Here is a 288,358-nt window from a genome sequence, read left to right as displayed (position 1 = left end):
AATCAACAAGTATTAACAATACATTGTCATTATCATCTATTTAATAGTGTATTGATTTTAAAACTTGTTAGAGTTAAAGCTATTGAAGAAATTTCATAGAAATAAATATTTTGCCTTTAAATGCCATCTCTCATTTATGCCACTCAGACAATATTTCCTATGGTATATATAATTTAATTTCTGCCTCTATTTTTAGTATTGTTAATCATCTTATTTTGTTTTATATCTAAGTATTAGTATTTGTTGATTAAATCTTTCAATTAAATTTTTATATTAATTATATGTAATTGACAACAAATAATAAGTGTCAATTAATGTGGTTTTGAAATGAGTTAATAAAAGACTGACAGTGAAAATGGATAAGAACTATTCGATTATTGGAGTGAATATAGCAACTTATCATTTATAAGTTACTATCCATACCTGTGACTTTAATGGTATGAAATTTATACAAGTTTATCACCACAATTTTATCAAATTGAGGGCTGATTAAAAAAAACTGATATTCCCTTAGAGTCAACTACCACACTTAAATTGAATCTAAATTGTTTCAGTATTTTAATTATAAAGGTATATTATATTAGGAAATATAGTGTTTTATTTACATAAAAATTAATAACATTAAATGCTTATACAAGTATGTACTAAAACTAGTTACTGTATTATGTATTATTCTTGACCGCATGGAATGGTGGCATGAATCATTCAATCATCAAAAATATAACACCTCGCCTCATTGCCCTCACTGGTGACAGGAGGGTTGGTTCGTTTTTTGCCCAGAGGATCGGAATATTAGGATAGATTACATTAATATTCATTGTGTCTGCCAAAACTTAAAGTTATTTACAACTTTTTGTTTCTGCTATTTTACACTGTCAATGGAGATATTTTAATCTGTAGCAAAAACCTGAAAACAAATATATTTTTTTCAATATTGTACACTCAACAGCAAATAATAGTTTGGATAACTCAATACATAAATAAGTTGTTATTGTTAATATTTATATTACAAGTTCATTATATGTTTGTGTCATTGAACATACTAATGTACCCAGACTTTATTTTTTATTAATATTTTGCATATACAATATAACTATTTATTGGACAATGTTTGGTTGTGAAATGTATAGATGAATATGAAAGTTTTATAGTTCACATGACATTACTTTTAAAAATAACTTATAAAAATCAACCGATTGATAAACCTGTTTAGACCTGATACATATGTCATCACCTGATACATATGACATGATAATGTCATGAATCCGGTCATAGCTAAGTATGTTATGTTATTAGTTGTTTTGAAAAAGTTTCATATATGTCCCTAGAGGTATCATCATGATAAAAATCACGATATGACTCCTCTGCCTATTATACCTCCTTGCCTCAATATGGATCACTTACATGGACCAACATGTGATACATTTTCATCAGGAAAACACAGATGATCATGTCTTTTCGATTCCTTCGCCAAGCACGAGAAGATTTAAAAAAACAAATGTTCTTAACATGAAAATTTAGTACTTGCCCGTACCACAGGCAGTCTTCGATAAAGCGTCGTATTCTAACCAATGGGCCCTCATGATCCAATAGTAAATGTATACTAACTAATAATATAAGACCAGAAGTACTCTACCCTAATCACGTAACGAAACAAAACAATGAACATGTTACAATAGACATTGGAAAGAGGTCAATTTCTGCGCCCGCCATTAATCTCACTTGGAATGTTACCGCCGAATTAATTACCCTCTGACCATACGATTTAATAGGTTTCCTGAGGGACTCTGAGGTTACCGATTAAATCACTACTTCTCATAGGGCGATTTATAGTGACCAGTACTTGAACCAAGATGTAGTGAATCACTGGAATCGCTGCGTAATTCTTCTGAAAAACGAGAACTTTTGTATTCTCATTTTAGTATCGCTTTTTAATTTAGATTTAACTTGGCAATTACATGACATTTGTATAATAGTGAAATACATTTGAAATTATCAGATTATATATCCATACCATAGATAAATAGATTAATCATAAATAAATATAGGACAACATCACTTACATTACTCTGATCCCAATATGAGTAACTAAAATACTTGTGTTTTGGAAAATCAGACGAAGCAACGATACCACAATACCCAGACCCAAGACATCATAGAAAACTAACGAACTACTAAGACCGCATGAACATAAATGAAAATAAGAAATATAAGTGCACCCTTTTTATCATCTTAAATAGATGATAAAAAGGTTGCACTTATATTTTTCTTATTTTATCTTGCGTAGTTAGTAGTGTAGTTCATATATATATATAAGCAATTTTTAAAAATGCCTTTATGTTTATTTATCGGCAAAGTTAGGAAGTACATGTATAGAATAACATATGGACTTACTAGTGTATTTCTCAGTAAGGTGATTCCAGACAGATTTATCGCCGCACAGTTGCCCTTTGCCTCGATATAACCTCTCGCCCAACCCAATTGTTAATCTCAACTTTAACTTTTCAACGTTCGCCATTACGACAATACTGGGTTTTCTTCAATTTCATGTTTCTTAATTGTCAAACTTGTATCTTGTACTAACAACGTACGTGTAATATAAATTTTATCCATATTTGCACATTTTTGGACTGCTTATATTTTTTGATCGTCGGTATAATATCCTACCGTCAAAATTAGATCTGCGTATTGATAGAAAGCAACGATTAACTTTCGCTATATAACTGTTTGAATTATTTTAAATTAATTAAAAATATTTACAAGCCTTATTTTTTTTATTATTTTGTTAATCTGGAGGAAGTGATATCTGACGCATTGTATGTCACTAGCTTTTTAGAAAAAAAATACAGTTAACTTTATTAATTATTACAAAATACTTATATATACAAAAATTGCATTTTATTTATATATAACTGAAATAGAAAATACCGTAACTGTCGTATATGCTGGTATTATTTAAAAAACTGTAATATATGTCTAGTGATTAGGTAGTGTTGTATTTTTGAAGAGAAATCTTTACTTATTTTGTTCTTTTTGTTTTTCACATTCATTTAAAACAGGGAAGGTAACTCAAGTCGAGCTGTTTACTCGGCTAAAGATATACGACCATATCTCTAAATAACTCTGTGTCATTTAACCTAAATTGCCTCCATCAGAGAGCCGATTTCTGCTAAAGTTCATGCCGTCATGGCTCCACAATTTACCTTGACTCCTTAAGAGGCCAAACCAAATATTGTCACAATTACGAGATAGCATCAACCTATAAACATGCAGACGAACAGTTCCCTTCAGCGTATATCTTAAGGAGTTTTTGGTATAATTTTAAGGGTAATGGCGATTCTCTCTTAACTATATAAATATGGAAAAGATATAGTATAATCTTATTATTTCTTATGTTAAGGGATTTAAAAATTACGTGAACCTAAAAGTCATCTCTATAATATATGACTTTTTAATATATTTTCTAAAGAGGTACTTTTTTTGATCCTTCAATGGATGCAATCTTGATGATGTCTTATATATACACTTCTTAATATTTTCAATACTGAACTTTACATAAACAATAAACATTTATATAAATGTAAAATTACTAATTCCGACTTCATAAGCAAGGTTCTATATCAGTCCCAAATAATCCTCAAATAATACGAACGTCTAAACTCTTAACATCATTAAAGCGGAAACGAGTGATCGCCGCCCTCCCTTAACAAAGAGCGCTAAGACGTTTTCCTCCGTTCCTTAAGATCGTTTTATTGCCAGTCCGGATGGACTTCTGGGATAGATGGTGGGGAATGTAAATTTACTGTACGGAACCGGACGCGAGGAGGTGAGCATCGGATTGTTTTGTTTTCGGTCGGCCCGCATTAAGCCCGACCTCTGTGTACACCGAACTGTAACTTAATACTAGCGAACTTACAATACGTTGAAATAAATTCGAGAAAAATCGTTGAAGTGAAATTAATGTGTAGTGCAGGTTTCTTAGTAGCGGTGTATATTTGAATTCTAATAGTGAATGACAAATGAAAAGATAACACAAAATTTAAATGTATTATACATTTTGTCTAGTATCCAATTAGCCGAACGGTGTTAATTGGACCACTATGTCCTGTGTCAAGTTTTACAATCAATTCTAAACCTAAAGCTAAAAGTGCGTGGATCCAAATTCGGACAGTGAATTTTTCGGTAGGAAGTAAGACGATCGCGTGCTAGCGAACGTTTCGCTAAGGCCTTTGTTCAGACGTGTTAGATCGATGTGCCTGATGTATGAGAATCGAAATGCAGCACCGTGGGGTTTAATTTGCCGGTTGTCCATTTGTTCCGATTGTAGGCTTATTTATTGTGGCGTTGCGAATTGGCGAGTTGGAAGGAGTGAGTTAGTTTTGGTATTTGGGGGATGTAGATAGAGTGCTACAAATCTCTTAAACAGTAATTCAGTCTGGTAAATTACAGCGCAATTATTTTTTTGAGGGGCATAGCCTATTCTGTTATGAACTAATTTAAATTGCGTTAACTTTTTTAAATATAATATCAATGTTATCAAGTTTTTAACTCATAATTTTTTTTTATGATTAATCAAAGAATAGTAAAAGCCTCTAAATTTCGTACTGCTGGGCTAAGAACTCCTTTAACATTTTCTATGCACATTCAGTGTATTTTGATCAGGTTTCCTCAAGATATATCCTTCATTCAGCACGAGATGGAAATTGCAAACACATGAAAATCTTGAACCCGCAAAAAATCGCACGTTTTAACCACTAGGCTATCTTGAAACCCCAAACCACACTGCAATGATTGTATTGCACGTTATCTATCACTTGTGGTTTTCAAATGACCCTTATCTAATTTGCATCATGTGAACGTCTTTGCACGTGATCTCAATACAAATATATGTATTGTGTATCGATACATGGTCCTTCGTGGCCGGATTAAGGACTACCCTCATAAGGATTTGCTAGCTCGAGGCGAATTGGTCCTTTCTTTGTCTAACCCGATTGCTCCGCCTTGGGACAGGTGCGGGCTTCCTTGAGGATTTTAATTAATAATGTCTCGATAGTATGGTGTGAGGTGTACTTTAGTGATTTAATCAAATACGGTTAATAGTTTCGATGGGTTTCGTAACGTGTATTTTGGATGAATTAAGCCATATTGAACTTTAGTACGTTTTGTTATATTTTCTATAATATAGTTTAAATAAATTATTAATTCTTTATTTACTGTATATGTAAAATTGGTAAAAATAGTATAAGCTTTTGTTATAGATCTTGTCCTTGGTTTGATATGAAATTATTACTTACTATTAATTACTAAGATAAAAAATCCAGCCTATTATAAATATAAACACATATTATTTTTATAACACTCGTCTAAATAACAATACGCGATGTGAAACAATTATCTCCAAGACAATATATTACCCCCAACTTGTAAGGCACGGCCCGTATTAACTACACATTGCTAACGTCATAAGTTATTAGTAGGTGCCCAGGGTATTCGCCGATAGATGGATAAATTACTTAGCAAGCGTGGATACTTAACAGGTTTCCTTAAAGCTTTGACTACATGTACATGGTTCTCCTTGGTCTTAACTGCTAGCGAAGATTACAGGAGATTTTAGTTCTTGATACATTTCATCTATATACATACGTGATAACGTACATGTAGCTTTTATTATGAAATTAAAAGAAACATATACCATTTATGTCAAAGGTGTCAAAAATGCCGTGTCTTGAAATTCCAAATATGCAAAAAAATATAATGAATGTGACTCACAATATATTGTTAAGAATGACTTGGATTTCGAATTGATTGACGTCATTATATATGATTATGTTAATGTATTACCTTTGATGTTAGTAATCTTAGTAAGTATATAAAGCAAGCAAATTTGATAACATATATTCAAATTTGCGTCGGCATCAAATTATCGCATCTTATTAGAAATTCTTTTATCCTGATAATCTTCGTCAACATTTTTCTCGAGCAATTTATTTCGATCCATAAATCTAGACGGCGAGTGTGAACCAGCTTAAAGCTAAGATGGGATGGGTGCCTCCCAACCCCCTTGCTATAGCCCGTACGGCTAGCGAATATGTAAGCCCACGGGTGTTCATTAACTGAGCATGTTAAGCCGATGATCGCAGATAGTGCTAGTAACATTTTCATGAAGCCTGTACTGTGATTGAGAAAGGCGTTTACAGTCTTTGGATTACACTAAATAGGGATACCTGAATAAGACGCCTGTTCTTCATTGATGTCTGAAAACTTGTATCTAAGACGGTTTTAAACGGGAGAACAAATTCAGCGATCGGAATATATTGAGTTCTTCGTAAGCTGACGTCAAATAAACAGATATTATAACAAATTTATTTAGTTAAGCTCATTAAGGATTTAGCACTCTAATGTCTGCACTTGTACATACAAAAACAAAATGGCGTCATGTAATACGTACATCGAATACTTGAGACTCGTTCTTTTCCCGCCTCCGAGTGTCGTTGGCGGCATTAAATCTTAATAAAACCCGTCATGCATCACGATGGCGCCCTTTGATTTCTCACTCGGCAAACCGCGTCTCCGCATATCAAAGAAAATCACAACTCTTTTCATTGCGCGCCGATAGAATGTTCACAAAGACCAGCTTAATTGATCCCCCATTCCGCCCACCGCTTTTAAAAATGTAACCGGAGAGGGAACGTGAAGCGATATGACGGAGACCTCGATAGCGTGGACAGTGTACCTTCAATTTACTAATACAAATAAGCGAGACTGGTCCTTCGGGCCCCAAGCTACTGGCGACGCTTTCAAAGAAGGCTCTATTGTATTCAACCCTCAATCACGGTCTCGATTATCGAAAAGAAAACACTCATCTATATTTTAAATAATGATCAGGGCACGGGTCGGGGCGAACAATTGAGAGTGATGAATTGTATGGGATACAGGTTATAAGAGCCATGTAGTGTTGTCGTAGTTGTCGCCCTTATATTATTTTGATAAGAGGAAAATATAAAATCTATTTTAAAGATATACAATCTCGATCATTCGGGCCTCTTTCGCTTCTTTTTGTTCAGAAAACGTCGTGAATATAACATCACAGGTATTGAATGAAAGTAATTCAAGTCATTAGCGTAAAAAAATCACAGACGCTACTTGTCTGATAAGCAAGACGGTACAAAATTAGATTTACCTTGAGCAACATGCCCTTTGGGGTGTAGTACTTCGTATACTAATCAACAGCATTCACAGAAAATATATTCCAAGAAAAGAGGCTGAAATTTAAAAAAAGGGCGTCGACAAACAGCATTTAATGAACGCCCCCCCTCCCATACATCATTAACTGGTAGGGGTGTCGCACAAACAATCTCGCTCCAGTTTCGCGAAAGGGACTGGTTGATAGTAGGTAGTAGAGTAGTGGATTCGTTACAGCAAGACCTCGAGTGGTAGCCATTGTGAGTCGAGGACGTCTGCGCTGTTGTGTCCGAGATGTGGATAATTGCCCCCGCTGCCTGTGAAGAAAAAAATATGTTTCATTGGGAGATATCGTCATTGTTTTCCCTCGCTTCGATATATGTAACTACAAAAAGTTATGTAAACATGCGATTTTATGAACAAGGGAACAGAGTTTAGGAATATCTTTCGAATTCATTTATTCCGGTGCGTTTCGTGTGAAATAACGCTCATCATTTCACGGTTATTAAATTTTAAATGATACTTGTATTTGAAAAAATAAAACTGCACTTATATGACAGTAATAAATCTGATCTTCAGTAAGCAGTTTGTCATAAACATATTTTTTTTTAATTCCTACTAAAGTCAGCTTTGTCAAGATTTCTTATTAAAATAAATATGTTAAAAATGCCTTTCAATATATAAAATGATAAATGTTCGTCGCCTAACTTTTAATCGTTCTAAAACTGTATAATTCGGTTAATATTACTTTATTATCAATTTATGAACCCTCGTAAGAATCATAGTTTAATATGTGGTACACTTTATACGCCTTTAACAGCATCCAACATTTGCGTATTGTTCCTCAAGATGCTTTACGGTGTCCCTCGAACAGGTAATGACGTTATTTATTGGCAGTAAACTAAGATTCAGGTTAGAGGACAATGGGACTAAATGATCCTAAAGGTTAGGGATCCCCATTAATGCCAGGAATTTTAATAGTTTAGTAATTTGAATTTATGCCAGTTCTATTTATTCAAACATACGTGAAATATACATACTATGCTATGTTATGTATTATAAAGTATCTCTTTCTTACGATATATATGATATAATTGTAAATGAGGCACAATTAAATAGTGTATTTTCCATAACGATGACTACCAGAGACTGGAATAGCCGGAGGCCATGAATCTTGATAAAATCAAATTGGAATTATTCGGAGTGAAACCTCCATGGCATCTTGAAGTCAACAATGGGCTGTCGACTTGTTCTTTGCGTTGCACCGTTATTAAAATCTCGTGAAACAATCGACTCGAAAGCGCACTTCCGTTTGCTGTGTACAGACTTGGGATGCTGGAGGAGAAATCATTAGAAAATAACTGGTTGTTACAGATTTTAAGATATTTTTGAAATATTCTAAATTATTGTTTATATTCGCGAAACATAAATAATTCCTTAAAATATTTTGATTTGATAAATATATTTTTTATTTCTTCTAAGTTTATATTCTAACAGCCTCTAAAGCTTAAGTTGCATTATATAAAATGCATATTTGTAATTCAATAATTTAATTTTATCTCAATATAAATATTTCAATTATAATCTAGCTAAATATATGTATACATATAGTCTCTTAATATTTATTTTACCCCTTCAGACCAAATTATGTCTCAGGATAATTATTTGTAATTGTCAAGAGCAGCGATTAATATAAGTATTGCTCTAAATGTGAACGCTCATTCAATGCATGGAATATTAATACCAGGGCCACACCGATGAAGGCTCCGAACGAATCATTAAAGGATAATTATGACGCCACTTCACAGGAAACTGGAGGGTTCCCACTCGGAAATCTGATTCTTTTTGTTTTTTGTGACGGAAGTCGAAAATTTTCGAAGCCGTGCGCTAGAATCGCAAAAGGGAGTTCCTTGAATGTTCTTATGGAAGTTTCCCTTGATATGCATGAGCTATGTACCCTGCGTCTAAAGTTATTTCTATGTCGGTTTTAATTACCTTGAAAAGTTTTTAAGACGTCAATCAGCTAGGTTTTGCGATAGCGCTTTATTATGATCGATAGCACTCTTACTATTACTAAAATAAATCGATAATTTACACGAAAGTTATGTTTTTATCGTTAAGAACATACAGCCTTATAAAGTAAGGCTGTAAGGGTGAAAAGGTTAACAAAAATCTATCAATATTTTTAAGTCAACATCCGATGAATGACGATTATAAGTAATGCTGTTAGTTTTTTTATTCCCCTGAAGTCAGATACAAGGTAAGTATTTTCGTATTCGGCGCCCGATGCCTTTATAATTCACATTAATTACCTCCACTGGCGGTTGCTACAATAGTTTTATTTGCACTCCTCGACCAGTGTGGCTACAACAAAGAGTTCATTCAACATTACTTTCAACACAATTGTAAAACTTGAATTTGTTACAATGAGAAACATAACTAACGGCTGAGTTCAATTCTTATAGTCAAACTTTTCGAAATTATCGGAAACTTTATGATATGACTAAATATTTAAATTTGCAATTATAATAAATATAATACTAGAATACTAGAAATTTGTAGGAATCATAATGAATTAAATGGAATCTTTCGTTTCTCATCTATAAGCTGTTAGAAGTATTTTGGTACTGTTAAGTTTTATCACAAGTGTGGATTGTATAATTTACTAAGAACTGTGACAAAAAAAACAATAAAAATAATATCATGTTTTTCAATAAGATCAAAGGTCAGCAATCGTTTCACCTATTTTCTCTGATATGACAAAGCTAAACAAGAAAAGAAGTAACATATTTTTTAGCATTAGAAGATTGCCCATCGACTTGTGACCTGGTCCAATACAATTCAAGTACCGTCGTCAACTATGTCGCCCATGGTACGCGCTCCTCGACCATAGTGGTTGTTAAATAGTTGAACAATAGATGTGGCCGGTGGCTCATTAATGATTCATGGCTTCGGTTTCGGACGGTCTTTTGTGTGATCTCCAATTGTTTGCGTTCCGTTAGAAATGTGGATTCGATGCTTATTTTATATTCGTCTTTCTCAGTGTTACGTGTGTGAATTGCATAGTTAATTATAATTCCTTGGTACCTTTCTTTATTTGCTCATTGTGTTTATTTAGTACCATTATTACTAAACCAAGCTCTATAGAGCTGTCTTTAATTGTTCGTTGTTTTATTCTTTTTTATCTGGATTTTGGATACGGAGTTCGAATTGTTTTCGAAATTCGCTCATTATAGCTAATATTGAGTCTAATACTATTGATTTTTCTTTTGATATCTAAAGACAGTCATGAGGGGTACTTACAGTGAAGACAATAATTTCCAAAAATGACAACGTACAATTGATATGAGTGCTCTATGTTTGAATTATACCTAATTGTTAAATTTATAAAATAATATTTCATAATCACCTGTGAGGTAACATATATTAAATAATACAAAATTGAACAAATAAATTAAATAAAACAACTATAATTTATCATTAATCTAATGTTTGCAAATTATTAGTTATAGTTTGTTAATTCAAACCCACCCAATGTCACCAGACTTAGTACAGTCCATATAAAAAGGTATATCCATAATTAATCTCTATTAAACAGTCGTTAAAGTTTATAATAGTGTACCTCCTTACGTTTAATGCGAGGGTCACTTCGTCGCCGTGCCTCACCGAGAACATTGTTTGTTCAAAAGCAAAACTCTGACCTTTCTCGCGTAAAATTACTATCACCTCCACCTAAGGTAAATATGTCGGCAAGAAATTCGCTTTGAACCCTTTGGGCCCTTTGTTGTTCAACTAAAACTATTCTCAGTTAATCCCTGGATAAACAGTACTTGTTAATAAATTAACGTGTTATTAATATATGTTACTGTGACCCTATGGTTGGCAGGTGTCCCTCCGGGCGTTATGTTTTATTTCATATTCAACAAAGGAAACGGCAAGAAGCGGTTTTTGGTTCAATGGTAAATATTGTACGGGCTGGTTTTTGTGATGCTTATAAATTAGTAATTTATGGGCGACCGACGTGTGCCTTCGGATTTTATGTTAATATTGTGTTGGAAATTCTCTTAGTTACCCTTCTTTGGGTGTGACGCAGATGAGATCTAGGTGAAAAAGAAATTGTCCAAAGGTAACATAATCTTTATCTTTATTTATCTACTGGCTTTCAATAGTAACTACGTTATTCAAATCGAAATGGTAAATTTATAGTCCATTATAGAGTACGCTTGAGCTATACCTAATATCATATATTTATTCTCGAGCTAATAGCTCCTGGGGTTTGCAACGTGGATTAAGCACATTAAACCCCAGATACTCTATTTCCAAAACGATTTTTGTTGCGGATTGTAGAATTGATGAATTAGGTGTTTTTATTAACAAACTTTTCCAACATAACATAAAACCTATAATAATCACTTGATCAAACATTTTCTTTATGGCCGTAACTAGCAAGTCGTAGCACCGCGTAGACATTCTTACTATCCGTAACGTGCACTACGAACAAAGGTATTCGTAAAAATTTTCAATTTTAAACCTCATTGTATATTTCAATTATCTTATTAAGATTATTGTGAGTATCCTACAATTCCCAATTTTCTATAAAATAACAATATTTCACTTGTTATACAATAACATTGCTTTCGATGGTACGAATATTCTTCCAAAACGTCAGTAAATTCTTGTTAAACATAATCCAATAAACTGTTTAATATAAAGACTTATAAATCTTATCTCCGATAAATCCAGGCGGAATGTAGACCTAAGTTAATAAATAGGAGAAAAACTCGGTCAGGGGGAGACGGGGGGGGGGGTGGCTAAGCGAGTGCTTTACGTCATATCCGAAATCCCGGTAAAGTGAGTCCAGCAAAGCCGCCGTTCGATGGTCGAGCTCGTTGCGATCTCGGTAATAGCAATAGCTTTGTATTAAAGCCGCTCAGAAGACATCTTGGTGAGTGGTCCAAGTGACCAAAATAAATCTCGTAAAATAAATAATAAATTTATCTTAAATCTAATTACTGAATACTATAATTACTAAGATATATAATGTTGGATATATACATCGTTTTGGGAGTGAAGTAATGTCCCAAAAGTAAATTAAATTGAATTATGATATTACAATACTATGTTAGGTTGGGTTGTTGTTAAAGGTCGATAGTATTATTTTTAGGATTGTTTAAACATTCAAGATCTTGGTGTATTATATCAAATCAAATTGCTTAATACAAATAATAAATTACTTAATCTTTATCGCTAAGAGAACACATTTTATATGGAATTGTTTCTGTATTCGCTATCGCTTGATTCCGAACTCGCCGACATCTTACGTCAGACTCGCCAGCGCTATATCGGCGTGGCTTAGCGCTTTTTCATCAATCCTGCTTTATTACGGCGGATTCCCTTTTGTCTACGTCCGGATGCCGGTCATTTAGCGTGACCGCGCCAGTTCCTATTACCGCCATACGATACCATTCGTATCTGTCGCGCGAGACCGCCCGAATCTGTCTTCGGACGTCATCGTCTCGCGGTTATTTCTTCCCACGATCGCAGTTTTTCCTTTCTCTTTTTAAGCCACTTGATGTATAACCGTCTATTGTCCGTTTGTTTTCTGTTTGGCAATTTTTAACGGGATTACACGCTCTGCCCGGACTCGATCACGTTTCCGCAGCTGCCCCCTATTTATGAGGCAATATTTTATGGAATATCGAGTAAAGTAGCCTTTAATCTACTGATATAATAGGGGTTTTAGCGGAATGTCTCCGCGACTTCAATTGTGTTCGGATTCTTATTGCCGTGGGGCCGTCTTCACTTTCAATGCTTATCTCGAGATCATAACAGATGTGAATTTAGCTTACATACAGCAAAAACAACATTATAATGAGAGTAATGAGTTATTTAATTCGTATTATTTCCTCATGTTTATTTTACAAGTGACAAGAAATAACCAAATGAACGCCGATATAGTTCATTTAATTGTAAAACCATTTAAATATTCGATGTACAATTACAATGTTTTAAAATCAATGCCCATTTATTAGAATTCTCTACGAGGCTTTATTCCACATTCTGAATTCTAACGTTTTTCAATATAGTAGCCAGGCTTAACTTAAGAACCTATCGTGAAAATTTAAGTGCAAGTTTAAAACGTACTATATCCTTTAATCTAAGACCAAAACTAATTACCAACACAATATACAAGGATTATACTAAAATTACCGCTATCAAGAGTCTAACCGAACCCGAATCCTAAGATCCATAACCATCTCCCGATACCATCCCTGGCATCGTTCCCAATGTAATGGGATTAAATCATGCGACATTAGCGTCTCCGTCCGCCACGCCACCATAAATAATCCGCCTTTTATTAAACTCGTCGAGATAAATGATTATAGACTCCACTGTCCCCTTGTTTGTACCCTCGTGTGCTTCTTGGATAGTGTTCGTCCATTGTGATATTTAATTAATTGCCTTTTTTTCCTGTGAATTCGGACGATGCAGTTTATAATTTTCGTTTCGTGTTATTCGTAGATTTTCACGTATTCATTAAAATTTGAATTCTCTTTCGGTCTGTTAACTGGTTATTTATTTTTATTTGGCGGTATGTTTAAACCAATCTGGGTAGGTACCACCCACTCATACCGCCAAGCAGCAATTACTGTTGTGTTCCGGTTTGAAGGGTAAGTGACCTAATGTATTTAGACGCAAAAGGGACATCTTAGATCCCAAGATGAGGCGATGTAAGTAAAGGCTACTATTTCTTACAGCGCCTATTTCGAATTACACCTATGTAATTATAACAATATAATTTTGCTTATAATTAAGTATCATTTAAATGTTTTGGACTCCAACTCATCAGTGATTCCATTATCAAATACTTAGAGTTATTTTACTGATGCCATTATTCCTTAAGATTCTTTGTTGGCAAGTTCTTTAACCTGAAATAACATACAATGACCAAGAATAATTACCACAATATATCTCGATTTCCTTCTTTACCAACAAAAAAAGGGAATACGCCACTTTTAATAATTATAAATTTATTTCACACACTGGTATTTGTGCAAACCTAATTCCTAACTGTATACTGACAACTGAAATATATCAAAAATGATATCTGATTAGTGACCGCTGACTGCGAGGGGCGTTGGTTTTGTCGTAGATTAACCCAAACCAGAAATAGCTACTAGAAATGCTTCTGTATTTATCAGGACCCTATTCCAATCGAAGAAGAACTGATTACCCACTACCCACACAAATATTTCTAGATTAATCTCTTTCATTCCAAATAACTCTACAACAATAATCTTCGCAGAATAAAATAATTTAAACAAAGTTTTGATTAGTTTGTACACACATCTTGATTAACGTTTTTTTTTTAATGTAAACTTTAAAAATCATAAGAATTAATATTTATACCCTATTAAATATAAATTCACCTTTGAAGCATATCTAGTTTCTTTATGTCTGCATATTTTCCTTGCGACAACGAATATTCCCTTGATAATACGTTTGGGGGAATTCTTTTAAATAATCCAATAGTGACCACTAACATAACGTGACGATATGTTTACAACGTTATGACGTCATTTAATAATTTATTTGTGTCTTTTCAATTCCTGAATTATATAGAATATTTCGTTGTGTTCTTGAGGTATTTAATTACGAGAACAATTATTTTTGTTACAGTATTTAAAGGGGCCTCCCCTTTTTTCAATTTCTTCTACTACGATGCATATAATGTATATATTTTCATATTCCAAAACCGATGTTGAAACTGATTGCAGTAGTGTTTAATACAAGTTTTTCTTCTTGGCTCGCTTTTTAGAGGTTGTCACGTGTTAGGCAAAAAACGTAGCCTATGTCCTGCTTTGCAGTTGAAATTTGCTTCATAAAAATTTCATCAAATTCGGTTCATTGTTTGGTTGTGAAAGAATAACAGCCAGACAGACAGAGTTACTTTCACATAAATAATGATAGTAGGTATAGATTACTTATGAAAGTAAGAAATTAGTTGCCAAAATTATAGATCAAGTTACCAGTTTAAAAATAACCGCATTTGTATTTACTAGAGTATTAATTAATTAATTAAATTTGCTATTTATAAACATCACTCGATAAACTTTGAAGAACGTATGGCGTGGCTCCGTTTTTCAATTAATTGGAAGTGCATTTTAATCAATTATATCGCTAAACTATGATGTGCCCAAATTACGTCTACCGGGAATCGTAACGATCTATCAAGCTAATGGTCGCTATGAACGCTTGTTTTAAACAAATAAACCATGGAAATACCTTTTTTCCTTGAATATCAGCAAAAGCGAATAATTTAATATTATATGTCCGTGTTATGTTTTAAAAACACGCCCGTAATTATGGGAAAGATCGACTTTAAAAAATATATAAACATTACTATTTCATTAATGTAATAAATTAAATACAAATCTCATTAAAGTTTGGCTTTTCATATTTGAATATGTAATGACGTGAAAGAAAACTTTTTCACAGCAATAACAAGAGCTACAAAATTGAGTCACTTCGTAGCACAATGCTACGAAATAAACGTCTACAAGTAACAATAAGATATTTTATTGCATAACTTTCTCGTTAGTCTAGTTGCTAATTATAACGCTTCTAGATGCCAGGGTCAAATCCCGGGTCGAGGTATAAATTTTTATTGAATTTTGCTCTCAGCGGCAGTCCGAAGTTTCAATTCACTTGTGGTTACGCTCCCATACCTCGGAAAGCACGTAGAGCCTTTAGTCCACTGTGTGAACTTGTATCGTACCGTCCCATCGGATTATATGAGTAAGGGGTAAAAAGGATTTTCTATGCTTGCACACGCACACATTCCATTCATAACCTATATTTCTTAATTTATTCAAAAACTTTTTAATTAATTTAGAATAACATTATTTTTTTGCTTAAAATTTTGTTCAATGTATATCACATGTAAAAATATGCTCTTTGATACTTATTTATCAAATATAATTGTAAATCTATTTTTTATACAATTTTTTATTTAGTTTGTTATATGTGGTTCAAATTATCAACCGGTGATTTGAATTTTTAAGCTGTCGTTATAATACCATGGAATAAAAAAATGGTTTAATACATTGCTTATGATTCCACTTTGTTTGAAGTTATTAAATGCAACTAATATTAACAATTTTCAGAAACCAACAAAAAATTGTTTGACAATTGATATCCAAGAAAAGAAACATGAGTCATCTAAATCAAATAGATTTGACTGAAGTCGTTAAAAAGCCAAATGATATCGGCCAATACGAGCAGAGTATCGGAGCAATTTCATTAGACCACAAATTACTATGTCAATTAACGTCGTTTGACGTTTTTATAGGCGCGACCGCGATATGGGCGATAGGTGGTAATTAGTAATGAACGTAGAACGAACTTTACTAGCGATATTTAAATTATCTTGTGGAAAATAAAAATGCTTTGGAATTTATTTTTGGATAGTTGGGTTAACTGACGAAACGTTTAGTTTCAATGAAAACTTAACGAGGAAGATTATGTATATGTTTTTACTCAATCATCATGCTTCTTTCTTCTAATATTATAAATTCGAAAGTAACTCTGTACCGAATTTGCTGAAATTTTATATATAGATGCAGCAGCTTGAACTATAAGAGAGAGCTTTTATGTCTAACGTGACTAAGCAGATGAACAACGTCTTAAACGCCGCAATTGACATCTAGTCTTTAATAACCAGTAACTAATACAAAACAGTAATTATATAAACACTTTTATAAAAGAAATGGAAGTTAACTGACACTTGATGGGAAATAGTAACTTTTGCCCATGACACTTAGACTTAGCCTCGAGAGAAATATCAATAATTTCTGTGCCAATGACAGGACCTTCCTGGTTTAATTACCATCAAAACGAGAACAATGCAATGCTTGCTATTGCATCTAACCCACAACGGAGCACTGAGGTTGATTAAACCCCAAAGGTTTTCCTTAAAAGAAAATTGACCCAGCAGTCATACCTGCAGGGTTACTTAAGCTTTTTTTTAGTTCCGATTGGCTGATGAAACGATGATACCATATGAGACTTGTGTGATAGGCTATTATTAGCTGTATATTTAGCCAGTCTCTGTACAATTTTATTGTGTGAAAAATGTCCTTAAACTGACATACAAATTCAAAAGTCACTGCCAAAATATTGATAGTTAATTTCCATATTTGAAATGGCACTGAAACTAATTTGCAAGTCATAATACATTAAATATTAATATGAAAAAAAAAAGTCGTTAAAGTTAATTGGAATACCAACTATGCGTTCTGCACACGGCGGATCTTGTGCATATTAGATTTAATAGCACGCTGCAAATGTTTTAATCAAAATGTATATAATCTTGCGTTATTTCAAGCTCCATTTCAGAAATATTAATGTTTATGATTAATTATAAAATTCAAGTCTTATGTTAATAGTCCATTGTGGGTATGTGAAAAATTATAATTACGAGTAGCTGCAATTTAATTCGAGCGACTGGGGATGAAAAAATATCCCCTTTCGTTTCGAGGGATAACATGTTCGTATATTCTAAGATAAGCCCTTGATTTGACGAATTTTTACGTAGCTTGTTTATATGTTCAACTAGTTCGTCTGTCGTTGGCATTATATGAGAGCTATAGGTACATTTAAGTTACAGCCTATTTTAATGGAAGTAGGAAAAAATATAAAGAAACCTTAGATTGACGTATTTCATGTAACTCAGCTATATTGTGCACTGCTAAGAGTTTCTGATAAATATATCTTCATTTGTAATGCAACATTATTTGCTCTTTAAACTTGCTACTTTAATTTTACTTCCAAAATTCGATAACAGTTTTGTAAACGTTCATAACGTCATATTTTCAAATCCATAGTCAGTATCATAGATTAATCGAGCTCTCAACCAATGATATGACGTCAAATTTATTTATTTTCTGTTATGGTTGGATAAAGTATATAATACAGTATACTCTATTATACTATTCTTTTTTTTTTAATTTTAATAATACGTGTCTAATTACCAGTGGAAACTTGTCTGATATATGTAATTTTATATATTCATATCCCATACGTTTATCTTATTGTTTGTTTCCCTAAAATAAATAAATACAGAAAAAGTGTACATTAAGGGATTCCATATTTCAAAAGGCTATAAACCATCCAACTGTACCTGTCTAGCTATTCTAGAGAATAGACTGCGAATATGACTAAATAAAACAACTACCTGTTGCAATGTTTTAATCGCCGTTCGAACCCGATCACAACAATATTGAGTTTTGTTGTTTGGCGGTAAATTATCTAATTAGTAAGTTGTGTTATTAATTAGTATTAATATCGGTATTTAAATGACCCAATCCTTTCACCTGTTAATGTATGCACACCCCTATCCCCACTCGTTGCTGGAAATGGATAAAGATATCTATATTCATTAAAATTTAAAACACGACCGGGTTATAAGATTCAAATGGGGGGCTGCGTAATATAGGTTTATTACACCCACTGTTATGAATGTACTGATTAGTGTTACCGTTTCGCGTGGGGATTGAGACAAAAGTTATAAAATGTTTGTTTTTTAAAGAATTCTATATTTAAAAATAATTTATTTTTTTATTTATTTTTTTGTTGTAATTATATAATATGACAAAGTCTTATTTACTAATATTACAAATGCGAGATTAACTCTGTAATTTATATAAATCATCGGCTTTATTATAACTAAAACCTACGGCAGCCCTAACAGGTGGGTCAGGTTCGAAAACATCATAGTATCTCATAATTGCACTTTATTGTTTCTTTTGTCAATATTCTTCTGAACTTTTCTTCTTTTCCTATAAGACACAAGAAGAATCGTTTAATTGGAATTCATTCGTTTAATCTCATAATAGTTAAATGAAATCAAAAATGTTATCGATTCAAAATTAATAATCAATTTAAATCGATATCGATAAAAATAAAGCATTCGAAAATGTTTGTTTTGAGATCAACAGCAATTGATTGTATGCTAATCAAGAACAAATACCATTTACGAGCCAATTTATCAGCCTTTGTTCACCAATCAAAGGATAACGCAGGATGTCGCCTAATAGGAAAACATCCCACAAAGACGCCAGCGAGACTTTCCAATTTGATGGCCATTAATTTTTAACCAACGCTCCCGGTAATAACAATTATGATTCTGAATCACGCACCCGTCATTACACCGTCGCTTTATCTGGAGACGCAGCTTCCAACCCTTTAATGTCTAATCGTGAATTATACGCCGTAATAAAATTCTTTAATCAAAGAAAGCAACCGAGCACCCATTAAAGCGTACACACGTCGCCACCTCGAGTCGTTACAACGAATATTTACATACATGTGTCATTATACCCCCCCTCCACACTCGCCCCCACCATAATTAAGGGTATAAGGGAATCTTAGCGTCTTATTACGCGAACGTAACGGTATCCTTTTAGAAAATTGTAACAACAGTGTCGTTAACGGTTCCCTCCCCGCCCCGAAATGATCACCTCCGAAATTTGCTACCGAGTTCGCCGGTTAAAATATTCTAAGGAAGCTAAGAGCACACACGAAACTTAAATGTGAAATATCCTCTAATGAATCAGACAATATTTTAAGGCGTGGGAGGCAATAAAATCTCCCTCCACCCACTAATGTATACCAACACTGTCTCTGTTTGGGGAAGGGGTGATTGTGTAAATAAACATCGACGCGGACACGCGGAAGCGGCTACAACGGTTAATGTGACAATGCCTTATTTTCTTAGACCGTGTTGTGTTAAATCAGTCCTCAGATGATGCCACAGTTAGATACATGGGACAAGTTCTTGTCATCAAACAAAATCATATACTCTTAAAACCTAATTAATATTCATAACGTGAGGGGGCTCTCATCGATCGACTTGAAAATATAATATTGTTTTTTTATCGTTTATAATTTTTTGAGTTATTATAACATGTAAATAATATAGCAATACAATTGTATGCCGTACAGAATCATCATTTTCAGATATATAAAACAATATATTCGATATCGGTTTCATTTTCGTATTCATTAATTATCATTAAGCATGTATATATGCAAAGATCTGTTTATTTTATGCATTTAATATGATATACATATATTAATATTCGCTTAATTTCACGACCTTCTTCACGAGTATACGCAAAATTATAGTACTCTTGTGTGTATCATACTTAATTTAATTCTTAAAATCATTGATTTTGATGTTTATCGTTTCACCACAAAAACAATATACAAATATATCATAAAAAACGAAAGGTGCCGAGTAGCGTATTTAATTTATATTCTAATATATTATGAAGAAATTTTACAGAAACCCGTAAAAGTTCCAAGATATATACGTATAAAAACAGTTGTATAAAGAGGTGTAGTTCAAGGTCACGATGTAGCCGCAGTAGAAGGATAGACAATGAATGAATCTTTTGAGCTCTCTTTTCAAAGCAAAGATTAACATCTCAGAAAACAACGCAAGTAACATTATAACATCATCGAGATTGGACTTTTTTGTAATCTGCATCTAGAATCTAAATTGTTTTCAAATGTCAATACATATATTTTTAATTCCAAAAAGTATTTAATATGAAGTTTAAAATTTTACGTCATATATGTTTTCAATAGCCCGAGATCAAATATAATAAGAAAAGATAGATGTAAGCATCCAATACAAGCTTCCGTATATGTATATGTAACGTGTTTCTCACATTAATATGTTAAGGTGATGTTGTTCCTTAGATGAAAACAACCCTATATAAATTCCTCAGAGGACGATTTGTGGTCTGGCCTTAGGAGTGACGTAGGCCTGCATTTATATCTCGCGTCGAAGTTTGTTCCAGTAACGTAACACACACACAGATCTGTGAAATTTAATTTTACTTTTGCTTCGTTTAAGCTGATATGACATTTTGTAATGAAGTTCTTTTGGATCCTAGAATTATTTTGATAATATATGAACTAACGTCAATTATATAGACTAGACTAGCTTCCACTCCAGACTCCGTACAAGTAAATTTCATCACCTTGACCAACCCACCTTGAAACCCACGTAACAGCAAAATGGGATGCGCGTGGTACGTCCACAAGATTAAATCTTATGGTCCGATAAAGAGTCTATTATATAGCATTTTCACTCAGGAGCGTAACGCAACCGACATCTTCATCATCTGCTAAAGTATTTTTAACGTTGATTCAGTATAAAATTTATTGAGCCGACTCGAAGTTCGAATACAAGAACTCATAATTTGTAGCCATTCAATCCAACTTGCTGCTAATTGTGCGGCTATCAAATTTAAAGCCCTATACAGTATTGTAAAAATAATTTGGTACTATTTGACGGCTATCTTAGTAGCGCCCGATTTGTTGTTACACACTTCCGTTCCATTTCAAAAAATCCAACATAATGCAGGAAATCGAAAGGAAAGGTGTTCCATATAAAAAAAATTAAACGATATAAAATCTTTTTGGTGACGTATGGAAATTATTACACAATGTGTATGATCGGTGTATCATCTTCATTTGCTCAGAAAGTTTGCTGGAGATGCGATGATTTATTGATTTACGTATAAATTGTCTTGGGACCGTAACGGAACTTGATTAGTTCGGAGAGCCAGTTTAATTACGACTAACCTTACGCGTGCCCCGGTTTCGTTCGTTTTTAGTTCAAATTACTATCGAGTACAACTCTATATTATATGATTTCGTGCTGGAAATATAATATAATTTTCATGTCCCAGATATAGCCGAGATGGCCCAGTGATTAGGACAACAACGTGAGTTAACCGGAATTATTGAATTTTTATCAGACCTCTTAGCTAAAAGACAAGTTTTAAGGTTTTTATACTAAGCTGTTCCTGTGTAGGTTAGGACACATATCATTCGTTGCATATCTTCTTACTAAAAAGGTTTATTGTTCCTACAAAAATATTTTCGTCTATATATCAAAATATGTTTTCTAAATTTTAGTGTTAATTGTACATACTATTTTGCGTGAACAAAAAACATCTCATATTGTAATGATAAAATATTCTTAAAACGACCCTCTTAAGCTTGCCCAATTACTCAATAAACCTGAAAAAAAAATCACCAAATTCTATAGCAACAACCTATACCTACTATATGCATCGTTGGTGTTATTACGAAGCAATTAAAAATGTTATTTGAAAGGCTCGTAAATGCAATCAAAGATACCAATTACTGCTCGCTCTCAGCAAAGCACAAAGTGACTCGCGCCCGATCGACGGGGTCACAGAGTAATTTTATCAGTATCAGATTTAAAAAACATACTGGTGTTAATATAAATAGTATAAGTAGTAGTTTATAAATATAGTTAATTTGATAAATGAATAGACTAATATCAATAGGAATAAAGCTAAGTTTGGCAACTTTTTTGCTGTCGAAACCCGTTACTGTGATTACTGGGACAAAAGTTATTGTGATTAACTTGAGCTGTGAAAATTAAATTGATACAATGTTGTGTAACTTTTTAAGAAGAATTGCAAACAAATTGCTCATTATTTAGAAATACAACTATTATAGTACTTTAAAAACTAATTAATATTGAAAATATCTTAACATAATAAGAGGGTTTAAAAAAAAATTACTAGGCTTACATAAAATAATAGGATCGTACGTAATTTTTTGGGTAAGAATAACAAATTAATAAATTAATAATTTTCAATTTCATGAAATATGTAAGTGCAGGTGTTTTTTTAAATAAATATGAGACTTGTTCCTTCGTAATACAATATAAGTTGCACTACGGATTTGATTTCTGGATTTTTTTCCGCTAGTAAAAAAATGGCTGCACTCAATTCATCTTTTGGTATTTTAAAAATTCTAATTGTTCCTCAATTCTGGCCTAGCCTCCATACAAGACAAAATCCCTGATGTGATTTTGGTCATGATACATGAGTATGAGGTTTATTCTAGCAGAAACAATCGAAACTCAAATATTCGTACCAAAAAGTTTTTGCAATAACGACATCTGTAATTATTCTTTTGTCAAAATTCTTTACCGCTTCAAAAGAAAATTAATGTCGATAAATTAATATAAAGCCTGGTCTTATAACTGAGTGAACTAAATCAATTTACATAATATATTATCAGCAACTCATATTATAAGCCTAGAAAACTGTATCTGATCCAAACGGAAAGTATACTTTCCAAATAATAAAAAAACTACACAGAACTACTTGACCTAGATTGCCTAAAAATTGTCATATCTAAATCTGAATTTATTGAGCACAGGTATGTCATTAATATATATAGATTCGATTCCGCTAACTCATATCCACAGACTGTACCGATCCATCCTTACCACCCACAGCATTTTTAACGCGCGTTTAACGTAGATCGCGATCGTAAACTCGCAGTAAGTGTTGCGGTTCCCCTGTTCAGGTGCCTCATTAGACTCGACAAGTGCGTCAAAGGCGTTTTGTGCCATGGCCGTTTGATTATGCCACACCCGAAGTTTTCATCTGAATTATTTAATTGTTCGATTCGAATAATCGGTAAAGCTTTGATATAGTTCAACGCTTGGAATTGGAATGTTTTATTAATTGTTTTTTTTTTTTTATGTAACCAGCATTTTTTCTGTGACGATAAATGTTTGTTTATTCGGATTTCCGGCTGAGCATGAGACATCCATTTGTTTTTATTGTATTAATGTAAGCTCTATTTCATTCTCAAACATACAAGTATACTGTAGATAAATATGAATATAGTGTATCGTATAGTTTTGACTAAATTTTAAACGATTTTATATATTACAACGATCGAAATTAAATACTTGTGAAAAGACGTCAGAGGAATCCCAAAAATTTACATCAATATATTTTATTATTCTTTTTATTCTAGATGTGCTTATAAATATAATACTTTGAACGGGATGATTGGATTAATTTGAAAAGCAAAGGGGTTTAACGCACCCCAATATCAAAATTTCGTAAAAACTTTTCTCAGTTTAAGAGATACCTTCAAACTTGAAGTAGCTTTGCTTAGTATAATCTGTAGTGACATATTCGTATATCATGGACATTTTCATACTTACTGCGATACGTCTTTAACATGATAAGAATAAGAATTTTGAATCTCAAAGAGTAATTATTATAAAAGTAATGAGTTAGTAGATGATAGAACGCTTTGGGCTTGGATAGATCGCTTTCAGGCCATTTCAGATCTTTTTTCCAGTAATTTATTGCTCAACCAAGTTTTATCCTCGAAATCATCAATTGAAAAAATACCTTTATTTTTTGCATCACCTGGAAAGTTCTTCTGGTGTCATAGAAATTGGTTCCAAAACTCGAAGAAAACTTTCCAGGTCCCTATTCGGGCGCCAAATGACGGTGCCTACTGTTTGCCCTCAATATAAAATACAGTGTCACTTTTATTCGTTGAACCATAAAATTGGTACGAATATATTAACCACAACATCAAACAGGTACTCGAGCCGGGAGGGGGACATTATTAGCCGCGGAATTTATCGAGCAGTATCAGCTAAGTAACAACGCACAAAATGTCCAATTAAAATATTAATTACCCCCGAGTTTCGACACTTGCGATACGAGCGGGGTGTTTGAAGTTACGAGGATGTGCTCCTATTGAACGTTGTACTTTGTCTTTATATTATTTTTGCTTGAGTTTTTTTTTTTAATATAAATACTTATTATTGTAACTTTCTTTTCAGGTACGTTCTTGAACTCTGGACAAACAGTTGAGGGTAACTAATTACATTTTATTTATCTGCTGAAGTTTAATAAAGCAGACAGATTAACTTTTGTTTTCGTGTATTTTCGGTGGTGTTGCCAAGGATAATAATAATTTTCATTAGTAAATTATTAAAAAATAACTTGAATGTAAATAGCAGTTACATATAAATAAAACACAACTAGTTTTTTTAATCAAACCAATTTTGTTAGAAATAGTTTTCTTTAATTATAACTAACTCTATATTATATCTGTCAAGGTTTCGTGCAAACGACTGAACCGAAATTGATGAAATTTGCTATAAATAAAGTTTAAAGTCAAAGGAAGGAAATAGGCTGCTTTTTATACCTGAAAACCAACTCTTAAAAAACGAGCGAATCCGCAAATAACAACTAATGTCATATATTTTAAATAATATTAAATATAGTTAACAAAACACGAATACAAAGAAAATCCATAAGTAAATATATCGGAGCCCCACGATACTAAATATTAAGTGTTAATAATGTCACCGACGCCCCCGCCCCAGTTGAGATCAAAAATTCAACGATCCTTTCCGCCCAAGTTGTCATAGAAGGGTTGAACCGTCGATTTTCAAACTCGTTGCCCATTCATCGGATATTCGATGTTTAATAACTTTATCTTTGATAACAAATTTTGTAACTTTAAAACTCGATCGTTAATTGAGATTTCCATCATTGGAATCCATTTGTCGGAATAACTTTGGATGTTTGTCTGTCTTTGAGATGTTTTGATTTATGTCTTTGGATAGCGTTTTCCAAATCTTTTTATTTACTAAGTTATAGGGTCAGTGCAAGTCTTTCTGGGCAGGTACTACCTCGTCTTATATTTAAAAGCGAAGCAGCAATTAGTATTGCTGTGTTCCGATGAGCGAGCCAGTGTAACTACACGTACAATGGACATACTTAGCTCCAGAGGTTAGAGGAAAATAGTCGATACGAGAAATGATAAATACTTTATATAGTACTCGTATCGTATACGTGTTAATCACATGTTTTAATACTATTTTATTTACTAAAAAAAATAATCAAATTTATATCTTGAATTTATAAATTATGAAAGTATATTAATTGATGAAATTGGACCGTGCTGGAATAAACTTCAAACCCTAACAGACTTTGACAAGGAGGTTAGGACATATACAGGACGTTTCTTAACTTATACTATTTGAACATTACAATCAAATAATCGTTATTTCAATATAAATAACAACAAATAATTATATATTCAAAAAACATACATAACTTGAAACGAAAGCATGATTGCAAAAGTTTCTTTAATCAAATGTGCATATTAAATCATCTATCAACTCCCCGGGCCGTACATAATGAACCTAATCAATATATAACGCAATCAGAACACGTAATTAAAATTGCTCCCGTGGTATTTGCATATGAAAACCTCTATAATTGATCGCTCGTGAGCCACGAACGCAAGACAATAAGGGGGACGATCTAAACAAATTAGGCCTTAGCGAAACAGACGCGGAAATGATCGAATCTACGAATGATATTTCATATTTTATAATACACTAGTTACTGCTAGCTGCTTTGCTCGTGAGGAGGTAAAGGAAAGCTTGCCACATAGTAGGAATGAAAGTTACTTATCATAACTTCAGTCGTTGTTGCTTGATTGAATAACAAACATACATCCATCCAATTTTCCATATATGATACTTAGATTACGAGAGATATGGCATAAAAGAAGTCTTTCTCTTATGTCTCACTGTTTAAGGAATATAATAAAAGGCAACTCCATAAACTGCTATACCTTAAATTTAGATTTTATGCCTGATGTTACATTGGCTCGCTCACTCATCACATTCAAATACAACAATACATATTGCTGATTGGCATAGAACATATGGTACGTAGGTATGGTACCTACCCAGGTGATTTCATATAACAAATACATACATTGTTTGGTATACGTGTACTACAATATTTTTAATTTATTTACTCAATACATTAATAAACTACTTGAGTTTGAATTAAGAAGTTTGATAAGTCATCAATAAAATGGATACTTCACGCAAAACTAATCGATTAAAATCGATTACAAATCGATACATTATAAAAAATTAAATAAAGGAATAAATAAAAAACAGATTACATTACATAATATAAAAGTTACTTAAAGTTTCAAAATAAGATAGAAACATTTCATCACTGCAATAAAACCCTCGAGTTCATTTTAATTTAAACGCAAATTAAGCCCTATAGCATGTTGGAGTAATAAGAATGTCACGAGTATAATATACAACGAATCATTAAAAATATTACCGTTTGATAATCTGAAATATCATGCGAACTCCATATTTTACCCGGCGCGATATCATGTCTGCATTGCTAGTTGCTGGGCCGCTAACACCGCGATCGTCTTCGCTTATGTAACTTACAAGATTTGTATTCATAATTCTTCTTCTGCTAATTGTCACGGCTGTTGCCAAGACGAATTTTCTGATTAACCCTGCTCCTCTTTACACAGTTTTAAGCAGCATCTTGTATAGATAAATTCGTGGTTCGTTGCTTACATAGATCGTCTATTCTCGATTAGGTGGATAGTAATCGTAGTTCTATTAGACTGCGTAAACTTTCTACATATATACTACGTATAGTATACTTAGTTTAATGTGCTACTTCAAATTTAACTGAGACTCAAAATTTCAAACATTTATTGAAAAAGATGAACTTAGAAGTTTGACTTTCTCTTTTTTCTTAAGTATAAAATCATTTGTACAATAATCCACCATAGAAAGTGATGGCATAATTGATTAAGATTAATAGTAATGTTTATATTAGAAACACGCTTTTTTATATTATATGCTAGATTTACGCGAATAAGTAATTTTAAAATATAAGACAGAGACTAATGAAAATTAACTATTATTATTCCCCACACATTTAATTTTGAAAAATATTATATGAACATTGTATAAGTATATAGATGACATGAACTTATTAATAAAAATCTCTACTTTCACTGGCAGATAACTGATATAATAAGGAGTACCTTAGGCTACAATAAATATTATTTTTTGTTAAATTCAAACGCGTTCAAGGTCGCAGGCACAGCTAGTCCTACATAAAATCTTGGTTCAAGGACCGGCCGAGTCAATTTAGAATAAGTTCATTCGTTTTCTATTTACATATATTGTCTTTCGTCTGGGTGTTTGTGGTACCTTAGCTACTTACATTGCGATCAGAGTACGATGTTGTCTAATATTGATTTAAATCTTTAAAATGTAATAATCTATTTATGTAGTTATATTGTCGAATGTAATCCTCGATCTGATGGCTCCACACTTGGATGGGCGCGTCTGGTACACTCGCGACTGTCTGCTCGCCCGCGGCGACGTTTCAAGAGCTACATACAGCTCTCTGAAAAATTAATATATACCAAGTTTTATGTGAGCTACGCTAGTGGATGGAATGGATTAAATGTTTGGCAGGTATGCACTTTGGATAATGCGGACGCTTCATCTTCACATTTGTTCCTCATATTCGGTACTAATGGGTTTCTTTAATGTTTATCTCTTAATATTATTGTTTGGATTATCATAGCTACTCGTATTGCATTAACGTATTCGCTTAAATCTAAGCAAATAGCTTGAGCGTTCTTTCCAAAATAAAAATTTCTTCGGCCGTACAAAACCAAACTCGTATCTAGAAACAAACGTCACTGAAAATGGAATTTCTTTATCTAGAGCTTTCTGCGGTTAAATAAATTAGACGAGTTGTCTATGACGTCAGATGACGTAATGAAGGACGTCCCACACACACATATAAGACATGATAGCTTAACGTCATGACTTACGCTACGCAGACATTAAAATATTGAAAACGATGTCATCTAATGAAAATCCGTTTTAGCAAGACTATTAAGTCGGGTTCATTGAAGGGTAACTATTAACTCCCCATAAATTGCTCTGAGGTCTCCCGATAACACCTTATCGAGTTGTTAAGAGCAATATCGGCCCTATAATTGTATCCTGCGGGGTAAACGGTTAATCAAGACTATTATGCGAGTATCGCTACCGCTACACTGCACTTGCTCTAATGTTTTGATACATCGTCGAAACTATTGCTTAAGTTTTGTCCGTCATTGTTACCGCGCATTCGATTTGCTCCAAATACCTCTATCAACTTTGATATCGTTGAAATTATTAATTAAAAATATATAATTGTAAACGTTTAACAAACATCATCCATCAAATTCAATATAGACAGCATAGTTCACCCATCCGAGCCCGCCCCGAAACCCTTATCCAAACTTATCGCCATCCGTGACCAATAAACTTGAAACAGAATTTAATTCACACCGCAACAAACGTACACAAATACATACATATTTTCGTCGAAATAATACGACAGTAGTAATTGAATCGGCCTCGGGCGAACTCGGGGTATGTCGTTAACGTTCCTGAGGGTTCTTGCTATGGCTGTACCCTGGATATGCACTAGAATGCTGCTACAAAACAAATGTGCGAATGCGATAACAATATACATTAAACTATAGACTGGAAAGGGACGGAGCGAATGGAAAGTGTTTATTATAAACAAAGGATGTAGTCTTATTGGTACTACCGTTTTAATAGACTATTGGACACCCGTCGGCGAAAATTTCACCTTAGGAAGACGATCCAGAAATTGTTAGGGTCGGGCAACGCCAATGTTTAGTCAGAGACGATTTCGCTCTGAGCGTATTAAGATGTCCTTTGATGTTTTGTGGTCCGAACGTTGGGTTTGACCGGTTAATTAAATGTAGATAATGTCGCTATAGACGTGTGCCTCGATCGTTTTGTGGGATTACGTGTTGTATTATTCGCAACGTTAAATTTGGAAATACAATATTTGTTTCGATATTTAAAATCACTAAAATATAATTTACCAAGCGATATTTAAACTTAAACCATACGATAAAATTCAGCATTTATCAATAAATAACAAAGACATACACAGGAATAGGGTTCGGGGCGCCACCCAATATTGTTTCTTGACAGGTGAAGAATAATGGACTCAATCCAAAGGCACTCCGACATCGAACAACGATTGTCGAATTGAGCGATGATGGTGCCGAAAGCCCATCTACTGGACGTCCGATCCATCATAACAGTTATTTCGTCCGTCTAACGCCAATTTAACGAGATCCCCTCGCTCGGAATACCACAGGGGACTGAATTGGGACCAGTGTAGTTCAAACTAACTTGGACAAGTTTCGGTGCAAATTATTTTCAGTACAAGTCCGACCTGACGTTTCGATCTGTTTCCAGATGGATTAATTTGATTTGCGCCCAACAGATGTTTCTAAGCTCTGTTTATCAGACATGAGAAATTAGTATTTTGTAGTTATTTCACATGTACAGTGAGTACGTGTTTGTTTTAGTGCTATGAATCGTAATTGATTATTACAAAATTAATGTTATTAATATGGAGTAAGTTCGCTAATTTGATTTCAATGAATTGAATATAAAAGTAACTACTGAGTTTCTTCCCGGTTCTTATCGGTAGAATTTACTTTCCGAACCGGTGGTAGCTTCACTTAATTGTTAAATGACAATTCAAATGTGTAAAAGCCTATTTGAATAAAGTTTATTTTGATTTATTTATGTATTGTTAGATAGTAATAGAGTAAGGCGATAACAATTTATTTTTGATTGTTACTTTAAATATGGTCTAATGTGAGGCAATATATTAAAAAAACATTCTTGTGCAACATATAATTATTTTAGAAATGCATTATTAGAAACATGTTGATTTAACTTATGTCAATACAGTGCAAACGGTATTAACTAGCTTCTCAGTTTCTTGCCGGTTCTCCTACTAGAATCTACATTCCGAACCACTGGTAACTTTACATTTTATTCAACACTATATGACGGTTTAAAAGTGCTCTTATAAACGTACTTGGATACTTTGATTTTAATTTTGTACATTAAAATATTTTCAAACTGACCTGTTTTAAATTAATTAAAATAAATACTTTCAACTAAATAATTGAGAATCTATATTAATATTATAAATGTGAAAGTAAATCTGTCTGTCGCTATTTCACGACAAAACCGCTGAACCGAATTTGACGTAATTTGGTACGAGGAAAACTTGAGCTCCAAGAAAGGATATAGCCAAAATAAGTAGCCTAGCACTTGACAACCAACAGTAGGGCTTTATGCAAGCTCGTCAGGGTAGATACCGCTCACTCATCAGTTATTTTACCGCCAAACAACAGTACTCAGTATTGTTGTGTTCCGGTTTGAAGGGTGAGTGAGCCAGTGTAACTACAGGCACAAGGGGCATAATATTTTAGTTCCCAAGGTTAGTAGCGCATTGACGATGTAAGGAATAGTTAATATTTCTTACAGCGTCATTGTCTCTGGCCCATATGCTCGTCCGCCAACGTATACCATAAAAAAAAGAAGCCGCATCAAAATCCGTTGCGTAGTTTTAAAGATTTAAGCATACATAGATATATGGGAACAGAAAAAGCGACATTGTTTTATACTATGTAGTGATAAAACAAAACTTTAAAAATGGAAAGGGAGCAATAATAATAAATTATTCGCATCCAACGCCAGCGTTTAGAAACATCACTGCGTTCCTCCCCGAATCAATTAGGTTTTACGCGACTCCACCGCGATATCTCCGTTGTACATTCAATTTTCTAGCCCATTTCCGAATACTATAATTAAATTTGTCCAATCCACGTTCCGCTGGATTCCCATTAAATTTTCCAACTGCCTTTGACCGTTTACATTATCGAGTAATAGTCTCTTCGCTGCGTACGTGTAATTAATAAGTTTTTCTTTTATATTCTTGTTTTTTATTAATTTCACTTTATGGTAGGGCTGTGTGCAAGTTATGTGGGTAGGTACCACCCAATTATAAGATATTCTACCGCCAAACAACATTTGTAACAGGCACAAGGGACATAACATCTTTGTTTCCAATGTTGGTGGCGTATTGGCGATGAAAGGAATTTTTATTTTTTCTTACAACGCTATTGTCTATGGGCGGTGGTGACCACTTACCATCAGGTTGGCCATATGCATTTCCGCCATCCAATAGCATAAAAAAAAGTACATAAATATTTCGAGGTGAAAACTTCGCTCGGATAAAATGAATACTAACAAATACAATTTGTCATTTGTTAATAATTTTAATGGATTCATTTTCGTTGAGTTTACCATAAACCTGCATGTAATTATTATTTGGAACAAACATGGTCACCTGTTGGACTTCATTCAAAATCAAAATCAAAATAAACTTTATTCAAGTAGGCTTTTATAAGCACTTTTGAATCGTCATTTTACAATTAAGTAAAGCTACCACCGGTTCGAAAAGTAGATTCTACCGAGAAGAACCGGCAAGAAACTAAGTAGTTACTCTTTTTTAACATTAAAAAAATACAACGTCATGTTAATTAAATACAATTATTTCAATTAATGTATCCTGCTTGGAAGTCAACAGGTATTAACTCCACGCTTTTTTATCATCTATAAAATCTTGTATCGAATAATATACTTTTTCTACCAATGTATTTTTTACAAACGATTTGAATTTTCTAAACGGCAAAGGTAAAAATTTCTGAACTTTATAGATTCAATATTGAAATGTATCGATTATACGAATTTGAGGACTTGATGTTGTCGATAGGTTTCGATCGGGTCCATCCCAGACCAGCACGAAATTATTCATACAGATTATTAATGGTGAATATATAAATAAATACTTGTTTGTTTTGGCGTAATGTAGCAGAGCTATTGCTTATCTTTCCCTCTGGATGAGGACTCTACGTTATTAGGAATGATTAATACTACAGTACATTATAAAAATGGATTCATGGATATATTTTACATACTTTCAACGATATTTTCCTTTACACGTTGTCCAATTTCACTTATATTCTTCCCTGGCTACCTTACATTTACGATATAATTTGAATAGTGGTCAAGATTTGATAATTTGTTACGAATATTTATTTCCTAATGTGTATGTTAATAAACGGGTTTTTAATACTATTTTGTATCCAGCCTTCCTGTCATCAGTGGAGGCAAAAAAGCTGGCCTTATCTTTTAGAGTATTAACGAACGTGTTTGCACAACTTAATTTGATTCTAATTTTAAATTAATTGTTGTCAATTAAGTTGCACTCTCACTTTGATTAAATTAATTATATTTGTTTCACATATTTTGCACTGTAATACTCTACAAGAGAAAAGTCTCCCTTAAGGACGTAATATGCATATTTACAATAATGGTCGTTATGACGTTTTAGTTATTTCAAGATTTTTGTCATTTAGTATTATTTGGATAGTTCCCGGCTCGTTTATTTGCTCCTTAATATTCAAGAAGGTGGTATGTTTATAACTCGAGCGGTAATAGAGGGTACGCCGGACCGCTCGGGATGCATTTGATTGCAATCCTGGCAGACCCAACGATGGCCTCGTAACTTATCTTCAATTTTAACTATCTCCATCAACGTCTTATTGTTAATTAATATAATATCTTCTAAATGAAATGAAAATTTCATTGTAAACAAATGTTTTATGAAGGAGAATATATCCTATACTCACTCATAGATGATTAGGTTTTTTTTTTTATTTCTTCAAGGACAGTCAAATCACGTAAGGAAGGACCTTTAGTATATAACATTATTATAGGACTTGGTGGGCGATTTACCTTTGGTTCTACCCATTCATCAGATAATATTCTACCGCTAAACTGCTATATATACTTACTAGTTTTGTGTTCCGGTTTAAGAATGCCTAAGCCTCTAAGGTAGTCTTCATCTTAGCTCCCAAGTTATAGCTGTCTAGATATTTACAGTACCAATGCAAAATATATGGATGGAGGTAACCCCTTACCAGTTATTACATTAAAAAAAAAATACTTTTTATTTTAATCCGCTCTAAATTTACAATCAAACCTCCAATCGTGAATTTCTTGTTCATATACTAAATATGTATCACTAAGTAAATTTCATCTTGAATGTTTCTTTATTGTCTTTATCTATATACATTATATATTCTATCTATTCTGTTTTGTTTTCAAAAAGTTTCAACGATGCTACAGCAACCTTTAATAATAATCATTGGATTGCATCTAATCTACATAAATAAGAGCTATAAAGTTTTATTACGTGAGGTTGTTGTATCTTCGCCATCGAAAATATGCCTTATGTCTTAAGGAGCCCCCTTGGAGAAAAAACAATAAATCACAAACATGGAAATCCCGCTAATAACTTGCACAAAACCGAAAACCATTTCACGGCTGCCGAAGCCGCTTTCACGTTAAGGAATATTTTGTTTAACGTACGACGTGACGGCTACGACACGATATCGGACTTATATGATCACGCGTAGCGATTGCTTTTTTGTACGGTACGACTAACTATTAGTAAAATAGTGATGACGCGGATGTCTTTCATGATTAACTTACCTTAGTGCAAATTATCCTCATGATATTTATTTTTCATAATTTTTGGAATGTAGTTCTTAAAGGCAACTTACTGTAGAGTTCCCTCTGGGTGGCATTTTCCCCTCTTTCTTTCTACTATTTACTTAATAAATATTATTACAACTTGTGTTTTGTTATTGTTCTTATTCGTACGATATTTTTTTAATAACATTTTTAATTCCTTTCATGTAATTATTCTCAAACGTTGCAAATTTATTTAATTTATATATAGAAAGCAACTTCATTCCAGGTGGGAATCCCGCGACGCAACTCTTTTTTTATTTAATTTTTACAATCGTCTTGCGTACTTTAGCCTTTTTTTGTAATTGTTGACGTGTCGTATCGTTATAAAAAACTCCTAATCCAGGAATATTTAATACAAGTACGCAATATACACGGGGGCGGATGCTCGCGGACTCCGGGGTGCTATTTCCATGCTGATGTTTAATAATTGATAATACCCCGCGAAAAACGCGGTGGGGGTTGTGGACGCCACAGAACTGATATTACCACCACATCACTTGATAAACGTTCTATAAACTACAGTTTTAAAATTCAATACAAATTCCATTGATTTAATTATTTTGATATGTAAATAAACTTTGGTATCTTGTTTTTTTTCTGAAAATATTAACCGTTGTCATCGACGGTCGTAATACCATTTAATAATGAAAATGGTGGTCAGATAATTTATTTAATTACTGTTTTTTTTTTGTTTCCTGGCAAATTAATAATGCAAATAGCATTAGAATGAACTGGTTGGTATTATTTTAACAAACGTTAGATTTTTTCTACTGCAAGTATATAGGTATAGATAAATATACGTCAAATTAACAACTCTATATAGATCCACCGTACCTGTATCCCGGTATCGTATTATCAGCCTCCTCGACTTGTAAACTGAGCAACTCAATCGATAATCATCTCGGGTGAGCCAGGGGAAAGACGCTATTGTACGCGGAGCGCATACGACGAACAATCGTAATCTGGCTTTTTTTTTTGTTATTGTTGACGGAATGGAAATTGAATTTGTTAAGAATTTTCCGGAAATTAGCATGATTGAGTTGCTGTTTGTGTAATATCGTAACACACATTCGACCTTAGATACTACTGTGTCGTGTGTATATAACTAATTGACGTTCCTATATATATTTTAGATACATATACTACACCATCCTAGACGTAGAAACTTTTCATGCTGACGATTCGAATAAAGTTTATTTTTAATTTGATTTGCTATCGAGATCGAAACTCAGTTTGAAGGTCATCAGGCTTTTGTTGTTAATAAAATAACAAGTCTGTAACTATTTAGAAGAAGAGAAGGCTTCATCTCCCTTCAAAGGCTTGGAGCTTATCCCGCAATGCTCCAAGGATGATTCAGACCTTATTTGTCTACTGTTCATACCAGTTCACCCTACGCCACGAGAACTTAGTTTTTTTTACATATCAAAACAAATTTCCGTACTACATAAGTAATAACAAACCAACTTTATTATAATAAACGTGTGCGTGTGCGTGATAGCTACGGTTGACACACGCCGAACGTCATACTAACTTACTAGTGTGTGGGTACTTAATGGTCATAAATAGAAATAAATAAATATGAGACAAAACCACATTACTATGATCCCAATTTAAATAGATAAAGCACTTGTGTTATGGAAAATCAGAAGTAACGACGGTACAACAAACACCCAGATCCAAGACAACATAGAAAACTATTGATAATCTACATCGACTCGGCCAGGACCTCGGAGTGGCGTACCCATGAAAACCGGTGTACACACCACTCGACCACGGAGGTCGTCGATTAACTGTTGGCTAATGTATTTTTGAATACGGCTCAGCTTTGTCAATCTATCATAATATAAATAAAGCGACGAGAATGTTCTCACGGTGTACATATTCGCAAATGAAGCCTTAGCGTTGCAAATAAAGCGCATTAAGGCTTTGTGGGGGTACGTATAGCGGAAAAATAAATTAAACACGGCGCCGGGGAATTGATCCGGGGCATTATTGTATCTATAAACATTTCAATTGTGGGTTCCGTTTATCCCGGGGCGAAGATCGGAGATCGCGATTCGTTTCAACGATTTTGATGTAAATATATTTTTTATTAATTATTATTACATACGCCGGTGAAATGTTTAACCCTCAGGGTGGATGCCAGTAACATGGAACGGTTAAGTTAGCACAATTGAAAGAGGTTTATAAATAAAAAAGCATATTTTTTTATAACATTGGTCACCTGATTGTGAGTGGTCGACGCTGGCCATAAAGATTGATGATGTAGGAAATATTAACAATTCCTCTCATAATAGACCAACAACCAAAGAAACTAACATTATATGTACTTTGTACCCGTAGTTATACTGGCTTACTCATCCTTCAAACCGGATATAAAATATAGCATTTATTTGTTTGAGTGGATGGTATTTTCATATGTGTGTTGGTGAACGTCACTATATGACATACTAAAAACTCAGCTTCGCACGAGTGCATTTTTTGAATATTAAAGAAAACAGTTTGGTATAAATATAATTACTTATAACACTCACTTATTCCTAAAAACGTTTACATTCCTAAAATTGTGTTATTAGTTCGCTACAAGTTTTATCTGATTAAACATAAAACTACAGAAATTATAATACCCTCCAACTTTTAAATTAGCGTGTATATACTTTATAGGATATATAAAACCGCTAAGAAACGTTTTTTTTTTTTTTAAATAAGTAAAAAGTTTCTATAAAATCAAAATTGAATACCGTTAATAAAATTTAATACCAAACGCATATAAAAACTCAGCATTGAAATGTAATGAACACTTACACAAGCATTCGTGACTTGTAAATTGAATATAAATATGTTTAAATAAACTAAAGCTTTCGGTATTATGAAGCATACGTTTCTCCTTAAGACCTCTTAAAACGGCCTCGTTTACGATAACTTATACTATTACTTATATCAGTAAAATATATCCTTATAATCAATTCGTAATTAAACTTAATCCATTTTTCCTTTTCATATATTTAGAATAGAAATATTTAAATGTTAATTGATATAACTTTTCATATATAGATACTTACGAGATATGAAATTTGTATGATTGTTATTTATATACATATAATAAAATTGAAGTGTCTGTTTGTAATGTCTTTCTGTTTGTCGCGGCTTATCTCTGGAACGGCTGGACCGATTTGACGAGACTTTCACTGGCAGTGAGCTGATGTAATAAGAGTAACTTAGGCTAGGTTTTGTCTGTGGTAAGGCTCTTTGCAAGGCCACCTGGATAGGTACTTACCATTCATCATATAAGCGAGTAAACTAGTCTTACTAAAAGCACAAGGGACATAAAATCGTGGCTATCAAGTTTGGTGGTGCACTACTTACTCACTTACGCAAGACGGCCGGCAGGAGCTGTAGCCCAAGAATGATCACAGTGGCTTGCATTTGGAGAGGACTATATCCAGCAGTGGACGAACATGAGCTGTTGATTGATTGATTGGTGCACTACTAGACAATAGCAGAGGTGACCAGTTACCAACGGACCCATTTTCCCGCCCGTTTACTGATAACATACTGATGTAGCGATGCTACTTAAATATATTCGATGAAAAAAATCGCAATCCATTAAAAATAAAATATGTCTAGTGAACATTACAAGGTAACCATTATAAAGGTGAGGGTTGAATCTCCCGAGTCGCGTACAACCGAAAGCGACGATACAAAAAGTCATACACCAATTGAAATGAACGTAATACATAAATGATATACCGAGTAACTTGAAACGTATTTACATAAAACAGCTTACAACCACTAATAGTGAAGTGGGCAACAGAAAAGTGAAATAGAAAATTCTTTAACCGCGCCGTGAACCCTTTAGTTTTCAAAATGGCGGCTAAACAGGAGAGGCGGCGCAAAGCACTCGTCACTTCGCTGGTACGTGTCGCGACAGACACTTCTCCTTGTGATAAAAAAAAAAATTAAATGCCATAGAAATATGCTATCATTCCCCCGACCACTGTTTCTCATTTAATCTTGTAAGCCTCAAGTATAAATACGACGACTCTAAATGGTCTTATAGTTGGATACTATTTCGGGCGTCTGTTATTTTAGTCAATGGGTTCTCTTTTAATCAAATGAGTATAAAGTAATTTTAATGTCAAAGATCTTTCATGCATGAAATGCTTGGATGATGAAAGAAAGTGTCATTAAATATAAAAATTATCTTCGTTCGTTAATATGTTATAAAAGTTGCATCGTTTTTATTAACGTTTAATGAAAATGTTTTTCATAAAAGTGTAAAAAATCAAAATATTCTTTATTCAAGTAAACACATGAAAGCACTTTTGTATGGTCATGTTTGTGTTGAATAAAATGTATAGCTACAACCGATTTGGAATGTAGATTCTACCTAGAAGAACTGGCAAGAAACTCACTATTCACTATTTTCCATCCTTATAATTACAGACTATATCAATAATGTACTAAGTACAATTAAATTTGTGTATATGCAGGCATACAAATCAGCAAATAATGAGTCCATGCTTTTTTGTCTTAAATATAATCTTTTGTTACAATGTACCTGACTTATCAATGTATTTTTACATGAGCTTGAATCTTTAAAAATAACTGGGGAATCTTATTATAGAAATGAATACCGTGCCCCAGGTAGTATTAGTTTACTTTCCTCCTCGTCTCCATATGATTGTCACCTTTTCTTTCAAAAAAATCTATACTAATAACATATACTATCTATATAACATATATTGTGAAGAAACTGTAAGTATACTCGCTTTATCAAAAAAATACCGAAGGCAGTTTATAAAGAATACCTTGTAAATTAGTTTTAACCTAACAATTTAAAAAGTTATAAAAAATAACTGAAAAACATCAAGCTCACTCTATACCGAATAACCTATTTCACCTGCCGATATTTTAATGATACCTCTAGAAACATTTCACATTATTAAAATATACAAGTGGCTTATTAGTAGCAACAAGTATCCCATCAACATAGTTTATTTTTGTATTTAAAAATGTATACACTAATTTTGTCTCTATACGAATGTAATAAAGGTCAATATTGTATATGGCTGTCGAGTAAAAATGATTGCGAATATTAAAATTTGTATTACATTCGAGACGTGACGCTCTCCCATTAGAAAATAACAAGATATGTCTCATTTTGATGTGTAGACGTGGCCTTATTAAGTTCGTTTATTATTATTGTCTTGTAATGTATGATAATTTTATTTTTATACGTATTCTTATTTGATTTTTTTTTTAATATTTCATCCTTTGTTTAACGAACATAAGAGATTCGTTTGTATTTCGACGAATATAAAAAAAAAGTCAAAATCAAAATATTAAGTCATTTAAGAACTATATTAAGTAAAGCTTCTACCGGTTTGGAAAGTAAACCGAGAAGAAACGGAAAGAAACCCACACTTTCTCAGCATTTAAAAATACAGTAACGTTAGTTAAATACACTTATATATGTATGTATATACGCAATACAGGATACTGTCTAGAAGTCAACAAGTATTAAATCCACGCTTTTGAATCGTCAGTACAATGTTGTATTGAATCATACGCCGTTTTATAAATTCAAATAAAAAACATGTCTGTGGAATGTTATATAGAAACAGATAACTAGCCCCAAGAAGGATCGACGTTACAAGTCCCAAGTAGTAACTTAGATTTGATCCGAAGTATCGTAGAAGTACATAATGATTATATCGGCTTGAAATTTTATAACTATATGGTAATAATTTTACACCATCACGTCCTTTTCAATCGAAAAAGGGATAAACATAGATAAACAAACTAGATTAACTAATTTCATATGATTTGATAGGGATTCCATGAGATTTACAAATAGTTCGTCATAATTGTGCACAGATGTTGTATATTAATATATCTTTATTAATAATACAACTTCGTTTAACTATTTATAGTTACTTTAAATTTAGTTCCAAAGTCCCCGATCAGCGTCGTCGACACGAAACGCCTATTTTGCGCAAATGCATAATTAATATCATAGAATATTCAAGCTTTCGACCAATATCGCGTCGATTTGACATCCAAATTTTGTTTGATTTTTGACCTACTGTAGTTTGATTTGACTTAAGCTGATGTGATAATTAAATCATGAATCAAGACATAGAAACAAGTACTACATATAAACGTTTTAAATTTTCATACGTTTTTTAACGAGTGTTATACATAATATTACTGAAAATCTTCTAAACTGAAGCACGGGTGCAATGATATGATATCACAGTAGAAACTTCTAAAATAATCTGTGTCTATACCAAATTGTCTATGTATCATATACAAAATCCCTTCGTCTTGAATCACCTTATCTATTAAAAAAATTCGCATCAAAATCCGTTGCGTAATTTTAATGATCCAAGCACACATAAGGAGAGACAACTGTTAGCGACTTTGCTTTATACTGTGTAATGATATACAACTTTATAATGAATAAAACAAAACGAATACAAAGTCGAAAAATTATTCCCTAGTAGAAAGCGTGACGTTTCGGTCACGGCGTACTGAAACGTGTCCCAAATCTAAGTGTCACTCAGTGTTTTTCTTATCTTAATATCAATACAGCCTATCACGTTACGTAATAAAAGCGAGTATCGTGTTTTTGCGTAACAAGCATTCTAAATTACGACAATTATTCAATGCTGCCGTGTTATCGGCAGTTATAAAATTCGGGAACGGGGGCCTCATTAAGGTGCAACAAGGGGGACAGCCGTATTTTGATGATGTAGTTAAAAAATTTCGAGAGCACAAAAATTGGGACCATCGCGGAACGACAGGCCAGTTACCGAGTTCTACTTGAATGAAGTTTGCGGTTTTTTTTTTTCGTTTGTAGAAATACTTATACCTGCTCTGTTATTCGACGTTGTGATTAATATTAGTTCCGAAATTGAAATATTCAACTTTCAAACTTTGTGATTTATCTATTATCTTCATTTCGAATTAAAAGAAATGAAGATAAGAAAACGGTTTGTTGGTTACAAATTAATGTCAATGCAATTATTAAATTTAAAAAAAGACTGTCATTGAAATCTATATATGTGAGTATAATTAAATGTATATAATGACTTCCCTCAAAAAGTCACACAAAATATGACATTTATCTAAATACGGAGATGTTATCTGACCCACTGGCACACGTACACACGTACCGCAAATCCGATCTCTGCTCTGACAGCAGACCCATATCAGCATCCGCAACTATCAACTTCAAAGCGCACTACGACTAATTGACTAGCCCCATCACGCTCCGCCGGAGATTCTGCTCTGGAGAGGCGAAATTAATGCTTTTACATTCACTGATCTCAGATGATCGAGTGATGCTTGAATGATTTTTGATTTTCAACTCCGAATGAATTATACGCGGCTTGTTATAACTTGTTCTGTTACTAAAACGTTCATGTATTCATTTGTGCTATGGGCGAGGTAAGTTTTGATAAGTTCGTTTATACTAATTATCCTATAGTCTTTATTGAAATGACCATTACATGATTTTTTGTATCGCGTTTTATAATGTACCTACTGTAAACGATGAAGGTCGTAAGTGACAATTGCGTTCGTTGCTCGAGTACGCGAAATGCAACATTCCCTACTACTTAAGCATTAAATTAATGAAAATATTTCATATATGACTTTTAGACCGTAAGTACAATGAGGTCGACTTACGATACGAACAAAGCTGTCATCGTCAAGAGGATGCACGTGTTTTATTTGCCAACCCATTTTTCTCATCATTTCGTATAACACGTCTAAGCAATGTAGGTATATTATAAACACCAATTTATGTTGTCCAAAACATCTCTTAAAAATCCCTCATCAATATCTCAATCTCCATAAACCAATTACACCTCCGGCAATAACTTAATTCTTTTAGCACTACAATTTTTCAGCGCCCCACCTGCCCCCGTGGGCGTAATAAGGCGTCGGTCGTTTTACGCGCGTTTTTACTTGGTCTTTCGTGCCGGATACGCGCCCCCGGCTTTATGGTTTTCATTAATGAAGGCTTTGGGGCTGATCATTCGAGCCTGTATCGAGGCTTGATCATGGGGTGACTCGGATTGAATAGTCTATAATATTTTTTAAAGATAAGGGCGAACGCCTTCATAATTATCTCGCTCGTAACACGGTAAGAGAATTCAATGTTTATAGCTTCGTTTGCATACGTAATTTAAGAGCAGTTAGCTTTTGTTTATAATATGAACATTGAACATCTATTGCGAACTAAAAATACATCACATTATTTTTAAGTACTCATTGATAATTCTTCCAAGGAGGTTTAAGTGAAAGTCAAATTTATTATTTCTATTGTATAAGTAAGCGCCACAACTCGATTCCGCTGGTCCGTCCCCGATTCTTTATTCAAATCGGATATCGCGCCATTTTCTTGCACGTTTGAATTACAAATCGGAAGGCAGTTTCTTTCGGATTTAAATTCGGAACTCCCTCTAAATTGCCAGTTTGATTGCCGCTTTTAATGCCACCTCCGAGTTTTCGCTTCGGGATTATGGAAAATTATTAGCGATGGGATGAAAGGAAAGTATTATCAAATTTTTTCGTTGCAAAAACAAAAGATGGTCCTACGGAGCCCGATGATGAGTTCGGACGCGATTGTTGTTTCTGTTTGATCTTGATTAATTAGTTATCGCAAACGGAATAGATTATTAGGCGGCTGATGGGTGCTTACGCCCAGTAATTATACGTCAAACCACCCGAATAATTAGTCATGTTAACATCGATTCTGACGGGCCGCTTAGATTTCAACCGAAATTTAGAATTATTTGACAATTCGAGTATACCGTACCGTAGTAACATTAATTACTTACGTATAATAAATTGATATCGCTTTAAATAATATCTCGTAGTATGTAGATAATTCCAGTTCCGTTTCGGGCATTATCTTTAAGACGTCCGGGCGCTGAAGGGGATGGGGGACATTTTTTTTCCGAGTCGTCAGATAGATTGGATGACACTCGATCTCCCCAAGAGGACGAAATTAAAACGGCGGCGATGAGCCAAGCCAAACGAGCGGCGAATTATTTTCCGTTGAGTGATTCTCGGCCATAAAATTTCTGATTGATCAATTCATCCGGTGTTTCCATTTCGTCTTAATGAAGAGCACGTTCCTTGTGGACATTTTTTTACGCTCCCTCGGCTCTATTTTTCCGCCCGTTTTCGCTTTAGTTGATGTTTTATTAATTCCCCAGTTTCCATGCCCACCCAATGGATTCGATCAAAAACAGATTTCTTTAAAATTAACGAGATTGAATTATTATTCGTTCCGTGACATTTGTATTTTGTGTAACGGTTCGCGAGCTACGTCTGCGCTTTGTTTCAATTTAACAAATTATAAAAGCGTTGTAATCTTTAAGTGTACCACGGATGAATATCAACGGAAAACATTTAAAGCTGATTCACCCACACATTCAAGATGGTCAATACAAGTGTATGATAACAGAATGGCATCCGATTCACTGATATTAGTTAGCAAATTAGTAACATGAAAACTCACTGCGATAACTATTATTTTTTCATTACTCTTTTATTCCATATCGGCACGTATTATTATTTTAAATTTAGAACCTATTTGTACACATTAAGACAACACAAATTCCAAACTAAAATATAAGGCAGGAAAACTAAAGTGATGGAACAACAATTAAAACGATTCCATCTCTTCCGATGTAGGTTACGAATGTTCAACTCGTTGTCACTCGATCGGCTGTGGAATTTTATGACGGTCCTTCAGGATATTAAGGGACAGGGATAACGACCCGATCCGTTGGACAATGTCGGGTCATCATCAACGTTTCATTAAAAACAACAATACAAGAGATAAAGGCTCTTCGGTGTTTCGTGATTTGGATCCTGTGTATTTGTTTGATATCCGCCGAGTTATGTTTGGAGAATGTGTACCAATATTTTGCCCTCATGTTTTTATACGTAAATATATAGTGAATGGCCTCTTAATAAACATTTACGTAACGCTATTTGTTGCGTTTTGGGTTATTGATTTTTTTAATGTTCAGATTTTTTTTTTTTCGAAAATATATTTTTCTTACGATCAACGAAATTTGATTAGATAATAAACAACACGTAGATATCCACTGCTTTGTAAACGCTTCTTTTTAGGAGACTACGATGCTTATTGCAGCACGCTACATCGCTGCGATGGTGGATATACATGTAATCTTTCATTCAAGACATGTAAGTTCCTCTCGATGGGGATTTGAGACCAATATTATTTGAATAAAAACAAATCTTTCTTCTATATGACATGATAAATGCTTCAGACATTCAAATAATATTTCAAGTTTTTACAAATACACCTCATCCCTTAACCTTTTGTACACAAATGTTCCTTAATTATTCTTTATTTTACACGAGCGTGATTTGATTACTTTATTTTTTAAAACGTACATCTAAATACATCTAATTTGTACCCGTATTATTTTTCCTCAAACGAATCAAACAAAGTCATCTTCCAAAAAGGTCGTTCGTATTAAATGACGTCCTACCTTTGATATAAGTCGCTTCCGATCTCCCGATAAATAGCGATTAAACAAACAGCCGAGAATAAAATGTCTCCCTAACCCCCCCCCCCCCCCCCTATAATTTCATTATCTACTGCCCCGTCTTTGCAATATACTTATAAATTATAAATATTCTCAATCTATATTGGAAGACAACTTATGTCTTGAGTGACTTTAATAAAAAAGTATAGCTCTTGTTATAATATATTAACAAGCAATAAATTAACGTAAAATTGTGTGTATTATTATCCAGTCAATCCTCAAGCTAGCTAATCAATAATTGAAAACAAGCTCAAAATAATGTGGTCCAATTTCGGAATATTCCAGTAGATTAACTAGCGTAATAAATATATTTTAATACAGTAAATTAACAATTAAATAGAACACAAGAGCCTACAGTATTTCGGGCAAGCGAAAGTCTTTTTTTATTCCATCTACAATATAATAATATCGATTTATTTTAGTTTCTGACTTCCATGCATTTTGATGAATTTTGTAAGACTAAGATTGTACAAAATACATAGAAGTTTGAATTTAATGTTGTGTTAAGTCGTGTGTGAGAGACAGCTGCGCGTTGGTGAATACAATTAAACATACTCGAATCTTACACGACATACAGATCGCTTTATATTTTTTCCCACAAAACATACTATAATTGTAAAGTACATTGTAGCGCGTGATTTCCCTTATAGCCTAAGATGAATGATCACAAATCAGTCGATCCTTCTGTAAAGACCGTCTCCATACTAAGCAAGTAGTGCTTTATATAGTGCTTTAATGTATGGACAATATAGTAAAGAAACAAGGAAAATCTGTGGTAGTAGTCGTACGAAATCGGAGGGCGAGTAGCTAGTTATAATTATAATAATAATAATTCATTTAATTGTCAGAATATGGTACATAATATAGATGGTCATTTATAATGATTCTCATATTCTACCGATTTATCGGTGTGCAAATATTAAACATGCATTAATGATATTGAATTAAATACAATTAATGAAATCAAATTACAATTAATAAAAAATCAATAATAATAAAATAATTGAGAATAGGTATACACAATTAAAGATATAATGTCAAACACAATAATACAACTAGTTAATTCTTGTCAGTTAAAAAATCGTTAACATTATAATACAGTTTATTTATAAGAAAATCAAAAAGTTTCTTTTTGAACATAGTTGTTGGTAAATCCTTAAAGGAATCAGGAATGTTGTTGTATATTCGTATCGCCATACAATACGCATTTTTTATATATATATACATGTTATTAAATCATCGATTGTTTCACGATTAAAGTTAAGAAATATAATTCCAAATAACCGTCGTATCGTACATCTTTATAAAACTCGAACAAAAGTCCAACGATAACATAATTTGTATATGAACATCCCCCCATCCGCGGAGGAGTCGAGGGCGATGGGAAGATGTGTTTTTGTCGTGTTTTTATTAGTGAAAAACAATGATGAATTACCGAACCTCCCGTTTATTAGTCTTAACGTAAATATCTTGGGTTCCGCGTATCATATCAAAACATCAAAATATGCTTTATTTTTAATAGTCTCTTATAAAAAGCACTAAGTACACCATTTAGATGTGTAGGGTATACTGAGAACAAAAAATAAATTAGATAATTTAGTAGTTACTCTTTTACTTAAATGAGATATATTACTAGTTGTCGCCCCCGGCTAGCTCGCGTTTTAGGGACCAGTAAGTGTTAAACGTCAAAAGTAGTCTATCAGAAGAGTCATTGACTCAGCTTGGAATTCAAGCTTGATGTCAAATTTATTCAACTCAGTTGAATAACAGACAAACATTCTTTCGCATTAACAGCATTATTATAGATTTTCAGTAATTTCCTTCTTTACCGAACACGAATGGAATTTTAGGCAAACACGTGAAAAGGATTGGTGCTAGTTCGAATTTAAACCCGCTATCTTCTATGATTGATTTTTGTAACCACTGAATCATCTCCATTCTACATAATGTTCTGTACATTTTCAACTTTATAGCACATGTTTTATATATGACCATATTTTGAAATTTAAGATATAGAATAAAGTGGCATAAAATTTAATATTTTTACGGAACCCCCACTTAATATCGTAACTGACACTAGGCGAGTTGTTTTTTTTTTTAATTTGTTTCCTTAGGTGTATAAAGCGAGTGATGGCCCGTGAATTTGTATTAACGAGGGGCGGAATGTACAATATCGGGCGTGTTCCGAACTTACCGTCTTGCTGTAAATTAAATTGTTTGAGTCTCTAAGGTGTTTTATAGGGGTGTATTTATTGACTTTAGAAACTTCGATGACTTTGTAATTTTCGTGTTCACACTCGCTGGAATGTTGACATGTTGATTATTTAGTGGTTGGTCTTTATTGAGCCCGATTTGGTTGGTATTGTCACCAACATTGGCCATATGCATTGGCAGTTTATGAAATATTGATATTCCTTACATCACCGAGCCGAGATGACCCAATGGTTAGAACACGTGCATCTTAAGCGATGATTGCGGTTTCAAAACCAGGCTAGCACCACTGAATATTCATGTACTTAATTTGTGTTTACAATACGTCTCCAACTCATTCTCGCGATTTCTTAAAAATTCTGCCACATGTGTATTCCACCAACCCGCATTGGAACACCTTGGTGCCATATGTTCCAAACATCCTCCACAAAAGGTAGAGGGAGCCTTAGCCCAGCTGTGGGAAATTTATATGCTGGTAGCGTCACATCACCAGTGTCACCAAACTTTGAGACCAAGATCTTATATGTCTGTGCGAACACTATCTACTTTTGTATGTAATATTGCACATATACCAGTATCGATTTATGATAAATTTATACAAAGGAAATTACACCCGGTAGCTAAATGAAGTTAGATAGAAACTGGAAGCGTTACGCCAAAGGTGCAACCAATTTCCCCGTAGCTCATTCAAGCTAATTTTCATATTAACGAACGTGTCTAAAGTCTAGAACCGGCCCGGCAGCGGAACGAAATGCCCGGCTGCCTTATAATAAACGCTCGAAGAACGTCTAATTTATTTATATGAATTTTAGTTTAGAACAACGAGTACCCGATACATAGATAAATATCCATATGATATACTGTTGTATGTATTAATTAATAAGGCTTCTATTGAACAAGATTATTCTATTAATTTTAGATAATTTTCAAGTGGTTTACGAATTGCTTATATATTGAGTAGTAGTGTGTATACCGGTTCGATTCCCGGCGGAGTCTATATAGAAAAAGTTCATTACTTTTCTATGTTTTCTTGGGTCTGGGTGTTTGTGGTTCGTTACTTCTGATTTTCCATAACACAAGTACTTTAGCTGCTTACATTGAGATCAGAGTTATGTATGTGATGTTATCCAATATTTATTTATTTATTATCATTGGTATTAGAAATAGAAGAAAGAAAATATAGTTAATATAAGTTGCAATTAGTATCTATTTATGGAATGCAATTTTCATGATATATTGTTTCGAAGTGATGCTCTTGACCCACAGCTAAAGTACTAACATACTCTAAATAAGCACGTAAGCATGCTACTTTGATTTACAGCTACTTAGTAGCATGTAAGTGCATGCCCAATTTGAATATGTTCGAATGTCAACATTTATTTAATTTCATAGCATGCTACCTAAGTTGCGTCTATTCAGAGAACACTGTCACGGTGTTCTCTGAATGATTGTTTTGTTTTTATTGAGTATCAAAATAATTTTGCTTATTTGTTTACAAATGTGTACATCTAGCAACAACAACAGCCAGTAAATTCCCACTGCTGGGCTAAAGGCTTCCTTCTCCCTTTGAGGAGAAGGTTTGGAACATATTCCACCACGCTGTTCCAATGCGGGTTGGTTGTGGCAGAATTTCTATGAAATTTGTCATATGCAGGTTTCCTCACGATGTTTTCCTTCACCGCTGAGCACGAGATGAATTATAAAGACAAATTTAGCACATGAATCAGCAGTGCTTGCCTGGGTTTGAACCCGCAATGATCGGTTAAGATGCACGCGTTCTAACCACTGGGCCATCTCGACTCACATCTAGCAAGTATACATTATTTGTACAACATCTAACACTAGCTAAATACATAATTTTATGACACGTCTTAATTACTATGTATTATAACCTACGCTATAAACAAAAAATTTATTTGATTTTTTATTAAATCTACTTCAATATTATAACCCAGTTGAAGTGTGCGTCAATATGATTTATACGTGTAAATAAAACTGCATGTACACATGTAGCATTTCCAAATAAAGTATTGGGTTATTTATTTTGTTGTGATTCTAATTACATAATATTTAATTCATAAATAACCAAGCTATTATTAACTAGAACTAACTTAACTATAATACGTCTCATCTCAGCTTTTAGCTAAAAACTAATCAACATATTTTTCCTTTTTTATGTATGTGTAATTATCAACCGGAGATTTTCCTAGCAAAGGATGTTTTTCCTAACGCAAAGTAATATAAAAATAACTTATCCGTAAAAGTACATCTCCACACAGCGTCAAAGTCACTTAGGACGTTTTTATACAGAGCTTCCTCGACTCCTATAATGGCTGGCTTTGAATTTCTAAATGGAATTTTTAATGCAATAATTCCGATAATTTATCGCTAGATGGCGTTCCTTTGTGGCTGCTGGGGAAAAGGGCAATGTTGTATACTCTACATTATCTTCAGTGAGATTGTATCAACAGTTTTCTTCTATGAAACTTGATGAGTTTAATCTTTAGATTTACGGAAGTAAGATGCACCCAATAGTAATTACGTCGGTTAGTTTGATTTTTTATGTATCTATATTCGATGTTAATTATATGTTAGTAAGATATAACTTAAATTCACTTTGATGTAGGAATTTATTTTTTTGCAAGCCCGTCCGGGTAGGTACCACCCACCCATCAGACACACGAGGTACGCAACACTTTTCCCAAGGTTATTTTCGCTTTTGTCTATGGAAGGTAGTGGTGGTCATAAAAAAAATACAAAATAAACCCAAAACTGCTGATTAGTTCTTATGGAATTCATTGTGTGACATTTAACAACATTTAAAACTGTAGCTAAAATATTCCTTCCGTCTTTAGGTTGTCGTATATATCGTAACTGTCTCACTAAGAATAAACCATATCAAAGGAAAATAAGATCATGTTTCTCTGCATGAGAAACGTCACCTATAGTCGATAATAATATATGCCAAAGTAATTCTGTATGTCTGTCTGTTGAACTCAATTTGATGGATATGTACATGAAAAACGGGGATCCCACGCGAGTAGCAACCTTAGATACAATCTTTAACATTCGCTTGAAATAGAACAGAAATGAACAACATCGAATAAATTATGTAATGACAAGTACACTTTGTAATTGTCATTTCACTAAGTTTTGTAATACTTAAATGTAAACTGTTAAAAAACAGGCATTCTCTCCATGGGGGAAAGTCCTAAGATTTTTATAGTATCCTCTTTCTCTCCGATAGCGATGCAATGCAATCGACCGCCCAGACAATATCAAGACTCATTTATAGGTATCTAAGATCCATATACCTACCTGAATTCTTATTGTATCCGTTTATATGACAAGCTTGACAAAGATCCATTAGCTCATATATAACGTTGACTTTTAATTCAGCAGTTGTAATTAAATACGTGACGTCATCACTGGCCGGTAAATGAAAATTGTACCCGCGGCGATAACGTCCAAGGTTGTTTTTGTTATCATTACTGAATAATAATATTGGATTTTTTTATCATCTTAGCGCTTCAAGCTTAGTGAAAATGTTTAGTATATTTGAGGAAATATTAATAGGAATTTCGTAATTCTAAATCTCACTCTTAGTTAACGATTGAGTTATCGGAGATTGAACGAACGAAAGTTAATATTTTTTATAGCACGGTCGTAGCGAAGTCGTAGCAGCTACGTAGCAAGTTGTAGCAAAGTCTTAATCTACTGCTGGACTAAGCTTCTTACTATGGGGAGAAGGTTTGGATCATATTCCACAAAGAGTCGAGATGGCCCAGTGGTTAGAACGCGTGCATCTTAACCGATGATTGCGGGTTCAAACCCAGGCAAGGGCCGCTGATTCATGTGCTTAATTTGTCTTTATAATTCATCTCGTGCTCAGCGGCGAAGGAAAACATCGCGAGAAAACCTGCATGTGACAAATTTCATAGAAATTCTGCCACATGTGTATTCCACCAACCCGCATTGGAACAGCGTGGTGGAATATGTTCCAAACCTTCTCCTCAAAGGTAGAGGAGGCCCAGCAGTGGGAATTAACAGGCTGTTGTTGTTGTTTTGTATATTCCACAACGTTCTTCCAATATAAATAAAAGTGAATAAGTAACAACCTCTGTCCACTGCTGGGCAAAAGCCTCCTCTACCTATCAAAGAAGATTCTCGTCACGTAAATATTTCTTAAAATGGATTTCGGAGAACAGATTAACACAATAAAAAACATTAATTCGTCGTTCTTGACCCGCGTTGGAACTCCGAATCATCGTAATCTTCTGTAACGATCATACTCAAATAAATTAATCTTCAAAGTATTTATTTTCCAATGATGTATAAATTTACCACCATCCAACTAGGTACCAACTCGCATCAACCCGCAGTGGAACAGCGTGGTGAATATGTTCCAAACCTTCTCCTTAAAGAGAGAAGAGGCCTTAGCCCAGCTGTGGAAAATTTATAGGTTGGCAGGTGGTCGTTGTACAAATTTATCAAATATCCGTACATATATCCGTGTTCAAGGGTCCAATTTTCACAAAACTAAAAACCGTTTAGTGTTAAACTATAAAGCAAGTTAGCGCTAGTGCATACTCAAGTACGGGCAGGCGCGACGCCAACTCGTATCGGTCGACGGCAGAATCGCTTATTTGTAACCGCTTATCTCTGTATTAACATTAACTCGGATTTATTCTTTGAATGCGATTACATTTTGATATATTTTTATATTTAAATCTTAAAGTCTATTTGATTGTTCTTTCTCCTTTTAATCTTGTTGTCTAAGAATTTTCAGTAAGTGGTCAAGCGATACCTTCTATCTGATTGTGTTTCGCAATTCTAAATTTGCAAATAACTATAAAAAGCGAATTGAGATGGTCTTGTTTTTAGAACACGTAAATCTTTCAGATTCGAATAAGCATTATTGACCTTTCATGTGCTTAATTAAATATCGTAAGAATTTCGTATTCATCAAAAAAAGTAGGATGCCCTACAGTAGGATATTTAGACGCTAATACTATATTACTAATATTAAAGTTACTTGATCTTCATCGTTTAAGATCGATTTTACCTTAATTTAACATTATCTTAATACATTTATCGCTGTGAGATTTATGTTAAAGAAATAAACATATGCCAGCTATATTACTGCTCAGCTTGCTATGTATTGTATACTGAAAATATAACATTCGTAAAGGGTGATCGTAAATCTGCTAAATGTAAAATATTTTATAAGGATGTACGAAATTGAATAAACTTCATTATAACTATTAAAAAAGATTAAAAATCTTCGAAAATAATATGCTTGAATTTATTGTGATAAATTAAATAGTAGAGTACATTAATGAAACAAAAATTATATTTAAAGTAAAACAAAAACCAAAATCCCTACGAGAATAATTATTAAATAAACGTAATTTCAGATCTTATAGCAGGCAGCATGGATAATATTTAAGCGATAAAATGGCCAATGGCAATGCCTTGGCGACTTGCCAAGTTAGCCAAGCTTGACTTATATCGCTTTTCGTTATAAGGATAATACTGTAATATGGAGATCCGTTTTCATTATTAGCCACGTTCGTTATAATGTCGCTTTTTTAATTATTAATTCTTGCTCATGTTGGCAACTATTGTTATTTAATTTAAATCTTATCTCATATCTTTTATAAGGCGTATTACAAAATATACAATTGTGTTCGTAATAAACGGCGTGTAGTTATTATTTGTTATTATTGATGTGTATTCATTAAAACAAATTAAATTGATTAACTACTAAGTTTCCTGTCGGTTCTTCTGCGCAACTTTTTTATAAGTCCTTTATTAATTTTAATAAAGAATACTTCCATTTTGGATTTTAGGTGAGTAATGTTTTTATCGAGTATATTATAAACAACATGTTAATCTTTACTCGTAGCGTTATGGTATAGGATATTTATATAAACTTTATAATAAATGAGCTGTCTAACCTTTTTTCGTAATTGATTTAATAGTTCCATATCAGGAGCATTTACCTAATTTAGAACTTATAAAAACACAATTAATGACATTACAATCAGAGTGAGATTACAATCGAGTCTTACAGAGGAAAAACAAATGACTCGATTCCTGGCGACTGATCAAAATCGAAACTACGATTGTTCACATTGCAAGCGAATGCTGTCGGTGTGGAATAGGCTTAAGTTTAGCGCGTTACACAGACCATTTAGTTGTCATCTGATCGCCGTAACTTGCGTTGCATTAGCAAATATATGATATAATATGCAAAAAATATTTTTTTTCTATATATGGTGGTGGTGACCAGTTACCATCAGGCGATCTATTCCCCGTCTCCTGACTGTCTTGTTCCTGTTGTTGTTATTGTAACACAAAGTTATCAATTGAAGATGCCTATCAGATTGACGCTTAAATAGACAGCTATCTGACAGGAACAGCTAAGTCATAACATATAAGTAACTTATATTTAAAGGTAGAATTATAAAAATTAACATAAATAAAATAACAACTGAATTATTTTTGGAACGTGAGTTAACTTTCCTTAAGAAGTATTTAAGTATGGACCAAATTTTATCATATTATGTGGGAATAAGAAAAATTACCGAAAAAATTTAAAATTATTCCATAACTTGAGGTATTTCGCCCAAGATAACTTATCCCCCAATAACTCCGATACGACCGAACCAGCGGCGCTAACTGACTCGCTAACTTTTCATTTCATTTTCCAAACTTTTAATCTCAAAGTGCCCGTGAAAGAAAAATGGAGGCGTTAAGGAAATCGCCAGCGCCACCTATTATCAACTCCTGCAACTCGCATAATTTCAGCTCCGTACCCAGAATGGAAACGATAACTTCGTGGGAAAATAATTCTTGATACGTTTCGAATAAAGGTCACTTTCGTATCAGCGGGATGCGTCGCTTACGTCGCCGTACACGAGACGGATTGTTACAGAAGAGTCATAAAAAGTAAGATATTAATGTATCGTGGGAGGCATTAGACGGTCGCTGGATCGATTTCTATGCATAAAAAATGCTAATGGCCCGGGAGAGAGTACGTAGCTCTCAACTAGGTGATTTATGTGAGGAGTTTCGGTAACTATTCGCGTTTCGATGTCATCCGAGGTGTTTCGCGGACAGGTGGTAGGCGAACGTTCTGAAACGTTTTCGCTTAAACGACGCCGTTTTTGCTTTACTTAGTTCCGTATTAAGAACGGCTGTGTTTTCGTACAGGCCTTGAGAAATATTTTTTATCAAATTCGTTAGATCAATGTAAAGAATTATACTTATTGATTGATTTTACCTAACTTAAGACGTGAATGCCAGTATGTATGTACGAAGATTGTTGTGTAAACAAGTCCTACGCTGACGTCGTCTGACGTAGCAGCTAACCGACGCTTAAAGTTTCAGCTATCTCCTACAGTACAAACATCGTATGAATAGCGGTTCCTTTACTACAGAGAATGACCCGGGATGACCGAGTGATTACGTGTGCATCTTAACTAATCAAGTATCGCAGAATTTATATGAAATCAATAAATATTGGACAACATTATGTACATTACTCTGATCCAATTGCAAGTAACTCAAACACTTGTTATGGAAAACCAGAAGTAATGACGGAACCACAAACACCCAGACCCAAGACAAAATAGAAAACTTAATGATGATATAATGCCACATGTGTGATACTTTCTATTGAGTATTATTACCCTTCTCATCAACTTCAGATTTGTTTTTATCATACTGAGTATGATAGGACCAGCATTGAACTAGCTACTGCATATGCTGATACTTGAGATACAAATATCTAATAGGTAGGTCGAGGAGCATATGGGCAACCCAATGGTAATCGAACCATCCGTAGACATTGGTGTTATTAAAAATATTAACCATTCCTTACATCGCTTCAAACTGGAACATCAAATTACTGTTTATTACTGTTTGGCGGTAGAATATCTGATGATATTTCCCCAAACTACACCAAACTCTACCACCGAGTATAATACACAGATCAAATATTATTAATGGTAAACTTATTGTATTTGTTGATCGTTTATAAAAACAGCTTAAGTTTAAGTACTTTTTAATGTATATCACTCACAAATGAGTTTACGAACACAAACAATAATTTTACACAAACATAATAGATATACCTGTTTATAATCCACGTTCGTACTTGTTGACTTCCATGCAGGATGTTTTATAATTGTATTTAACTAACATGGTATTGACTTGGTATTTCTTTTTTTTGTTGTAAATGATTAACTAATGATTACTTGTCGGTTTTTCTCGGTAGTCTTTTCACCCCGAACCGGTGGTCACCTCTTCGGCTTCACATTATATATTTTGTTAAATGAAGATTCAAAAGTGCTTGTGAATGCCTACTTGAATAAAGTATGTTTTGATTTTTGTGAAAGAAAATACTAAAGACACATGCACGTATAAATGTCTTGACTTGGTGGAAGTCCACTAACTCGGATTGAACTTATTGCACAACCCCAACGGCGAGAGTCGTTGTTCCATAGTAATACATTAATGAATGAATAATAAAATAATCTAAATATTTTTTTAAACTGAATGTGTGAAAACAAACGAATCAATTTGTTAAGTTCCATAGTATCATCTTAATTCAATAATAGTGTGCCTTCGCCCGTTTGTGAGAAAGGGTGCAGTCTTAGATACAGTTAATATTAATTAATATACACGTCTAAAGAATTGTTTTCTCATAAAACTATTTAATTTACAATTAATTTTTGACAAATATTAAACAATTTTCTGCCTTTGATGCACAATTACGAATAAAAAGTTAATTATGAGTTACATTTAAGGTTATAAATCAAAGATGCAATTAAAAAGATTATATTTTTGTTTTATATGCTATAAACAAATTTAACGGCAATATATAAATAATAAAAAAAGAAACAAACGTAATATCAATCTGCCACTCCTAGCGCCATCTAGCCATGAGTAGCGAATAATGACTTTCACTTTTCTTAGTTTAATTATTTTTAAATTAATTAATTAATTCTATTGCATTAATTGAAAATAATTACAATATATTACATTAAATAATAATTATTGTTGACACATATAAAGATATACATTTTCTGCTTTTCATTTACTTGAAAACATCAACTCGTCTAAGTCAACAATTTAAAGATTTGATGTTTGCTATTAAAATAGTAATTAAAATTCCAATCGTGCCAAATATATACGTGCAAGTATTAATTATTTTTTACAAACGCTATAATCTTCGCGTAGCACATCTCCGGTCACGTAAAACAAAATGGCGTAGAAAAAAAAAATATATCTGTCCGGGGCACCGATCGCGATACACGGTCTGACGCGGGTTGAATATTTTAATTTTTGTATTATTTTATTAAATATGGTAAAATAACCCTGCGCCCGCCACCCCACCGAGATAGACCCACCTTCGTTTAATTGTGGAAGGCTTAGCGATGTACGTGCATCTCGAATTTTAATAACCCACCCTGGAAATCCCCGGCCTTTATTTTTATTTTACTTGTTATATTTGCATATATAATATCGCTTACCGTTCCGTATGATTGGATAATGATGGTTGCATTTATCTTGGTACAGCTTTAATTACGCCTACCTTTATTTACGTAAGAACGTTGTATGTATACTAATATTATAAATTCGAAAGTGACTATATGTTGTTCTTTCATGGTCAAATCACTGAACAGAGTTTGATGAAATTTGTTGTGATGTAAACTTGTCTTTTGTATCTAATAGTTAACAGCCAACCCCTTAATGCTGATGTAAGCAAGCGAGCAAATCTATGGGACCACAAATATAAATTTTGATACATGTACGGTGCATGTAATTAATGTAATAATAAATCATTTATTTCATACTACATGTCCATTTTTGTTAGTAACAATTATCTTATCCTAGTGTTAGTACAATAAATAATACTAAAGAGAACAAAAAATAAAATAAAAGAAATGTTAACAATAACTGCTGCACCATTCTGTTAGAAACTGCACAATTGATTGATATATAAGCCATCAGGTCTACTGGCGATCATCCTTAATATGCATATAGTGTTATTTTTGAGTTGATTTCAGTTTTTATTTTTACATTAATAATACAGCTTTAAATAAGTAATATTTATATTTTTAAAAACTAGTATGTATTGAAAAATCACTTCTTAAACAACATCAAGAAGGTTGAAGCAAGTTACACAACCTTAGGTTCAGGCTTTCAGTACTGACTTAAGTATAAATACCGAAATACGTTTAATCTTAAAAATGTTTTAAAATATCATTCCAAATATAATATTCATAAAAAAAAGAAACAATATATTTAACTAGATTATTTAAAATGGCAATTAATTGTAAACCGACCCTTCTAAACCTCTAGCGGGGGTTCAAACGACCGAAGCGAAAACGGAAGGGTTAACTTCGATTCTTTTCGATAATCACTGGCTAATGCACTTCCCTTTGTTTACATTATACCTGTTACGCGGAATGGTTCTCATTTAGATCTACCGCAGTAAATGGAAGATCTGTAATATTACTCGATCTTTTTCGTTTATCACTCTACTTTTTTTATAGCATATCCACATATTCGCTACGTACTAGCTTCATACTAAGCTCCTTACGACTTCTTCTTGGTAGAACTTGCATTCCGAACCGGTGGTAGCTTCACTGGATATAGTTTGTTAAATGACGATTCAAAAGTGCTTACAAAAGCATGCTTAAATAAATAAAAAAATATTTTGATTACATGCATGTATTTATTTCTAGGTAACAAATCTGAAGTTTTGGATTAGAAATTGATATCGAAAAGTTTTTACAATTTACTAATTTTTTTATATAAGTACACCTTTATATATTTTGCTAAGCTATATGCTGCAAATTGGGTGATTTCAATGGTGAATACGGACGAAAACAACGGCATACATTAAGGGAAATACTCGCGACGTATTTAATTTACTACAAACCTCCCCGATGGAAGAGAACACCTTATCTCAGCTATAGGACATGTTTAATAAAAATAAAATATAAGAAAATTTTACAAGCACTATAGTGCTATACCATTACTGACTTTTATCAGACTACCATTATAATCATAATATTCCTTTTAAACTAAAATGCAGGGTAAATTTCGAGTTTATCACGATTTTTCTCGTTCGAACATACACAGCGAATGGCTTCACGTAAAACTGACATTTACAAAATGAGAATCAAAAACGCTCTCGTATAATAATTGCATGCATTCAAGTACGAAGATTTCATAAAACCGTATGAATACGTGGATATTATAAAAACCATTCATCGTTCATTAAATTATTTATGTATATATATAGTACGACACAACTTAGATGTGGCATCGGCAAAATTCGTAAAACCGATCACTTCGAATTAAGTATCCCAAATTATCAATATTTATATCTTATGTGAAAATTATCTTTACACAAACGTAATAACTTGTAAAATCATATCCATCAATTTGACACGTCGATTTATATGCACTCGCTCTCACGGGTTGAACTGACGAGACCATCTATAGCGACGAACAGCGTCGAATGGCGTAATAGGGAGCTATTGGTTGTATAAATCGTCATTAATCGGGTTTATTGAATTTTCCGATGCTACATCTAATTTGTGTCGTACTATACGCGTGCTGGCTCGCGATGTCACCGCGACAAACAAATTTCAACTCTTTTCTTGATCGCATCTCCAAAACGGAACTCTTTACCAGCACACGTGTTCCCCTCCTCTTATAACCTGCGTGCCTTCAAACGAGGCGTGAATGAAGGCATCTTGCGGGCGGGCATGGCGAGGGTGACTAGTGCAGCTCATTCTTGCTGTGCGTACTAGTCGTCTTCGCGTTTGGATTCCATTTCCACTTACCATCAGGTGGAGTGGAGTCATATGTCTACCCGGATAATATAAAAATATATATATTAGGTATATTGTTTTATATTTAAGTAGTTCTTATTGCATCCGAATACAACGCTAAAACATCTTCATCCCCGTATTCCTGGATCTCTCGCCCAGTGATCAACACAACTTTTTCAATTTCCTTCGGTAATATGCGGCGGACCGCGGGCGCCATCAAACGATAAACGATTATAAGTATGACGTCAGAGGAAACGAACCGAGGCGACGTTGTAATGAGGAATAAGGCGAAAAAGAGGAAAAAAGTCAGGAAGCGTAGCAAGCTTTTTTGCTTCTTTTATTGATTAAAAAAGTTTCATAATCATATTTTCAAGGCGCCGCCGAGATAGTTGGCTGCTATCGGCTGTCGTTTTGAATTCGAGATTGCGAGTTATGGGCCCTTTTATTCGATATGTTATAAATGTTAGTTAGATATTTACGTCCTCATATAACTATTAAAATCATAAATATAATTACATATAGTTAAATTTCTTGGAGAATTCTAGCTTCTTTGCCTTCGAAGTCGAGTTGAATTAGTTAGAATGATATTTAAAAGTATATATTGTTTACCTATTTATATATTTCATTGAAGATGTATTTGAAATAGATATTACAAAGTTATATATGTATAATGTAGGTATATGTTATTATTGTAAATATTTTTGGCCAGTGGTCGAACAAAGCTTGACTAATTATTTTGTAAGCTATTTTATGGCATAATAATCTCGAATAATTTAAGTGAAGCATATATATGTTTTTAATATGTAATTTATAATACGGATATCAGTTTGTTCGAAATAAATAAAACAACAAGCTATTTTTTGACAAAATTTAAAAATGTTTTGTCTTGTCTTTTGTAAATAAATATTGTACCCATATCAGAAAATCTATAAATTACAAAATGAATAATAATAATTATTTGTTTAATTATTTTATTATTTTTTATAGAAACTGCACCTACTTTCGCTACCAGCGTTCACCGTCGAGCATATCATAAGCAGTGAGTGCGGAAGTCGGCTCTGCGTCTGGGGGTCCAGAGGCGTTACAGTCGCCGAGCTGCCGTCGAGATGGGGTCGCGACGGCTTATTCGAATCCGGCAGCCAAACTATTTTATGCAAGTAAGTTACCATAGCTGATTTATCAGCAGCAATGGATTATATAGCACGCGGGAAATTTTCAGAGGTGACAAAATTACAACAACAACAACCTGTAAATTTCTCATTGCTGGACTAAGGCCTCCTCTCCCTTTTGAGTAGAAGGTTTGGAACATATTCCACTACGCTGTTCCAATGCGGGTTGGTGGAATCCACATGTGACAGAATTTGTATAAAATTAGACACACGCGGGTTTCCTCACGATGTTTTCTTTCACCACCGAGCACGAAATGAATTATGAACACAAGTTAAGCACATGAATATTCAGTGGTGCTTACCTGGGTTTGAACCCCCAATCATCGATTAAGATGCACGCGTTCTAACCACTGAGCCATCTCGGATCTCACAACAAGGTCTTGGCGCTTTCGAAAATACATTTCTTATAAATGTATTTATTTCTTGCTATAAAGGAGTATATTTATGTATCGAAGCATTTTACCAGTTAAAAAAATTCAATGGAGGGGCGGTATTTGTTAAAACTGGGCGGCGCTAAGGTAGTATCGAGCGCTATTCATCAGTGTAGCGCTTTACCTGGTTGGTCTAGTGGCTAATTATAAAGCCATATAAGTATCAGTAATGAGTAAATATGTTTATTCGCAGTCATTCTGAAGCAGCTAATATTTCACTTTAAATATTTAAAATCAAGTGCTTTAAAAAACATAGACAGTTCGTTTTCCGCCGGAACTTGAGTGTATCCGGATTGCTAACATCGGTAATCCTATAGGAATGTTTATATTGGATTATAAGGTGGAAATATAAAGCTTTATATTATTGATATAACTTGTTCAACTACCGAAAGTACCTAAAGACTTTATATTTGGGCCAAGTTATACATAGGTAAACTTTTTTAATGAAATTTCGCGGACCACACTTGTACCACCTCTTAATTAACTTCAATTTTGTTGTTTTTTTTAATAATTATATATTATTATGAATCAGAAATCAAAATATAAATCTGTCCAAAATTAATGACATACGAGTATGTAATTGAAATACTTGAAAGAAGACATTGGCGGAGCATTTCTATGCATGATTTGGTAATATCTTAAGTTCAGATAAACATTATGCATCTATAATTTAATATTATAATTGTGAAAGTAAATCTGTCCATCTGTATGTCGCTCTTTCACTGTCAAATCAATGAACCGAATTTGATGACATTTTGTATGAAGCAAACTTGAACTGTAAGGAAGGACATATACAACTAGTATATTATATATGTATAATTGTTGATATTTACAAACCATATCATTGCCTATTCTAATCACAGGGTGAGTAAAAGCAAATAATCTTTAACATTGTATTGGTACTATATCATTGAAGAGTGACCTTAGGGTATTCATTCATCATTCGTGAGAAATGACGTTTTCAATTTCTTGGAATTTGTCATCAAACCTTTGGAAGTAAAAAAATATGCATTCCTAAATGAAGACACATTAATCAACAATTGTTATATGTTGCCTTTGGAAGTAAAAAAATATGAATTCCTAAATGAAGACACATTAATCAACAATTGTTATAAGTTAGTAGCTTGAGCCGATTTTTGTTCCAGTGATTATGTGACGATAGCTGCAATTAAAATCGTTTATAATCTCATTTTAATCCTTGATTGTAATTTATTAAGTTGTTATGATTAATAATGAATGAATATAAGAGCGCGGAATATGTTACTGGCTAGTTAGAGAGCAATACTTCGGCTGTATAAGAAAAAAAATCAAATACAGTTTTCTAATGTTAACTTAAAGTTTACAGTGAAAAATGAAATCAAAGCAAAACCTGTCATAGGATTCGAACTACTTGAAAAATCTGTTTAATAAACGTTGTTTCGTTGAAGACACCACTAGTTGTTAGTAAGATCTATTTTCGTGTGCTCAGTTTGAGCGACTATATGCTTTACCGATTGAAAATGACATATTGCGTCGCAATGATTTGATGTTGAGATTCAAAAGGTACTAAGAGTTTAAGACTTGACAAAGGAATTAATTTGAAAACTGACCTAGGTTTTCTTACTCTGCAATAGCACGGAATATAAATCTAATTATGGTCTAGTACTTTCTTGGAATACATCAAAGTAATTCGTAAAACAATTGGAGTTAAAATTACTATAAGATGAAGATGATCACATATTGACATAACAAATAATTTAATAAACATTATTAATAAGACCATTGTTCCACCAAAATGCCGCCTTTAAGGCTGGATTAACCGCATTCTCCAAACTAAACACCTGGAATCTAATAACGCCTGATAAGTTCCCGAGAAAGCTGGCACGTAAGCATCGTGTATTTTCTACTATCACGGTAAATTTTGAAACCTATTAAACTCCTCGAAGCGGCTATAATGTTAGCCCGAGGTAACGATTATATCAAAGATTATGTAACAAAACATCTTTAAGAGACGAATTAAACAGCGCGTCTTATGCACTAAGACATTAGGCAACTATGGAATTATTAGGTATTTTGTTGATTAATTTCTTATTCAATTGTGATGACGATGTGAACGATATATGACAATTGTTAATGTAACTAAATCAATGTCATAAGATCCTTATCTTATTTATTAGGTTTATATTTTATGAACCGACTTAAAAAGAAGGTATTCGAATTAGATGGTTTTGTAGCTTCACTTAATTGTTAAATGACGATTCAAAAGTGCTTGTAAAAGCCCACTTGAATAAAGTATACTTTGATTTTTTTTTTTTTTTTGATAAATAAAATAATAAAAATAAATTTATTGACATGAATAGTTAACATAGTCGCAAAACATCCAGTGGTCCCGCACTAGGCAAGCCTGTCTTGCGGGTACCAGCTACCGGTTACAAGATTTATACAAGATATTGAAAGCGCTGTCAATTTTTTTGTAATTTATTGCAAACTAGCTGATACTGTGGCTTCACTGTTCCGTGCACACAAGCCTTCGTTTCATTTTATCCCGATACCAATATTAATTGATTTATGTTATAAATTTTCACCTTTTTCACGTCCTTAAGGTCATAAAGATAACCTATGTCCGTCCAGAACTCCAACTACGTCCATACAAAATTACATCTGAATCGGTTCAGCGGTTTGAGCTTGAAAACGTAACTGACAGATTTACTTATTTATAATATCAGTACAAACTGCAACATTTTATCAATTCTACATAATATTTTAAGTCATCATCGACCATTCATATGACTCTCAGCGTTAGTCCATATGTAGGTATTAACAAAAGCTGATCTAGTGAATGTCTCCAGGAATAAATAATCTATCGCGTTCGCGCGCCCAAGTCACCACTCTTTCGTACATGTTATTAGCCGGTTATATCTGGATATTTGCATATTTCCGCAGTAAAATTAATTCGAAGATTTGCCGGCATCCACAACTTAAGGGTGGTCTCGGGGTGGTGTGTTTTTGGATTTGTGCATTCGAATCGGGTTCAACCAATAGATTAAACATCTCGCCTGTCAGATTCAGATGTTTTAATTATTAATTTGTTTTGTTTTTAAATTATTTTAGAAGGGAAATATTGTTTACCTATGATTCTATAGAAATCAGTCTTTACTGACTTACCAATTGATTCAGTGTCTTCGTTGTGAAGAGGTAGCAAACATACATTGTTACTTTCGCAATTATAATGGAAGTCTGATCTCAGTCGGTTTTTAAAATGGTACCACACTACAATATTTAATACGGGATATTTACATATTTTTTTATTTTTATTTGGTGGAGCTCGATATTTCGATATTATCTACGAATGGCTTGTTCACGAAACTAGGTGTTACCACATATATACAGTCACATATTCAATATAAATGCACAAAAACCCACCAAGGTTTTTGTGCATTTATAAACAACAACAAAATGTATCCGTCTCAACAAATTCAATGAATCCTGCTCCGGGAAAGCTTTTTTTTCTGTAACATTCTTCAATACTTTTAGATTTATTAATCAATACATTTGAATCTCGCGTTAAAAAACACCCAATCAAAAATAAGGCTTACCAGTATTTTATCACAGACGATAAGAAAGTGTTGTTTGTATTATTATGGGATTATTCCCATACAGGATAAATAATATTTCAAACATCTGTAATTACCAATGTCATAACTCGGTATAGTTATGATTTTTCAAACGGTTTTGATCTTTAGTAAATTTCTCCTTGAGTAACATATATATTGTTTTGCAAATGTTATTTCTGTAATAATTGATATAACATATTTATAATACCAATTATTGTCTGCAAGCAATGGGTGTAGATATACTTACTATATGATAACCAATTTGCTTAGTTTACACGAAGAAATTGAATCTAGCAGTTAGTTATGCGTTCATCATGTTTAGTAATTACAGTTTTGACGAGTCATCTTCGTCAAGTTATAATACTTAGAATAAGCTCGAGATAATCTAGATAAAGGAAATTAGCATATGATCCGTTCGACTAATATAAGCCATAAACGTTAAATCAAAACGTTAATTCAAGCTATACTTACATGAATAGGTCACGATACGACTTTCGACCATGGTACCAAAAATGTGAGGACGAGATGGTCCAGTGGTTAGAACGCGTGCATCTTAACCGATGATTGCGGGTTCAAACCCAGGCAAACACCGCTGATTCATGTGCTTAATTTGTCTTTATAATTCATCTCGTGTTCGGCGGTGAAGGAAAACATCGTGAAGAAACCTGCATGTGTCTCATTTCATCGAAATTCTGCCATATGTGCATTCCACCAACCCGCATTGGAACAGCGTGGTGGAATATGTTCCAAACCCTCTCCTTAATGGAAGAGGAGGCCTTATCTCAGCAGTGGGAAATATACAGGCTGTTACTTTACTTACTTTACTGAAGCCTACTTGAATAAAGTATATTTGATTTGATTTGAGCGAAAACGAAGTGACAAAAGTCTTTATCAAATCGATCGACAAAATTTTCATACAACGACAAATCGTACGATATAAAGCAACAGACAGACTTATGATAATAGCAGTTAAAAGGCGCACTACACCGCCTCGCCCGTTAGAAATAATCCTTACAACTAATATTAGCAATAAACACCCCCTTTGCCGCTAATTATGCTAAGATGTTTCGCCTAAAGTTGCCGTCTGCAGGGATTTCAAATCTTGAGTTGACATTGCACTTTATGGACATATCGTTTAGCCACGGAGCTGGATTCTGGATATCAAAAATATGATAATAAGTCCTCGAGTGTAACATTCTCGAAAGAACTTGTAACGATTTTCCTTTTTTTAGGATTGTCCATGAAAGAATGGTTTTTGACGACCTCCGTGCCGAGTCGATGTAGATTTCCATTAGTTTCCTATGTTGTCTTTGGTCTGGGTGTTTGTACCTTCGTTACTTCTGATTTCCATAACACAAGTGCTTCAGCTACTTACATTGGGATCTGAGTAATATATGTGATGTTGTCCCATATTTATTTATTTAATCTTTACCTTATTCTATAATAATCTATGAACAAAAAAAATATTAAAAATTTTACGTTTTTAATTATTCGGTAAATTTATGAGCGATTTCCATTCAATACTTATTCATCATCTTCCATATTATACAACTAAGCAAATACATAAGAGAATTTTCTCTCTTCTATTATGTATTGCCTCTCAATTCAGACGAGCAAACGAACCATATGAGATACAGCAACGCCATCCGCTGTTCTGTTTTGCTGCTAATCACGAACTAGTGTTAATAAAAGAGTGGACATCTTATTTTTACGTATTTTCTCGTAATAATTATTATAATAAAAGTTCGACCAATGACTGATTATTACAAAAAAGTAAGATACTTTTTTATGATATAACTAAACAAATGGTAAGTGGCACACCATCCATAGACATTGGTGCTGTCATAAAATTTACTTTTAAATTTTATTTATTAAAAAGCGCGACTATTGCTAACATTTGGTATCCAATTGTTCTCAACCTAAGCTATACCGAATCGCTTACCTATGACTGTGTGTGTAAATTAAAAAAAAAAAAACATAAAAAAACGCTCATCTGAGTGATACCTCATTCTTTTTTTAAATCGATTAAAAATGAAAATGAACTACTGTTAAAAGTTATGATCGCGTGAAATGATGGCATATAAACAATACATATAAGCTGAATTTTTAACATAACACACCTACTACATTTGTAAAATTTTAATAAACCCCAAATATTCTACATAAGGGCTGTCCAAAGCACTGCCTGCGTAAGCATGCGGCCTGCAGCTTATATCTTTGCGGCCCGCGTAGCAATACCAAGAGATAAATAATTTTGGGGAATATATAGAACCTTATTTGGCTATCTGAAATGCACTTACAGACTAGTTGTTGATTTTGTAATTTTTGGAATATTCGTAGGTATTTCTAACGACGTTTTAAATTACCAGCAGTATATTTAAGTGGTAGGAGAAAGTATCTGGGCTGGTCTAGCCCTGTTCTATATCGCTTATTTATGCCCCTAACGTGTATAATGTGCCGTTGTCGCCGTAATTTTGATAACTTCTTATCGTCGTGCGCTGCAGTCGCCCGATACAAAGCGAATGTACCTCGCCTCTTAATATACTATCGCGCATTATTTTCCATTTAGCCCGACGCTAAATGAACGTAATTTTAAATTATGCGATTATATTTTTGTTGGTGAAATTTTAAACAGAATTCTGTAGATTTCCTTGTGATTGGCCCGTGAACGGGGTCGCCTTAATTGCTGTTAATCCTTTATCTTATTAACTGGTGAATAGCCGCTTTTTTATGATATAGGTTGGAGGACGAGTTGGCCCACTTGATGGTAAGTGGCCACCAACGCTCATAAACAACGAGGCTTAAAAATAAATCATTCCTCACATCGCTAATGCGTCATCAAACTTGGGAACTAATATGTATGTTGTGTCCTTTATGCCTGTAGTTACATTGGCGTACTCACTCTTCCAACCAGAACAGAACAATATTGAGTATTTCTGTTTGGCGTTAGAATATCTAATTAATGGGTGGTACCTACTCACACAGTATTGCACAAAGCCACTAAGTAAATAATAAATTATAAGTAGGTATTTTATGATATATATTATCTCAACCAGTATTATTTAGTGATATTGTTATTTGTTTTTATTTAGGGGTAATATAAGAGCAGATAATCTACTTCTAAACTTTTTGTCACTTGTTTAAAGCTACATTATTTCTGAGTGTTAGAGTATACATTGTATTTATAACATATAATTTTCTTAATTCATGAATTGCAATTGACAGAATTGCATATTTGATACTAAGAATCAGTCTAGAAGAAAATGTTTTATAAACTATATATTTATTTGGTCTGATGATCAAATCAAGCATATACCATTTCTAAAAATCTCCGTGTTCTGTATTAAACATTAATTTCAACTCTTTATTTTTTACTCAAACTTATATGATTTCAGATCTTAATATTGAAGCCATATTTTTTTCTTACCATTTGTTTCTTGGACGATTCAGGGCTTCAAGTAATTAAACGTATATTGTCGCAGACGGACGCCAAACAGTATCCGATCCTGTTCAAACAAGCGGGCTTCGCACGGGAATAGAACCCACGCTTTGTTTCCGTCCAAGTTTGTTTCGTATTTGTTGGCTCTCGTATCCAAAGACTTGTTTATTGTTTACAATAATGGCCTTTTGTTCTTTCACTGTTTCTTCTGAATCGGCCGTTGTTTTAACATATTTTGTTCAGGTGTTGCTTTATGTTTTTTGTTTTTGTGCTCGATGAATAGATTTAATGAAAAGAAATGCGAAATTTACAAAAGTTTCCGCTTCTTTACAATCCGCTTTTGAATTCAAACGTTACGAGTTGACCGTCAGAAGGATGCAACAGCTAATAATGTTAGGATATGTACGGAGTTAGGACGAGAAGCAAATTTTATACAAATACTATTTTCAGCCCTTCGCTCAAGCGGTTTGATACTCAATAGTCCACAAGAAGTAAATGGAAAATCTTACAATAATCGGTTAAGAGCCGATGTCCCAGTGGTTATAACGCGTGCATCTTAACTTGCGATTACAGGTAACAGGCAAGCACCACTGAATATTAAGGGCCTTTTAATTCGTCTTGTGCTCGGCGGTGAAGGAAAACATCGTGACGAAATGTGTCTAATTTCATAGAATTTCTGCCACATGTGTATTCTAACCACCCGCATTGGAACAGCATGGTAGAATATGTTCCACAACCTTTTCCTCAATTGGAGAGGCCTGAAACCAGCAGTAGTAAATTTACAGGTTGTTGTTGTTGATCGGTTAAGTAGTTAAGAATTGAAGCGTAACAAACAAGCAAATTCACTTTCCGCAAGTTAGGATTGTCGTCAAACCAAAAGCGATATCAAAGCAAACATGACAAAACAAACACTTGTTCCGAGATCAATAGATAGATTCCCGTAATCCTTTGACCGCCTCCACCGACATCGTAAACCGAATGATCCTGTAAGACTCAATTACGGCTAACCCTGATTTACCCACGACCGATCCAATTTGTAAACGGTACCCGATCGGAGAAAACTATCCACGTTATTTGCCAATCGAAAAACAATCTTATCGTCTTGTTGCTTAAGTTCAAATTCCATCATACGTCCCGACGTCACCTTCCAAGTCGATATTGCTTAGTCATGCGAGTGATGACCACACAACAAAATAACGGAACACGAAAATCGAGCCTTATCGAGTGGTATTGCAGTGGTATTTGCTTTGGGAAATTAGGATGCGATCTCAACCCCAATTATAGGCCACAAACTATTTTATCTAACGCCCGTGTGACAACGCTAATCTTATTACGATCTATTGGAATTGAATACGTGGTGAGGAACTTGTAACTTCGGTTGGCGAAATTTCAGAAGAACAACACTTACACAGATGAAGATTCCTAACGTTTTGTATTGATGTGTGTGTTTAATTGTATCGTTTACAATTATAATAATGGATATGTTTACGTTTTACTTTCATTACTATTTGTTGTAAATAATATGTAATTTTAACTAGAACTTTTAGGGCGTATAGTGATGAGTAGACTCACGCTTAACTACGATTTCAATGATATTTATGATTTTCGTGATACTCTACTGCTTATAAGTTGTAATGATCGATAATTGGAAATTTAATTACTTCAAAAACATTGATAACAAATAAGTTATTTATTATTATTAAATATTAACAAATAAAGTTAATCAATATAAATTAAATATCAGTTGAAGTAATTTCATGTTTAAGGTATTCCAAAATCACTAAAAGTCGTAAGTATTACAGATCGGAACGGATAGGTGCGTGATTTTGATTTAACCAATTTACCGGTTAATCCGGCCCGGGAAGCGATCCAACGCCTTTCAGATCACCCTATACGGATAAAGACAAATTGACTTGTGGATTCCGCATCGTAAACGCAGATGGATTACGTGATTGTGATGTTTTCGCTTTTCCTGTTCTTGATTTAAGTAATTAATTTAAATTTATTAAATTACTGATTCTGAGGCCCTAGAGTCAAATTCCGGACTATTCAGTTAAGCGGACTGGCTAATGACTATGGTAAAATGTAATTTCTAGAAGTAAAGAATATTAACCATCAATTTTATCTGCAACGCGATACCAATTTTGTAAAATATGTATGAATGATTTTATGTACCTAGTACCAATAGTTACACTGGCTCACTCATCATTAAAACTTGAACACATTTATTCTAATTATTGCAGGGTTGAAATAGACTATATGATGAATGGGTATCTAAACAGATGGCCTTACGCAAAGTCCAATCAACGTGTAATTTCTAACGACAATTTTTCAGTTTATTGTCAGGATATTGACAGTAATACTTTGTCTTGCCTTGAAAAGTTAAAGCCAAACATCTCAAGTTCGATTCGATCGTATTGATATACGTTAATACGAAGAACATTTGGTTAATATGTTAACAAAACCTGACAGAAGTGTTATTTACTGAAATGTCAATTAGTGACGAGTTACAATAAAAAGTCATCAATTATCCTGAATCCGTCTCCATGAAAAAATACATCATCATAATACGTAAGAATCGATAGAACCGTATCGAAGTCTACAATCTCAAAAAAATCAATTTTTAGAAATAAAAACCAATGTATTAATTAAAGGCTTTTTAAAAAAGTAACATTCGAATTAATTCAATTCAAATTTCAAGACAAACACTAAATTCTTCATTAAATTTGTTATTGGAACAACAAAATCACTGAAAGTCCATTGTTTTACTAGACAACCTAAAATAGGGTACATAACTACTCGTGTAAGAGGTATTGTTTATACCCCATCTATGGGATGGCTTAATCTCATAGACACGACAACAAATATTAAGTGGCCGATATGTAAACACAGTGGCTAAGTTTGTTCAGGGTGTTTGACTACTGGACATCGGACGTTGTAAACATAGCGGTTCGTCGGTAAGATAGGGATTATGGTTAATGATCAAAATGTAGAGGCTGCACACATTTCGACATTATGTATAAAGCGATCTTGTTGTTATTGACATTTGTTATGCGTTACTTAAGGCTTTGTGCTAGCTCGTCTGGGTAGGTACCACCCACTCATCAGATATCCTACCGCTAAACAACAGTACGCAGTATTGTTGTGTTCCGGTTTGAAGGGTGAGTGAGCCAGCGTAACTACAGGCACAAGGGACATAGCATCTTATTCCCCAAGGTTGGTGGCGCATTGACGATGTAAGGAATAGTTAATGTTTCTTACAGCGTCATTGTCTATGGGTGATGGTGACCACTTACCATACTCAATAGCTAAATCTTTTGACTGTAGTATAATTTGAAAAGTTTGATGCACGTTAAATTCCGAATTACCAGTACGACTTGATAAATCATATCGCATTAGATAGCTTATACATTAATCGTACGTAAACTTACAATAATTCCTTTTTAAAACCGATACCTTCAATATCTTCATAGCAGGCGGCGAATAATTATTAATATATAATATCATAATACATGTAAGCCATATAATAATTTTCAACTCAAATGATGATTTTTAATGTGTATCTAAAAGAAAAAAAAAAGGATCGTACTAAAATAAACGAAACGTCTTTATATCAGTGTGCGTTTCAGCTGCGCTTGAGACACACCAAAAATCATACTACTTTACTAGTGTGCGTGTACTTAGTGGACAACTGTTAGCCACAATTTTTTTAACATATTCTCAGCTTTGACTATCTATCTAGATATATAAATAATCAAAACCCAATGTTATAGAACCAATAATGTACCTTATAATTAATCTATACTATATTAAATACCGGTCCCTCTTTCCCATTGAGCACTTTGGGCAAGTGCCCAGGACCCCGGGCGATGGAATAGATAAGAATAATATAAATATGTGATTGTTAATAAAAAGTAAAAAATAAATCTATAACCTTGTTTAACTACTTTCTTTATCTATTCTAACAAAATAGTGTTCTATGGAGGCCCATTTTCATGATATGCCCAAGGCCTCTAATAGGTTAAAGACGGCCCAAATTAAACAGCAAATATTCAAGACATTCAAATACCATTTCAATACGTAAAGAATAAATTCCCACGGTTCTCAAGTTTTGTAATCGGGCCGCGTTGGAGAGATTTATGAGTAGATCACACAAAAAGTCGCCCTTTTATCCCTTTACCTTGGGGAGAATCCCTTGAGCTAGTGGACTGTATTACCAGTATCGATGGCAAATTGGGGTCGCCAATTCTTATGAAGCTTAAGGAGGGACTTTGAGACGCTTGTAAAAAGGGGCTTTTTATTGGATCTTTGGATCTTGATTTCATGAAATCTATCACCACAATATATTTGGTACTCTATTCTATTTATTTTATAAAGTGTTTTCTTCTAATATTTATGATATTTAGTTTGTTAGATTTAATAATTACAAATTGGTTTTTTATATTTATCAACGTATACCCGCATTTAATTGCAGCATAAATAGCGAATAAAATAACGTAAGTTTCAAATTAAAACTTCACCAATGAAATTTCACAGGTGGTTTCGTTGAGCAATTAACGATCCCGCAATCCGGCGGTTTAATTCCGAACAAACGTCCGTAAACGAAAAACAGCCGCGCACCCACCGAAAGGGAATGTGATGAAAAAGGCCCCGATGTCCACATACACTTGAGGAGTAGCAATGAAATTACAAGCGGCGGTCGCGGCCGGTGCGCGTAATATCATTCCACGCGAGTCTTGAAAACGAAATTAAATTTTGCATGAAATGAAACAAAATACAAAGAAAGTGGGTGAACAAAGGCAGAGTGGCGCCCGACGTGGGGCAGCGGTTAGTTAGCTGCCGGGCTGGACTTATCGCGGCACGCGCTCCGTGTGTAATTCGTTTCTAATCACATTACCTTTTGTATTCAACGCTTTTGGACGGCAGCGCTTCACTAGTAATTTAAGATAAAATTTTATTAAATCTCATACGCGGCGTATATTGTTTTTTCTATTAACTTAAACTTAACAAAAAAAAATATTTTTTATGATATATGTGCATTTATTTAACTGAAGTTCTAAAATCTAAAGATACGGAATATTAATTAATAAAAAATCTGAATTTATATTTGTAGTCCCATTGCGTTCAAGTACAGATTAAATAAAAATAATTCCCTATTAAGTTGTTTTTGTATAATTAACGCGGCATCATTAATGCAACGTACGTACGCATCGGACAATTGTAATTAGTAGATTCCAGAAACTGAGAACCTCCGCTGAGCGAAAGCCCGTACCATATTAATATTATCACATATCCGGCCGACCAGAGCTCACTGGGAGAATTTTTAATGGCACGCTTTAATTATTTTGGCTGGCGAGGGCCGGTACCACTAAGTTCCATTCACATTAGAGATTTCATTTTTGCTCACGGAGGCGCCTGACTACTGAATTATTAACCGGAGTGCCGAAAACTGAAAATTGCCGAGATCTGTGTGTGCCGGCACATATTTATAACTGGTTCGGTGAGGGATTCCGAAACCGTTTGTACATTATGAAGGGACCTAATTAACCGACCGACGTGGAGCGTCATAAATTATGAATGGCTGACGATGTAGTTCCTGTTACTCTGATAGAACGCGAGAGAGCCAATAAAAATTGGTTTTCGTCTCCACTTTTCTAAACCTAAAGCATTTTCGATGAGTTTCCGAACACATTTTTCCAAAAAACAAAATCCAAATTTAGTGTACAATATGTATATCAAATTGGTAATATATAAATGTAGAATCAAACAGTTCCTTTTTCGGTCATTTAGTTCTCTCATTCAAAGTTACAAAAAATGAATCAAAAGTGAATAATGGATTCAGTAGTGAACCGATCTAGCTACGTTGGATAATTCCATTTGGTATAAAAATAAATTGACATAAATAAACGTTCTTCAAAAAACAGATGTACCTATGTATTCATTAATTATTACATCTGTATTGTAAAGCTATTTCTAAAATCATAATAATTAAAATTATATTCACATGAAACTTCTTGTTTTTTTTTCTAAAAGTATTAAAATTTAAATTTTATATCTTCTCATAAAAGTACTTCTCCGACAATTTTATCGAAGTCCTCGTTATACCGTTTAATTCTACTCTCAATTCGGAAACAGTGCTGTGGCGCTCAATGAATATGTATGATACGGATCCTAGTTTTGTTAAAATATTCTCTATTTCTATTGAAAACGTTGAGGTAAAACGAATAATTTAACTGTATAACCATTAAAAATGATTCATATGTGAAATTCGGAACGATTACTAATCAGCTAAAACCACATCGAAACGTTGTATTATTTTACTTCGGTATGAACCTAGTGAGCCAATACTTGATGACTTCCAGGAAGGATATATCATATACATACATATGTAATTGTATATAACTAACATGCCTTTACACTTTTGTTGAAAAAGTGTAAACACTGAATTTCTTGCCGGTTCTTCTCGATAAAATCTGCTTTCCGAAAGTTGTTGTTGTTCACTTAATATATGTAGTTTGTTAAATGACGATTCAAAAGTACTCATAAGCCTATTTGAATGAAGTATTTTGATTTTGAGTATAAATGTATGTGAATGTCTTTCCTTTACTTTTAAACAAATCGTCGTAGGGGAATATTTACGTGTCAAATGAAATTCTTCGAGATGGGTAATGTTTCCAAGTATTAATTCTAAAGCTATTCCATGTGAGTTGTTACTTTTTACTTTTAATTTTCATAATGATACTGATCAATTAATATCAAAAGACAAACAGTTGTAAATGAATGAGTAGGTACTTAAGATAAAAATCAATTACCGTCGCATAGCTGCCTCAGAGGTGTGATTAACATATTTTTGCGATACCCCATGTTATTTCAAAGGCTCTGAGTTTCAAAAATACGGCGTCGACACATGCTCTCATTAACTTTGGATCATATAAGGAGCTACAGTGAATACTAATGGAGCCAAAGATTTAAAATATAGACGTGACACTATACAACTACTATTTCATTACGGCAGTTCGCTTAAGAAATAAGAGTTATTTCATCATTGCTACTTAAATCCATTATCATTTCTAACTTAATTACTCTTTTTAAATATCTACGGATCAGTTACTAAATCTAATGCAAGATACAAGTACTGAGTTCCAATTATTTAAATCTCATTATCAGCCTGGAAGTAGGAAATTAACTTTGTCACATTCTCATGCCTCGGATAGCACTACCTCTGCCTGTTTTATCGGAATATAGAAAATAATAAGTCCTATGTTTAAGCACTAAGTTGTGCACTAAAGTATTCTCTTGTCTTATCTTGAAGACTAAAGTCAAAATCTGGTCAAGAAGATATTATTGATATAATATATGAACATACATATTGTAGCATTTTGTTGAACTCAGTTAAACAACGTTCAGTTTTATATCTATATTTTAATCAATGAAAATCTTATAGCCCTTTCGCTTTGGAACAAATGAATAAATAAATAACTTTGGACAACATCACATACATTACTCTGATCCCAATGTAAGTAGCTAAAGCACTTGTGTTTTGAAAAATCAGAAGTAACGACGGCACCACAACACCCAGATCCAAGACAACATAGAAAAGTAATGATAATAACTCGGCCGAAAACCGAAACCGGGACCTCAGAGTGGCGTACCCATGATAACCGGTGGGCCACGACCACCACTCGACCACGGAGGTCGTAAAATAGTTTTATGTTGCCATTCTAATTTCTCACATAATAAATTATATAAATACAAAAATGTTATAATCTAATTATTAAGTATCTAATTAATATGTGCCGTTTCTACGTCATTATTCTATCACATGGATTTAGAGCTAAGGGTGGTGGCGAGGGGATGCGATGGTGTTAATTATACGATTTTCTTTGAAATAAGTTAATAAATATTGGATAAGGTTCACCCTCTACTGGCCCTTTAACGAACCCGCTCGCACATAACTTTGGTGCTTTTTACTCGATCTCTAAATGTACGGAAAATTTGAATTCTGGTTAAAATTTATGAAACAAATATCAAAACGTGTCTTGGTATTTTCTTGTTGATCAATTTATCATAGTTTTGTTTAATTTGTAATCATAGCGAGCAGAGATGGGCCAGTGGTTAGAACGCGTGTATCTTTATCGATGATTATGGGTTAATACTCAGGCAAGCACCACGTCTTTAATTTGTGTTTATTATTCATCTCGTGCCCGTTGTAGGACATCCTCATCCACTAACATCCACCAACCCACATTGGAGCAGCGTGATCGAATATGCTCCTAATCTTCTCAAATCGGAGGCCTTAACTGAACAATTTAAAGGGGAATTTACATGCTGTTGATGATTTATAATCGTGACATAGAACTCTGTCACATTACAAATGATTAGATTTGTTTATGAATTTTATAGATGATTATCTTCAATAAACCTATCTAAAAAGATATTACCATGAAAGCTGTATATTGAAACAAAAACAAATTCCAAATCCAAACCCAAACGCCCCCTGGACCTCATCGACCCCCGGTTTTACTAAGGTGAAAATTAAGATGTTGATTGCAGCTCCGCTCCTGGACGATTGATTGGAATTATTTACTCGCCATCCCCTTGCGAATTCGTAAATTTGAACTTCTAAAGGAATACAATATATAATCATTAATTAATATATGTACTTCATTGCCTTCTTTGTTAATCAAGTTAAGTATGCGAGTACATACTTGTCTTGATTTTAATTAATCAACGTTGATATTGCTCTTTGCTTTTTTTGTAACTTTTTTGTTTTATAATGAAAACTATTGTATTACTGATAGTATTTAAAATAGTTTGAATCATTTGTATTAATCAAATTTATTTCTCATACGATATATGTATAGATGGAATTACTAGTCTTTTAAATAGCGCTGGTGTTTTATATAAATGATTTATGTACATATTATTATTGTATGCGAGTCATTAAAGTGAGTTTTCAAGGGCAATGGAAGATTAATTCATATATGTAGTGTGGTCAGTAAAATTGTGCAGTGTTGACAGATAGCCTTTCGAATCAAAAGTCTTCATTCCATATAAAAGCATTATAATTACTTATTGATTAACAAATTGAACAAAATCGTCGGTTTGTAAAAAGAAAGTACCCAGGAAATTAAGTTTTTTTTTAAAATAAATAAGCATAAATTATTTACGTGTATTCAATATCGGAGGATAACGTAAGAGGATAAGGAAATAGCCATTGGTTAAGAAATAACGTATTCTTTAAGATCATCAGTAATTAAAATAAAAGGTTGTTATATAAAATACAATTAATAATACTGAATCTATCTAATGCAAGAAATATTAATAATAAACATTGCCATGTGAAATACAAATGAAACGAACGGAAACATGCAAAAATAATCAAACAAGTACATCGTATTACCAAACACATCTGCATCGCAAATCCTGATAGACGCCACACCCGTCCGACCTGATGCCATGACTGACACGGACGGGTTATTAGCCCTTATCTCCATCTTGTCATTCCCGTTTTACGATCATTCATTGTTTTGCGAGCTCATCATACAGAGGGGGCGGATTCGAATCGACATTTCGTGTAAGAGCTTGTAAAAACTCCATACGCCGTTACAAAGTTACCGCGTACGATCTAACTACGCTATCGTTGAATTCTCGTCTCTATATGTTTGGTTTAAGGTTCAAAATAATATAGATAAATGCACAATTTTATTGCAGAAAAATAGAAGTATGGGTTAGGCGCTTGAATTATTTAGATGGTAATCGTGCGTCCGTATTCTGATCGTTTGTCTCATCGGAATCAGAAAGTATCTCGTTTTTTGTCTCACGATCGTCGGTGTGATGTGAGTGGGATAGCGCTAGTTGCATTTTGTGTGTCGTTTTGGGTAATATTAAAACAGTGTGATACTTGGGGTCGAAGTTGAAATGGTTGTTTTTTATATTGCTCGTGTATTGTTAGGTGTATACATCGTATTTCTTTTTCAACGATTCATCGGCATATTAAGAAATCGAAATGAGTTTCGAATTAATTGCAAACGACCCTCAAGTATCGTTGTTTTTTTATTATCGCTTGCAAGAAATTTACTCGATGGACTTTTTTATTTCTATTTGCAATTGTTACCTCGAAACTGTCAATAGCATTAGATGTCTTAAAGTCGTATTATCACTCGTAGCCACTACAAACATGTAGATAGTTTCATACTGGCTTTCTAATTATTACAATCGGAGTGATAATTTTTAGGATAAAGATTGGTCAAAAAAGTCGGCCATTTACTTAATGTTAGTACCTAGGAATGTCATTAAAAACAATAAAAAACGATAAGTAAGTGAGGTTTAAAAAACATACAATTCTATGCGAAACGTTATATATTCTCATTACATACTTTATCACTATCCCGCAGACCGGGAAATATCTCAAAAAACAAGCTACAAATTATAACCTTTCTTTCATAGGTGTCCGTCGATTTGCAAGACATTTTTCCGAGCTCCGCTGGCCAGCCGGGGCCGCTCCGTAAATTAAAATGTGAATAATTAACACCGCCACCCCCCTCCCCCCGTGGACCCCCATTCTACCCCCCCACCCAAATGTATTAGTTTTAAGCTCTCACTTCGCGCGAATGAGATTTAGTAGCTCGCTTCGAACTAGTTGACGTATAGAGATTAACCAATGATTTTATAAAATTGTGAAATTTAGGTCAGATTTTATATAAAACCTTTTTCCCAAAAAGTAGAGAAGGACTTAGCCCAGTTGTGGTATTCTCATAGACTTTTACTTTGCTTTATGTAGTATTAAAACTGTGTTAGTCAATATTTATATTTTTACTTCCTTTATTGGCAATACGAATTAAATTTTCATATTTTTTGAATTTCGAATTAAAAGCTAAACGATATTATTTATCTTAATAAACAAAATCTTATTCATCATTCATCAAAAGCAATCAATATTACATAGATGTGTTCAAATGTGTAAATAAAGAAGCATTTGTGTAAAAGCCTATACATGGTGATGTAATATTATTCGTAAGTACGAATGAAAGCGAAAACACCCGAAGTAGAATATAATATTGATCACCATTGCCGGATTGTCGATTTAAACAGAAAAACTGGGGCTTCCCACATCGAGATACACTTAATTATTAATTGGGCGATACGAAGATATCTAACTGCTGGATACGCTCTTCTTTATTTTATTCATTATATTATAACTAGTAATCGCTCTCGGTTTCGCTCGCGTTTTAGGGTGTTGGTTATGGTTATGTGTCAAGCAAAAGAGTAGCCTATGTTCTTTCTTGGATTTCAAGTTTGTTTCATACCAAATTTCATCAATTTCGGTTCAGCGGTTTGGTCGTGAAAGAGCGACAGGCAGACGTCTGTCTGTCAGGCTTACTCTCACATTTCTAATATTAATACATATTTATATATCAGTACATAGTATAAAACAATGTCGCTTTCTCTGTCCATGCATGCTTAAATATTTGAAACTACTCAACGGATTTTGATACAATTTTTTTTAATAGATAGAATGTTTCGAGGATGTTTTTTTACGGTCAATTTAGTAAAGAAATACTGATAATTTGAGAAGTTTCTTCTGTGATATCATTGCACCCGTGCGAAGCCGGGGCGGATCACTAGTTGTATTATATGAGGGAATAACTAATGTTAATTTAGTTTTAATATTTGTAGCAGTAAGCTACGTGACGTCATAATAGTTTGCGATTCAAAGCGTTCGAGTTATACGGTTACAATTGCAACATTCAATAACTTTTTGATTTTAAGTGAAAAACAAGCTTGCGTTTATCGTATAAACGTCTTTGTTATAAAATTACGATTATTAGAAATACCAATATTTTCAAAATGTTCCCAAAATAGTTTTGTTTCAACTACAGCTATTAGTATAGCATTTGGTTTAAGAATATTTACAATTCTATTCTAGTTTAGAAATATTGTAAAATAGTATTCGCTTGCGGCTTCATTCCTTTTAGGGTGTTAGTTGTCATGTTTTAGACAAAAAAGTAGTATATGTTCTTTCTTGGATTTCAAGTTTTGATTCAGACAGACAGATAGACAGAGTTACTTTCACGTTTATAATATTATACCTATTTTGTATGACGTTTCCGCGGTTCCTATATCTGTGTTAGGGCTGGAAAAATATGTTGTTCCCGACAGAAGTCGTAAAGTTGGCCCCGCTGAAGTCAATTTGCAAGCAGATATTTTATTCGGATACTCTCGATTTGACTTCGTTTTGTGTTATCACTGGCAATGTATAACGCGCTTTACGAAATATTACCTTGTCTTTATTATATATTGAGGTGAACCTATTCAGCGCTGAATCAAGGCTTTGTCTGCTTGAAGCGGATCGCTGAATTATCAACAGCCTGTAAATTTCCCACTGCTGGGCTAAGGTCTACTCTCTGGAGGAAAAGGTTTGGGGCTGTATTGTCATTGACGTGTAATTTTCTATTTCATACATTTCGAATTAAAAGATTGGCCATACGCTAACTAAGTTACCATACATTAACTGAGTAACTACTGAGTTTTTTGCCGGTTCTTCTCGGTTGAATCTGCCTACAATCCGAACCAATAGTAGCTTCACTTAATATAGTTGTTAAATGACTATTCAAAAGTGCTTGTAAAAGCTTACTTGAAAAAGTATATTTTGGTTTTGATTTTGACTAACTAAATAGTGCTCTGAATATTTTGCATGTGTGAAATTCTGTTGTATAGAAATTATTATTAAATTGCGTATATGATATTGTTTGTGTCATTCACACAATATAACACGTGTACACTATTCATGTAAAAACCTTAACAATCTGCACAATATTTCTGCTGTTTGTATATTTCATGTCGACAATTATTGTTAACAGCAGTTAGTATTAAAAAAACAAGTTTCGTGCTCCGACGGTGTTAGACCTCTATTAAGATTCTCGCAGATTATACATTTCTTATCTCGAATCGGAGGCGTTAACACGCTGGTTATTTAATTCGCTGTATATGTTAACTCGTAAATAAAACGTTTAATTTTATTAGATTGTTCACGAGACTGGAACTGTAATAAAGGTACGCTTTCGATATATCATCGCCGCCTACAAATAAAATATACCTTAAAATATCTGTATAATTATTCATTTTTATTAAAACCCAATGTCAGGATATTATCGCCACTTCACAATTCATAACGTTTGATTGCATACCGTACATCATCCTGCTTTTATTGGCGTTAGAAAAAAAACCAACCAATCGTCGCGACCGGCCATTGTCCCGTTCAAATAATCGTAAATTTCGAACGGACAAAATATAATAAATTGCCGATGAGATCTGCGCTAACACTTCAGCAAAAAAACGCTAATAATCGACAAAAATCAACCAGAACCTTATGATGAGGTGTTAAGGGATATAATTGCGTGCGAATTAAGTAGACCGCACGCAAAACGCTAACATTCAGTCTATATTTGCACTGTGTACCCTTTGTTGTCGGCTTTTTTTCGGTTGTTTCCGCGTAGAGGCTGATAGAACACGTTTTCAAATCATTAAACAGTTTCGACCGCGGACGCGGTTGGCGGGAAAAAGGAAAGGCTTAAAAAGAGACCAGAAAAATCGCTGCCGAACGGACCGAGGTGATCGTTGTAGCGCCACGATAATACCGTACTGTGATTGTGCATTCTTGATATGCAATATTTATTTTTTAAATTTAGAATGGTTTGCGTTCTTTCCTTTCATAGTCCGAGATTGCCCAGTGGTTAGAACGCGTGTATCTTAACCGATGATTGCCGATCAAACCTAGACAAGCACCGCTGAATTTTCATATGCTTAAGTGTATAATTTATCTCGTACTCAGTGAAGGATTTTTCTCACATTTTTATCCTCCAAACCGCATTGAAGGTTGGTTGAATATGTTCCATATAAGAAAGAGGATTCCTTAGCTTATCTATGGGACAGTTACAAGTTCTTGCTTTAGTTTTTTTATAGCATTATAATGTATATTTAAAATCTAGGTACTAATACTCACATTTCATTTTAATTAATTTCTAAGATTGTTTACGATATTATTGTCATAACTTTTTTAACGGCTTAATAATACAAAGACTGAGACCTAGACAACAGTAAAAAGTATCAAAACTCATCAACCGGTATATACAGTGCGCCAATTGCTTACCGTGCATCAGCTATCGACACCTCACACACGTGCTGTTTGCAGTTAAAACCCTACCGACACGAAACGTCAAATCAGATTAAATGTAACAACACACACCAACAAATTTATAGTTGTTAAACATTTTTCCGGTCTTTCTCGATGGAAATTACATTCCGAATAATCGCTTAACATGTTACACGACGATTCAAAAGTGCGTATAAAACTCGATTATTTTGATTTTTAATTAGCTCCGTTAGCGTTTTGATTTTATGCTCCAAGAAAAAACGATAAGCAGGTCACGTAAACTTAACGCAAGTAGCGCAGTTCGAGCGAGCCAAGCGCGAAACGTGAACATACATAAATTGCCAGTTCCACAGCGCAAAACTTGCGCACCATTAATTCCTAGCCCACCAGCGACTGCATTTTTTCCATCGTTTTTCATAACCCAAAATGAATTTTCTATATGCAAAGCAGCCTGGACAAAAGGATCTATTCGGATCCGAATCATATAAAATATTGGGGTATTTTTTAACGTTTTATCGGTCTGCGGGATTTCGGTTCCATTAAACTTTTTTTCGAATTTTATGTTACGGAAGATATTGTTCTTCTTGTTCGGATGTTTAATGGGGGATGTATTGGCGTTGTTTTGTCTCCCCTCTGTAAGTTATAGATGAAAATGCTAATTGGACACGACTCGGTACGGATGAAATGAGATGTAACCGATAGCCGCTGAATTGATCCAGTCGAATTTAATTTAACTTGGACCTACATCGACGATACCTACTTGGATTTCTTAATAAGTACTGAGGCACGCTTTATTTTTGTTATATAGTTAGTTAAGTATAGGAACTCGTTTCATCTATGATATATTTAAGACTAGTTTTCGCCCGCAACTTCGCTCGCGTGTTAGTGGTTGCTTTTCATATGTTAGCTAAAAAAAAAGCCTATGTCTTTTCTTGGATCTCAAGTTTGCTTCATGTCAAATTTTATCAAATTCGGTTCAGTGGTTTGGTAGTTAAATAGTGTGTCTATTCAAACAGAGTTACTTTCATATCTATGATATTAGTACAGATTAGAAGCTAATTTTAAATGCCACCAAAGATTATCGATATAATAAGAAGCGTTTATTTAATCGAGGAAAGTAGAATTGTACGGCCAAGCCATCAATCAACAGCAGACGTAGAACGTCAAGGAATTCAATAAAGCACTTCGGTTGCATCAAACGATCGCGGATCGCGACAATCAATTTTCATTTGCCGCAAACGAAAAAAAAAAAAGATCCACGGGCGAGCGTTTTTAATCGTCGAAGAACAGGAAAGAAGAAGAAAGCGTTACAGTCAGCCGCAGACAAATCGAGGATAATTAATGACGTACGCTTTTTTCACTCCGATACCGATAGGAATAAAGGGACGAAACAAAACAGGCGCGGGTGTCGAACGAAAGAAGAATTTATCATCTAGACGGCAGCGACAGTCGGTACGACCGCCAATGTCCATTTGGATAATGCCCAACGCGATTAAAAATATAAAAATACCCCACCCCACCACCCCGGGGAGACGGGGGGATCTGACGGAGGACACCGCACTGAGGACACAAAAGGATTATAAATGAGAAGGAATTTTAGATAATATTTGTACGCTGGATGTGGATTGTAATGCTGGCAGAGATCGGCCGGCGCGGGCGGCCCCCGCGCCCCTCGTGGCTCGCCTTCCGCGATCCGCGCCTAATGAGTGTTTGTATCAATTTGTTAGTATTGTATTTGAATATTTTTGTGCGTTCGTTACGATTTTAATCCCCCGTGGTCGGGCCGGTCTGGATCGATGCTTTTTGTTTTAATATTTCACGGTTCGGTGGTATATTATTTTTAATTTTAATTCCGGCCTCGTTTGATCACGGCGCCGGCAGTTTGTGTTGATTAAAGGCGTCGTACGGTTTTTCGCCGATATCTGGACCGCAGGCGTTTTTTGCCTTTTTAGTCTTTCGTTTGGCAATAACCTGATAAATACAGAAGTATGAATACAAAATGGAATCGAATAAAAGAAATGCTCTCGCCATATTTTCTTTATGCAAACATGGAAACAATTGTTCGATATTAACACTTTGCTTTTCTTTTTACGTTGTTAGCACAATACGGAATTAGGTGCCTTTGCCTAAATCTCTGTTTACGGAAGCGCGTTTGTGTTTTGTAATCGAGTGATTGAAGGATTTGGAGATGCTTTAATATTTTTCTCATTAATTTCCATTAATATAAACACGGTGCTCTGATACAGCTTATTCTGTATGTGAGGAGACCAAAAAGATTATTTTATATAACGCAAAAGCGAATAAAAATCTTAATTAAATAAAAATGTTTGAATTAATTTATTACGAGACCGTGCGTGAAACCGTACCATGTGTGGCTGCGATAGCGCAAGAGGAGCTCTGATAAGCGTGGAAAAATAGAATTCATCGTCATAATTAATACATTAAAATAATTATTATTTTTTGGGTTTTTTTTTTTCAAACACATCGCCTGAATCCGAATGAGCGCGAGAAAAGAATAACAGCGGCGTGACACCGAGCCCGGGACGTGTTTTCAATTCATTATCTCGAAAACAAAAATTTCATTAGCCCCGAGATTTCCTTTTTAAATTTAATTATTCATATTTAAATTAAACAAAATATAATAGAGGTCCGCGCGGCTGAGTAAAAAAGCGGCTTTATCGTATCATATTTTATTAACCGAATTTATAAATTCTCCTCCGATTCCGCGGAGGGCGGGGGGGCGTACGGGTCGCCGCCGAAATATTTATGAATGCAGAGCAGAAAAATCCACAATAATATTTCAGGGTGGACGTCCGACGGTCTTTACTTACCCTCTCTGATCTATTTAAAAAAGAGGCCCGGAAGGACAAAGGGCTACGGCTCGTAAAAAAACTGGACACGTATAGAGGTTGGCCTCCCGCCGGCCGGCTTTGTCTGCTTCTTATTTTTTACCGGATCGGAACCTTTTCCGCGTTTTCATCGGTTTTTGTTCCGGAGACACCGGGCCCCTATTTGTACGGCGTTTGTTCTAATGTGAGGTCGTTTGTAATTCTATTTTTTCGGTTAAAAGTAGTGACCCAACCCTTTGGTATGCAAAAATGTCGTGATTTACGTTTTCAGACGGGCCGACGGTTTTTCTTCGATGTCGGCCCTTTATACGCTCCGCGGTGTAACTGATTGCATTGTCTTTGTTAATCTTTTTTTTTTTACGTTCTTGAGCAAATGTTTCTTTGGGTACTTTAAATGAATATATAAATAATAATTAAAACTTAATACGAATGCTTATATATTAACACTCTTCTGAGTTACTGTATGTGTTATCATTATCATTACATAGTATAAAACAAAGTTGCTTACCGTTGTCTGTCCGTATGTATGCTTAGATCTTTAAAATTAAGCAACGGATTCTGGTGCGGTTTTTTTAAAAGATAGAGTGAATCCAGAGGAAGGTTTTTGTATATAATACATGGACAATATAGTAAAGAAACAAGTAGAATTATATTTATTATCCGAATTCCACTCGTGTGAAACCGGGGCGGATACACTTACTTTGTTCTACTTACGAATATATCGTGAGTAAATTATAATAAAATAAAAATATTAATTCGACAATTTAATTCGTCTCTTATTTAATTATAAAATGTCTGCATTTAATTCGGACAATATTCTATAACGTAAAACGCTCGATTACCTTAAACCGCGCCATAAAAAAGTAAAAACAAAATGGCTGCCGCAATCACATTATCGCGGCGACCTAAGGGCGAGACCGCGGATACTTCCCGCGTATTTATCACCGGGTATAATGAATGAATCCCGGTTTTTTTTTCGATAATGGCCAGCGTTAAGACCACCTGGTTACGACTTATGTGAGGTTTTATAATTTTATAAAATTAATGTTCAGATATTTTATTAATATTCTACGTTCAAATATTTGATTTTAAAATACTGTTTGTTTATTTTCTCTTTTCCAATTATTAAAAACCAATTAATTGGTCGATGCAGCAATCCAGACATAGTAGTAGAATAGAAAAGGAGATTGTTATTGTTGCCGAAGACACTTTTCTTAGGGATGATCTCTTTCTCACACTAGAACACAAGTCAAGGTTATATTATTTGTGGAATAGAGGGATAATAATAATCATTCGATATAGGTACAAGCTGGCTTTTAAACATATTGGTATATCAGCATGGAACATATTGTAGGATCTGTGAAGTTGTACAAAATCGAATCTTATTTTACATATCTACAAAATTAAACAGACAGACGGTTGATTTGATTGATTGATTTTGTCTAATTAGTCGAAAAGTACCTTAAAAGAAAGAACGAAATAAATGTTTATTTAGGACACGGCAAAATTATATAAAGTATAAATAACAATAATAATATACTAGTTAATCTAAAACAAAACACAACGAAAAATAAAAAAACTAGATTTGTTAAACAATCATAGTAATCGTGTCCTAACCATTGTACCATTCAGCTTCCAAGTAGGGTTCCTATAATCCCAACGCTAATTTTCTGGTAGCCTATGTAGTTATGACGGCCTGCGGCAATCTATGTTAATATTTAATATAAATACTTATACATAAAATAAAAATATAATATTGCATGTAATAAATATGAAATAATAATATTTAAAAAGAGAATACTTTTTTTATACTTAACAATCATTCGTTACGATAGGGACAGTCAGATTACTGGAAATAATTATAAGATGTTAATCTTTCTTTATTAATAATTTCCACCAGTGCGAAGTATATATACTAGCGGCCCGTCTCGGCATATGATGGTCCAGTGTTTAGAACGCGTGCCTCTTAACCGATAATTGTGATTTCAACCCCAGGCAAGCATCACTGAATTATCGTGTGCTTAATTTGTGTTTATAATTCAACTTGTGCTCGTCGGCGAAGGAAAACGTAATGAGGAAAATTAGATGTGTTGGATTTCAACGAAATTCTGCCACATATGTATCATCATCAACACACATTCTAGTAGCGTGGTGAAGTGTGCTCCTAATATCTCCTTAAAAGAAGAGGAGGCCTCTGCCTAGCAGTAGGAAATTTATAGGTTGTTGTTTGTTGGAATATAAGGAGAGATACCCTTACAACAACAACAACAGCCTGTAAATTCCCACTGCTGGGCTAAAGGCGTCCTCTCCCTTTGAGGAGAAGGTTTGGAACGTATTCCAACGCTGTTCCAATGCGGGTTGGTGGAATACACATGTGACAGAATTTCTATGAAATTTGTCACATGCAGGTTTCCTCGCGATGTTTTCCTTCGCCGCTGAGCACGAGACGAATTATAAAGACAAATTAAGCACTTGAATCAGCGGTGCTCGCCTGGGTTTGAACCCGCAATCATCGGTTAAGATGCACGCGTTCTAACCACTGGGCCATCTCGACTCTTACTGGGCCATCTCGACTCTTAGAAACCCTTAGCCCAGCTATAATGACGGTATGTTGACTGTTACTTTACAGTTGTTTTATATGTTTCAGGAGCTACTCATTGGACGAGAGGTTCCTGTACTCGCAGGGGGAGATACACAGAGTGCATTGGCATCCGAAATCTTTGTCTCATCTGATGGTGCTCGTGTCTGATAACACGATGAGGTATCGTATCAATAGGCTATTTGACAATGCGAAAAATAAATTGTGAATTATTGTAATCAGTGTATATTATGAGTTAATACCTGTTGACTTCCAAGCTGGATATATTAATTTAAATAATTGTATTTAATCAACATGACTTTGTATTTTTAAATGTTAAAAAAGAGTAACTACTGAGTTTCTTGCCGGTTCTTCTCGGTAGAATCTACTTTCCGAACCGGTGGTAGCTTCACTTAATTTTAAAATGACGATTCAAAAGTGCTTGTAAAAGCCTACTTGAATAAAGTTTATTTTGATTTTGTTTAAAAATGGTTATTTACTAAACAAAGTTGAAAATAATACTTAATTTATTCAAAAACCCATAAATGAAAATGCATTTTTTCAAACGTTTGTCACGTGACACAAAACGCTCCTGATAGGCCGGGCTTATGATGATGTCATTTTCTTGTAAACCTTGCTTTTCTACTATATGTACCACAGATTAAAATACAGGAGAGTGACGTCACCGACCCCATTGCAGCGCCATATTGTCCAAGTAGCGTTTTTGCGCTATTTAAATATGGAATTTTTAATATGATATTTTTCGGCAAATATGTACTAGAAATAAAAAACACAACTTTTACTGGGTTCCTTAACTTCTACTAAATAATATAAAATGAATTTTAAAAACCAGTCAAATAGCCTATTACTATGCACTGTATCAACTACCGTACTAGTCTTTGTCTATATAGATGAAGAAGGTTTTTTAAATATATTATAGCTCGTATTATACTGGTTGGTTATCATACGTTAGGCAAAATAGTAGCCTATGTCCTTTCTTTTAGTTCAAGTTTGCTTCACACCAAATTCCATCAAATTCCGATCATTTGTTTAGCCGTGAAAGAGTGACAGACAGACAGATAGAGCTAGTTTCACATTTATAATATTAATGTAGGTAAATTTTAATGCCATAACAGTAATTATGTTGCTAAGGAACTACACTACAATAATTTATTTATTTAAGACAATTATAGTCCACTTGTTAGTAACAATAGCAAGTTAAAAACTATGTTAGTTTACTAATACTAAAAAAATATAATAATATAAAAAAAACAATAATTAAATAAACATAAAAATAATATCTATTCCATTAGCCTTACTTGACTCACCACTACGCCAATAAATTGCTCTAGCATTGGCCCGGCAAGCTTAGCACTGAATATTTTCAGAATTTACTATGTAACGATGATGACAAGAATATCAGAATATACACAACCTTAGATGTGGCATCGGCAAAATTCGTAAAACCGATCACATCCGAATTGAGTACGCTATCCCAAATTATCAAAATTTATTTTTCATGCGAATATGATCTTTACACAAACGTAATAACTTGTAATATCATATGACCTAATATATTCGTCAATTTGTCGCGTCGATTTACTTGCACTTGCTTTCTCTGACGCGTGAATCTATAGCGACCAATAGCGTCGAATGGCGCGATAGGGAGCTATTTCTATTGGTTGTGTAAATCGACAGTAATCGGTTTTATTTTCATTCCATTGCATTTTCCGATGCTACATCTAATTTGTGTCGTACTATACATACTTTTAACGCACAATTTCAGACTCTACAACATAGCTTTGAAAAATGGTCCGAAGCTCGTAAAGATCTTTACAATCGGTCCGAAGCCGTCGGGATCGCTGGGTCAGACGGTCCTCGACAGCTTAGGGGACACGGCTATCGACTTCACTCCCACCCCGGATGCGGAACACTTGCTCATCCTCAGCGGGAACGGCGACGTATATATGTTGCAGTGCAACTTAGATAATAATGGGTAAGTACACTATTTATTTATATAGACCTGAGATGGTCCAGTGGTTATAACGCGTGCATCTTAACCGATGATTTCGGGTTCAAACCCACTGAATATTCATGTGATTATTTTGTGTTTATAATTCATCTCGTGCTCGGCGGTGAAAGAAAACGTCGTGAGGAAACCGTCGTGTCTAATTTTATATAAATTCTGCCACACGTGTATTCAACCGACATTGGAAAGGAATAGGAGGCCTTAACCCAACAGTAGGAAATTTGCAGGCTGGTTGCTGGTTGGTTTAAAATTATGAAAAAGAGGAACTACTGAGTTTGATTGATAATTAAGTAGACCCGCTGAATTTCTTTCGCCAGTTCTTCTCAGGTCAGGGTGTTTCCTATTCCGAATCGGTGGTAGTGTTTAATTTGACTATTAATAAGTAACTGTAATGCTTTTATATGATTAAAGGAAATTAAATTTCAACATTTTAAAATCTAAATGTATTTGAAAATTTGATTAATTTGAATAGTATGATACAGTCGAAATGTTTGTGACGATTTACAAAAGGCCACAAAGAAAAGAAAATAGATGCATTCAATAAGTGTTATAAGGAAGTCGGACTCTCGGCGACTTCGACTTTATATGGAATCCTACCCTTTAGAATGCCATGGAACAATGCCGTAAAGAATAATCGCTTCAAATAAACAATAGCCTGCGTTATTTTCCATTCGTAAACATTGATCACGTGAAGTGACAAGTACCTTCCGTCACATTTTCCTGTTATACTAGCTATTCATTACATATTAGACATTGGCGACCTCCGAGGACCCGGGTTCGATTCCCGGCCGGGTCAATGTAGATTATCATTAGTTTAATGTTGTCTTAAATTTTCGCGATTATTACACATTTAAATAAAACTAATTATAACGGATGAATCGCGTATATTAATTATTTTTAAACATCCCGACGAGACCTATCAAAAGTAATATCCCTTTACAAACTGCAGGAGTATATAAACTCGAATGTGAGTGTGGTTTATCTTACATAGGCCAAACAAAGAGAAGCATCGGTACCAGGGTCAAGGAACATATAGGAGATGTCAAAAATAGGCGTTCTTCAAAGTCTGCAGTCTGTGAACATGCTCTGGATAAACCTAACCATTTTATCCGATTTGATAAACCACAGATCCTCGCTAGAGAACACAGATTCATTCCTAGAATGATACGCGAGGCTATTGAAATTCAAAAACATCCGAACTTCAATAGAGAAGATGGTTGGAGACTTTCTAACACCTGGGATCCACTTATTAAAAATTTAAAATCCCAAATCCAACAGACTGCAAGACCTAAAGATACAGTTAGTGCCTTCTGCGTGCAACCGGAACGTTACTCAAGACATCAATTGAGAAATCGTTGGCGGTAGTTGTTAATAATATTTCCTTTGTTCTTCAAATAGACAAATGTCATCTTAGTCTACCCGTGACCACGAACACTGCAAAGTGCTCGAAACGTCGGGATGTTTAAAAATAATTAATATACGCGATTCATCCGTTATAATTAGTTTTATTTAAATATCATTAGTTTTCTATGTTGTCTTGAGTCTGGGTGTTTGTGGTATCGTCGTTACTTCTGATTTTCCATAACACAAGTGCTTTAGCTACTTACATTGAGATCAGAGTAATGTATGTGATGTTGTCTCATACATTTTGATTGACCATTGAATCTATATCGCCCAATGGTTTTAACTTGGGGAGTCTGAAATGATTGCGGGTTCAAATACAATTATCGATCAAGTTCAATTACTTTTTGTTTAAGTCATTAAATTTGGTATAGTATTTCGGCTGTGTAAGAGCAACAGGCAAATCTTCAAATGTATAGCCTTTTCCAATGGGAGTAGGAAAAAATATAAACAAATCTTAGCATAACGTATTTCATGCAATTTTCTTATAACAGCTATATTGTGCACTGCTAAGAGTTAACGATTAGTATATGTTTATTCATAACACAACACTATTACACTTAAATACTTATTTTCACCTAAATTTTACTTCCAAAATTTCGATAACAACTTTTTCAACGTTCAAACATCATATTTTTAGCGAATCTTCTTCAGAAATGGCCAATTTTATGATTACTCATGTTTCGTTGATTTTTGATCTTTCGTGTATTCGTTGTACAACTTTTTGTTGATATATAAATATTAATATTTCAGTCTTCAAGCGAAGTTGAAAGGACCTCTGCCAATGTACCCTCCAGCGGATGACAACTACGGGTCGGAGTCCTGCGCCATCGCAGCCCTTGGTGGCATCGACACCCCTACCCTCGTAGTGATAGCCAGCGCGTCCGCAGCGCTGTACCACTGCCTACTACTGCCTAATGTAAGTTCTCAATTTGCGAAGTCATTATTCACTCTAAGTTAAGCATTGGGGTATTCTACACCCAAATAGTAGTACATTTGATTATTCGAATTACAACAATATTATTTATATTAAAAGTAATATTTATCACTGTGATAAATTCAGTGATAATCATTGTATGTACACAAGAAGTAAGGATCAGCTTATAACGCTTTATACTTCTTGGAGTAAGGTATCCGCTTCTATGATAAAATTCCGCAAATATTTTTAACTTTGCCGTTTCATAAGTTCAAATAATTTGTAAAAAAAAACACATTGACATAGAAGGCATTATTCAATACAAGATTATAATGACAACAAAATGAAAAACTGAAAGCCTGCTTAAATAAAGTAGAGACTAGAGATAAGGCTGCAAGAAATGGATTTTTTTTGACCATTTTTGGGTTGGGAATCAGGTTGAAAACGATAATTAGTTGTTCGATTTATCGATAAATTCTTAGTCACAGCTCGTTGTCAAGAAGTTGGTAACGTGGACAGTCCTATGCCTTGGGAAGCATGTACCCTTTGATCCAGTCTTCTTCACATTCCATTCGTGTCAAATTTGCCGTCCCTTCGAATCTGAGAGTGACGAATTACACTGTACACAATTGTGTACTATTATATGTCTTGTAAAGTTGGCTGGTCACCCCTAAGATAGGTCGCGGTGCCGGAAATCATGAAAGACTACATAATATCGTTAACGTACCACTGGCCAAAACTGTACTGTCGAATAATTTAGTTAGCACTTGATCTCAGGAACCACTAGCTAAGCCATCCAAGTCCATATTTAAATTCGAAAAAAGAACATTTGAAGTCATTGGTTTAGCCATCAGTCCATATTGAAATTCGACAAAAGAACATTTGAAATCACTGGTCTAGCCATAAGGACTTAATTGAAATAAAGAACATTTTGTTGTATTAGCAAAATTTGAGGTCTCTAAGTCATTAGAGAGTTAGTTATAAATCAATAACCGATTAGAACAACACAAATATTTTATTTATGCCATTTAGACAATTACTCTATTTGTTTCCAGTCGTCAGAGGAACAAGATGACAGTCACGCGCTCTACGTGGTGGAATCCGTGGAGCTGAATGTTACTCTGGATGACAATACCTCGATGCCGTACATGTGTCCAATGCACTTGTATCCGGTACGTACGAGATTCATTCGACATGCGACTCATTGTTCTAGTATCTTGCTTGCTCCCAGCTCGATTATCAGCGACGATTGACATTACTCTATTATTATTATCAATGTATTTATTAACATAAGAATTAACAACATTAAATGCTTAAATATATATAAACAAATATGAAATAAAACTGTATAAATCTTGACCGCGTGGAATGGTGGCAAGAATGCTAGCAGCATTACCCCGTTGAATCGCAATTCCGATCCTCTGGGCGAAAGACCTCCTGTGACCAGGGGAGGCAACGAGGCGAGGTGTTATACTTTTGATGAAGCTTTTTGCACCACTACTCCAAGGGCCAAGCGTTTCGACAGCTAATGGAACAAAAAAGTAATTAGATATAGTAATATGAATGTATAGTCTTGTATAGATAGCGCACGAGTTGAATGCAGTCGGGGCGTGAGGTAAAGGGCGGGAGCCCCCCCCCCCCCCGCTGTCCGCACGCCCCTCGCTCGCCCGCAGTGTAGTGTTGTTCCATCCTTAACAGCTATCGTACGCTTGCCGTGTTACCGCATTATTATTGTTGAAGTAGTGTTATTTTTTTATTTGAATAATGACCACCGATTCAACCATGTCTGAATCTGATGATAATAATAATAAATACATTTTTTATGTTTTTTTTTTTATTTCGTTTTGTGAAATAATTAATAAAAATGTATGATTAGTATTATTTTGCCTTTTTTTCATTATGCTAACCTAGTAAAATTATCGATATTAATTACTCACAATATAATGAGTATTTTGGTCATCAATTATAATTAGGTCACAGCACTATCGAATTCCTGGGCTCTGCATTCAACTCGTGCGCTATCTATATGTATATGTGTAAAAAAAAAAGTCGAATTAAAAAAAGTCAAAGAATAATGTGCTTTTTGGTCACGCGATGCAATCTCCCCAGGTGGGTCGCAGCACGTACGCGTGCGTGCACGCGGGCGGCCTTCACTGCGTGTCGCTGCCCGTGCTCGACCGCCTCGCCGACTACGCGCTGGCCGACGACGGTACGCCCCGCCCCCCGCGCGCCCCTCGCCCCCCACTGACCGCGTTCCCTGCCCACCCCGCGCCCCCCGCCCCCCACTGAACGCGTTCCCTGACCGCCCCCCGCGCCCCTACTGACCGCGTTCCCTGCCCGCTCCCCGCGCGCCTCCCGCGCGCCCCCCGCCCCCACTGACCGCGCTCCCTGTGCAGGCGAGTGCGAGTGGCGGCTGCAGGCGCTGTGCGTGCGAGCCAGCGTCGCGCGCCACGTGCTGCGAGCGCGCGCCCCCGCCGCGCTGGCGCTGCGCCGCGCCGCGCCCGCCGCGCTGCTGCTGCTCACGCACGCCGCCGACCTGCTCGCCAGGCACGTGACCCCCCCCCACACCACACCACCACAGCGCACCATACATACATATATATACATACGCACAAAGACCTGCTCGCCAGGCACGTAACCCCGCCCCCACAGCACACCATACACTGAGTCAAAATCAAAATAAACTTTATTCAAGTTGGCTTTTATAAGCACTTTTGAATCGTCATTTAACAATTAAGTGAAGCTACCACCGTTTCGGAAAGTAGATTCTACCGAGAGGAACCGGCAAGAGACTCAGTAGTTACTCTTTTTTAACATTTAAAAAATACTTGTTAATACATGTTAATTAAATACAATTATTTAAATTAATGTATCCTGCTTGGAAGTCAACAGGCATTAACTCCACGCTTTTTTATCATCTATAAAATCTGAACTTATTGACTACACTCGATTTATTGACTTTGCGGAGTCGGAAACTTGGCGTTATAAGCTTATCTTTACTTCAAGTGCACATACAATGATTATCACTAATTTTATCAAAATGATCAATGTTACTGTGAATATACATAATATTGTTGTAGAGTGTAGCTAGTTTTCAGTGACATTAAGTGATATACTTCTTTTCTTCTCTACTCTACTCTTCTTTTCTACTTTCCAGGACAATCGAGCCATATAATCTAGAGGAGCAATTGTTCAAAGCTGTGCAGTTGAGGAATCCAGCGTTAGAGGAAGATGAAATCAATAGCATGATTAAAGAGGTAGTGACTAAATTACTTCTATTTAGAACTTATAGAAATAGAAATATGTTGAGCTTTCCAACCTTCTAAGAAAAGGAAATGTTCTAAGGAGGCAGCCGGACTTAATATAAACCATGAGACTCTATAGATTATCAATGGAGTAACTACGACTGTATTTATGGAGTTTAATAAAAGTTTATTCAGTTGCTTCTGAATTTTGTTGTTTAAAAGCGTTTAAAATGATGTATTATATTTTAATAGAATTAAATAAATGTATTTTCAGAGGCAAAAGTTGTCTTTCATGACGATAATACAGGAGGTTTTGGAGAGGAAAGTCTCCCAGCCGATACTCAAGTTGGACAAGAAGGAAGAGCCCAGTCCTAAAGAATGCTTGGAGGTAAACTTTAACTGCTTTTTCTATGCTAGACAGTCTGAGTAGAACTTTGAATGAATACTACAGATGCAATGTCTTCTGTCATCTCTCCTATAGAATAAGATTTTAAGACATTTTCAAGCGTGCCTCATCAATTTGATACAGCTTCAAATACCTTCAAATTTCATGTAATATTATTATGATTTCTTTTCATTATTTGTAGACTAATCGTTACACAACGTCACTTGGTGGTAGGGCTTTGTGCGAGCCCGTCTGGGTAGGTACCACCCACTCATCAGTTATTCTACCGCCAAATAACAGTACTCAGTATTGTTGTGTTCCGGTTTGAGGGGTGAGTGAGCCAGTGTAACTACAGGCACAAGGGACATAAAATCTTAGTTCCCAAGGTTAGTGGCGCAGTGACGATGTAAGGAATAGTTAACATTTCTCACAGCGTCATTGTCTACGGGTGATGGTGACCACTTACCATCAGGTGGCCCATATGCTCGTCCGCCAACCTATACCATAAAAAAAAAACAAAATTCGTAATATGTACAAATCACCCCCCCCCCTCAGCTGCTGACGCAGTCGACGGTGCGACTGCGTGGAGAGTACATGTCGCGCCAGCAGCGCGCCGGTGACGTCATCGCTCGTAAGCTGTCCGCGCTGCGATCGCTGCAGCAGCAGCAGCTGCACTGGAGGAGAGACCTAATGGTCAGTAAGGGACCCGAGGAAACATGCCAAAAATTGAGGTCAATAACCGCAACGAGTGACGTTTTCCGTTTCAGGAGGAAGTCGAGAATCTAAAAGTCAACTCGAAGATACTGAGAGAGAAACGAGATCTCGCCGAGAAACATCAGGAGGATTTGAAGTATAGGTGAGCAGAGTGGCAACAACAAATCGAAATCAAAATATACTTAATGCGAGTAGGCTTTGCAAACACTTTTGAATTGTCATTTAACAATTAAGTGAAGCTACCATCGGTTCGGAAAGTCATCAAGTATTAATTCCACTCTTTTTATCATTTGCCTAATGTTGTACCGAATAGTATGCCTTTTTTACCAATGTATTTTTTATAAATAATTTAATTGTATGAAACGGCAAAGTTAAAAATGTCTGTGGAATTTTATTATACCTCCTGCTTGATCCCTGTCGCACTTACGTATAGCCGACGCGGATCGTGCTCGTCCTCTATTAATTCCGATGTCCAGTCGAGGAGCGAGTGCTCATACAAGACCTGACCCCCCCCCCCCCCGCAGGTGCTCGGCGCGGATCGTGCTTAATAGAGGACTATTAACTAAGATGTCCAGTCGAGGAGCGAGTGCTCTTACAAGACCTTCTCGCCCCCCCCCCCGCGCGGATCGTGCTTCTACTCTATTAACTAAGATGTCTAGTTGAGGGGCTAGTGCTCATAAAGGCTGACCCCCCCCCCCCCCCCGCAGGTGCTCGTCGGCCGTGCGCGCGCTGCGCGTGGGCGGCGCGTCGGCGGAGGAGCGGCGCGCCGTGGCCGAGCTGCTGGCGCACCAGCGCGCCGCCGCCGCGCTCGCGCAGCGCCTGCACGCGCTCGCACAGCGCGCCGCGCAGCGAGACCTGCAGGTCGCTGACTCCTTTATCTTTTTTATTTATAATATAATATAATATGAGACAAAATCACATACATTACTCTGATCCCAATGTAAGTAGCTGAAGCACTTGTGTTATGGATATCAGAAGTAACGACGGTACCACAAACACCCAGACCCGAGACAACGTAGAAAACTAATGGTAATCTACATCGACTCGGCCGGGAATCGAACCCGGGACCTCAGAGTGGCGTACCCATGAAAACCGGTGTACATACCTCTCGACCATGGAGGTCGTCTTTATATATACAGAGCCGAGATGGCCCAGTTGTTAGAACGCGTGCTTAGCAAGCACCGCTGATTCATGTGCTTAATTTGTGTTTATAATTCATCTCGTGCTCAGCGGTGAAGGGAAACATCGTGAGGAAACCTGCATGTTTTCAAATTTCATCGAAATTCTGCCACATGTGTATTCCATCAACCCGCATTGGAACAGCGTGGTGGAATATGTTCCAAACCTTCTCCTCATAAGGAGAGGAGGCCTTTAGCCCAGCAGTGGGAATTTACAGGCTGTTGTTGTTGTATATAGAACATATGATCAACGAGCCAACACACTATCACCGCCATGAACATTTGCCTGCAACATCAGGCAGTATTGACTCTTTCCGATCGATTCTGAAAAAACGCCAGTGGAAGCTAGTTCCACAATGTGGTCGTGTGAGAAACAGAATGAGTCGAGATGGCCCAGTGGTTAGAACGCGTGCATCTTAACCGATGATTGCGGGTTCAAACCCAGGCAAGCACCGCTGATTCATGTGCTTAATTTGTGTTTATAATTCATCTCGTGCTCGGCGGTGAAGGAAAACATCGTGAGGAAACCTGCATGTTTTCAAATTTCATAGAAATTCAGCTACATGTGTATTCCATCAACCCGCATTGGAACAGCGTGATGGAATATGTTCCAAACCTTCTCTTTAATGGGAGAGGAGGACTTTAGCCCAGCAGTGGGAATTTACAGGCTGTTGTTGTTGTTGTTATTGTTGAGAAACAGAATTCCTTAAGTAATATAACAAAATTGATAGAGTTGAATTCAATTCCTTAAAACACCGTAGTATACATAGTTACATCAATACAAAATAATTTTAAATGTATATAGTATAATTGCCTAATGTTGTACATAATACTTTCAGCTGAAGAAATGCCAGGAGGAGTATAAGAAAAAGGACACGGTCTTGGGGAAGTCTCACAGCGATACCATATCATCGATACTCCAACAGCAGTGAGATTTACTTTAATATTGTATCGATTTAAGCATAATTATAATTAAGTGTCCCATATTCGACAAGATCAAGACTTATTTGTGTAAAATTTCAATCTTTAAACAGATAATCAATCTTAAGTCAGCTCTGATAAAATATGAAATGATTTCCCTTTCTGAATTTTCGGTGAGATGGCCCAGTGGTTAGAACGCGTACATTTCAACTGATAGATGCGGGTTCAAACCCAAGCAAGCACCGCTGAATTATCATGTGCTTAATTTGTGTTTATTATTCATCTCTTCAGCTCACGATTATAGCATATAGTATAGTAATAAATTTCAATATTACAGAACAACTCAAATATCAAAAATTATCGAAGAAACGAAGCTTTTGAAGGATCAACTCGGAGTCGTCTGAATCATCTACCCAGCTCTTTAATTGCATTTCATTTAATAATAAACCTTATATACTTAATTGTCTTTAATTTCACACAACATTTTGTCTGTCATTTTAATTTATAATATAGAAGAAGAAATAGTTTTTTTTAAGGTTTTGTAGTTCATTATAATTTGACTAATTGTTTGTTGTTTCCTTTTATTATTAATTATAAATGTATAAATAAATTTTCCTTATGTTTAAAGTATTAATAGAGAAAGTCTGTTCAATGTCTTAATTAAAATTGACAAAATGAATATTGTAACTTTATTTTTAATTACAAGTGTAAAAGATTGTAACGTGTTTTTCTTTCCTCCCTTATCAATATCACTCCAGCTTTTTAGTTTAATATAGCTGCAATAACAGATTTAAAGCATTAGTAAGCTGTTTCTGTAGAACTTATCCAAAATATACTAAAGATATGTCTATTATAATTTGAATTTAATTAGATAGATACATATATGTATGCATTTTAGATATCAGGTACTGTACATTATTTTATTTATTTATTTATTTTTTTAATATATTGATATTACACTGTATTTATTTATTATGTTTATATCTGCTCTGTACACCCCTACCTTTTTCTATATCTGTTTTCCTCTACCTTAAGGTTGCCTGGAAGAGATCGCTGTGTTAGCGATAAGGCCGCCTCTTGTGCATCTTTCATCAAACCGTGTATATGTAATTTATTTACTGGTGTACAATAAAGAGTATTTTGATTTTTATATGACGCTGATAATTTTGTGTTCATAGGATGAAAAGTCATAGACTTTTATCATTTTTAATATCGTTTTTTCCAGGGTGGTATGTGGTAAAGCAAGTATAAAATATTTCTTTTAAATTTAATGTGACGTATTATATTGTGTACCTGAGTACTTCATAAGTTACATTTTCAAAATGAAGTGTTGCATAAATCCATACATTTATGCATATTTGATCAAATAAAAGAATATTAGTGGTTACAAGTCTTGTTTTCTTTCATATTTGGCTTTGATATGTCTTCACGAGATGGCGCTAGTAGTGCTTATATTTATTAAACAAAATAAAGATGTTGTATTTTTCAACATAAATTATTTATGTAAATATGTAATTGTAAATGTATATAAATGAAAATTCCGTATATATTCGAAAATCTTTTATTGAGATTCTTTTGATAAATCCTTTTATATTTTTTTTATTTTAACATTGTTTTAAATAAACTTGTAAAGTTTTCCTATATGTATAAAAACGATTAAAACTGTGGGATAATGTATTAAATAGCAATATTATCGGTCAAATTTTATGATTACAACATTCAATTAATGAAATAAGTTAATAGAACAAATTAGGTCGTGTTATGAATCAATTTTGTCCAAAAGAAACATTTCGCCAATGTTACCCTATATGGAGGTTATAGTTTTAACTATCGTTACAAAATGTAACTTGTTGGATTTGGTGACTTTTTGCAGTAATAACAAACACTTGCCTTTGCAAAAATACCACTTATTTACTATAGCGCGTCAAGTGTAAGTTGGCGTGTGGCAAAAACATGTACTAATTTTTTTTGTTCATTTATATCTTATTTGTTTTATTTACCCTTATTAAGAAAACTTACCAAAAAACCTATTAAAAATGAGACGTAGAGAATTATTTTCTAGGGAGATATTGGTAAAATAAACAAAAAAGTGGCAAAACAAAGGTGTAGTAGGTGCTGCCACAGGAACGCCAACTTATACTTGACAGAACTCTATGACAATATTTACTGTCAACAGACAACTGTCAAAATGTTACATTAAATGAAATATTAGAACTATATTTAAAAATGCATTTAAAGGAGGTTCAGTTTATTGTCAGTCGGTATATAAATGCTTTAACAACATGACTAAAGATACATTGTTTTTTTTTATTAACAGACTTCGATGTTACCATAAAATGTTTTTTTTTTATTTTTCCAAAACAGATTGTTTACTTCTAATTATAAAATTTATAACGTCCTTCCAAAATCGTATCGGTACATACATTTAATTTTAAGTCATGTCATTCCATCTAAAACTAAAATATAAACTAGTACAAACAACAGCTCATTCGTTGTTTTAATATTAATTGACACTTACGGTAATTTTATAATTAAGAAAATCATATCGAAAATTGTATTATACAAAACTTTTTGATTATATATGTCTTCATAGATTGTCAAAGTGAACACGTCACACTAGTAGCAGTGACGTCTGGCGTGTCAAACGTAGCTGTCACGCAGACCAAGGCAATGAAGTTGTTACTTTTGATTTAGTACTTTTATATTGCAACATTCTATCGACACATAAATAATCGAAACAAAAATTCATATAAATCGTCATATTCAAGCCTGACCAGGGACCAGAAAAATATTGGATTTTTTTTATCTAAATGCTTTCTTTAAAGGAGACCACCAAACATAACTGTATGTGGTGAATAATATGATTAGGTATCTAACTATGATAAAAAAAACCAAATCGGTCCACAATACTGACAAGGATTTCCTTTCGGTCCTATTCAGTTAGTCTGTTTCAGCTATATTATTTAAATCAACATTTGATGCAAAGAAGAGGCAACATGATGTTAAGTAATCGAAGCAAAATAGACACAGATTAATTCACTAATTAGAGCTGACGTGATCTCTTAAGGGCTTTGTCTGTTGTATTTTTCCAGTATGATTTCCCCGTCTTATAAGATTAGCCATCGATCAACGGCCCCCAGAACATCTTGGACACTCGGGAGTCGTCTTCTGTTGTGAAGAAATCCTTACCGAGTTTCACGAATTCTTTCAGCGACAATTTGCCATCCTGTAACAAATAAAGTACCATTTATAATCTACGTTGATTGTGAAACCATTATCGATTTTAAAATAGTGGTGGTAGGGCTTTGTGCAAGCCCGTCTGGGAAGGTACCACCCACTCATCAGATATTCTACAGCCAAACAACAGTTCTTGGCATTGTTGTGTTCCAGTTTGAAGTTTGAGGGAGCCAGTGTAACTACAAGCATAAGAGACATTTTAGTTCCCAAGGTTGGTGGCGCATTGGCAATGAAAGAAATGGTTAATGTTTCTCACAGCGCCATTGTCTACGGGCGGTGGTGACCACTTAGGATCAGGTGGTCCATATGTTCGTCCGCCAAATAATAGCATTTAGGTAGACTGGTGAATGGGCCACCTCATGTTTAACACACCCATAGAAATTTTTGGTGTGTCACGCAATTCCAAGGAATATGGGCGCTGGTGACCCCTGACTATCTGACGGCCACACGTACCCCGTTGACGTCGATGACGGCGAAGGCGACGGCTGCGTGCTCGTTGTCGAGACCGAGGCACTGGAAGAAGAGCTTGAACTCCTTCACGGAGATGAATCCAGACTTGTCTTTGTCGACTGCCTGCAACATAAGAACCACTGTTAAATAAATAAATAAAATAAAAATAAATATGAGACAACATCATATACATTACTCTGATCCCAATGTAAGTAGCTGAAGCACTTGTGTTATGGAAATCAGAAGTATCGACGGTACCACAAACACCCAGACCCAAGACAACATAGAAAACTAATGGTAATCTGCATCGACTCGGCCGGGATTCGAATCCCGGCCGGCCCGACCTCAGAGTGGCGTACCCATGAAAACCGGTGTACACACCACTCGACCACGGAGGTCGTCAAAGTTAAGATATTTATGTACTTTTTCTGACTTAAGTCAATTCTGATCACAAGAAGACAAAGGACAAAAAACATTTGATATAGAATTGACGGGATACCAAATGTATTGTTATTATTGGAAGGCTTTATGCATCAAAGATTTTCTTCATGGATTTTCGATACAATTACGTTTTGAAAGTGGATGTTATCGGACGTGGATCTTTGGAAGTACAATTAAAGGGGATATAATAAATATAATAAGTGGAATTGTGTTGTTTTATAACTGTATATTAATCAAGAACTGTTTGTAGCGGTCACAGCTTGGCGGTAAACAGCTCAATAAGCAACGTTGTAAACTGAATGTATCTGCCTTTCCATCACATTTGACAGTCGCAATTGAAACTTACAGTGTGCGTAATAATTAACTTTTGGTAGTAATTCCTAAAGTTACCTTAAATAAATAAGGGAGCCATCTGTGGGCCTTCTTCTTCAAAGTCTTGTCGTTGAGCACGTGGTGCATATCTTCTAGATACTGCTCCACTGTTACGAAGTTGTAGGGGTCTATGGCACCCCATTGTTCTTCCCATGTTAACTGCAAAAAAAATCCATTTTAATATCTAGGTCCTATTGAAGTACCCTATAAAACCCCTATCGTGCAACGGCTAAATAATTACTACTTTTTGTAAAATTATACAGATTAATAAAATGTTTTACAAATTTTGTTAGGATGACATCATTATTTTTTAATTATTTTATTTCTAAAACTTAATTTAACCAATGACGATGAACATTGTCAAACGACTAACTAAATTCTCTGTTCTAGTATTTTATAAAAATTAAATACCAACCTTAATTATAGCAGTAAATTCGTTCGCTTGCTGCTCGTCTAGATGTCCTAAGGACTTGAAACGCTCCGAGAAGAGCAAGAAGTCATTAAATGAGATCAATCCATCCTTGTCTACGTCGAGGATGTTGTGTACTGTACGCATTTTCCGCCGCCAAAACTCCGACTAGAATAAAAAAAAGCAAATTAAATTAAAAGCTTATAACATTATTAATAGGCATGAGTAAGCAGCCACTTCTGTCAATGTTTGGGCCAAAAAAAATGATTCTACTGCAATATTGGATACTTTTTTGGAAATTTTGGAAATCTTACATATATACATTTTTGTTCTGTAGCGCTGATGCGCAAGATGGCAAATACTAATATGTTAGAACTAGTCATAGATACAAGGGAAGTGAAAAAAAATTAAAGTGATATCAGCAAGCATTGGCATTATCTAACAAACCCAATAAGATACAACATGCAATTACATTTTAATTGATCTACATTATCTGTAAAACCATCTAAACTCACTCGATCGAATCCCTTGCATTCTGTATCACAGTCGGAGTCGCTTTCACTATCAGATTCCTTTTTCCTCCTGTTCTCTTCGGGCCTGCCGTGGTGTTTGCTGTAGTTCCGCCTCAGAGCCCCAGCATGCTCCGAAAGGTCGATGTCTCTTTGATCTTGGAAAGCTTGCAAGTAGCATACCTTACCATTACACGTTACTTTTGTGTGAATCAACTGTAACAATATAATTGGTAATTAATTTACATGCCAAACTCTGCGTATACTCTACTTGGTAAGGCTCTGCTCAAGTTTGGCTCTTTGGGCATTTGCAGTTACCACTAATATCGAATGTAAAGCCATAAGTGACAAAAATAGAAGAATTGTAAGTTATTGTATTGCCGATGTCTGTGGGCAGGTTTGACTATCTACTACTACCATCAAGTGAGGCATTTGCATATTACCTTCTTAACATGAAATAAAAAAAGAAATATATATTTATGTTTAGCTTTTTGTTTTAGCCTTTACAAGATTAGTAACGCGTTTTACAACAGATTAACATTCGAACGATTTAAAACGCACCTCTTTGGATCGAGACCATCGAACAAAGGTGTTTGCTACGGAGGCTAGGTAAACGCCCTTCCTATTCAACCTTGAAACAAAACGGACAAGCAATCGCTTATGTAAGCGTGTATAAATTCGCGAAGGACGTTAAACAGTCCTCGATACAAATGGTAATTTTGATATAACCTTAAATACAATTCTTTTAACGCCTTCATGTTTCTAGTTTCTACTAATCATAAGAAAAGTTATACGTGTGTTGTTTGTTAGACTCGACATTCAAACAATATTAATATAGTTTGGTTAATAGGTAGTAAGTAGTTAGTTATCAAAGATTAAATAGAAAATTCGATATTTAAAAAAGAAAAATGAAGAAAACTCTAAATTTATTCTTGTCTTGATGACAGTTTATTAGTTTGTGTAAATTAATTTCATTAAAGATTATTAAAAATTATATTCATCGCTAAATAAGAGTTCGAGAAGATTCTAGAAAACAAAAAAGACCGTTCACGACTAATTTCTATGAAATGAATCTATGGAGTGTTTAAATTTAGTATATTAAACATTGCACTTATTACTATAAATTATTAATAGTCAAAGTATTACCACCGAAATATCAACTATAAACCGGTTGAAAACCATTGAAAGTTATATCAACATATTTTATACATATACATATGTATATGAGATGGGCAAGCAGTAAATCTTTTTTATAAACAGGTTTTAACCATGGTTTTATAATGGGTTTTTCAACGTCTGATTTACATATGGCACAGGTTTATATTTACGAAATAATTCTTACATAACGAATAGTTTAATTACTAACATAGTCACTTATATAATGCTTCGAAATATATGTATAAAACAGACGTCTGTAGACTTAGATCGCAGTTATATTGATTTGCAATTATCTGACCGTAATACAAACCATTAAGCCTATGCCAATCCCTTAGAATATTTTTTATGCGTTAAGTATTTATAGTCCAGTTTCGCAGTCCCTATTTGGAAGATAGCCCACTGATTGAAAATAAAAATTACGGAATCAATTGCATACAATGCTGTGTTTACATTCTTCATTTGTGTCTACAATTAAGTCTCGCGTCCGGCGTTGATGGTGTTTACTATACTATCGTGAAAGCATATGTCATAAATACCAATGTGATGGAATAAATACGAAAAATTACATAAACAGTGAAGCATTTGGCAATGTGACTGCTCATTATGATCATTATCATTACATAGTATAAAACAAAGTCGCTTGTCTGTATGTATGCTTAGATCTTTAAAATTACGCAACGGATTTTGATGCGGTTTTTTTCATTAGATAGAGAGACTCAAGTGGTTTTGGTATATAATATATGGACTTAGTGGACTGTGGATTTAGTATCAGCATTGCACACGTGCGAAGGCGGGGCGGTTCTCTTACCAAAACTTTTACTGAAGTTCAATCAACCGCATGTCCTGATAATGTACTTCAAATTGAGTCCAACACGATTTATATTTTATCTGGTCGTTGAATGGAATCAATTGCTTTTTCAATTGACTAATTTGATGTTGGCGAAAATATATGTACACTTGATTGAAACGAATTGACGTTTTTGCATGTACAGTCGCGACACGATTTAGATGTAGCATCGGCAAATTTAGTAAAACTGATTACTGCCGATTATACAATCAATAACAATAGCTGCCTATCGCGTCATTCAACGATATTCGTCGCTATAGATTCTCGCGTCAATTCAACCCGAGAAAGCAAGTGCATGTAAATCGACCTGTCAAATTGAGGATTATATTATATTAAGTCATATGATATTGTATTACTAATTTTTACGTTTGTGTAAAGATCATATTCACATAAGAAATAAATATTTATAATTTGGGATAGCGTACTTATTTGAATGTGATCGGTTTTACGAATTTTGCCGATGCACTTAGATGTACTAAGTTGTGTCGTACTATAACAGTTTTAGTTTATATATGTATATGTATATGTTAATATGAACTGAACGATTTTTAATAAGACTTATAAGGCCTTCTTCCAGTATGACTATAAGCACATAACGTCTTGGATCAGTGTTTATTGACTTCACAGTCACAAGTCACACATAGTCACGGAGTATAACAAAAATCTACTATATATACCTACTCAAATTTCGATTGTAAGACTGCGTCCAAAAATATTACTTTTTATAAATATGATTTATTCTTATCAGTAAGAAATAAAGACGTTTTAAATAACAGAGATGCAACCAATGGACTAAATATACTTATCTAAATTATATATAAGTCATTTCACAGACGAATATTAAGACAGCTACTGCCGATTGGGAACCGGCAACAAACTCAGTAGTTACTCTTTTCCAACACATAGACATATTTGTAGATGATAAGAAAATACTTGGTGGATAACTTATTTACATTCACAAATGAAGTATCATTAGTCTAAGTGCTCCAGCTCCCATAATGCATTAACAAAGCCCTCATTGCTGATGCCATTAAAGACCAACCGATACTGATTGCCCTTTTCGTATACAAATGGTCTTTTTCGTCAACGTATTCCATATCTATAGACAATGTTCTTAATCGTTTGACTATAATAAGTCAGACTTCTGTAATGTTTAATCTTTAGGCCATGCAAAGAAAAGAGTGTGTTAAAAATGTCTATGCTTTCGTTAGTTTTAATAATAAATGTCAGTGTATTTCCAGACGTAAAGATATTAAACTTTAAAATCATTTTATTTGTAGACCATTGACCAATTTATATCAACGACTTTAATTTGTGAAAGAGTCCATGTTTATTTTTACTGGTATGCACTTGTAATCCTGTTAAGCGTGTCTGCATCGTTTTTCTGACTGCCTTTCTTTATGTGTAACACATAAAAAATATTATATTTATAACTATAACTAGCTGCGCCCGTGACTTCCGTTTCAATTTTACAAATAAGTTTTTGTTTCAGCCTAAGTTATTCCTTATTATATCAGCTGTCTGCGAGTGAAAGTCCCCTCGAAATTTGTTCACCCGATCCAGACATTAGCCGGAACAGACAAACAGACAAAATTGAAAAAAAAATATATTTTGGTATACATGCGTACTCATTAAAAAGGGGTTGTTTTAATAATACAAAATAACATTCCAATTTTATTACATTTATGTTTAAATGAGATGAAATGGTTAATTTTACAAATATCGACAACAGCCTGAAAGTCAATGAAATTTAACCGAACTTAAGTATGTATGTGGTTGAGTGTACTATACGAAGCTCCCTGCGCGTACGCACTACACTTGCATAAGACGGTCAACGACCTTATTATCATAGACAGTAAACGCAACTATGTCAACTTCAATATTTACTAACTTCAAACTCTGCCTGAGTTATGACGTATTGACATAAAATATGACATAACATTATTAATTATCTATCATTACTATACGAAATGAGACCAATATTATTTGGTGTGGCAATCAGTTTTGATCCACGGATATTTGCATTAAAAAAAACTTTACGTAAACCAATTTAAAAAAAATTTAAATAACAAATAAAACACGAAAGTAGATATAATTAAAATACAAAAACAATTAACACATACGACCATTCAAACAACATTTATACAATGTAACAATACTATGTTATTAGAAATAAATAATTTTAAATGATTCTGAGATATTCGATAAACATTTTACATGTTTATTCCACTAAGTAAAAACTAGTTTGTCAAAAACTATACCAGCGACCTAATTTGTATAAGAGACTGAATCGCATTGATTTGGAGGTAGAGTTTGTAAACTTTGTACCAATGGAATCAGATACCACACAACAGAGAACAGTGCTTCTTGACGATGTTTCTTTTCCTCTTCAACCCTCAGATGCCTTGCGAAGGTTAAATAAAGATTCAAATGATATTTTTCAATGTAAACTTGGTATTATGCAGATGCACTCAGCATGGCCTTAGTCGTTTACGATCTTTTTATTAATGACATACTAACGACAATCAGAATGATTGATATCGATTTGGCCTCAAAGTAAACGATTTGCAAATTAGTTCCAAGGTTCCAATATTTGTAAAACGTCTTAAGTAAATGTTTTTTGTATATAACTATGCATTAAGAACTGGTTTAATGTGTCATTTTTATATAACAGATGTTATAAAAAAAATTAATATATTTAATGGGTAGGTGGTCAAAATTATCACAACTCACATGAAAGTAGGTGGTCACTAAAACCCTTAGACATCGGAGTGTACAGATCCTCAAAATGATTAGCCTTGTAATCTAAAATATTACTTATGTGATTTGAATCTGTCATTACACTGGCTCACCGAACTTCAGAGCGGAATGCAACAAGTTATTCCACTATTTTAATTATACTACTGTTAGGGTCGTCGCTGTGGTTTCAAATGTCACTTCAAAAGTTCAAATGCTTGTATGTCAAAAAAAAACCATTCTACTTTTTTTTATTCTTATATTAGTAATTCCACAGATATGTTGTCTGTGCCATTTGTGTATCTATTTTTATTTTGTTTTTTTTTTTTGTCTTCTTATTTTTTGACCAGACAACATGATCTATTTATTGTTCTCGTTTTAATAAACTTTCTAAATTATCTAAATATCTTAACCGATATTTTAAGGTCCACAATGTGTTTGCCTATTGTTAGCATTTGCGCAAGATGCGGGTACGCATGCGTAGGCCGCAACGAAGGGTCATTGAACTTGCTTCTTAATAAAGTTAAACTACATTTTGGTTACTTTACGATATGTTACATTTATTACTGACAGACAGACAGAGTTACTTTCACATTTATAATATTATTATTGATAACTAGTGTAGTGTGTACGCAGCTGTAGTAGCACATTCATTTCGAAACTATTCCATAATTAATCTGTATTAAATAAAATAAATATTTAAATAATTATATAGTCAATGCGACTATTCTAATATTCTAAGGTAGGTTTTGGTGCCACAGTACCACAGTACGCATGTATATTCAACCGCCAAACTATAGGTACTTAATGTTGTTATGTGTTGTGTGTACAGACACAAGCAATATAACATCTTGGCTACCCATGTTGGCTCCACATTGGTGATGTGAGAAATGGTTCATATTACATATAGCGCCAATGTCTGTGGGCGAAGATTACTTAGCATGAGGTAGCCCAATTATTGGTCCTTCTAAATACATTTTTTTAAAGGGATAGCATACTTCCACCAAACTCTGGACCAACGGCGTCAACTCTCTAAGAGAAATATTGAAAATTTCTCAGTTCGTCACCTGCAGCTATTTGTGCTAAGCTATGCTAAGCTGTATTCCAACCATAAAGTAATCTATGTGTACTCACTGTGGATTTGCGAAAAAAATGTGTTTTCCACGGCGACGAAATTGTTATCAAATTTTGAAGGTATAATTAAACTGGATGTAAGTAGTTAAGTGTAATAGTATTGTATTATAAATAAATATATGTTAATCATAAAATTTTACATATAGTGCACAATATAGCTGAGTTATTAGAAAATCATATGAAAAACGTATAATACATTTGTTTACATTTATTCCTAGATTGATTGGAATGGACTAAACTGCTTTTTAGGTTTCACTTCATCGGAGTAATTACATTTACAATGGTGTATTTAAACATTGCTTGTTAATCCAAATTATCATAATAGAATCGTATTGACAGAATCAGGAATCACTATAGAAATGATTAATGTATATGGACGGTAGTTACCGTCAGAAGGCCCATTTCTTCGTCAGCCTTCCTATTATAAAATTATTTAAAAAAATATACGAACCTTTAACAAAAAGCCGCATTCAAAAAAAGAGATTCAAAATTAAAAAGCGTCCATTTTAGGCCTGGGCGCCTGCGTTTTTTTAAGAATCGATTTGGTTACCTGCTACCTGTATACGTAATAACTTAAACTTTGTTGTCTATTAAGTTGTACACGTTATATACGAATTTTCGAAATAATCTTTGGCAGGCCTAAATATATTGCTATCTTTATCTAATTTGTACGCGTTAAAGGGGATAGCAAGTCTTTTAGACCTGGAAAATCGACATCAGCACACAACAGATTGTAAATCAAACCCAGATCTTAACGAATTTTTGAGGAACATTTTAGAAATTAATTTGGCTAGAAAAAGGCAATGTTTTTCTTCTCATTTATGATTGATATATTGTTTTAAGTATACATCATCTACAAGGTTCAGTTAGAAAGAACAATAAACAAAAATCCTGTTTTAAAATCCTGTACACAGCTAGTCAAACGTGTTTTACAAAGATAGAAAATTAAAATACAGCAAATGTCAAGAGCTTGTATAATATGTATGTTACAATCCATTTTGTATATTACATAAATACCACACAAAAATACTGATAGCACTTTTTAATATCATTGGTTTGACTTTTAGGATAATAATATTTAATAGTCGTCGCTCGTATTATGAGGTCCAACACTTAGGAGCTGAACACGTTTGTACTACAAGGAAAGATCCTTGGAGTACAAACGCGCTTCGTAACAAATTTCAATAAATTCGAATCTCTTGTTTGGCTGTAAAAGAACAAACAATTCTACAGACAGACGGTTACTCTCGTATTTATATCATTAGACTAGAAGATTTGCAAATCTCCATTAATTAAAAAAAGTATGTAAGTTGTAATTAAAATAATGACTAGTCCTGGGAATTGAGGTCGACGCCCATAACAGTACTATCCCAAACCGCAAACTTTTTACGAGACGAGAGAAGAAATTTGCTCATACGGATACTAACAGTCCATAACATTATTAAATGACTACCCATTATTAGATAAACGCAATATTTATACATGCCAACGTAACAATTATTGAACACTAGTATAGCGACCCGCCCCGGTTTCGCATGGATGCAATGCTGATAATATACTACAGAATTTGTTTATTTACGACATCATATTAGAAACTTCTAAAATTATTAGTGTTTCTTTACTGTCTTGTCTATATATTATATACAAAAATCTTTCTCTCGAATCACTCACTTTATTTAATAGATATTAAAAAAAAAACCACATCAATATCCGTTGCGTAGTTTTAAAGATTTAAGCATACATTAGGATATAGGGACAGAGAAAACGACTTTGTTTAATATGTAATGATATAGAGTACAGTATCATTTAAATAATAGATCCATTGATTAATAACAAACAAAAACAATTACTGGTGCTCCCAAAGCTTTGTTTACAGCCTTACTAAGGTTATACTTTATAGTCAATACCGTACAAATATCACGTAGGCTTCGTCGATGAATTGTTATCAACCGTTTGTTGTTAATCACGATCAAACCAAGGCCAATCTTCATATTAATTACTTCCTGTGTTAAATGTATTTAATTTTATAAGTTCGTTTGATCTGCGTCTCATCTCGTTTGGAATGAAATAAGCAAACGTGCGTTTTAGTATGAATTTTCGTATCTCACTCATAAAAAGTTGACAACCGACATACGCTGATACGCTATTTTGATACGTAAGTCATATACATTATTTGAATACTACGATCAATCTTCCATAACACATTCTGACATTTCACATTCTTGTTCTAAGGTGACTTCTGAATATATTCTTTCAGAATACTTTTACAGAGTAAATTGATGTCTGCTTTGCTCATAGTCAATGGAATTTGAAAATCAAGATACTTAACTTATCACTTATATGACTTTTTAATTCTTCAATTAAATTCTTAGTTTAATAGCTTTTAGTTGTGGCGGCAGGGCACAGATTATTTCGCCAATGTCACGTAGGATGGAGAAGACACGAATGAGATTGATCGGTTTTTAATTATTATGACAGTACACAGACTGTCCAATGGTAATATGCTCATTGACATCTGTCACATTGACAATACGTCGCCAACCACGATATTAATGATAGACCGGGAGATGATAATGACAAAATATTTGGTCATTTGTACCAGTATGGCGGTTCTTCAGGGGTCTAATCACGTAAAGGCAAAAAGGAAAATGATTGTCGTAGCGCTCGCACCGGCGGCCCACTCGCGTGGGCATTAACCGAACGCGTCGGAAAATTAACGATTCTCGAACGATTTGTTCCACAAAAATGCTTGTATTTTCAGATAGTCGAAAAAAAAGAAGTAGGCGGTAGCGTAATGCCATACTTCTCGGGTGTGGCTTACAGCCCGCCATACCGACGCGAATACGTTAATTTTAATAAAACAATTCAACCATTTGTACCAGGCTAATTTTTGCATAGCTAATCATCGTCGAGTAGCCATTCACGAAAATCACCTTGCCATACTTATCCGACTGTTCCCAATGGCCGCCATACCACTGCAAAGGCGTAATTTTTTTTTATCGCCAAACGATCATTTACGGTCATTTTCCTTTTTGCCTTTACGTGATTAGACCCCTGAAGAACCGCCATACTGGTACAAATGACCAAATATTTTGTCATTATCATCTCCCGGTCTATGATGTTATAGTACGACACAACTTAGATGTATTATCGGCAAAATTCGTAACACGGATCACATCCGAATTAAGTACGCTATCCCATATTATCAATATTTATTTCTTATGTGAAAAAAATTTAAATGAGCACAGTGCTGTTTTAGACCCTTTTGGAGACTCATCAAACAAGTTTCACAAAAAAATATTATCAAAATTGTCAGCTAACTAACTTATTTTGTTTATATTTGTATGTTATTATTTTACTATTATTGCTAATTCTTGTCATTTTTAATTAACCTTGATTTACTAACAATTAATTATTTGTAAGTTTGTCATCTCCAACTGTATCTCTGCAAGTGGTATTCACCTTAATAGGTAATGCATTTAGTTTTAAGTTGTATTAAAATTGTATACCTTTGTACGTGTTGATGTACTTACCACTGGTGAATCTTAAATAAATAAATAAATATTTACACAAACGTAATAACTTGTTATATCGTCAATTTGACACTTCGATTTACATGCACTGGCTTCCTCGGGTTGAACTGACGCGAGAATATAGCGACGAATAGCGAATGGCGCGATAGGGAGCTATTTATATTGGTTGTATAAATCGGGAATAATTTTATTGAAATTGCCGATGCTACATCTAAGTTGTGTCGTACTATATTATTGTGCCTGCAATATACACCGACCCATACGTACATAAGCATGGAAAGTTAAAACACAAGTTATCAATGAAATTCATCACAAATTTCAAAACAAATAATTAAAAACATTCTTTGAAGTCTCCGAAATGAACTGTTAAGCGTTTATTGTTCTTTCAGTTACCTCAGACAAATATTTAGCCACATTATCATATGGCAGATGGCCCATTTACTTCGTCATTAAATAAAAAAAATACAAATAAATGTGTAATGAGCACCTTAACCAGCGGTCCGTGCCCTTAACAACGACATATTAAAATTACCACACAATTGAGGGCAAATAAAACATCAATGTCACATTGAACTATCACCCTTATGTACTAAGAAATAAGGTATAAACAAAACTGACACAAATTATGTATCAGGGGGGATTGATAAGAGTTTATCAGAGGTCAAAATTATTATAATAAAATTTTAACAGATAATTATTTATATTGTTCTATTTTATTATTATAAAAAAACTACATCGTAACTATTTTAACAGCCAATAGAATAATACTGTTACATATATGTATACCTATACCTATACCTATACTAATATATAAGTAGAAATTGATTTGTTTGTACGTAATAAACTCCCGACCGATCAGATTATATAATTTTTTTCATTGATAGATTTGATACTTTACTCCTGAGTAATACTGTTATAGTCATAGTATTACTGTCTGTATGTTTGTTACCCTTTCGTGGTCAGATCACAAAATATAACTTAATTAAATAAGGTATGAAGCCAGTTTGAACCCCAAGGCAGAACAAGGGCTACTTCTTTTACCGATTTCTAAAAAGAAGTGATAACCTCTTCGGTTCGACATGTACATATGTAACATGTGTTAGAATTGAATTATATTTGAGTACGATCATCCATTTAGGCTTCCAAGCACGTGTGCTTAATTATTGTATGTTTGTATATTTGTTAAGAAATTTCTCGAAAATTAAGAGTAGTATTGCGATGATAATTTTTATTTAATTTAGGTAAACTTCAACTTAGGGAACCGTATAAGTGCCATTAAAATCAGTCTAATAGTTTTATAGATATTGTAAGTTCACTAGCTGTTTCTGATTTTTGAGTTTGTATAACTTTTTCATAAATTATTTATAATACCTATAACCAGACTACCGGCCCCTTAAATCGTAAGCGGAGAACCATTACATTATCTTAAAATTTTGCATCAATTAACTGCAAAGCCGTGTGATAGTCTAGTATATTATATATCAATATAACAATTTGTTTAGCCCGGATTTCTAATTTTTTTTTTGTATCCACAGAAAAAATATAAAGATACACGAAATGCGATAGCGTATTTTTTTTTGTTCAAATATTTTTTGTGCCCGCAATCTCTGCTGTGTTCAAGTTTTTCTTATTGTATTCTATTAAAAATAGTTACGTAGTTACTAGTATGTAATAATTTTGCTGAGATTATTAGCTATTATTTTGTACCTTAAGAAATACTGTATTTCCGTTTGCTAAGTTTGGTTTTAATTGTATTTAACAACTTTTTATTATAATTATCGATACTCCTTATTTTTTTTAATAACCAGTTTAATTCCTTCGTAAGAAAAGGAACAATACTATCCTAAAGGAATTTATATATATACTACAACATAAAACTAGTAAGTTAAGCTGGTGATATTTTTATTACTTTTATTTTCAAACGCACGGGAGCGTGCTCAAGAATGCGGGGGTGACATTTTTTTAGAGATTAGGCGGCCCATTTTAAAACTAGATAAGTATTTCATATCTAACTTAACAAGGTACCTACTTTATTTTATACTATAATCTATATGAAACATGTTTTTTTAAAACATAACAGTGTCAAACTTACTTTCATCTGATTCTGGACACTGGTATTAGAAAGAACAGCCGCTGATCTTTCTAGTTTGGATGCAGCCGAACGAAATCCAAGTCTCATTAGAGACAACGCCATTTTGTCACGTTCACAATCACAACTTCATCAATAAATAATATTTATAATAATTAAAAAAAAAAAGGAAATTTTTAAACAATCAAGAACACCGTTGTCAAAGCTCACGCAACTATGTTTGATTTGAAATTCGAATGTGTTCGGTTTTATTGGTAGCTCGCGTAGGAGTGGGGCGAGCTTGCTCTCGACCGGTACGAAAGTGATTAATGATACAATCAAATATAATTTTTTTTTAACTATAATAGCCCTTAAATTCATTGACTAAGGGTCTTTTTCGAATGAATGATATATGCAAAATAAAACATGCGGTCTTCGTAAACGTTATTAGACGTACGTGTCGTATTAATACGTTTGTTTTTGTTTACCGGCGTCGTGCTTAAAAACGTATTTCAAGCGATTCTGGCCCTTAATTATGAGGTAATTAAAAAAGAAATTGTTAATCGCATTTTTTGTCATTTTAGAAGCGATAATATTTCGAGGGCGCTGTTCTCGATAGTGGTATTTACTTTTGTCATGAACCTAAGTACAATTTGACTACGCTAAACCTTACACGTAGGCAACGTAGGCGATAGTCAACTGTGATTTGGGTTAACGGCTGCCAATATTGTGTCTAGATAAAGTAATTAAGACATATTATTGTTTTAATGATAATTAATATTCATTTTATTTATAGATTTTCCTTATTTGTTTTATAAGAAATGATTAAAGTTAACATGATTTTGCACACGTAGTCTTCAATAAAAACGATTATGTCCATAATAATTACATCTCCACAATAATGTCTCAGATTGTTTTTTTTATCACAATAAATGCCATGTCAAAGATCCAACTGCTGTCAGCTGATGTAAAATTATATTAATATAGTGTATAAGTATTTCCGTTTTAATCCAGGGGGTAAAAAAATCCTAGGCACCGATAATATAAGGCGCCCAAGAAGTTAACTTAAAAACTTTTTGAGAGTAGAGATCGCCAGAAGACTGCTTGCCTGCTCATATAGACTATTGAGTTGTCCTTTTATTGTATCAATTACATTAAACATCTTAAAATCAGAGATAATATCTGCTTTGTAAAGCGTTGGTTATCAGAGCCTAAGTTTTCGCGGTCGTGTCAGATTTGTCGTTGCCTCGGATAATGAAAGTCCACCCGTATTTGCGCACTCATTTGGGCATTATAATATGTAGCCAAAGATACATAAAAATTGACTATTTTTTATGCTTTAGGTACTTTTTTTACGAGCAATACATAAGTCATTATTTCTCGTAAATAATACAGGATAAAAATAAGTTATTATGGGTTATCTGTGAGAGATAGACATATAATATACCACCGCGGACTTTTTTTAAAAACATATTTAAGGTAAACAGTATGGTAGTACAATATATTGATCTATCTTATAGGGTTCAGGCAGCGTTTACAATGTTTATTTACGACATCACTTCAGAAACCTCAAAATTATCAGTGTTCCTATACCATATTGCGTATGTTTTATACTTTTACTTTTGAATTAGACTCTCGATAAAAAAAACCGCATCAAAAGCCGTCGTGTAGTTTTAAAGATCACACATAATATCATACAAAGACACCGGTAAACTTTTATACTACGCAATGAAGACGTGACAACCAAGAGCTACACAGTTTTTAATATCGATACGTCGAACTGGATGCTAAACGAAGATTGATGTTTAGTTAGATTAGATGATTGAGTGACTCAGTCCGCACTTACACATGGCCAACATCCCGCAAACATTGGTATAAAATATTATTCTTAACAATTATGTGTAACACCTGTGTAATCAGTAATTATCTTTTATTATTATAATACTTTATGTATTTGACGAAGGTTTTCAACCAAAAAAACATTACCAAAGATAGCAGTAGGGGTTCTACCAACCTTATTTATACTTCTTTGTAATAAAATAACGCATAGCTGCTTTTGTGATCGAAACGAATCTATTTAAAAATGTTAGTATATAAATAAACTTAGGATAGAATTAACCAAACAGATAATGACACTACATATTTATAATTTGTTCGTCCAACGAAAACGCTTACCATATTTATACCAATAAATACAATATGAATACGATAAAAAATAACATTTAGTCATTCAAAAGTTAAGCATTAAAGTTAAAAGTATTTTAGTAATTGAATTGCAAATTAAATATTTGATTTTTTCTACCAATACTCAGCATTATCATATGATTTTGTAAAATATTTACATGAAATTTAAATTTATGAAATGCAAACGGAAGACGTCCTAAAAGGCTTCGCCTGTAACAGAGCTACCTCTACTGAGTTACTATTCTTCGATTTAGCAGAAGTCTGGTTCAACAATGGTTTTTGGTACACATATTGCAAGACTGATTGACGAATCGTACTTTCTGGAACCGAAGTCAAAGATACCCTCGCCTCGCTCTTGCCAGAGCAATAGGCCTTCAGGGCTCTGCATCGCTATCCCTTATATGCCCGTATACATATATGGTCACGATTAGACAGTTCCAATCAGCAGCCAACGCACTAGGTTGATTTAGAAAATGGAAATGGGGAATCGAGTAAAACGCTGATAAAAGTGTAGCAAGACAATTTGCTGGCAACATCAAATGGAATCTTGAAAATCCAGAAGACATAATACCTCTCGACCAACCCATTATGTACGCTCATACTATATAACGCTCCGCAAACTACCGATTACGTCCTCAACCGAAGTGCAAACCCATAGGAAACCTATGAAATTGAACCAGACCAATTTTGTAATATTTGTACGTAATACGTTTTAAAACATAATACGAAGTGTGTTTGCGCGGCGCTGGTTGAGGCGTGGTGTGGTTTCCGTTAGGCGGCTGTTTCATACATTCATCACTGTGGAGGCACAAAAAATCGGCCGGTATTCGTAATATTGTTCCGTTCATTATTGCGGAATTGAAATTATCATCACGTAACAAAGTTCGTACAACTAATGGCACAGGACTTCTCGCGCTGTCACCGCCCCTTTTAGAGTTCGATGCCATCTCTCGACTTGACCATTTGACTGTGGATGACATGCGTTTGCTTGTGGTCATCAGTGGTTCGAATTCTTAATATCGAAATGTTTCACTAACTAATTAAAAAGATCGCCTTCGAACTGGCAGACCGTATATGTACGTAGAGTGCATTCGAATTTTGCGAATCAGCTCCCATGAAAAGCTTTATCCAGATTCTAAGCTGTAATATCTTGTAACGTATCTGCTTCGCGCCACTTGGACAGTGATCTATCATAGTAACTCAGAATCGACAATTGTTTGATCTAACTACTACTAAGTTATCGAATTATATCGAAGTGTACACGTTCGAAGCGCTGCGATAGAAGCGCGATTTTTTTTTTTAAACCGCATTTTTCGTCTAATGTAACACTGTTTTCGGTCAGTATTTTAATATTTCCTGTAATAATTAAATATGTTTTCCTTTGTTTTCTGAATACAATAAATGTCATCAACGTAACAGAAACAAGATCGATGCCTATAAGAACTTCGCGCGTGAATCGTTGAAATGTTTTACTCGCGTTGCGTAGTCCGAAGGTCATTGAATTCGAAGGGGCCGAACGGGGTTATTATTATATATTATACATTTTTTTTCTATTACTTAATTAGTATGTAGTTGAGTTACTCAGAGCGCTGCTTTGGGTAGTGACGATTTTATGTAATTTTTATGTAAATCCTACAAAAGCAAGTGCGGATAAACTCTTTGGAACAAAAAATATGTAAATCCGTCTATGACGGAGTTATATCCGAACAAAAATAAAAAATAAAAAAATAATATTATATCCGAATTGAGCACTCTATTTTTAAGTCTGTTATTAATTTTAGTGCTTGTATAATTTATTAATTTTCAAACTTACAGACTACTTAAAAGGACTAGGTATATTGATTATACCATAAGTCTTCTTCTGCATTTTTAGAACGACATTTTTTGTCATTTCCTATGCCTATATAGATTAAGTATAGATGATAGAACAGCATGGAACTAATACTTGTTGAAATACAACCAGGATATACTATTCATATATATAATTTTATTTAGCTAACATAACTTTCAGATTTGAATGTTTTTATTTATTTTTTAATTATTTTTTTAACAAACAGTAATATGAAAACATAATAAATTAATACATAAACCAATAGTTTCCACTGATATCTATTACAAATTAGAAGCAGTAAATGATAAATACTAGGATCACTATATGAAGAATTAAAAATAATAATAACAAAACTTAATTAATTTTAGTGATTTAAAAATAAAAATAAAAGTTGGAAAAGATAACTATTGACTTTTTTATCGGTTCTTCTTGGCAAAATGTACGTTCCGAATCGGTAGCTTCACTTAGTAAAATAAATTAAAAAACAAAAAAAACGCGTGGCCGCTGCTCTTTCATACCTCCAACTCTGTATCGGTCGTAAACGTAGTATTAAAAAAAACGCGCTATAGCAATCAAATCAAAATAAACTTTATTCAAGTAGGCTTTTACAAACACTTTTGAATCGTCATTTAACAATTAAGTGAAGCTACCACCAGTTTGATAGGTACTTGGTAACTGAGTAACTATCAAAACTATAATTTCTTCATTAAAAAAAATATGTTCCTATTTTGCTGAAACAAAACTGCACCCATCGTTCGTAGCAAATATGTCGTTTTGTCATTAAGATAGGAAATATTTATTTGTTTTTTTTTTTTTGTATAACAGTAGTCCACTGTGTCTCAAAACGAAATAATCGTTTAATGTCATTTTTACCCAATTTTGTATAAAAAAATTAATGTTAATACAAAAAAAGGTGTAAAAATGACATTTTTATATGATTCCGTTTCTCTTGTAAAACATCATCATCCTCCTGCCCTTATCCCAATATTATTTGGGGTCGGCGCAGCGTGTCTTCTCCTTCCATACTTCTCTGTCAGACGTCATCTCACAAGTAACATTCTTTCTAACCATATCCTCTTTCACACAATCCAACCATCGTTTCCTTGGTCGTCTCTCTACCTCCATATCCGTCCACATCCATGCTCAAGGCTTTTCTCACAATATGTTCCTCATTGCTTCGCATTACATGCCCATACCATGATAGCCGCCTTCCACATAACTTCTCGGCTATCGGTGTCACTTTCAAACTACCTCTTATGTTCTCATTCCTTACTCTATCCATTCGCGTAACACCACACATTCCTCTCAGCATTCTCATCTCCGCAACATACAATTGTCAGTCATCCCTTTTGTAGCCCAACACTCTGATCCATATAATATAGAACAGCAGGTCTGATCATGGTCTTATAGATCTTCCCCTTAAGTTTAAAGATAATTTATCTTGTAAAACATTAAGTAAAAAAAACATCCACTGTTACCGAGACTCCCTCATGACAAATCGTTATAAAAAAAAATCATCTCATTTTCATTGTTTTTGTAGTACCTGTTTTAATACAGTTATTAAATTCGGGATATTTAAGTACCATGTTTTTTATTTTTAGTAGGTGGAGCTCGATATTTCGACATTATCTACGAATGTCTTGTTCACGAGAACAAAAATATTTGATAACTGTAATAATAAAAATAACCATGTTAATTTAAAATCTTATCTAGTAATTGTGTTGTTGACAGTACGCCAGATGGCTATGTTTGAGTATCTAGTATTACTTAGAGTATGTCTGTTATAATTACTAACATAGTTAAATCCACTGGTGACAGAAGGGCTGGTTCGTTTTTTGCCCAGAGGATCGGAATTGCGATTGAACGGGGCAATGCTGCTAGCATTCTTGCCATCATTCCACGCAGTCAAGATTTATACAGCAACTAGTTTTAGTTTATATGTGTATACATATATTTAAGCATTTAATGTTATTAATTCTTATGTCAACAAATATAGTTAAATAAGCCAAATAACCTCATAGCTATACTAAGAAAAAATTGTAAAAAATTGCATAGTTATTTATAAATAACCAAAGCAAAAATATATTTTAGGGGTAACCATGATATTAAATTTTTAGTAAATAGTACTGGGATCAATAGCAACAATAAAACATAATGAGATATAAGTATATTATTTATTATATTACATCTTTGTTTACACATTTAATAACATAAAAGTTATTCAGTTGAGACATACATGATTTGTTTTTATGACTGTACTCAACATTTTTAGAATTTCTGATTGAATGTTATAAAAAAATTATATATTTTACAATGTTTATTTATTAAGTAAACATTTTTCTTGTTTTTTCTGTTGTACATGTATACAAATAGATTATATATAACACATAATTCATATGTATCAAAGTATATAATGCAAGAAGTAATTATACGTACTTTGATATTACATATATGTTAAAATCAACTCTGATACTTTTAATTAAGATATATAAATAAAAGAAAACTTAAACATTTGGAAATATTTAAACATCATACTTATACACGATAATGTTTTACATAAAAAATGTAAAAAAAATATTTAACTTTGAGAGTAAGCTACATGTTATATTACTGATGCTTGTACACACACAATCATACTAAGTATTTAGGAGATGCTGTTTTGGAGCACAATATGTGGTGAGTTGGTGGTACCTACACAGATATGCTGACATGACAATATTGCGTAGAAACATTATTATTAAAATTTAATTTTCTTACCTTGAAATAAAATGAACCATACATTACTATCCTTTATACAATACAAAGTAAACACATTTGATAAAATACTTACCGACATACTAAATATAAAATGCTTATTTTTTATTAAACTACGCTTTTTTGTATTCAATTCGTTCAACTTTAACTTCATCACCGAGCAGTTTGTATACATATGTGACGACCGTGGAACTCTGGATGTCCATCAACACGAATGAAGGTGTCGCATTTCTGTGAAACAATTATAAACATTAAATAATACATGATTTGTTTAATATTGAATAATATTCTTGTCTGATATCAGTTGAGTAAGTTAGAGCATTCATGTAAGTAACAATAAATTAATTTTTATATAATTTCTACCATGTATTCTAGAACATATTCTACCAAGCTGTTGTTGCGCGTTGGTGGAATATACATGTGGCAGAATTTCAATGAAATTAGACACATGCAGGTTTCCTGACGATAATTTTCCTTCACCGCCGAGAACGAGATGAATTAAAAATACAAATTAAGTACATGAGTATTCAGTGGTGCTTGTCTGGGTTTGAACCCGCAATCATCAGTTAAGATGCACACATTCTAACCACTGGGCCATCACAGCTCCTCATGCGTAATTTTATAATTATAGTAATAATAAAAATTAATCATTGAATGATTTTATATAATAAACCTGTTGTTGTGGTAGCCATTGATCAACAATTGCATATTGAGTCAAACATTTTATTAAACACTATAGTCAATTTAAGATATCATGAGAAATATTTCATCTACTACTAAGATTTGAACCATGTTATGTTTTAGCTTTTGATGAATTCAATGAATGTATCATTAAAAGAACTGGATATAATGACACTAATTACATTTTTATATATTTTTGAAATATGTAAACAGTAGTTAGTAAGATAATTGGAGGTAGGTGACCACTATAACCAGCAACTATTTCATACAAACTGAACTGAGTTTATTTTTCTTAAGTTGTTTCTTATTTTCTTTTGTTATATTTATATCTTCACCAATATGCTGTCAGTCAACAACAGCCTGTAAATTCCCACTGCTGGGCTAAAGGCCTCATCTCCCTTTGAGGAGAAGGTTTGGAACATATTCCACCACGCTGCTCCAATGCGGGTTGGTGGAATGCACATGTGGCAGAATTTCTATGAAATTTGTCACATGCAGGTTTCCTCACGATGTTTTCCTTCACCGCTGAGCACGAGATGAATTATAAAGACAAATTAAGCACATGAAACAGCGGTGCTTGCCCGGGTTTAAACCCGCAATCATCGGTTAAGATGCACGCGTTCTAACCACTGGGCCATCTCGGCTGTCAGTGCATTGGATGGATCTTATTTTAAACAGTTTTTTTTTTCTAGTCCCCTTAATTTTTTTCAGTTACCGGAAGCAATATTTATTTACTGTATTCAGAGTCATTTAAGTTAGAATAGTTAAAAAACCTGTATTACCTATATAATGGGCTATAAGCACCAGTTGCGGAACCAGGGTTAATGTAAAATTTATTTTCATGTTCATAGGCTTCAAACCTATGAGTGTGACCAGATATAAGAATATCCACATCCAATTGCCTTTGCACTAATGCCAGAGATTCCTCATCACCCCATGGAACGACCTGGTGACCATGGATCAGTCCAATGCGGAACTGGCCAACAGTTATCACTTTTTGCTCAGGATATGTGGAGTTCTGTAAATTATAAAGATAATGTTGATTAATAATTATTATATATTATGTCTATGTACTGATAAGGCTGGTAAAGCTATGTGGATAGATTCCACTCAGCAATTCTATCACCAAGTAACTATAGTTAGTATATTTGTATTCCGGCTTGAAAAGAGGGTAAGTAAAACCACAGGCACAAAAAACATATCACCAAGTTCCTAATACTTATGGCACATTAACTGTTTATGGAATGATCGATATTTCAAACAGTACCAATAACTGGCGGTGAGGACTACTTACTATCATGTAGCTCATCTAAAAAGTATGACTACATATTGGAAATAACAACATTATTATAACATGAGATAAAAGAAGTATATGAAATGCATAAAAAATACAAACCTCATCAAAATCTCCCCTAACGACATGGACATCACTAGCTAATGTCTTCAAGTAGTCATAGGACTCCTTTGTGCAGAGGTTACCCGTACAAAGTATGTGTTGAATCCTTCCCGGAAGCAGCAGCTTTTTGAACTTAGGTGGTAAGCTGCTACAACGGTGTGGAATATGGAGATCACCAAGAACCAAGACCAGCTGGAAATGTAAAAAGTTTCATTGAGATGAGTCTTACACATTTATCAAAATTTACACATAACTTATATGTTTTTTAATTTATTAAGCAAGCTTGTTTATACCATCTCTTATATGTGAATTAATTATTTCTTGTATTATCGATTATGAAAATTAAAACGCGTACGAAAATTAATAATATAAACTTAATAATATATAATTACCATTATATCAATGGTTTCTGGTACTTTTCGTTAGTAAATAGGAATATATAAAAGTTTTATAGTACGTAATACGAATATTTTAGGTGAATTATGTGTATTTCTATGCATTAATTAGAGGTTTACTCCCACTTAAAGCCAACAAATGTAAATTCAATGGGCTAAAGTTACACCGATATAGGGAATAAATTAATAGCAATAATTATTTTCAACAACACTGACAAGTGACAGTCAATATCTAGAGTTGCATACGCTCAAGTATTTTACCACTAAATCTTTATAACTCTTTATATAATTAGTGTGAATTGCATGCTAATTTATATATATATATATATATATATATATATAATATTTTAAAAAGACAGAAAAGTGTTGCGCGATATCCTACAAATATTAAACGTTAATTCTTAATTTTATGTATCATTAACATTATTATTTTTAAAATGTAATTATAAAGTTTCAAGTTAGAATCAAAGAAAGCATTATGTTAATAACTTATGCAGGTAGTGAAAAAATAAATTAAACTATGCTGTTTAACTAGGTAATCTAACCAAAGTTATATTCGTAAGCTTGTCTTTAATTTTCGAAATTTATATAGACAATATTTACATAGCACGCAGCAATATTATCTGCAAATACAATATTTAAAAAATTGTAAATATTTAATAACTTGGCTTAGTTAATCGGTATTATTGGATAAAAATACTTTGAAAATCTGAGTATATATTATTATAGTTTACCGTAGATATGTAAATTAAGATAATGTTACTTGCAACACCTCATAGCACGTCACATTTCTCTATTGTCTCTGCTTGCATCTGAATTGAAGAATTTCATGGTGTTGTGGGTGACACATATACGTATAAAAATTTTAGTGTAAGACACCACATTGGCACCAACTGTTAGGAAATGGAATCAATGGAATATGAGCTCGCTAGAAATCTCACTCTGTTGTTTTTCGTGGAGCGCCTGCTCGATAAAGGCGAGCCGAGAACGTTGCACGATCTTTCCTGTCAGTTTGGTGCCAAGGGTTTCACCAAGGAGATGCGTCAGATTGCTGGCGGGTCACAGTCGGGCCTGAAGAAGTTCCTGGCTCAATACCCCGCGTTGTTCAACATAGACGGGGACTATGTTGATATCAACACGTTTCAAAGGCACCCTAGCGGCGCTGGCGCGTCCTCCAACAATGATTACATTGAAGAGGCGAAAGAGTATTTCGCCAGTAAGATGATCCAATACGGTGAGGGGACCGAAGTGCCGATAAAAAGTCTCCTGGGGCACCGCAGCCAAGCCTCCCCGCAAGTGCGTCACATCTCTGGACAGCGGATAAAGGAGTTCAAGGAGTTCCTCATGAAGCACCCGGACACCTTCCAGATCACCGATGATAATGTTGTTCTAGTCAGTGATAATCATAGGCGAGATAATGCACATGGCAATTCAGAGCAGTTTCACAATTTGCCCGTTGCTAATATAAACACAGATACTGCTCAACAATTGTTAGATTATGTTGCACAGTGTATAGAGGCCAAAGGTCCAGTGATGGTGGACCAGCTGTTTCACCTTATTGTGTCACGCTTCCCTCAAGAATATTGGTATCAAATGTTTAAAACACCGGCCGACTTGAGTGCTTTCTTGAAAATATTTTCGGATAGCTTTCACGTACAATCTAACCTTGTCACATTAATTAGCAAGCCAAAAATACCTGTAATGTATCTAAATGCAAAACCTAAAGTTAAGACTGATCCACCAAAGCCTGTGGTTGAAGAGAAACCAGTATCCCCTGTACCGCCAATATCAGTTAGTCCTACACCATCAGATGGCACGAAAAGTCCTGCGAATAGGATACTCAGTCCCATTGAATCTCCCCGTGGTCCTCAAGCAAACATTGCAAATCAAACACTCAAGCAGAGGATCAACTCGATTGTCATAAAGAATTTAGCAGAGAATATGGTAAGAGATAGAGTAAACAACCATTTAAATGCTCGTGCTTCCGAGGAAACAAATGGTTTAATGAGTATTAGGAATAATATGATGGGCGAAGCTTGGAGGCAGAAGGTCTTACAAAGTGCTACAGTCATTGCAAATGTAAGAGAATGTGCAACATTAGTTGACAGCATTATGAATGTTAAGCGTACCTCGAAAAGTATAGTGTCCTTCGATTGCGAAGGTATAAATCTGGGCTTAAAAGGTGTTCTGACTTTATGCCAGATTGCAACAATGAATGGAGAAGTTTATATACTTGACATTATGGCCTGCCCCGGAATGGTGGTTGAAGGCAAAATAAAGGATTTATTAGAAAGTGAATTTGTTGTTAAAATTATTCATGATTGTCGTAACGATTCAGTCAATTTACACAATCAGTTTGAGATCACTTTAAAAAATGTTTTTGATACGCAGGCAGCTCATGCAGTATTGCAGTTGCAGCAGCAAAATGTTCCTGTGTACAAAGTTAAGAATTTAAGTCTCAATGCACTTTGTGAATTGTATAATGCTCCAATGAATCCAATGAAGGAACAATTAAAAAATGTATACCGAAGAGACCAACGTTATTGGGCCCGGAGGCCTTTAACTAAAGATATGATTATTTATGCTGCATCTGATGTACTTTCTTTAGTAAACCCAGCAATTTATGCTTACATGTCAAGTAATATTAAACCTGACAATCAACAGCTTTTTGAAGAACTATCAAATGAACAGGTCTTTATGCACATTCAACCGACAGAAGTTAAACTGAGAAAACGTCAAAGAAAAATCAACACAGAAGTTGGCGAGTTAAAACAAAAATTAGCTGAGACAACGAAGAATATTGTGTTAAGCAATCGGGAAATAAGATTACTAAGATATTTAGAATTGACTGAGGAAGAAAAGGAAAAACTTAAAGGCTGTCATAAAATCTCGAAAAAACTAGAAAAACTTGAAGCAATGGGCCAAGACAAGGACAGTGATTCTGATGAAGACGAAAAAGAAAATGAGATGGCTAGCTTAGAATCGAATCCTTCAGATTCAATATCTTCACCGCACTCAACGCAGCCTCCTAGTCTCACGGAATCTATGCAAATGATGGATGAAATTTTATCAGACACAAATATGGACAAAGTTGAAAAAATTAATCGTTTGGAAGCAATCCTCTCGGCCGTGGCACCTTTGAGTGGCGAGCTAGAGGATAAATTTTCACAAACAATGGAACAGACCCTGCCTCTACTTAAAAACAAAGATTGGTCAAACTTAAGTCAAATATTGAATATTGGAGATACAGATAGAAAAAACTGTTGTTGCAAATGCCATAACTCTGCAGATGACATTAAATGCAATGATCTCAACGAAACAAAGAAAGCTGAGGTAGGCTCGCAAACATTGAGCACAGGGGACATCGTGATTACGAGGATTCATTTCCGAGAGGAGGACAAACTTAACGAGAGGACTCTCGATGCATCTCCTCTTAGCAAGAGGGTAGGTATCAACAATATGTCTTGATGACGCTCAGACAACGAAAATGATACTTCCATTTATCTGAGTGCCACAGTTTAATTTCGTAACTACTCCCATATGTGATCAATTAAATTTTTTACTTAGTTTTTAAGTTTTAAAAGTGTTTAGAAGCGTAGAATCTTAAAGTGGGTTTATGGTCTAGTTTACCAAGAGTCCGATAGCGGTGTATTTGTTCAAGATTGAATTAATTATGTAGTGAGGACATGCATTAGCGAATGTATCTTAAACGCCTACGCCGTATGCTCATTTGAGCGGAGACGAGCGTGTACACTAGAACTAATGCAACGGTTATTCGCATAATATATACGGCTACTTAATTCCTTCACCTGGAATTGTCAGTATCTGCTGTTCAATCACTTATTTTATAGTTATTTATTTGGCTATTGCCGAAGCAATCCGAACTTAATGTGATAGATTTATGGCCTTGATTTTTCTCGATCTATTTTGCATTGTAAATAAGATAACAATGATATGTTGTTTAGCATTCGGTAATCTTTGTTTTTAAATCAAAATGATCGAGTACATTTCAAAAAGATAGTGAATTGTATCTTTTATATATATATCACACTGTATTGTAGCTCTTGCTACTAAAACTATATCGAAAATGGCAATAATAGTTATACAATAAAAGTTTTATTGTTCAAATATTTAACGGAATATTGTTTAGATTTACTCTAGTATTTAATCATTATTACATAGGTTAGTGTTGAAAGAGATTTAATATTATGAGGCGGTGCTTGGAAAATAACTTATTGTAGGTATAACGAGTTAAATAAATTAACTACTGTTTAATGTTTTGTACAATAGCGAAAGGGCTATTGTGTTTTTTTTTTAAATAATTTTGTGCCTTCGAGTCATATCCGACGGATGCCTTTAAAAATACTAATAACGTGGACGTGTAGCTTTTATACGTATTTAGGTAAATATGTACACATTCTTTAGATGATATTTATTTATAAAAATTCTCGTTAGATCGATGTCATTTAGGATTTTTACAAAAATATTAAAAATTGTCGCATCTACAAGTGACATCTACAAATATAAAATCAGTGTGAGTTAGCTACATTGAATAGTAGGTGTTTCTAAGCATGTTGAATTCTTTCGAATAGTTTATTTCTGTGTTATATACATAATGAATACGTTAAAACTTAAGTGATATGTTATAATACGCTTGATTTACTAGTTGCCTATATTTATTAGCATGGTTAGCTTTTTATGTATTACTCATCAGTATTTCCTATATCCAAATTTTATTTTCAAATATTTTGTATGTAAATACAAAAATATACTTTTTAAATTATTAAAGCCTAAACAATAATCAAAAAAATCTGGCGTCCATTTTAGCAAATTTATTATTTTTTATTGTTTTGTGCCTATAATATTGCACAATTTTGAAAGTTTTTGCATACATTTTGTATTTTGCAAAACTATTTTTTTTTCAGTGCCACTAATAATTTTTAAACTTGTAAGGAGCATTTTTAGTCAACGTAAGCAGAACGTTTGTAATTATTATTTAACTAACTAAAACCGAGAAGTTACACTTTTCAATTGTAAAAACCAAGTTTGTCGGTTACTAAAATGTAGCAAATTAGCTGTTTATTAATTTGCACATTGTTTATGTTTATTATAAATAAAAGTTTTAAAATACATTGTTTTTTATTCATACACGCAAAATATAAAATTTACTGTAATATTTCCTTACTGTAATATTATTAAGAGTATGTTTAATATCTAAAAAAATTTTGAAGCACTAGCCACATAAACATTTTTTTTACTCTAATGTAATTCTGAAAAAAGTTCATTGACTTTATAAAACTATTTAACAGCTCTGATTGAAATTCAATATTATTAGAAATAGGTATTTATTTTTGCCCTTACTATAATATTATATTATACATTAAACTAATACATTGATCATAATTAATTCAGTATGTGTTCGATTGTGAATATTAAATAAGGTTCGCCGCCGTTTATTGATTACGTAAGAGAGTATGGCTTTCTCTAATAGCACAGTCAGACAGGCTTTAATCCGATTATATTATTATAAGGGCTTACGTTTAATACCGTAATTGTGATACTCGTAAACGTAACACGTAAAGTTAGTCTATAAAAATGAAATAAATATAATTGTTATGGTTTATATACTGAGGACTAGGTTGGCGTTCGAATTAATTTTCTTATCTTTGTAGAAACATGGAATATTGAATGGTATTAGATATCTCTTCCAAAAATAATTATATGCGCTACACATGTTTTGGCGGGTAAAAAAATTAAGCACATGTGGTCGAGCACTTGAAGGTAGTATTTAAAAAAAAAAGTGGTTAGTGCCGTCGGTATCAGTAACAGCCTAAAATGCGAACATCTTCACACAGGCAACATTTAAAAGTACAAATTAGTAAGTAAAAACATCTAGTTATTATTCATCGTTTATTTTACTTTTTAAACTTAAATATTAGCTTAAGAGTATATAATTTTCGCTAGTTTAGTTGTGTTTATTTATCTCTACTAAATCTACGTGAAGAAACTAAGCTATCATTAAATAATTATTTATCCTATAAGCAACATGGAAATCTATGAATGCTATTTGCTAACACATACTTTTTATTATAATATGTGATTCTTTATGGAGTAATAAGTATTAGTCGAAGATTTTTCATGTGATTTAAATTAAATACTTGGCAAAGTTAAGTAAGTGACTATCACGCAATAGTATTAATATTGTGCATTATGGGCATGGTCAATCTAGTCTTAAAATTTTACGATACAAAATACTTACTAAATAAAGTATCTCAGTATTTAATAATAATCTAGTCTATAAAATCAGAAGACTAAGAATGTGAAAGTCAATAAGCATTAGAGTTCATTTTATTAGTATGCGGATTGCATAATGCAAATGGAATTTCAATATTAATTTTCTTTGTCATTCATTAGCGGACCGTCAATTGAACTTATGCGCTATGCTTTTACTGCGGTTTTTATTAATATCACTCCAAATACTTATCTATTTATTGTGAGACCACTGACATTGTATAGAATAATTTAATTTTTGATAAACAAAAAATACTGGTATAACGCTGGAAACAATTACGATTTTATATAACTTAAATATAATGATATTCGTCGGATTACAATCTATGAATGAATATTTAATATTTTTTACTTACAATATACATGTATAGAAGCGATGCGATCTTAAATAACTATAATAAAATATAGGCTTGGGCTATTTGATTAAATAGGTTTGTACACCTAAATTACTATCAAGTATTAAGTATCAAGTAGTAAGATCATGATCTATAACAGTGAATATGCTAATTATTTAATGATTACAATAGTATAAATTTATTGTAAATTAAGATAGGTATTTCCAAAAGGACAAATATTACTGACGATAAGGCTGTACGGAGTTAGACTTTTGCATTCACCAAACAGAATTTAAAAAAAAAAACGATACAGATGACATTTAAAATAATTTATATTTTTTTAACTTTAACTGTATATCAATAAAGTCTATAATCTTGTATTTAGTAACGCTCGTTATAAAATGTAAATGTCAAAAATTTGAATTTATGAAACTAATAACTGTGTCGTTTGTGTTTACTATTTATTTTATTAGTTTTTTGAATATAATAAATTCAAATGGAGGATTTTGATGTGTTTACTAATGAGATTGAGTATACTAAGCCAGTTTATAAAAACATACTCAATAAGTATGTAAAGGAAATACCAAGCACTCCTAGCGGGCCAAATTATGAAAGTAAGTATGATTTTGTTGCTTTCATCAAATCAAAATTGACTTTTAAATTCATTTTCGACTATATCAAACTACTCAATATAAAATATAACTTTTTAAAATACTTACAAGTGATAATAAATTTCATGTACTTACTAAAATATAAGTTTTAAATTGTAGGCGGAAGGAAATTGATGGGAGTCGAATATCTAGCTGAGGGTCAAGAGAGACAGTGTGCCTTTTATTTTAGTGAATCTGCATCACCTACGTTACGGACGATCACTGTTTACAGAGATGAACAACTACGAAATGCAGGTATATATGCCACAGTAATATAAATGCTATAATGTACTTAGTGGTAGGACTTTGTGCGAACTGCCTGTTAATATACCTGCTAGTAATACCTATTATGGATATTTTATGGTTGAAAGAGTGAGTAAGGCGGTGTAGCTACATGTATAAGTGTCATAAATAGTTCCCAAGATTAGTGGTACATTGGCAATGCAAGAAATGGTCAACATTTGTAACAGCACCAACTATCGTGATCACTTATAACCAGATACCTCGTTTGTCTCTCTGCTTAATTGTAGCATTAAAAAAATGTCACAACTTAAAGAAATTGTTTATATCAATCGAGCATTTTAAACTTGTGTTCGTTATTGTACAATGAATAATAGTAACTTTAGTTTGTGTTTTATGCAATATATAATATGTAATCTTATTATGGAAATCATTAAATCACTGTTCTTTCTTTTAAGATAATAAATTAAGTAAAATAACAGCCTATATAAAACCCATTCAAGATATTATCGATGCTAATCCCGTAATGTAAGTATTGCTTTTTTCTTCTAAACTGTCTCAGGCACTTTAATTTTGAGCTTAAATTTAAACTCATCATTTTGATTAAATCTAGTAAGAGAAAAATCATGAAATAAAATTAAACCTGTTAATTTTAAAGTGTGATAAGTCATTATTCAGTATTTCTAATCAATAGTTTTCAAATATTTTGTAAATTATAATTTTAAGATCAAAAGAAGATGAGGAATTATTACAATTGTTTTCAAATGATACTGAAACAAATGAAATATTAAACCAATATGAATATGATGATGATTTACCTCTCTATAAGAAGTACATGAGATTTGGCCCGGATAACAATATTGACAACTTCTTTAAGATATTGAGGGAGCTGCCTAAAGGTAAGAACTTTACCTGTCAAGACTTTTATGAACTATTTCCATACCTACTGCATCTTAGAAGTTGGTCATTGAGTGTTAGGCATAATAACATATCCTATATTGTTACTTAAAGGTAAAGCATACTTCATTTGAAAAACTATCAAATTGTGAAAGATCAAACCAGTGAAAGAGCTACTACTACTATTAGTATAGATTTTGTATTATTATTTCTTGTATATTACTTGATCACTGTTGTTTTTATCAAGTTGTAGCTGACCCAAAAGTTGCCTAAGAATTTATTTTATTGATTTATTTAGTACCATCAAAAGGTTATTTATTAGTTCAGTAAAATCTAAACCAAATTTGATAAATCATTTAAAAATAATTAACTTATTTGTGAGACCATTATTTTAATATGACTAATACCAAACATATACAAAAAGATGTATGTTACCTTTCACCTGTTAATTACTTTTATTCTGATTAGTGGTAGCAGTTAACATAATTAAACATAATAATAACTTTTATTACAGAATGGACAATAATCCAGTTGACGGCACCATATAATCCAAATGAGAATTTGAAACTATTTGTCGACTACAGGACGGAAATTAATTCTTTATACCTCACTCTACTAACCAATGACTACTTGGATGAAGATATCGGACCATTGACTATTGAAATACCGGCAAATGTGACTAAAGGTACAGTTAATTTTTATTTATAAGTTATAACTAGTTGTCACCTGCGGCTTGACAGGCCGCTTGACGCAGACGGCTTGAAAAAAGCAGTCTATGTCCTTCCTTGGAGTTTAAGTTTGTTTCACAACAAATTTCATCAAAATCGGTTCATCGGTTTGTTCGTCAAAGAGCGACAGACAGACAGTTACTTTCACATTTATAAAATTAGTATAGTTAGTAACTATTTTACGACACAATTATAATACTGAAAATTTTATTTCGAATTTTGAAAAAATTGGTGTGTTGTGTGAGGGCTAATTCATTGCTACTAACTCATCTAGTTCAGACAACCTAGTTTCAGAGTTAAATTTAGACAGGCAGGCTATCCTATCTATTCTGTATTTACCTAGCGTGCAGGGAATCCAAAGATGATTGAGTAGGTTATCTTGATGATAATAATCAAGTTTGAGATTGAGGTCTCCACAGAATGTCTATTAAAAACTGTTTTTTTTTGGTAAGAATGGTTGCCATTGCTTGCTTTGATTGAATACTGCTTACTTGCAGTACTAGTACTTAAGACAGGTCTGATCTTTATATATAAAAGCGAAAAAATTTCGTAATTATAAAAGTAAGGAAGGAAGTACTCAAATGCAATTGTTAATAAAAAAATTAATTTAGATGAAACTTTCTCCATTGTAATTTCTATTAATATAGGATTGTTGCTTGTGAAGTAAGTTGTACGAATATAATAACAATCAACTGTTCACTCGATAAGACTCCCCACCACGTTAAAATATCGGGATGCATTAGTGTGAGTGACTGATACACATACAAAGATGTCTGTCCCTATGTATGCTTAGATCTTTAAAATTACGCAACGGATTTTGATGCGCTTTTTTCTATAGATAGATTGATTCAAAAGGTTTATATGTATAATATATGTACAATATGGAATAGAAATATTGATAATTTTAATAGTATCTAATGTTTAAATTTTTTGTTTTGCGCATTTGTAAACCAACGAGATAGGAAGAATTAATGTATTAGTAGTAATCTACTACAGTAACACAGTACAGTACAGTAATAGTACTATAATACATTAAAAATGTTTACAAAAATTTTAAGTCTCATGACAATAACTGTGTACGTTTATAAACAAATTCTTATATTTAGTATCAGAATTGCAGCCGTGCGAAGTAGGGTCTGATCGCTAGTAATAAGTAAACAAATTAAGCATACTAGTAAGTTTAGATGCAATTTTCAGACTTGTGATTCACTTGTGAGCCATCTCGAACATATATTAACAAATGAAGGTTATTTTTATAATCATTAACGGAGAAAAATACTTCATCAGTACACATACAGACTATACTAAAAGATGGAGCGTGTGTCGGAGTAGGTTTTAGTGTATACTAGCGACGCGCCTCGGCTTCGCATGGTTGCATTGCTGATACTAAATGTATTGCAGACTGTCTTACATTATTCACAGTTTTTTAATCATTTTCTGATATATTGTATATTGTGCATGTATTATACATATGAAACTTCATCTTGTTGATTCATCTATCTATTAGAAAAACCGCATCAAAATCCGTTGTGTAATGTGAAAGACCTAAGCATACACAGGGATAGACAGCGGTAAGCGACTTTGTTTTATATTGTGTAATGAAGTTGCGCTTCCAAAGTTAAACTAGATTTTAGTTATTTAATTTAAACTATTAATAAGACAAGCGTGTATTTCATACACAAATTTATAAATAGTGGTTGAAAAATATCACAAGTCCTGTGGAATTTTTAAATGGTATTTTTAGAACCAGAAGTAGGAAGTAGGCTAACCTCTAAAATTACCTTTAATTTACAATAACAATCAATATACAACAAAAGAAAAACATTTAGTCTACAACACAAATAACCATCAATAATCCCATTACACCGTAATAATTATATTCGCGATCTCAATGTGTCAGCCACGAATCTCCCGCCTTTTTTTTTTTTTTAAAGGGAAGTTGTGTGACTTGACGCAGATGTTGCTTGTTTATTCCAACAGTATATATAATTGTAGGTGAGGAGAAACCGCTCTTTGAAGAGTTATACTCAATCCTCGATGAAAATTACAAGACCATAGATAATGCACAGTTTTTAAACAACAAACGCTTGGTGCAAAATTATTGGAGCCGCCGTGAGGATATTGATTTGAGGATGAAGGTAGAATATAAATGTTTTTCTTTTAATACAGAAATATTAATAATACTACATAAAGGACGTAAAAAGAGACATACAACAACATCAACAACAGCCTGTAAATTCCCACTGCTGGGCTAAAGGTCTCCTCTCCCTTTGAGGAGAAGGTTTGGAACATATTCCACCACGCTGTTCCAATGCGGGTTGGTGGAATACACATGTGGCAGAATTTCTATGAAATTTTTCACATGCAGGTTTCCTCACGATGTTTTCCTTCACCGCTGAGCACGAGATCAATTATGAAGACAAATTAAGCACATGAATCAGCGGTGCTTGCCTGGGTTTGAACCCGCAATCATCGGTTCAGATGCACGCGTTCTAACCACTGGGCCATCTCGACCCACAAAAGAGACATAACAGTGTGTAAAACTACTTTTCGTTTAGGACTTGGAAAATGCTCTATTTATTTCCATCAACACCGAATATCGATCTAAAAAAAATTAATACTTGAAATTGCACTGGTGTTCCACCGGGTGATCAGTAATTTTTCAGACATTAACTTTTAGTCATAGTGTATGTAGTATTGCACACTTACATTTTTATGCTTGTGTATTAACTCTCACTCAGGGATGTCTAAAGTTGAAATTTAACAGAATATTTAAAAAGTTAATACATTTTTAAATATTGTAACTAAATTTCCTACCTAAATTTCCTATGCTTCAGGTATTAGGTAGTTCTTTAGAATGGTTAATAGTTAATACGGTAGCTTAGTAGTAAGGTAGTAAGTAGTAGGTCTCCTCTTTATTTGAAAAGGCATAGAGCTTATTCCGTAACGGAATGTGTTTGTGGACATATATTTGGCAGAATTTCGTTGATATAAGACACATGTAGGTTTCCTCACGATTCCTTCACTGCTAAACGTAGGGGAGACCAAAGTAATTCTAAATATATTAACACCTATCCATTGACGATTCAGCTCCGATTGGTCATAGTATCATAATTTTTTTTATAGTTTGTGAATAAATAGATGAAACATTATATTTCCAGAGCGTGATCAACGTGATGTATAAGGAGTGGCTCGGGGGTTGGTCCAGCTTACTTACCGGGAAGCTCATAGATACTAAACTGAGGGATAGACTCATTGATCTCGTTGACACGGCTATTGCTGACTGGGGGTGAGTACTGCTTGACTTTTGATGCCAAATACACCCTTATGTAGCATTATTTTGGATTACTGCAGATTATAAGTAGTTACACTATGTCAACACCAACTGGCACCGGAACAGTGTGGTGAAATCTATTCCAAACCCTCTCCTTAATGGCAGAGGAGGCCTTAGCCCAGCAGTGGGAAATTTACAGGCTGTTACCTTACATAATGTCGGCTTAGAGTTTTGTGAGTTTGGCTTTGGTTTTGGCGACAAAGTTTCGGTACACCAGTAAAGATATATATATCTTTCAAATCTCTCTGTATATATATATATATATATATATGCAGAGAGATTTGAAAGATTTTGTATTCATTTCCACCCAAATAATAAGTGTAACAGAAAGAGAAAAAGGTCTATATATTGGTATCATGTTAAAGTTTTATCAAATATAACTTAAACTGGCAATGAAGATTAGGCTATGTGGAAACGCGACTAGGTCGCGCCCACTCATCGTATATTCTACAACGTAGCAGCTATGCATAGTATTATTGTGTATCTGTTTAGTTAGCTGAGTGAGCCAGTGTAACTACAGATACAAAGTACATAACACCATAGTTCCTAAGGTTGATTGAATTGAATTTCTTAAAGCACCATAAGAAATGACCATTTCATCAGGTGATAAATTAGGTTTATGTATATTAATTTAATGTTAAAGAACTCCTTATTATAGAAAGTCATTTAGAAACATTATAAATACAGTTATTTCATATATTCGCTAAAGTAAAGCTAAAGCTTAGACTATTTTATTAGTCTAAATGAAATCATAGATTAAACAAAACTGGAACCAATTAAAATGCAAATAACACAATGAGTGAATAAATTAGTAGTAATGTTAGTTTAAAGTCGCACTTGAAACTATATTCTACTATATAATAAAAAAAAGAAAGCTATTATAACAATTGAGACTAAAAATGTATGTTTTTTATAACTTAAGCAAAGATCATGATTATTACGTTTAGTAATTTGACTTGGTACACTGGCGCGCTTTACTTGATCTTACGAATTAAATTTGATTGATTTTTAGTCTTTTCTTTGTATAGGTACCGTGTTATTTATATGAAAACTAGGGACCCGCCCCGGCTTCGCACGGGTGCAATAATATGATATCACAATAGAAACTTCTAAAATTATCAGTGTTCCTTTACTAAATTGTCCATGTATTATATACAAAAACTTCTTATCGAATTACTCTATCTATTAAAAAAAGAACATCAAAATCCGTTGCGTAATTTTAAACATCTAAGTATACATAGGGACAGACAGCGGTACGCGACTTTGTTTTATAATATGTAGTGATAATTTCTCTAATCTACGACTATCTTTATGAGGGTTAATTGGCTGGAAGTAATATTATGGACTTGACGGATGCGATGATTGGCTAATGAAGCCCTTTCCTGACCAATCAGAATAAAGATGTTATATATCATCGATATGATAAGCCAATCAGCGTTCAAGATTACAATTATCCAACAAGGAAAAAACGCATTGCTTGTTTTAAATGATTCAAAAATACTTTGGAAAATTGGGAAAATATTCCTGAGATTTAAATTCTGGTTCACTGTAATTGTGCTAAGATTTTAGTATAGTCCGATTTGTCCGATTATGACAAGACATGTATATGGTATATAGTTCATATGATGGAGGTGTACAATAATATTATCTGCGTAACAATTCTTCGTTTAGATTAGCCGTCTTGCCTCTTTAAACGAGATAAGACGAAAAGTTAGAAAGTCACATTCATCGTTTACACTATTAAAGCCTCACATTTTATGTAAATATTAATAAAATAATAAATAAATTTAAAATAAAATAAGGTATAAAATGTATTCAATAAAATAGTATGTCACTAAAACATGTCACGATTCATCCTGAATCGCGCTAGTGAAGTTGTCTTCATATGTCATAGGCGGTAAGCAAAGGCAGCTCATTTCTGAATCGCGCAAGCGTTGTGTTCGCGGGAAGGTATATAAGGGTCGCTCTGTTTATATACAAGGGCCTTTCTTACAACGGTTGTTTTACTCAGTGTAATCGGGTTATTCTTTGAAATTAATTTATTTAAACAATATTTTTGTTTTTTCATTAAAAAGTTATGTAATCTATTTTTAACAAAGTAGATGCAATCTATGCATACTAAATGAAGTTCCAATCAGAAAGGCACCTGATAATGTTCAGTATTAAATGAAAAACTGATAAATTTCAAAATATTTGTATTGAGAACAATGACTCCACACGCCAATAATGACGACAGCTGGGATTATAATGACGCAATGTTGCACAAAATGATTTAAAGGCTTTAAAAATACGGTAGTAGACAAGAATTTGTTACTAAATCAATTATTTACCGAATTATAAAACAACCAATTATATTTTAATAGAAAGATAAACAAAACAGCAATTTAATAATGCAAATGGGATACTATTGTCGCACTTGACGTCCAATTCAGCAAGAGCGACAAGCACATAATTTTTGGTAATAAAAAATCACAGACAATCATAATTCAAATATTTAAGTATTCAATAAAACCTTCCAAATGCAAGATATACACACAATTACAAAGCAACAGTCATAATCGGGATGATTTAATCATCCCGATTATGACTGAGTGCATTTTTTGCTCGTAGACTTACATTTTTTGATTTTTTAAATTAATATCGTTGGGATCAACATATAAACCTGATTTTACTGACGTGGAATCTTGTTAGTGACATCAATAAGAATATCGGATAAAACAGTGATTTTATTTTGAAGTGCAAATGAAAATTTACTCTTAGTATTTTTCAAAGGAACTACAGAAGCATCAATATTAGTATTCTGATTCACAGATAAGTTATTTATAAAACCCAGATGTTTGCCATGGGAGCAAATTTCACCAACGTCACATAAGAAACAACTCATATTTCTCATAGTGATTCTAGGATTAAATTTATCCCATAAGACTTGGTGCACGGCAAGAGTACCTCTAAATGGTTTCAATGATTCAGGAATTAACTTTTCCCTCTGAATGATATCCTCTTCTGAAACACTTTTAATTGTAATATTTTCTAATCTCGATTCCATAAGTTCGTAAAACTGATCAAAATTTCCAACATCTGTACCAAAATGAACCGTCTGATCAGCTAATCTTTTAAGTGTGGCACCTACGCCGTCTGGAGCACCCTTGCCGTGGCCAGCTTCAGAATAGTTCCACGTTATTCTGGTTATGTTGGAGTGTTGTGACGATAACTGACTGATTATATAAAACATATACTTGTTACGATATTGCGACGATGGAGAGTCGGATAAGAAATGAATAGTATCAACGAATTGATTAAGTTCTATAACTTTGTCGAGCACAGGTAACAAATGTGCCCAAATTGATGCAGCGTCATGTCGAAGACATGGACTAAGGGTACACATTGATGTGGGAGTAACTTGACCAGTTATAAAACTGTGGGTATATATTACAACGGTGTGAAGCGATACTTGTTGTCGACTCCCTCCAAAGTGAAAAGATTGAACTTCTTTAGCATATTTTAAATTATAATTTTCAGAAAAATCGACGTGTATGATTGCTTCATGAATATTTAAATTAGTCTTAAGTGATTTTATCGCTTTATATTGGTTAATAATTTTGTAGATATGGTTAAAGTACTTTGGTAGTTCTTCTTCTAATTTGGAAGTAGCTTCTAAAGGTTTCAATTCGATTTTTTGTTTTACTGTTAAAACTTGTATTTTGGCACCATCTTTTTGTTTAACTCTCTGCCATTGAAAAAATATTAAATTATGTTCATTATTAAATGGTTTGTAAGCAATGTGACGTGTTGCACAAGATTGGCACATTCTTTGCAAGCATTCTGTGTTGTTTGTATCACAACACAGTGTGGTTAATATATCTTGCGGTTTTTTTTCATCAATTATAGATGCCTTATTCAAAGCACTCACCAACAGTTCCATATTTATATGAGTAATACACATGCATGTATCTCGGTTAGCCGGTTTGGGGTGCAATACCCAAAAAGGTCGGTTTTTGCAGAAAAATGAATAATGGATTCTATTTTTGGTATCATTTATGAATATTTTGTATAAATCAATTAATGGAGCTGTCAGATATCGCTTTTGCATTCTTTTTTTATTCCTTGAAATAAATTCTTTTTTTCCTGCAGCAATGGTGCTATTTGCGTCGTCACAATAAAATGATGTGATTGCATTTTTTATTTCAGATAAGCTCTTTTTACGGTATGTGCTCTTGGATGAAAAATTTCGTTCTTTAGGTGGCTTGCTGTTTATTATTTTATTTCGGTCTTCATCTGGTAAATTTTGTATGAACTCGAGTTTATTCCGTAGATTAGTTATAGTTTTTCGTTGTGATTCATTCTTCTTTTTTAATGATTTAATTATAGATATCAATACCTTCCTTTTCTTAAATTCCGTATATCTAATTTTTCTGACTGTACGTTTGACGACTTGGCATTCACAATCGTGTTGCAAAGGATCCCCCTCATTAAGACTATTATCAGCATCGTTAAGCAAATTCGGAACCGCGACTGCATTAACTTGGATTGTCTCTATTGTCGCATCTTTATACAAATTTTCTTTTTGTCTGTCACATCTTCTTCTTTGTTCTCTCTGAGATCTGGGAGTTTGATCTTTGATCTGAAGAATCTTCTTTTCTTCCTTTGTTTTAAGATATTGTTTCCTTCTTTTTTCTTTTTCAACCGCTAGGAGCTCCGGATCATTTTTAATTTCCTGATAGCGTCTTCTTTTACACAAACGTTGGCTTTCTAATCGTTGTTCTTTGGTTTGTGGCATTTTTTGCTGCAATAAAAATATATATTTTGTTTTAAAGTTATAAAGCATGCCCAAATTTTAGTACAGCAATAAATGTCATTTGTTTATAAATAATTTAATGCCACTATTGTGAAATCAAGATTTACCAAAATTTAACTAAATTTAAGACAGAGGTCATTTGCGAATGACCTAATAACGTGAATATAATAATGAAAACGTTATATTCTAAAAGCAAAAAAATAAGGGACCATAGAGGTAATCTTAATTTTTATCCTCAATGTAATATAGCTCTTACTTCCTTAATTAATGAAAACATAAAATTTGCACAAAACTTGGAATCATTCTTGGTAACAAGTCGTCATTAAAGAAAAGGCAAACATCATTGTATGAAACTTACCGTCATTGGTCTCAACAACAAGTTGACCACAATGACGTATCGCAGAATGACCAAATTAGAAGAAAACTTGTACAGACTTGTCTGTGAGCATAATACCAACGAAATAATTACATTAGTTGAAGCTGTTTACAACTTGCTTTTATTGTATTATTAAACAAATATATTTAATGTGCACATTAAAGTATTTAAGATTCGGATACAAATGACATTTTTTATGACAAAATGCAAATAACCATCAAAATGTACTTACAGTTTTTGAAAGCGTACGTGTTCTCTTACCGAAATATTGTCGTCGACTGAGGACTCTCCCCGCGCACCCGGTAGGGTATATTAGCGTTGCATTAGGAATTAAGTTGTTCACTCAAAAGAATAATCAATGTTACCGCGACAAATGTTTTTCTTTTTGTGACAAAAATTAAATGTTTTGTTTACGATAATTTTTGCCATACTGGGAAATATTTTTCAATCTAAATATAAGATAATGTATTAAACTTAACCTCAGTAACATAATTACAATTATTAAGTATACATAGATTTTTTAATAACAAATTTTACATCTAGAGACGGCAATCGGAACTTGAGCATAATGACGTTGAGAGCTCATTTTTAAACTTTATATAAAAAAATATATTCATTTGTTTTTTATTTACTTAGTAACGTATATAATAATCCTAAATATAAATAAAAAAGGCTATCAATGGTATCCTAATTCTTTTTTTTGTTAAAATATTTCGTCGGAAAGCATTTTTCCTAGCTTTTGAAGAACAACCCAATCACGTAGTTTAGGGGGCTTTTATTGGATGCGTGTCGAACATACACAAAATAGAGTATTTTTTAAGTTTTTTAACTGAATGTTTTTATATATGTTTTTATATCATGTGAATTTTTTGCATTTTATTATTTTTCTATTACAGGTTCTTCAAACTAACGAAAAAACAAAAAGTTCTTCTATACAACCTGCTTGAAAACAGTTCAGTGTTGTCATCACAACAAATTAAATCGTGCTTAAGAAAAATTCTAACTGAACACGGCAACATTGATGATGTCAGGAAATTTTTAAATACAAGTGACTGCGAAGATTGCAATAACGAATTTAAATTTGTAAATGAATTGTGTTTGAAATGTTTGTCAAAATGTTTCGAGAGAATTCATAACTTTACGCTTGTTGATGGTATAAAAGCGTTCTCTCAAGTTGCAATGAAGATACGAGATGGTGATGAATGGGATGACTTAAAGAAGGCGAGACGTAACCCGGTCATACTCATTGTTGACGAAGTAAGTGAATCACTACATATAAAACACGTACTTCCCGCTGTTTGTCCGTTCCTGTGTGTGATTTTGATGCGTTTTTTTAATAGATCAAAATCAGAATTGCTCTCTTGCGATGCATATGTGGGTCGCTAGTATAAATAGGCTCGGTGAACAACTTCATTTGTGTAGATGAATAAATTAAAAAAAAAAAGTGGATTGACACAACAACAACAAACAACAACAGCCTGTAAATTCCCACCGCTGAGCTAAAGGCCTCCTTTCCGTTTGAGGAGAAGGTTTGGAACATATTCCACCACGCTGTTCCAATGCGGGTTGGTGGAATGCACATGTGGCAGAATTTCTATGCAATTTGTCACATGCAGGTTTCCTCACGATTCACTGCTGAGCATGAGATGAATTATAAAGACAAATTAAGCACATGAATCAGCGGCGTTTGCCTGGGTTTGAACCCGCAATCATCGGTTAAGATGCACGCGTTCTAACCACTGGGCCATCTCGACTCGATTGACACTTACTTTAATCAAACTCACAGTAAGTTCAATGTCTAATCAACTTTATGCAGCGTGGTCATGACATGTGCATTGATCGAGCGCCGATAAGAGGGTGCCTCTATTTTTTTGTGTCTATGTGTTATTGTGCTGTTGACCCTACTGGCCTTATTAGCGTCACCGAGTGTTGGGGCGAGTGGTAGACTTAGAATTCGTCCTGAGGGAGTGTTCTATGAGACTGTACTTGGGCTTAGAACGTAATCGGTAGGATGCCTCTATTTGGCATGTTCCTACTATTACATTGTCTATGAATCAACTGATGGTCCCTGCATGTGTTATTTACAATGTTTTAATAAGAGAAAATAATACATACATATATTTTATTCATATATAAATATAAAGAAAACAATTAGGGCACATAGACGTGCCGATAAATACTTCATGTATATCAGACAATTGTAATCTACTGTTTTAGGGCGGGCATACTTGAGGTATACTTATACATAAGAACTTAAATCAGCATGAAATTGGTCAATTGGTGAAATTAATCTATGCTATTAATTCGTGAAAAATAGTCCCTTGAATGTCAGTGTAATTGTTGTCTATGGTAATAAAATTAAAGTTAATATAAGTTGTTAATTTAAATATGCAATCAATAACTGTTTGTCGGTATTAATATCTCATTAGAAAAAATAGATTTTAATATAATAAAAAAAATAATGTAAATTACAGATGCTTGATACATTTCCGTGGGAGACCCTGCCAATAATAAACCAGCAGCCTGTATCGCGTATAGAAAACATCCACTTCCTGTACATGCTGTATAAGATCCACGAAGACAGCATTGTCGATGGCTATTTCATGGCAAAAGCAGATGTTGGCAGATATGTAATAAATCCTGGTAAGAAAAAAAGCATAATATGTAATTTGAAGACAATATTACATAATATTGTCATTTATTTTCTAAAAACTGTATTTTTGCTTTGTATTTTTTTCTTCAGGAACTTACTGTCCTTAGTTTACCATAGCTGATAAGCAAAAAAAATGTAAATCCGAAATTGGCTTCTGTTTGGACAATGTATTTTTCTTTTATTAATTACTTTTGTATAAGCTTTGGATTTTGTTACAAATAAATAAAATAAAAATAAATAAATAAAAACTATATAGTTAAAATAAAATATAGTTATTTATGGTTCTTATAAGCTATTTTGAAAGAATTGAAACGAGTACACTTGGGGAAAGTAGTAGTAGTACTACTACTTAATGAAACGCACGGATCGATACGATTGTTTGAAACAGACTGTTGTTTATTTTATTTAAAACAAATAGTAATAACATGTAGCTTACACTAGATGGCGCTACTTTTAGCATTCTTAATATGTAGTAACTATACAAAAATACTACTTGCAAGTAACACCTGTTTGAAAGAAGAAGGTCAAAGGTTAATTACTCCGTTGCCCATCGATGCGTCAAGAGTAATCGTGTAACACGAATATGTTTCGCGTTTTCAGAGAAGAACCTCGAGCGGATGGAGCTGCGCATGAGCTCGTTCGTGCGCTACTGGTGCCCGGCGTGGAGCGGCCACGTGGGCAGCGCGCCGCCGCCCGAGCGCCTGCAGCGCGACCTGCGCGCCGCCGACGTGTTCCTGTACTGCGGGCACGGCGACGGCGGCGCGGGGGCTGCGGGCGGCGCGGGCGGCGCGGGCGGGGGGCGCGCGCGCGCCGCCGTGCTGCTGGCCGGCTGCGGCTCCGTGCGCCTGGCGCGGCCGCCCGCGCGCGCGCCCGCCGCCGCCGCGCACCACGCGCTGCACGGCGCCGCCTGCCCGCTCGTGCTCGGCATGCTGTGGGAGGTCACCGACCTGGAGGTGGACAAGGCGGTCAGCGCGCTGCTGGCGCTCGCCGTGCCGTCCGCCGCGCCGCTGCCCTGGCGCCGCGTGGGCAAGGCCGACTGGAGCCGCGGCGTGCTGGGTGAGCCCGCCAGACATCTCATTACTCATCGAAATCGAAATATACTTTATTCAAGTTGGCTTTTACAAGCACTTTTGAATAGTCATTTAACAATTAAGTGAAGCTACCACCGGTTCGGAAAGTAGATTCTACCGAGAAGAACCGACAAGAAACTCAGTAGTTACTCTTTTATATATTCTTTATTGCACTAAAATATGTTACATTGATGGTACAGTAATATATGTACAGGCAAAGGTGGACTTATCTCTAAAAGATATTTCTTCCAGTCAACCTATGGAGGTCAGTGACAGGGTGATGTAGCGGGCAAAATAGTGCAGACTGTAGTGTAGAAAATATAAATACTTACATAAATAAAAAATATAATACATAAACATACATAAAAATACAATACACAAAATACATATACTACGTATATTATTTATATATACTATATAGATACATATACATACATATTTACAAATCAATGTTAATTTAGTATAAAAAATTAAACAGAAAAGGCATGGCAGGCTCTTTTTCAACATTTAAAAAAAATACAGTCATATTAGTTAATACAATTATTTAAATTAATATATCCATCGAGTGGGAGTCGCCGGACGTTATCTGACTCGTAACGGTTTGGATTTCAGACCTGAATGTGGAACAGAGAGACCCCGTGCCTCCAGAGCGCGACATGCTCCGCGCGATGTGCCGAGCCCGGGGCGCCACCAACTTTATAATGATTGCCAGCAGTATGGTGGCCAGGGGGCTGCCAGTTAAGATGCCGGACGAGTAGGTTTGTTTCTTTCAAAATTTTTCATTACATTTATAAAAAAAGTCCACACTCACATCGTTGACGAAAGCGCCGCATTCAATCAATTATCGGCGTGCGAGACAAATGAGCAACACACATACAATGTCTCACGTCACAAGTGTACTTGAAACAACTATAAGCAAAATAATTACAAATTAGATATTTCTGTTATGTTTACTTTATTGAACGTGAAAGAACGCGCCTCTGTGAGTAAAAATACTTGATTAATCAATGGAAGAGGAACTACTGAATTTCTTCTTGTGGATTCGTATTTTTACATTTAATTCTGTAAAACGCAGTTTAACTGGTTTTTACTTGGATATTTAACTATTGCACTATTGTAATTGATTATTTATATGACAATGAAATATTTACTTGGAGGTCAGCTTTATAAATACATGATGGTACCATTAATGTAAATCACTTTATCAACCAGTCATCAAGAATGGAATTTAAGATGTTATTTTTTTTTCAAACCTCATACTATCTAAGATGTAAAATCATTGTGATTATTTACATGTCCAATCTGTACACTGACTTACTTACCAATAAAATCTCACAGTAGTAAGTTGCAAATTTAATTTGCTGAACTAATATCTAAATTTGTTGTTTACAGGTAATTAATGGATAATTTTATTTGTTATTTAAGTTATTTTCATCGTTGTTAATAATTGTTTGTTATAAGAATTGTTTATGTATGCTAGAAATATTGGAAAACAATGTAAATAAAACTATTTTTCATATTGATTATTTTTTTATTTCTACTTCACTAAAAAGAAATGTTAATCAAAGTGTGGTAAAAATGTGATTATTTGTATACTCTATTCCAACCATGACAGGAGAAATACCAAATAAACAATATTTGAAAGCAAATTGACGCGATCTCATTGGTCGAGAGATTGATTAGTCTATAACATTCACTATGGATTCGCGATTTGTGTTTTGAAAATTGACGAAACTGTTATCAGGATTATGGAAATAAAATTTGGTTGGAAATAAGTGTAATAATGTGGTATTATTAATAAATATATATTAATCATAAACGCATAGTAGTGCACAATATGGCGTTGGAGTTATTAGCGAAAAAAAGATTGAATTTTTAAGATGCTCGCTCGGCGTCATAAAAATTACATGATTAGGCTGCTCGCTAAACTCAATTTTCAATGTTAATTTTATTTGTATTGTTTGAAGATAAGGGTTAGTATAACAATTTTTATTTTATAATTAATTAGGTGTTACATTTTTTTGCGTACAATTTTAAACTTATTTTAATTACACTGTTATATTGTTTATTTATGTATAAGGGATCCCACGGATGTAGATAAAATGTTTTTTTTTTTAATCGACATAATATAAGTAGTCAATCTTAAATAAAATCTGCGGTATTTATAACGAATGTTCATAAAATGCGTTTCAATTTGTTATTTTAACTATCAAGAATAGTTCGTAATCTAGAAAATCACTTGGAATACTTTTGTTTATCTTTACTCCTGTCGTTGAAATAAAGTATAGCTAAAAGTCTATGCTTAAGTCAATCAATGTGCGCATAATAGTAAGCGCACGTATTTATCTATTTGAGTGTGTACCTGTGCCTGTGTGTGTGTGTGTGTGTGTGTGAGCGCGCTAGGAGTGCGGCGCGCGGCGGCGGCGGCGCGAGGCGGGCGGCGTGCGCTCCTTGCTCTCCGCGTACTTCTGCACACACTGTGCACACAGAGAAAAAACGTATATAAGGGGCAGGGTTGCCAATGCTTATTCACCTAATTCCCCAAAAATCTAAGCGAAATTCCCCAAATCGGGGAAAAAAGTCCCAATTTCCCACACAGAAATCAAAGAAAAAAATCATGTTATTGTATGTCTTTGTTTCATTTCCTAAAAATAAAATCTAATTTTCGAAGGTAAATTTTTTTCGTTAAATCAGACTAGTCATGGTCACTGACGACCTTTTTTTTGATAAGGGGCCATATTTATTAAGAGGCATGTTTGGATATGACATAACAAAACTCTCGTGTCGTTTACATACGACTGTATCGACTATTTTCACGGACTATAAAGCGTCACTAAATTTTGTAGGACACTAAAGTTGTTGTTGTTGTTAATGGGAATATTGAGTCGATTCTTAATTTTTTAACTTTTAAAATATTTATGTCACCAAAATTATTTAAAATTTTATTATTATATATACGATAAGTTCAAAGTACATATGTATTAAGGAGATTCCTTTATCCATACAACTGGCTAGAACAAATTAAAAAAAAAAACAAAAGAGCGCGAAACTGAATTAAACCGGCGTCAATATTTCTTATTGGGCGCGGACTGTAATATCGATATTGACGCGACCTGTAATAATTTGCTAAAAGTGTTATTTGTGTTTCATTTGGATTTGTAAGCTCAACTGAGTAAGTAATTTACTTCAATATGTTTGATTTATTTATGATGATGGTATATAAGATAAATTCGAAGTTAGAATTACATATTGTTCTTATTATTTATTTATTCTGTGTGTATCTGTGGCTGATGATCAGCGTAGTTTTTGAAATAAGTCGCGTCGATATGAGAGAGGTAATAGGTATATATAATCATATACATACTAAAATTTTGATTCAACGGGGAAATGCTGCTAGCATTCTTGCCACCATTCCACGCGGTCAAGATTTATACAGTTAACTAGTTTTAATTCATATATGTATATATTTAAGCATTTAATGTTGTTAATTCTTATGAATTACATAGTTATATTATACATACATGTAATAATATATGTACATACTGTATTTAAGACACTTTAGAACTGGTCTAAGCGATTTATCTTACCTCGTCATATTTGATCAGTTCTGTCATTTCGAATATCTTCTTCTCCAGGCTCTTGATGTATAGACGAGCGTTTGTAGTGTTTATATCCAAGGTTTTACCCAGCAGTTTTAATAGCGGTAGAGAATCGCAGTCTGATGACCTGGAAATTATACTTTACTATTAAGCTTTATGGTTTTGACAGAGTAGGATGAAATTATTACAACTCAACGCAAGGGTGTAATGTAAGAGTTGAGTTTGACAGTTTTTTGGGGAATTTAAATGCCTTTTAGTACTGTCTGTTTTTTTGGCAAGAACATACATACAAGCGTTGTCAAGGAGAGTTAAATTCCAATAGTTAACACAAAAGTTTGCTGTATGCTCATATATATTTTTTTTCTATTTCACCTATTAAATAATATTACTAAGCCCTTATTTTAATTACATTGTTCAAATTTTGATGGCCGTAGATGTTGTAATATAAATATCTGCATTTGACTTTTAGATCAGCCCCGTACAAAACTTTACATTCCCGAAAATAATTTCATCCATCGTTCGTATGCACATACTACACGAATGCCGGTATTATAATGTAAAGGTAATTTCCGAACCAATGGTAGCTTCACTTAATTCTAAAATGACGATTCAAAAGTGTTGTAAAAGCCTACTTGAATAAAGTTTATTTTGATTTTGATTTTTGAAGGTTTTACCGGATATAAAATTATTTACGATTTACGATATTTTTATAGACATCTGTATAATATTAAATACAATATTAAATTCATCGCCTAACTGTGACATCTAACCCAACGCGCACAAATAAATTTGGCAACTCTTTTCTTTGTCGCACCGCCAAAAAATGGAACTCTTTACCAGCACACGTGTTCCCCTCCTCTTATAACCTGGGTGCCTTCAAACGAGGCGTGAATGGAGGCATCTTACGGGCCGGCATGGCGAGGGTAACTAGTGCAGCTCATTCTTGCTGTGCGTACTAGTCGTCTTCGCGTTTGGATTCCATTTCCACTTACCATCAGGTGGAGTGGAGTCATATGCCTAACCGGTTATTATATAAAAAAAAATTTCATAAATTGAGATACGTACATGGCTAAGGTCTGAACTTCTTGCAACAATCCAGTCAAGACCTTGTTAGTTTTGTCGTACATAGCCTGGAGGTACTTCGTTGCTTCCTGCCGTTCTTCCAGCGCCGTTCTTAACATCTCGATGCTGTCTTGCTGCTGGTATAGCTTAGCTTGATGTTTTTCGTGTTCGTCCTCTAAAATTGTTCTTTAGCTGTTCAATATCATGCTTTAGAAGTGACCGTGACAAGAATTAGTAAATAGTAGTCAAATTGGTTATATTAATATATATATTAATCTTCTTGAATTTAACCGAACGCCAGAAAGCTACGTTAGAGTAGTGCCAGTGTACTCCGTAGTAATATTTAATATTTATAGTGTAAGAAATTAGTACCGACTTTACACGATTATACCTACAATTTTAAATTGACGACTCAATTTTGTACTCGATTTTTGGATTTAGAATCGTAACAACTAAACATTACCAATGTCTACCTCCAATTATAGAAATTTATAGCAGGCACATTTTAAAATAATTAGGCATTATGGGTCATCAGATGGAGCAGTCACCGCCTTCCACATTCGATGCATGGTTTGTGGTCGAGAAGTCAGTTGTACCACTGCAAGTCATACCATTTTTACTGCCGTAGAAATTAAAGCTATGTTAGTCATTTTATGTAGTACCGATACTAGTTTTGAGCATTTTGACGTTGTCGCTGAGATGCTTAAGCTCCGTGTTGACTTCGTTGATGTAGTTGAAGAGCGCGTAGTTCTCCTCCTCTCGACGGGTGAACTCCTGGATCAGCTTGTCCACGTCCTCTTCGCCCGTGTACTCCTGAAAATAAGGACTACATTAAACATTGTGAAATAGTAAATTATCTATAAGATCTTTATGTTTGATTATTTGTCAAAAAGTGCTGAATTTCGATTATCCGAACCGTTGACAATTAAGGATTGACGATTTTATAAAGAAAATAGGAATATTTGAAGCATATGACTTCTCTTAGATGTTTTATGTTTCAATAAGTATGTCAGTTCATTTTGACGACGACTGGAAAATAGATGATACCAGTCGTAATCAAAATCTACAACAGCACGATTTCTCATACACTTCTGCCTCGCACAACCACTTTGTGGAACCAGCTTTCGCCGGCGGTTTTTCCGAATCGATACGACATGGGAACCTTCAAGAAAAGAGCGTACTCCTTCCTCAAAGGCCGGCAACGCACCTGCAAGTCCCCTGGTGTTGCAGATGTCCATGGGCGGTGGTAGTCACTTTCCATCAGGTGAGCCTCCTGCTCGTTTGAAGCCTATGTCATAAAATAAATCAAACCGATAGATTGGTTCGATTAATTGGTCTACAGTAATTATAATTTTTTATTTAACAAGTGATGGGAATGAAAGATTATGACACCTACATGTACCTGCAAACAGCTATACTTTGGATGTGTGTTCCAATTCTATATGAGTAACCGAATTTATAAGCTCATGGGAAAAGCACTTTAGACCTTAATAGCGACCCTACAGAATTTATGAAATCACGTTAGAATCATCTAAATTAGCAATGTTTCTTTACTATATTGTCCATGTATTATATACGAAAACCTTCCTCTCGAATTACTCTACCTATTTAAAAAAAACTGCATCGAAATCCGTTGCGTAATTTTAAAGATCTAAGCATATATTTATAGTTTTATACTATGTAATGATGGTGAGTGACTTTGCATTGATGGGTACTCATTTACCCAACAATACAAATGTCAATGAGGTGGCGACTTACCAGAAGAATGTTAAAATACCTTAAACAACAACAACAACAACAACAACAACAGTCTGTAAATTCCCACTGCTGGGCTAAAGGCCTCCTCTCCGTTTGAAGAGAAGATTTGGAACATATTCCACCACGCTGTTCCAATGCGGGTTGGTGGAACACACATGTGGCAGAATTTCAATGAAATTTGTCACATGCAGGTTTCCTCACGATGGTTTCCTTCACCGCTGAGCACGAAATGAATTATAAAGATAAATTAAGCACATGAATCTGCGGTGCCTGCCTGGGTTTGAACCCGCAATCATCGGTTAAGATGCACGCGTTCTAACCACTGGGCCATTTCGACTCAATAAAATACCTTAATCGCATCTAATATGTTGACATAGTTGTTGTAAACTCGTGTCTCCTGTTCCTGTTGCTCCAACTTCTTGGCTTCGGCCTTAGCGTCAGCGGCTGTGAGGCGAACTGTGCCTTTCGTACGGAGAAACTCTTCGAGCTTCATGCTGTGATCCAACTGACGTTGCAGTTCGCGTACCTCCTGGAATTCAAGATTTAAAGTTTGTCGTTTCATTTACTTGTGTATTTATTCATCAATTAGGTGATTACTCCTATTAAACTGATTGTGGGTGTAGTTCCGAAAAGCCCATACCTCTGATCGACCTGAATTTTTGTATAGATATGTATTTCGATGTCCTGATAACGAAAATGATAGTAAGCGTAAATTTCATTTTCAAGGTCAAATCTAAAGAAATACAAAAAAATGGATTTATGTTTTTCAAGCATATTATAAAAACTATTCGTCATAGAAAAAAATGTTTCCTACAAAAGTTGTAGATAGTAAAAAGATGAATATTTTTTGTCCTATAAACTTTTCTTCTAGAGCCAGCCGTTTTTGAGAAAAGTGGGAAAATGCTTGAAATTGCATAAATTTCGCCTGAAACCAGATAAATTCTAACCATAAACGATTTCTTAGGAAAAACCGAATCAGTATACCCCGACTCTACGTGATACTTGTCTGTGACACCCCTAGAGTGTTTTTGTAAGCCGGTGCGGAGACGTTCAAGAGCGAGTTTTTAGTTTAAAAAAAAATAATTGACAGATAAGTATTAAATTTTAAGCGAAATATACGCATTTTGAAGCATTATCGCAATTTTCTCAAAAGCGACTGGTTCTAGGATAAAAGTATATGTAACAAAAATATTCATATTTTTATTATCTACAACTTTTGTAGGAAACATTTTAATCTATGACCAATAGTTTTTACAATAACCTTGAAAAACATGCATTTTTTCGTTTTGTTACATTATCCCATTTTTTTTAAACAAACGACTGGCTCTAGGAGAAAAGTATATAGAACAAAAAATATTCATCTTTTTAAGATCTACAACTTTTGTAGGAAACTTTTTTTTGTAAGATTAATATTTTTATTATAACCTTGAAAAACACCCTTTATTTCTGTATTTGACCTTGAAAATGAAATTTGAGGGTATTTTGGTTATCATATTCATTATTAGCGTACCAAAATACTTATACATACCAAAATTCAGGTCAATCGGAGGTATGGGCTTTTCGGAAGTATATCCCTGATTGTAAACGCGCCATTTAGAAAAGGCGTATCTGCAATTTCTAATGTTTGAGTAAAATTAAAATGTTTTGATGATATTGATTAAACAAATGAACTTTAATTTGAAATTATTTAACTATTAAATATTATTGTTTGATGCTTTGCATGCGGAATGTGAACTATAGACGAATTTTATTAACAGTTGTATTTTTTGTAAAAGCAAACCTGTACACGATTTTCTAATGATTTAGACTATTGATTATACTTATATTTTCTTTTAGATATAATTATCGAATTCGTATCGTAAATCGGTTGATATTTCGAAATATCACAAGTAAAATACGAAGTGAGAATTGTTCTTTTTTAAATTAAAGACAAATACTGAATTGCTTATATTAATTTTAAGTCTAAAATTTACAAAATCCTTAAATAAATTCCGCGTCTGATCATACCAAGCAATGTTTCCTGTAATCCATCGCGGCTTTCTCTTTCAACGCGTCCAGCTTAGCGCACCACTCCTCCCTCTGGTCATAGGTGGTTATAGCTTGTTCCACCAGCTCGAGAATCTGGGCCTTGCCTTCCATTAGCCGTTTTATTTGTCCCTTCCACATTGTATTGAAAAATTGCCTGGAATTGCAGGATAAATCAATAATTAGTGAATATTAACAAATGTAAATGCGAATTAAATATCGTCACAGTGGTATGCGGTAGCGAACCACTGTCCCACATGCCCTCCCACTTCACGGGGCGGAAACGCGTACTGCGTATTTCCGGCGCAAAAAAATGGTATTTTTAACATGGAAGACTACAAACTGACTACAGACTTCTTCGTCTGTATTTCTAGATATATATGACCGATTAATGTTATTATATTTATATTTTCAACCGACTTCCAAAAGGAGGAGGTTATCAATTCGTCTGTATTTTTTTTTTTTTTTTTTTTTTTTTTTTTTTTATGTTTGTTACCTCATAACTTTTCACTGGGTGGACCGATTTTGATAATTTTTTTTTTGTTTGAAAGGTAGTGCTTCCCGTGGGGTCCCATTTTTTTAATTTTTTTTTCCGATGATGGTATCCATGTGAAAACGACATAAGTCTTAAATTTGCATTATGTATATACGCGACAAATAGGTGAATAACTGAAAATCACGTTAACCAATTTTGATAATTCTTTTTTTATTATAAAATATATACTTCAAGGGTAATTTGGTGAAAGTTTGGTAAGGTTCTGAGCACAGGATCCATGACAAAGTAACGGAACGGAAGGGAACGGAACAATTCTGAGGAGCACGTTAGCGATACTCGGTCGAATCTTTTATTTATAGGTTATTTGGATATTTGAGTCACCTTCCGTAATGTGGTTATGTTTATGTAATTATCATAGTCGAATATTATAATCAACTAGCTACCCACCCCGGCTTCGCACGGGTGCAATACTGATACTAAATATACTACAGAATTTGTTTATATACGACATCACATCGCAAACTTCTAAAATTATCAGTGTTTCTTTACTATATTGTTCATGTGTTATATACACAAACCTTCCCCTTGAATCACACTATCTTTTAAAAAAAAATACATCAAAATCCGTTGCGTAGATTTAAAGATATAGGGACAGAGAGAGCGACTTTGTTTTATACTATGTAGTGATGGAACTCCTATACGGCTCGCAGTTAGGGTGCGATATGGGGCAGAATTTCTTACTATCTTTAATCAAATTTTGTGTATGTGATGTGATGTCATATGATGTACGAAATATAGTTGGTCTTTTTCAAAGCTTTTTTTGCTGAGTTCGATTACAGCTCTTTCGAGGGATCCTTGTAGTTTACGCCGCGTGACGTATTAAATCCGCATTTTCGAAAGTCTATTTTTGCTTTATTCGCAAGTTTCCTTTGAAATTGTCCTCGAAGTAGTTTCTGACTCACATAAACGGAACGCTTAATCTATCCATATTAAAAAAAAATAGTTAGTCAACATCAGCTTCACTTAAAATCAAAAAATAAATAAAATTTTAACAAAAAGAAAAACCGACTTCAAACAAAACACTATTTTAAAACAAATGAATATGCACGAAAAAGTAATAAAAATAATTGCGTATTCAACATACTTTTTAGAGTCTTCCTAAGTTAAATGAAATGAAAAATATTAGACTACTTAAAAGTCGATTAACGATTATATCATGTAGTTATAATTATTGTTATATTTGGAGTCGGTGTCAGCCAATAAAACCCTACAGTATATCTATCAAAAAACAATACGAGAATACTTTAACAAATATGTTTTTTACAAATTACCTTTTACACAATAATATACTGGATCAATCAAGGGGCTCGTATCGCTTCTTTCTTTTGATTGTTGGGGCAAGGGCACCGTGGCTGACACCGGCTCCAAATATACCAATAACTATAACTACATGATATAATCGTTAATCGACTTTTAAGTAGTCTAATATTTTTCATTTCATTTAACTTAGGAAGACTCTAAAAAATATGTTGAATACGCAATTATTTTTATTACTTTTTCGTGCATATTCATTTGTTTTAAAATAGTGTTTTGTTTGAAGTCGGTTTTTCTTTTTGTTAAAATTTTATTTATAATATTACGACACCAAAGTCATTGCTAAAGTGTACTTGAATGGCGATGTTAATAGTGATATTAATACTTTATAATTTTTAAGACTTAGTTTTAGAACATAGAGTATATATAGTTCTATAATGACGGCTCTCGAGCCTACCATCATCGTACACATATTCTTATCTATTGAAGTGAGATAAACACTAAAAACACAAACAAAATTAAATCGATTTTTAACTTATTTAGATTACATCTCAACAATTATAGCACTTAAAATTTACACTTTTGCACATTTGCACTTAATCTCTATACTAAAACCCATAAAAGATGGTAACTAGTACCAAAAATATGTATGAAATTGTAGCTTAATCGATTGTGTGGAACTAGCTTAATATTGAGTTGTATGATATGACCTACACGTTCTAACAAGTGACGTTAAACGATAGCTTTTCTCGGAACTATCATCGTACAAGTATGACCTCACCTGCGCTATTTAATTCCAAAAGTTCCATTAATAATATCTAAGTAAGTATATGGTAAAATTGTTATTACAAAGGCCTCGGTCAGATAAGCGATATTTCTGTCCGATATGTTAAAAGTCAAGGGTTACTAATTTTGTTATCCACACATAAAACAAAATTGGAGTGTCTGTTTGTAATATTAAAAAAGCCCTTTTTCGTTCGTGGTCAGTCTACCCGTGACTACGAACGCTGTAAAGTGCTCGAAACGTCGGGATGATAAAAATAATTAATATACGCGATTTAAATCCGTTAAAAACTAGTTTTATTTCAAAGCCCTTTTTTACTCAATGTACATATGTATACACGATACATATACCAAAAAAAAATTTTTTACAATTTTTCTCTGTTTTCTCCGGGTAATCTCTGGAACGGCTGGACCGATTTTGACAGGACTTTCACAGGCGGATAGCTTATATAATAAGGAGTAACTTGGCTACAATAATATTGTTTTTTGTTAAATTCAAACGTTTACAAGCACACAGGCACACACACAAGGCACATCTAGTTCAGAATAAGTTCGTCGGCCTCACCGGTCGCGCAGTAAGCGATCGATCTCGAGACGCATGCTGTAGTTGTCGCTGTTGACCGCGTTGAACTTTTTCATGGCTGTGTTCAAGCGGTTTTCGAGTTGACTTATGATCGTTTGATTCGTCAGGGATATCGCGTAATCCTGAAACATAAATATGCCACGTTTAGTTTTAAGGTATCTTTTGATTTACAATCTTCTCGTTTAGTGTTCTGGTCAAATTTATGTGTCCAGTCGCTTTGCCTTTTGGTAAATAAAATGTAGTGTGTGTATCGCAGTCATTCCCAAAACTCAAGTTAGGCAATAAGGAATATATAAGTTTTAGCAAGATTGGAATTAGTTTCTCCTGTGTTTGAAAATCTATCTGCAATGTTATCTTCAAAAACTTAAACGTAAAATAAGATTTAATTATATGTATGGCAAATATAATCCTGTTCCAACCAAAAGACATTTGGCATCGAATGGACGTGATGAAATTGGTTGAGAGCTTGAATAATCTATGATTTGTGAAAAAATGGCGTTTAGAACTTTTAGTGTACAATATAGCTGACGCTTAGATCTCAGGAAGTTGCGTGGAATACTTAAGACGGAGTTGTCCAATGAGTCCATAAACATTATAATTTAGAGGAAATGGGTAAATATGTTATTTTCCTATAAAGGGATAGGGAAGGGATATCAATTTCCTCATTCATCTGTAAGCGGTAATTGCTTATTTTCCCTGTAAAATAATAATGTCTCAAAGTTTTACTTTACATACACGTCAAGTCGAGTCGAGTTTACTTGAACAAAGTTGCAAATAACATAAATATATACTAAATAACCAATACCTTTTCAAACCCAACACCCTTAGACTTCAAACCCTTTATCTCCTTCTGAACTTGTTTCAAAAGGAAATCCAGCTCAGTGATAGTAGTGCGATGTTCTTTTACTTCTGCGGAACTTCTCTCGTATTCTTTCAAAAGAGTTATGAGTTTCTCTCGAGTTTTCGCGTTATCCATAAGGTTCGATGTACTTTTTGTCAGCTAAAAGGTTTTTGTAACACGTTAGTCATAATACCCACTTATTCGGATTATATCAAAAGGCGTGGATTTAGTGTTCGTTGATTATTATACAGGTGAATGTTAACATGAAACGTTTTTAACGGTGATAAATAATAATAATTAAGCCGAGGTGGCCCAGTGGTTAGAATGCGTGCATCTTAACCGTTGATTGCAGGTTCAAAGCCCCGCTGAATATTCATGTGCTTGATTTGTGTTTATAATTCATTTCGTGCTCAACGGTGAAGGAAAACATCGTGGGAAAACCTGCATGCGTAATTTCATAGAAATTCTGTCACATGTGTATTCCACCAAACCGCATTGAAACAGCGTGGTGGAATATGTTCCAAAACTTCTCAAAGGGAGAGGAAGCCTTAACCCAGTAGTAAATTTACAGGCTGTTGTTGTTTGTTGTTATGATAAATATGTCATAAAAACTATTGGAAAACTAGTGGGTTTATTTCCGGTTATTATCCGTATACTCTTAATCTGGACTGGTTAGTGGTGGTGACATTAAATTTGATATAAATGAAATAGTCCAGTAACAGTCTGTTTACGCCGCACTGCGGGCCATAGGCTTTTGTATAACCTTGTTAAATAAATAAGCTTAAAAATTCTCCTCATAGGTGAGGAGGCTTTAGTCCCGCAGTGGGACTTTAACAAGTTGTTAATCGTAAAATGACAATTCAAAAGTATTTCTTAGACTGCATTTAAATAGGGTATATTTTGATTTGCGTATAAAATCTTTAACTGCGTTACGAGATTCTAATATCTGTGATAGTCTTACATTTGATTCAACACTAACATGTTTATTTAAAGGTTATGTGATTAGTACTTGAATGAAGAATAACGAGATGACATTAGCGATATTACTGTATCCATTAGCAAAGATAAAGGCATGGATTATATGTGATAAGTGTCTGTGAGGCTGGCTACATTGACGGTGAGGTCGTCGGGAGCGGACGCTTTACATGTTCAATTTAATTACGCAATTATATAATTATGTGTCACAGCCACGAATGGTGCCATTAAAAAATCTGTGTTACGTTTTCTAATTCACCTTGGATGCAGAATTAAACCAGTATGATTAATGAACATTAACTTAAGTACATAACTTATAACGTACTAGGTTGTTTTTTTTTATTTTTATATTTAAGGTACTTATTATTATTTTATTTAAGAGTGCAGTACTACATACTACACAGGTATTGTATATACATCAGTCTGTGTATGTTTGATTGCATTGTTTGTGTTAATATGCCGTTGGAGTTTTAAATAAATAAAGAGGTAACAAGATATTTTCTTTATTAGTTTCCTTGCGTACTGTAAACTAAGCAAAGGCAATTAGATTAAGACATAGATTTCTAATGACATCATTAAAAAGTATTTAATGATTAAATTCTGAACGTTCAAAATTATAATTAAACTTGTAAAATAACAAATCAATATTATTGTAAGAGCCTTCTTGAATATAGTAGGTGTGTTTTAGATTTGATTTTGATATGTTTCGAATAAATTTTAATGTCTAAAATAATAAATAAGTTGAGTTAGTAACAGAAATGACAGTAACGCATTAGTGCTTGTTAACATTCCCGCCAAAAAGAGCTTGTCATTCGTAATCAGTGACGTTACTGTATCGTATTATTATATCGATAGAAAGCAGAATACGAGTACATCTCAATTTGCATAAAGAAACGTCCTAGTCATCTATCTTGCAATCGAAATGCGTCTAGAGTATCTTGTACAAAAAATTAACATGTCGTGTACATTTATTAAACATCGGTATGTTGACTTAATTAGCTAGGCGTTAATTCTTGAATGTACTTAAACAGCTCGGCTGTTGTTGAAAGCGTGTAAAATTATTGGCGGTTACCGGTTTCTATCCGGTAATCAGGCGATTCGATGTGGGATGATACTTTGATGAAGAGTTATGCATTTCCTTCCTAGTTCATATTACTGTAGTTGTTTTATTTATAACTAGTATTTGCCCGCGTCTTTGAATGCATTTTAGATTGCTTGTGTAAAAATGTATGTTCATTCTTGTAATTCCTGTTTTTTTTTCTTTTTTTTTCTGTTATATTATTTAGTTATTGTTATTACGTTTATAAACGACGATAGCATAGGTCATTTTTTTTTAAATTGTATAATATGTTTTATTTTAAACTTTAAACAAATATGTTGACACGATACACTATGAATGTTATGTACACTTGTAATCGATGTACATATCAGAAGTTGTTTTTCTTTTTTGGATGTTGTGTAAGCCATCAATTAATATGTATATTGTTAGTGTACTTATTAAATAAATAAATAAATAAATAATTCAAGTTTTGCTTCATAACAAATTTCATCAAATTTGATTAAGCGGTTTGGTCGTGAAAGAGCGACAGACAGACAGACAGAGTTACTTTCATATTTATAATATTATAATATAGATTCAAGTCTCAGAATACAAAATGCATAATACTAGTCGTTTTATTGGTTACTATAATCATAATTAAAAAGGTAAAATGATTTTTTAAAAAAAACGCCCATTGCGAAGATCATTAGATACAAGGAAATTACTTCAACTATTCTTGGCTTTAAAATTCAATTGAGTTTATTATCTCAGCCGTACCGATCAATCTCATTCGTGTCTTCTCCATCCTACGTGTCATTGGCGAAATAATCTGTGCCCTGTCGGCACAACGAAAAGCCATTAAACTAAGAATTGAATTGAATTGATCATTAGATATCTTACTACTATCGTAATTGTAACTAACTTACAAGTGGTAGTGCCACGCTGTATAACTTCGGGTTACAGCCGAATGGGCCGGCACGCCCGGGGAAGTACCACTCTCTCACTTAAAATCGGCGTAAAGTGGTAGTTATGCTACCGCGTTTCGTCCGGTAAGTGAGAGTTCCGGAGGCCCAATCCCCCTCCCCCCCAAAACTTGATGGTTATGCAGAATTTGGTTAAATTACCCCAGGAGGGTACCATCAGCGACAGCGGTGGAGAATCCCTCTCTGGGCATCCATGCTCAGGACATACACCACCTGAGCAGGGATGCCCAGGCTGCCCTCCGAATTCTGGGGGGGGCAATTTTGCGCTCGCCACTGTTCGAGGCAAGCGGAGCAGGCATCATAAGGCAACCCCTACCACCCTCGCTGTGGACTTCTGCAACATAAGGGGACTCAACTCCAACCTCAACGCCGTTCACTACCATCTGGAAACGGCGAAGCCTTGCTCTTTCTAACCGAGACCCAGATATCTTCTCCTGCCGATACGACTTTTCTCTCGTACCCTGGGTACAAATTGGAACATTCCTTTATACCACGAGCTGGGGTATGCGTTTACGTCAGAGATGATATCTGTTCTCGACGCCTCGGCAGCCTTGAAGGACAGGATCTATCGATTATCTGGCTGCGTGTAGACTGCGATGACCATCCGCGAATCTATGCGTGCCTTTATAGGTCCCATAGCGGTAATGCCGAAACCGACCGACTGGTTGAGCACGTCCAAATGGCTACAGATTCCGTGCTTCAGCAGATTCCATCCGCAGAGATCATTATTCTGGGTGACTTTAATGCTCACCACGCAGAATGGCTCGGCTCACGCACCACCGATCATGCGGGTAGATCTATTCTTGACTTCGCTCTAGCATATGATCTGACACAACTGGTCAACTCGCCAACGCGAATACCGGATGTGGAGGATCATACACCTTCTCTGTTGGACCTTCTGCTGACTTCACATCCGGATGGCTATCAGGTTATCGTCGATCCCCCTCTGGGCTCGTCTGACCACTGTCTCGTCCGGAGTACAGTGCCGGTTGTGCGGTACTCACGGCCTCGCTTTGTTGGGTGCCGCCGAGTATGGCACTACAGGTCAGCAGATTGGGATGGGATGCGGTCTTTTTTTGCATCTTACCCATGGGGGCAGATTTGTTTCTCGCCGGATGATCCGAACGCTGCTGCTGACTCTGTTGCCGATGTGGTGCTTCAGGGTATGGAACTATTTATTCCTTACTCTGCAGTACCCATCGGTGGCAAGGCCCAGCCTTGGTTTGGTCGCTTCTGTAAAACGGCATCACGCCGAAAGTGGGAACGCTATCAAACCTGGGCTAATGCATCTGCGTCTCGTGATGTAAATACCAGCGCATTTAAAAAGGAATACAACTCTGCCTCTAGGTCCCTCAAAAACGTGACTGCTAGGGCGAAGACGGAGTACATTGGCAGAATTGGCGAGAGACTGGTGCGTCTCCCTTCAGGAACACGAGCGTTCTGGTCTCTCGCTAAGGCTGTCTTAGGGAATTTCTGTCAGCCATCTTTTCCATCTCTGCACAGAGACGGTGAGTCATTGGCCCATACCCCGAAAGAGAAAGCTGACCTTTTAGGCTCTCTCTTCGCGTCGAACTCGACTCTGGATGACCAAGGAAAATCTCCACCAACAATTCCGCGGTGTGATACCACGATGCCGGAGGTTAAATTCCGGCAAAGTGCAGTTCGTAAAGCACTTCTTTCCTTGGACATTCATAAGTCGAGCGGACCCGATGGTATCCCTCCAATCGTGCTACGGACATGTGCTCCCGAGTTGGCACCGGTCTTAACGCGTCTTTTCCGGCAATCCTACACATTAGGCGTCGTCCCGAATTCCTGGAAGACAGCTTTGGTGCATCCGATCCCTAAAAAAGGCAACCGCTCAGACCCGTCCAATTATAGGCCTATAGCCATCACCTCCTTGCTCTCCAAGATAATGGAGTCCCTTATTAACTGCCAGCTCCTGCGGTACCTAGAGGAGAATCAGCTGATTAGTGACCGCCAGTACGGTTTACGTCGGGGTCGCTCAGCTGGTGATCTTCTAGTTTACCTTACTCACAGGTGGGCTGAAGCAGTTGAGAGCAAGGGGGAGGCATTAGCAGCCAGCTTGGACATAGCGAAGGCCTTCGATCGTGTATGGCACAAAGCGCTTCTTTCGAAGCTTCCTTCCTATGGGCTTCCCGGGAAATTATGCAATTGGATTACCAGCTTTTTGGCAGATCGGAGCATCAAGGTCGTTGTCGACGGTGCATGCTCTGACTTAAAATTCGTCAATGCTGGTGTTCCACAAGGCTGCGTTCTATCACCCACTCTGTTTCTTCTGCATATCAATGATTTGTTGCAAATCGGGAACATTCATTGCTATGCAGACGACAGTACCGTTGACACCTTATACACCGGCCGCGCTAATATTTCTCGGGAAAACGTCGAAGAGAACCGGAACAAACTTGTGTCTGAAATCGAGTCTTCATTAAACGAAGTCTCGAATTGGGGCCGGCTAAATCTAGTCCATTTCAACCCCAAAAAGACGCAAGTTTGCGCGTTAACCGCTAAAAAAACACCATTTGTCGTATCTCCACGATTTGAGAACATTCCGATAGCCGCTGCAGGTAGTATCGGAATACTTGGCGTTGATATTTCGAGCCTCGTTCAGTTCCGCGGTCAATTGGAAGGCAAAGCCAAATTGGCTTCAAAAAAGCTGGGCGTGCTCAGCAAGGCGAGACAGTATTTCACGTCGGCCCATCGCCTTAAACTTTACAAGGCGCAAATTCGGCCTCACATGGAGTACTGCTCTCACCTCTGGGCAGGTGCTCCCCAGTACCAGCTCCTTCCATTTGACCGCATCCAACGTAGAGCGGCTCGAGTTATCGACGATCAAGCCCTTTCCGATCCCCTTGATCCTTTGGCTTTGCGTAGAGATGTCGGATCACTCTGCATCTTCTACCGAATTTTTCACGGGGAATGTTCCGAGGAATTGTTCGGATTAATCCCGGCTGCTGAATTTCACCTTCGGACATCTCGCCAAAATTCTAAGTTTCACCCGCACCACCTTGATGTCCGAAAAGCCACAACAGCGCGATTTCTCAGACATTTTCTGCCTCGCACAACCACTTTGTGGAACCAGCTTTCGCCGGCGGTTTTTCCGAACCGATACGACTTGGGAACCTTCAAGAAAAGAGCGTACTCCTTTTTGAAAGGCCGGCAACGCACCTACAAGTCCCCTGGTGTTGCAGATGTCCATGGGCGGTGGTAGTGACTTTTCATCAGGTGAGCCTCCTGCTCGTTTGCCACCTATGCCATAAAAAAAAAAAAAAAAAAACTAGATAACGTACATCTCCTTTTTGTTTGATGTGACTGGTGTTACGATAAACAATTATTGTTAATATTGCGAAACTACAAACATCGTTATTAATATGATTTTATAATAGACTTATACGTATATGAGATATAAAACAGAAGTTAATTTAAAAAAATATATTTTATTTTCAAACTTTGAATCTTGATGCTGCCTGTTAAGAAAAATTGCTAAATTAAACATGAGATGCAGCAAAGACAAAATATCTGTAGAGATATGAATTTAGCAAAAAAAATACAGTCGAATTGAGAATCGCTTCCTTTTCTGAGGTACGTTAAAAATACAAAGTAATTTTATTTGGCTAAATGTTAATTGCTAAGTGGGAACAACCCAGAGGGGCATTACCCGCCCATAAAAAGTACCTAAGACACCAACACACATAGACATTGTCACGAACAATTGTCACAACAATAATAAACGAATGCCATGCATTGGTTGAGAATACAACAACAACAACAGCCTGTAAATTCGCAGCTGCTGGGTTAAGGCCTCCTCTCCCTTTGAGAAGGGTTGGAACCTATTCCACCACGCTGTTCCAAAGCGGGTTAATGGAATACAAATGTGACAGAATTTCTATGAAATTAGATACATGCAGGTTTCCTCACGATGTTTTCCATCGCCACCGAGCATGTAAAGTTAATTTCCCACTGCTGAGATAAGGCCTCCTCTTCCATTAAGGAGAGGGTTTGGAACATATTTCACCACGCTGTTCCAATGCGGGTTGGTGGAATGCACATGTGGCAGAATTTCTATGAAATTAGATACATGCAGGTTTTCGTGCGATGTTTTCCTTAACCGCTGAGCATGAGATGAATTATAAACTCAAATTAAGCACATGAATATTCAGTGGCGCTTGGTTGCGTTCGAACCCGTAATCATCGGTCGTCAGTTCGCCTATCATTGTCACAACAGTAATTTATTGACATGCATTGTCTGAGATTAACAAACCCGTAATTCCATCATGATGTTGTCGAGCTCCGCGGTGAGCGTGCGTATGATGTTCCTCTGGACCCTGAGCGTGGGCTGCACGCTGCTCGTCACGGTCGCTCGGTCTATCTCCATAACTCTAAACTGGATAAATAGCATTATATTATAACACTAGCTGAATCTGATGAACCTCTAACCAGGCGAGAGGTGGACTAAGGTTGTCTTCACCTCATAAGAAGCCAAATTTCAAGTTAGTAGGTGCTATAATTTCTGAGATTTTGTGATTAATCTTGATTAGTAGTAGCTTTTGCCCGCGGCTTTGTTCGCGTGGAAATTACTTTAATTAAAAGATTAACTTAAAATATTACGTAAATTTAAGACCGCCCAGTAGAGATCATTTAATCATATTGTTAACTCACTTCAAACCTTTTAATTCTTTTTAACATGTAAGCTTTATAGAATAGGTAAAATATCTGAAGATAGAATTCAGAAGACAACATTTCTTTTACGTATGTATAATTTCAAACAAAATTTCTCAAGCGAGTTCATTATTAACGTTATATCTATATAGAAGTGTTCGTTACTTTTTAGAAATTTAATCACGTATCTTTTCTTTTTAAAATAGTGAAAATTAAACTCAAATCAAGAATAAACATCAAAATTTAAATATCAATACCAAGTTAAACATTTTTTTTTTTCATTAAAACTTTAAAAAATTGGGCTGAATAATGGTGTGTTATTTGGCAAGTCATGGTCAATGTGAGAGTACTATAAGAAACAAAATGCTACTACAAAAGGCTACTATGCACAAATATAATAATTGTATGGATTAATAAAAAGATAACAGGTAACTACTTTTAAAAGACTCAAAAATGTAGGTTGAATTATTCAGCCTTCAATTATAAAAGATGAAAGGACCGAAGATTAGTACAGAACTTGGCAGAATATATTATTCCTTGACTCTTTTATAAATTTAAAAAAAAATCACCTGTCGCTGCAGTTTTGACAGTTCATCTTCAGCAATTTTTTCCATTTCCATGTCATCGTTTGGAGAAGCCATGTTGTATCTGTTGAGCATAAATTGAATATTCAATACTAGCTATACCCATCCGACTTTACTCGGGTACACAACAATTCTACAAACATGTGTTAAATTGCAGAACAAATATAAAACAAATATATTGTCATATTCTCGTTAGGAGAGATATACACCTACCTCTTGAATCTCCCTGTTTATTGAGGCAAATTGCATTAAAACCAGTTGCGTAGTTAATAAACTTTATTTTATACGATGTAGAAATTTCGTATTTAGTTACATAATTAAATGAAACGTTTTTTTTTTTATTTTAATGAATGTCTAATTATTGCTACTTAAAAAAATGTAACCTTATGTTTTATTAATTAAATTACACTGCCTTTGGTAGGCAGGCCATTTTGGGATCGTCAAGGCTAGAGATACGTGCTATTAAAAAAAAAACATTTCAAAGTAAATCATAATCAACGAAAATCATGATTCTTGTTATTTTAAAACATTTTTTTCTCATACGAGTATGTATAAATTATTTAATATCAAAACAAAACTTTTTTATTTGAGGTTAATTATGATATTTTATATTGTCTGTACAAAGTAAGTATCTGTCAAAGGCCAACACATACAAAGAATGAAGCTAAATAAAGAAACATAAATATTATTATGCAATTAAGGTTTTATAATATTTCGCATTAAAAGAAACAACACTTTCTATTTATGTAACGTCGGTTCAGTGTTAATCTTATTAGGGCCGGATTTATGGTATGACAAGTGATACTTCTGCCTGGGAGACTTGCCCCAACATGAAAGGGTAACCTCAACAGATTAACCTCAGACAAGACAAATAATCTAATTAATTATTTGTTATCTAATAACCATATATTATACACCATACTCCAGTTTAAACGATTAAATCCCAATCAACATTCAACCACTCCACGCTGTCAATATATATATTTTTTTATGGAATAGGTTTGCGGACGAGCATATGGTCCACCTTATGGTAAGTGGTCACCATGGCCCATAGACAATGACGCTGTAAATATATTAACTATTCCTTGCATCGTCAATGCGCCACCAACCTTGGGAACTAAGATGCTATGCCCCTTGTAGCTGTGGTTCTGTAGCTGTGGTATCTGGCTCACTCACCCTTCAAACCGGAACACAACAATAATGCGTACTGTTGTTTAGCGGTAGAATATCTGATGAGTGGGTGGTACCTACCCAGCCGGGCATATACAAAGTAGACCCTACCACCAAGTAAAAGTCAATATTTATACAGTAACTATTTTTAATATATTTATAAATATTTAAGCATTTAGTGTTATTAATTCTTATGTTAATAAAATTGAACATTATTTATTAAGGCAGATCTTAACAAATATTTAGTCCAAGCTGTCAATTATATCAGTAAGCATCAATGATTATCAAACGTTTCTTTATTTTGAATATTTGAATTAAAACATAACTTACCAAGAATTTCAAAATATTCACGGATTCCTTATCTTGAGCAAAGCTACCAAAACATGTCTTTGATGTTTAAAAATTGTCTGAGCTGTTTGATCAATACCGTAACTAGGCATCTATAGTCTTTAGATTTAAGTTCATTTCCTATTCCAATTTTTTCTTTAAATTTAAAGTAAGTAACCCTAATAATGGAATTGGAACTTTAAGAAATATAAATTTAGAATTCAAATTAATTGTACATATTACACTGGTTCCGCCGTTGGATGAAAACCTGAAAACGAGAGTAATCGACGTGGTTAGGAAGAATGACAGACTCATAAGCATAAAACTAGCAATGGACGGCCAACCGCCTTTGAATTTAATCTCAGCGTATGCACCACAAACTGGATGTTCTGAACAAGAAAAGCACGATTTCTGGGAAGACTTTGACGAAATTATGCAAAATATTCCTTTAACAGAACATGCCCACATAGGAGGAGACCTGAATGGACATGTAGGAGAAAAGAATGACCTCCATAGCGACACCCATGGAGGCTATGGATTTGGCACTAGAAATAAACAAGGAATAAGCATTCTTAATTTTGCATCCAGGCACTCCCTAAAAATAATTAATACATATTTCCAAAAAAAACCGGAACACCTTATCACCTACAAATGTTCAGAATATAACACACAAATAGATTATATTCTCGCCAGCAACAACATCTTTAAACTTTATAAAGACTGTAAAGTGATTCCCGGCAATGGGCTTTCCTCACAACATAGGCTTCTCGTCTCAGTCATGAAACTACCCAAACCTATAACAACACACATCAGCAGAGCAGACAGTATTAAGTGGAAAGAACTGCACTCCATCAAAGGTTCTCCGCTCCTAGAATGGGCCCACGCCTATATGAAAGAAGACATTGAGAGCGACAAATCAGCTAACCAGATGTGGTCTGATTTCGAAAGACTATGTTTGGAAGGGGCAAAGGAGATCCTGGGTATTTCACGTGGAGCACGGCGCATAGGTAAAGAAACGTCCTGGTGGAATGAAACTGCTCAACACATAATAAAGTCAAAGAGAGAGGCATTTAAAGCATGGCAGAAATCGGGTTTGGAAGAAGATCACCTACTGTATAAGAATCTTAAAAAGATAGCTAAATCTGCAGTAGCACAATCCATGGCAAAATCTAGAGAAGATTTTTATGACAGATTGGAAAACGCCGAGGATGAGAACTCAATCTACAAAATAGCCCGACAACGCTATAGATCTACACTTGATATTAAATGTAACAAATTCATCAAAAATGCCCAGGGTATTTTACTAACAACGAACAAGGATATCAACATAAGATGGAAGGAATACTACGATCAACTAATGAACGAGGAGTTTTCGAGTAAAAAAATGCCCCATATGCCGCCTGTTGAAGGGCCTATAAAATGTATAGTAGAGGAGGAGGTGAGCAAGGCTATATCAAAAATGAAACACCATAAGACCACTGGTCCCGACCAGATCCCAGCAGATCTCTGGAAGAAGCTGAAGGAATCTGCCACACCCTGGCTCACAAAGCTTTTTAACGCTATTATTAAAGATGGCAAGATCCCTGAATCCTGGCGTAACAGCATTCTATCACCAATATATAAACAAAAAGGGGACATTGCGAATTGCGGAAACTACAGGGGCATAAAACTCACGTCACACACACTAAAACTGTTTGAAAGGATCATCGCTGCACGCATTAATGACTGTACTCGTATAACTGAGAACCAATATGGCTTCACATCTGGCAAATCTACCATCGATGCCATTCAGTTAATTAGAGTTGTGATGGAGAAACACCGTTCAAACAAAGAAAATCTGTATCTCCTGTTCATCGACCTAGAAAAGGCTTTTGATAGGGTACCCAGAAATCTAGTTTGGCAGGCTATGAGAGCTCAAAACATCCCGGAGTACTATGTGACACTAGCGCAAGATATGTACACAAACACCATGACGCGCGTCAAAAGCCCAGCGGGACTTGGCGAGCCCTTCCACGTAAACGTAGGAGTACACCAGGGATCTGCCTTAAGCCCATTGTTATTCAACCTGTGCATGGACTACATCACGCGAGACATCCAAAAGCCAGTACCAGAGTGTATACTTTACGCAGACGACATAGTCCTAGTAGCGAAAAATGCACAAAGCCTACAGGAAACACTTAACCGGTGGGTGACACAAATCGAAAACCATGGGCTACGCATTAGTCGAAGTAAGACCGAATATTTGGAATGTGACTATGGAGGGACAGAAGAGACGGGATGTAATATTTACATAGACAACCGCGCACTACCCAAAGTAGACAACTTCAAGTATCTTGGGTCTGTGCTTACTACTGATGCAAATATCGATAAAGACGTGGACCACCGCATCAAAACCGCCTGGATAAAATGGAAATCGCTTTCGGGTGTTCTCTGTGACCGTAGAATGCCTATTCGTGTAAAGGGAAAAGTGTACAAAACAGTAGTACGCCCATCCATGACTTATGGGGCAGAGTGTTGGACCATCAAAAAGACACACGAACAACAACTGCATACAAACGAGATGAAAATGCTTAGAAGGGCGGGAGGAATAACCCGGCTGGACAAAGTAAGGAATGAGTATGTCAGGGGATCGTTCAAGATAACACCGATTGTCGAAAAACTGAAAGAATGTCGACTGCGCTGGTACGGCCATATCCTGAGACGTGACGATGACCATCCCATCAAGAAAGCCTTAAATATCCCGGACCGACCACGGAGAAGAGGGCGACCGCCCGCAACCTGGTGGTCAAACATGCAAAAAGAGGCCCAGAAAGAGAATCTGAGTACACCGACGAGTCAGAACAGAGCTCTCTGGCGCAGACGTACAAGGAGACCCGACCCCAGCTGAACTGGGAAGAGGGTTTTGGACAAAGAAGAATTACACTGGTTCCGCCCCGGCTAACATACGTGTAAGCTGGTAAGAGAGTTAGGTATTCAGTAGGTACTCAGTTTGCTTTCCTCATTTCTGTACCAATGACAATTTGTACGCAAAATTTAATAATGATCCGTTGCATAATTAATTAGCAAACAAACTCACTTTCGTATTTTCACAATAATTATGATCAAACAAATTTGTTATATTATTTTCTCTACTATTGAATACATATTAAAAGTACATATTACGATTATGTATCGGTATTAAATAATTATTAAAATTACACAGAAAATATCGATGTCAGCAAAGAGTAGGAAATCGATAAAACAATTGCAAAATCGCTAACCAATTAGTATAACTCGGCACAATATCGATTAAATTCAAGGTCCTTTTTTGCCATAGATTAATCTAAAACTATATTTTATAGGATCATGAGATCACTTCCTATAAAACACAAATAAAAATAAAATGTTTCACCATTTTGGTCCGACTGGCCACTCTCTTTATTACCTTGATATTATACCTGTCTCTTTCCTTCGTCTTGGATTAACGCTTACCTTGTATTGCTATTTCATTTAACACACGTGTGAGTCTGGTCAGAGATAAAGTTTATGTAGATAGATGTGCCTCCTCAGGTATTCATTTTAGTAATATTTTCTTTTTTTTTTCATCGGATAGAACATTATTTAGTAAGTAATAAGTTTTTTTTGTTGCAACTAAAAAGAGTGACATCTTTGTTTATTTTGTTTAAATTTAATATATAATTATAGCCGTAAAAACTCTAGACTCTACACTTTAAATTCTTGCAGAAAAAAATATTTAAATAGCCCTAAATAATGGAAAAAAAACCATTTCTGGTAAATGAAACTAAAATTTTTTTATTCTTTAATGAATAAAATAAATATATTTATATTTGTTCAGGGAAACATTGCTTAAGCTATTATAATTAAAAGCAATACCTTCATTAGTTGATTAGCTATTGACGTTTTTTATTGCACAAGCTGTTTAGTGACCAATCGTATAGTGTTTTACCTGGTTCACCTTTTATCGTAACTTAATCTATGACGCGTCAGGTTCGTTCCACCTCTCGAGTTTTGCGTCAGTTTGTTGTGTCCGAGCCGTCGTCGAGGCAACATCTCTGCCAGTCGTCCGCGTGTGAAACGACATAACGATATCGCGTTTCGTGTTCAGTGCAGTGCCAGTGACACGGAAATGTTACGCTTGTGATCTCATAAAAATATTATAATGGCATTAAAAAAGGATTTCGACATACCAGTGAATGTTTTCAAACAGATAAAGTTGCCCAAACCCGCGAAGATACAGCAGGCTTTCGAGAAGTTCTTCAAGAAGAATAACTACACTAAAATAGTGCAAAGTTAATTAGTTTAACGTAGCTTTATAGGTTAAATGGCTGGTGAAGTTAGTGCAAATATAAGTAGAAGTAGCAGAAAAATATCCAATTTCACTGTAACAGAACCGCCCGATCGCAAATCGCCTAATTTTATAACGGAACACGTTGAATTCGTTGGTAAAGGTATTACTCAAACGCCCAATAATAAGAATAGAAGAAGCAGAAGTAGAAGTGGTAGTAGGATCACTCCAACCGTTCTCAGTTTATCTGATGATTATTTTTACGAGGATTTAGAGGATTACGTTAAAGAAATGTCTGCGTCTACAGCAATGGATGCTAGTGGTGAACAGGATGTGTGGAGTCAGCTCCAACAGAAGGAGTCTGACCTGCTGCTGGCGGCAGAGCTGGGAAAGGCACTGCTAGAGAAGAATGAGGAGTTGAAGAAGGAACAGGAACGCATAGCAGAGGAATACTCCAAGAAGTTAGAGGTAAGATTATATTTCATTGTATAAATCATTTTGCGCGGCGAGATTTAGAAATTTTCCTATTGAGCATCACGTTTTGAATTACAACAATTGTTCACAGATCTCGTTTCTGAATAAAATCTAGAAAAGCTAGTTTTAATTTATTGGTTCATCGCGTGCGGTGAACTCGTTAGATTTAGTTTTTTAATTGCTTTGTGGTTTCGAAAATATCAGCTCTACATTGTAGAAATTCCTTTTTTTTAAGTAATAACATATTACTCCTCAATTTTACGAAATATTTATTTATCTATATTTGTAATGGAATCGGTAAAATTGTTTACTTCTTCCTGCGAATTAAAAAAAAACACTAAAATACGAATGAACATTTGAATGATTTTGGATCTAAACAGATCGTGAATGAAACAAAGGATAAGCTTTTCATCGTTCTTTGTTAACAATGTAAATTAGCTTTATAATTATTTTACTGAAATCTAGACCTTTATAATCTAGAATATTCGTTTCAGAAATGTCATAATATATCGAATCCGTGTCATCAATTGGTAACGGGTTGTAAGATATGCACGTTTATACAAATTTGAATAAAATTAAGTCGAATAACAAAAAAAAACGTCGTTTCGTATGAAGTATAAAATATTATGATTTACTTAATACAATAATATAAGAACGCCACGTTATGAAATTTACTCTGTTAATATTTCTTTTTATTACCAACGACAAGCATTTACATTTTTTTTAATGCATAGAATGCAAAAAATATACGCAAACTAAGGTATGAGATACTTTTTTTATACGTCATAAAGTTAGCTTGTTTTACTGCACACATATGGTACTGTAAGAAATATCAATTCCTCATATACCAATGCGCCAAGTTAGTTTCCATGGTTATTAACTACAGTGTTATGTCCCTTGTGCCTGTTATACTGGCTCACTTAACCATCAAACCGACACCAATACTAAGTATTGGTCTTCGTTGGTAGAATATAGTATGAGTAGGTGGTACCTCTACCTACCCAGACGGGTTGGCACCATTATACCACGAAGTAAACATAACAAATGTTTGATAACATTGGAATTCCAATTAGTATTGATACATATATCAAAGGTCGGCCTAAAATAGAAATATCTCCAAAATAGTTTGAGGTAACAGAACCTCGCCCTACACTAATGGTGTTACGGATAACTCGTAAACTTCTTTTGAAGAAAATGACAAAAGACATTAACAGCTCGTAATGATAAAATGTGGTTTATTACCACGGACTTTTTTTATGTTACAATTAAAATAACATAATAAACGAACAGCTTTAGTTATTTTACACGCGTTATGCTAGTTTTATTACTTATGATTTTCGAAGTTTAAATGTAATGTAACTGTTTATTGTGTTACGTCAGAGTTGTTATGATTTTGTAATGAAAATTTTATAAGTAATAGACATGTGTAATATTGTTAACTGGCTGCTTCGAAAACGAGGGGGTAATCGATTAAACAAATTCAAAAATGGAACGAAATGATATTAACGGTTTTTCAGGGCTTTAAGTTTGCATGCATGTTCTTTATGATACAAAAATAAATATTAACTAATAAACAAAAAATACGTTAAGTAGTTCAGGAGGTATGGAATATAGATTATATCGAAAAGATCCGGTTTCAAAATCAGTAGCATAAAAATAATATAAATCTTCATCATATATGGTAACCTCCGTGGTCGAGTCGTGTGTACACCGGTTTTCATGGGTATGTCACTCTGAGGTCCCATGTTCGACTCTCGGCCGAGTTAATGTAGAAATATTTTTCTATGTTGTCTTCGGTCTAGGTGTTTGTGGTGCCGTCGTTATTTCTGATTTTCCATACCACAAGTGCTTTAGCTATTTACACTGGAATCAGAGTAATGTATGTGATGTTGCCAGTGTATATAATTCGAGTTATTCGATAAATTAATCAAATATTTTGGTAATTAATAATTTTATTAATAAGCCTTAAAGGTAGTAAGGCATTGTGCGATATGTAAATAATATCGATTTTGATCTACTTCTAATTGTAGTATGAGCATACATTGAGCTGCTTTATTTTATATATAGCCGCTGTTATCCAGCTGGTCCGGTGTTGCCATGTAACTGCGTTTCTATATTTAACTCGAAATACCCATTTTCTAAGAAAGTCATCAACTGAACGGAAAGGACAATAAAATAAAACAACTGTTATCGTCTTTTTTATCTGTTCGTACAAAGATGCTAAGGGTTTTTATGATAACAGACTATTTAATAGTATTTAGTTATAAGAGCTAAGATAACTAAATTGATTGAACACGTGAATTTTAACCGAATGTCGTGAGTCCACAACCTACAAGAACCAATTATTTTTAAATACTAATTAAGTACATGTAAGCTCAACAGCTTACATGTACTTAATTAGTATTTAAAATTCATCTCATACACTACATTAACCAATTTTGCATACTACAGTGAAGCACTAGTGGAATATGCTTCAAGCCAAAAGCTTGACTCAGGTCAAAAACTTATTGAATATAGAAGTTTTGTTGCTTTTTAATAATAATACAATATTATTACAATTAATTAATTATTTTAACTTTAATTTTACTTTCAAAATTCCGGTTTAGTTTTTTCGCAAATCCATAGTGAATATCATAGATTAATCAATCTCTCGATCAATGATATCGCGTCGATTTTGCTGTGAAATGTTGTTTATTTGGCCTTTCTTCGGTTTGAACCCGCAATCATCGGTTAAGATGCACGCGTTCTAATCACTGGGCCATCTCGACTCTCTTTCTTCTCTTATGGTCGGAATAAAGTAAATGGTGATACGCTAATAAGATTCTAATGTCGTAATTATTGCATTCAATCTCGCATAGCACAGTCTGCTATATATTACTTTTGTTTTCTGCGGTGTTTATACAGAAAATATTTACAGATTATAAATATAAATTCAATGTATGTTTCTTAAGAGTTTAGAACTCGAGTGTTTTTTAGATTACGATAAGCTATAGATTCTGAAATTTGTCGTAAAGGGACAGTTATTTGTATTGTGTTATTAAATGTATTGCAATATATATCCATAGAGATAAGATTATTTAAATAATAATGTATTATTATATCTTTATTAAAAAGAAAATGCAATATAAATTTCAACATTTTTTAATTCAAAATTGGGATAACTTTTCTATTATATGAAATTATTACCCACAAAAGATAATTAATTAAGATTTAAAATTACTATGACTTTTATTTCAAATAGTACCAAATTCAAAAGAAGAGCAGAGCAGAGCAATGCATGAAACATATTCCTTTGAAGGGATGTTAGTCTGCTCAGCGATGATTATTATTAACGAGATATTACGCGATTATAGTTTTCAATAATTCACAATTGTACTGCCAATAAAATTGCACATATATAAATGTTAGTTTTACACATCTTTATGGTTGTCTCATACTGATAACGCGTCGATTTGATAACCTTATCAGTACATCGTGAAAGGTTTATTATCTTAGATTGTATGTGGAAAACTGTTTAACACATGATTCATGTCGGCATTAATGGCGCCATAACTATTATACATATGTATATTATGTTCAAAATAATGTGATATTGACATATATAAATAATGACATATTTGAATCAATGTGAGTACACATTGATTCAAATATGTGTAATTGAATGATAATGATGATTTTTACATTATGGCTGAGTGGACAAAACTTGTTTATGCCGGAAGCAACAGGTTCAAATACGCGAAAATTTCATGAGACAATAGACGATCTTCTACTGTTAATGCAATGTGGTGGAATCACGTTCAAACGACTTTTAAGAGAGAAATTTAGCCCAGCTGTGGGACATTCACAAGCTGTTATTTTACTTCTATATAATTTACAATGCACAGATTTCTCACAAGGCTTTTCCTTAGAAAAGTCCTTGCTAGGTTTCGAATTCGCGATACAGACTGATGTGTACCATCATAGTTACTTAAGATAACATCAGGCCCTTATCTATATGTGACTAGAAATGAAATGACAACCCAAACATAAGAATTTACTTAAGTTTTAATAGCCGTTGTTTTTATTGGTACGTCAAATGTCAACATAGGAGACTCACTGGTTTTATTTGAATTTCGAATATTTTTAGTTCATAATTTTTCTTTTTTTATGTCAAATCTTGTAAGCTGAATCAGAACTTGCCGTGATTCTATGGATTTGAATTTGACGTTTGATTTTGATGACGATGTATCCTTATGGTATGACTTGATCCTTAGGATTGGCTTTAAACAGAGGAACTTTACAATCCCCAATTTGATACACACAATATTTTGTATATAAGATTGTTTTTTGTTAATTATTTTTTATTTTAAATAGTTCTCCTTAAACTGGTTATTTGATACGAATTCTCAGTTAGTTATGACGTAATAAAAACCGTTAAAAATCACCACTACCAACTAAAGCACCAACGTCCAAAGTCATGGCTTTAATTCAAGAATATGTTACGAAGATTCGTCTCGTCCGACCAACCGGTTCCAACATGTTGTGTCGTTGACCGACTTGTTCGTGTGCTGAGCAAAAACTTCAGGAATTAGAGGCAATGAAGTAATTTAATAAATAATATTAAAATCGACAACACCAATTTCTGTCTGTACGTACATGTATCGTTTGTATGTATGTATTATTACGAATAAATAAAATGTAAGTTTAATTTTTTTTTAAATTAAGTTCGGTTTGTCTATGGTTGTCCCCAAAAGTCGTAAAAATACAAAAATATATCTTTAAATCACTAAAGAGAATTCCGAGGTACAATTTGGTTTTACTTTACTAGATTAAATACAGAATTGGTACAGTCTTATAAAAACTTAATTTGTATAATATTGAGCTTTGATAGACAATTAGCACGTAAAACGGAAAACAACCGGACACAGATAAGATACGATAAAATTGAAATGTCAAATAAAATCGATCAATAAAAGCGCTTTGAATAAACGAATGCTATATCTGTGACGTCATTAAATAGCGGACTATAGTTGGACGGAATCCAGAAATAAATTAATAGTTAAAAGCAATTGCGGTTACAATTTACCGAATCCTTTTAAGGCCGATAATTGTTTTAAGAAGTAATTCGTATAGACCCATTGATTATTGAAGGTTGTTTGATAAGCTTCTAACTTCAGGTCTTTATTGAATTCCTATGCCTAATATTGAAAATTCGAACATAATAAGGGAAAAAATGTCGTAAGAAATGGTTAATCATTCTTACATCGCCAATTTATAGGCGGTAGTGACCTTTAGGTAGACCATTGGCCTCTCCGCAATGTCTATAAGAGGTGGGTAACCCATTGGCTTGCCATACCTATATCATAAATAGAATCATTATAATTTTGCTCAATAAATAAATATATATTAAGCGAAATCGAATGAAATGTACTAGGTGAACATAAATAAACATATACATCCGAGTCTGTACTCTAAAGATGCATTGTGCCCCAAGCTGTAGAACTTGATTCATGTGATTGCCAGCGGCCTGATGGCCTCGATTCGAATTTCGGTCATTATATTTCTATAGCAAGGTTTCTTATTTGGATTCTGCAAAGGTCAAAAACTTGAATCTTGAAGATGTTAGAACAGCTTAGAAAAAAATAAAGATTTTTTTTTTTTACATAACATTTAAAATTAAATTTGTTCAAAATGAGTTTGTCGATTACATTTAATTTTGTATACGTTTTTAATTTTTTTATACAGTCCTAATACAACTCTCCAACCGACCAGTAACTTTTTCCCGTTCTCTAATATTAAATCTTTATTAAATAACAATTTAGTCAATTGCCATCAAGAATCCTCTTTTTTTTTTCTACACATCTCTTCAAAATGAAACCTATTTTCTATGTGCAGCTATCGCCCCATAATCACTCGAAAAAAAAAAAATGGTTTACGCTATTAATATATAAGGTGACTTGTTATATTATTCCACAAGCGGTCAACAAATTGCTCAATCGATCGCTTAACAAGCATTTTATAAATTAAAATGGATATTATGCATGAGTAGCCTTAATAGGTTAAACTATGTCGGTATGTTCCACTTAATGTTAATTTAATTACAAAGTACTTGTAATATTTATATTATACTGCCTTCATAATTAAACCTATCTACTGTGCAGGTGGCATTATATTATAGAAATGTGTGTGCAAGCAGAATATATATCATATAATTTTATACACATGTAGGTTTCTCTTTTAAACTTCAGTAGAAACGAATTTAATCATTTTCCTCTTTATTATAAATTCGAACTTACACTCTAGAATTTTTTGTATTCCGTAAAGCTAGCCACTATATATATAATGCAGTAACTTATTAACCCTTAATAATTACTTATCTGTATTGAACGCTTGGGCTAAGCGCAGTATCAATATTTTTACATCCAACCTCCATGGCCTTGCAGTCACGGCTTAGTCAAGACATAACAAGAATAATTAAAAAAAACAATTTAGAATTTGGAAAGATTGACGTGAATGGTAAAGTTTAGTCGACTACGTCCAAAGAGCCATAAGGCAATATAATTAAGTTTGTGGTTTCGATTGTATTAATTTGAATATAATCTGTATTCGGTAAATGACGTCTAAAGTTGGCAACATTTGGAAAATAAAGTGGTGACGTAACTGATAGATATAAAATATATAAACAGTCTATTATTGACGATGACTCAATAGTGATTCAGGTTGTGTGTATAGCTATACAAAAGGATCTTATAACAGATCTCATGATTAACATCTAATTGGTAGGTATTGCTAACAAGCGACCTACCCCGCCTTCGGATGCAATACTGATACTAAATATACTACAATTTTTTTTATTTACGACGAAGAAACTTTTAAAATTATCAGTGTTTCATTTCTATATTGTCCATGTATTTCCAAAAAGCTTCCTCTCGAATCACTCTATCATTAAAAAAAACGCATTGGCATTATAGTAAAGTAAAGTGCAAACAGCCTGTAAATTTCCCACTTCTGGAATAAGGTCTCCTCTCCCATTAGGGAGAGGGTTTGGAACATACTCCACCACATTGTACCAATGCGGGTTGGTGGAATGCACACGTGGCAGAATTTCGATGAAATTAGACATATGCAGGTTTCCTTACAATATTTTCCTTCGCCGCCGAGCACTAGATGAATTATAAACACAAATTAAGCACATATATATAATGGTGCTTGCCTGGGTTTGAACTGGCAATCATCGGTTAAAATGCACGCGTGTTAACCACTGCGCCATCTTAGCTCTTTATGACGGCATCAATCATTAAATTATAGTTATCATTATGCACTTATTGTTTATTATTTATTTTACACGAACTTACTTGCGTTCTAAAAAAAGGATATAATTTATCATTATTAAAAATTTGTCTTTAATATATATTTGTAAAAGAAACAGCATAATAACCGGTTGAGAAAGTTGATTCCACCGTAAGGAAAGCGCGTGATTGACTTTAATTTGTATTCATATTTTCAAGGTTAATTTATTGAGGACTTACGACCTATTGGTTACTTGATCTATATCAAACTAGTCGTCGCCCGCGGCTGTGCTGGCGTTAGGAGGTTGGTTGTGAGGTTTTTGGCAAAAAAAGATAGCCTATATTCTTGTTCTAGTTCGCTTCATACAAAATTACATGAAATTAGGTTTTTTTTTATTTATGGTATAGGTTGGCGGACGAGCATATAGGCCATCTGATGGTAAGTGGTCACTATCACCCATAGACAATGACGCTGTAAGAAATATTAACTATTCCTTACATCGTCAATGCGCCACCAACCTTGGGGACTAAGATGCTATGCCCCTTGTGCCTGTAGTTACACTGGCTCACTCACCCTTCAAACCGGAACACAACAATACTGAGTACTGTTATTTGGCGGTAGAATAACTGATGAGTGGATGGTACCTACCCAGACGGGCTTGAACAAAGCCCTACCACCAAGACAAATACAGGTTTAGTGGTTTTTTACTGAAAGAGCGACAGACTGACAGGAGACAGTTACTTTCGCATTTATAATATTACTTTAGATTAAATCATCTCTGTCCTCAGAACATAAGGCATTGTTGTTTGTTAATACAAATCAAAATAAACATTATTTGTAGACAAGGACTTATGTCATTTTTAACCGACTCCAAAAAATGAGGAGGTACTTAATTCGACTGCATTTGTTTATAGTTTATATTTTCAATATAAAGTTACTACCCGTATTGAATTTAGATTTTACTGAGAAGGATCTGAGTAGTTACCCTTTTTTATCCATCAATAAATATACATGTTTTAAGTATGATAATTATATTTATGTATACTGTATGAACATTTATAATATTGTATATTTAATCGTGTACATTAGTTCTATTTCGATATACAAGGGATTTTGTTGGAGAACCTTGTCTAAGTATTCTATATTATTATTCAACAGGACAAGTATGCCCTATAAGTAAAGGAAGAAGTGCACATTTAAGTCTTTTTAGAATTATTCTCCTTTTAAACGTCGATTTAAGATATCACACATCGAATTGACATTCTTGACACCAGATATGAACGAAATTTCAATTGAATCGGATAAACGATCCGTGAAATAATCTACGATAAAGAAAATGAAATAAAACGTAATACGTATAAAGAAATTTCTAGAAAATATGGCAGAGATCGCTGTGGTCCGATGTGATGGGACAAGCCAATTTGTTACCAACGTTGGACCATTAGCTTGTCACACTGACATGTCATTGAAAATCACCTTTTAATGAGTGTACTAATGGCTGGAGCACGGATCGATATCATTCGTCCAATATTTGTCGATGAAAGTGTACAAAAGGAATTAAATTAAAAAAAAAAACATGTCTAAAAAGGTTGAATCACAAACTAAGACAAATGATTGGACCTTGTATATGACGCCGTGGTCTAGTTCCGGGATTTTTTACAAACAAAAAAAAGTATTAAGATTCTCATTTCGGGTCGGGTTCCTAGCTTGAATATGGTTTCATATATAATAAACTAGCGACCCGGTTTCACACGGGTGCAATACGGCTAATTCTACAGAATGTGTTAATTTACGACATCATATTAGAAACAACTAAAATTATCAGTTTTTTTTACTATGTCATTCACGTATTATACACAAAAACCTTCCTCATGAATCACTCTATCTATTTAAAAAAAAACCGCATCAAAATCAGTTGCGTAATTTTAAAGATATAAGCAAACATAGGGACAGGCAGCGGTAAGCGACTTTGTTTTATACTATACTACCGCCAACGGCTTCGCACGGGTGCAGTACTGATACTAAATATACTACAGAAATTGTTTATTAACGACATCACATTAGAAACGTCTAAAATTATCAGTGTGTGTTAATATATTGTCTATGTATTAAATACAAAAACCTTCCTCTCAAATCAATCTATCTATTAGAAAAAGCCACATCAAAATCCGTTGCATAGTTTTAAAGATTTAAGCATACATACGGATGTAGGAACATAGTAAACAACTTTGTTTTATACTATATAATAAAGAATAAATATGCATTGGCAAGTTTTTGCAACAAATATACAGGGAAAAGCCTCAAGGAGGTTTAGTATGAAATCATTCGAGTCATTGAAACGGCCGACTCGCTACACTTACAAGAGCTGAATATAAAATACCTGCGGATGAATCACAACGGACAGTCGGCGAACTTACATAACCGACGTTTTGAAATTTTTCTGTCCTTAAAAAAGCAGCAAATCGTAACCACACTTACTTGATTAACGTATACACGCAACAATGTATGATTAAAATTTTATATAAATAACACGATTAAAGAAATAATGAAAAAAAAACTGAATTAAAAATTTTACGTACATATTAAACAAATTTAAAAATATTCAGGAACAAAAACGCTAAATCTTAGTTAATACCCTTTGTATACTACACCAAAATGTACACATATAATAGACTATTTATAATTACAAATAACAATTAATCTCGTATATATTCATATCTGATTTAATTTAATTTTTCGAATCCTAGTTCATTTATCACCGCTGTTCAAAACAAAAGAATAACGAAAGAATATACATATCGGTCCTTTAAAAAATGTTTTCTTTGTTCTCGTGATACGATCAAAAGTGTAAAAACCTCAGGTTGTATATTTGTTTCGAATCAGAAGTGAGAGTGCAGTGCATTAAGGCCACGGCCTTGCGCCCGACTGCCGAATACTACTTGAACTGGATTACTAACGAAATTACTATTTGATTACGTTAAATTATACACAAACTTAAATATACAATAATTAACAAAACCTCCTGATAGCAGAAGCTTATCCTGGGATTAATTACTCTATAAATTTTAAGCAAGTGTCATGAGGGCCTATTGCCTGCTTTTTAAACATTTTGCTAACAACTAGCAGAGTTATCTCATTACATATCTTGTTATAAATAAGAATCGACTCATTAGAACTCTTATATTATTTGGGGTAGCTTCTATAAGAGGTTAGGGTATGATAATAAAGCGCTTGGTTCAATATGAATTGATTCCCCCGAATGAATAAATATTTTAAGAGTTTAAAAAAATATTAGTGGCCAGTAGCAGGCAACACTTTTATAGTAAAATACATTAAATACTTTTTATAGAAGATTAAGTTTTGCCAATAAAAATCCTTCGGTAATTCAACCAATCCGTATGTCTATGCAGATTACATGCTTACGTGATTCTATTCTTCCAGAACCATAAATATTTTATATATAACTTTACGTAATGTATAATACATTTAAAAAGTGTTTTGAATAATCCGTTCTTAATTCAAACATTAAGATAAATATGATTACGAAGCGACTGTTCAATTTTGTTACATTATAGTAACATCTATGAGGTCAATTTGGTTAATCGAAGACATAATTTGCAATTCGTTCTAAATTTAAAATTACTGTCATTCACTATAGCAATTTATGATTGTGTTGTTACAGAAAAAACAAATTTAATCATTCATATTTAGTAGCTAATATTGTTTATTTTTAGAATGAGATTAAATAAATGATAATTTATAACAAAGTTTTTTTTTTTTTTACTGTATAGAACCGCAAGTGTAAGACTAATCAGGCGGATAATATTTTTTTCTGAACTCCCTAACGAACATTGCTTCGATCGGTTAAATTATAAACTTCAATTCAATTTGTATTGCCTTTGTGTGCGTTTGATTTTACGCCTTTGTTAATTAAAGGTTAAAAATAAAAGGTTCAACCTTTTTTTTAAATTAAATTCAAACTAACAAAAAAATCTTTTTATATCTAGGATAAACTATTTACATTATTTCTTCAAAGAATACAGATAAATAAATTGTAAGGTCGACTATTACGGATAAAAAGAATTGAATGCATGTTATATTATTATCTGTGCTGCAAATGGAATGTCACGTACATTTATATTTAATCTGTAAATCAGACGGTTCAAGGACTCGTTTTAAAATGTTTTGTTAATCATTATAATTCAAACAGCGTTCAGATGAACCTGATATCATGATTAATTACGTTTTTGTGTTTAAAATATACTTGATTTTGGCGAGAACATTTGATATGCGTACAATGCATGTGAATTTTTTTCTAGTTTCTCGTATAATCTCGTTGCCTGCGTAATGTGCACTATCTTTTCTCACTCTTGTTTGAGAAAATATACAGAACCAATGCCGTCACATGATTAAAGTGAAATAACTCAAACTCAAACAAAACTCGCTTTTATTCGATTATATTCATTAAAAATTGACCTTTAATTGTGGAACTGTGTCTTTTCTTCTATGTGTCTTTTCTATGCCTGATGTTCAAGCCATAAGCGGCTTGAACACTTTTAGATGGTGGTAGGACTTTGTGCAAGTCTGTTTGGGTGGGTACCACCCACTTATCAGATATTCTACCGCCAAACAACAGTACTTGGTATTGTTGTGTTTCGGTTTGTGGTGTGACAAAGCCACACTACACACACACACACTACAGGCACCACGGACATAACATCTTAGTTCCCAAGGTTGGTTTGGCGCATTGGCGATTAAAGGCGATGGTTTTTACAGCGCGATTGTCTATGGGCGTTGGTGACCATTTACCATCAGTTGATGTTTGTTGACCTTCCGCCAACCAATAGCATAAAAAAAATGAAACACGTATACGAAGATATTAGAAAAGTTCAGAGACAGAGGATAAAAACATTGAAGTTTCAATGAAAAAACATTAAAGTCTGCTTTCATAAACAATCGTCTGAATTTGTCCTTTACAATTTTGTTTTGGTGAATTATTGAATTGTATTACGTTTTCACTGTATCAGTGAAATATTTGTGATAACGTGTGTTGTTGAAACATCAATGCAATACAAAGATAAACTTTGATAAGGAAGTGGGAAATTTCATTATGATTTCTTAAGACGAAAGTATTACTTACACTTTTGTGTTACAGATTACTAGTAGCTTGCGCCTTAGGGTATTGGTGTGTTAGGCAAAAAAAATAGCCTATGTTTTTCCTCGCAGCTCAAGATTGCTTCATACCAAATTTGATTAAATTTGTTTCAGCGGTTTAGTCGTGAAAAAGCGACACACAGACAAACAGAGTTACTTTCACATTTATAATATGAATATAGATAAAAAAAGTCAATCAAGTAAGTCGTCTATAAAATATACTTATTAGAATTTCCGGTATCGCCTACCCAATCAAAAGCAATAATAAAATCCTTAAGGTCTAGCTCTTTAGGATATATTCAGTGACATACAGATACATAGAACAATTAGATATATTAAGATAAATAATGTCACCCGGACCTAATTACAGCTACGACGGCAAACTTCAAAGACCGGTCTATTGCATTCGAGATATAGTGAAAGTATTTGTGCGTTAATATAAATGCACTTATTTCTTTTAATACCGTGTGGTCTCATGGGAGAATCCAAAGCAACCTAACATAAATAAGGCTGTACGTAAAGTGTGTTAGTATAATCACGGGCTATTTAGTAGGGTAGGTAGTTTATTAATGAAGGTAATATCCTATTACTGAACAAAATCACCTACTGAGATGGCTTGAAGACCACGATGCTTCAAATGTAGTAAAACCTATACTCATCATTATCATGAGTAACAAAATAATTACAAACCCTAATTAAGCTGATGAGAAAGAAGAAGAAATCCAGGTAAACACTGAGAGTGTTTGACTGGATGTGAACCCGCAATCGTCGTGTTAAATTTTACTTATTGGTACAAGAGACAACATATGATCAGAATGGTTTAGTAGAAGGTGCAAAAGACAGATAATAAATATATTGTTATAAAGATAATGTCTATTGAAAATATTAATAGCATTGACCTGAGTACGTAGTAGGTATAATGTCGTAACATTTAGTCGAGGCCCCTTTCAGCCTCGGCTTACAAATTACAACGCATCATATATCTATAGTACCTACTCTACTTGTTATTGCATTATTTATGAAAAAATACGATTGACAATCACCATTCATTCATTCATTAATTCTATGCTATAAATTAAATCTGAAATGAAAAGTAACTTGTCTTGTCCTGTTTGGAGTTGTGTCATTCCGTTACGCCATAAATTCTTTATTCTACCAACCCGTAATGTTGCGGTCGGTGGAATATACACATGTGCATATTTCAGCGGACCCATGAAGGTTAATTCGTTGTTCTCTATCGCACACAAGATGAATGTGAACACAAATTAAGCACACAGTCTATGTGATGTTTGTTACGCTTAGAACCTGAGATCTTTACCAAAGATTTACTTTAGTTACGACCTAGTAAGTGTAGGCCCGTATAGGTATCATTTATTTAAAAGTTATTCGCTAAACAATATAGCGTTGTTGTGTTCCGGTTTGAGATTAAGCTAGTGCTACAGGTGCAAGGAAATAACATCTCAGTTCCATAGTTTGGTGTCGCATTGATGATGGAATGTTTAAAATATTAACAGCACCAATTTCTATGGGCGATGATGACCAACTTCCTTACCTTCTCCTCCTACCTAAACTTAAACAAATAACATGACCTCATAGCTCGTTTATCTCTTCTCTTCGGATCTATAGCTTTCACGAAGGGCATAGGCAATTGCATTCCGTTCTCGAGCGAATCGTTTCACATCGCCCCAAGTGATGCCGAAAAATGACATCTCACATTGTTTAATAATACAATTTATTACAAGAATACTAACAAGTCCATGTTTTTTTATTTAAACCTTACCGTGCCAAGGCTCAATAGGTGGATCCAGGATTTAGCAAAGTAAACAATAAAAACTTCAAAACAAATTGTAATTTATTACGATAATCAAATTAGAATGTAAAAAAAGAATCGTATTTGCAAACATTAATTATATATTATTAGCATATGAATATTTATAAGACACAGATATCTCCGGCATTACAACGATAACGGTTTTGTAACTGATTTGAATATGTTAATATAAAATGGTACGATTAATTCGCTTTCCTTAACTTAATTGTTCAGTAAATCTTTGGAAAAGTTTTGCCAATAATTTTTCCGGTCTAGTTGTAATCATGCTGTTATATACACAGTTTGTATGTTGAGTAATCACCAAAAATTCTCACGATACGAAGTTTTTGCACTGCAGTGGTATATTGTCTGGTTACTTTACTTTTGTTGTTATTGGGGACAGGAAATCTAGTGGCCTAAAAATGTAACCATGTAAGCAATCAATTTGTAAGTGTTCATAACTCGAACACTAGCGATATTGTTGGTGCACTAATAATGACTAAATTTGCTCATGTAGTTTTAGATTCAAGGACAAATATAAAAAGAAAAGAAATATAGTGATTTTTTTCGACTATATAGTTGAAATTATCACCTTTTTTAGTTACACACAGTTTCATGTCTTTTCATGTGTTATACATATGATACCTTCTTCTGTAATAATTTCGTTTATTTATGGAAACTGCATTAAAATCCGTTGCTTAGTTAAAAAGATCCAAGCGTTCAGACCGCGGGAAGCGACTTTGTTGTAACTATTGGTATACTAATTATTTAAGTAGGTTTGTTGGTGTAGGTAGTATTTTTTCAGTTAGGCATCATAAAACGGATCATTTATTAGCAACGACCCGCCCTGGCTTTGCACGGGTGCAATACTAACACTGAATATTCTACAGAATTTGTTTAATTACGACATCAAATTAGAAATATCTAAAATTATCAGTGTTTCTTTGCTATGGCCCAGTGGTTAGTACGTGTGCATCTTAACCGATGATTACGGGTTCAAATCCAGGCAAGCACCGCTGATTCATGTGCTTAAATTGTCTTTATAATTCATCTCGTGCTCAGCGGTGAAGGAAAAAATCGTGAGGAAACCTGCTTGTGACAAATTTCATAGAAATTCTGCCACATGTGTATTCCACCAACCCGCATTGGAACAGCGTAGTGGAATATGTTCCAAACCTTCTCCTCAAAGGGAGAGGAGGCCTTTAGCCCAGCAGTGGGAATTTACAGGCGAACTACTCTATCTATTAAAAAAATTGCATCATACATAGGGATAGACTTGATATTTGGATTGGATCGGTTAGCGACTTTGTTTTATACTTTGTAATAAAATGACAATGAAGGCTGGTAAAAGATATGAAGCTATGTCCGCTATCGGTCTACTTATTTCGTAAAAAGGGCTTACGAAATAAGTGAAGTGCTGTTTGTTTATCAACCGTTGATTTTGGATGCATCTGTTACGGACCCTCGATAACCGCGAACCGTTAAATTCTATACGTTACGCGTTCAAGCGTAACAGGGCTTGATCAGTCCTAGAAAGTTAATTGAATGGTATTGATTATATGATTTATTATAGATGTATTGATTTATTTTTCTTGGTGGTAGGGCTTTGTGCAAGCCCGTCTGGGTAGGTACCACCCACTTATCAGTTATTCTACCGCCAAATAACAGTACTCAGTATTGTTGTGTTTCGGTCTGAAGGGTGTGTGAGCCAGTGTAACTAAAGGCACAAGGGACATAATATCTTAGTTCTCAAGGTTGGTGGCACATTGACGATGTAAGGAATAGTTAATATTTCTTAGATAAAAAAAACTGAATCTCTTCCTATGAGTCACTAATGGCAAACCTTGAGGGAAAGGAGAATTATCATAGCAGTAAACGCCGTAAGACGCCAAATGATGATTATGGGATATCACAGGCTTATGTTTTCTTGCTCATCCCCGGATCTCCTCCCGACACATACATATTTAGATTTTATTAACAGTAAGTACTCTTTTGTTTTAATTTATTACTCCATATTTATTTATTGCCGCTATAACGACAAATACAATATATATTTTAAGGGGTACTCATACAAAATACATGTTCTTTTTCGTCATTTTTATTATAAAAATGTTTGTATTATGCCCATTTCATTTTAATGTGAAAGTAACTCTGTCTGACTGTTTGTCGCTCACTCACGACACCAGTGAACTGAATTTGATGAAATTAAGTGTGAAATAAATTTGAATTCCATATAGGTATATACATAGGCTACTTTTTTGGCCTCAAACATAACAATCAACCTAGCCCACAGCTAGTATATCATATGTCTGACATTTCACGACACTGCGGTCAGTTTCGAGTTAACTTCTCAAGAATACAAGACTTAAATATGGTGTACGGTTTCTGAAACCGTTACTTTTACTGAATAAATGATTAAAATATCGAAGTGACTCATTGTATCGGCCTTCAAACGCTAATGTCGTCTACAAAATCGATATTATACCGTTCGTCCTTGATATGATAATAACGCATAGTTTATTATCAAAATATTACAGCGCGATTATGTACCTTAAGTATAATGTGTGATAGTCTATTTTTATATCAATGTTTCCTGTGGTCAAAAATTACTTGCATTATATTTTACCACGCTGTTCTTTAGCCCATTGCAATTGGAGTAGAAATTAACAAATCTAAGATCATTACATATACTATGCAATATTCTGATAGCTCTGTTTAATTATGCATTACATAGTTTTTAATTAATATATCATGTACGCATATAATAAAAAAAATACAGACGAATTGATAACCTCCGCCTTTTTGAAGTCGGTTGAAAATTGGAGTGTCCGTTTATAATATTAAAATTGTATTTTTACTAAATGCATATGAATGTATACACGATACATATACCAAAGTAATATTTTTACAAGTAACTCAGAGTACTTTTATATAAGAATTATACAGGGTTATTGGTAATTCGACGTACATTCGTTAGGAGGTGATAGGGGTGACTATTTGCAATATTTGCAATAATTTTAATTCCCATATGCATAATCCAAAAGTGAGCGTTCTTGACAAATTTTTAAAAATCTAAAAAACGTGATAGATAAAAAATGGTTCACTTTTGGATTATACATATGGGGGTTAAAATTATTGCAAATAGTCACCCTTATCACCTCCTAACGAATGTACGTCGAATTACCAATAACTCTGTATATAGAGTCACGCTGAAATTTTCAAATAGTGTCCTGTACCGCGCGTAGACCTCGCGCTTGTCACTTCGCCGTCACGTTGGGTGCCTTCCACCAACGACTTACCATCAGAAATTTGCCTACAGAATTCATAATCTATAGTAAAAACTGCACAATAACTTTTTTGTTAAATTCAAATGCGCGAAGTAGCAGACACGGTAATCATCTTAACAATTTATATTTTCATTCAAAACAATTTATTTATTTCGAGAATTCTTTATGAATATCATATTAATTATTCTATATGTTGGCCAATGCTAGCTGACTAACTATAGTTATAATTAGTATACGTCATCAAATACTACAGGTTGTCATTAGCGGCTACACTCGTAATTCAATCATCCATATCCTTAATTGGTTTGACGCTTGCTTCATATCAAACTTTATAAAGTTCAGTCGTCTGTCCCTGAAAGAACAACATACAGACAAAGTTACTTTCGCATTTATATTATTAAACAAATATCTTGCCTGTGCCTTATCTTATAATTTTGTAACCAATATCCATCCCTTGCAGTATTTTTATGATTTAATATAAATCTAGTGATTTTAAAACTTTATTTGAATGATTAATTGAACAAAATTAAGCTCACCTTTAAACACAAATAAAAAACCCATGTGAAGGTCAATAAAAAGAATACAAAATTTACACGTATATAATGTATATAGGCTAGTCAAAAATAAATATGGTAATTTTTATGAAACCATCGGTTGGTTTCATTCATAACACTTATTTTGATAATATAATAAGAATATATTAAATTTAATTCAATTAAATAAATAATTCGTTCGTTAATAAATCTCTTAAAATAACCATATCATGTCTACGCGTATTATATATTTGTAATGAACACACGCCAGTATAATTTCAACGTTTTTAGATTGATTAGCCGAGGAAGTAGTTATTATGTACACCGCTACTGTTAATTACCTTCAAACAAAGCGAAACGGAATTTATTTTGTATTTTTATAAGTGCATAATCGGAGTTCAAAAATTTTAACGAAATTTTTTATCCGAATTTTATATTTATTTGTCGAATTTTTTGTTATATGGTAACGAAGTTGCCATGTATAAAATTATTACTCTGTTTTTTTTTACTTTTTAAAACTTAATAGGATTTATGTCTTACACCTTCGTTTATTCAGCCTCGTCACAGCAGACTGACCTTTTAATTTATTGGCCAATATTTTTCATCTGATGTGGTGTGTGCAAATACAGATAACATATCTTCTTGAAAGTTATGAAAACGTTGTTATGAAACCAACTTAATATTTTCTAAGACATTTTATAGGTTTAATTTTTTAATTCTAATATAGAAATAAGATAATACAGGAAGACTGGAAATAATAATGGTTTAGTTAGTACACTTAGTACATTACTTTACACCTTAGTACACTAAGGCTTGATCATAGGGCTAATTAGTCATTTCATTCATCAAAAAAGATTGAAGAAATATAGAGACACAAAAATTGCTTCTCATTGGGGCTCAATTTTGCTTCACACCAAATTTCATCAAATCCGTTTATTGTTTTAGACAGCATAACCGACGGAAATAATTACTTTCACATTTATAATATTAGTAAATATCATAAAGTTGGTAAACAATATTTTCTCGGTTTACGATATATATGAGTTTATATTTCGTGATACACTATATATGTACTTTAATTTTATTACATCATCGTCAAATAAGAATCGTATCAAATGATCTAAGTTTTATTAACTTTTTATACTTATTTGCGATTCGCTTCGTTTCGCTCGACGTCAGGTGCGGATGGACTAGAATATCACGCAATTTTGAACCTTATTCCCTTACAAAGACGGGATGCGTTTAGGATATGGCGAAATCATTTGTGATTTAACTAATGGTATCGCATTAATCATTAAGAAACCGTTGCCGTGACAGGTGACGGATCAAATGTGATGTTTGACGGTTAACCTACCGTTATAAAGAGTTTACGTGCATCATATTTAAAAACAATCATTGTTATCATAACCAATACAATTGTCTCATTAAAGTATGGACGTTTAGTTTTATTTTATTTTTTTGTAAAAAGAATTAAACAAAACATTATTCATTCATTTGCGATATACACATAATATAATTATTTTCAAACAATTTTCGCGTTAAATAAAGTTGTCAATTAAACGAAGATTGTTTAAAAAAATAACCTGTGCGTCAATTTTTTTTAGTGTTGCAACATTTTTTTCAATAAACCAACCTAAAGCTATGTTTTTATAATCGTTTTGTTAAAAAAATGATAAGCTTATTTCCAATAGACAAATCTACTGTTATTGTATTAAGGAATATATGTTTCAATTCAAATTGTATAAAAAGTTATGATACTTGGTTAAGATGTTTATTTCAACGAAGTCTTAAACATTGATGAGTCTGCCAATGTATAATTTCCTTTGAAGTAACTAAAATAATACTCAAAGATTACAAAATATTTTAAGAATGCATGAAAGTCATGCGAATAGGCAAGGTGATTGTTGTAAACACGATTAAGTTATAGATAAAAAAAAACAATGAAAGCGTAATTGTTAGCGAAGTACCAGGGCGGCATAAAGCACCAACAGATGCGACACGGTCGCGCGGTCACGCTCACATCTGCTTCCGTCATATGCTCTCCTAAACACGAGTGGTTGTTTGGTAGACTAAAAATTGAACCTTTTAAGTAAAACCCACCCAAGTAATTAACATGAATTGCCGAATGTCTTTTTTTTACTTAAAAAAAAAAAACAATTACAATTGAAAATTAAAATTTACTATACTAATATTATATAGAGGTAATTATTTGTTTGTTTGTATGTAAGATTTTGGGGAACTAAGATGCATGCAATGAATGCAATGCTAAATGTTTTTTCACTAGTAAGAAAAATGTATTTTTCTTAAATGCTATATAAATTATATTTGTCATTGTTAATAAAATGTACCCTTTCGAAGCCGGGTCGCTAGTATATAATTTGTTACCGACATATATTTCAAATACTTAAAATTGCAAATGAAGCATTTAGCTTATTTAAATTATGGGGTAATTTGATATACATTTTAATCATACTGCTGTACTTGATGTAAGGCATTGCAAGCTCGTCTGGACTGGTTAGGAACCACTCACTCTTCAGATATTCTTTCATATACAGCAATATTAAATACTGTTGTGTTCTGTTTTAAGGATAAAAGCGTCAGTGTAAATACAGGCCTAATATCCCCAGTTTGCATTTTTGCAGGGTAAACAAAGGTTAAAATTTATTACGTCGCCAGCGTCTTATTATGGCGCCATTGTCAATTTGCAGTGACCACTTGAGATCAGGTGGCCGTTTTGCTAGTTCGACACGCCATATTATAAAAAGAATTACTTATAAGTCAATTTGGCGATTTGAATTGTAACTACAGGCAGAATATACATAATATATTAGTTTCCAAAGTTGATGTGTCAATGGCTGTAGTGACAGTGACAACTTGACATAGTCAGACAGTCCGCCTACCTATAACCCAAAAAAAGTATTTCAATGTTTCAGCTTCGAATAATCAAGAAAACGTTCACCGCGATTACATACAAGAATATAACGAGTAAACGAAAATTAGCAATAAATTGCAACACACTTGCAATTGGTAACTGGTTACTAAACTTTGCGCTGGTATTAAATTAATCACAGGCAAGTGTGAGCGGCGCTGGTTCTAATCGATAATTTCAAGGTTCCGCTGATAATCCGTCCGTAGAGCTGATGATTTGTGCAATACGACAATATTATAGTACCGCAAGACACAAAAAGTGGATCTATTATTTGATTTTCAAGGAATTAAATAAACGCTCAGAAGTAGTACGACACAACTTAGATCGGCAAAAGTCGTAAAACCGATCACACCCGATTTAAGTACGCTATCCCAAATTATCAACATTAATTTCTTACGTGAATATGATCTGTGCACAAACGTGATAATTTGACATTTCGTTTTCCATGCACTCGCTTTCTTGGGTAGAATAGACGCGAGAATCTATAGCGACGTATAGCGTCGTATGGCGCGATAGGGAGCTATTTCTATTGGTTATAAAAATCGACAGTAATCTTTTTTATTGAATTAGCCCATGTTACATCTATGTAGTGTCGTACTATACTTCGTTTATTTGATATCGAACTTGTAATGAAAAGTTTCGATCTGCGAAAGTTTCGAAAGAGAGCACTTTGATTAAATATTGTAGAAAGGTGCGGATGCATTAATTAAAACATGCAACGATTTGGTTGTACATGCAATTCTGTTAATTCATTTTACGAATAATAGATTTATCTAGAATCATCTTTCGTATATTGCTTACAATTGTTATTGGCCCAATAAGAAGATTCTGGCAATATCTTTCGGCTTTTATCTTGTTTTAGGGATTGGTTGATAGGTAATAGGCATAAAAAAGCGTATCCTTGGAGTTCAAGCTTTCTTCATATCAAATTTCAACAATTTAGGTTCAGCGGCTTTGCCGTGGAAATCCAAGAGACACTCAAGACAGAGTTACTTTCGCATGTATAATATGAATTCGTATATATTAATGATAAATAATAAGTACATTTTCATACACTCATTGGATTTTATGGGTATTGGATACCGGCAGTTTTACTTTTAAAAATATAAGTTTGATGGTTGTATAAATAGAAAGATGAGGTTCTTGAACGGTTGCAAAAGAATATTTTAATCTGTATTTCTTTAACCAGCTGTGCCCTCGACTTCTATTGCGTTTGTATTTAAGGAACAAGTTATTGTTGTAACTCCTTATTATATCAGCTCAGCCCAGTCGTCCCAGATTATCCGGTACAAACAAAAAGACAAAAATTGAAAAAATGCTTTTTTATTATATTAAGTAATATTACAAACAGAAACTCCAATTTTTTCGAATTATATGTATCAATAATTAAGCCATTCATATATAACCAATAAAGGATACTACCTCGTAGTTTCAATACAAACGTATAAAGTAAAGTAAAGTAAAAGCCTGTAAATTTTCCACTGCTGGGATAAGGCCTCCTCTTCCATTAAGGAGAGGGCTTGGAACATATTCCACCACGGTGTTCCAATGCGGGTTGGTGGAATGCACATGTGGCCGAATTTCGTTGAAATTAGACACATGCAGGTTTCCTCACGATGTTTTCCTTCACCGCCGAGCACGAGATGAATTATAACACAAATTAAGCACATATATAAAGTGGTGCTTGCCTGGGTTTGAACCCACAATCATCGGTTAATCGTCGGTTATGCACGCGTTCTTACCACTGGGCCATCTCAGCTCTACTAATACAAACGTATATTGGTACAAAAGGTACCAATAATATTCTCTTTACAAAACTGCGAAATAGTATCAAAAAACAGCTCAAATTGGATTCTCGTTCGCTATTGTACCTTACGCTGGTTTTAATGTAGCCTAATTTCTAATTTCGAATAAGTGTTAAATAGTTAAATAACGGTGAATTTCAACGTACAATGAATGAATAGTCGTACACAATAAACACAAAATTCACGGTACAATACACCGCATACATGGCCCATGTAACTTTTATGTATCAAACGATTATCTTGTTTGACGTGGGAACTTTTCACTCTCTGTGTCAACATTTTATTTATACCAATATTATAAATGTATGTACTATATTGTCTACTGTATTGTGCATGCATTATACACATAAAACCTTCTCCTTGAATTAATCTATCTATTGAAGAAACCGCATCAAAATCCGTTTGTAATTTTAAAGATCTAGGCATATATGGCGGTGAGCGTTTTATACTATGTAATAATGAGTTTAATTTTTGTCAACTTATATACTATGTTTGAGTAGTATTTAATATTATAGCCATATTTTATCTTTTTCATCTGTATATGATAGGGCTTTGGAATAATTAGCTAAAATTAAAACGATATTTATTCGAAGTGTTAGTTTAGAAGGATAAATAGTTAGATTAGATTAGAATAAATATTATCGTAGCTTAAGTTTCTCTTTATATCATTTATCTGCCAGTGAAAGTCCCGTATAAATCGGTCCAACCGTTCCAGAGATTAGCCGGAACAAACAGACAGACAGACGGACAAAAATTGTAAAAAAAATATTTTGGCATATAATATGTATAAAAACATATGATTAGAAAAAAAGAAGTCTATTTTAATATTACAGACACTCCAATTTTATTATACGTATAGATTACACAACCAAGAACAGTTAAAGCAGCACGCATTACGATCCGTTAGTGTCATGTACATGACAATTAACTAGCGTTATTACGACTAATGACCTAAAGAAGTTCGCTACCAAGACAAAAGAATGAGTTCATTCGATCGATAATTTCTAAACGATCAGGCCAACGATCGGGCCACTAAAACGGCGATATACATCATTAAATACGTAAAAAATTAAATATTCATAATGTGTTCACAGAATACATCGAAACCTGTTGTTTTAGAAAGGAAGCGTGCAATTTGAAGTATCCTACTTTTAAAATGCACGGTTTTCATTCACGATGAAAAAAATTAATTGATTTGTGATTATGTATCGCGGGTTTGTATTCACGATTCTCTATTGCTGAGGAGTGCCTCTCTTGTGAATACGAAATACTTGGTGGTAGGGTCTTGCCCGTCTGGGTAGGTACCACCCACTCATCAGTTATTCTTCCGCCAAATAACAGTACTCAGTATTGTTGTGTTCCGGTTTGAAGGGTGAGTGAGCCAGTGTAACTACAGGCACAAGGGACGTAACATCTTAGTTCCCAAGGTTGGTGGCGCATTGACGATGTAAAGAATAATTAATATTTTTACAGCGTCATTGTCTATGGATGATGGTGACCACTTACCATCAGGTGGCTCATATGCTCGTCCGCCAACCTATACCATAAAAAAAACGAGCCAGGGTTTGCTTTTTCAACAAAGTAATCATAAACAGGAAGGCAAGTGGGTACAGATCTAATGACAAGTAGCGGTAAGAAAACTTTTTTGTCATGTGTAGCGTAAACGGGAAATGGGTCACGTGATGATTAGTTGCTAGTACATCTTGGTACTGCATAAAATATTTATTTAACATAAATCTATATTTATATTATACATGTGAAAGTTACTCTTTCTGTTTGTCTCGATGTCTCTCTTTAACAACCAAACAGCTTAACCGAACTTCAAGAGATTTGGTATGAAGCAAACTTGCCCTCCAAGAAAGGACATAGGCTATTCTTTTGTCAAACACAAGACAACCAAAACCCAAAACGCGAGCGCACCCGCTGGCAACTAACAGTAAATCATAAATACAAATAATTTATCCAAAATACCTTGGTAAATATAATATTCCATACAAGATTATATAGATGATAAAAAATCGTAGAGCTAAATAATTCTGTGATTATAATTTCTTTCTTTTGTCTCACTCACCCTTCAAACCGGAACACCGGAACCAGGTGTGTGGGTGGTACCTACCCAGATGGGCTTGCATAAACTGTTGGAAAAAAATTACAACTTCATCTCTAAGGAGGAAACTTTAAATAGGTACTATTTATTCTACATAAGTTGTAATAAATGAGGCCTGTATATCATCCTATCCTTATGCTTTTGGGGATATTTCTTTATAGTAACAGCCTGTAAATATCCCACTGTTAAGCCTCCTTTCCCTTTGAGGAGGTTAGGCCCACAATCCACCATACTGTTCTAATGCGGATTAGTTGATTCACATGTTGCAAAATTTCATTGAAATTAGATACAGGCAGGTTTCCTCACTACGTTTTTCTTCACATCACATGAAAGACCAGTAATAATTACCTGGGTTTGAACGCGCAATCATCGGTTAAGATTTACGCGCTATAACCACTCTGCCATCTCGACATTAGCCTTATATTATATTTAAATAGGTAGGTAGACTTTATAATTCGTTCATTTAATACCCCAACTGGCGTTAATCTTAGAACAAGCTGATCGTGTGAAAACTATTATGCCGTTTCTCGCGAAGTAGTCTCTATTGCATTTGTAAGGTCATTTGTCACTGTCAAGCATCATTGAAAAATGAACTACATTATAATAACAATACAGTTCAAAATAAACGTTTTATAATATAATGTTGTAATCTAATTACTAATTAGTATCTGTTTTCTTAACAATGAGGTAAATAAGTAAACAAGTAATAATAGCTTGTTTTCAGCCTTAGTTAATCCGTGCTAATTCCTTTGTTCTATTATATACTAGTTGTCACCTGCAGGTTCGGTTGTGTGTTTAGGGGTTAATTTGAGTTCAGGTTGGTATCATACCAAATTGGGGTGGTATGTGGCTACTACCGCCCACGCACAACTCCGCTTTGTAATATATCAACCATTACTTATATCGCCAATGAACAACCTGACTTAAGAACTAAAATATTGAGATATGTTACACCTGTTACACTGGCTCACTCTCATTTCGAACCAGAACACAACAATACTACTACTGTTTGCTAGTAAAATATATGATGATACTTGGTTAAGTTAGACAAGGTTGAGTTAGTACTTGGTATGGTTATACGGACTTGCATAAAGCCCTACCACCGAGAAAAATTGTATGACGTCATGTAGGATTAGCGCTTGGAACGCACGTAGAAAGTGTCGTTTATATCACGTTGTCTCAGACACATTTATATCGTAAAATAAGATGCTAATGCATTATCAATACATTATTTTCGATCAGACTCACATCATCAAGAAAAGGCGTGTTTTGATATCTGATAAACACTTCAGATGTTACATATCGTTGATATCACAAAAATTCTTTAAAATATCAACCGATACTAATAATCTGTAAGATGTATTATGAATTTCGCTCAGATCGTATTTATGATAAAGGAGCTAACAGACTTTGTAATAAAGAGCATGCTTGTTTTACTTAATAAGCACGACATATTGACTAGCAAAGTAGTATGCAATGTACTTGTCAATTTCTAGCATATTTCTAAATAGTGTATTACACACACACACACTAAAACAATTGCTTTATTACGAAACAAGCATGCTTATTGTTTTTAGCATGCTTATTACATACGGGACAGAATATTGTAATGATAAGCAAATAGTCTACACTATTTTTAAGCAATATTATATCAAGTGAGGTTTACTGTTGTTTGGCGAATTTGAGATGTAGAAATGTTTTGTTTTAATATTATGTACATATTTTAGTTTACAAGTATTTCTAAGTCAATACCTTGTGTAGAATGTTAACGTTTTTGTCATGTATTCTAGGAAATAAAGGGAGAGTTTTCTACACGTATGTATTATAAATAGTGATGGCTTTAAATCAATGGAAATGAAAACTGATATACTAATATTTTTAAACTTAATATAATATGTACACGATAAAGATCTTAATTGAACAAGTTTTAAAGTTTAGTTTTAAATATCAAAATATTTAAAATGAAATCCTTGTATGAGGTGTTGACATTGGTTTATCAAAACACCCATATGACACCCAAATACATTATCAAGTATATGAATTTTACGCTTTCTCCAATGAAGCAACTACACTAAAGCAAAAACATACACATCAATAAAATTTATTCATCTCGTATGAAAGCCAATAAAACCTAACTCCATTTTTTTAATCACCCTTTCATCAATTTTTTATTAAGTAATATGCTGGAATGCTGGAATATATACCTGTTGCAGCTCATGCAACTTTTGTGTAGCAAAATTGTAATTTTTAGTTTTAAGCGTGTGCAATAAAGAGTTAATTAATAAGTATACAATTAAAAACTGTTAATTGTTTTTTTTTAGGAAATAATTTAAAACAAAAATTGTGGAGGTAGTATTATTTAAAAATATTTTTATGTATTTAAACTATTAATTGTATTATAAATTTATATTTGTATTATAAATAATTATATAACTTATGTAACAAGGTGAGAAAATCATAATTAGCAGTGCTTTGCAGTTTCACTCTCTTTAAACTGTAGCCATTTACGTGACTGCCTCAAATTTCATGGTCTTTCAGTTCAAATTATTTATGAAGTATGTACTTACAAAATCCAAACTTCATAAAAAATTTAGAGTTTTTGAACAACAAGAGCCGAGATGGCCCAGTGGTTGGAACGCGGGCATCTTAACCGATGATTGCGAGTTCAAACCAAGGCACCACTGAATGTTTTTTATTTGTGTTTGTAATTCATCTCGTGCTCGGCGGTGAAGGAAAACATCGTGATGAAACCTTCATGTGTCTAAATTAATTCTGCCACATGTGTATTTCACCAACCCGTATTGGAACACGTGATAGAAAATGTCCAAAACCTCTTCGCCTTAGTCCACTAGTGGGAAATAACAGGCTGTTGTTATTGTTGTTTCGAACAAAGGGGATTATCAAAAGCTATGTATGTCAAAATTCATTGTGGAATAGTATCTAATTACTTGTAACAATATCCAATTATAAGTGGACACAGTTGCGGTCTTCAGTACCTTGGTGATAGGTTCGTATTGCTCTATCAATTAAAATATATTGTTCTGCAATCGGATCTAAAGAAACGTCAAGGTCTCTTACGAAATTATTGCATTCAAGATTCTGAAATAATAAATAGTTTAACTGTGAATTAGGATCGATTGGATGGAACTGGAACGGTGCTTTGTTATTTAGACAAGTGTAATAATAATTACTTTATTGGGATATACTTATCCCAAAAAAATATAATGCTTTCAAATGCACTAATAAACGCAGTATAGGGCACGAATAGTTAGAACAGCAATATGCTATTCTAGAAGTCGATAAGTATATGTAAATGTTATTTATTTCATAAGTAACCCATCCGATCTATATTTTCAATACAATAATATGTTTAATCCATACAAGAAAATATGACCAAATTCATAATATGCCTTACATAAGTCAACAAATCTATGCTAATAATATGAATGCGAAACCAACTTTTACTTCCCTTAGGGGTAGATTTTCGTAACATCGATTCTTGTGGATCTACACCCTATTAGGAACCTAACTGTCACATTTGAAGTTTGTAGGTGTCATAGTTTCTGAGGTTTCGTGATTAATCATCGTTTGGTATTTAGTTTTTACGAAATAATCAAAATAATGATTATAATTGTAGTGATTGTTATAATAGGAAATAAGTCATATATCGCTGACATTGTCAAGGACGATATGACCGTCGGTCATTCGTCACACACAGCGCCTTTAGATAATACACACCGCCTAATTTAATTAGTATTCCCACTACACAAATAAATTTACATACAATTAGTCGGTTCGACCTCGCTGTTCGACGATCCTGTGTCGTTAACTAATATCAAGTAATAAATTATTTTTACGATAAATATTTGAATGTATGCATATAATAAAAGTAACAATTAAATCAATATTCATTTCATCAGATTGGTTTGCGTAAAGCCTGCGAGATTTCACTTCGTTTTTCACTTGTGAATGTTGTTGTATGTTTTTGATGTTGACTACTGATTTATTTTGATTCTTCTGTCCTATATATATATATATATATATATATATATATATATATTTCAATTTTTTAGCCAATGACACATTTCACAATAGTCTTCTGTGGTGTGATTCGATTTTACTGTTTATAGAATAGCCTTACAGGAGTGAGAAACGCTTCTAACATACAGGATTGTTACAGATCATTTTTACTAAACATTACTTCTATCTAGTAAAAATAAATTCTACTAAATTAAATTTTTACTAATAGTAAAATTTGTTTGTCTATACCCCAAGATAATGGATACAGATGTTTTGAATATTTTGGTTCTATTGAAATAAAAAGTAACTTCAATTTAAGTACATTATGTATTAAATAAATATTATTCTGATACTATTTAGGTCGTAATACTTGGAATGATAAAATTGCAACCTTATCTTTGAAGAGGTTTTTTAGCACGAAGGACGTCAGATATACGTACTCTTATTTATCTGAGTGATGGCTAATACGATAGTCATAAATAAATATATTTTTTTAATTTATTCTTTACCATACAGCACATAGCATATATTACGTGGTTGGGCTTTGTCCATCCCGCCTAGGTAGGTACCACACACTCATGAGATATTCTATCGCCAAACAACAATACTCAGTATTTTTGTGTTCCGGTTTGAAGGGTGAGCCAGTGTAACTACAAGACTAAGAGACATAAAATCTTAGTTCCCAAGGTTAGTGGCGCATTGGCAATGTAGGGAATGATTAATTTTTCATACAGCGTCATTGTCTTATGGGTGATGATTACTTACCATCTTACACCTTACAATTACCATCAGGTGGCCCATATGCTCGTTCGTCTCGTCGTATAACATAAAAAAAGGTTGACCCTAGCAAGTATATTACTATAACTACTGTAGAGCGATTCTGAAAAAAAAAACACATTTCGTATTTCTCTCGTAAAATGTTGACTTAAAGTGATACGTGTAGTATATCTTATAATTTTTATCATCTAATTTCACATTTAATATTCTGACATTTTAAACTCATGTTCTGTGGTGAGATTCGAGTTCCTTGTTTCAGAATATTCCACTAGTATCAGTTGTGTAATATCTTATGTCGCACGCGGCTTCGTTCGCGTTTGTTGTCAAGTAAATCATGCATCAGATGAAGGACCATCAGGAAGGTTTTCTGATGGCTTTACATGATTTTCAGGCATCTGATTGTAAATAAACATTGTCTACATACAAATTCTGGGATACACAGATAACCCAATAACAACTACTGGTCTCTCTTGAACCTAGGACCTCAGTATCTGCTGCCTCTAACTCTAACTAACGAAGGACTCGTTATAACATCAATATTATTATATTGATTATTACATTCTAAGCATCGAAAGCATCAGATCATACCATATTAGCAATAGTACCGTTACTCCACCAGTTTCAAGTCTAATTCGTCTAAAAAATGGCAGATGCGTCATTCAAATGTCATCAGCACACCTTGTACTAACAGCTGACGATCAAAACATCTGTTATTAGTACAGCTACCACCAGTAATTGTGTTTTAAGGGTTGAATGGATATGACAATAATAATCTATTTTGATGTTATTGTTATAACAGTGCAGGTAAATTCAGTTATTAGACCCAGTATTTAATCTTTGTAACGTTAAATTAAGAAAATCTACGTGGAATTATTTTTGAAAAGGCTTTATAAAGATCAGTGCCGTGTATGTATATTGAAAACCCAGCTTTGAGAAAACGCGAACAGCAAATAATTATCGATTATAATAGTTTGCAATATTAATAATTTTTGAAGTTTTATTACAATCTACTTTATTAATTTTACATTTATATAATTAGAATTGAATATAACTCATTAGCTAAAAGCTATACAATATTTAAAGAATATTATTTATAAATAGGGTAATTTAAATAATTTATAGGCTTATTATACACAAATATATTTTTACCATATTGTTTCATACATTGTACTTTTCGGAACAAATAGGCAGACTGGCGAATAGGCCACCTGTTGGTCCGTTAAGTGACCCTTGCATTGATGGTAGTAATTAGGCGGTGGAATGTGTGTTGGGTGGTACCTACTTGTGCTTGCATAAGGCCATACCACCGAGTTAATTTTTTACGTAAAATCCATATAAAGTATGTATAGATGATTTTTAATTTAGATTTGCGATGTTTTGATTTTAGTTAACTAATATCGTTGGCACATATAATATTCGGATAAAGAACAAAATTGTCTTATTTTAAATTAAAGTCAGTTCAGACGTTTTTGATGTCTTTTGCAGTATTAAAAGATTTAGAAGTATATTTATGAGAATCGATTCGTGTGAATGTGTTATAACAAAATTGGAAATGAAATTTACATGAATAAAGTTGTTCATTAAAAATACGTCATCAAACTTTACAATTAAATAGCGTACCACACCACTCCATACGTTATAAATGAGACGCGGCGAACTCTACATTCCCTTTCTAATAAATTAACTCCTAAATTAAAATAAGTATCCGTAAGTGATCTCGAGCTAAGTGATGAGAAAGAGCACGTGTGCCAGAGTTTCCGGTGCTGAAGTTTCCGGTGTCTAAAAAACCGGTAAAAGGCCCTTTATACCGCTTGGGTACCAGGGTCTCTTTATCGGATTACCGGAGACTTTTGAAGTATTGCAGGAATTGTTTGAAGGGCGGAAGATTATTGTTCCTTCCTTCTCGACTGAATCATTATTTAGCATTGATTTCTTTATAGATGAAATAGAAGCTTGTATCCTGATATACAGACAGGATATTATTGTGGTTTAATTATGGTGTTCGAATCGTTGCGTTTTACAGTGATAATTAGTCCCATTCTTATTAGGGACACAAGTAAAATAACATTTTTAAGATACATCGTTGGTAGAAATTATAATTAAAAAAAAGTACTAACACAAAAACTTAATCAAAGTGCCTGATCAATCAGCACTATGAGAATCGTAGAAGTTTTTTTTGGAGATACGCCATTTTGATACGTGTATCTTATAAATTCTATGATTATTCAGGTTAATGTTGCAAATCACAATTTATCATTCCACGTTCGATTTCTACGGTGAGTTATGAGTTTCTACTAACAGAATACCCCTGCGGGTAGTCACTTGTTTCATCTTCTCTTTCGAAGAGCTTAACCGATGGTTGCGGTTTCAAGCCCTGACTAGCAACACTGAGTTACCGCAAGGATTATGGTATAACCAAGTTATACTAAATGTATCCACCGACCCATTATCGAGCAATGTTTAGGCATTTGCCCAGCACTGGGTCATAAAGGAGCAGCTTTTACAGTTTTTAACAAATATTGTTTATAAAAGTCCACATCGCTAATGGTGTCAATATGTTTGAGTACCGTTTGCGTGTTATGGAGATTTTATATGACTGGACACTCCTCGAGAGCCTTTGTGAGTGAGATGATATCATCCGTGACTCAGTCGCCACCTACACGAACCGGACTTGGTGCTTACGGATGTGGAAAGAAGGTTTTCTACATCAAATTTGTATTTTTATATTTTTGTTATTGCAATGCTTCTAACGATTTAAGGTTGCCACCTAAATAAAGTCCTTAAGCCTTTCTAAATGTGTAGCTTCGAGAATTTTCCTAGTTCTTAGAATAGTTCTCAACACGCATTGGAAATCTACTCGAAATGCCAGGTAATTGATGCCTTGAATCTTAAGATTTAATGGCTTCGAAGGAATATCTTTCTGACATATAAATAAACGAACAGACATATACATTAAACCTATACCAGAGTATGTAATACTAATTGTTTCCCTGGCGTTTTTAGGTTAGATTGTCAGTGATTAGATATAAATAGCCTATAAGGAAGGATTAGGTATATGCAAAAGCGCGCAGTCCTGGCCACAAGCAAGTCCCACATACATCCCACTTCATGTGGATGAAAATCCTCATGCGTTATACAGCGAGAAAAAAGGTGCCTTTGGAGTTTTAAGCTTGTTTTATAAAAAAATTGTTTGTGAAAATCAGACAGAGCTACTTTCGCATTTCTATTTTTAGTATAGATTGATTTAAAAATAGATTTTAAATAAATATAGTTATTTTTATAACTAAAGTTATTAATTGCGGGATACTGAGTCTTGTGAACAAGACATTCGTAGATAATGTCGAAATGTCGAGCTCCACCGAATAAAAATAAAAAACATGGTAAATATCCCGCAATTAATAACTTTAGTTATAAATAGTTTCCCTTGCATCACATGTTCTTTATTTTACTAATTGGAAATGCAAAAAGGATGTTTGTCTATAAAAAGAGATCTCAAAAAATCCCCTTCGGTATTTTTAATTTCTTTTAATTAGATTCTGTGCGGAAGTAAAATAAAAAAAATAAGATTGTAAGCCGGAAATGCACAATACAGAGGGTAAAATACAGCCATATGGTCTTCAATGCCAAGAGTAAAAAACATTTTTTTTTATACTTAAAATTTGGTTTATTTCAAACGAAATTTTATTCAGTTTTTTTAATAGATTACATACCTATTTATACGGTCTCAGACAATATGTCTTTATAATTACTGCGAGTAAAAAAGTGAATATTTTAATGAGTTATATTTACCATAAAATACCAAAGAAGAAATTCTCAATTTTTAAACAAATTCAAACTGTATTCTATATTAAATTTATATTGATTTCTCTCATCGCTGCAACTAAAGCAATGAATCATTTCTTATTCAATAAACGGAGACGGGCGAGAAAAACCAAACATTAACGCAGATGATGTCACGTGCTTTAATCTAAACATAGATTCAGATCAAAAGACAAACACGGCATTAATAAACAATACTCCGAATATGATTAAACCCGCGATATTTGCGTAACATTGGTCATAAAGCGATGTAACGTGAAATTTACGAATGCAGCATAATTTTTGTAATCCCATATTATGGCGTAAGTGACATAAAGATGACGAAGCATAATGAATATTAATCGCTGTTACCTCAGTATTGAACACGATATGTTACAAATAACACCGTCTATTTATATATTCGATACTTAATTTCACAATATGAGATATATGTTTCGATAATATTCTGTCTGCAACTTCAGGAAATGCAACAAAGGTTACATGTATCTGTAACAGTAAATAGTCGTATGTAAATCTATATAAGATATTAACGACCAGTCCCGGCTTCGCACGGGTGCAATGATTTGACATGATTGGTGAAAATTATCAGTGTTTATTTACTAAATTGTCCATGTATAAATATAAAAACCTTCTTGTCGAATCACTCTATCTATTAAAAAAAAAAAAACACAATAAAATCCGTTTCGTTGAGATTAAAGCATACATAGGGATATGGGGACAGAGAAAGCGACTTCGTTTTATACTATGTATTGTTAACACTTAAAAAGTGATATATCATTACATAGTATAAAAGCAAAGTCGCTTACCGCTGTCTATCCCTATGTATGCTTAGATCTTTAAAATTAATCAAAAGATTTTGATGCGGTTTTTTTAATAGAAAGATTGATTCAAGAGATGTTTATGTGTATAAAACATGCACAATATAGTAGAGAAACTTATAATTTCAGAGGTTTTAAAGTGATGTCGTAAATTTTTAATATTGCATCCGTGCGAAGTCAGGTAGGTCGCCAGTTTATTAAATAAATCATACAAAAATTCTTGACGTTTATTTCAAGTGTTGTTTCTTATGGACATTTCCGAAGGCGAAATAATGAGATCTGGAACTGGATCGAAAATTGTCGAGTAACGAGTTATCAGACGAAGTATCGTTCGAAACAGACAAAAAAAATTACACTAAGCATATATGAATAAGCCAATTATCGGCTATTTTACACAATATGGATGGCTTATTGGTGGTTTATTTTTTCGGACAGTCCTTCCAGTATTTTCAAAAGGGTTGATATACCAGTCATTCTACCGTTCTTCTACTATATTAACATCTTATGAATCTGAGAAGCTTATGAATAAAGTATATTTCATTAAATGACTCTGATGAAACGTTTTCAAGACCGTTACTATTTATAAAAATAAAATATATTAACACGAAAAATATCGAATTTAAACAAGGTATGATGTCATTCTACCCAATTTCGATCTCGGCCATTCTCTAGGAAGACTAACAATCTGCGCATAACTTTATTTTTTTAACTATTTTTGGCGATTCCAAGTCGCGGTAGTTATTCATAATAGAAGCATTATACTTGCTTATTACTTAATTACTACCATCGATTCGAAAAAATAATATCCTGACCTGAGAAGAACCGGCGAAAGAAACTCACCGGTTATTTTTGCTCAAGAGCAACGGCCAAAAGGCTAACGTACTTTGGTACGTATATCATAACAAATTGACAACTGATGCATTTCATTTGCTTTTAAAAACCAACAAACACATTTGCACAATTATCGTTAAGGCAATTCCTCCAAACAAGTGTAATAGCTGTCCCAATATGGCCTCAAACTGCATTCTCTGCCGTATTCGTTTGTTTACAATTTAATTTGCAAACATGTATATAAAAGTACATACATACAAACCTTTTATCATTATGCAAATGGAGTCTGATGCAACTATTCGGCAAAGGCCGGTTATAACAAATTAATGCCATTAATTAAAATGAAAGAAAAAACGAATACGAATTCAAGATATGAGATTTACAAAATAGGATTCGTCTATTAATGACATGCCCTAGATAACTTTGTGTCCAGGCTTGATTCGTCATTCATATGAGTTAACAGACTACCAAACAGACAAAATGGTAATAATGTCGTCCATAAATATTGGCACTTTTAGAAACGTACATACGTAAAAAGCGGTGCCCGCAAATTCATTCGCGTTTGAATTTATCAAAAAAGTTATTGTTGTAGCCTAGGTTACACCAGCTCCTTATTACACCAGCTGTCTGTCAGTGAAAGTTCTGTCAAAATCGGTTCAGCCCTTGCAGAGATTAGCCGGAACAAAAAAAACAGACAAAAACTGCATATGAAATACTGTAATATATTACATTACAGTATTTCATATGCATTTCGTAAAAAAGCGTTTCTTTTAAAATTACAGACAAACACTCTCACTGTTTTATACTATGTAATGATATGATAGTTTTTTGTTTATAAATTAATATGAATAAAAATTAAATGATGTTTGTAGTAAACGCCTCTGCGGCGTAGGCCTCTCCTAAACCTTTCCATACCTCTCTTTTGCACCCAATCAGATCCACATCTCAATGTGGTATAGTTATACATATTAAGTAAATGGGTGCAATAGATTCGCAACTAAATAAAAAAAACGTTCGTTTATTTTCGCGAAGTTCAGCGAAGTGACCCAGTTAACCTGAATCATCAGCGGCTTCACGGTTGGTTCAAACAGTTATATTATGACGTAACGCAGTGTTGGAGGCTTTGTATTATGAAGCTGGTAATACGGTCAGTACGGTAAAAAAAATTATTATGATTTTTCGTTTACCTACTTTCGGATATTTCGGGCGTTTGATAAAAAGAAATTTTATTCACAACTTTTTTTTATTTTATCAGTAATAACTAAGTGGATCGCCAAAAAATACATCAACGCCCATGGACTTATACTTGTGGATACCGCCATGGTAGGTACCACCCACTCATCAGACATTCAGCAAACAGCAGTATAATGGTGTTCCGGTTTGAAGGGTTAGTGACCCAGTGTAACTACAGGCACAAGTTTGTACCCATCTTCTTGCCAAGGTTGGGGTCGAGTTAGCAATATAAGATATGATTAATATTTCTCACATTACCTGTCGGCGGTGGTGACCACTTACCATCAGTTGGCTCGTTTCTTTCGATAAGATGTATCCTGTGCTCAGAATATATTTGTGCGAGATCTAGAATTACATATATAGATCTATATATTGTATGTAGTAATTATAGTAATTACCTTTACCTTTATAAACGTCAGCTGTGTTGGAATGTTGATACAATTCTACTAAACGTGAATGGCTGACATTTAGCTTGTAGACATGTGTGTACCGGTACAATGATAATTGGTCGGGTTTTTATTGAAACCTTTAAAGAAACATGGCTTAGGAATGCTGATGGCGATGACAGGTTCAAAGTTAGTTTGAAAATCGATTAATGAACTTGCTTGTAATAACTTAAAGACAACAACAACAACAGCCTATAAATATTTCACTGCTGGGGTAAGGCCTCCTCTCCCTTTGAGGAGAAGAGTTTGGAACTTACTCTACCACGCTGTTCTAATGCGGGTTTGTGGAATACACATGTGGCAGAATTTCTATGAAATTAGACACATGAACGTTTCCTCACGATGTTTTCCTTCACTGCCGAGCACGAGATGAATTATAAACACAAATTAAGGACATGATTAAACAGTGGTGTCTGCCTGGGTTTGAACCCGCAATCATCGGTTAAAATGCACGCGTTCTAACCACTGGGCTTTCTCGGCTTTATACTTAAAGTAAATTAAATTTTCTTTATTTGTAACATACCTATTCTATCTTAAATAAATCAAACAGTCTTCATAAAATGTTGCATACACTTATATATGTCTATGACAACGCTATATATGTAACGTACATATATATGTACAAATTTGATGTGAAACATTTATTGTCGTACATGTATAGCCGACTATATATGCTATCTACCATGCCTTATATATATTGGACATACCGAATATAGAAATCATATGTAATTAATTTATATTTTGGATATATCCAAAAGTGTAGTTATAATAAAATGATTACTATATATAATGCGATTATATTTTATAATAATATTAAATATACTGAAACTAGAATAAATAAACGATTTGTATATATATGAAAATGTATACAAATATGAATTAAATATAATTACAGTATAAATCTTGACCGCGTTGAATGGTGGCAAGGGTTCTAGCAGCATTTGCCAGTTGACTCGCAAAAAATATAAATTGATAATAGAATATATATTTATTGTTATATTATATAAATTATTGTATATGGCAACATCGGAGGAAAGAGGAATATATTGCAAGGAAGGAATATATTGAGCATGGATGTGGATGGATATAGAGGTAGAGGACGACCAAGGAAACGATGGATGGATTGTGTGAAAGACGATCAGAAAGAATGTTACCGGTGAGATGAAATAATGACTAATTTTAGTTTAATATATATTGTGGTTAATTAATAAAAGTGATGACGTATGTCTGTCTGTCGACGTTATGTGTCGATTTATCATATTCTTCAGTCTATGGGCGATAGACACAATGATAAGCTATCATTAGATCTCCAATTTGACAGTCTACCTATGTTAAAAAAAGAATAAATAAAATTCGACCTATTTAAGTTAGTCTGGTATTTATTGTTTGTCGATTTGTATTCGTCATAAATGATTAATACTTTTTTAGTTGTCTTTTTTTTCTATTTACATCGCCGTGCTTAATTCAGCATGCTTAATCGTCCGTGAAAGTTACTCTTCAATGGAGAACGGTAAAGTTTTAATTATATTTAAACTCAGAATCCTATAGTCATAACGCAATCATAACTCAATGTGCAGTTAATATTGTCTATCTAGAAAATGCCATTGTGCTATTAGAAAGTAGCTTTGTAGTTAGCCAAAGGAAATATCAATCATCAAGAGTTATGTAGATTTTTTTCAGTATATTTCATAGAACTTGCGAGCTACTCAGCAATTTGATTAATATCCAAGCGTATTGTCAAGTAGCAGTATTTTAAAAACACGTATTACATTAAAATATAAAGGACAATGTAACTATGAATTGTATGCGTGTATATTTATTGTTTTTATTATCTATATAATCTTATATTGAATAATATACCTCCTTTATCGATATATTTTTTTTTACAAATGATTGTTTTTGAGACGGCAAAGTTAAAAATATTTGCGAAAATTTAATTATAAAAACGGATACCTTGTCCCAAGAAGGATTTATTGACTTCGAGTCGGAAACTTGGCGTTAAAAGTTTTTATAATTATAAAAATATTTATATTTATAAGTTATGATAATTATAAAAATATTTATAATTATCATATTAAAAAAAAACACCTTGATTTAGGATCTGGTTCCATCACAGGACACTAATTATTGTAAGATCTAAATCTGTTTATTTGTCAGCGACTATGCGAGTTTCTTGCCGTTTCTTCTCGCTAGAAGCTCCTTTCCGAAACGGTGGTAGTATTTCATTTCGATCGATGATTCAAAAACGCTTCATTGTGAAGTTTACTTGAAAGAAATTGATTTGATTTGATCGCTTGCGATTGGAACATGCGACATTTTGGATATATATCTGTTTTATTTTAAAACTAAACGGTATTGGATAGTTAGTTCTTGTAACATATTTCAACTAATTAATACAGTTACGCTCTTTAATTATCACGACACCGGTTCTTTGAATGTGCAGTTGTTAAACATGTTTCGGTATATGGCAGGTTTCCTTGGCGGGTTTTTGTTAAATCGAACTTGTTCGGTGATGCAAGTTCAGGCGGCATAAGTCTCATTTATGCAAAAAGTTTTTATTGTATTATGAGATATGTTCGTATATAAATAGATTAACGGCGGTTTATTGTTGTATTTCGTGCATATACATAATATGAGACAACATCACATACATTACTCTGATCCAAATGTAAGTAGCTAAAGAACTTGTGTTATGGAAAATCAGGCACCACAATCACCCAGATCAGAGACAACATAGAAAACTAATGATAATCTACATTGACTCGGCCGGGAATCGACCTCGGTGTGGCGTACCCATGAAAACCGGTGTACACACCACTCGACCACGGAGGTCGTCAAACATATATTGGTTGGTAGTTAGGACGACTCGTATACCGTAACGACAACCGGCAAGATGCTCTTTTAAACCAGCATGCCCCCACTCCTCCGCCACCCTATACTGCCTTGTGTATGCATGACGAATATGCTTTATATATACGCCGTTCATATATATATAATTAAATTCATAATGTATGTATATTTTATTAACGAATCTCATTCTTGTTGCATATCGATGAAGACGTATCGTTTTTACCCTATAATGGTGACATTTTTGTAATTACTGAAGTACAACAATTTCAAAATTATTAATATATATTTATAATTAAATTTTAAAGTGTTAATAATAAGCAATATGAGATTAAAGTGTTGCCGTCCCCTTCAATTAGTCCAAGGAAGTCTTAGCATAAACGCTATTGTATAGTAAATTTAAAGTAAAGAAATGAATATATAATGAAAATTATTAACATCGTTACAAGTTGCTAAACGTGCATAATATAAAATTCCAATGCCTCTATGGTCTGTTAGAATTACAAAAATGCGTGCTAATTATTTTTATATCTTGCAACACTTAACGCAAAGTATATTTAACTGGCATCATTATGTTTTAATTGCGACCAATTGATCCTCTTGCTAAAAAAGTTGTGTTGTTCGTTTTTTGAAATTTCGATATGTTTTGTGTCTTTCAGCTAACATCAAAAATTTATTAACAATAAAATTTATTCGGTTTGGAAAATAGATTTTCCCGAGAATCGATAAGAAACTCAGTAAAAACTCACTGCGTATCCGATTGATGTGATGTTATGATTATCATATTTATTGTAGTATTTTTTACGATCGCGCTAAAGCAAATACGTAAAAACAAAGACGTTTTCTTTCTAGTTTGTTTGTAAATAGTCTTATGCATTTTATTATATTTATATATGGAACTGTGCTCAATTAAACCTTATTATTATTTTATGCCGTTTACATTATTTGAAGGATGAACGCGTGTAATTTTATTACACGTACGTTTAGGTATTTCATTTTATCGCATAACACATAATACACATATAAGCGCAGCGAAAATGAACCGAAGATCGGCTGAAATCCAAACGATTTTTTCATTTTTACCGAATGATCGCCCGTATATATCTCATATATAAAAGCCGTTGCAATAATTATTGATGACTTAATAATTAAATTGTAATTAAAATGAAACGAAAGAGTCTTACAATCGTCTGTCCTTGTCTTGTCTGTTTTGATAAAAGAGATTTTGACGCAATGCCGATTTGAGTTGTTTAAATTAAATAGCTCTTAATCCGTAACGCATAGAGTTTATTTTTCGATAACAAGTTCATATTTAACCGTTCGTGAGAATATCCGACTAAACAATACAAATCGGGTCAAGCGAAAGTAATATCATTTCTTGTCTGAAATATTTGATTTTCAAAATTGTCAGTTTATTTTCTGTATATATTTAAATCTATATATCTTTATTTATTTTTACTACAAAAGTATATTTTTTAATTTCTAATTATTATTAAAATTATAAATTATTTGCATTTACATGTAGGTATTCATTGAAGAAACATTTCAGTTATTTATAGTAATTTCATTGAATGTTTATATTCTTATGTATATTTGTAAAATATTATTATACTGCCAGTTACAATTTATAAATAAAAAAGTTTTTTTTTATGACAGTTACTATAAATGTCATTAGGATTCGTCTATACGTCCAGTTATAGTCGAAGGACAAACATTAAACATCCAAGCTTACTTTCACATTTTTTAATATGAGTAAGATTACAAGTGTAACGATTCAACATGCATGTACACAAATAAAGAAAATGTTTATTTTAAAACAAGTAACATATTGTACTAGTTCTGAGTAAATCAGAAATAATTACAATGTTATTTTATTAAATATATTTTTTATATTTTAAGCTCCACAGTCGTAAGCCTTTGACATCTAGATTTTTTATTTGTTTTATTGTTCTATGTACAAAAAAGAACAATAAATTTGTTTTCATTTACTATAATTGCCTACGTTGATGCAATACTGTTACTTGGGGAGTGTGGCGAGCGGTTCAAATTCGATCCCAGTTCCAATAAGCGATTAGTTCTAGACAAAACTGATTTCCTAATTTTCCGTCCAGTGTGACAATTTTAATAAATACCATTATACTATTTCCGATATAAAAAAAAGAAAAACTATACATAATATCATTTTGTTTAATTTATTGTGTTATTTTTTAACGCTAAGATATTTTTTAACAAATTATTTATTATCTATAACGTATAAATTTTTTTGTAGCAATTGTTAATATTATGTATATCCTAGCTGTAAACTGTTGTTGACTCTTCAACGGTATTCGTCTTGTACTAGTAGTCATATGATTATTAGCTAATTCATGTTCTAAATTTAAATATTTAATAAATTTCATCTTCTATATTTAAAATTTTTATGAATAAGTTCTTAGTAACTAGCTTTGAGTCTGTCTAGACTATTGCAATGTCGGTGAAGGTGAAATATTGTAACGCGTGTTTTACTAACTTCCTTATGAGTAGTCTTGATACTTGAAGATAACTCACGATTCAATGATATTGAAATAAATAACAAACAAAATTTAATCTCTGTATTATAATATAGTTTCTTTGTCTATAACTAGCGGTCCGCCTCGGCTTCGAACGCGTGCAACACTAATACTAAATACAATACTGAATTTGTTTAATTACGACATTAAATTACAAACTTCTAAAATTTTCAGTGTTTCTTTACTATATAGTCCATGGATTATATACGAAAACTCTCGAATTACTCTATCTATTAAAAAAACCGCATCAAAATCCGTTGCGTAGTTTTAAAGATTTAAACATACAAAGGTATATAGGGACAGAGAAAGCGACTTTGTTTTATACTATGTAAAGAATATAGCTCAAGATTTAATGATATTGAAATTAAATATGGCGTAGTTCATAACATACGTTTATATATGTATTGTAATATAGTTTATTTGTATATAATGTATATTATTTTTAAAATTAATGCTTTGAATAACGTCTGAATATTACGTAACGGTTGTATCGTTGATCGTAAACAATATTGTCTTACGGAACCAGTGTTGGGTTGCGGTGGTGTTAAAATAAAACGCGAATTAAGTTTCAATTCTCTCTGATGTTAGTCGCAGCTGGCTTACGTCACGCTAAATATTAGATAAAACTTGTAGTCCCCGGCTTCGCTTGATTTAGGGTGTTGGTTGACACGTGTCAGGCAAACAAGCAGCCTATGTCCTTTCTTTCTGAGTCGAGATGGCCCAGTGGTTGGAACGCGAGCATCTTAACCGATGATTGCGGGTTCAAACCCAGACAAGCACCGCTGATTCATGTGCTTAATTTGTCTTTATAATTCATCTCGTGCTCAGCGGTGAAGGAAAACATCGTGAGGAAACCTGCATGTGACAAATTTCATAGAAATTCTGCCACATGTGCATTCCACCAACCCGCATTGGAACAGCGTGGTGGAAAATGTTCCAAAACCTTCTCCTAAAAGGGAGAGGAGGCCTTTAGTCCAGCAGTGGGAATTTACAGGCTGTTGTTGTTGTTTTTTGAAATGTAGATGAAATAATGTCGTAAATGAAATAATGAAACCAGGCAGTTAGTACATAAATGAGATGCTTAAGGAGAGGGCTAAGAGGAAAATTTCTAGAAGTTTCGAAATCTGTTATATTATTGATTTTAGAGTGCTCTTTTCCAAGTTTAAATTCATGCATATATCTACGCCTAACTACTGACAACCAACATCCTAAGACGCCGTAAACGTAGCCGCTAGCGACTACTAGGTATATAATTGTATAATGTAATACCTAGTATGTAATATATTAAAATTCTAGATTTAATATCAACCAGTCTAGAATAAGTTTCATATCTACTATATTTCATAGCTCGTGTTAATGGATTAGGTTTTCTCGTGATCATAACATCCGCCGGATCGAAAGTTTTTTAATGTGTCATGCATTTCTTTGCCCCCTTGGATGGGGGCTAGCGTCTTCAGTTGCTCTCCTAAGATCAGGACACATGTTCATGGGTTATTAGGACCAGTATTTAAAAAAAAATTTGGAGATTGATATCTTGATTTGCACTATAAGTTGTGACTGATTTATGAGTTCATTTGAGCTCAAGAATTCGATTATTAGGATATTATTGTTCGTGTATCCTACATTATTTACTTTATCGAAAGTTGTTACGGAAACTAATTGATTTTATAATTTCTAATTATTGTTAATGTTAACCATCTGCTGCCAATTTGTTCCTCTGCCTACTTAAACAATAAAACTTAAACAAAAGAAAACTGTTTCAGATTAATAGACTTTTATAACGTATTTCTCCGTGGAGGTTTTAATGTTATCCAGTTCAAGTATTGTAGCTCGCCGCTAGATGGCACTGTACCGCATACACGTTAATACAAATAGGACGTTTCCCGGCTTTTGTTAAAAAATTATAAATAAATACGTTAAAATCGAAAGAGTTTCTCTATCGACTTTTCGATTACACGGAGTGAAGCAATACAATAAAAAAAAAAGAACAATAATTCTCGAATCGTGATTGGTGTAAATATCGTTGTCGTCACGTCCGACGGTTTATATATTTTAGGGTCACTTCGGTTATCTGAGAAACGTGACCGACTCCTACGGGAGAGCAGTTAGTGTGATATCTGTTAGCGATTGTTGCTATCGAACTGTATTTGCAGCTAAGGCCACTGAAAAGTTGTTCCTGGTATTGCGAAATTATAATAGGCCATGATATTTAAAGTATTTTTTTTTACGTTACAATTTGTTAAATATTTGATTGATAAATGGTAGCAAGTTTGAAATGGAGTTTCTTATCACACCTTAAGTACTTCAGAAACTTAGCGAGGCCGAATTAAATGTCACTATTTGACTATCACGAGCACTACGACTACACTAGTCTGTTTCCAGTAACAATGCTCATAATTAGTTAAGGAATTATTATTGTAGTAGTGGTATATATATTACCACTTTTAAGTCTATCACTTATGTTAGAAGGGTACGACAATAGCCTTTAGAGTCAGGATCTGTTGATTGACAGGAGTGATATAACATCGCTAGGCAGCTTAGAAACCATTGCGCAATATTGTCTTGATATAAGATAATATTAGATAATTATTAATACATCCGATTAAGTAAATCCAATTGCTGTAATTACTTTATATTTCTTTCATAGTCAATGTGTAATATTAAATGCATTTATGATAATTTATTATAATTCTCGTTTATTTTTTTTTATTTATTTAATGTATTTTAGCGTTAATATAATTATTGTGTGAGTTATGTACCTGTGTTCTACAATTCGTGGTTTTATTGTTGTTACATTTGCTTTTCTATTTCAATTGTTTTTTATTTTTCGGTTTGTATCGAAAATTAAATATCGCTTCTGTACAAATCATGACCGCGTCAAATTGCGTTAAAATGCTGCAGCATTTTCCCTTTGAATTGAAATTTTGTTTCAATTATTACCATTAACAAATATCATTAATTGCGATTTTCTGCATAGCTGTATCGAATATAAAGGAATACACGATATACATATGAGCCCTTTTTTATATAAAATGTGAATTATTTTCTACCTATATAAACATTGGTTAACATTAGTAATATCTATTGTACAGAAAGAAAAGGAAAGTAAAGTAATGTATGATGTTAAAAACACCATAATCGCTAAAGACGCAATCTTGCAGGCAATCTAAGGGCACAGGAAATGGTGTATTGATGGTATTGATGTAAAAGATTTAAACGAATTTCTTTCAGCTAAAATACATATATACGAAAATTCCTGTCCCGATCGTTTCCAATCTAAACCTAACGCCGCGTTAGATAGAGTCAAGCCTAACTTATGAAATATTCGGAGTATAAGTTAATAAATTTAAAAGGAACACAAATCATCACTACACAGTATAAATCAAAGTCGCTTACCGCTGTCAGTCTCTATGTATGCTTAGATCTTTAAAATTACACCACGGATTTTGATACCGTTTTTAATACATATATTGCTACAAGAGGTAGGTTTATATGTATAATACATCCTCAATATAATCAAGAAACACTGATAATTTTAGAGGTTTCTGATATGATGTCGTAAGTAAACAATTTTATGCGCTTACATTGCATTACGAGTATATGTAGTATCGGGATTGCACCTGTAAGGAGCTGGGGCGGGTTTATAGTTGGTTGATTCTATATTTTACTCGTAGAATATATCTACTTATTTATAAGTAATTGGAATGATGGCGAAACACAATCGACTTGTCATAAGGCTGCCATTGTTTATAAGGCTGAAATTCACCGCTAATTGTTAAGTCATTGTTGTTCATATCGTACCTTTGTTTCGAATCGTGTTGATCAGCAAGGGCGTTTGTTATTGTTCTTTATTCGCGTTTTTAGATCCGAACACTTACCACATCAGGGTTGGAATATTAATTTTCAATTTTTTTATCAAACCGTTTCTTATCGTTTTTATATCTGATAACACTAAAACAGATTCTGTTTAATCATTTCAATGGATGATAATAATTTTCCTCTCTCCTCAATTAGCTGATATAATTGGCTAAAATAATTTACTTGGTGGTAGGGCTTTGTGCAAGCCCGTCTGGGTAGGTACCACCCACTCATCAGTTATTCAACCGCCAAATAACAGTACTCAGTATTCTTGTGTTCCGGTTTGAACGGTGAGTGTGCCAGTGTAACTACAGGCACAAGGGACATAACATCTTAGTTCCCAAGGTTGGTGGCACATTGACGATGTAAGGAATAGTTAATATTTCTTACAGCGTCATTGTCGATGGGTGATGGTGACCGCTTAACATCAGGTGGCCCATATGCTCGTCCGCCAACCTATACCATAAAAAAAAAATTGATGAGTATCAATTATAACAGCACATATAATACAGTCCAAATGTGTAGGCAAACATATGTGCACTCTCTAATCTATCACACAATACGAAGATGAGCACTCTATTCAAGTAGAGTTTCATAATACGATGGGGCGGCTAATCTGACACTTCCGAAAAGAGTTCCGGTGTTTCCAAGACTTTATATACTTCTAAGGCACGAGATGGTACATACTTTCTACTATACTATTATATTATATATATGATGGATTATTGAGATGAAGTTGTGGGTAGTTTATTTATTATACTTTAGTATAAATATTCGTATATTATTTTATGTCCTCTCTCTCTATATCTGCACTTATCTGTTTTCGTTCTAAGCTCCTATCACGAAAGGTTGTCTGTGAGAGATGGCTATGAGCGACAAGATCGCCTTTGCGCACCATTTGTCAAGTATTGTTAATTTATCTTATGTACTGTTATAAAATTGTTAGTCTGTGCAATGTAATAGTCAAGGCGACGCCTAAAAAAATTGTTTGTACGCTCCTCTCTAATTTCTATTAATGGCGGTTGTTCTTATAGAAATGTTACAGGTCGTGTTATAGAAGCAATAAATGATATATAAAAGTTTATAGCCCTTTTTCTTTTGTATTTTATCTTGAACTTATGTGTTATGTAATAAATAAATAAATATTTTTTATACTTCGGGCTTAAAAACTTATATCACTTAAAAGTACTTAGTTAAGTATGTACTTAGTTTGAACCTACAGTAGGTAGTCCTAAGTATCTGTCTTAAATGTAGTTAAACCGAAACCGTCATCATAATATAAAATAAGCAATAACCAATTAGAGAGGTTTCTTGCAAAATAAAAATGTGGTTGAATATATTTTCTAACAAATAATTTCTCCTTTACAGGTAAGCAACGGCTAATATAGGCGAGATTAAATACCATACACACCATCAAGCAGATATGTGCATCCGGTGAGTCACGGCACACTCCTGGTTTCCATAACCGGCCATAAAATTTCTATCTTTTGCTTAACATTATTGAATAAGCCTTACGTTAGCGGAGTTTTGCAAGACATATTAATATTATGAGCTAATTTGGCTGTTATCAAGCTAATGCGGAAAATATATATTTTTTTAGATAAAAGTAACTAATAGTCCGTAAATAACCCCTCGGCTGAGCAAAGATGTATGTAAGAGTATGTAATTAATAATCTGACGACCTGCGTGGTAGAGTAGTGTGTACACCCGTTTTCATGGGAACGCTACTCTGAGGTCTCGGGTTCGATTCCCGGCCGAATCGATGTAGATTATCATTAGTTTTTCTATGTTGTCTTGGGTCTGAGTGTTTGTGGTTCGTTACTTCTGATTTTCCATAACACAAGTGCTTTAGCTACTTACAGTGGGATCAGAGTAATGTATGTGATGTTGTCTCATATTTATAAAAAAAAATTACAATAATATACTATTATATCGTATTCTACACAAGATGCGTCGTTCAAATGTAATTTTAAAAAATAAAACTTGAATCATGCACTGAAACGTCCGTGATTGAAACTATGAATCATTTAAAATCACATGAAACCCGGTAGCTCTTTAAATTTATCGTATTCAGGGAACCAGTAAGATGAGAGGGTAGGGCTTCTAACCGACTTCTAAAAAGGAGGTTATCACTTCGACAAGTTCGTATGTAACATGTGTTAGAATTTAATTGTATTTGAGTATGACCATCCATTTAGGCTTCCAAGTATATGTACTTAATTTCGTAAGTGTATATTTTTCCACGAATTACTCTAAAACTGAAATTCGTATTGAGATGATCGTTTTTAGTTTACTAGCTGTTTCTAATTTTGAAGTTGTTTTTTTTTTACTTTTAATATATATCCGGTCTATTTATAATCTTGGAGCTAGAGAGCTTCGCGATGTTTTTAACAAAGTAGGATATTATGTATATTCACAGTAACGTTGATCACTTTGATAAAATCAGTGATAATCATCGTATGTGCACTAGGAGTAAGGATAAGCTTATAACGCCAAGTTTCCGACTCCGCAAAGTCAATAAATCCTTCTTGGTGCAAGGTATCCGTTTCTATAATAAAATTCCGCAGACATTTTTAACTTTGCCGTTTCGTAAAATCAAATCGTTTGTAAAAAATACATTGGTAAAAAAAGCATATTATTCGATACAAGATTTTATAGATGATAAAAAAGCGTGGAGTTAATCTGTTGACTTCCAAGCAGGATATATTAATTTAAATACATAATTGTATTAACTAACACGACTTTGTATTTTTTAAATGTTGTAAAATAGTAACTACTGAGTTTATTGCCGGTTCTTCTCGGTAGAATCTACTTTCCGAACCGGTAGTAGCTTCACTTAAGTGTAAAATTACTTTATTATTTATTTGACTTTGATATTTTTTATTAGCTTGTTATAATTATCTTTGTTAGCTCATTATATATCTTTACAAAACATATCTATTCTAAACGATATAAAGAAACTCTTTCATAGAAGTCTATTGGGTAACTGTGTTACAAAGCGGGTCACGTGACATAACTTTTTTAAATTGATGGCGTCAATCGTAACAAAGGCACAATTCCGTATGGGAGAATATCACGAAGGTTACATGTAGTGGCATAACCTTATTTCTTGTAAAAAGTATTTATTGTGTCACGCATTTCGAATAAAGATATCATTATTGTGCTGTTATTATCTGTTATAATTTATAATGATTTATTCGTGTTTGTCTATGGCTAACCAAAAATTTTAACATGTGAACAGATTACGTCGATATTAAAGTTATTTTGTTGATTATTATATGATAAAATCTTGTTAGTATTAGTTGATTTCCATGCAGGATATAAAAATTTAATTGAATATAATTATTAGTACAATATGTATGTATAATATGATTGGTTTTAAATTGTAATTGCAGTTTTTTGTCGGCTATTCTCGGTAGAATATAAATATCGAATCGATGATAACATTGTATTATACTAGTTATAGTTCACGGTTTCGTCTGCGTAGTTGGGGTAGACATTGGTTTTTGGAATTAAAACATCCTTCCTTGTTTCAAATTTGCTGCATATCAAACTTCATCAAATTCGGCTCAGCGCTTTTGGCCAAAAGCGTAACAGAGTTACATTCGCATTTATGATATTATATATATATAATCTTATCTGTATGTAATGTAAAATAATAGATATACATGCTTATTAAATGAATAAAAAACATGTCAATTTTAAGGTTTTATAAAGACTTGAATTATTGAGCTTGCACGATGTAGTTATCTTAGTAAACCTAAATATGTATAAACTTATTACAAAATCATTTTCAACAGAATAATTAAAACAACTCATGAGTCCGAATTAACCGTCATAATTTTATAAAAAGAACATTTATTATTTACGTTCTTTATTTAAAAATGAGTCAGACACGACTTACGTGCTTTTTTTTCTAAGCGATCGGCATCTCTGGCATACGTGCGAAAATATTCTGCCAATGTCACGATTATTGTATAAATACCACCCATTAATTACATATTCAAATAATCATACTTAGTCTGGTTGGATTAGGAGGCTGTCTATTTCTAAGGGATAACCTGCAATAATAATTTTTATCCTTTACCAGAAATAATGACTCATTTACAAAACAATTTTAACTAATAAAATATTAACCCTCATACAATTAAATACTTTAAATATATTGAGCATTTAATATAGCATGTAATTTAATTAAAAAATTTCGAAGATATTATAGATTTATAGACAGCGGTTTGTGGTCTGTATTGTCTTATAAAAGCTAGAAAGGAGTACATAAAGATATGAGTATATTTAGTATCAAAATTGTACTCGTGCGAAGCCGCGACGGTTCGCTAATATAGATATAAGAGTTAAATCAAAACTCAAACCAAAATTATTTTATTAAATATGATGTGCTATAACTATTCTACCGCGAAAAACAGTACTCAGTATTGTTGTGTTCCGGTTTGAAGGGTGAGTGAGCCAATGTAACTACAGGCACAAGGGACATAACATCTTAGTTCTCACGGTTAGTGGCACATTGACGATGTAAGGAATAGTTAATATTTCTTACAGCTTCATTGTCTATGGGTGATGGTGACCACTTACCATCAGGTGGCCCATATGCTCGTCCGCCAACCTACACCATAAATATATATTAAATTTTTCGTTCCCTCTCAATGAAGGTCAAGAATATGATGAAATAGTTCTCTTTAGTTGAACTTTAACAAGTCATGAATGTTACTGTAAGCTTATTTATTAGTTGCTCGGTCTGTTTGAATCATCCGTGACTTTGAGGTCTATGCCACTGAGGTCAAGAACTTCACACATTTAAGTAAAAAGCACTTGAGTTATTTATTTGTAAGAAACATTGTATGTAATGGTTTTCGTAGTAACAATGATTGATGTGTCCGGTATGTTATGTCGATTGATATACATATACAACATACTATTTATTACCGTAATTGAAAACGTTAAGCGATGTTTATGATTGATAGCACACCTTGGGATGAATGGTCGCCTCCTGGCTATTTCTATTCATGTTCAACAAAAACAGCCTGTAAATTCCCACTGCTGGGCTAAAGGCCTCCTCTCGCTTTGAGGAGAAGGTTTTTTGGAACATATTCCACCACGCTGTTCTAATGCGGGTTATTGAAATGCACATGTGGCAGAATTTCTATGAAATTTGTCACATGCAGGTTTCCTCACGATGTTTTCCTTCACCGCTGAGCACGAGATGAATTATAAAGACAAATTAAGCACATGAATCAGCAGTGCTTGCCTGGGTTCGAACCCGCAATCATCGATTAAGATGCACGTATTCTTACCACTGGGCCATCTTGACTCATATATTGATATACATATACAACATACTATTTATTACCGTGATTGAAAACGTTAAGCGATGTTTATGATTGATAGCACACCTTGGGATGAATTGTCGCCTCCTGGCTTATTCTATTCATGTTCCATATGTAAAAAGAGACTCGCTGAGTTTCTTTCGCCCGTTCTTCTCAGGTCAGGGTGTTCCTTTTTACGAACCGGTGGTAGTGTTTAATTTGACCATCAATGAGTGTAATCCTCCTTGAATGAAGGAATTTGAGTTTGAGCTTAAATAGCGAATGTTCCGTTAAAAACCATTGTGTCTTCATTGGTTTGTAAATTTAAAACAAGAAAATAGAGTTTGATTTTTCAGCCTTTCGCTGGAATAAGGCGTTATGCGTTATGCACATGTAGTAGGTGATCTGAGATGTGCTGGTGAGCACAAAGATCGTGTCCAAGTAGGTACACCAAAAAAAAAACTGTATTTCTTAGTTCCTCCGCCTCCTCGGCGGTCGTCACGGAATCATGATTGTGACTAACTAATCACGTAAAAAAACATTTATGAGCATAACAATTATTTCCTCGATGGTTGGTCTTCGTGGAAACCGGTCTGGGTACCATCTACTCTTGTAATATTCTACCTCCAAATATATTAATCCCAAAGTTGATGGCGCGATGTCAATATTTTTTATCGTACCAATGTGGTGACCACTTATCCTGTTTGCCAGTTCATAGATTAATATATTAAATAAAATATATTTAAAACAATGACATAATTTGTTTTACAAATTTGTTTCTGTAACGTCAATTTCTCTTATATCGATCAAGTTAGCTTTAATAATAAAAGATCAAAAAGGATTTAAGGAATGTTCATAACTTATGACTTTCTAAATGTAAAATACATGCCTTCGTTTTCCGAACCTGTAAAAGGTGGTCGTTAGGTTTTTAGCAGACAATAAGTAATGTTTCCATTTTGAATACGTATTTCAACTTTCACTTAAGTGCATTTAGACTAGAATTTAATGGATGTATTTATAAAGTTCGACAAATATTTGACACAAATAGAAATATTTTTCTTGGTGGTAGGGCTTTGTGCAAGCCCGTCTGGGTAGGTACCACCCACTCATCAGTTATTCTACCGCTAAATAACAGTACTCAGTATTGTTGTGTTCCGGTTTGAAGGGTGAGTGAGCCAGTGTAACTATAGGCACAAGGGACATGACATCTTAGTTTCCAAGGTTCATTAACGATGTAAGGAATAGTTAATATTTCTTACAGCATCATTCTATGGGTGATGGTGACCACTTTCCATCAGGTGGCCCACATGCTCGTCCGCCAACCTATACAATAAAAAAAAACAAATTATTTGTATTCGATTATCGTATACTACTTTTCGCCCGCGACATTACGTTTTAAGGGTTATGATAACCAATATCATGGGTTGGCAGAAAAAGTAGCCTTTGTCCTTTCTTGCAGTTCAAGTTTACTGCTCATCAAATTTCATGAAATTCGCTTCGTTCGTTTGATAGTGAAAGAGAGACAAACAGACAGAGTCTGTCTATCTGCCTTCGCTTTTTCAAACTCCTTTTTTAGCCTGACAACCAACAATCAAAAACGCGAGTAAACAAACCGCAGGCGACAAACCTACAATCTTCGCTTAAGACTCACGTATTCTAACCACGAGCCCATTTCACATATTACTGCTTGCAGTATAAATTATCGAAAGTTCGGCGTTACAAGTCCATACGTGTATATGTTTATCTTAATAATTATAATATTACAAGACGTATGATATACGTTATTTGAAGGAAAGTGAAACTAGTATGTTTAACTTCTATCATAACAAAAACGCACAATTAAATACCGTGAATTGTTAGAGTATACCTTTTTTATAGTGGAAATATTATTTACAAGATATTATTTAAAAATGTTTAAAGTATTGTTTGATATAATAAAAATTTAATATAGTACACTTTTGTGTCCCTATTTAACCAAAAATACATGTATAAACTAGCAGCCAAATAGCTCAGAAAAGGCGAATAGAAAATGTCGATTTGAGAATTTGGAGTGATATTGACGATGAATATGCTAGGTTATTGATGTATATTTTAGATATATTATGATCTGAAACTTGAGACAGATACCGAATGTAATTGTTTATCCTTTTTCGATGCACCAGTTTTCGGATATTTAAAAAATAGTAAGTGCTATTTTAGCCTTCCGTAAGGACTGCCCAAAACAAAATTTACGTCATTAATTGACATTAAACAAAGATGTCGGTTTTTTACTAGTTTGTAGTTGTACTTGTTTCAGTAACACGCCAATTTTAGTACAGATTCTTATATAGGTATGTTGAAGAGTATTTTCATAAAATCTTTTTACGCAAATCCAAATATTCTTCACTGAGGTAAGCTCATTAAAATACTAATGAATCATCACGATACAGTGTGGAATTAAATATAAAGTTATAAACGTTTCGGAGAGTAGAGAAGACCGAGAAGAATCGGCAAGGAACTCAGTAAATTACCTTTTATCTTTAAATGAGAAAACCTTAATGTTTATTAAAATATTTATTTTTATCTGTGAGAAATCTTAACCATAGCTTAAGAATGTAGCTCGTGCTTGACGGATTTCACAACCCTACCACTACAAACATCTACCATTAAAACTAACCATCAGACATCTTCTGCGCAATGTTAATTGGCCTGTAGTTAGTCTAAATAACATTCAAACACATGAAACAGTAGAAAATAACAATAATATCTTTATTAACATAAGAATTAACAACATTAAATGCTTAAATATATATATACAAATATGAACTAAAACTAGTTACTATATAAATCTTGACCGCGTGGAATAGTGGCAAGAATGCTAGCAGCATTTCCCCGTTGAATCGCAATTCCGATCCTCTGGGCAAAAAACGAACCAGCCCTCCTGTCAAAAGTGGAGGCAATGAGGCGAGGTGTTATACTTTTGATGAAGCTTTTTGCACCACTACTCCAAGGACCAAGCGTTTCGACAGCAAATTTCTATTACAAAAATAATAACAATAATTGACTTATGTAATTTTGACCTCGCAATATGCGTGATCACATCTCTAGTCTGAGTTGCGCACATTCCTCTTTTGTTCTTAAAAACTGTATCTGCGCAGCCAATCGTGACTAATTTCTGACCGGGCGTAGATCAAGATAGAGTCATTGAATTAAGTATACTTTAAAATAATACAACGTTAAGAGAACATAATTCAATTTATAACCAGGATTTCCTTTGAGCGTTGAAATATAATTAATTCAGTGACAACGTTACAATCATTACAAGTATCATTATAATCGTTGAAACATTAATATTACACATTAGAAACTAGTCGTGGCCCTCGGCTTCGTTCGCATTTTAAGGACAAGTTAGACAAAAGGGCGTATGTCCTTCCTTGGTGAATTTCAACTCCATCTGGCTTTATACTAAGGTTCGGTTTCGTTGTTTGGCCGTGACAAGTAACATACAGACAGACAAACTGACAGCACTCCTGTTTAAATATAAGTATAAACTTAATAAATAGAACAATAAATAAATATAAAATCTGCAATACGGTACATATATTATTATTATGTTATATTATTACACTGTACTTATACACATACTTATATTTAATTGATAAATTTGTGAGGTATTTCTAATTGTTTACCAGGGTTTTCCCGATTAGAAAGGGAAGGTGTTAGGTTCCGTATATCCTTTTCAGAGCCCTGACAGTGTGTATGCAATATTTTATGATAATCAGATGTGTTGTTAAGACGCGAAAGCGTAACAAACCATCAAACCTACTTTCGAATTATTAATGTTAGGTAGGATGTACAATGTTAACTAAACTTATTAATTATTCAATTTAACTTAGAAATCGGATGTATGTAATTCTAAAAATGATTGTGTATGACGCTAAACGATAAATATTCCGAATTCAATTGCCACTAGCCAGCACTGATGCCAAAATAAGTGATGCAAGCTGTTGCACTTTTGTGGTAATCATATTATACAATAATCTGCAAATTTCAACATCAGCTAGGGTTGTCAAATCTATATTCCATGTCAACTATTTATATATTGAATTATATTACTACGAAAGACGATTAAAGTAACTTTATACGCTTAACCAGCATTAAGGTTGAACAAAAAAGTGTTTGCTTCGCTTTTGTTTTTGATTTAAAAAAAAATAAGTTGACTTGCAATCGTCGTATGTCATGTGTCATTTTTGACATCCCATCTTGGTAATAAGCATCACTATCATTATATGCGCTCAGAAATTGACTTGACACTATCTGACGGCTAGCCCAAGAACGGCGCACGCTCATTGGTCAAATAAAATAGCGCGCGATTCCCCGTTACACATTTCCGTCCCGTTTCGCAAATCATTCCCACACATAGCAGGAAGATCGGCCTGAAAGTACTCAGAGAGTGCGTTTCTTATGTCTGTCAGTTGCTCATAAATCAAAAATATATGTTTCCAATTTATTTCAGTCGACTTAATTATATACTGTTTAAGGTACTTGTAACAGTACGCAAATAAATAATATTTTCTGTAGAGGTAGATTTTAGGACACACGTATCAAATCGCATATCACCGTAAGTCGTTTGTCAATATATCACAAGAATACGAAAGGAATTCTATTTTCGTTTCTTATTCTTGTAACTTGTGCAATATATAATGTAGTATGTTAATTTATATACCCAGTTTCGCAGTAACATAAATAATTTAAATATTGTAATTTTTTCTACGCTAATATTATATAAAGTGTATAAATATTCAAGCTCTTTAAATTTTATTGTTTTGCAAACCCTACGCATTATGCGTGCAAATTTATCCTTAATTGGAAAAAAACTGTTTTACTACAATATAATTAGTGATGCATAAATAGATTACATCCAAATAGAAAAAATAAAAATTGTTGTGAAAGTAATGTGTATTAAGGCCATAATAATGACAATTAAATGCGCTTGCGCAAATGTTACTAACAACACTTGTACTGTTGACATAACAGAATTCCCATGCATTTCTACTTTTTAACGAATTCGCATTATTCGAATTAAATCGATGTTGGGAAAAATATTAGTAGGAAATTATGTAAATCGAACATTTGCGAGATTTTATCGCTGAACAAGTCTATTGTGCTTTTTTTTTGTTAATCACACGTGACCCGGCAGTGGCTTTCCCTTTCTTCGATTTCTCGTTCCATTGTTTTACTTTTGTATCGATTTTTTTGCTAATTCGCAATGTTTTATTATATACATCGTTAAAAGCTTATAGCAAACTTCTGATTACTAAAAAACGATTGCTATTGATTCGTACAGTCGTCAAATTGATATTCGATTTATTTTGAGATAAAAACATGACTATAAATATTTTGTCAATTTAGGTGTGTTGGATTTATTTAATTATAAGTCAGATAAGTCTGGAACCGGCGAAAGAAACTCAACTGGATTTTCTATTTTACATTGACTGAGGAGTGACTTGATGTTGACTGTTAAGCATTGACAGGTCGTTTTGTTCCTAAATTGAAATATTAATTGATAACTGTATACTGTAGTAAGTACTAAGCATACGTTTCTTTTGTCGCCAGCACGTTTTGACAACATACCTTGTAAACTATCCATTTGTATAGGTTACTTACTACTTACTTTTAATAGGTTTTACCTTTTATAGAAGTATGAACTTATTTTTAAAAGGATTTGATTTTTATTTAATGTAATGTTTTTGCTGTCGGTACACGATGCTGATCTGAATGATAAACGCGAGAATATTTTCAATCTCGGAAGTGTATCTATCTTCAAAGAAATAATTTGTGTCTCTAATCTGATGTCTTCAGATTTGAAGGTATGATATCTCGTTACCAAAAACCGCTTGCACATTTGTTGCTCAATCATACTCGTACCACTGGACGGGTTATGAAACTAAATATGTTGTAAATTATAACATAGGATGCTTTATATTTTAATTGTACATAATTATTAGGTAACAACAACTCCAACAGCCTGTAAATTTCCCACTGCTGGGCTTAGGCCTCCTCTCCCTTTGTGGAGAAGGTTTGGAACTTATTCTACCACGCTTTTTCAATGCAATTTCTATGAAATTAGGCACATGCAGTTTCCTCGTGATGTTTTCCTTCACCGCCGAACGCGAGATGAATTATAAACACAAATTAAGCATTGAATATTCAGTGGTGCTTGCCTGGGTTTGAACCAGCAATCATCGGTTAAGATGCACGCGTTCTAACCACTGGGCCATCTCGGCTCATTAGTTACTGAAGATCTTGGTAATCGGCGCCATTGACGTTATTCCAAATACGAACTTTTCTATCATTAACAAAACTGCAAGGGTATATATGATATATAAAACCTTTTTCGAAATGCGCTGCATCTTCTGGTATGAGTTCTATGTATATGCCATTGATGTTATTCCAAATACGAAGTTTCCTATCACGAAACTGCAAGGCGTAGTATTTATATACTAACTAGTTGTCATGTGTTAGGCAAAAAGGTAGTCTATGTCCTTTCTTGGAGTACGAGTTTTCTGCATACCAATTCATTCATCGAAATTCTGCCACATGTGCATTCCACCAACCCGCATTGGAACAGCGTGTGGAATATGTTCCGAACCCTCTTCTTAATGGAAAAGGAGGCCTTATCTCAGCAGTGGGAAATTTACAGGCTGTTACTTTACTTTAATGTTTTAAACCTCGGAACAAACTGTATATTCTTGGTATAAGTTTAGGAGAGCCTCTTGACAATTACAAAATAAATCCTCGTTATTTCTTTGTGTAGATTATTATTAATGAAAAAAAGCGAAATGTTTTTGAAGGCGACGTCGACTCGTGAACATCATCACGTTACGAAATAAAGGGGAAACCTAGAATCTAATGAGTTGTTAGTTGAATATCTTATTCATAAGCTAGGGCTGCCAAAACATTACTAAATTAATCTTACTATAAATATTATACCAGAATTTTCTTACAAGTTCTTATGTATTTTTAAATTAAATAAGATTTCAATTAATCAATTTGATTTTCATAAATATTTCGTGCATGCACATTTCTATTTTATAATAAAATGTGACAACCCTATTCCAGCTCTTAGTGTGTAATGTCGAAACACAACAATGGGCAGTTTTTACGGAAACCATTGCTTAAGTATTCGTGTGACCTTTGAGCTGTGGTCTAAGGCATAGGATTAGCGATTATTCATACCATTATACCATCACTTTAGATGGTGCAGTTGATTTTTTTTATTGCATTCCCCCAAAGGAGTATAAACTCCTTGGTAAGTTGTGGCCTTGTTTTTTAATTACTAACTTCATTGACAGCATTACAATACTGATGTTTTAAGATAAGAAGTATGTTTGTATGTTTTAATCAACTTATTGTTAGCTGGAGATAATTATACATTTGGCTGTATAGCGTCTGCCATTGCATAATTTGTAAATTGTAAATTAAAATAATTTAATTAAAGAAGCAATGAATGAATTATTATTTGGAATTTATACGTGCTTAATATATGTGTTTAAAGTATATAATTGACACAGTAAATATAAAGTATTATTTTTACTTTAAATTGTTATTTTAGTGTAGCAACATTACTGTTCCGCGTCTTTTTTCTTCTCTATTTCTTTTGTTTTTCCTGTTCCTTATTCGAATTATGTTTAAATGTATGTATTAAGTGATATATGATAGTAGTTCTGAGTTGAAAAGTTTCATAATTCCCAACAAACTCGTCACTTTACTGTCATATTATGCGATCGTAAATTATTAAATAAAAACAAAAGATACGCGATTTTTTTTTAAATATGTGAATAAAATATGTGAACTTTTTGGACACGTACACTAACGTATAAAAAAGCGGTATAGAAAAACAGGCGTTTTTAAGACTACTCTCGGTAAAAGCCTACTCGTAGGTATATTTAGTGAATCTTATACCTACTTACGTATGTTATATATTATAAATGTGAAAGTAACTGTCTGTATGTCTGTATGTCGTTCTTTCACGACCAAACCAATGAATTGATGAAATTTGGTATGAAGCAAATTTTGACTCCAAGAAAGGACATAGGTTATCTTTTTGGCTAATACGTGTCAAAAAACCCCCTAAAACGCGAGCAAAGCCGCGCGCGACAAATACTAAACGTTTCTAAACGCTCGTCACTTATGTTAGACGATTTAATGCCTAGAAGATGGTAATCTCGTTTAACCTTAATTTTGGGTACAATTAAGACCCATTACAATGGAAACGCAAACACCCTGTATATGGAAAAATAAATTGGCTTTGCTCAGAATCATTCCCCGGATCAATTTCACCAGCCTGCACGGAACGCACTATAATTTATCGTTGCAAGATTCTATTGATTTAAAGATATTTATGTGTAGATATAAATATATGTTAATCTAGGATAATACCACTATGTTACCCTCATAAGAATTATCATTAACAATATATAATATATGCAAATTTCGCCTAACCGCACGTCGGTGCAGTGCATATCAAAGCAAGTGAAAGCGGAGCGTTAGAGCTCATATAAGTAGCCGAATTAATATTCAGCTCGCCTTACACGCACGGCCCGAACTAATACAACACACAATTATATATATAATTAAAACAATTTGTTATTATATCTACAATTAATGTTTATTTTCTTATATATTATACAGAGGCATGTTTGTTTGTTTGTGGGGTCTGGAAAATAATACTGGTGGAAAGAATATTATTTCTTAATGCTATAGGGTATAAATTCGTCATATTCTTAATTAAAAAATGGTACCCAATTGAAGCTAAGAAGGGTCGCGATTATTGTCAATAAATATGTATTTTAAGTGTTGTTATAAAAATATTCTGATTTGATGATTTTTTTTATAAACCGAGTAAGTATATTAGTCCACACTATCTGATGGTAAGTGGTAGTCTTTAAAACTAAGACGGTCAGCAAGAATAAACTCCTCTTAACGCCTCGCTTAAAGTAACTTATGTTATAAGACATTGAATACAATATATAATTAAATATATATTTTAATAATATCTACAATTATATTTTTAACAAATATATTTATTACTTTACAATCATGCTAAATTAAATAATTGTACAGTCCGTTCGTCCCTGTATCTGTATTAGGCAATCGTAGTCTACCCGGAGTCTTGCGCACGCAGCGCTATGCGCTTGCGCATCCTAATCGACTCTTGATTCGTTCGTGATGAGCCTTCGTGACTCATCCATGTTATTAATACATAGAGTTAGATATTAGTGTTTAAATTATATTATAGTCAGTGTAAATCTTGCGTTGCAAATTTTATTAAAATTTTATAATTTTTACGATAGTATAATTATTCAAATAAGCAAATAAATATAAATACGAATGGGATTCTTATTTTTGATTGATGCAACTTTCTTTTTACTTTAAAGAATAGTATACTAATAGCCAATTATAATCAAGGAAAAGCCATCTTTCCTCTTGAATAGAGTTTAGAGATGATATTACCATGCTGTTTCAATCTGGGTTGGCATACATGGCACAGAATTTCTTCCAATCCACATAGGTGGGCTTGTGATATATTTACCGTCGCACGAGATGAATTAGAAACGCGAATTAAGCTAATAAAAACTTCTTGGTTCGTCCTCGGATGGGAACCCACTATCTTTAGTCAAGATACAAGCAATCTGACCATGGGTCTTGTTACTTTGGTATTTAAAATAATCATTGTTAAAAAAATACGTATGACTAAGAATTGTCAAAAGATGATCAGTTGTATTAAAGTAATCGTTATGCATTCAAAGAGGTTTCGACCATAGAGTTATTATATTTAGAGGTTCCACTTTAATATAATAAATGTAACATACAAAGTATCCGATCAATCTGATGTCACGAAACTCATTAAATACAAACAATGCACATGATTCCATTTTTAAAATTAATTCACACATACAAGCTACGCACGCACACATTCTTAAAATGATTAATATTGAAGTAAATTATGTACAAAGAGCGATTGTCGGTAACATTCAGTGATTGTCCATTAAATCTGTCCTTAAAGTTTTCCTTTCACATATTAAGCGGATATCAAAAACATTTGCGTATTACAAATAATAGTCACATACGTTAAGAAAACGGAAACTATATATAAGAGTAAAACACGACACAATTTAAATGAAGCAGTAGATGTAGAGCAGAGATGGCCCAGTGGTTAGAACGCGTGCATCTTAACCGATGATTGCGGATTCAAACCCAGTCACCACTGAATATTCATGTGCTTAATTTGTGTTTATCACATCTCGTGCTCGGTGGGGTAGGAAAACATCGTGAGGAAACCTGCATGTGTCTTATTTTATAGAAATTCTGTGGAACAAAGTACAAGGGAAACAAGTGTATTCCACCAACCCGCATTGGAACAGTGTGGTGGAATATGTTCCAAACCTTCTTCTCAAAGGGCCTCCTTTCCCTGAACCCAGCAGTGGGAAATTTACAGGCTGATGTTGTTGTTGTTGTAAATGAAGCATCAACAAATTAAAAATGTATCTGGGTATATAACATTACAAATTATTACGTTTGCATAAAGATTTACGAATTCGCCGATGCTGCACCTAAGTTGTGACATTTAATGTCATAAATTATCTTAAGTTAAAATAATAATGTTACATGTAACTAAATTACATTCACTACGATAATCTTATTTTTTTAATAAGTTATATTTTGTTAAGTTTGTTATGAAAAAATGTTAAGAGTGAATTTTTGATGCGCACGCGCATGCCGAAACAAGCGGCTCGAAATAGACAACTTCACACCTTACCTTATTTTACAAATTTTGTTTTATTACAAATTAAAACTGTGAACGTTTCAATTATGAAAAAAGAGTAATTAGTATCGTATTCATTACTATTATTTTATTAATAAATAGGTGCATTGTTTTTATTGTAATTAATTAAAAATACTTTTAATTATGATGTAGAATTTCTCACGCGCGTTATAAAGATACACAGTTGTCAATGACAGGTCAATGGTAATTGGTTTCCACTGTCCATCTACATTGGCTCTGTAACAATTTATCAACCATTTCTGACACCGGCACAAACCTTGGAATCGAAGAATTTAGGTATTTGTGCCTAAAATTACAACTGTAACACCACGTTACTGAGTAGTGCTGTATAGCAGTAACTTACCCAAAAGAACCCAAGTAATTAATCTAATTAATAATAATTAAGAAGCCGCTAATCGGATAATCCGTCCTCTGATAGATGACATACTAAAATGCTATTTAGTGTATGTAGGTATATCTATACTATACTACAATAATTGTATAATAATAAGATCAATATAATATTATATTCTTGTGTTAATTTTTTTAATTTAATAGCATTTAATCATGTACTTTTGATTTATTATTGGTGTCGTGATCATTTTCTTTTCGTAGACGAATTAGGTACAAATTATATAACCTACCGATTTTTAATAATAATTTATTTTTCAATATTCGTTTGTGGTGTACGATATTATATTCGTATTTATGGTGCATAAAGATAGATCTGCAATTCTGCAATAATGGAAAGGCTTACCGGCGGATGTGTATAAAAAATGACTGGAAGTTAGATCTATTTCTCACGATGTAATTTCATAACCGTGTACATTTCTCGTCTCCAGTGAATTGCTTAGGCGCTTTTTTTATTTCAAAAACCATCTCTATACTTACACACACACACACAAACACAAACCAACACATGTAAAACGTGATTTTATAATGTCTTTACTACGAAGATTTCTAGTATATTTCTAGTAAATTGATGCAATATTTGTATAGTAGGTGAGCAAGTGCATACGTAACATCTGAGATCTTGTATTTGATAACGCGTTACTATAGAAACATCTTTGCTAATATTATTAACTACCGACCTGATCCGGATGTGTGCAATACTGATACTAAATATAGAACATAATTTGTTTACTTACGACATCACATTAGAAACTTTTTAAATTATCAGTATTTCTTTACTACATTGTCCATGTATTATATACAAATAACTTCCTCTCGAATCACTGTCTATTACAAAAAATTGACTCAAAATTCGTTGAATAATTTTGAAGATTTAAGTATACACAGGGATAGACAGCGACTTTGTGTTATAGTATGATGATACGAAAGTCATTCTTTTTGTTATAGCTTCACGCCTAAACCGCTGAGCTTAATTAGTTGAAAGTTTGATTTCCCGAGAACGTCAGACGCTACTTTGTTTTTTTATTCGAGTTAGTATAAATCAGTTAGAAGGTTTTGAAGGTATAAAGTTTAATGTAAAAGTCATGACTAGTGTGTACGTGGTCTTACAAAAAAATAATAATCAAAATATACTTTATTCAAGTAGGTTTTTACAAGCACTTTTGAATCGTCATTTAACAACTATATTAAGTGAAGCTACCACCGGTTCGGAAAGTAGATTCTACCGAGTAGAACAGACAAGAAGATCAGTAGTTGCTCTTTTTCAACTATTTAAAAATACAGACATGTTATTACAGTTATTAGTTACGGGATATTTACCATGTCTTTTTATTTTTTATCCGTTGGAGCTCGATATTTCGACATTATCTACGAATGTCTTGTTGACTGAAGACTGAAGTTAATTTAAAATCTTATACAGACATGTTAGTTAAATACAACTATATATGTATTATTGATCACCCGCGGCGCCGCTATCGTTTTAGAGGGTTGTTTGACATGTGTTAGGCAAAAAAAGTTAATATCATGAAATTCGGTTCAGCAGAATTACTTTCGCATTTATAATATTGGTATAGATGGAATATATCCTGCTTTGAAATCACAGAGCCGAGATGGCCCAGTGGTTAGAACGCGTGCATCTTAACCGATGATTGCGGGTTCAAATCCAGGCAAGCACCGTTGTTTCATGTGCTTAATTTGTCTTTATAATTCATCTCGTGCTCAGCGGGGAAGGAAAAAATCGTGAGGAAACCTGCTGATTGCATGTGACAAATTTCATAGAAAATCTGCCACATGTGCATTCCACCAACCCGCATTGGAACAGCGTGGTGGAATATGTTCCAAACCTTCTCCTCAAAGGGAGAGGAGGCCTTTAGCCCAGCAGTTGGAATTTACAGGCTGTTGTTGTTGTTGTTTGGAAGTCATAATCCCACGCTTTTTTACATAATTGATGTCCTGAAATATAATAATTATCGTTTCTTTATTTTAAACAATACAGAATATTTTTCAACTTAAAAGAGATAACGATCCTCTCATTCACAATTCAAAATCATAGAGTTCAAAATTAACTTTTATATCAAAGTGCTCCCCTGTGACAGAATACGCAAAACAAAGAAATTGCGCGTTACATCGGAAGCAGAGGCTGCCATTGTTCAATTAGAAGAATTGTGAAAACGGCCCACTTATCAGCGACGACTCTATGGTTCAAGTGTTCACATGCCATGGTCTACATGATCTCCTATCTGGGCCATCGTACCACGTGCACTCATAGCTTTTCCTCCTATACAAATAAAGGTCAGAACACATTAATACCGAAACACCACCGACCCTGTTACCACAGTGATTTCTAATGTCATGTCACAAACTTTCTTTATCAGCGGATCTCGAGAGCGATAAGAGAACAATGAAATTGTTGATCGCAATTTGTCAGACAGGAAATTCAATTTTTTACTCAAATGTGATGCTCAGATCTCGCGTTTGATTCGCGTTTTTTTTTTATTTCCATCGTATACAGTTAATGCAGTCATTATGGTATCTGTTATAGTCAGATGCGAATTCATTAATTTTATTTAAATTTTTTTACGGCTGGTAGGAGCTGGATACGAGTACCCCAAGAACGATCACAGTGGCGGTAATTGGAGAGGCCTATGTCCAGCAGTGGACGAACATTGATCATTAATGATTTGAATTTTCATTTTGTTAATCTGTTACGAACGCAATATACATATATGTATATGAAAAACAAAAATGTATTCGTGGCATCTCTAAATCTAAAGTTTTTTTTATCTTTATTCCTGCTGCCATTGAAATATGTATACTTAAAGTTAGTTGCATGGAGTATTAAGATGTGTTTGATATATTGACAATCAATAAATGCAATAAGTAAGTGTAATGCTTCTATATTGAATAAAGGAATTTGATTCGATGATAAGGTCCCTATTGAAATAAAATCTTAGGTAGGTATCATCTTCGTTTTAATTTATTTTAAAATTTTAATTGCATGTTGTTTTCACGACGCGGTCGCTTAGGACATTTTCTTATTTGAACACCTGCAACTTATAGAATTGGAATTCTGTGCTTTAATTATATAAACATAAAGGCTATTCTTCTTTGAATATATTGAATGTAATTACTGACGCAAGGCCCGATTGTTTCTCTATAAGTCAATAAACTTCAGTTTACTTTGTCCCGCCATAATTTGCACAGTTGCACAGGTTTTAATGAAATATTAATGTATTGAGACAAGGGTCTTGTAATTTCGTTTAATATATTGTTAACATTTTTTAAAACGATAAATACAATATTTAACTGTCATACGACAGTCATTACGACGAAAAAGTAATTTCGTCATCTCTATGTTTTTCTATATACATATTTATATATTTATTAGTATATACTATTTGTACCGACGATTTTTTGAAGTCTGTAAATATTCGCCTAAGCGTTTATCTAAATATCTCCTTAAACGATAAATTACAATAATATGAAAGTTTAATATCATTCTCTCAAAGTCTCTGATAGGATTTAGCTTAGATTAACTTTTGGGAGGAATAGTCGAATGTATATTGGAAGAGAATAGGCTTATAGTTTTGATAACCGTTGTGAGTACAATTAGGCCCAGGAAAAGCGCTTTACATGAATTTAGAGACAGACTCAGGGGTGGACCCCGTCGCTCAAGAACCCAAGAGAAAGTTACTCTATGTCTTTATATTTCGACCTTTGCAAAGAGAAAATGATCACGATTACCAACATGTCATTACAGCCACAGGCTTTTACAATAAAATAGAAATAACCTTCTTCTAAATATCTCAAATATATGTAGTAGTTGTTGCTCGTTTTAGGGGCTTATCGTTAAGCGTTAGATATCAAAACGTAAGCCTACCCTTCCTTTGAGTTCAAGCAAGCTTCATCAATTTGAAAGAATACCAGAAAGACAAAGTTACTATCAAATTAATAATTTTGGTATACATTTTTCTTCGTGAATTTGTATTAAAATAATACGATTATTACAAGTTATATATAAACCATTTGTTTTTGTCTCCAGGCGTTGGAACAAGAGAAGCATCTCCTTCGACGCCGTCTGGACACCGAGCAGGGGGAGTACGAAGCCAGGCTGCTGGAACTGCAGAATGACATCAAAGAGCTCACTGCTAAGATCGGCACCAGGGACACTTCAGTTAAACAGGTACTTTATGTTGATTTAATTGAAAGTGATTTTTTTTATGGTATAGGTTGGTGGACGAGCATATGGCCCACCTGATGGTAAGTGGTCACCATCACCCATAGACAATGACGCTGTAAGAAATATTAACTATTCCTTACATCGTCAATGTGATATCAACCTTGGGAACTAAGTTGTTATGTCCCTTGTGCCTGCAGTTACACTGGCTCACTTACACTTCAAACCGGAACACAACAATACTGAGTACTGTTATAACTGATGTGTGGGTGGTACCTACCCAGACGGGCTTGCAAAAAGCCCTACCACCAAGTAAAAAGTTTTTTTAAAAACTATTTTAATAAGGCAAAAGTAATGCGTTCTAGAACCGTTCTCTCCAGTCTTGACGATTTGTTGTACCATCAGCTTTTTTTATTGTATGCTTAGGTTAGTTAAATATATTTATACCACTCTTTATGTTTCTGTGTATTTTAAAATTTCATGTTTCTAATTGAATTAACATACTTCCTTATAAACATTCAACCCCTAGTTCACACTCTTAGGGTTAAATATTATAAAATTACAAAAGTGTGACAAAAGTGTTGATATATATGGTTCTGTGGAATGTCTAAACAAGTATACTGTCTAAATTTCAGCTCAATGTAATCGTTTAAAATTCAGTTGCAATAATTATTGAAAACGTTTTTATAAATAATCGATTCGATCGATTTTAAATGTAAATTTTGTTAAGAAACACAAGTTTGGCACAACTTGTAATCATTAAAATAACGATCATTATCTGCATCGGCCATTACATCGAGGTTAAACTGCCAATAATTTTGGCAATATTATCTTATGACCTAATATGATTGACATTGATTACCTTACTAGACCATCTCAAGGCCTCACTCCAGTAGGGTCTGAACTCTTACCGATTACGTCAGATTTCTCTTCAACAAATTGCGAATCAGAATATAGAGTACGTTTTTGTTTGTGCATATACTTATGCCTTATATTTAATCGGCGGTATCAATTTGTGCAAGACTGTCTGTGTGAGTATAATCTACTCATAAAAATATAACATACTGTAGTTGTTGTGTTATTTAGTTATTGTTGTGTTCCATTTGGAGGGTGTTCGATCCAAAATAAATGATGAATAATGACGACCTCTGTGGTCGAGAAGTGTGTACCATTTTTTTCATGGGTGCGCCACTCCGAGGTCCCGTGTGCGATTCCCGGTCAAGCCTATGTCGATAATTCGTTAGTTTTCTATATAGTCTTTGGTCTGGGTTTTTGCGCTACCGTTGTTACTTCTGATTTTCCATAACACAATTTCTTTATCTGCTTATATTGAGATCGGAGTAATGTATGTGATGGCCAATATTAAAAAAAAAAAAATGGCACAAGGAACATAATATCTTACCTCGGGATTGGTGGCGCATTAGTGATGTGAGGAATGGTCAATATTTCTTACAGCGCTAATGTCTTTAGGTGTGTGTGTGGATCATTTTGCCGTTCGCCTTAAAATAATAATACAATAAGAATCATTTACATTAACTTAATAAAATATTATATGACCTTATTGCATTGTTGAGTTTATCATTTATTTGGTAGTTTGGTTTAACATTGGACGGTGCTCTGCGAAGTAAGTCAAGGTCCATGCACGGTATTGTCAGCTCTCGTGATATCTGTTTCATTGTTGATAATGAATGAACTGCATTCATTGCATAATACATTTTATTAGTAAAGAAACTGGCTTCAATACATATATTATTCGCTACTGTTGACCGTTGAAGAGTTCCTTCATCTAGAGTTAATGCTGAGTGTAGAATCAGATCATACTACTTATCTGTATAAGCGCAACATGGAGGAATATGCTCTATTCTTCTCCTCAAAGGGAGAGGCGGCCTCTTAGCACAGCAGTGGGAAGTTTAAAGGCTAGTTTATGTCCACTGCTTGACAAATTCCTCCTCCGTTTAAGGAAATGTTTTATGGAAATATTTTCACCAGGCGGCACCCATGTGTATTGATAGATATAATCATGGCTAACATAAAAAATAATTCCGAAAAAAATTAACTCCGTAGGCTAAGAAGTGATTATAAAATACAAATTGTAGGATATGTCCTAAACTGACAAACAGACACTGCAATAAAGGCTTATGATAATGATATAGGTATGATTTAGTTTTGATTAGGTGAGGAAGGATTACGTTTACTGTGGATAATATAAAAATATAACGCGCCAAGAGACGGCTCATAAAAAACAAGCCTCGTAGTTGCGTAGCGTCTATCGATTATTTAATTTGCAGCTATAAAAATAGACTGGTCACGTTCCATAGCACCTTCTTTTTAGACAGCCTGTTTTCCCCGAAACCTTACTACTTCAAGATATTTTTCGCCGCTTAAATCCGCTTTACAATAATCCGGATTAGACTAATCGTTTTATTCGTTAAGCTTGTTTTCGAAAGTCCTTAAACAAATGTGAATTAGAATTGAATAGCCAATGTATATTGTGTCTAAGGGCTTCATTTGTATATTCGAAACGATGTTCTTTAACACGGCTTACAGTGGACAGTGAAAAGGGTTATGTAAAGACTACGAAAAGGGGACGAGGCCCCTGGTCCTTCCAAAGTATTATTTACTTAAACGTATTTCTTGTTATTGTTTTATTTCACACGCGCTTTTTGATACTAATTCAATTTTTTATCATGTAATTATTTTCAAACGTTTTAAATTTATTCCATTGTTTAATACGTAATAAACAGCGAAAGCAACTTCCTCCTAACTGGACTTTCTTCCCACGAGACGTTTTTTTTTAACGAGAAACTTCTATCATCGCGCTTTGGGGGCGATTCGATAGGCTTGATCACGCTAGCAGCGACTGACAGCAAAGTGATTGTGCTGATACTATACTTGGGTTGTGGTTTCAAAGAGATATATTAATTGCGTTAATAAATTTGAGTAACATTGATTCCTTTTTTTTGGTTATTCATCATCTTCCTCCTGCCGTTATCCCAATTTTTATTTAGGGTCCGCGCAGCACGTCTTCTCCTTCCATACTTCTCTGACGCACGTCATCTAGTAACATTCTTTCTAAACATATCGACATTCACACAATCCATCCATCGTTTCTTTGGCCTTTCTATATCCACCCACATCCATGCTCAAGACCTTTTTTTGATAATTGTTACCAGAATACTTATAAAAGTATTTATATTAAACTATATTTGCGCTTAAGAAATCAGTGAGGGGGGGAACTGCGCTGAACGTACATTTGACTCATGTCTTTGCAGTTACAGAGCACAGGGGGTGTGGGGTTACCACGTGGTATTTATCAGTAACGTCCAATCGAGCAACGTCAATAGGGTACATTCACCTCATAACTATTTTCATATGTTTCTAGCGATCCGCCCCGGCTTCGGACAGATGCAATACTGATACTGAATATATAACAGAATGTTTACACATTTTTTTGTCATAAGATAACACAAACATTATTTTTATACATTTAGTAGGGTTCAGCCAGCGTTTGCTATGTAAACGCAAAATAATGTGTTATTTACGACATAATCTTAAGTCGTAGCTTCACTTAATTGTTAAATGACGATTCAAAAGTGATTGTAAAAGCCTACTTGAATAAACTATATTTTGATCTCGATTTTGATTTTTAACTCGTCATGCATGTACTATACATATAAACTATCTATTAAAAAGATCGCATCAAAATCCGTCCGTAATTTTAAAGATCTTAGCATACATAGGGACCTACAGCGGTAAGCGACTTTGTGTAATACTATTTAAAGATATACAATGTGTAACTGTTATAGGGTAGAAAATGTGGTAACGATCCAGGCTTAAATTGAACGCAATAAAATATTCCACTAATAAAAAACTTGAACATAATGGTATATTAGGGTAGGGCATAAAGTAAACCTTAATAATAAAACATCGGTCGTCGTGACGTCAACGCTACAACAAACAGTTATTTCCATGTAATTTATAGGAGTTACTTCAATAATAGTGAAAACGTCAAGGTCGTTTACGCCTACATGGAGTAATTACGAAGACCGCTTATTAACTGACGACGAAATAGACTTTTAATTTTATTAGATTACGTAATAAAATTACAACAGCTTGTAAATTTCCCATTGCTGGGCTAAGACGTCTTTAGACGAGAAAGTTTCGGAACATATTCCACCACGCTGTTTCAATGAGACACATGCAGGTTTCCTCACGATGTTTTCCTTAACCGCCGAGCACGAGATTAATTTATAACACAAATTAAGCACATGTATATTCAGTGGTGATTTCCTGGCTTTCAACCCGCAATCGTCGGGTAAGATGCACGCGTTCTAACCACTGGACCATCTCGGCTCACACGTAATACAGTTACTTTGTAATAATGAAATGCTGTTAAAACCAACTTAATGATATTATAATAATTTATTATAATTTAACTAACTTGACTCAACTAAAATTATACAATAATGTACAGGCTTATGTTAATGTTATCATATTATACAATTAAATGTATATTATGGATGGTAATCAACGCACTCTAATTCAATGTATTTTATTATTAACTAGCGACCCGCCCCGACTTCGCACGGATGCAATGCTGATGCTAAATATTCTACAGAATTTGTTTATTTACGACATCACATTAGAAACTTCTAAAATGATAAGTGTTTCTTTACTATATTGTTCATGTATTACATACAAAAACCTTTCCTTTCGAACCGCTCTATGTTTTAAACACCGAAAATCTCTGGGATATGTAAATCTTCATAGGCATGCGTTCGTATATTGGTAACTACCGTCAATTCTAACTGTAGTGTTCACAGATCTGTAATAATATAACAAATATTATTGGACTTATATTGTTTATGGATATATATATATTATCTGTGTATTTATGTATCTGTCCCCTCGAGTGACACGCATCGCAGAAAGCGCGGAATATAAAATATATGATTTGGGCGCGGGTGAAGACGGTGTGGTGTGCACGGCGAGTGGATATTAAAATATAATATATATTTATATGTAACTTGTAAAACGATCTTACAATTATATATGTGAACATTACACTAACACTGTTCATTAACTTGAACTGGTCGATAGATGTGCGTATTAAAACCATTGCGTACCGTGACCACCTTGCCGTCATCCTGTCGCAACCACGACCACACACTGCTACCTTATCTAACAACATCCCAGTAATTACCATTGTCGACCATTTCGCTTGATAAGCGTTAAGCGGAAACCCTTAGCAATTACTTGTTTTTGTGTAGGAAGACGAGGAAACAGCCACGGTCGACGATGAGACCGCTTCGGAATATTAAAAAAAATATATTCGAAAAAAGAATAGAACGTTATTAACGCTGTTCTAATTGCAGAATTGAATCACAGATAACATAGCAATACAGATTAAATATTATAGTAAAAAATAATTTTGATTGGTTTTTGAATTGTTGAAAGTTTTCAGCGATCGTTGCTATGACAACAAAAGTCAAGTTACAGAATCCTTAATGTTAAAACATCGTATCTATATAGTCAGGGTATTGGTTTTTGGTATAATACCAATAAATGCGAAAGTAACCCTGTGTTAGAGCGCCTTATGATTTTAAAGAGCAACACAAACCGCTCGTGTATATCATACACGTTAATTTCAAGCATTTTGAGTTCTCCAAAAACACCTGTGTCATTATTTCAAGCCAGTTATCCCTATTCACCCTGCCTGTCCGTATATTATGCTTTCACGTCTAAACCCATGAACCCAATTTAAAGATATGTATGAAGCCATCTTAAACCTTAAGGCAGGACGGAAGCCTTTTTCAAACCTAAAACCTACAACCTTATATGAAAAAGATCGTTATAGCGATAACATCGTCGACGCACGCTTTTAACCTTTCATCCTATACTATAATGTTGTATTTTGTCTGTGTATTCTAATATAATAAATAGGGAAGATTCATTTGTTATCGATAAACTCTGACACAATTTAAATAATTAGAAAGTTATTTCATCTAGATATAGCATAGAACGTACTTTACTTCAGTGGATGACACTTATAGTCCTCAACTGTGGCTTGAATATTGATGGATCATACAAAGCAACTTTTATTAAAGCTGTCTTTATAAACACAATGTCATAAGGTTAACAATTATTTATTAGGTCTCACAAAATGTGATAGACATTTTCACACTTTCTCTGCTAAGAAGGCATATTAGTCAGTACAATATTATGCAGACGATAAAAAAGCGTGAAATTAATACTTGTGGAATTACAGGCAGGATAAACATGACTGTATTTTTAAATGGTGAAAAAGAGTAACTACTGAGTTTCTTGTCGGTTCTTCTCGGTAGAACCTACTTTCCGAACCGGTGGAAGCTTCACTTAATATAGGTGTGAAATGACGATTCAAAAGTGCTTGTAAAAGCTTACTCCAATAAAGTATATTTTGATTTGATTCTTAAATAATATTCCTTAGCTGTATAGTTTTTTTGAATTCTTTTTGTTTCGAACGTATTCATTAAATCTTTTATCATCTATATCTATCAGCTAGATCGAACAATATTAATTTACAATAGTTAAACATTAATCATTTTGAAACTACCAGTAATACTTTTAAACGAGATCTATAAAGATAATTAGCTGGTCACCGCCTCCAAAAACAAATGTAATCATTATATATGAAAAGTGCATTGTAATGGTTCGCACGGGTAAAATAATCGGTCATTGGTCATCTCATAAGGTACATTCAACTGCTGTTCAAATTCTCAACTTTGCTAATCAATAGTTTAATTTGTTTTTTTAATCTGTGCAATTAGTGAAGTGATCCTCAGGATTAAGTGTTTGATATTTAGTTTTGACATTCGCACGTGACATCGGTGCCCTCTTGGCACAAATGAAAGCCAAATAAAAAAAATATAGTTTTGACATTATGATTTTCTGTGTTACCATATGAAGTATTATTGTAACACATAAAATCATAATGACAGGAAATACGTTTATACATTTATACGTATGTAAGATGCTAACTAGAACTAGCTGCGACTAATATATAATACTAAAACACCAACCGTCTCCCTTTATTTAAACTTGTCAAGGAATGCATTAAAAAGCCTTTGTCCTTCATCGAGACTCAAACTATCGCCATACCATCTTTTCATTTCAATTGGTTCAGTAATTTGATCTTGAGTTACTTTCAATCATTATATTAGTAAAGCAGTATACAAATATAGATTAAGAAATCTTTTATGCTATTATATTAATTATTTATATAATTAACATTTTAAGCCTTTATGAATCAGTTAGAAATATCAGCAATCATTAAACATACTTTAGTATTTCAACATCCTCCATTGTCAATAGAACGACCTTCGGATTTTCGTTGAAAAAAGAAAATTTCGCAAATATCAACAACGACAAATTGAACTCGACCGTCACGCTGGGGACTGTCGTTTAATTAGTTCCAAGAACCAAATATCTAGCCAAGTGTTGGTTTTAACTTTTTTTTTAAGACAAATGGTAATGAATTTTAAATTAAGAATTATGTTATAAATACTTTTTTGTGGCAACCTCATTTACTTTAGGAACATTCGGATTTTTCACAAACAGTAATACATTTGATGATCGATTTGGTTGATGAGAAATCCAATTTTAATAATTTTGAGGGACTGGTTTAGAAAGAAAGATTTGAGAAAAAGATGGTCACAATCCTTAACCAGTGATCGCATTTCATCCGATATTTGATCTTATATGATTGAATACTTTGGAAATGAGATGATTGCTTCCAAGCTATTACAAATTACGACAATATACGCTAGTATTGTATGAAACAATTAACAATAATTGTAAAATGTGCCATTAAAGATAATCCCGCTGAATATATTTCCAGTCTCAGGCTCGTTTTGATTTCTTAGGCCCGATATGTTTATTACTGAACTAGATTTTTAACTATCAATTAGAAATTGTATTCTTTATTGAATACAGATTTTTGACTTTCACTAAAGGAAAAAGTTTGTCGGTTGTTTGCCTTTTCAAAAATAATTAATAAAAAAAAATGAAATTAATATTTATCGGAAACAGCATTCTCTTTATGAAATTTAAATTCAAAAACAATTCAACGTATGCTTTCTAAATATCATATCATTTTACAACGACATTCAAGACATAAACTACCATAAACATCTTGTTTAATTTAGCGAAGGCAAACGTTGAAAGTCGATTGTGATAATAAAATTTCCAATTACGAAAACATTTAAAAAAAAAGAAACAAAACATCTATCACACTTTAACATCAATCTATTTTAATGTTTCTAAAGCTGAGATGGCCCAGTGGTTAGAACGCATGCATCATAACCGATGATTGCGGTTTCAAATGGGTTTGGCAAGCACCACTATATATTTGTATGTGCTTAATTTGTGTTTATAATTCATCTCGTGCTCGGCGGTGAAGGAAAACATCGTGAGGAAACCTGCATGTGTCTAATTTCATCGAAATTCTGCCGCATCTGCATTCCACCAACCCGCATTGGAACAGCGTGGTGGAATATGTTGCAAACCCTCTCGTTGATGGAAGAGGAGGCCTTATCTCAGCAGTGGAAAATGTACAGGCTGTTACTTTACTTTACTAATGTTTCTAATTAATTATTGCGATAACATCTCGTTCACAAATCATTGTTACACACTTAATTAGTTTAGCTAACCAATAAAAATGAAACAGAATCTATTCGGGACTTTTCCAATTAATATTGAAAATAGGTAGGCAGACTTGCAAATGGGCTTAATGGTCTTTAATAAATATCGTTAGTGAAAGAAATATTATCCAGCCTTAAAAAGTCAATGGATCAATGAACTATCGTATGATAAGTAGTCACCACGCAAAATCAAAGTATACTTTATTAAAGTAGTTTGGCCCATGTCCAAAAAATGGATGGGTCCTATGAACCACCAGGTGACGTATATAGGGCGATATAAGAGCATAAAATAATAAGATTCAGCTCTATGCCGTCACTTGTAAGCTGTCCAACTGAGTGCTGGTGAGAATTCAAAAGCGCAGGTAGAGTGAGTACCTTTTAGGTAATATTATTTTGTACGACATTTTTACCATCGGTAAATCCATGAAAAATAATAAGAAAGCGCGCAGTGCCGTAAAAATTATGCCCCACAAAGTCGGTAATTTTTATTGATTTTCTGACAATTTCCAGGGTAAATTTGGTCATTTTATTCTGTACGGCATCAGTTTCATTCTGTTTCAATACAGCTTCTAATCCATTATTCTGCAACGCCGTACAAAAATCATGCGACATCACCTGGTGGTTCCTATGACCCGTCCATTTTTTGGGCATGGGCCTGTAGTCTATAGGCTTTTACAAGCATTTTTTGAATCTTCATTTGACAAACCATATTAAGCGGAGCGACCACCAGTTCAAATGTATAGTTTCCTTTCGCTATAAAGTGATCTTACTACTTATACGGCGCATACATTTTACAAGTTTTAATTAAATATTTACCAATTATACTGTTTTTATTTTTGGAATTTCTTAATTATCCAGAAAATCAGAAAAATGTACACAACATTTTAATTAGGAAGCTCTACCAATTAACTGGTTTCTAGAAATAAGTTACTGTCTTATCTTCCATTAAACATGAAATAATCAAAATTGAAAGTGGAACTACTTATATAATATATTAAAACCTAAAAGACACAGCATCTCATATAAGCTTTGTGTACATCGGACTAGAAGTTATATCTACCTGTATTTAAGTTGCTGAAATCTGTATTGCATGTTTGAAAATTAAATTAAGCCTGAGCTTCATATATACATATACTGCTATATATAACATAGCTCAATGGTTTTATTTTCAAGCATAAGGCATTCTAGCAATGTTATTTCTAAGAGAAATAAACTTATTGCACATACACCTTTTGATAATGAGGTGCAATTTTTGTGGAAATCTTTGTGGCGAAATAATAAATCAATGACTTTTTTATGCTGTAATCAGAACAAAAATAAACTTATGTTTATTTTGAAAGTGGTTTGCATGCAAATTGTACTTTATATTTGCATGCATGTGCAACATTTAATCGCACGTATGCCTTTAAAGGTGTTTACTTCGTACTTTTTATCCAACAAAGGAAGGCATTGCTTATATGAAGCGATGTGAATTCGGATGTTTACTAATTATAATAAGCTATTTTGGTAATAAAGGTGATCCTGATCCTATTTGGTCAGGACTACTACGTCATATTTTTGCTATAGCACGATAATAATGTACACTCATATCCATATATGTATATATATTTCCAAAATAACACAAACTACTTGCGTAAAATATATCACGGTACATAAAGTTTCTATTCCCTTAGAACGATTTATTATCGGAGATGACAAAACGACTGAAAAAGTTCAGAAGTGAAAAGGAAAATCTCCTGATACTATGTTTTTCTTAATATTATGATCCAATACTGGCCTGATTTGATTTGAGCTTGGAACCACAGGATAGGCATTATTAAGCTAAAACAGTATACTAATAATTATACATTGTATATAAGTCAAACTATTCTGACAAACTCCAAATCAATACTATTTCTATTGCACCAACCAAACAATGTAATCGTAATTAAGGCTACCCTACCCTGAATCCACTCTGGATTAGTGTTATTGCACATTGAATGGTCACAAAAAGGTAGTAGATATCTTCAAATTTTGTTAGAAATGTACTGTGTTATCGAATTAGGACAAACATGTCCTGAAAATAATTGATCAATACTTGATTTATTATTGTTATTTCTTTTGTTTCAGCGTGATGAAGAAAAAGCAAGCTTAATAGCAGAACTAACAGCACAGAACTCCCGTCTCACGGTACAGCTGAAAGAGTCGTCAGCGACCGAGGCGCAACTCCTGGCGCAGCTGGAGGCATTAAAAGACCAATGCACCATCAGAAAAACTAGCTTACAGGTAAGAAGGGAAAATAAACCATCCAATTCAACCAAGAATTTAAATAAAGAGTAATTTAATTTATCAAAGATGTCATAGATTGTTTAAGAGTGATATTAAGACATTTTAATGAATATCTTAAAACTAAGTGTTGTTTGCCGAGATGGCCCAGTAGTTAGAAAGCACGCATCTTAACCGATGATTACGGGTTCAGACAGACAAGCATCGCTGAATATTCATGTGCCTTATTCCATCTCGTACTCGACGGTGGAAGAAATGATCGTGAAAACCTGTATGTGTCTAATTTCATCGACAGTCTGCCACATGTACATTCCACTATACCGCATTGGAAGCTCAGTAGAATATGTTCCAAACCTTCTCCTCAGAGGGAGAGGCCTTAACACAGCAGTTGGAAATTTACAGGGAGCTAATGTAAATGTAAAAATGTAACATAAGTCTTGTTTTGACAGGATCATGTTCAAAGTCTTGAATCGCTTAAGTCAGAGTTAGCCCTGATGAGCGATAAGAGAGCTGAACTCGAGAGACGATTGACATCATCCCTCCGCGACAAGGATGGCCTTCACCAACAGCTCGAAGAAGCGAATGACAGAATCGCAGCGCTTGAACGGCAGTTGAAAGAACAGGTAACAAATGATATTTGGAAATCTGTTGGAAAACTTCAGAATCATTGGTTTTACGCAGAGTACGTTTTATACGTTTAGTTTTTATGTCAATGATGTTTTAAGTCCTTTTATTAACGAATGGTAACTTTATTTTATTCTTGATTAATAAAATATTTGTAAGAGCTTCTTATTAATAAATAAATATCGTAAATCATTAATCTAATCCAGCGTACTTATAAGTGCAAATAAAGTACCTAATAGCATCTTGTTAGCTCTGAGTTTTTGAGTAGGATTGTATGTAGTTTTCTCAAGAATTCACACGAAACTTAATTAGCCAATTGCGGGCATGCATTTGAATGAATGTTTAATTAATTGCAAACAATCACTACATATTATAAAACAAAGCCCCCCGAACGCGTTTGTCTGTTTGTATGTTCGCGTATTCCAAAACTACTGAACGGATTTTTGTGGTTTTCATTAAGGTTTTTGTGTAAATAAGTTAAAACAGAACGGCATTTGTTAAACATATCAGAAAAAGCAACAAAAAATATAAATAAAAAGTAAAAAAAAAAATATAAAAAAGTGCGAATTCGGGACGGGCCGCAAGTTATCCAATAAGAAACCGATCAGTACCAATATTATCAAGAACACTTTTACTACATTCCGAAATGGTAATTTTCAACGCTGTAGTGTCACAAACAAAAGCGACATTAATTTATATAATTATGTAGAAGATCGATCACAACATGAGGAAATCAGAGCGGAAGAGACAGTTGATTGCATTGTCTATTTAAATCATTGTCTTAGATTTGACGTTTTTTGTTTTAAGACCCGTGACTTATTGCCCGTGACGAGTAAGCTGATTTCGATCTGAATTAACTAAATTTATGAGCACGGATAGACCGAGTACAATGTCCTGATTGATAGCGAACATGAATTCTGACTAAATTATATACTATAAATAAGAACAACTTTTTTTTTTAATTTAGATCAGTTTAATTTTTCTACTAGCTTCGATGAAAATGTTTGTATTAATTTAGTTAAAACTAGCGGTTCATCCCGGCTTCGCAAGGGTTGACAAAAGTTTTTTTTTTATAATTTTCCTTTTATTTATATTCTTTTGTTGCTTTTTTCCGACATGTTTAACAATTGCCGTTCTATTTCAAATTATTTACGCAAAAACTTACTAAATTTTATACCTTATAGCATTCCTTATGAATGCTTCTGTCTATTAGAGAAAACCGCATGAAAACAGACAGACAGGTTTGGACGGGAGACTTTGTTTTATAATATGATGTAGTGATACTAGTTTTAACCCATGTTTCCCTGGTACTGTACAGAGTCGAGCAACCTCCTTTTATTGCCTGCGTGTTGAAAAATCCGACTAGTGTTTTTTGTTGTACGCAATTCCAGCAGATTAATAAGCGTTTCAATTGTATCGGTGATTGAAATTTGACTCACTTATTATCACATCCTACGACGCATATCATTCATAAGGCCTTCGAATTCTGACAATATATGTAAATAAATGGGATAAGAGCTATTGATTCATGATAATTCTTAAAGAAAAGCTAACAACAACTATTTTAAAACAAACGAAAAAAAATTGTCAATTCTATAACAATGACGTAAATAGAAAATTTAAAACAAAGATCATTTTGTCAACCGTTCTGTTTCCACAAATCTTTCGATAATTCAACAGGAACATCTGTACCAAAACACTCTCAAAGAGCTGGAACGCCTTCAAAGGTCGCACGACACTCTCGCAGAGCGCGTGGGAGTCGATGCCGTGGACACTACGGACACAGCTCGGTCGCTGCACGCGGAAATGGAGGCCGAGCCAGAGGAAGACGACAACTGGCTACGCAGCGAAGCTGTCCAAGTATTCAAACAGCTGAGATCGCTAGCCTTGCAGCTGAATACGGGACATGATGACGATTCAGGTAAGAACGCTTTACGTAACAGCGGAGTCAAGTAGATTTGTATTAAACTTCCATGATGTTGACATTCGACATTTAACCATAAGCAGACGTTAAAAGAGCTGAGATGGCCTAGTGGTTTGATCGCGTGCATCTTAACCGATGATTGCGGGTTCAAACCCAGGCAAGCACCACTATATATATATGTGCTTAATTTGTGTATATAATTCATCTCATGCTCGACGGTAAAGGAAAACATCGTGAGGAAATCTGCATGTGTCTAATTTCATCGAAATTCTGTCACATGTGCATTCCACCAACCCGCATTGGAACAGCGTGGTGGAATATTTTCCAAACCCTCTCCTTGATGGAAGAGGAGGCCTTATCTCAGCAGTGGGAAATTTACAGGCTGTTACTTTACTTTTACTTTTTTAGACGTTAAAATGTGCTATTTATTGTATTGGAAGCCAAAATTAATGCAAATATGGAAAAATAAAAAATAATATTTTGATTTTTTTTTACTGTACAGCTACAAGTAGAACTAAGATGGTATGCCCTTGTGCCTATAGTTACACTGAATCACTCACCTTTCAAACCGGAGCACGATAATATCCAGTATTTAGCGATAGAATACCTGATGAATATGTAGTGCCTAGGCGAGCTTGCACAAAGACTTTCCGCTAAATTTGAGAATTATGAAATGACAAGAATTTTTTTTATTTAAAACCCCGCCAAAATTAAAACAAACAAAAAAATAAGTTTAAATTATATGATTTAAAACAGTATATAAAATAATGAGAATAAGGGAAAGGTTCGTTCTACTATAAAACGCGTAAAAGAACCAAGTTAGTACCAAAAAATATAAGTATTTTTAAACATCGATAATGGAATCCAAATCACTTAAGCTTCTAACTCCTATATATACATCATCAAGGCATGCAATCGAATATTGACGAGGAACATCAAATAAACAGTCTTTAATTAAAATATCAAGTTGCATCTCAAAATAGAACCTCTCCCTTCAAAACGACTATAAATACAATATTGCTAACTAAACTCGGACTACAAACATTCGTTTCTTAGATAATCATTAATTGTTCACCTGTGTCATTGAACATATTGCATTAAAAATAAAAATAAATTAAATAAAAATAAATTTATTGACATGAAAAGTTAACATAGTCGCAAAACATCCAGTGGCACTAGGCAAGCCGAAATTAATTCCTTTATCGAGTCTTAAGGTCTTAGTACCTTTTGAATCTAAACGTCAAATCATTGCGACGCAACATGTCATTCTCGATCGGTACAGCAGATTATCGCTCATACTGAGCTCACGAAAATATATCTTAAGGTAACGTACCTTTTCTTACCCCCACTGTACATGTGTGCGTGTGTGTTATAAGACATAAAGATTTAAAAATATTTTTTTGATTGATCAACATGCCAACCGGGCCAAATCGTGTTCTTAGGGAATTGTATTTAAGCCCTTAGGTTCTCTGTTTAACTCCATACCTTACCTGTTACCTTATTGTTACTTTGTTATCTTTATCGTATATCTTACAAACGATATCACTCTCCCCTCTTCACCAAAGGACAAGCCGATTACCTAAACAACAAATATTAATATAATTTAAGCCATATTGACCTTTATTAGCAACGTCTTAAGGACTTGGTAATTATATTTAGTACAGCACGCGATCGAATCGATACTTGTTGGTACGCACGCATCAAGTGAACTAGTTAACGTTGGCTTAGATCAATATTATTCAATTATTTAGTATTTTGCACAATAGAATATTAAACACCAAACATTAAAATAATAATATATGTGAAAATAAGAACTCAAATTTACACGTTTACTTGGTGGTAGGGCTTTGTGCAAGCCCGTCTGGGTAGGTACCACCCACTCATCAGTTATTCAACCGCCAAATAACAGCACTCAGTATTGTTGTGTTCTGGTTTGAAGGGTGAGTGAGCCAGTGTAACTACAGGCACAAGGGACATAACATCTTAGTTCCCAAGGTTGTTTTTCATTGACGATGTAAGGAATAGTTAATATTTCTTACAGCGTCATTGTCTATGGGTGACGGTGACCACTTACCATCAGGTGGTCCATATGCTCGTTCACCAACTTATACCATAAAAAAAATGATAGTCGGAATTTAAAATGGAAGGAATTGCGAGGCGCATCTCGTATAATAATATTATAGTTTGTGGCTTCGCATTTTAGATGCTATTCGTCAGGCATTACACGAAATGGCCTTGGAATTCAAGTTTGCTTCATAACAAATTTCATCAATATCGATTCAGTAGTTTCGCCGTGAAACAGCAACAGACAGATACTTTCGCATTTATAATATTAGTATGGACTACTCTGAAAACTTCATTAAACGCGTTGCACCTCATAATAATAAGCGTACGGAAGTGAAATACATGAAAAAATACAACAATTTAAAACACTTAAAACAATTTACCAACAGATCAAAAATAGTTCTAACTTCAAATTTATCGTACATTAAAATTCAATCATACATTAAAGTAAACTACTTAGTTAAGCTTACGAGCCCAAAATAAAACAAAACGGACACTTTTAAACAAATTACAAGTCGCGCCAATTTGAACATTAGAATTCGCGCCAAAAAGAAAAAAATAATGGCGGTTTAATTCAGTTTCGCGCGCTTTTGTTTTTTTTTTTTATTTTATTAAAATCTAGCCAGTTGTTTGAATAAAGGAATCTCCGAAACATTTATTACATTTCCAAACACTAGTAGAATGATTGGACAAAATGTAATGTCTTACTCCTCGTGATTTTGTTATCCTGCCGATACTACGATTGAGTTATCAATTGTCATCAGTCCAAGTTACCACTTCATCAGAAACCTTGGTGATGGTGATCATGTTTAAATTTTCCGTTTAGGTCAACTCAATTAAAAGCGTATTAAATATATTCCTTCTTTAATCAACATAAATTATATATGATACAGCCAATGCTGAGAAATAATCAGAATTTCATTTGAGACGTCATGATTTTTCCATAAACATCTTTGTATGATTTTATGTACACAAAAAGTAAGGATAAGCTTATAATCCCTTTATATAATTAAATTCCACAGACATTTTTAACTGTGCCGTTTCATAAATAAAAATCATTATAAAAAATACATTGTTAAAGAAGGCATATTACTACTGGAAGCATGAAAATAATACTTTTTGACTTTCAGGCAGAATTACATACATATATAATTTTATTTAAAAAGTGTAACTACGAGTTCTTGCCGGCTCTTCGCGATAGAATCTACTTCCAATCCAAACCGGTGCTAGCTCCACTTAATATAGTTAAATGGCAATTCAAAAGTGCTTGTAAAAGCCTACTTAAATAAAGTATATTTCATTTTGATAACAACTTTACGAACTAACATATCATGTCTCGGTTACTTACATTGGCTCATCCAAACAATACAAAGTATTGTTCGGCGGTAGAGTATGATGATAAGTGGGTGGTACCACCGTACCAAGGCTTGCTCAAAGCTGGTAGGGCTCTGTATAGTTTTCATATATTTCCAAGTAGACAATGACCTAAGTTACGTTGCCCCCGGCCATATCATTAAAATCGTTACAGTAACCGACTTGCTGAATGCTTCCCCATACAAATACAATAGCCTTAACATTACTCATTGTATCGTCACGACGAAAAGCGTTCCATGTTTATATGTGGCAATGTAATTGGGAGGGATCGATATAATGTTATTCATTATATGTATTTGTTAGATTTTATTGTTTATCTATACTAATAAAGGAGGCTTATCTTAATACCTAACTGAAAAAAAATACTAAACTACTTAAGGCGAATACCAATGTGTGCTTTTCGGAGAATGTTTTAGTAGATTATATTATTATATGAGAAGTTATACTTATATTCCCTAATATAAGTTTAACTTCTCATACAATAATATATTGATACATGACAAATGGTCGTATGGTTGTCATGTATTAGGCAAAAAATGTAGCCTATATCCTTCCTTGAAGTTCAAATTTGTATCACACCAAATTTCATCAAATTCGGTTCATTGGTTTGGTCATGAAAGAACGACAGACTAACAGACAGAGTTACTTTCATATATTCGTATCGCTTTTCCATCTAAAGATAAATTAATATCCTGACTTTCAAAAGGTATCAAAACAATTTAAAAAGTAAAGTTCTAGACTCACCACAGTATACATATGACATATTAGTCTGACTTTTTCCAACATACATTTGGTAACTCAAGTCGACACACGTGCAATTAGTTTCGCTTCGACTTAGATTAAATGTAACCCACGATTCACGCGCACGAATGCACGAACTGTCATTGTGTAATGTAAAACGCGTCCGTGTGTTGTGTTGTGATTAACGCTATAACCCGACTAAATTTAAAAGCTGAGCATATAGATCAACAATTAATGTATCACTAAACATTTTTTTTTGTTCATATTAAATTTAAAGGCAGATCTCCACCTCTATCAGAATAAGCCATTTGTTGTAAAATTAAGAGGAACAAAGGCGATTCATCGCAGACGTGGTAGAGCTTGTACTTGACTACCCCACAATAATGGCGGCGTTCAACAATCCCGTCAACCATCGATACGACGCTTCACTAAACAGACTAGCTGTCAAAAACTTGATTCCTCGTAATTTAAAAGATGGCGCTAGCGATGCACCGTCACGTTTATATATTTTCACATATGTAAAATCTTGGTGGTAGGGCTTTGTGCCCGTCTAGGTAGATGCCACCCACTCATCAGATATTCTACCGCCAAACAACAGTACTTGGCATTATTGTATTCCTGTTTGAAGGGTGATTGACCCAGTATAATTACAAGGACACGGGACATAACATCTTAGTTCTCAAGGTTGGTGGCGCATTGGCGATGAATGGTTAATGTTTCTTACAGCGCCACTGTCTATAGGAGGTGGTGACCACTTACCAATAGTATAAAAAATCGAAATAAAGTTTTGTTCCTTGTATAAATAATGTTTCGTTAGCATATCATTTAAATAAACCACAGTACATCTATAATGCGCGCCCATTTAAAATATTGCAATAACTTTTGTTAAAAATACAATAAAAAATCATGTTATTGACCGAATAACTGAATAAATTGACTTCCTGGTACAGCACAATAGCTTTACATTACTCATAGCCTGTTGAGGAAAAACCTTAAACACAACTAACATTATATACGTCATAACGCAATGTTTAAAAATTATATACACATCTTAAGATATACCTTGAAAATGTTGCTAGCTTCAAAAAAACGTACATCGTTGACGGAAATTGAGTAGATGTAACGTTTCATACATTAGGCCTAAAAGATATAAAACCTTTGTAGTAAAAAACTATTTGACTTAAACGTTTCAACAAAATCTTCGCACTCAAATGAAATAAAACGACTTAACGCTTAATTAAAAAAAAAGAAAACATAAAATGTCATTAAACAATTTTTCAGTTAACTGTAGTCGCGTGTTCACTTTATGCCACGATAGGCAAATTGTTATTATAACATTCAAATATGAACTCTATTACCTAGATTTAACGTCCAAAATCATTTAAATTATCGTCTATTCATTTTAAGTACAATTAAATAAATTCATACTCTAATTTAGGTTTCCAATTTTGAAATAATTAATTCATAATATGTTATCGTATCGTCAATAATTTTTTAAGTCAAATTCATATCAGCATTACAACGGATCTAACACGACATGACTTTATTTGTATTTCATTTTTGTTTATAATTGTGAGTAACGGAAGCGCAATTCTATCCCATGCATATGCAAAATTTCACAATATTTACTTGCTGGGCCAACGGTAGGGTCATATGTGCCACCCAATACTAAATCTTTTAAACAGAAATAATTATGTGTTGTGGTTTATGGTTTGGATTAGTGAGCCAGTGTAACTAGACACATAGAAATGCTAAATAGTTCTTACAACGCCAATGGGTGATTATCACTCACTCTCAAGTGACCTATTCGCACGATCGCGTAACTAAACATAAAAAAAGTAACTGCGGCATTGAAATTGATATTAACAACATGTCAAAAACACAAAATATTATGTATTATTTATTGTGGCCTGAATAAAAGTAAATATATTTTTGTGCGACATAAAGTTCACTATTATAGTCTATGCCATACCATATACGAGTAAAGCACAATAAATAACTTTGACCTTGAAATGACGCGATATTATTGGTCTAAATAAAGAAAACCCATTGTGGTTTTGTTAAAAAATCGCTTCTGAATGTCGGCGAATTGTTGGCGAAACCTTGGAAGTTGTATTAAAGTCGATATAAGTTGGGAAGTAATACTTTATGCTTGTTATTTATGCAATTTAAAAAAGGGTATAAGCAACAAATCAAAAGTACAAAAAAGGCACATGCTAAAACAACCATCATAAGTTCATTGATGTTTGACATTTGGTTATTCTGGTAACAAGACATTGATATTGGTCCTTTTGTCTTACTACGGAAATTCGAGAGTGTGCGCACTCCACCAATAATTGATAGCATAATTTAAATCAATTGATTTCGAAAATTGTCTTTAATAAGCGTTTTATAAAACAACAACAACAACAGCCTGTAAATTCCCACTGATGGGCTAAAGGAGGCCTTTTGAGGAGAAGGTTTTTTTTTGGAACATATTCCACCACGCTGTTCCAATGCGGGTTGGTGGAATACACATGTTTTATAATATTTGTTAATTCGTTAGTTTTGTATATTTCTTCACGATTTTTTAACTATTAAGCAAGTGGGTATAGAAAACGATTCTCAATTAAATTCGAATTAGCGTAGGATAAATTGTTGATCGAAATAGTCCGATTTGTTTTTGTTTTGAGGTTATCGTTATCGCTTATATGTTTATCACGATTTTTTTTAATAATATCATGAGACTTGTCATCATAACTGTACCGGCGGCTGGCACGGCGCGTCACGAGCTCCACTCACGATTTCGCCTTCCACTAAATTGTTTGAGAAACACGAAAAAAAAAATTTAGACTGCAATAATAATGTGGCTCTGTGATATACGATACTAATGACGTAATCACCTCGTTTTAAATAATGATATTATTTGTAGGTTAACTTATATTCCGAGTTTTTTTTTCTTAATTAATTAGACCATTCCTGAAATTGTTGAACCGGATCTGTATGGCCGGAGGTTGTTGCATAAAACCTTTTTAAGAAAGAAACTTTTTTTTAATAACATAATTTAAAAAAAGAAAATAGTTCAGTAGAACAATCAACTGTTTATCGTGCCTGTACACATTATAACTGCCTAACGCCAGACTATTGATAATTATTCAATAGCAACCATTTTTTTTAATACGATTCAATTAAACGCAAGATCTACGAATGTGCAGCCTTAAGCTACACACTAGACATAATAGAATTAATAACGATACCAATATTAATAATATAAATGCGAAAGTATCCATCTGTCTGTCGCTCTTTCACGACCAAACTGCTTAATCGAATTTGATGTAATTTGATTTGAAGCAAATTTGAACTTCAATGAAGTACATAGGCTACTTTAGAAAACTAGTATTTTATATACGAGCACAAAAGTTTTATTAATTTTACGTACTATTAAGCGTGTATCATAAAATTAAATTAATTTCATATCATATTCCAGTAGATCCGCACGGCTGCATTGTCGATTATTCTAACATTAAAACCTCGTAAGAGAAAGTGCATACTGTGCATGAGTGTCGATTTAATCAATAATACTTTTCTTTTATTCGTTTAAACATTCAGATGACGACTTCGAGCCACTGTTACATAACAGTTATGTATCATGTTTTGTCAATTAAGCCGCTTCATATAATGCCAGTGTTTATGTACAGGGTGATCAATCATTGACCGGTTTATATGCAATCTTCCTGTATTATTAGTTAGTCAAGTGACCGCCAATCAATATTACACTTCTGAAGTAAGCTGCTTATTGCACTTGACTTCAGTCAATTAAACTTTTGGCCCCCTTACGGACACACTCACTGATTAATCATGAAATCTCAGAAACTATAACACTAGCAAACTTGAAATTTGGCAGGGGGTCCTTATAGGGTGTAGATATTCACTAAGAACGGATTTACGATCCCCTAAGGGAGTAAAACGGAGCTCGGCAATTGGTGTTTTATAAATTTCGCACGAGTATAGCTTCAACTTTTGCTAGTTTTATATATATTTAATAAGAAGATTTTTATTTAGGATTGTCATGAAAACAACTTAATAAGGCCGCCAATCCTTAGATCCCACTTGTTAATTCTAAGGAAAATTATCTTTGCAGTGGCACTCTCCAATGCCACGGAAAAAAACATCCTAGAGTATTTCACCATATGATGCCACTACATTGTTCTCGATTACAACAGAATAGGAATCAAAACCATTACAATTTATTTGTCATAAACATTAAACCACGCGACTCGCAAACGTGGAGACAATGAGATTTACGAAATAAGTAATGATGCATCAGAACGGACAAATAATACAAATTCGAATGGACGATCGTGCGAATGTCAATTACGAAATGTTTAACTATACTCTGTGTATATGACTTATCTTTTTCATGACATATTTGCGTAATTGGACGAATCGCTTTACTACACATATTATATATAGGTATTTCAATATTGAAGAAGCGTTGTGACCTCGAAAACTTCTTTAAAGGACAGACTTTAAAATCAAAATAAACTTTATTCAAGTGGGCATTTTTGAATCGTCATTTTACAATTAAGTGAAGCTACCATCGGTTCGGAAAGTAGATTCAACCGAGAAGAACCGGCAAGAAATCCAGTAGTTACTCTTTTACAACTTTTAAAAAATACAAAGTCATGTTAGTTAAGTACAATTATTTAAATTAATATATCCTGCTTGGAAGTTTAACTTTTATTTGTAAGACTTTTATTCGGCACCGAGTCTAGCAATTGTATTTTGTGACTATTCCTTGACTTATCGTATGACAGTTCAATAATCTATATAAATATTACAAATGTGAAAGTAACTCTGTCTGTCTGTCCCCCGACCAAACCTCTGAACCGAATTTAATGAAATTTAGTATGAACCAAACTTGAACTCCAAGAAATAGTCTACTTTCTTCCTAACACATGACAACCAACACCCTAAAATGCTAGCAAAGCTGTGGGCGATTACTAGTAAAGAATAAATACAAATAATATAAAGCAGCTTCAGCAAAAAAAGTATCCAAATATTGACTTATGTCAAATTGGTTTTTCTCCTATTTGTTATCGGACACTTGACGCTTGGAGTAGTGGTACAAAAAGCTTGATTAAAAGTATAACATCTCGCCATATTGCCTCCACTGTTGGCAGGAGGATTGGTTCGTTTTTTGTCCAGAGCTGATCCTCTGGGTTTGAATTGCGATTCAACGATTAAAAATGCTTATTGTTGTCACCATTCCACACGATCAAGATTTTTACATTTAATTCATATTTGTATATCTTTAAGGACTTCATTTTTAGAATTCTTATTTAAGATAACATTGTTAAGTAGAATAAATAACATGATAATAATAATGATCGGACGTCCGGTTAGTAGAACGTAATCTAACCCGGATTTTAATATTAATAAATAACTTTCATTTACATCCGATAAACCACACACTTTCTGATACGAGTCTCTCTCACGCCGTACTGGGTATCATATTGAGAAGCCACATCTTGTAATCAAATACCTACAAGGACATTGCGGTGGAGCAATAAGGTCATTTTGGTGTCTCGTTCATTCTCAAAAGATTCTGAGTAAGATTCTGAATACACGGGGTAAAGGACCAGTTCTTAAAATGAGACCAGTGGTAAAGATGAAAAATGTTGTCGGATATATTATACCTGTTGGGTTTTCAAATGATTTTTATAGGCAAAACTTAATCTCAAGTAAAAAGTTTTATATGATTTTTTTTTTACGATAAAATTGTTGCGGCTACTGGCCGCTAATACTTTTTTCTGAGTATTGTCAAAATTAAAAAAGGTTCGCGGAATCTGGGACAGGAAATTTACTGCGCTAAGAAAATATAATTAAATTAGCGTTTATTTCGAATATACCTTTAACGAAGATAAGCAGTTCTTTAAACAAGGTTTTAAAAATAATGTCCATGTAAACTTAGCAGGTCAAAGGATATTGCCATCTCTGTCTTCAGTGTGGGCTTAAAAAGGATAGACGTTATTTAATTTTCATAACAAAATAAGTAAGAGGATTGACCTCTCATTGCTATAGTGCCGAGATTCTTACAAGTTTTAAATAATATAAGAAAATACTGTATTTAAAAAACGTTGTAAAAGAAACTTGTTTTTGTATTAATTTGTGACCTTATTAAAGTAGGACGTTTTAATTATCAAAATAACTTGAGAATCATATATTTAAAAAAAGTAATATGTATTTTATTGTTCCCCTTTCCAAATATAATAATACACTTGTTGGCGTCTGCGGCTTCGCTTGCCTTTTAGGGGTTGGTTATCATATGTTAGGCAAAAAAGTAGCCTTTCATGGAGTTCCCAGTTCAAGTTTGCTTCATACAAAATTTCATCAAATTGGGTTCATTAGTTTGGTCGTGAAAGAGCGACAGACAGACAAACAGAGTTACTTTTACATTTATAATACATAAAATAATATAGATATATATCGGCATATTCTTTATCGAAATCTGAAATAAATATGAGACAACATCACATACATTACTCTGATCCCAATGTAAGTAGCTGAAGCACTTGTGTTATGGAAATCAGAAGTAATAACGATACCACATACACCCAGACCCAAGACAACAAAGAAAACTAATGGTAATCTACATCGACTCGGCCGGAAATCGAACCCGGGACCTCAGAGTGGCGTGACACACATGAAAACCGGTGTACACACCACTCGACCATGGAGGTCGTCAAAATTTAGATTATTATAATGGGTCCACGATGCAACAGTTGGCTGGAAGATCCCTATTCTGATAATTCATTATGCACATATATCACACGTAATAATATTTACAAATACGATTCTCACGATATATGAAATCATACTAGTCATATAATAACAATTTGTATATAAATTTCGAAGTCATACTATATTTATTGTACAAGTTAGTCTGCTTTAGTTTAAGCAGACTAACTTGTACGTTAAATTAACTGAAAAAATAATTGTTTCATGATGACGACGTAGAAAAGGAATTAGAAGTAAATAGAGTAGCGAAATTTTGTACATAATATATTATTTATAACGAGCGACTCGCTAGGATGCAATGCAGCAAGCTGTTTTTGTATATAATGCATGTCTTATATACAAAAACCTTCCTCTCGATTTACTCTATCTATTAAAAAACAGCATCAAAATCCGTTGCGTAATTTTAAAGATCTAAGCATACATAGGGGTATACAGCGGTAAGCGACTTTGTGTTATACTATGTAAAGATGATGCTTTTAAACTACCTCGTCTTTCTCAACACCTAAGCCATATTCCAAGGTTATGGGTAAAGTCGCTTTTTAGGTCCATAAAAAAGTGTGGTACCAGCTCGAAATCTGGAAGCTGGTAATGTGACTTCCGTGCTTCGCATAGCACCTACAACAGTTGGTCAGATATCATCATCATTTTTCTATCACTAATTATTATAAAACAAAGTCCTCCCGGCGCATCTGTTTGCATGTTTGCGTTAAACTCCAAAACTACTGAACAAATTTTTATGTGGTTTTCACTAATAGATTAAGGGGTTAATTAGAAAGGTATATAATTTATTAAGGTTTTATGTAAATACGTTGAAATAGAACGACATATGTTAAACATGTCGGAAAAAGCAACAACGATAAAAAGTCTTATGTCCACCCTTGCGAAGCCGGGATGAGCCGCAAGTTTGTTATATTTAATTACTTCATTTGTGCCAAAAAGGCACAGATTATTTCGCCAATTTCTTGATGGTGAAGGCACGATAGAGATGGATCGGTATGGTACATTTAATTAGATTCTAATCTGTTGCAGGTCTACATTCAGATCTGTCACTGTCGTCCCTGGATGGCGATGAGAGCGAAACACTACGGCGTGGTGCGCTCGCTGCGGCCTGCGCAGACGCAGTCGCTGCATACGCAACGCTCGAAGGGTCGCGCGTGAGGGACTCCATCGCCGCGCACGCCCGTCGCTCATTAGAAAGAGAGAGACAGATTGATGAGAAGAACGAAATAATAGCTGATCTATCATCTAAGGTAAGCTTATCAATATATTTTGGACTTTAAAGTTAGTCTGTTAAAGATCAATGCGAACAACAATGGATTCACACGCTGAATATGTTATGATGAGTTCGGTGCTTTATCATAATCATATTTATCTTACGAGACTAGATTAAGTATATTGTGTGTAAACATACTTAAAATATAAACGGGAATATATAACGTGATGTGTTTGATGAAATGTAAACGAATTAAACAAAGACTATCTATTTAGACACACTCTTACGGAATCTTAAAATCGTTCTTATGATTTCTTCATCTTATTTATATTTCTAAGATTTCAACCACAGCTTTGCTTAGTTAGTTTTAGGGGTTGATCTTAATATTTAAATTGTAAGCCATAAAAAGATAACAGTGTACCTTACCCAGTAGTCATTCTAGTTCAAACATACTTTATACCAAGTTTCATCAAATTCGATTGAGTGTTTTGGCTGTAAATGATATACAGACAGACAGAGCATATACAAATTTTGTATCTGTAAGATTAGTATAGATAATTCACAATGTTGTATTGATCAGTCATTCCTGTATACAGAAATGAGCAGTCAAGTACCGCTACCTTTTTCCATCAACAAAAAACTTATGTAATCTTGTGTTACACGTAAATTTATCAGTGTGATAGAATGTTGTCTATCTGTTTATAGAATGATTAATCTTTCTGATACGAAATTGCGCTGAGCACGCGATCCTTGCGTCATACGATAAATAATCCAGTGAACACGGTCAATTGGATAACATCGAACGAAATTTTTAAAAAGCCACCGCTTAAATAATGGGCTAGCTATAAGCTAAAAGAGTCGAATTGACCCCGGGATTTTATTTTGTCTGACTGTAGCGTCCGTCACAGTGAAGCCTTATGACTGTTCCATACAAGTGACTAAACAGACGACGGTGTTTGGTTAGCGATTGTTCTTTATAAAGAAACCCGTGAAAGTATCACGTGTAGATCATCTCCGTGTAATCGACTGGTCCTTGATGTCGCTTGACCGAATTTTGGTGACGAGGAAATTCATTGTGTAAGTTTGAAATTTATTTAATGGAAAATGTAACAACAAACAACAACAGCCTGTAAATTCCCACTGCTGGGCTAAAGGCCTCCTCTCACTTTGAGGAGAAGGTTTGGAACATATTCCACCACGCTGTTCCAATGCGGGTTGGTGGAATGCACATGTGGCAGAATTTCGATGAAATTTGTCACATGCAGGTTTCCTCACGATGTTTTCCTTCACCGCTGAGCACGAGATGAATTATAAAGACAAATTAAGCACATGAAACAGCGGTGCTTGCCTGGGTTTGAACCTGCAATCATCGGTTAAGATGCACGCGTTCTAACCACTGGGCCATCCCGACTCAAAAAAATGTAAAAATAGTTACTATACTAACTGATCTGACTTTATAGAGGTACGTCTAGTTAAGTTACTTTATCCTAAACATCAATAACTTCTACTTCGTTCCATTTTGAACGTTTGTTTACGTGGGATTCTTTAGTCGACCGCCTTCGGCACGAATCAGAGCAGCTTCGGGATACTGTCAATATAATGCATCCACAGCTGTCCCTGCTGTACTCTACTTGTGATTGGCCAAGGGATCCTCTGGGGGCGAAGATGATCGTTCATATGAATGACGCGTGGAGGTCGGACTCCGCAATAGTGTGTAAGACAACGCGAGGCTGAGATGCAGCTGCTGTTTTGCTTATGACCTTTGTAAATGGAAGATGCAAGGTCCTCACGCATTCAAGCCACATGAAAGCATGTTTTAAGATACGGATGTAGGGATTATTGGAGATCCGAGGCGGCGCCTTCGACAACTCCGCCAAGAGGGATAAGCTTCTATTACCATCCGCCATCTCTTACCGGAACTATCTTACAGTAAATAAAAAAGACAAAAATAAAAATTACACGTATGAAATTCAACTAAATTTTTAATTTAAACGTGATGAGACAAAGTATATTTTCCAATAATAACAAGCACATAGAATGCTTAAGCGTGTAGGCTGTTTTATCCATTAAATGTAATTCAATGAGCGCAATACATTAGAGATTAAGGTAAATAGAACTATGACTGTTTAGAACAATCCTTTTAATATAATGCTTACTACAAATCAGTCGTTGTATTTCATTCAAATAGGGTTGCCAGCCTTTTGATTTTCCCTGATTAAATAATTTATAGAGATGTCTGAAAATACTGTTTTGATATTATCTGAATCGTAATCAAAAATATAAACGTATTATTTGAATTGCAATTACAATTGAATTATTCTTAAACTTATTTAATTATGACGAAGAAATAAAACGTATGGAGTTCTATTTCTTATCTTTATATGTACATACACGTGTACTCTTACACGCTTCTTAGTTAACTAAATAAAATGCCGTTTTAAAAAATAAATAAACATAATTCATAATCCAATCGATACTAATAATACACCGGGAAACAGAAACCGCATTTATTTGTTAACATATTTCTGTTAAATACGAATCATTACAAATTTTTAAATTCAACGATAGACTTTTTTTAATTGTTTTTACATTAAACAGTTCATAGAAAACACATTTTAAAGCGACTTCTTACCAAACGGCATAAACAATATCAATAAAATATTTAGTATATAAAATATAATTTTAGTAGTGAAAATTAATTTTAATAGCATAATTTCACGTTTATTTTGCAATCTATTTCACAAATGTTGGCAACATTTAGCGAAAAGTATGTTGAAAGTTGAAGAAACATCTATTATTTAGCATTTGGTCTGTGTTGCCTTGTATAAGAAATTATTTTACCAGCCTGGGCATGATCCACTGCTGGAATCTTTACTTCGACACAAATTAAGTGCTTAGAAACAACAACAACAACAGTCTGCACATTTTCCCACTGCTGTGTTAAGGCCTCCTTCCTCTCCCTTTGAGGAGAAGGCTTGGAACTTATTCCAACACACAGTTCCAATGCGGTTTGGTGTAAATTAAGAGCTTATTCCGTCACATACAAGCGACATACCAATACATGGAGATTCAGTACATTCTTTAACCACCAATGACGGTAATTAAAATACAAAAGATGTAAGCACAAGGACATAAAAGAAAAAGTTAATCGGGCTTACTATTTTCGACTTAGAATCATTTTTAGTAACTAATAAATCTTTGCATTCAAAAAAAATGTTATTATACTATTCATAATTTGGTCTGCAGCTTCAAGGAGGTTGCATCGAAAACAAACTCTTTGTTTCAACAAAACACTAGCGTATATAACTTCTACAAAGATATTTATAAGACGCCACGGAGTACAATCAATAACAATATTTTCTTTCCCACAATCGTAATAAAAAACTAAAATATAAAAAGATAATGATTATATTGGCGTTATATCGTAACAATGGCTGTAGTTATTTTAACCGTTGCTTGCTTCGAATCGATGTGGAACACCATTGTTCGCGGTATTACCACGGTTATTTCGATACCGTTTACTCGTAATCGGTGTAAATTGGTTTCGATACATCGATTTTTTTTATACAATGATTGATTGATATATTCGCGACGCTTTGATTGAATTTTGTGCGTCAACGCACTTATAATACGACACAACTTAGATGTAGCATCAACAAATTCATTTAAACCGATAACTGGCGATTTATACAACCAATAGAAATAGCTCCCTATCGCGCCATTCGACGCTATTCGTCGCTATAGTTTCTCGAGTCAGTTCAACGCGAGAAGGCAAGGGCATATAAATGTACATATCAAATTGACGAATACATTAGATCATATAATAATCGAGTTATTACGTTTGTGTAAAGATCACATTCACATAAGAAATAAATATTGATAATTTGGGATAGCGTACTTAATTCGGATGTAATCGGTTTTACGAATTTTGCCGACACTACATCTAAGTTATGTCGTACTATACTTGTTTCTTTGACAGTTAAAAACAGTAAAAAATTAAATTCTTATTAATTTCAAATATTTTTATAAAAAACCAATGGACTTCAAACTAGGTACCCTAAATTGAAGGAAGTTAGTAATTAAAATACAAGTTTCGTAGTAGCCGCTTGTCATGGTATGGGCATGCTATGCGGAGGAATGAAGGCCACGTTGTGAGGAAGGTCTTGAGCATGGACGTGGATGGATATAGAGGAAGGGGACGACCAAAGAGACGATAGATGTTGTGAAAGACGATATGGCTGACAAGATGACGTCAGACAGAGAAGTATGGGAGAAGAAGACATCCTGCACCGACTCCAAGTAAAATTGTGATAAGGACAGGAGGATGTTAATGATATGTTGTCCTTGTATGATGTCATTAACGGGTTTATTTGCCTATAATTGCCTAAGTAGTTTGTACTTGTGCTTATCAACAAACTCTCATTATAATTACGAATATTCCCTGTCATCGATATTTCATTAGCATCCTGAATGCTGGTCATATGATTGTCATGTCTCAGAAAACTTCTCCATTCTCTGGTCTTCATCTGACGGCGTCAGTTGAGCGCCATTGAACTATACGTTTAAGATAATAGAGAATTGGGCGTCTATGTGTGCACTTATACTAGTTTTTTATGTAGGTAAAAAGTAGGCATATGGCCCACCTAATGTTAGATAAGTGGTCTTCACCGCCCTGAGACTTATATGTAACCTTTCCTTACATCACAGCTATGCATCGCCAACCTTGGGATCTATGTAATGTCTCTCGTGCTTGAGTAAGATTACCTCACTCACCTTTCAAACCGGAACATAAAAATATTTAAAGTATTGCTGTTAGAATATCTGATTAATAATCGTATGTATATAATTATGTACGTTGGCTAGGACTACTTAGTAATGGTCTCTTTGAAGAAATTGGATTAGATATATTAGGAAGTTATTAAAAAGTAAAGTAACATCCACTGCTGGGCTAAAGGCTCCTCACTTTGGGGAGCAGGTTATAAGCAACCAACATGCTTCAATGCGGATTGGTATATGGCAAAAGTTCCTTGAAATTAGACACATGCAGGTTTCCTCAAAATGTTTTCCTCTACAACCGAACACGAGATGAATTATAAACACAAATTGGACAAATTTAAGCTAATGAAATGCACGCGTTCTAACCACTAGGCTATCTACGATCTACTACCGTATTATAATATTAATCATGATAGAACTATACTAACACAAACAAAATGAAAACTACTAAGTTCTTTTTTAATTTTCGAAGCGGTTTACCTAAAAATACAGTAATTATCTTAGATTTTAAGATACGTATTGTAATTTGGGATTGAATACAAAATTATTATTATTATTTTCACACGATATTCTGCGTCTATTTTTTTAACAATTAAACCCAAAGTAAATTCCAATTAACCTTTGTTATTTTTCCCACATTTGGAAAGGTTACCTTGGCAAATAAACTTATTTTTATCTAATATTAGTTGTACGTTTTTTTGAAAAGGATATGATGACCACATATTCGCCCACAGTGGAAACTACATATACATTTATCTTGATCTAAATATTGGACCCAATTAACTTTAGCCATATTTAAAAAACGAAGGCTTTTGGTTAATTTTAATAATCTATGCGAATATTTTATTTAGATTGGCAACATTAATTCGTGTAGTTTACCTGTTAAATACGCATTTTCCCATAAATATAGAAACAAGTTGTGAATATAGTATACGTTACTTTGTTATATTTGATTACAATAATAAAAACTACTTGCTACGTCAATAATCTATAATCTAAAACCGGTTGAACCAGCACTATTATATGTATAATAATATTATATACTATTTAAAACCATGTACATCTTCTGTCATAGAGTTTAATATATATTTTTAAGCAATATAAATTAAGATGTCTCTGTTTTTTTATTGATAAATAGTTTTAAGATTTACATCTGTAATGAATTCATAATTTTAACAAGCCTTCATTCGAAACCAACACAATTGAGTTGTTATGAAAATAAAAGTAAGCGTTCAAAATCGAAGGCCAACTATTTGCGGATTTCTTTTAAGTATCGCATAACCGTGACAGATGCCTGCAACTTGATAAAGACCATCTGAGTTAATTTTATATACACAGACGCTGAATTTGCATTAAATAACTTCTACATACCGTAATAAAAATATAATAACTACGACTTATTACTGTAACTACCTTTACTGTTTATCTAGAAAATAGAAAAGCGTTGAGTTGAAATAAATAGCATGGACATCATTTTTTTTATGGTATAGGTTGGCGGACGAGCGTATGGGCCACCTGATGGTAAGTGGTCACGATCACCCATAGACAATAAAGCTGTTAGAAATATTAATTATTCCTTACATCATCAATGTGCCACCAGCCTTGGGAACTAAAATCCTATGTCCTTTGTGCCTGCGCCTTGTGTCTGTAGTTACACTGGCTCACTCACCCTTCAAACCGGAACACAACAATACTGAGTGCTGTTATTTGGCGGTAGAATAACTAATGAGTGGGTGGTACCTACCCAGACGGGCTTGCACAAAGCCCTACCAAGTTAGTATATATCTTAGTTACAAGGTTGGCGGCGCATTGACAATGGAAGGAATTGTTAAATAAAATGACGACGCCTATGGGTGTTGGACCCATGGACACGCTCGCAGCTATGAAATGAAATAAAAAAAATAACGTACACAGATTAATAGAAACAAATGATAAAAATTATATAATATTTGTATTAAATTAATACAACAATATTACTTTTAAGTTTGGTCCTACTTTTTATGTTGTTTTAGTAAATTGGATAGAGTGTATATATTCTACATTATTATTATTTTTTGTAATGGAAGAACGAGCCATTCTAACACAAATACTAGTCCTTGGTATAGAACAAACCCTAGAGTTTATTCTTAAACTGTTATAAGTAGATTAAGTATTGATTACATAAATGTTTGTCGTGTAACGTAAACGACAAACATTTTTTTTAATTCATTTAAGATATTTATAAGTAACTAGCAGCTTCACTAGCATCACTTGGAGTTCAAGCTAGCTGCAAATGAAATTTCATAACAATTAATTCAGCGGTTTGACCTTGAAAATGCAATAGATAAACATAGTTACTTTCGCATTTATATAATTAGTAAATCAAATCAAAATAAACTTTATTCAAGTAGGCTTTTACTAGCACTTTTTATTTATTTTTATTATTTTACAATTAAGTGAAGTTACCACCGGTTCGGAAAGTAGATTCTACCGAGAAGAACCAGTAAGAAACTCAGTAGTTACTCTTTTTTTTACATATAAAAAATACAAACTCATGTTAGTTAAATACAGTTATTTAAATTAATTAACTCATCGAGTGATTACGTTTATACGTTATTAAATGTAAATACTAATTGCATTTTTCTTTCATTACAGCTATCAGTAGCAGAGGTTGAACTCCGCGCGGCCGCTGAAGAGAGGGATAAACTCCTTAACGACGCCAATTACAACAGCCTTCAGAACGACGAAGCCGTCACGAAGGCCAGGCAAGAGAGGGACGAGGCTATCGAAAGAAAGAAGGCCGTGGAGGTAAGACTACCGGATACACGTCTAGCGAAAAATTCGCGTGAACTTGGAGAATAAACTTGGCACAATTTGTGAAAGCATGGAAATCTTTTAGACGATTTCGTTTTCTATTGTGAGGTACCGTGTAATTGTTTGACAAAGTTTGGATACACAATAAATGATTGCATATAATTCGTATGATGTTGTAATAAACAGATATGTTATTAACGCGCAAAAAGTGAAGACTAGAAAACGTCCTAATTGGGACGTTTGCCTTTAGTTAATGTTTTCCTTCACCCCTAAGCTTGAGCATAATTATAAACTTGCCTCTATTACTATTCCATAATATAATTAAAAATAAAATAACAAACACATTAAAACAGCGTAACATTGTAATTCGGTTGTGAACATTTCAACAATGCGATACGAAATGGCCGCACACTGCTAGCAAAGTCATTAGTATTATTTCGTATAAAATCACTTCACTAAGCTATAACTTTGTACTTTCCAGGTGGCACTGGCGAAGACCAGGGTTGAGCTGATGCAGGCCAACAGCCAGCTGTACGAGGCTGTCCGGCAGAAGATCGATCTTGGACAGCAACTGGAACAGTGGCAGGTAAGATATCACAAAGCCACAATTTTTACTTCGTCTTCACAGCGAACTACCTTTGATAAATGCCTTAAATTAATTTGAATATCATATGTATTTAATTACGATGATAAAATAGTATTATAATAGTCATTGCATTTCCTGTAGGCTCTGTACATTTATTTGTACACAGTTGTTTAATTTAAAAAAAATGTTGCCGCTCTTTTTGTTACCTTCCGAATTCGACTAATTCTCCTCGACTGATTAATATTGTAAATTACTAGCGGACCTAACAGGCATTTTAAGTCCAATCGAATTGTATTTAATAGTTAAAATAAAGGAAACTTCTAGAACACTAGAATAATAAGGCGTTAACGTTCAAAATTTATCTAAAAAACAATATCTGCTTATCTACTTACAAAGCATTAGAAAGGTTTTATAACAATACGAATGATATCGGTATAGTCGATCTCAAATATGGGTGTGAGCAAAGTAAATAGGGATTAATTTAAAAAAATATATATACAACATATAAATATAGTATAGAAATACGATCTTTATAATTAGTATTTAATGTCAAAGTAGTGTCATTAGTCTGATTTACTAAAGTAAAGTAAAGTAAAGTAACAGTCTGTACATTTCCCACTGCTGAGATAAGGCCTCCTCTTCTATTAAGGAGAGGGTTTGGAACATATTCCACCACGCTGTTCCAATGCGGGTTGGTGGAATGCACATGTGGCAGAATTTCGATGAAATTAGACACATGCAGGTTTCCTCACGATGTTTTCCTTCACCGCCGAGCACGAGATAAATTATAAACACAATTAAGCACATATATATAGTGGTGCTTGCCTGGGTTTGAACCCGCATTCATCGGTTAAGATGTACGCGTTCTGACCACTGGGCCATCTCAGCTCTGATTTACTACGTAAGAGTATATGTGTGGAGTTAGCAACGTATCAACAAGTAACACGTGTGTCCGGCGCTTACAGATGGACATGCAAGAGCTCATCGACGAACAGATGAAGAGCAAGCTGACGTCACAGGAGAAGCGCCGCAAGCTGCCCGCGCCGCCCGCCCCTACACGGACCTCTCGCCTTCTCGGATTTTTTCAGCGGTGATCTGCCGCGCCCCGCCCCCCCAAGCCATAGCCTGGAACAGCGCCCCCATCGTGCATCTATTTATTATGAAGCCCGTCGTGCCCGCCGCACTGAGCATGCTGACGCCGCTGTACAAAGGTAACCTCTCGTCCCTGGCTGTGGCCGCCGCCTTCCTGGGATGGAGCCTCGTTCTATTTTCAAAACCGTGTGACGTGTACACGTTTGCAGTGATAGTTAGTGTCCTAGTTAGTTTGTTGATAGTTTACGTGTAATTTTTAATGTTTTGCTGAGTTTTATTTAGGTAATGAGATTCGTAGGTTACCGCACCGTGGCTGATTTGTGTTTTGTCTTCGATTTGGGCATTCCGTACAAAATTTAATTTAAAATTAAGAAGTATAGCATTCCTTTTTTAAAATCACTTTATATGGTATGGCATATGGGCGGATCCAGGAGTTCACACACAAACTAGTTTTAATATTTCGAAATACCGATAAACGAATTATGTAAATAATCACACGAAACGAAACGCCATTAATTGTACTAACCTATATTTTAGCCAATCCCCCATTTTCTTAATTTACGTCAGCCATCTTGTTAATTTTAAGTGCCTTTGAGTATGAAACTCTACTCCAAAAAAAATATGTGATTAAAAAAAATAATTGAACTTAATAAAATAATCGTATTTATATATCAAGTGACAGGATAAAAAACACTTTTACATATAGCAACATTAAAAAAGTATTAAGGTCCAATTTAAGTACATATCTGTAAAAATATATTAAAAAATCAATTAGAGCCGTTGAATAATTCGATATTTAAATATAATCTATTTTATTATAATAGACATCACTATTTTATATTCGAACTTATTCTGTATTTGGAATATTTTAAAATATATATTTAATAAATCGAAACAAATATGAGAGTACAAGTAAGTGCATCTCTTTTAATTACCGACATTACTTGAAACATAATTGGGAAAAAGTAGTAGGTAACTTTCTTAAACTGTCCCTGAGAAAAATGACTTTGTCAAATTCATACACAAATTTTATATTTATAATAGATATAAAACAATAATCTTTATTGTCGCTTGAAGTATTGTACCTATATTTGTATCAATATTCTGTATACACTGCTTAAAGGCATATACTATGAATTCTTTATTATATTTCTTACATTATTTCATATTACACATAATAAGAGCACAATAAACAGCTAAAGCTATCTGAGAAAAGAAAAGAATGTTTTAAATTTAATTAAAAATAATGAAGTATTGTTTGATACAAATTTTTCATGCACTTATTCTTTCCCTTTCTCTTGTAGCTTTGTCTCGACTTATATAATATAATTATTTAAAACGAATTAAATCTATATATAAGCAGTTATAGTACGACACAACATAGATGTAGCATCGGCAAATTCAATAAAACCAATTACTGATAAATGCTTAAATATGAATCAACAATATTAAATGCTTAAATATATATATACAAATATGAACTAAAACTAGTTACTGTATAAATCTTGACCGCGTGGAATGGTGGCAAGAATGCTAGCAGCATTACTGATGATTTAACCAATAAAATCAGCTTCCTATCGCGCCATTCGACGCTATTCGTCGCTATAGATTCTCGCGTCAGTTCAACCCGAGAAAACAAGTGTATGTATGTCGACGTGTCAAATTGACGAATATATTCGGTCATATGATTACAAGTTATTACGTTTGTGCAAAGATCATATTCACATAAGAAATAAATATTGATAATTTGGGATAGCGTACTTAATTCGGATGTGGTCGGTTTTACGAATTTTGCCGATGTTACATCTAAATCATATCGTACTATACATATTTATTATAGTTGAGAAACCAGATTGTGACGAAATTCCCGTAAAGCTATCATGACAATTGAATTAAAAAAAATAAAACAGTCAATTATGTCAAGATGATAAAAAAAAAAAACAAAATTTAAAAATCGAATTCGCAAAATAAAACATTTTTGGCGGCTAGACCGACTTAACACTTAAACATTTTGTAAATAACACTTATTTTAGTAGTAGATCACTAAAAGTGAAATTATTAGTGCACTTCGAAAACTAAACGCGAAAGTAGAGTTAATAATTGTTCACTGAATACATTAATAGCCATATTATTAACAATAATTAATATATAATAACGATCTGCTGCAATCTTAGATTTAAAGTAATTATCAATATTATTAATATCTAATATATTAATTCATTTTTCACAATATATTTTAAATTAGTGTCCGAGTGCCTTAAATGGATTTAAAAATGTTATTTGTCGTCTTGTATACCGTTTACAAAAAAAATCGATAACTATACTATGAATTAATTTATATAAATGCTTAATTTCCATTATGGCTCTTAAAATGTTTAATAACAAAATGCCTTTGTAAGTGCCTTAAAATATAATAGAAAACAATCGTTTGAAAAAAATGTTTCCCACGAATTATTTCCAAATTGTGCAATATTATAGAAAAAAATCTATATAAGTATGTGTAATTATATAAGTGATATATTTGCTTGCAATATACATACTATTAATATTGTATTGTAATAGATGTTCCGTTGATAAATTATAATGCTGCAGCTACACATGTTTCGTTATAAAAGCAGTTGTGATTGTTTGTGTGACTTAACATTAGAACGCTTGACACATTTTCACAACAAACATTGTTAGAGCCGGCAAACATCTTGACAGCTACCGTTAAATACGCCGTTTGTTTTAATAGTTGCGTCGAGTGATCCAAACCTCCAAAGCCAAGCTCTGTCATTGGTCGATTTGAATGGAGTAACACTATTCCGAGCTCGTGATTGGTAGATTCAGACGATCATTTTTGAACTGACCAATGTTTTGTCGTACATGCATAAACTATTAAACTATAAAATGTTCAAGATATTTGCCCGGCACACTAATACGCTCAAAGGAACGTCGGTTAACAAAAAAAACTATCAAATATCCCTTTAAAGAGCTGTTGTAAATTGCTTTAAAGTTTGATTCATATTATAAACGTACGTAGCAAACACAATCCTGTTTTCCACTAGCACACATACAGACATCAATTGCACACATCTTATATATGTCTATGCAATAACAAATGACGATCGTTAGTGTAGCGACACACACACAGACTCAGATCAGACATCGTCCGATAGAAATCCTCAATGCTTTTTTTCGACCGCGCTGTGCGTATACTTGGGAGTCTGTCGATGTCTATAATACGAATACCAAGAATTTTATTAATACTAGCAAATTTTTTGCTATTTTGTATGTTTTATATGTCAATAATCCTTTATCGATCACCTGCAATTAGATAATCTATATTATAAATGTGTAGTAACTCTGTCGCTGAAACAATTTGATAAAATTTGGTGCGAAGTAACTTGAACTCCAATAAAGGACATGTACAACACGGCTACTTTTTTGCCTGACAAATGACAACCAACACGCTAAAACGCGAGCAAAACCGCGACTAATAGTAAGCTTATAAGTCTATTTTGCTGCGTGCTTTTATATATGAACCGACTTACAGACAAAGCTAGACCGTACATGCGTGTAGTCTCACACACACAACTGAGGAGCAAACTTTATATCGCTCTGTTTTTGCGCTCGCAAAAATGTATGTGTGTGTATATAAGAGATTGTTCTGTTGTGTGTGCACAGATAGCTTATCAAAAATAGTAAATCATTAAACAGTTCGCTGTATGACTTCTATGAAAGTTTATTCTTTGAACACTCACATATACAGGCCTAGCGTGTATTTTAGCTCATAAAATTATAAATTTCTTAATATAATAATTTGTAATGCATTTTATGGTTTGAGATTTTTTTTTAAATTGAGACTGAAGTCATGAGAAATTTACAATGGTATTATTTTATTATGCTATTTTTTTTTATTTAGTCTAGCAACACTATGAATTATAATTATTTTTAAATGTGATCTATCAAGTATTTATTGTTTATTTTATCGAATGAAATCATAATACACATATCTTAAATAATTTTACGAAATAAATAATTATACAAATAGATATTTCTATAAGCACAAATTTGCGTATTAATCTTCATACATTCCATTTGTATGTAATTTTTTTTAAATACCGTATTTACAACAGTTGTAAAACCTCTTTACTATTAATTGGGAACATTAAACACACGATCCATATAATATAGGCATCTCGCATAAGTACTTAAATATTGTAACTTAATTTTAGACCTAATGATGACTAGTTTGTATTTACATTATAAAGAATTATGTGAAATTATTAATGAAATAAATAAATTGAGAATTTATATTTTTGTTTTACTATTTTTTAATAAAACCGTATCTAAAGGTAAAGTGTAAAGGTATGTATTTGTATAATCTTAAAGTTACAAAGATATACATTTAAAACTTAAAACTACCCGACTGCCAGCGAACCCACTACCTACCTAACTACCACTCCGCGATCCGACTTTAAACGGCTGCAATAAGAGTATATATTTCTTTTAGGTTACAGAACAAACATATGAGCCGGTCCAATGATAGCAACCTTCCCCAGGTTGCTATCATTGGACCGGCTCTTTTATTGGACCGCCTAATTTTTTCAATAAATAAAATTTTAACAAAAAGAAAAACCGACTTCAAACAAAACACTATTTTAAAACAAATAAAAATGTACTAAAAAGTAATAAAAATAATTGCATATTTAACATATTTTTTAGAGTCCTCCTAGGTAAAATGAAATGAAAAATATTAGACTACTTAAAAGTCGATTTACGATTATATAACGTAGTTACAGTTATTGTTATATTTGGAGCCGGTGTATGTAGCCATTTTTATTTGTTTTAAAATACTGTTTTGTTTGAAGTCGGTTTTTCTTTTTGTTAAAATTTTATTTATTTTTTGATTTTAAGTGAAGCTGATGTAGACTAACTAATTTATCTTAATATGGATAGATCAAGCTTGCTGTTTATATGAATCAGAAACTACTTCGGGGACAATTTCAAAAGAAACTTTCGAATAAAACAAAAATAGACTTTCGAAAATGCGGCTTTAATACGTCATGCGGCATAATCTACAAGGTACCACCCTCGAAAGAACTGTAATCGACCTCAGTAAAAAAACTTTGCAAAAGAGCTATTCGTATGATATGTCGTACATCATATGACATCACATCATATACACAAAATTTGATTAAAGACAGTAAGAAATTCTGCCCGAAATCGCACCCTAACTGTAAGCCGTTTAGGAGTTCCGTCAATACATAGTATAAAACAAAGTCGCTTTCTCTGTCCCTATATCTTTAAAACTACGCAACGGATTTTGATGCGGTTTTTTTTTAATAGATCGTGTAATTCAAGGGGAAGGTTTGTGTATATAAGAAATGAACAATATAGTAAAGAAACACTGACAATTTTAGAAGTTTGCAATGTCGTAAATAAACAAATTCTTTAGTATATTTAGTATCAGTATTGGTCGCTAGTTGATTATAATATTCGATTATGACAATTACATGAACATAACCAAGTTCCGGAAGGTGATTCAAATATCCAAGTAACCCATAAATAAAAGATTCGACCGAGTATTGCTAACGTGCTCCTCAGAATTGTTCCGTTCCCTCCCGTTCCCTTAATTTGTCATTGATCCTATGCTCAGAACCTTGCCAAACTTTCACCAAACTACCCTTAAAATATATCCTTTATAATAAAAAAAGAATCATCAAAATAGTGCCAACCAATTTCGAGTTATTCACCTATTTATCGCGCACAGACATAATGCAAATTTAAGACTTATGTCGTTTTCATACAGATACCATCATCGGAAAAAAATAAAATTAAAATGGGACCCCACGGGAAGCAGTACCTTTCAAACAAAAAAAAAAATATCAAAATCGGTCCACCCAGTAAAAAGTTATGAGGTAACAAACATAAAAAAAAAACACCTGTACCAGTGGCGACCGTGATATAAAAACCAAGCCATCAACAGACTGATGTAAATAACATTGTATTTATTTATGTTAGATTATTGTAATAGATCAGGATAGCTAATTTATCTGCTCTTCAATTCAATTCAATTTTTTATATTTATGGCCTCTGTCAATAGGTTGACAATTCTGCCAGTGTCAGGGTTGAAAAATACACGTGGTTGCTTAATACAGCTCTTTCTCGTTCTGCCCAATGACCAGTAGCACGATCTAAAACAAATAGGACATCACAATATAATACACCAACACCCACTAAGATACAAAATAATAAAACTACCTACATAGATATACTTATTATATAAATAATATATACTTAAACTAACTCAGAGTTTGATATTATATCTTTCAATATACTTAAATAAAATAGTTATAATAGAAATTTCTGAAGATGACAAAATGCAGGACATGTTGAAAGGGCGAGGAAAAGTAGGAGGAAGAAGATCATACAATGAAATAGGAAATCTGGTGCAATCAAAGAAAATATGTTCAACAGTACCCTCATCAAGGTCATATTCACATAAGGAGTGGTCCCGAACCCTGATCTTTGATAAAAAAATGGGGGCTGCAGTTATGACCAAGACGCAATCGAATTATTGTAGAAGTAGAAAATTTAGAGCATTGACGAAACTTAAAGAACCAGGGTTTTAATGGAATATCAGGTTGCAAACTGCCATAGAATTTACCTTTAACATGACGGGAACAGTTCCATACCTCACTCCACTGCTTATTCAAATCAATTTTAGCGAGAGAACGTAAATCTTGGGCAAAGCAATTAGCATAAGTCTCCGTACCATTACGAATAGACCACTTAGCACATATGTCAGCCTGTTCATTGCCAGAAATCCCGGAGTGGCCAGGAATCCACGCAAGGGCTACCTCAATTCCAGCAGAGTGACACTTAAAAAGAAGTTCCCGAGTTTTGAGGTTAATAGGGTGAACATTTCTAGAACGTAACGGAAATTTTAAAATATCCTCTAAACAACTGCGACTATCTGTAAAAATTATGGTTTTATTAAGGTTGTGTGATTCTATCAGGGATACAGCTTCATAAATAGCTATTGTTTCTCCAGAAAAAACAGATATCCTGGGTGAGCATTTAAAACTAAGAGTCAGCTTCATGTCAGGAACCCATACAGCTGAACCCACAGGGGCATCTGTAGATAGTTTGGAGGCGTCTGTAAACATAGTTCGCCACCCGGGAAACTGTTCGTTTAAGAGTTCTTTAATCCGAAAGTTGGCTCCAGGATCTTCTTTGTTAATACCAAAACATGTAATTACATTGGGCCTAAAAGCAAGTGCATCAAAAGGGACAGCAAACAAAGGATTACCAGGAAATTGAAAAAGAGGAGATGTTGCAATAAATTTTTCATAACTTTTAAAAAGACAAGGAACTTCTTTATGATCCCAGTAAGAAGAAGATGAAACATAGTTTGAAAGGTGACGAAGAGAAGTAAGTAATGGGTGGCAAGAATTTTGAAAAGCTTTGTAGAGAAATCTATCACAAAGATATTGTCTACGAAGAAATAAGGGAGGATCCAGACATTCTACTTGGAGAGCTTTGGTGGGCGAAGACTTCATAGCACCACAAATGATGCGGAGACACTTAGCTTGAATTTTGTCCCAATCGGCTAAAGCAGATTTATTACACGGTTCAAGCAAAAATGAACCGTAATCAAAATGACTCCGAACAATGGCGTTATAAAGGAGTTTTTGAGTGTAGGGGTGAGCACCCCACCACACACCTGATAGAGACCTTAAAACATTTACCCCAAGCTCACATTTTTCCTTAATGTAATTAAGGTGGACCGTGCCATTCATACGGGAGTCAAAATACACACCCAAAAATTTAACTTTATTTTTTACTGGAATGGTCTCATTTTCCAGAACAATATCAATATCCGGTATCAATCTTCTTCTGGAAAACACCACTACCGAGCTTTTAGGACCAGATAGAGATAAGCCGTGATCTGCTAGCCAGATATAAAGATTTTCTATGGCAGCATTAAGGCGAACAGAGCAATCATCCATAGACTTTGAGGCATAATAAAGAGCTATATCGTCTGCGTATTGTAATATGTTACAATCAGATGAACAAGAAGAGTCGAGATCAGAGATATATAAATTATAAAGAATGGGACTTAAAACCGAGCCCTGTGGTAGCCCCTTCCATACTGTTCTTGGGGGATACATAGTACCTTGCACTCGAACAGAGATATACCGTTGCATGAAAAGGTTGCATATGATATTAATCATCCTCGCGGGAAGACTCAGCTGGAGCATTTTGTGCCTGAGTAACGGGAGGAGAACGTTATCATAAGCTGAAGTGACGTCAAGAAAGACACCAACAAGATGGTGTTCCCTTGAGAGGGCCAGGCGAATTTCTGAAGAGAATACGCTCAGGCTGTCCATCGTGCCTACACCTTTTCTAAACCCAAACTGCGATTTTGGCAAGATATTCCTACTTTCGAGAATCCATTCCAGTCTATTTTTTATTAAATGTTCCATAATTTTGGCTAGAACTGACGATAAGGCAATAGGGCGATAGGAGGAGGGGTCTTTAGGATCTTTATGGGATTTAAGAATAGGAATGATGATTTGATGTTTCCATGATTCAGGGACCAACCCAGTTTCGTAAATTTTGTTATAAATACTGAGTAAAATTAGTCTTGAACTGTCAGAACATTTCTTTAAAAAGGAGTAAGGAATACCATCAATACCAGGGGAGGAGTCGCGAAGATTGTCTAAAACAGAGCAAAGCTCATCAAATGTAAAAGGATCATCCATTCGATCATAGGAAGGAGGAGAAGGGGAAGATGAAGGAAAGCAATTTTCAGGAGGAACAAAAGGTGGAGCCAGTTTATCCAAAAAATCATAGAGCCAGATAGAAGGATCATTAGAAACAGGATTACTATCAATGAAAGAACCTCGGAAGTTTTTTATTTTTTTCCAAACAAGTGAAAAAGGGGTTCGAGGAGAAAGACTCTCACAAAAACGAAACCAGCCGTTACGTTTCTTCAGGGATAATTCTCTTTTTGATTTGGCATTTGTACTTTGAAAATTTAAGTAATTTTCTAAAGACGGAAATTCCATGAAGACCTCTTCCATCTCATCCCGTTTGCGGATGATGTCCGTGCATTCATAGTCCCACCAAGGGGGGGAAGGAATTAAATCTTTAGGAGACTTTTTAATTGGGATGAATTGATTGGCCGAAGTTAATAAAGCAGAAATAAAATCAATATAAGTTTGTAAAAAGTTCTCAGTAGTTATTACTGGAAATAGATCTGTCTGGCTTGTAACAGATTTCTGAAATTCTGCCCACTTAGCCTTCGAGATACGATATTTTAAGAGAGGAGGAAATGGCATAGGCGAGACAGGAACATTATAGGATAAGAAAATAAGAATGGGGAGATGGTCACTACCATATGAGCAGGATAATACCTTCCAGTTACACTGAGAGGCCAGATTAGGGGATGTTAAGGACAAGTCAACACAACTGGGATTCTGAGATGGAGAAGTTCTTCTAGTAGGCGAGCTATCATTTAATAAACAAAGGTTATTATTATCAAACAAATCAATGAGATGAGCAGAAGGGTACTCACACTGAAGGGAACCCCACATAGTATGATGACAGTTGAAGTCACCTAAAACAACTAAAGGGGTGGGAAGAGTTAAGAGGATAGAGTTTAATTCGGAAATAATGGCAGAATTAGGATTAGGAATATAAATTGACACGACAGTTGTATTTATAGCCCTGACGGCTACAATATTAAAAGAGGGAGAGTGGTGAGGAAGAGGAATCAAGGAGTAGGTAAGGGAATGCTTAAGAAGAATGGCACTTCCATCCCATCCACTAACATGATCATCGCGGAGACATGAATATCCAGGAACCCGAAAACGCGAACCCGGCTTTAACCATGTCTCTGAGATGGCCAAAATATGAGGATGATAAGAGTTAATTAGAGAGATAATTTCATGCTTTTTATGCCTAATGCTCTTGCAATTCCATTGAAGAATTGTTACCATTTTTATTAAAAGATCTAGGTGTGAACCGATTAAGTTTTTCAGTGACAGTGTACGGTAAACTGATATTATGCTGGGTAATAATATCAATTAAAGAAAGCAAAAGTTGGATGATGTCGGATAATTCAGGATTTTGTCTAGAATGATTATCTGAAGTTGTAAGAGCACAGCCATTAGGTTGGGAAGATTTTGGAGAAGAAACAAGGGCAAAGTGAGCGTCTTTGTCAAATCCCTTACTAAGGGGAGGACGAGGTTGTTGCTTGACAGATAAAGTTGTCCGTTTGGACGAAATAGGAGGGATTAAAGGGCTGGAGATTTCATAGATTGGAGTGAGAGGGCTCATAGTAGGGCGAGGGGGAGTGGACAAAGAGCTGGGAGGAGAGCGTGTGGAGTCAGCAAAAGAGCGGCGGGTAGGGCGAAAACGGAGAGAGGCTTCAAGGTATGGGATATTTTCCTCTGACATTACAATTTTTATTTGCTTTTGTCTCATATGTTCAGGACAATTGGGGTCAGTAGCCATATGTGAACCGGAGCAGGACAGACATGTAGCCTGACTATGGGGGATTTGACACGAACGTCCTGGATGAGCTTGAGCACAGATAAAGCACCTTGGTTTGGACCTGCATTTATCTTGGGTATATCCAAAGCGGCAGCAATTATTGCACTGGATAGTGGGAAGGGAGTACAGGGTTACTGGAAGGGATGTGTAACAGCAATAGATTCTCTCAGGCAGAGTTTGACCTAAAAATGTAACAACAACTGTTTGAGTTGGTAGCCACTCAGCTTTACCATCAGTAATAGATTTGCGATTTAGCCTTCTAGCTTTTATAGCCCGGCAACCGGGGGTGTAGCATTCAATACAATTCAAGAACTCCTCCATAGACCAGTCGACGGGGATTTGCTTCACAATACCCATTCGGGTAATGTGGAAAGCTGGGATAATTATATTATATTTAAGCTCTTGAAACAGTGGATTCTCAATAAAATTATTGGCAGAGGAAGCATTCTGAAATTCAACAACAACACGGTTGCGTCCTGCTGATTTAATTCCTCCCTTGAGGACACCAGAGACATTGTTTTTATAAATAGTTTGGGCAAATTTAAGCAGGTTAATGTTATAGCCAGCTGATGGCTCGGGTTCCACTCGAGAGACATGGACAATGAAAGGCCCTTGATCAGAGTCGGTATACTTGAGTTTAGTGCCACTAAACTCGGGGAGTGTAAATGTGTGCTGGATGGAAGCGCTAGGAGGACAGGAAGCAACTTTTTTGTTTATAATAATATTCTCTTCCGCGGTTTGAGGGCGTTTGGTAGCCTTCAAGACTTTTTTACTGTCTTCTCTAATTATAGCCTCAGTAACCATCTCTTCATCATGACATATGGAGTCACCTCCGCCCCCATCCGGGGGCTCCTCAGATTCCATCACCAACTTCTAACTAATTAAAGATAAACTTACCTCACAACAAGTAACACACACGGAACAACACAGGACAAAACAAATATTAGTGAAACTAAGCGATATTAGTAAAAAAATCTAATGAGATCGCGCACGTGTAGTAAACAATACCCAACCTCGAAGCAAAAACTTAATTGTCCTTATCTGCTCTTACAGAGATGATGAAGTTTTTTACCTTATTTTACATATTTTTAAATACCCGCTTTCATTCTGTGGATATACCTAGTTGCCATCAATGGACCACTATGGTGACGCCATTATTGGACCGGTCCAATCAAAGAAACTTATCGAATTACTTATTTTGACTTAATAGAATTCTAAGAAATGTTTTTGTCTGTATGAATTTTCCGTATGAAAATTAAATAAATATGATTTTTTTTCTGTATGAAAGTCCAAAATCGAAATTAAAGTAATTGTTATCAGTCATTATAATAATACATAATGACCGATAAAACTTGTTGATCTCGTGTAAATTTCCTAAACAGATATTTATAATATACGTTTACAAAAAATATATTAATATATGATTATTATAAAAACTTTTGAATAAAAAAGTAATTCTTATTTTGTGTTTCACTTGAGTCACCTTCATTGGACCGTTAATACAAATGTTTCCAAGTCCAATGATGGCAACTTAGTGGTCCATTCAACGTGACGGTGGTCCAAAGGAAGCAACTCCTCATTGAAAAGTTATTTTAGTATATTTTTAAAATCTCCTAACTTTCATTGCCAATAATTTAATTATCATTAATTCACATAAATAGCATTATATATTACATTTGGTTTCCGTTTGTAGATGATATTTCAGGAGATATGATGTCTCAAAGTTATGTGGTCCAATCATAGCAACCTTCCCCTAAAACTTTTTCTGGTCAGAAAAGTAGAAGCTGTTTTCTTTTTACACTATGTAGTAATTATGGAAAGTTTATATTTGACGCGAAATTAGAGCATTATTAGACACTTAAATATAACTTTTTGTTCCCAAATTTGGAGGCGCGTTAACGATGTAATATTGTGAAAGTATTAAGGGGACTACAGGAGCTAATTGCCCTTGAGAATCACGCGCACACACTTACACTAACGACAAAAACGGCATGTCCCCGCGCGCACTACGCTTAGCGAGGCGGCGAGGTTACGCCTGAATATTCCAACAGATGGCGCCGAACCGCCGCGCGCCGCGCCGAGCGAAAGCGAAGCGAAGTCAATTCTGTCAATACTATCAATCATAGATTTCATAAAAATAGACAGGACAACAGAATTATTTTAATTTCTTTGTGTCATTTAAAAAAATATGATAAAATTAAACTGAATTAATTAAACTTAAATTATTATTATTTTATGTACAAAAAATAGTTAATTTAAACATTTTTTTCTTTAATTTTACTGTATCAATTCAATTAGTTGTAATACTAAATATTAAATCGTCCTTTTTTTAAATTTTATAAGTTTGTTAAGCGATTTATTAAATAAAATTGGAACTGTTCGTAATTTGTATACTGACAAAAAGCGTAGAGTTTGTTCGTTTTACTAAAATCGGTACACAAAGAAAAAAAATTAAGTTAAAAAAGTCAGCATCAAAAAGTTACTATAAAAATAATATCGTCAAGTCGGTTTAGTAGAATTATTGGTTAACTCGGTCAATCACAGTGGGTTTAGTCATAAATCTCATAAAAATAGTTTGGATATTAGAATTATTTGTATTGTTTTTGACTGATATTTGAAATAAAACTGATTCAATTAAATTCAAATATTTTTATTTATTTTTGGTTTAACAAAAAAACAAATAAATTTCGTTTCAATTTTTTTGTTAAAATATTTTTTTTAATTATTCGTTCGTCGTCGTTCGTTATTAAAATATCTTGGATAGTTGCAATCAATATTTCACCCACTTTCTCTGAAGCTACGAGCTAAAATTTTTCAATTGATACTATTTCCAATCTTTAAAAAATATTGAATTACGTATATGACACTTCTAAATATTTTAGTTCTTTGGTTCACAACAATTACATATTTCAAGATGGCCCAGTGGGTAGAACGCGCGCATCTTATTGCGGGTTCAAACCCAGGCAAGCACCACTAAATATTCATGTGATGTGCTAATTTGTATTTATTTATTTTTTTTATTATTAAATTTCATCCATACATAACTATATTTCCTATTATAAACAAAATTGATAAAATTAAACTCTAACGTAATAGAAATAGCTTCCGTGTTATTTTTTTCGATTTTCTTAATTCTGAAAAAATAAATGCATAGTTGTTAGGAATTAAATTTTAATAATTATAAAATATATATATATTTTTAAATATAGTCTTTTAAAAATAATAAAATTTTAGCTCAGAGTGCGGGGATCGAACCCGCACATTCTTCTTGGACTTGCTTGCATTGACCAAATACTCCATGGTGATTGTAAGAAATCTGATTCTATGCGAACTAATTGCATTGTTTTTAATAAATGTTTCCAATAATCATTATTTATAAAATATATATATATATATATATATATATATATATATATATATATATATATATATATATATATATATATATATTTTATAAATAATGATTTTTCCCTTTTCATATTATCTTTCATATGTTCGGCTTTTTAATTTATATGAACGT

The 288,358-nt window shown here is 33.9% G+C and overlaps 8 protein-coding genes and 1 long non-coding RNA gene across 10 annotated transcripts in view; 4 read left to right on the top strand and 5 right to left on the bottom strand.

The window, feature by feature from the left end:
• LOC124533170 (nuclear pore complex protein Nup88) overlaps window positions 1-98,650 on the top strand; it is a 100,192-nt gene extending 1,542 nt beyond the window's left edge. Inside the window, exons 2-15 of the mRNA XM_047108337.1 lie at window positions 60,075-60,244; window positions 87,371-87,484; window positions 89,088-89,297; window positions 91,485-91,650; window positions 92,703-92,819; window positions 93,757-93,856; window positions 94,044-94,194; window positions 94,805-94,904; window positions 95,167-95,280; window positions 95,833-95,970; window positions 96,045-96,133; window positions 96,699-96,852; window positions 98,009-98,097; window positions 98,428-98,650. Coding sequence (XP_046964293.1) covers window positions 60,075-60,244; window positions 87,371-87,484; window positions 89,088-89,297; window positions 91,485-91,650; window positions 92,703-92,819; window positions 93,757-93,856; window positions 94,044-94,194; window positions 94,805-94,904; window positions 95,167-95,280; window positions 95,833-95,970; window positions 96,045-96,133; window positions 96,699-96,852; window positions 98,009-98,097; window positions 98,428-98,494 — 1,779 coding nt within the window. The 3' untranslated portion in view covers window positions 98,495-98,650. The remainder of the gene's footprint in view (window positions 1-60,074; window positions 60,245-87,370; window positions 87,485-89,087; window positions 89,298-91,484; window positions 91,651-92,702; window positions 92,820-93,756; window positions 93,857-94,043; window positions 94,195-94,804; window positions 94,905-95,166; window positions 95,281-95,832; window positions 95,971-96,044; window positions 96,134-96,698; window positions 96,853-98,008; window positions 98,098-98,427) is intronic.
• A 1,789-nt stretch (window positions 98,651-100,439) lies between these two features.
• Window positions 100,440-115,234, bottom strand: LOC124533205 (sarcoplasmic calcium-binding protein). Its single transcript, XM_047108392.1, has 6 exons — window positions 115,009-115,234; window positions 103,515-103,724; window positions 103,006-103,167; window positions 102,609-102,749; window positions 101,781-101,900; window positions 100,440-101,316 (listed from the first exon to the last, which is right to left on the bottom strand). The coding sequence occupies exons 1-6, from the start codon at window positions 115,108-115,110 to the stop codon at window positions 101,206-101,208; spliced, it is 846 nt and encodes a 281-aa protein (XP_046964348.1). The 5' UTR covers window positions 115,111-115,234; the 3' UTR covers window positions 100,440-101,205.
• Window positions 115,235-121,485: 6,251 nt separating this feature from the next.
• LOC124532835 (vacuolar protein sorting-associated protein 29) lies at window positions 121,486-124,451 on the bottom strand. Its single transcript, XM_047107936.1, has 4 exons — window positions 124,223-124,451; window positions 123,831-124,022; window positions 123,217-123,452; window positions 121,486-121,984 (listed from the first exon to the last, which is right to left on the bottom strand). Exons 1-4 carry the CDS (start codon window positions 124,223-124,225, stop codon window positions 121,867-121,869), a joined length of 549 nt encoding a protein of 182 aa, XP_046963892.1. The 5' UTR covers window positions 124,226-124,451; the 3' UTR covers window positions 121,486-121,866.
• Window positions 124,452-125,012: 561 nt separating this feature from the next.
• On the top strand, window positions 125,013-129,355 carry LOC124532720 (egalitarian protein homolog). Its single transcript, XM_047107757.1, has one exon. It carries the CDS (start codon window positions 125,129-125,131, stop codon window positions 127,691-127,693), a length of 2,565 nt encoding a protein of 854 aa, XP_046963713.1. The 5' UTR covers window positions 125,013-125,128; the 3' UTR covers window positions 127,694-129,355.
• A 1,936-nt stretch (window positions 129,356-131,291) lies between these two features.
• LOC124533163 (separin) lies at window positions 131,292-147,020 on the top strand. 2 transcript variants are annotated; one of them, XM_047108332.1, is made up of 12 exons: window positions 131,292-131,465; window positions 131,622-131,756; window positions 132,200-132,269; window positions 132,468-132,640; window positions 133,153-133,323; window positions 135,362-135,504; window positions 136,528-136,655; window positions 142,768-143,128; window positions 144,346-144,514; window positions 145,125-145,580; window positions 146,207-146,348; window positions 146,987-147,020. In XM_047108332.1, the coding sequence occupies exons 1-12, from the start codon at window positions 131,348-131,350 to the stop codon at window positions 146,988-146,990; spliced, it is 2,070 nt and encodes a 689-aa protein (XP_046964288.1). In that variant the 5' UTR covers window positions 131,292-131,347; the 3' UTR covers window positions 146,991-147,020. The 2 variants fall into 2 exon arrangements, with proteins under 2 accessions (XP_046964288.1, XP_046964287.1); XM_047108331.1 differs by having other exon boundaries at window positions 146,207-146,352; window positions 146,987-147,011.
• LOC124533164 lies at window positions 141,275-142,238 on the bottom strand. Its single transcript, XR_006966679.1, has 2 exons — window positions 142,104-142,238; window positions 141,275-141,483 (listed from the first exon to the last, which is right to left on the bottom strand). It is a non-coding gene; the product is annotated as an uncharacterized LOC124533164 (long non-coding RNA).
• Window positions 147,021-147,969: 949 nt separating the features above from the next.
• LOC124533149 (coiled-coil domain-containing protein 63-like) lies at window positions 147,970-166,372 on the bottom strand. Its single transcript, XM_047108313.1, has 10 exons — window positions 166,299-166,372; window positions 165,332-165,454; window positions 158,020-158,214; window positions 157,197-157,336; window positions 154,021-154,195; window positions 152,363-152,542; window positions 150,918-151,068; window positions 150,259-150,430; window positions 149,182-149,320; window positions 147,970-148,071 (listed from the first exon to the last, which is right to left on the bottom strand). Exons 1-10 carry the CDS (start codon window positions 166,368-166,370, stop codon window positions 147,994-147,996), a joined length of 1,425 nt encoding a protein of 474 aa, XP_046964269.1. The 5' UTR covers window positions 166,371-166,372; the 3' UTR covers window positions 147,970-147,993.
• Window positions 166,373-171,829: 5,457 nt separating this feature from the next.
• LOC124532727 (bicaudal D-related protein homolog) lies at window positions 171,830-274,918 on the top strand. Its single transcript, XM_047107770.1, has 9 exons — window positions 171,830-172,563; window positions 239,243-239,383; window positions 250,168-250,323; window positions 250,773-250,946; window positions 252,628-252,868; window positions 264,860-265,080; window positions 272,454-272,606; window positions 273,094-273,198; window positions 274,164-274,918. The coding sequence occupies exons 1-9, from the start codon at window positions 172,132-172,134 to the stop codon at window positions 274,290-274,292; spliced, it is 1,752 nt and encodes a 583-aa protein (XP_046963726.1). The 5' UTR covers window positions 171,830-172,131; the 3' UTR covers window positions 274,293-274,918.
• A 5,418-nt stretch (window positions 274,919-280,336) lies between these two features.
• On the bottom strand, window positions 280,337-281,479 carry LOC124533228. Its single transcript, XM_047108427.1, has 2 exons — window positions 280,943-281,479; window positions 280,337-280,469 (listed from the first exon to the last, which is right to left on the bottom strand). The coding sequence occupies exons 1-2, from the start codon at window positions 281,442-281,444 to the stop codon at window positions 280,372-280,374; spliced, it is 600 nt and encodes a 199-aa protein (XP_046964383.1). The 5' UTR covers window positions 281,445-281,479; the 3' UTR covers window positions 280,337-280,371.
• Window positions 281,480-288,358: the final 6,879 nt, after the last annotated feature.

The sequence above is a fragment of the Vanessa cardui genome, chromosome 10, assembly GCF_905220365.1.
Source record: "Vanessa cardui chromosome 10, ilVanCard2.1, whole genome shotgun sequence".
In the NCBI taxonomy this organism is placed as follows: Eukaryota; Metazoa; Arthropoda; class Insecta; order Lepidoptera; family Nymphalidae; genus Vanessa; species Vanessa cardui.
This window is presented reverse-complemented; position numbering and strand designations above follow the sequence as displayed.

Excerpts from the sequence above, each read along its gene's own strand:
- LOC124533163 (XM_047108332.1), top strand. The coding sequence starts at position 131,348 with ATGGAGGATTTTGATGTGTTTACTAATGAGATTGAGTATACTAAGCCA. Across the intron at positions 133,324-135,361 it reads ACCGGCAAATGTGACTAAAG|GTGAGGAGAAACCGCTCTTT; the intron begins GTACAGTTAATT and ends ATATAATTGTAG. Across the intron at positions 135,505-136,527 it reads ATATTGATTTGAGGATGAAG|AGCGTGATCAACGTGATGTA; the intron begins GTAGAATATAAA and ends TTATATTTCCAG.
- LOC124533228 (XM_047108427.1), bottom strand. The coding sequence starts at position 281,444 with ATGTTTACAGACGCCTCCAAACTATCTACAGATGCCCCTGTGGGTTCA. Across the intron at positions 280,470-280,942 it reads CTGTTCCCGTCATGTTAAAG|ATCGTGCTACTGGTCATTGG; the intron begins GTAAATTCTATG and ends TATTTGTTTTAG.
- LOC124533205 (XM_047108392.1), bottom strand. The coding sequence starts at position 115,110 with ATGGCGTTGTCTCTAATGAGACTTGGATTTCGTTCGGCTGCATCCAAA. Across the intron at positions 103,168-103,514 it reads AATGCAAGGGATTCGATCGA|TCGGAGTTTTGGCGGCGGAA; the intron begins GTGAGTTTAGAT and ends TTTTTATTCTAG. Across the intron at positions 102,750-103,005 it reads AATTTACTGCTATAATTAAG|TTAACATGGGAAGAACAATG; the intron begins GTTGGTATTTAA and ends TTTTTTTTGCAG.
- LOC124533149 (XM_047108313.1), bottom strand. The coding sequence starts at position 166,370 with ATGGCTTCTCCAAACGATGACATGGAAATGGAAAAAATTGCTGAAGAT. Across the intron at positions 154,196-157,196 it reads GATCGCTTACTGCGCGACCG|GCAATTTTTCAATACAATGT; the intron begins GTGAGGCCGACG and ends CTGCAATTCCAG. Across the intron at positions 148,072-149,181 it reads AACTGATCAAATATGACGAG|TGTGTGCAGAAGTACGCGGA; the intron begins GTAAGATAAATC and ends CTGTGTGCACAG.
- LOC124532720 (XM_047107757.1), top strand. The coding sequence starts at position 125,129 with ATGGAATCAATGGAATATGAGCTCGCTAGAAATCTCACTCTGTTGTTT.
- LOC124532835 (XM_047107936.1), bottom strand. Across the intron at positions 123,453-123,830 it reads TTAGGGGAGATTTTGATGAG|AACTCCACATATCCTGAGCA; the intron begins GTTTGTATTTTT and ends TATAATTTACAG. Across the intron at positions 121,985-123,216 it reads GCTTATAGCCCATTATATAG|AAATGCGACACCTTCATTCG; the intron begins GTAATACAGGTT and ends ATTGTTTCACAG.
- LOC124532727 (XM_047107770.1), top strand. The coding sequence starts at position 172,132 with ATGGCTGGTGAAGTTAGTGCAAATATAAGTAGAAGTAGCAGAAAAATA. Across the intron at positions 250,324-250,772 it reads TCAGAAAAACTAGCTTACAG|GATCATGTTCAAAGTCTTGA; the intron begins GTAAGAAGGGAA and ends TTGTTTTGACAG. Across the intron at positions 273,199-274,163 it reads AGCAACTGGAACAGTGGCAG|ATGGACATGCAAGAGCTCAT; the intron begins GTAAGATATCAC and ends CGGCGCTTACAG.